Source organism: Loxodonta africana, unplaced genomic scaffold, assembly GCF_030014295.1.
Source record: "Loxodonta africana isolate mLoxAfr1 unplaced genomic scaffold, mLoxAfr1.hap2 scaffold_88, whole genome shotgun sequence".
In the NCBI taxonomy this organism is placed as follows: domain Eukaryota; kingdom Metazoa; phylum Chordata; class Mammalia; order Proboscidea; family Elephantidae; genus Loxodonta; species Loxodonta africana.
Genome location: NW_026975625.1, coordinates 523719 through 812076, shown reverse-complemented (window position 1 = coordinate 812076; position 288358 = coordinate 523719). Strand labels below are relative to the sequence as shown.

Genomic DNA, 288358 nt, shown 5'->3' with positions numbered 1-288358 from the left:
TATCTATTTCAGGCCTTCTATCTCATTTTTGATCTATCACTTATTTGTATATTTTTTTCCACTTAGTCAGCTCTTTTCATTTTTATTATTAATTTTTGGTAAATTGGATTTTATTTGTGATATTAAAATTTTTTATTTGTTCTAAGAATTTAATTTGGGTTCTTGTTTAGATTTATAATTCTTTACATGAATTTTTTGGGGTAAAAACTACAAAATCAAAATAACGACCCCCACTTGGTGAAATGAGCATTCCAATAGATTGGAAATTGTTGCCAGTGTTCCCATTTTCTTTTTTTAAATAAATTTTTCCTTCCATATATATGTTTATATTACTTTGTCATTCAAAAGTTTATACACAATTTTTTTCATGGCATTGGCTGCAGCCCCTATTGTGTCAGCACTCTCCCCCTTTCCACGCCACATTCCCACATTCCATTTGTCCAATTTTCCTGTCCCTTCCTGCCTTCCCCTCTCTGTTTTTTGGCAGGTGTAGCCCATTTGATGTCATATACTGTTCGTTTTATAGGCCTGTCTTACCTTTGGCTGAAAGGTAAACTTCGGGGGTGGCTTCAGTTCTGAGTTAGAAGGATCTCCAGGGGCCAGAGTCTCCGGGGTTCTGCTCTGACTGGGATTACAACAGAAAGTCCTAGACAGAGTGGGAGAAAATGTAGAACAGACGATCAAATTCACAAAAAGAACAAACTTCTCTACATATTTTATTGAAGGAGCCCTGGTTGTACAGTGGTTAAGCACTGGGTTTTAACCCAAAGGTCAGGGGTTGGAACCTACCAGGAGCTTCAAGGGAGAAAGATGTGGCAGCCTGTTTCTATAAAGATTAACCCACTGCCATCCAGTAGATTCCAACTCATGGTGACCGTATAGGACAAAGTAGGTTTCAAAGGCAGTAAATCTTTACAGGAGCAGACTGTCACATCTTTCTCCCTCAAAGCACCTAGTAGGATCAACCCACCACCTCTCCTGTTATCAGCCAAACACATAACCACAACACAAACAGGGCTCCTTCTGTACCGATTGTAGCTTTAGAAATCCTATGGGGCAGTTCTGCTCTGCCCTAGGGGTCACTATGAATTGGAATTGACTCCATGGCAATGGGCAGAGTATATAATTTATTGATGATATATAGTCTTATAATAATTATATAACTTCTATAAACCCATTGCCAAGGAGTCAAGTGCAACTCATAGTGACCTTATAGGACAGAGTAGAACTGCCCCACAGGGTTTCCAAGGCTGTAAATCTTTACAGGAGCAGACGGCCACATCTTTCTCCTCCTGTTCAGCAGCTGGTGGGTTCCAACTACCGCCTGCCTTTCAGTTACCAGCTCAGTGCTAAAATCACTACACCAGGATCAAGACTCCTGATAACTTCTACAGCTATTGTATTCTTACTTTCCTGTTTTTCTATCACGCCCAGTTATCAAGCTATTTTATCACATTTATATCCATAAAATTTTACGTTGTATTTCCTCCTCTTCATTCTCTTATCAGCATTTTTTTTTAATTCTTATTTTTAACTTGATCATTTTCTTTCAGATTTTTATTAAAAAATTGCATCATGATCCGAAATATATAACCTGTCTTGAAATTTAGATTGTATTTACATCAATTGGTTTACAGTGAACTAGCTTGCAATGACATTTATTTTGTCCTTTCAGTTACATGTGTTTGCATTTGATATTTTTAAAACATAAGCCAGTTTTTTGCATAACCATATTTAAATAATATTTTATTATCATTGAGTATTGTTATTACTAATGTGAAAAATTTTAAGAATATTAAAAATATACTCATAATGTATTAAAATGTTGCAAACTATAAATTATAATTTATACAATTTATTGAACACTTTTAGCAAGTTAAATGTTTTTCATTTATCAGGTTTTCAAAAACAGTAAAGCTTTTAAATAGAAATTTTTTTTCTTTTTTGTGTTGTTATTTTTATTTGTCATATTCTATTTCATGGGTTAGAACATTCAAAAAATCATAATGTTGTTAGAATAAGTCTTTGTTTTTTTCTGAATTATACAAATATCCATCATTATTTTATATCACTGTTTGCTGTTTTAGAGAAAAGCACTGTTCGTTGAGAAAGGCCTATAATGAAGAATGACAGTTCAATAGGATCAAAGCTTTTTAGAATATATGAAATGTGTGTAGTATCTTTCCTATATAACTTAGTGATATGATTATTTACAGTCAAATGTGTCTTAGTTTATACCAACTTGGCTGACTATAAAAAAAAAAATAGATAAGGTTAAAAACAAAATTTCTACAAGGTTAGATTTGTATATGAACCCATAAATTTAACTTGCAATTTATGAATGGAAAGTTTCAGACAAGAGCTTTCTAATTCATGAATAGCAACTACAGGTTATGAGTTCTTATACAAATTTAACTTTGTAAAAATTTTGTTTTTAACAGTTCTGGTGATGGGGATGGGATTAATGGAACGTTTTGAACTAGGTTAAGCTCAGCAGGCAAGTCTTAATTGGTTAACTCACATTTTGGCTTCTGGGAAGGTCAGGCATTTGCAGAAACTAGACTTAGGTTTGGTTTGCTGATGTGGGGCTTAGCATAAGTGACTGCACCTTGAACCAAGTATAGTCAGGTCAACAATAAATAAAACTTTATGATAGATCATTGAATTCTATATGCTAGAATTGTATTTATATTTGCATGTATGTGTAATCAACAGTTGGTATTGTCAATTAATTTTCTTATTTGTCACACTTTATATTAAAGCTGACTAGTTTTTACTGAAAATAATTTTAATTTCTCAACTTTGTTGAGCAATCTTTGTAATAACAATTATCTAAAACTTTCAAATTTTAATAGGGCATCAATACCTTTTGACTCCATATCTCAACTGAGGAGCAAGTAATAACATTTTACTAACTGACATTTCGTCCAAGGGCAGTTTAAATGTAAATTTCCCCTATTAATATAAAAGGACCAAGTCAAATTCAAAATGCCATTCTTGACATGTTCCTTGAGTTAAACTTAGATTAATAATTGCTAATGTAACATTTTAATGTTTCTTTCTCCAGCCCTCCTTAAAGGTCTTGCATATTTGTTTTTTGCCTGGGCAACAAATTTCCACATACAATTACAGATATTATAGAAATAACCACCAATTCATTTATAAGAGTTGTAGTATTCCTGACATACAAATGGTAATATAACATTTATTACAATTTTTTATAGCCAATATAATTTCAAAATTGAGAAATGGAGAAAGAAATTCCTTTTCTAAGAATATTATACCATATTTGAACATCACTGTCATGTTTAATTATTTAAATGAATGGAGTGAAAGATTTTTTTTTTCATACCAAGTAAGCACATCTCCAATCTCTCATCTTGAAGATATTTGAAAGGGGAGAAAAAAAACTCATGTTGGCAAATCATCTAAATGTTTATTTCCAGATAATATTTCTATTTTGAAAAAAGTAAAAAAAAAAAAAAAACTTTATCATTTTTTTTTTTTTTTTCAAATTGGCCATTGCTCAACAGACACAGATTCAGCATATAGAGACAGGGAGAGAAATAGTCACCTAAAGTGATTCAAGGAAATTCTACTGCATTTTATAATCATTTTGTTTTCTTCTGAAGGACATTCAATGTGGTTTACATTGAATTTTCAGATGTTGTCTGCTTTATTTTTATTTAAGCCATGAAGACAGAAAATCAAACTTTTGGAGCAGAACTTATACTTCTTGGCTTTTTCCAATATGGCCAAATGAACACCATCCTCTTTGTTATCATTGTGGGCCTCTTCTCAGCGACTTTGATGGGGAATATCATACTGATCCACCTCATCCGATTGGACACTCCGCTCCACACTCCCATGTACTTCCTCCTCAGTCAGCTCTCCTTCATTGACATGATGTACATCTCCACCACGGTACCCAAGATGGCAACAAACTTCCTGTCAAGTGATAAGACTATTACTTTTTTAGGTTGTAAGATTCAAACCTTTGTGGTCTCGACCCTTGGTGGAACTGAAGCTCTTCTTCTTGGTTTCATGTCTTATGATAGATATGTAGTGATCTGTCACCCTTTACATTATCCTGTGCTCATGAGCAAGACAATCTGTTTGTCCCTGGTCACATGTGCATGGGCCAGGAGTTCTATCAATGCTTTAATACATACACTGTATGTCTTTCAACTTCCATTCTGTACATCTCGGATCATTAACCACTTTTTCTGTGAAGTTCCATCTCTAATGCCTTTGGTGTGTCAGGACACCTCCCAGTATGAGTATACTGTCCTCTTTAGTGGCCTTATCATTCTGCTACTACCATTCATGGCCATTCTGGCTTCCTATGCCCGGGTGCTTATTGTGGTTTACCAGATGAGTTCAGGTAAAGGGCAGACAAAAGCCATCTCCACGTGTTCCTCTCATCTGATTGTGGCAAGCTTATTCTATGGGACTACTCTCTCCACCTATACAAGGCCACATTCCTTGCATTACCCTGAGGAAGATAAAGTGGTCGCGGTGTTTTACAGTATCATTACACCTCTTCTGAACCCATTTATCTGCAGTCTGAGGAATAAGGAGGCCATGGGGGCTATGAAAAGAGTTTTGGGAAAATAGATATTTGTACAGAAAATATGACTTTAAGAACCCTTTATAGTTTGAGACTGAACAACATGATTTGATTAGCCTACTGTCTAGAGAGATGTAAGCTCCAAGAAATGTTTACAAAATAAATAATTAGACAAATGCCTTCATTTCGCCTCTTTTCAGAAATAACTAAACCATTACTGTTGGAAATGGATTGATTTACAATGTATAAGTAAGAGAATGGTTGCCATTATCTACGTTGTTTATCTTCTAAAGCAGTAGATTTAGTACCTGTAAACACAATACTCCTATGTCATAGCAAATATTTTTTCTTCTTTAATTTGCTGAAATAAAATGCATAGAAAATATAATGTATTGCAAAATGCATAATATCTAGATAATATATATGATGATCAAACTGTAGTTCATTGAACAAAAGTTTTAATGCTTTAACTTTGTATGTGACGCTATTATAGGCGTGGTGATATGGGGTTGAGCAATATAAAACTGAGATAAATGTCTGCTCTCTTAAAGTTTACATTTCATTGTGAGGAGAAAGACAATATATAAAATTAATGCATAAATTGTACAGTATATCAAAAAGTATTAATTGCCATGAAGAAAAACTTAGTGGAAAATTGGAATAGGGAAACTAAAAGATGTTTGCAATTATAAGTAAAACAGAGAAGGGAGAAACAAGAACGTGACAATTTGTCAGACTAAAAGGAGTTAAGGAAGAGAATCAAGTGGACATCTGAGGAAGAGTGTTCTGGGAAGAGCAAAGAGCAAGTGAGAACTTCCTGTGATGGGAACATGCCCTGCATAGTCACAAAAGATCAAGGAGTAAATTGGTGAGACTTAGGCAATAGGTAGATGTAATGGGGCCAGAACATGTAGTATAAATTAGATCAGTATGAGGATTCTGGATTTTAACCCAAAATGCTGGGCAACCATTGCTGAGTTGTGAGTATAGAGTTGATGTGAACACAAGGAAGCCATTGCAGTAGCCCAGTTGTGACAAAATATGGCCTTGGATCGAAGTGATATTAGTGGAGGAGCAAAAACTGGCCAGATTCAGGAGACTGGGAGAAAGCAGATATTTGAGTTTTGTGGACACATTGGGATATGAAATGCTACGAAATAAGAGACATTCAGAATTGGGCTAAGACTTGGACTAAATAATTGGAAGTATGGAGTTGTCATCATTATAGTTCGGGGGAAGCCACAGGTGGAGCGTTTTCATCATTCAGCATCTCTTGTGCTACTTTCACGTTGACTTCCTGGCCCCACAAATGCAGTCATTATTCTGACTTCTATCACCATTAAATAGAGAAGCTCTTATTTCTCATCACCATTGGGTAGAAACTTTGGAACCAGAAAAAAAAAAGTTCTCTTTAATATCTGGCTTCTTTTAGTCAACATATTTAAAAGATTTAACCATATTTTTGTGTGTCTCTGTAACTCCATCGTTTATATTACAAAGCTGCATTCCATTGTATGGTTCCTGAGCAATTGTTTCCGTTCTGATGCAGGAAATGTTTGGCTATCATGAATAAAACTGCCATAAAACTTCCTGCACAAATGCTTTTTGAGAACATATTAACTGAATTATCTTGTATATACATCAAAGATTGAAATCGCTTGGTCATATTTTTCATACATGTATAGCTATTAATGTGTTATCGTCATGTGGGTTTAATCATTTGTATTCCATTCAGCAATACAAGAGAAATTCTTAGAGTCTAATTGTTGATCATAAATAATGCAGTGACTTGCTAAACTACCTGGCACTAAATATAAAATTGGATATAAGCCATGATGATAAAATCCAACCAGTGCTCAAACAGTGCATGAATAATGGTATTGGAAGAAAGCATACATTTTCTGTGAAGTATTTAGGATAATCACTGACAAGATTATTTTTAATCCATTGTCAATAATTTTAATAATTATGGTTTGTAATTCACAATGTTCAGTTTTCCACAACAGCAACAACAAAATATTAGGCACGCAAATAAACAGGAGCACATGGCTCATTCACAGGAAAAAATAAATAAATTTGAAACAATCCCTGAGTCAACTCAGATATTGGAATTACTAGAGAAATATATCAATGAACTGTATTAAATATGTTCAAGGTGCTAATGGATACCATGTACAAAGGACTGAAGGTAACCAGTGAAATAATGTCTTAACAAATAGAGACTGCCGATAGAAATTATAAAAGGACACCAGATAGAAATTAACAATAATCTTTCTCAAACTCTTCCAAAAAATAGAAGGCAACTCATTCTAGAATGACATTATCACACTGATACCAAAGCAAAAAAATAAATAAATAAATCACAATATACCTTATGAATATGGAAGCAAATCTTCTATAAAATACTAACAAACCAAATTCAGCAGCAAATTGCAACAAAATACTAGCAAACCAAATATGGCAGCATATTGGAAGGACTATACACCACGACCCAGTGAAACTTATCCCACAAATGCAGGAGTGGTTAAACATAAATATCAATTAATTAAGAGAATGAACAAAAATGATTATATTAATTGATGCAGAAAAATCATTTGACACACCCCAATACCCTTTCATAATAAAATCACCCAACAAACTAGAAATGTAAGGAAACTGCTTGTATCTGATTAAGGACAGTTATGAAACGCCCACGGCTGACATCACACACATTGGTGAAAATTTAAAAGTTTTTCCGTAACATCAGGAACAAAACGAGGATGCTTGACTTCACAACTCTTATTCCATATTATTACATAAATACTAGCCAGAAAAGTTAGGAAAAAAAAAATAGGAAATGGCATTCAAATTTGAAAAGAAGTAAATTTGTTCCTATTCAAATGACATGATCTTATATACAGAATATCCTAAGAAATACTTTGGGCTCAAGCATAACAATGATTGTGAGGATGGCACAGGACAGAGCAGTGTTTCCTTCTGGTGTACACAGGAGTCGCTATGAGTCAGAACAAACTTGACATCACCTAACAACAACAATAAAGAATACACACACACACACACACAACAAACCAACAAAAACAAAAATAAACTATTAGATTTAATATACAAATCCAACAAAATTGTAGGATGTCAGATGAATACACAAAAATCAGGTTTTGACTAGAGCTCTGGAGAACCAAACTTGATATCTCTGCTTATTTGTTCATTCATTCATTTATCTCTCTCTATTTATTTATTGATTACTCTCTTATACTTCAGATTTCTTCAATACCAAACTTTAGGTCTTTGAACCTTATCAGAGAGAGTGACTGTATGTACAAGGCTTATTTTAAGTAATTCTCCCTGTAGATAGTTTGTTCTAGTTTTGTTTCTTTTTCTCTTGAAACTTTAGTAGAACCATGTCACACTGGGATGGGGAAAGCTTTTAGAAGGATTTGTGTCCACATTTGAGCAAAGCAGTGGAGGAGATGCTTCCATCCTTGAATCTATCTTAGTTTATGTAAAATAATAATCCAAAAAGGCAGTAAAAACAGCATCATCATTAATAATCATCATTAAGCTAATATTTATTAAGGGCTTGCAGCATGCTGGACAACATTGTAAGTTGTTTGCATGTGTTAACTAGTTTAATTTTTAATAAACAATATTAGCGGTAGATGCTATTATTAGAGTAGATAATCTATGAATCAAGAGAGCAAGTAATACATTCCTGCTTCAGCAATTCAGATAGAGTGAGTCACCCCCATCCTACCTTCCACCATCACGCTCCACTTTTACTCCCTGATTTAATATATGGGCCCCTAAGAGATATTTCTCTTTTTATGCCACAGGAAGAGTTCTAGGTTTTCATGTTCTCATACCCATCTAAAGTAGCTGACAACTGTCTGTGTATAATACACAAATATTTTTCTCACGCAATATCAAGTGATAATAATAATAAAACAATAATAACAAGCACGACTTAAAGGTATCAAATCTAACTTCAGAGGTAGATTTTCATTGAAACATAAGAAACTTGAACTGCAGATCCTCTCACCTGTGCAGGCCTCTTCCACAGTCATATCAATTTTATATTTGTATTTTTGCTCTCTTGTTCTTAAAGAAAATGCCAGTAACTGTACAAGTTTCACAGTATTCAAAACTTACAAATATCACTTCAATATTCTAGAAATCCTTCCACAAGTGACTGAATGTGAGGCAAATGTTGACTATTCATAGGACTCAATCGTTCAGTAAAAATCTGAGATTAGGGTTCCTAAACACCTGTGTTTCATCCTAAAACTGACTCAGTGATTGTTTGGCCCCTGGAGTTTTCTCTGAAAGGTGATTTAGAGAATAATGAGACAAAATACTTCAAATTAAGGAATAATTATTATAAATAATAATTTATGAATTATAAAATAACATATATATTATAATTGGAGAAAAATGAAGATAAGATCTACGATGTGACTTACATCCCTGTCTGTACATGAGAGAATAAACCTGTGTATTTTCTTCCCAAAATCTAACCCACAGCGAGTTTCTTCTTAAGTTATTGCACTTTTCTTTTCCCATTCTTGAGCACAGCAGCTATTTCATGTCATCCCATAGAATCAGGTAAGGGAATTGACTGGTTAAAATTTCAACTCACTTCAATTTTTCCAGATTAAGTACATCTCATCGAAATAGGACAACATTATTGAGCACCATGCCAAACTCTAAATTCTACTCTACACGTGGGCACTTTAACCCTTAGGGATTACAGCATTTGTATTTGATCTGTGGACTTTCAGAAATCAGAGTCCCTTACTTCCATGGCCAAGCCAACCTTCCTATTTTGGGAATAAAATTATTGCAAAATTTAGCACATTTAATAATATCACCTATATTAGATAACTCCTCAGTATTTCATGCATATTTTGTATAGAAAAAAAATCAAACTATATATTAGCTGATTACCAACTATATGGAGTCAAGATCTACATATGTATTTTAAAGGTAAAATAGTTAACTTTTAAAAAAATTTTTTTAAAGCAATCGGCTAATATCAATTATTTGATTTTTTTTTCACTTGAACAAATATATTTTGAGGCTTGACCCTTTGTTCATTTCCCTCCCTCCCCCAGGACTGCAGACACCAGGACTAATAAAATATCACTTGTAATTTGTACAATGTGCTTAATCACGGACTAGAGGTCTAGTTTTCCCAGAAGGTCTCTGAGAAACAAAATAAGAATTCCACCCTGATCAGGCAGCCAGCCTGTGTCCACCGAGAGGTTTAAAGTCTATATAAGGACGAGAAAATGAGTTTGAACATTTGATTCTTTTTTCCACTAAATTTTTTCATGGTAAATGATTGAAGACTTATTTGCTGAGGCCAAAAAAAAAAAAAAAAAAAAAAAGCAATCCTGCAAGTTCATAGAATGGTAACACTTCCTAAAATGTGTTTCAAATTAGAGATTTCACAGTTTCGGATTTCTTTGTGAATTTATTTTTCTGTCATCCTGTAGAAGTGTCAAGTAGCTTGATTTTCCTAATACATGCAGTTTTGTCTGTGACTTTTTAATATATATGACAAACAAATAATATAATTTAACTTAAAAATTTTTGAAAGACAGACTTGCTGTGCCTCTCTAATACTGTGCCCAAGTGGGGTGACAGGAAAATCGTCTATGTAATTTTGCAGATCCATTTCCCAACTCCCTGTTTAATGATTTATTTTTTAAAAAAAAAAATCTTCTAGGAGAATGAAACAGATCTCTATAAGAAAGATGATATATCTCAATTAAAATAAAATTTTAAACTATTTTTTATATATGTAAAATAATCTATATGTCTAACTGGAAACCCTGGTGGCGTAGTGGTTAAGTGCTACAGCTGCTAACCAAGAGGTCGGCAATTCAAATCTGCCAGGCGCTCCTTGGAAACTCTATGGGGCAGTTCTGCTCTGTCCGATAGGGTCGCTATGAGTTGGAATCAACTCGAAGGCAGTGGGTTTCTAATGAAAAAGAATACGGTTTTCAACACAGTGGCTGATTTTTCAGTTTTAAAAACATGGCCTGCTAGAGGTAAAGCAGTCTCATTCATAATAACAACCATTCAGATTTCCAATAGCTCTTTGGGGCCATTTATTACTCTGAATTTAACCTAAAATATTATAATACCTTGAATACTTTGCTACAATTCGTGTCAAAAAGCTCATACAACTAATCTCAGGGACACTATTTAAAGGAATGTGTTTTATTTGATAAATTATGTAGAGTGAATAGTATTTTTCTTGGATGCCCATTTCCTTTGATTTGGGCGATTTCTGGGCTGGCCAGATTATCCACATTACATTTGGATGATCTCTGCAAAAATTGAATATCCAGGTATGTTATCTGAGATTAATCTGGCCATATATTGATTTTAAATTTTCTTAGGACAGCAATCACAAAAGAGCAAGGTGAGAGACGTGTCTTTGTAAAGCGAGAAAAGGGTAGGGTTTCAAGGTCCAGTGCAACCCCTACTGGGCAGCATGGCCCTGGAGGCATCACTTGTAGTCTGGACTGGAGTAGAAAAAAATGTTTCTTTCTTATTTTTGCCTTGCCACTTTGTATTATGCTCAGGGCATAGTCATATTCAACAATATTATTGGAATGCTGAAAGGCTGTAAACTATTTCAAGCAATACAAATTCGTGGTGAGAATCTTTGCAGTTGAATTAAAATATTTTGTAAATTGTTTTATTTCAAGTGAAATATATATGCACACATGCATATGCATATATATTTCTATATGTAATGTGTAACTGTCTAGTTTTCATAACTGATTTTGAATACATGTACTTTATCTCACCAAGCTGATATTTTTTAGTTCCCTTATCTGTTTTTATCATGTACTCATCATTCTAAATTGCTTCTGTAAAGCATATTACATACATTTATTATACTTCTACAAATTATTTACACAATGAAAATTCCTAATATGATATTGTTAGTTCAAAAAAAAAAAGTATGCCTTAGTTTATATGAACTTGGCTGACTATAAAAAAAAAATTTTTTTTTTTTACTATAGATAATGTAAAAAATAAAATTTCTACTAGAGTAAATTTGCATGTGAATTTATAAGCTTTATTTGCAATTCATGAATAGGAAGTTTCAGACAATAGCTTCCAATTCATGAATAGCAAATATAGCTTATGAGCTCATATACAAATTAGATTAATCTTGTAGAAATTTCATTTTCAACAGATTTGGTGATGGGATTAATGGGACATTTTGAACTGGGTTAAGCCCAGCAGGCAAGTCCTAACCGGTTAATCCACATTTCAGCTTCTGAGGTCAGGCATTTACTGAACGAAGACTTATATTTGGGTTTGCTCATGTGACTACATCTTGGACCAAGTATAGTCAAGTTAACGGTAAATATAACTGATGATGAGTCATTGAATTTTATATGCCAGAATTGTATTAGTATTTGCATGTGTATAATCAACAATTGTTATTGTCAGTTAATTTTGTGCTTTGCTGCTAACCAAAGGGTTGGCAGTTCGAGTCTACCAGCCACTCCTTGGAAACCCTGTGGGGCAATTCTACTCTGTCCTATAGGGTCTCTGTGAATCGGAATCAACTCAACAAGGCGTTTTATATTAAAGTTGGCTAGTTTTTAATTGAAAATGTTTTCTAGTTCTTAACGTTGTTCTGCAATAAGAATTATCCAAAACTTTTGAATTTTAAAAAAGCCATCAGTAGTCTTTTGATTTCATATCCTGATTGAGGAGCAAGTGATAAACTTTTACTAATTGCCACTTCTTCCAAGTGCAGTTTAAATGTAAGTTTCCCCGATTAATATAATAGGACTAAGTAGAACTAAAAATGCCATTCTTGACGTGCTTCTTGAGTTAAATTTAGATGAATAATTGTTAACTTGTATTTTAATGATTCATTCTCCAACCATCCCTTAGGTCTGGCATATAGGTAGACAGACAGATAGATAGATGATAGACAGACAGATAGGCAGACAGACAGACAGATAGATAGACAGACAGCAGACAGATAGATCGATCAATCGTTCGATCTTTTTTTTTTTGGAGGGCTTTGTCAATGAATTCCCATTTACACTTACAGATGTTATCTATATAACCACCAATTCATTTAGAAGAGCTAAAATATTCCTGACCCACAAATGTTAATATAATTTTTATTACAATGTATAAAAAAAATACAAATTCAAAATTGAAAAATGGAGTCAAGACTTTTTCTTAAAGAATATTATACCAAGTTTAACCAACAGTGCAATTCTAAACTATATGTATGAAGGAATTGAGTGAAAGATTTTTTCACAACACGTGAACATGTCTCTAGTCTATCATCATGAAGATATTTACAAGGGGAGTAATAACTCATGTTGGCAAATCATCTAAATGTTTTATCCCCATATTATATTTTTATTCTGTGATCAATTTTAAAGAAATGTTATTTTTATTTTATTTTTCAAAATGCCCATTGCTCAATAGACACAGATTCAGTGCATAAAAACCCAAAACCAAACCCATTGCTGTTGAATTGATTCTGACCTGTAGTACTCTATAGGACAGGGAAGAACTGCCCCATAGAGTTTGCAAGGAGTGCCTGGTGGATTCAAACTGCTGACCTTTTGGTTAGCAGGTGTAGCACTTAACTACTACACTACCAGGTTTTCCTGTATAAAAACAGGGAGAGACATAGTCACCTAAGCTGATTAAAGGGAATCCTACTGCATTTAATAATCATTTTGTTTTCTCTCAAAGGTCAATCAGTGTTGTTAATGGAATTTTCAGATATGGTCTGCTTTGTTTTGATTTAAGCCATGAAGACAGAAAATCAAACGTTTGGAGCAGAGCTTGTACTTCTTGGCCTTTTCCAATATGGCCAAATGAACAAGATACACTTTGTTGCCATTACTGTCATCTTCTCAGTGGCTTTGATGGGAAATATCATACTGATCTACCTCATCCGATTGGACACTCTGCTCCATACTCCCATGTACTTCCTCCTCAGTCAGCTCTCCTTCATTGACATGATGTACATCTCCACCACGGTACCCAAGATGGCAGCAAGCTTCCTGTCAAATAGTAAGACCATTACTTTTTTAGGTTATGAGATTCAAACCTTTCTGTTTTTGACTTTCGGTGGAACTGAGGCTCTTCTTCTTGGTTTCATGTCTTATAATAGATACATAGCAATCTGTCACCCTTTACATTATCCTGTGCTCATGAGCAAGACGATCTGTTTGTCCATGGTCACATGTGCATGGGCCAGGAGTTCTATCAATGCTTTAATACATACATTGCATGTATTTCAACTTCCATTCTGTACATCTCGGATCATTAACCACTTTTTCTGTGAAGTTCCATCTCTAATGCCTTTGGTGTGTCAGGACACCTCCCAGTATGAGTATACTGTCCTCTTTAGTGGCCTTATCATTCTGCTACTACCATTCATGGCCATTCTGGCTTCCTATGCCCAGGTGCTTATTGTGGTGTACCAGATGAGCTCAGGTAAAGGGCAGACAAAAGCCATCTCCACGTGTTCCTCTCATCTGGTTGTGGCAAGCCTATTCTATGGGACTACTCTCTCCACCTATACAAGGCCACATTCCTTGCATTACCCTGAGGAAGATAAAGTGGTCGCGGTATTTTACAGTATCATTATACCTCTTCTGAACCCATTTATCTGCAGTCTGAGGAATAAGGAGGTCATGGGGGCCATGAGAAGAGTGCTGGGAAAATGGATATTTGTACAGAAAATATGACTTTAGGAACCCTTTATAGTTTGAGACTGAACAACATGATTTGATTAGCCTACTGTCTAGAGAGAAGTAAGCTCAAAGAAATGTTTACAAAATAAATAAATGTAACAATGCCTTGGTTTCTACACTTCTCAGAAATAACTAAAGCTTTGTTATTGGAACTGGGTGGATTTGCCGTGTAAAAGCAAGAGAATGGTTGCCATTTTCAACTTTATCTTCTAAAGCAATAGATTTAATCCCTGTCAACACAATGGTCCCATGTCATAACAAATTTTTAGTACCTTTTTAATATTCTGAAATAAAATGCACATGAAATATAATTTACCATATAATACATAATATCAGGAAAATACATATGATGACCAAACTATAATATAGAGCAAAATGCATACAACCACTTATTTATTTATTTATTCATTTATTGAACGAGGGCTTTAATGCTTTAACTCTGTATGTGACACTGTTATAGGCACTGGTGAAATGGGATTAAACAAGAAAAAACTGACATAAGTCTCTGCTCTCATGAAGTTTACATTTTATCGTGGGGAGAAAGACAGTATATAAAATTAACTGGTAAAGCGACCTTATATGAGTCGGAATCAACTCGACAGCACTGGGTTTGGGTAAATTTCGGAGTATACCAAAAAGTATTAATCACCATGAAGAAGAACTAAGTGGAAAATTGGAATCAGGAAAACAGAGGATATTTGTAATATTAAGTCAAATAGTCAGAGAAGGGAGAATCAAGAATATGACTTTTGTCAAAAACTAAAAGGAGTCGAGGAAGAGAGACAAGTGGATATTTGTGGATAAATGTTCTGGGAAGAGCAAAGAACAAGTGAGAACTCCCAGAGGTGGGGACATGCCCAGCGTAGTCACAAAAGATCAAGGAGTAAATTGGTGAGACACAGGAAATAGGTATATGTTTTGGGGCCGGGTCTTACAGTGTAAATTAGATCAACGTGAGGATTGTGGCTTTGAACCTAAAACAATGGGCTACCTTTGCAGAGTTGTGGTAGAGAACTGATGTGGGCAGGAGAAAGCCATTGCAGTAGTCCAGCTGTGACAAGATATTACCTTGGACCAAGGTGATGTTAGTGGAGAGGCAAAGACTGGGCAGATTCAGGAGACTGGGAGAAAGCAGACATTTGAGTTTTGTGGACACATGGGATGGGAAATACTATGAAATAAGAAGCTTTCAGAATTGAGCTAAAACTTGAAATTAACAACTGAAAGTGTGGAACTGTCATCGTTACAGCTTGAGGGAAACCACAGGTGGAGCATTTCATCATTCGTCATCTCTTATGCTACTTTCATGTTAATGCCTTAGGCCCACAATTACAATCATTATTCTGGCTTCTATCGCCATTAAATAGAAGCTCTTATTTCTCATCACCATTGAGTCGAAACTTTTAAATCAGAAAATAAGTTCTCTTTGATGTCTGGCTTCTTTTCCTAAACATGTTTAAAAGGTTCAACCATATTTTTGAGTGTCTCCATCATTTTTATTACAAAGCTGAATTCCATCATATGGCTTAGAAAAATTATTTCCATTCTGATGTCAGAAATGTTTGACTATAATGAATAAAACTACCATAAAGCTTCCTGTTCAAGTGTTTTTTGAGAACACGTGAACTCAATTCTCTTGTACATATACCTAAATTGAAATTGCTTAGTCATAAATTAGGCACATGTTTAGCTCTAATAAAAAAAAAAAAAAAATTTTTTTTTTAGCGTTATCCAAAGTGGATTTAATCATTTATTTTCCAATCAGTAATATATAAAAACTTCTTAGAGTCTGAGTGTTGATAATAAATAATGCAGTGGGTTGCTAAACTACTTGCTGCTAAATATAAAGTGGAATATAAACCATGAGAGCAAAATACAACCAGTGTGCCATCAGTGCATGAACAATGGTATTGGAAGAAAGTGTATATTTCTGTGAAATATTTTAGAGATTCACTGACAAGATTTTTTTGGATCCATTGTCAATAATTTTAATAATAATTATATGTAATGGCCTTTAGGAATGCTCATTTCTGGTTCAAGACAAAATGTGTTTATTGGTCTATGAATGCCTTACTTCGGTCAGTTTGTTTATAATATAATGTATACCTGTAAGTTCACCACCCAACCCAACAACTAAAATAGTAAATTTATCTTTAGTGCTCCTCCAACTCTTGGCGACCCCATGTGTGTCAGAGTAGAACTGTTCTTGGTAGGGTTTTCAACGGCTTATTTTTCTAATGTGGATCACCAATCCGTTCTCCTGAGGTGCCTCTGGGTAGACTCGAACCACCAAACTTTCAGTTAGCAGTGACTATGTTAACTGTTCGCACCATCCAGGGACTCTTCATATCCTCCTATACCTCTGGGTAGACTCGAACCACCAAGGTTTCATTTAGCAGTGACTATGTTAACTGTTCGCACCATCCAGGGACTCCTCACATCCTCCTATACCTCCACCATCATTCTGAATTTTTGGTTTTTTAATTCTCTTGCTATAATTATAATATAGAATTCATAGGGTATTAGAAAATATTTTTAGATGCTGTAGAAATTAATAAAGGGGCCTTAAGTTGTAGATAATCTTTTTGAAAATTGTTTTTTCAGTTGACATTACTAACGCTCCAGGTTGAATGAAATGACAGCCCATTCTATTTTATTATTGAATGGCATTCTATTTTAAGACTATACTACACATTTATCCATTTTTTGTTGGTGGTGTTGTTGCTGATAGATGCTTGTTTTATTTCTAGTTGTCTACTATTATATACAATGCACTTATAAACATTGTTGCATTTGTCTCCTGTTTCCCATAAACAAGAGTTTGTATTTTGTATATATCTACGAATGGAATTGGTGGTGAAATTACTTAAGTGTGTAAACCATTTGTGTTTTACATAAAGTTTGAAATTCTAATTTATACTTACTATCAAAAACGAAAATACTAAATCCATATTTTAATAAATGTACATTCAAATTTAATGAATTTTAACATATTTAAATATTTTTCACACAGATTGCATGAAAGTTCACATCTGCAGACCACATCAGTCAGTGAAGTATATGGTTGCATGTCCAGTTGCTAGCTTCAAGTTTCAGGTAATCTCCACCCCAGCTTCTTGATCTTGGCCTTAGAGTTTTATACATCCTTGATCTTTTATTATTGTGATTAATTTTTGTAGTATTTTTGACCATTTTCATGCTTTTGAGTTCCAATAGAGCCTAAACCTGACTAAACACGATGCCTAAACTTCAATAGCTATAGCTGACAAACTTTTTTTAAGTAAATAGCAATTTGAAGGATGATTTGTGTCAGTTATACAGAATAAAGAAATCCATATACAGTACATTCACAACTAATCAGATAGATTATCGCAAATTGAACAAACCTATATGAAAGTAATAACATATTATTAGCACTTGAGAAGATTCCTCATGCCTCCCCCTAGCTGCTACCCATACTTACTTGTAATGAAACAATTATATTTAAGTGCATTATCCATGAATTATACTGAACAATGAAAAAATAAATCATTTCAATTATTATATAAATTCAATATAATCCCCATTAGAATCCCATCAGTGTGTGCATGTGTGTGTGTTTAATTTACAAGTTGGCTATAGAATTTATATAAAATGATGCAAAAAACAGTAATAGCTCAAAGGGAATTTTAAAAATAATAAAATGAGATGCATCATTCTATGTGATATCAAAAATTTGTATTGATATAATTATAGACCAATGGAAGAGAATACATAATTCAGATGCACACATATGTGTACAATGATGAGTCACATATGTCAGGTGCTTGTATGGGGAGTGATAAAAGGATACACATTTCAGTGAAAGTTGTTGGATCAATGGTATATTGTTGGATCAATTGTATATCCGTGTATATTTTTAAAAAATGAGATGTGGATAATGTCAGTGAAAATGACCAAGTTGATAGCCTCAGATAGCTTCTGTGGAGGGCCTGTTCCTGCACAGAAACAACGACAAAGCAAAAAGTGTTAGAATCAACTTTTTTAGAAATTTAGAAAGTTTTAAAATATTTACAGCAACCAAGCAAATACTGAAATAAGAGAAAACCAGAAAACCAAACCCACTCCCGTCAAGTCGATTGCGACTCATAGCGACCCTATAGGACAGAGTACACCTGCACTATAGAGTTTCCGAGGAGCATCTGGTGGATTCGAACTGCTGACCTCTTGGTTAGCAGCCATAGCACTTAACCACTATGCCACCAGTGTTTCTGAAATAAGAGAAAGGCCACTTAAAAACATCAGGAGAGGGGATATTACAGAAAACGGTGTGTTAAGAAGGTATAGGATTCGTTCCCTCCACTGAAGCAATGAAAAAAACCAAAAACCAAACCCAATGCCATCGAGTCGACTCCCACTCATAGCGACCCTATAGAACAGAGTAGAACTGCCCCATAGAGTTTCCAAGAAGCGCCTGGAGGCTTCGAACTGCCGACCCTTTGGTTAGCGCCTGGAGGCTTCGAACTGCCGACCCTTTGGTTAGCAGCTGTAGCACTTAACCACTAGGCCACCAGGGTTTCCCTGAAGCAATGAATAAGTGGGAAAAAAACCTGACAGAATAAACATTAAGTGCTTCATGAGAAAAGATGCTGTTGAATTTTGATGAAAAATGGTGGCATTTTTGTTTATTCACCTACTATCCCCCATTCTCCACTTGGCAGCTGCCATGAAGACAGCAGCCCACATTCCTGGTGTGGCTTGCTGGTGCCAGGGTGTGGACAAGACAGATCTTTTTTCTAAAAATGTTGTTGTTGTTTATTTTGACCAATCTGGTAGTTCCAGAGATACTTGCTCTGAGATAGGCCTTGGCTTTACTCCTCTCAGACATGAGTGGCTACCAGGTGGTATCTGTCTGTGAAAAGCCTTAAAGACATATAATGCCATAACCAGCTTAGGTAAGGAATGGAGAACAGGGAAAGAAGCAGACAAACCTGATAGCCTGGAAAAGAAGAGGCTGACGAGGCAGATGCATGGGAGAATAAACTGTAGAGATACTGAATGTACTGAAGGATCAGAGATCCAATGTACATACCCAGGTTGAATGCATGCTCAGACAAGACCTGAGAGGACCCTAGGTTTGAGCCTCTGGCAGATCTTTGGGCTCTGCACAAACGGAGGTGTAGACTAAGGCCCAGTTGTAGGTGGCCTGGCTAAGCATTGAAAGAGTACCTAATTCAGAGTCAATCTTCAATGACCAGGAAAGGGTTTTTAGTTTTCTTTTTCTTCTCTTTTTGACTCCAAAAAAGGTCTCTATCAGGTTACTGGTTGACCACTAAAATAACTGAAGGTAGACTTCAGTGACCACACATGGCAAAGAAAACAGTCTATGCAAAATAATAAATACATACAAACAAATAAATAGTTTGGAAATGTCACTAAACAGATGACCGCAGCCCTCAACAATAACAGCAAGCACTAGGTAGGCTGGAGAATCTGCTTTTCAGAGTTAACACATAAAATTCACAAAGCCCAGTGTTTGGTAAAAATACAAGGCATGCCAAGAAACAGGAAGTACAACCAATTCACAGGAAAAAAAAAAAAATCGGTGAAAGCAGTCCCTGAAGAACCAATGACATAGAATTGCTAGGCAAATCGTTTAAATCTACTGTGTTAAACGTGGTCAAAGACCTAAAGGAAAACAGGAGAATGTCTCAACGAATAGAGAATATCAATAATGACAAAGAAATTATAAAGAAGGCATCAAATAGAAATTACCATCAATCTTTCTCAAACTTTTCCAAAAACTAAAAGGAAGGAATAATTTGTAACTCAATCCATGATGCTATCAGCATCCTGATATTTAGCCAGACAAAGCCATCAGAAAAAAATATTGCATAGAAATATCTACGGAAATCCTCAACAAAATAGTAAAACTCCAATCCAGCAGCATATTAAAAGGACCATATGCCATAACCCTGTGTGCTTTGTCCCACAAGTGCAGCATATATAAAAGTCAATCAGTGTAATGCAACACATTAATAGAACGTAGGGAGAGGGGGATGATCTATCAACTGATGCAGAAAAAAGCGTTTAACAAAAAAACACTCAAAAATCAGGAATAAAAGCGAACTTCCTATTGTGTGAGAGTCAAAAATGGCCTCTGTGTATTAGCCCCAAGTTATTTACTTCTTCAAGTAAGCTGAGGCGTATTATATGGAGAAAAAAAAAAAAAACTGGCATGAAACTGAAACTTGTACATGTCCAACTGATTTAAAAATAGCCCAAATAAGCAGATTTTTAGCCACTTAGGACCTGACTGTTTTACATACCCTGCAAAACTGGACTCAACTTCTGCTAGTCCTGAAAAAAAAAAAAAAAGATAAATTCCTGTAGTTATAAAGACCCTAAGATGCTGCTGCTTTTAGAGCTCTCTGACCCAGAGACTTATCGCCTGGCTGCAGGAGGATATCGCTTCTCACCCCTGGGAGCTTTCTTGCTCTCTTCTCCTTCTGATGCTACCTGTGACTCTAGCCTCTGGAAGACCTTCTGCTACAGGGACCACCCCCTTGCATGTGACTTTCAATGTGTTGGCCCCATTAAATAGCTTGTTGTGCAATACTGTCATATAGCTCTGAATTTCCTTCACCTCAGTACACTTCCTTAAAATGATAAAGGACAGTTGTGAAAAACCAACACTTAACATTATACTCAATGGTGAAAGACTGAAAGATTTTGCCATAAAATCAGGAACACGGCAAGGATATTTCTTTTCCCTACTTCTATTCAACACTGTGGTCTTTTTGTTTGCCTCTGTGAATGTGAAAACCGGACAATGAAAAAAGAAGGCAGGAGAAGTACTGATGCGTGGAAGTGTGATGTTGGTGAAGAATATTGAATGTACCATGGATTAACAAAAGAACAAAAAAATCAGTCTTACAATAAAACAGTGAAATGTTCCTTAGGAATGAGGATGGCAAGACTTCATCTTACTTACTTTGGACACATTATCTGGAAAGACCGATCACTAGGAAAAGAAGTCCTGTTAGGTGAAGTAGAAGATCACAAAAATAAAGGAAAACCCTCAAAAAGATGGATTGACCCAATAACAACAACAATGGACTCAAACATACCAACAATCATTAGGATGGCATGGGACAGGGAAAATTTCTTTCTCTTATATATTAGGTTACTTTGAGTAGAAGCCAACTAAATAGCAACTGCTCTCAACAACAACATTCGGCGCAAGACATCAACAACAACATAGCTACAGCTATATCTTCATATAAAACAAAAACACCACCAGTTGCAGTAGAATCAAACGCAACTCACAGTGACCCGTTGGGTGTCGGAGTAGAACTGGGCTCCGTCAGTAGGCTGCACTGTGTGTCTGTACCATAATTTGTTTCCCATTCGTCTGTTGGTGAGCATTTAGGTTGTTTACATCTTTGTGCTATTGTGAACGGTGCTCCCATGAACATGGTATGCATATGTCTATTCCTGCGACTGCTCTTACTTCTCTTGGGTATATTCCTATGAGTGGGATTGCTGGATCTTATGGTATTTCTACTTCTAGCTTTTTAAGGAAGCACCAGATTGTTTTCCAAAGTGATTGTATCATTTTACATTCTCACCAGCAGTGCATGAGAGTCCAATCTCTCCACAACCTCTCCAACATTTTTATTTTGTGGTTTATGGATTGACCAAACCCATCGCCATTGAGTCATTTCTGACTCATAGAGACCCTATAGGACAGAGTAGAACTGCCTTGTGGAGTTTCCAAGGAGCGCCTGGTGGATTCCAACTGCCGACCTTTTGGTTAACAGCATTTAACCACTACACCACCAGGGTTTCCTTTTTTTGGATTAGCGCCAGTGTTATTGGGGTGATAAGACATCTCTTTGTTGTTTTAATTTGCATTTCTCTGGTGGCTAATGATCATGAGCATTTCCTCATGTGTACCTTAGCCACCTGAATATCTTTTTTGGTGCAGTGTCTGTTTATATGCTTTGCCCATTTTTAATTTTTTTTATTTGTCTTTTTGTAGTTGAGGTGTTGCTGTACTGTGTAGATTTTAATGATTAGACCCTTCCCAGATATGTCATAGTTAAAAATTTCTTCCCAGTCCGTAGGTTCTGTTTTTACTCTTTTCATGAGCATAACTGACTTTTAGCAGACCCCAGTTATCTAGTTTCTGATGTTTCTGCATCGTTGGTTATGGTTTGTATTCTGTTTATGTCGTGTATCAGGCCTCCTAGCATTGTCCCTATTTTTTCTTCCGTGATCTTTATCATTTTAGGTTTTATATTTAGGTCTTTGATCATTTTGAGTTAGTTTCTGTGCATGATGTGAGGTATGGGTCCTGTTTCATTTTTTTGCAGACAGATATCCAGTTACGCCAGCACCACTTGTTAAAAAGACTGTCTTTTCCCCCATTTAATGGACTTTGGGCCTTTGTCAACTATCAGCTGCTCATAGGTGCATGGATTTACGTCTGGGTTCTCAATTTTGTTATATTGGTCAATGTGTCTGATGTACCAGTACCAGGCTGTTTTGACTATCATGGTGGTATAACAGGTTCTAACATCAGGTAGTGTGAGGCCTCCCACTTTGTTCTTCTTCAGTAATTCTTTACTTATTTGGGGCTTCTTCCTTTTCCATATGAAGTTTGTGATTTGTTTCTCCAACATGCTAAAAGTTGTCATTGGAATTTGGATTGAGATTGCATTGTATCTGTAGATCACTTTGGGAAGAACTGACATTTTCATAATGTTGAGTCTTCCTGTCTATCAGCATGGTATGTTTTTCCACTTATTTAGGTCTCTTTTGATTTCTTGAAATAGTGTCTTGTAGTTTTCTTTGTGTAGGTTTTTTACATCTCTGTTTAAATTTATTGCTAAATACTTTATCTTCTTGGGGGCTATTATAATGGTATTGATTTGGTGATTTCCTCTTGGAAGTTCTCTCTTTTGGTGCAGAGGAATCTGACTGACTTATGTATGTTTATCTTATATCCTGATATTTTGCAAAATCTTCTATTTTAGTTGTAGTAGTTTTCTTGTGGATTTTGGGGGGTTTTCCATGTATAAAACCATATCATCTGCAAATAGGGATACTTTTACTTCTTCGTTACCAATTTGGATGCACTTTATTTCTTTTTCTTGCCTTATTGATCTGGCTAGGGCCTCCAGTACAATGTTGAATATGAGTGGTGACAAAGGGCATCCATGTCTGGTTCCCCTTCTCAAGGGGAATGCTTTAAGACTCTTCATTTAGGATGATGTTGGTTGTTGGCTTTGTATAAATGGCCTTTATTATGTCCAGGAATTTACCTTCTATTCCTATTTCGCTGAGAGTTTTTATCAAGAATGGGTTTTGGACTTTTTAAAATACCTTTTCTGCATCAGTTGATAAGATCATGTGGTTCTTGTCTTTTGTTTTATTTATGTGATGGATTACATTATTGTTTTTCTAATGTTGAACCATCCCTGCATACCTGGTATGAATCCCACGTGGTCATGGTGAATTATTTTTTGATATGTTGTTGAATTCTATTGGCTAGAATTTTGTTGAGGATTTTTGGGTCTATATTCATGAGGGATATTGGTCTGTAATTTTCTTTTTTTTGTGGATCTTTACCTGACTTTTCTATCATGGTTATGCTGGCTTCATAGAATGAGTTTGCGAGTATTTCATCCTTTTCTATGCGTGAAATGCCTTTGGTAGTAATGGTGTTAACTCTTCCCTGAAAGTTTGGTAGAATTCTCCAGTGAAGCCGTCTGGGCCAGGGCTTTTTTGTTGGTGGTGGTTTTTATTTTTTTAATTATCTCTTCAATCTCTTCTTTTGTTGTGGGTTTATTTAATTTTTCTACCTCAATTTGTGTTAGTTTAGGTAAGTAGTGTGTTCCTAGAAATTTGTCCATTTCTTCTAGATTTTCAAATTTGTTAGAGTACAATTTTTCATAGTATTCTGTTATGATCCTTTTTATTTCCATTGGGTCTGTTGTGATATCACCCATTCCATTTCTTATTTAGGTTATTCGCTTCCTCTCCTGTTTTTTCTTTTGTCAATTTGACCAATGGTTTATTGATTCTGTTGATCTTTTCAAAAAACCGTCTTTTAGTATTGTCTACTCTTTCAATTGTTTTCCTATTCTCTATCTCATTCATTTCTGCTCTAAGCTTTATTATTTCCTTTCTTCTGGTGCCTGAGGGCTACTTTTGTTTCTCTCTATTTGTTCAAGTTGTAGGGTTAACGTTTTGATTTTGGCACTTTCTTCTTTTTGAATGTGTGCATTTATTGTTGTAAATTGACCTCTAAGCATTGCTTTTGCTGTTTTCCAAAGGTTCTGGTAAGACATGTTTTCATTCTTCATTTAATTCTATGAATTTATTTTTTCCATCCTTGATTTCTTCTATAATCCAGTAGTTTTTAAGCAAGGTGTTGTTCTGTTTCCACGTATTTGATTTTTTTCCTTGCTGTTTCTGTTATTGATTTCTAATTTTACGTCATTATAATCAGAGGATACTCTTTCTTAAGGTCAGCTGATTAACAATTTTAATTCCATGTACAATCTTAATTCTCCTTTGCCATGTAACTTAACATATTCACAGATTCCAGGGATTGAGACAAGGACACCTTTGGAGAATCTTTTTCCTATCTTCCGTATTGATATTTTGTAAAACCATGTCTGTTCAACAGGCAGACATCAAGGCCAGCTCCTGGCAATACAAAAACCTAATTGATAGTGCCAGGTCAGCTCCCAGATGTCAAAAAATATTCTACTTCTTCTTCTAGGATATTTGTACTCAGTTCTCTTCCCTTTGAGTTAATTCATCTCACTGTACTACTATGACTTTTTGTTTAACTGTATCTGTTTACAAACTTCAATAAAATTAAAAATATCTCTACTGCAGTAAAAAATGTATTAAAATAATTCATTAAACAAGTACAAATTTGCAATGACTATAGTGGCTATTGTGCCAGTCTGCCTCAACAAAGGTCTCCCTTACCCTCTCTGGCCCGGTATTTCCCCAAGCATGAGGTCCTGCATTAGATTGATCCCTCCTAATGGTTTGTCCAAAGGAAGTGAGTCAGACAATGTTCTGTTGTGATCCGTAAGTTTTACATTGGCTAATTATTGGAAATAGACCACCAGACCATTTTCCTAGTCTAATCTTTTTAAGGTTTTAACCTTGGGCAGTTACTTAACTTTACTAAGATCCAGTTTCATCAAAAGTCAGTGGGAGCTAAAAATAACATTATCTTCATGAATCTGCTTCGATGAAATCATGCAAATAGACTGTTAGGAACGATATAGCTCACTCAGTAATTTCTCAATTTTTTTTAATAATTTTTATTGTGCTTTAAGTGAAAGTTTACAAATCAAATCAGTCTCTCACACAAAAACTTATATACACCTTGCTACATACTCCCAATTGCTATCCGCCTAATGAGACAGCCCGCTCTCTCCCTACACTCTCTCTTTTCGTGTCCATTTCATCAGCTTCTAATCCCCTCCACCCTCTCATTTCCCATCCAGGCAGGAGATGCCAACATAGTCTTAAGTGTCCACCTGATCCAAGAAGCTCACTCCTCACCAGCATCCCTCTCCAACCTATTTTCCAGTCCAATCCATGTCTGAAGAGTTGGTTTCAGGAAAGGTTCCTGTCCTGGGCCAACAGAAGGTCTGGGGGCCATGACCACCAGGGTCCTTCTAATCTCAGTCAGACCATGAAGTCTGGTCTTTCTATGAGAATTTGGGGTCTGCATCCCACTGCTCTCCTGCTCCCTCAGGGGTTCTCTGTTGTATTCCCTGTCAGGGCAGTCATCGGTGGTAGCCGAGCACCATCTAGTTCTTCTGGTCTCAGGATGATGTAGTCACTGGTTCATGTGGCCCTTTCTGTCTCTTGGGCTCGTAATCACCTTGTGTCCTTGGTGTTCTTCATTCTCCTTTGATCCAGGTGGGTTGAGACCAATCGATGCATCTTAGATGGCTGCTTGCTAGCGTTTAAGACCCCAGATGCCACTCTTCGAAGTGGGATACAGAATGTTTTCTTAATAGATTTTATTGTACCAATTGACTTAGATGTCGCCTGAAACCATGGTCCCCAGACCCCTGCCCCTGCTACGCTGGCCTTTGAAGTATTCAGTTTATTCAGGAAACTTCTTTGCTTTTGGTTTAGTCCAATTGTGCTGACCTCCCCTGTATTGTGTGCTGTCTTTCCCTTCACCTAAAATAGTTCCTATTACTATCTAAACCCCTTTCCCGCCCTCCCTCGCTCCCCCCTCTGGTAATGACAAAAGAATGTTTTCTTCTCAGTTTAAACTATTTCTCAAGTTCTTAGGGCACCTTGGTTCCTTCCATCTTTTTGCTATTGTAAACAGTGCTGCATAAACATGGGTGTGCATATACCTGTTTGTGTAAAGGCTCTTATTCTTCTAGGATATATTCCAAGGAATGGGATTGCTGGATCCTATGGTAGTTCTATTTCTAGATTTTTAAGGAAGACCCAAATTGATTTCCAAAGTGCCTGTACCATTTTACATTCCCACCAGCAGTGTATAAGTGTTCCAATCTCTCCACAGCCTCTCCAACATTTACTATTTTGTGTTTTTTGGATTAACGCCAGCCTTGTTGGAATGAGATCAAGTCTCATTGTAGTTTCGGTCTGCATTTCTTTAATGGCTGATAATCGTGAACATTTCCTCATGTATCTGTTAGCTACCTGAATGTCTTCTTTAGTGATGTGTCTATTCATATCTTTTGCCCATTTTTAAATTGGGTTATTTGTCTTTTTGTAGTTGAGTTTTTGCAGTATCATGTAGATTTTAGAGATCAGGCGCTGATTGGAAATGTCATAGTTGAAAACTTTTTCCCATTCTGTAAGTAGTCTTTTTACTCTTTTGGTGAAGTCTTTGGATGAGCATAGGTTTTTGATTTTTAGGAGCTCCCAGTTATCTAGTTTTTGTTTTGTATTTTTAATAATGTTTTCTATACTATTTATGCCATGTATTAGGGCTCCGAACAGTGTCCCTATTTTTTCTTCCATGATCTTTACCTTTTTTTTAGATTTTATATTTAGGTGTTTGATACATTTTGAGCTCATTTTTTTGCATGGAGTGAGGTATGGGTCTTGTTTCACTTTTTTGCAGATGAATATCCAGTTATGCCAGCACTATTTGTTAAAAAAAACTGTCTTCTCCCCCCATTTAACTGTTTTGGGGCCTTTGTCAAAAATCAACTGCTCATATGTGGATGGATTTATATCTGGATTCTCAATTCTGTTCCATTGGTCCATGTATCTGTTGTTGTCCCAGTACCAGGCTGTTTTGACTACTGTGGTGGTATAGTAGGTTCTAAAATCAGGGAAAGTAAGGCCTCCCACTTTGTTTTTATTTTTCAGTAATACCTTATTTATCTGGGGCTTCTTTCCCTTCCATATGAAGTTGGTGATTTGTTTTTCCATCTCATCAAGAATGCCGTTAGGATTTGGACCGGAATTGCATTAAATGTATAGATCCCTTTTGGCAGAATAGACATTTTTATAATGTTAAGTCTTCCTATCGATGAGCAAGGTATGTTTTTCCACTTATGTAAGTCTCTTTTGGTTTCTTGCAGAAGTGTTTTGCAGTTTTTTTGTATAAGTCTTTTACATCTTTGGTAAGATTTATTCCTAATTATTTTATCTTCTTGGGGGCTACTGTAAATGGCATTGATTTGGTGATTTCCTCTTCAATGTTCTTTTTGTTCGTGTAGAGGAATCCAACTGATTTTTGTATGCTTATCTCGTATCCTGATACTCTGCTGAACTCTTCTATTAGTTTCAGTAGTTTTCTGAAGGATTCCTTAGGGTGTTCTGTGTATAAGATCATGTCACCTGCAAATGGAGATACTTTTACTTCTTCCTTGCCAATCTAGATGCCCTTTATTTCTTTATCTAGCCTAATTTCTCTGGCTAGGACCTCCAACACAATGTTGAGTAAGAGCGGTGATAAAGGGCATCCTTGTCTGGTTCCCAGTCTCAGTGGGAATGCTTTCAGGCTCTCTCCATTTAGGGTGATGTTTGCTGTTGGCTTTATATAAATGCCCTTTATTATGTTGAGAAATTTGCCTTCTATTCCTGTTTTGCTCAAGTTTTTATCATGAATAGGTGTTGGACTTTGTCAAATGCCTTTTCTGCATCAATTGATAAAATCATGTGATTCTTGTCTTTTGTTTTATTTATGTCATGGATTACATTAATTGTTTTTCTAATGTTGAACTATCCCTGCATACCTGGTATGAATCCCACTTGGTCATGGTGAATTATTTTTTTGATATGTTGTTGAATTCTATTGGCGAGAATTTTGTTGAGGATTTTTGTGTCTAAGTTCCTGAGGGATATAGGTCTATAATTTTCTTTTCTTGTGGTGTCTTTACGTGGTTTTGGTATGAGGGATATGGTGGCTTCATAGAATGAGTTTGGTAGTATTCTGTCCTTTCTATGCTCTGAAGTACCTTTAGTAGTAGTGGTGTTAACTCTTCTCTGAAAGTTTGGTAGAACTCTGCAGTGAAGCTGTCCGGACCAGGACTTTTTTGGGGTGGGGGGGGGGTTTGATTGCCTTTTCCATCTCTTCTTTTGTTATGGGTCTATTTAGCTGTTCTACCTCTTTTTGTGTTAGTTTAGGTAGGCAGTGTGTTTCTAGGAATTCACCCATTTCTTCTAGGTTTTCACATTTGTCAGAGTACAATTTTTCACAGAAATCTGATATGATTCTTTTAATTTTAGTTGGGTATGTTGTAATAGCGCCCATCTCATTTCTTATTCAGGTTATTTGGTTCCTCTCCTGTTTTTCTTTTGTCAGTTTGGCTAGTGGTTTATCAATTTTGTTAGTTTTTTCAAAAAAAACAGCTTTTGGTCTTGTTAATTCTTTTCATTGTTTTCTATTTCTTTTAGTTCAGCTCTAATTTTTAGTATTTGTTTTTTTTTTTTTTTCTGGTGCCTGTGAGTTTCTTTTGTTGCTCTCTTTCTATTTGTTCAAGTTGTGGGGATAATTCTTTGATTTTGGCCCCTTCTTCGTTTTGGATGTGTGCATTTATTGATATAAATTGACTTCTGAGCATTTCTTTCACTGTATCCCAGCGTTTTTACAGGAAGTGTTTTCATTCTCATTGGAATTTCTTTGTTCCATCCTTAATGCCTTCTATAATCCAGTCTTTTGTTTTGTTCAGTTTCCAAGTGTCTGATTTCTTTTCCCTGCTTTTCCTGTTATTGATTTCCACCTTCATGCCCTTATGGTCAGAGAAGATGCTTTGTAATATTTGAATGTTTTGGATTCTGCTAAGGCTTACTTTATGCCGTAATATGTGGTCTTCTAGAGAATGTCCATGTGCACTAGAAAAGAAAGTATACTTGGCTGCTGTCGGGCGGAGTGTTCTGTATATGTCTATGAGGTCAAGTTGGTTGATTGTGGCATTTAGGTCTTCCGTATCTTTATTGAGCTTCTTTCTGGATGTCCTGTCCTTCACCAAAAGTGGTGTGTTGAAGTCTCCTACTATTATTGTTTTGTCAGAAATTAATAACTCAATAAATATTAACTGTCCTGATTTTTGTTATTGATTCTAATATTATTATTTTCTCTTTTAATTAATTTATTCAGGGTTACCAGAATTTGACTTATATTTCTACTTTCACTTTCTTTTTTCTCATATTATTGACTATATCCATAGGTATATGCCTGTTTGAAAATAAAATTCAAATATCCCTTCATAGATTGGTTTGACAATCCTAGTATGATTATATAATTGTGTGGTTTGTCTATCTAACCACATTGCACATGCAAACAGGATGTGCCTCAAACTACCAGACAACTAAGAATGAGGCATGTACAACCACTGGCATCAACCATTCCATGAGTGCTACGGCCATCTGTGATCAAGACATTTACACAATATTGGCAAAGTGAAAGCCACTATTATTATTTCTAGAAAGCAAACAGTAAACAGTAAAACAAATTCTCAAAGCAGATCTGCTTATTCTTCTCCAAACTACTCATATTCTTTCTAATATCACTGTACTGGCACATTGTGTTTCTGGTCAAATGTTGTCTTCATGTCACCACTGCCTCTGGCTGCCACCATGTTACCCGGGACACCTGCATGGCTTCCGAGGCTTCTGCTCTGCCCCTGGGCCTCACTGGGCCTTGCTTCACTAATGGAAAGACCCCTGCACAGGATCTCCCGAGCCTCTGCCACTGGGCCCTTTTTGACCTATGCTGCTGCCTCCTACCATGCTACCCAGGCCAGAGTGGTTCTCTGTCTTGCTGCCGTGATACCAAGGCCTACCCTGCATGAGGGAATGTATTGTTCCCACCACGATGCCCAAAGGGGGAAGGAAGCAAATTACACCAGCCACACTCAGGTCTCTGTCCCGCAGGTACAACTGTTGCAGTACTTTAGTAGGAGGCACAACCCTGCACAAAGACACTCAGTTCTCTCTCTATGGACCAGCAAGCCCACCATCCCTGTCTTCACTGTTACAACTCTCTCTTCTTAATATAGGGAGTTCTCAATGCAGGGACCCTGGGTCCAAAGGATGCACTCCACTCTACGCTCTTTTTGATGGTAGTGAGGGGCCCCAGAACCTCTGTGGATTTGGCCCTTATATAAGCCTAACAGAATAGGAACAGCGACCAATCTCCTAGTTGGACCACAAAGGGCACAATCCCATTAAGTGAATTTTCAATCCACTAGTTTTGTAGTAAATCTACTAATACCTTGCAAAATTTTGGCCCAGACAATCATTTTGTGAAATTACAAGACCAGGGCTAGAAAAGCCATATAAAAGTGATTCATTGCACGGCAATAATTCAGCCCATTTTCTTAACCCTTAACCAGTTCATAAGCAGAGCTGTAACAAATCAATTAGTTAATGCTTATTATATTTTGATTATGTAGCACAGCATCTTATAACCTCCCATATTGGAGCTCCTGAGTGGTGCAAACAGTTATACTGTATAATCTCCTGGAGCAGAGCCCCTGGGTGGTACAGTTAACATGTTCAGATGCTAACTGAAAAGACGGAGGTTCAAGTCCACCCAAAGGCACCTCGGAAGAAAGACCTGGTGATCTACTTCTGAAAAATCACCCATTAAAAACTCTACAGAGCACAGTTCCACTCTGACACACACAGGGTTGCCATGAGTCAGACGTAACTCAATGGCAACTGATTTTTACTGTTTTCTGTTGCAAGATAAACACATTAAAAAAAAAACTCTCATTACTGTACGTCAGTTCATAAGTCAACATATTCAGCTAAAGCAGAGAAGAAAGGAGATAATGAAATTATACTTATTTGATAGATCTGGTACTTTATATTTATTCCATACCTGAAACCAAAACCAAACCCATTGTCATCAAGTCTATTCCAACTCATAGCGACCCAATAGGACAGAGTAGAACTGCCCCATGGAGTTTCCAAGGAGCTTCTGGTGAATTTGAACTGCTGGCGTTTTGGTCAGCAGCTGAGCTCTTAACGACTGCACTACCAGGGCTCCTTATTCTATACAGTAGCCCCTAAAAATAATCCTATGGAAGAGGCATTATTATGCCCCTTTTACAGATGATTAAACTGACGCTCAGAGAGGTTATATAACAGGCCCCAAATATATAACTAGAAAGTTTCAAGACTGGAAAAGTTCAATTCGGTCATGGCCTTTTGTTGGGTAAGACATGTCTAGAAGTCCACTCTATTCCCCACATCATTACCAGCTCTTTCTTGACGCATTAGTTATTGTGAAAGTTTAGGTTAACAGGATTGTGGACTAAGTATATTTTCTAGGTATGAGTTAAGTGCTTTATGCATCGTATCTCATTTAATACTAATAATATTATAAGGCAAGCATCATATTCAAAATAATCACATCCTGACTTTAGCATGTTGATAAAACAGGTCATTATCTTCAGAGATCAAATATCCTGAAATTTTAAAATAATCCTGTATGGAGGTGATAAATGAGGAGAGCATGTGGTCATCTGTATTCTTCCGAATGCTTTCCCACGAGCATTTCTGCAGCCTGAAGCTCAGGAATCCCTAAGGCTTTAGCCAGGTGCCTTGTATTTTATACCGGCAACAGAGGCAGTGGTGGGGATCCGAATGGTGATCTGGGAACCAGAGGCTTAGAGTATTCCACACCTCCTGCACGGTGGCTCCTCTGATGCAGGTTAGTGCTACGACTCCTAGACTGAGTGCTTACAACCGGGGATGGTATGCGCTAATGCTTTCACTGTGGCCCACTTAATTTCTGTAATTTTAAAAACTATATCACAATCATACTATTTGGAAAGCACAGAAATTAAAGCACCTGGATTGCACTTGATAACATCATAACTATTCCTTTTATATTCTTCCATATACATTTTTTACAATTTGAAAAATATTGTTTATACGATTAGCATGATATCTAAGATTGTCCCAGCTGTTATACTGTGTTCCATGGGAAATTTATTAGTTCTACAATAGTTCAGGATGCACATTGTGGAAAACCTTGCAAAATAAGCCCTTTGTGTTTACAGGGTCTCCTCCCAGCCCTTCTTTTTTAGTCATATTTTAGAATGATATCCACAAGGTATGGCAATGCTTCAAGGGACAAGACTAGCTCTCTGGCTCTCACTCCATATTGCCAAATTGACTAATAAAGGATTTTTCACTTTTACCCTGAGATTAATCTTCATTGCATTCCTACTGGTAATGAATATCATAAAGAGACATTGAGTGTATAATGTTTGAATGCATAGAAATTATAAAAATTTCGTTTAAACTATGTATTAATTTCCAGTGAGAAAAAACATCCTTTCATGATTATATTGCACTAATGTATCTTTATCAAATTGTAATTATGAAAATAATATTACAGGTATTTCCCAGTGTAAGACAGGGTTCCATTCTGAAGACTCTGTCATAAGTCAGCTCTGATATAAGTAGAATATCTAATTTTTTAAAAAATATTCATTATTTTTGTCTCCTATTAACAGTATCTTTATAAATCCAATCTTTATTTGTCTTTGGGATTGGCAAGAGAATGATAACATCAACAAATTACATGCTACAACGTTATATGTAGTACATATCACTAATAATAAGATGTACAAAGATAAAAAAAAGGATAGTCATAGGGCAGTTCGTTGTAACTGAAATATGTCTTAAGTCGGGGACAATCTGTACTAAGCTTTTAGGAAAGTTGAGTCTTAGTTAACACTCTGACTCTGAGGTAAATGGATGCATATATCTGATTCTATTAAATTCTCTATTCATGAATTTCTCTTTGGGAAAAAGTTTGTGTAGAGATAAAATTTATGTTTGATAACATACTAAATATAAATAATTTAATTAAACATTCTACATGCACTATCTTTTTTCATTTTTACAAAGTAAGACAGTTACCCATTTTAAATACACTAACCTGAGACACACAGTTTATAAGAGAGGTGCCTAACTTCACAGAACTCACAGTTGCTCCAGTGAGCTCCAGCAGATTTTCCAGACTGAGATGCACTAGGAAGAAAAGGCTAGCGATCTACTTCTGAAAAGTCAGCCAAAGTGAACCCGATGGATGGCAATAGTCCGATCAACAACCGATTATGGGAATGGCGCAGGACTGGGCAGCATTTTGCCCGGGGTAGCCGTGTGTTAGGTGACTTAATGGCATCTAACAACAACGATGTGTTTGAGGGTCCATTCTTCATTTATGCTGTTTGTTTTATTCAAAAAGTTTTTTTTCCTTTATTTATGTTGTCTGTTTTATTCAAAAAGTTTCGTCATTATTAAGATAATAATTGGAACAAAAAACTGGCTGGCAAGCCCAAAATAACTGTGGGGAGTTTACTTTCATGACCAGGATTTTGGACCCATGCTTCCTACTTTGAGACCAGGGAAAAATAAATTAATCTAACCCTCCAGTCCTTCATCTGCAAATCTGTAACAGTGACAGTTTACCTCATTTAATTGTTGTGACATTCCATGAGGAAATGCACATCCAGGGTTAACATAGGACTTGGGACATTGTTTGCTACAGTTATAAAAATCCTTGTTATGTCTGAGTTACTCCATCTATATCATGCAGATGTGAAGTAAGAGTCATTTTGGCTTGGAATTGTTTTGGATTGAATTGAAGAAATGAACATACTAGTGCCAGGCCAGAATATTGGACAGGTGGGTATGTAACATAGAGTGTACCTTTGAGAAAGGGGAAGCTTTGCTAATTCTGGGAACACCACATTGAGGTAGACAGAAAAATGTGACAATGGATCTAAAAGTACTCTGAGCTCTCTGCAATTACCCACTTTATACAACTAGAAAATAAAGGGGAATACGTTTTTATCCTCTTTTAAATTGTACAGAAATATTATAGACAACTAGAAGTTTATCTGACCTACATACCCTCTTGTACTTTGGTAGTGTGGAATTACACAGAATTGAATTCACTTGGGAACAACTGCCTTTTTGATGTGAAATACGGATAATATTTTCTCTTTTTACCTGCTATTTTAAAAAATTTTGATTGAATTTTGAGACATTATTGAATTTGTGGCAAGTTTCATGGTATCTATTACAATTCTTATAACACATTGAATATTAAACGCATGAGAACACATTGTAAAATTAATAATCAAGTAACCTAATAGCCTTGGAATACTTAAATTTACCATGGTCATGAGTGTTTCCTCTATGTTCAAAATAAATTCATAGAAGGTAGACAGACAGAGGACAGACAGAAAAATCTCAAGGAACACAGAAAACATGTCACTTATGCTGAAAAATGAAGACTGATATGTAATGATATTTTTGTTCTTTGGTATGAAATAAGTAACATTACATTACATGTGAGTTATGGGAAAATACTAATTTTACTTTCAAAATATTTTGGTAGGAAACATCTATGTATGGCCAATAACAATATAATAATGATAATAATCAATAACTTTTTAGAACTATCTTCTTGTGCATGCATTCTCCAATGTACTTATATACATTTTATTTTGTAGTTATCAAATAATCCTATAGTAGATACTATTATGTCATCTCATTTTGCACATAATGAAACTGAGGTTTAAGCATATTGCTCAAATTTATCCAACTACTAAACAGTGGCATAGGTATTCAAACTCCAGAAACCTGGCCATTAAATATGTACTTCTATGTTCAGACAACCTTCAGATGAATACAGCTACCAGTTTAAATGTTTATTATTAGATTAGTCATGTAACTTTTTTGAACTTCGTAATTTATACTGATTAAATGTGAAATATACATATATTTCACATTATATGAACTGTTTGTCCAGCGAATAGAATGCCTGATATGATAATATTTTCAAATACAGTTAATTTAAAATAATTTCATCTTAAATTTAAATCTACAGAAGACTTTCAAAATCATATTCATTGAATCTTGGCATCTGAGAAACATTGGAAAGCTGCCCTTAAGCTCAGGGCCTTAGCAGGTGGTTATCAAATCGCCAAAGCAGAGAATGAGCCAGATGGAAACAATTGAAAACAGTGCTCCAGTACAGCTGTCTACCAAAGTCTGTGAATTTTCCCAGTCTAGAAACAAGGAGAGTGGCTCATAGGAAAGTAAGTGACCTTCCCCAAATATAACGCGTATTTGTGAACAAAATATGGACAGGTCTTTAGAGTTCTGACTCCTAGTCTTCATGTTATTTAAGCAACTCGTAACTTGTATGTCTATACCCAGTGTGCCCTGACCCAGGGCAGGCTTAAGTGAATGAACTTTGCATGTCATGACCTCCAGTTCAGCGGCAGCCAGAGACACAGACCTGTCCATCCACCCAATGCAGTGAGAAACGCTAACAAAGAAAATAGATTAGAAAAGGAAAATATTTCCTTAAAAATAGAAAGTCATATGAATTTAAAAAGTAATAGGAAAACACAGCTTACCTGAAACTAATAGGAAAGTGAATACATTATTTAAAAAAAAAAAAAATCTACAGACACAGACTACTTTACACCTATGTTTTAGTGGCCTTTAAGAACACTGATTATCCCTCTTTTGTTTAAAAAAAAAAAATCAGAGACTACAAATTAAAAGATGAACTATAGCAATACATTTTGTGAGTTTAATATGTTTAATATTCATGCATGCAAAGACAGTACAATGTAATATTAAATCAACAATGATCATAGATTCAAACAACTTATATACCAATAACAAGTTGTTTGATCCAAATAACATTGAAATTGTTTAAAATGGTAGCCTATTAATGAAATGCAGAACATTAATATTAAATTATTAATATCATATAAGTATCCCAAATATATGTAATATAAAATGCAAAACTTCAGTCCAAAATAACAAAAATGTCAAATGTATAAAATCAACTGGAGAAGATATTCACAATGCATATAAATAACAAGTTATAAAGATATATAAATTAAATATATAAATTACAAAATACATGGGAAATTCTTTAAATTATTAAGAAAAAGCCAAACAATCTAGAAACCATGAATTAGAGATATTCACAGTTTGCAGAAGAAATCCAAGAGGTCCATGAATAGATTAAAAGAGTTTCTGCCATGTAACTTAAGTGACATGCAATTTAAATTTATTTTCACACTTACATGATTGCTGTTAATTATCGCATCTATCAGTAAAATATGTGGAGGAATTATCACACAAATTGACAGTTGACTGAAGTGTAAAAGGTGGAGATGCAATTATCTTAAACCCAAAATATTCTAGTGAAATATTTACTTGAGAAAATCTTGCCACATGCACAAGGATATGGGTTATATTAACAAAAGATTGGAAAGAAGCTAAGTATTCTTAAATAAAAAAATATATATATACATCTATATTTATATATATAAATTGCATATATATGATGTAATAAAATTTGGCAGTAGTTAAAAATATATTAAACTGAATATATATTTCACTCAAAATATATATATTTGAGGGAACAAAGCATAAAAGAATGATATGTTCACTATTATAGCATATTTATATCAATTTTGAAAAATGGAACATCTACATATTTTATTGATATGAAAGTCAATGTTGGTATATACTAAGAATCAAAAAATTTTAATATGTATTAAAGGTGTGAAGATCATAGACCATTCACAAAATTTGCAATGTTTTCCAAATAAATTACAGAAAAACTAAAAAAGGATTTACTACACCACAGATTATGAATGAAGTCCAAACATAATACTGTTGGTAATCCTGAATTCACAGCTCTCTCTGACAATTTGAATTTGTGAGCAAAAGACACCACCTACCTAAGTATAATAGGCGAATCCATTTACATGTGCATCCATTCCGACCACCAAAAATACTTAGACGTAAAAGAAACGGAAGTTATAGGTTCTAGTGAAAAGAGGAGCTATTCTGAAAGTGAATGAGTACCTGTATATTTTACCTGTGGGAGATGTTGGACCTCAGGTTCATTATATGAGAATATCATTTGGATAAGTCATAATCAATGGATTAGTTTTTGTCTTCTACTTTTAGAAGTATAAGATTATTGATGTCCAAATTTATGTGAAAATTGCATGCAATACAAATTATGTTCATTTATGAAATTATTAAATTTTTTGAATGGATAAAATCCAAACACCTGTGCTGTCAAGTCAATTCTGACCCTATAGGACAGAGTAGACCTGCCTCATTGAGTTTCCAAGGAGTGGTGGTGAGTTTGAACTGCCAACCTTTTGGTTAGCTGCCGAAAGCTTAACCACTGTGCCACCAGGGCTCCCTTAGAATGGATATATTATATATTAAATTAAAATCAGCAGCATTGTTTGAGAACATAATACATAAAAGTTTAAATGTTGAGGGGGTTCTAAACTTAATGAGATGTAGGCACCATGATCAGGAAAGCAAGTCATGATAATATAAATGATATGGCGATGGGTACAGTAGTATCTGTGGTGGCTGAAAGCCTAGTGTGTTTAGAGCACAGGCTGCATGTAAGTGTGGAATAGAGAATTTTTGCTTTTGTTTTTTCCCCATCAAACTTAGTTTTATCAGTTGTAATTTATTTGTCTTGATATTGAAGAAAATCATGTGAGAATCCATTAAGCAAATATCTAAAACACATGCAAAAGTAGTAACTATAGGCATATCACCTCAATACCTACTAAAGTGCATAAATCTGAATTTCCTTCAATATAGAAATACCCAAAGTGTAAAGAACTCAGATTGCATAAGTAATATTTCTTAACACCATGAGTAAATTACGTGTGGCATACTGACAAATTATTAAAAAACAATAGAGGTGTAAGTTGTACTACTGTACATGTATGTTATCTAATTTTGTGTGAATAAAAAATAATGTATAGTAACAGCAGAGATGGATAGTACTATGCTATGGCAAAAATCTTGTTTGTAAGTGAAAGATTAAAGTAGCAATTAGCCCTCCAAGTCTGAGATTTCCCAAGTCATTTGATCAAGTTTTCATAAAGATATGTACAAGCTTCCTTTAAAAAAAAAAAAAAAAAATTTTTTTTTTTTCCTTTTAAACAAATCTTATTTCTGCATCATTTTACATCTTTCAGGCACCAGTAGAGCCATGGTCAATGCAAACGGCACCACAGGAATAAACTTCATTCTTCTAGGGCCTTTAACCACACACAGATCCATCTATTCCTGTTTGCCATGGTGCTTATGATCTTCATCACCTCACTGATGGGCAACACCCTTATGATCATTCTCATTCATGTGGACCCTCAACTCCACATGCCCATGTACTTCCTGCTTAGCCAGCTTTCTTTCATGGACATGATGCTGGTCTCCACCATCGTTCCCAAAATGGCAGCCAACTACCTGATGGACACTAGGTCTATCTCTCCCACTGGCTGTGGAGTCCAGATCTTCCTGCTTCTCACTCTGGGAGGGAGTGAATGCTTCCTCTTAACGGCCATGTCCTATGACCGCTATGTGGCCATATGTCACCCACTGCGCTACCCCATTCTCATGAGTCAGAAGCTCTGTTTACTCGTGACGTCAGGTTCCTGGCTCCTGGGAGGGATCGATGGGCTGATGCAGGCTGGTGCCACTTTGAGCTTCCCTTACTGTCACTCACGGGAAATCAATCACTTTTTCTGTGAAGCACCATCACTGGTACGCCTTGCCTGTGCTGACACCACGATTTTTGAGTTTTTCATGTATGTCTGCTGCATTCTGATGCTCTTGATCCCTTTGTCTCTCATTTTGGCCTCATACAGCCTTATCCTGGCTGCAGTGCTCTGCATGCGGTCAGCTGGAGCTGGGAAAAAAGCCTTTAAGACCTGCTCCTCTCACCTGGTGGTTGTGGGACTCTTCTATGGCACCATCATGTTCATCTACATGAGGTCCAAATCTAACGATTCAGAGGACCATGATAAGGTGGTCTCAGTGTTTTATACCATCTTCACACCTGTCTTGAACCCCCTTATATACAGTGTGAGAAATAAAGAAGTCAAGGGTGCCTTGAGGAGGTGGCTGGAGAGACATTTTATGTGATATCAATGCTGAGCATAATTTGCCAAAAGGGCAGCAACCAAACTGGATACAGGTTACATTTCTAAAATATTGTTTTGCTATTTTGTTCATCCCATTTAAATTCTTCTTTTTGTGTTATCAAGTTATTTTGCTCTTACTTTGCCAATCTGGCTCCATTGTTCCTATATGATTGTTTTTATATATGGTAAACTAATTAAAAATTATATTTGTCCTCCTGTTATAATTTGCAGTGGTGTTTTTGCTCTGAAATTAGGGCTCTGGCAATAAGTATGAGTGATTGAGTTTCTAAATAGCATATGATAAGTGTATAATTTGTATTTTTTGATAAATAATGGAAATCATTAATTTTGATGGGGATAATACCTTTTGAAAACTAAATGTAGATCCTAAATCACATAATGAAGATAAAATAAATTCAAATGAAATAAGGACCCAATGTGACCATCAAACATAAAATACGTAAGAAGACATCAAGAAATATTTGCAAAATGTTGCTGAGGGAAGATTTGTTAAAGAAACTTCCAGACAGAATATAAAAATGCTAATTGGCTTTTCATGACCTATGTTAAAACATAAGAGTAGAGAGATGAGCTGAAGAAAAAAATATATTGTGTACAAAGGAGTCAGTACACAGTGGATTCAAAAATAAAACTTTCTCTCAGCAAAGAAGTCTCAAATTAAGAAAGGGCCTCAGGCCAAAGATCCAACACAAGTCGTGACTCTAAAATCATTTATTAAGGCTTCAGGACGATTTAAGACACTGTACAAAAAAAAAAAAAAACCTTAAATAAACATCCAAAGAGACAAAAGACCTTCTATAAATCTTGAGAGTCTTGTAGATTCTCTTTAGTTAAAAATATATAGGACTACTAAAATGTTTCAGGGCACTGTAGTGCAGCAGAGTCACAGGAAGCCCAAGGTTGGTAGTTGTGGGTTTTGTCTAATGGAGTAAATTCCAGTAAGATTCATGAAAAACTCACAATGTTTGCAAGCATGTTTTTCTGACAGAAATATCACTAGTTTGGTCTAAGGAGTAAGCTGATTGAGGTGACTACTCAGTTTTCTCATGGTAGAGCAAGGGTGACTCAGAAAGCAGAGGCAAAAATCATGTAGAATAATTCCCAGAGAATCACACTGAATCTTAATTAAGGAGCTGGCAACAATTTCTACCAGAATTTTAGAATTGCAAGTGACTGTATGCTACCCCATTCCCTATTTTAAGAAATGTCTTAAGAGTAATTGTGTTGGTGCAATTATATAATCCCCATGCTGTGACAAAGAGAGAAACCAAGACTTCTAGTGCACATCCCCAGCTGAGAGCCCAGCCAAATTCAAAGCCATTTTTTTCAGTCCTTGGTGGCACATCATGCAAGTGTATCTTTCGCCTTCCAGTTGAGCCACTTCCACTGATGAAGCGTGGAGTAGAGGTGAGCTGTCCCTGATGAAACCTGCTGAAATTGCAAATTCATTTGCAAAATAAATAATTGTTGTTTTAAACTGCTGTGCTTTGTGGATACACACACACACGCACACACTGGAATAGTGCTCAGGTGAATATATGTGTTATCTAAAACCCATAATAAAGATATGAACTACATTTGAATAAAAGGGGTTATAATTCTCTTTCCCTACTTCATATAATCTGGAACCACTGTTCTGAAAATAATATTTTTATCTGTTTAGAATTATTTTATATTACAGAGAAGTCTTACCACTTCGGCTTTGATTAAAGTTTTAAGATGTTCTAGAAGTGAAAAATCAAAAACAATGTGGTTGAGGAAAACCACTTAGATTTTTCTGTGAGAGGGCCAGGGGTTGCCGTCTGGGATCAGTCAACTAAGAACATGTACCTTGGGTAAGTTAGCTTCTCTGATATACAGCTATTCTGTCTATAAAAACAGCATTCCTAAAATTAAAAATATATGTATTATCAAGATTAATTTAAGTTAGTAATGTGAAAATAACATGACAGAGACTTCAGTGCCTGGAAACATGGCAGATGAGGTATCATAACCAACACACAGAGCTAGTTGAATAGATAGATAGACAGACTTGGAAACAGATTATAGGCATGTGGATCTAAGTTTTTCTTTCATGCATTAAAGAACTGCATAGATATACCACAGACACACACATACACAAATAAAAACAGTAATTAGAAAAATAAGGCAGAAGGAAGTAGCTTCTTTACCAGAATATTAGTCAAAGGAAATAAAAAAACAATGCTGTATCAACTTTCATGGCTCTGTGTTTCACGGACAACAGGAGATAAACTACAAGGCCCCTAAAGGTGAGGATTCAGAAGAACTCTGAACAAACCAGGGAATGTAAGGGACAACACAATTCTGTCTGAGTTAGCTAGAAATTAACCTCCCAGCTCCTCAAGTAGGTCCAGGAAATCTGCAGAAAATTCTTTCTCAGTGAATGGCACCAAGTAGAGTGGCTGAGAACTCGGTCAAGAACTTGTAGGTCACATAAAAAGCCCATAATTGTCTGCTTGAGAGAGAGGTCCCATGGAGCAGCATTGCGGCACTAGACATGGGAGTGAAGAAGTATTCTTGGACATCCAGCCCAATAGGTTTTCAGATGACTCCAGCCAGTATCTGATTGCAACTTCAAAATGGACATTCTAGCAGAGAACCAACCCACTCAACCCAGAATCCTGGGGAGATAATAACATTGTTTTAAACTGCCAAGTTTTGTGGTGTTTTGTTAGACAGCAATAGCTGTGAAGATATGAGTTAAAATATATAATACCTTTTATTGTTTGAGTAGATGAAGTTGTAATAAAATTAGTTTTTGATTAATTAAGTGTATGGTACATTGTCCTAGATTATCACTAAACATAAAGAAGTAAAGTGCATATTGTCTTAAATGACACAAAGAAATCGTGAAATGCAAAAAAATAATCAATCCAAAGAAGACAGGAATGAGATGAAGGGGGGACACAGAGAAGATAAGTAACTAAAAATCACTACATTGAATAATATAAAGTTTTTTTTAATTTAAAATAAAAAAACTAGTAAGCTGAAAAACAAGTTTTTCAGCAAATGTAAATAGTCTAAATATTCCGAGCAAAGAATCTAGACTGGAGAAAACCTTTTCGTATTTTAATTGTTGTTGTTAGGTTCCTTCATGTGGGTTCCTACTCAGAGCGACCCTATGTGCATCATAATGAAACACTGCCCCATTTTGCCCCAACCTAACTATCATTTCTATGTTTGAGCCCATTATTGCGGCCACTGTGTTAATCCCTCATTTTTGCTGACCCTCTACTTCACCAAGCATGATGTCCTTCTCCAGGGACTGGTTCCTCCTTATAATATGTCCAAATTACATGGGACGAAATCTCGCCATCCTCGCTTCTAAGGAGCATTCTTGCTGTACTTCTTCCAAGACAAATTTGACCATTCTTTTGACAGTCCATTTTATATTCAATATTTTCCACCAACACCGTGATTCTAATGTATTGATTCTTCTTTGGTCTTCCTTACTCGTTGTCCATCTTTCACATGCAGAAGTGGCAAAAGGCAACTGAAAATACAATGGCTTGGGTCAGGTGCACCTTAGTCCTCAAAGCGACATTTTTGCTTTTTAACACTTTAAAGAGGGCTTTTACAGCCAATTTGCCAAATGCAATACATCCTTTGATTTTTTGACCGCTGCTTCCACTGGAGTTAATTGTAGATCAAAGTAAAATTAAATCCTTGACAACGTCAGTATTTTCTCCATTTATCACGATGTTGGTTACTGGTCCAGTTTTGAGGATTTTTGTTTTCTTTATTTTGAGGTGTAATTCATACTGAAGGCTGACGTCTTTGATCTTCATCAGCAAGTGCTTCAAGTCCTCTCTACTTTCAACAGGCAAGGCTGTGTGTTCTGCATATTGCAGGTTGTTAATGAGTTTTTCTCTAATCCTGATGCTGCCTTCTTCATATAGTCCATCTCAGATCATTTGCTCAGCATACAAATTGAATAAGTATGGTGAAAGGATACAATCCTGATGCACATCTTTTCTGACTTCAAACTAAGCAGTGTCCCATTGTTGTGTTCCAGTTACTGCCTCTTGGTCTATGTAGAGAATCCGCATGAGCAAAATTAAGTGTCCTGGAATTCCCACTCTTTGCAATGTTATCCAAAATTTGTTACGATCTACTCAGTCAAATGCCTTTGAATAGTCAATAATTAACACAGAAAGATCTTTCTGTTCCACAGTCAGCCCCTGGCCTTGTTCTGACTGATGATATTGAGCTTTTCCTTTGTCTCTTTCCACAGATGTAGTCGTTTTGACTTCTGTGTATTCCATCTGGCGAGGGCCATGTGCATAGTTGCCGTTTATGTTGGTGAAAAAAAGGTATTTGCAATGAAGAAGTCATTGGTCTCGCAAAACTCTATCATTCAATCTCCGGCATTGTTTCTATCACCAAGGCCATATTTTCCGACTACCAATTGTTCTTCTTTGTTTCCAACTTTCACATTCCAATCACCAGTAATTACCAATGCATCCTGATTGCACGTTCAATCCATTTCAGACTACAGAAGCTGAAAAAAATCTTCAATTTCTTCAACTTTGTTCTTAGTGGTTGCTGCGTAAATGTGAATGATAGTCATATTAACTGGTCTTCCTTATAGGCCTATGGATATTATCCTATCACTGACAGCACTGTACTTCAGGATAGACCTCGAATTGTTCTTTTTGACGATAAATGTAACACCATTCCTCTTCAAGTTGTCATTTCTGGCGTAGTAGGCTATGTGTTGTCCGATTCAAAATGGCCAATACCAGTCCATTTCAGCTCACTAATGCCTAGGATATCGATGCTTATGTGTTCCATTTCGTTTTTGAAGATTTCCAATTTTCCTAGATTCATACTTCGTATATTTCAGGTTCCAAGCATTAGTGGTATTTTCAGTTGCCTCATATGCATGTGAAAGATGGACAATGAATAAGGAAGACTGAAGAAGAATAGATGCTTTTGAATTGTGGTGTTGGCAAAGAATATTTAATATACCAAAAGAACAAACAAATCTGTCTTGGAAGTAGTACAGCCAGAATGCTCCTTAGAAGCCAGGATGGTGATACTGCATCTAACATACTTTGGCCATGTTGTCAGAAGAGATCAGTCCCTGGAGAAGGACATCATGCCTGGTAAAGTACAGGGTCAGCTTTTAAAAGAGGAAGACCCTCAATGAGATGGACTGACACAGTGTCTGCAACAACGGGCTCAAGCATAACAACGAGTGTAAGTATGGCACGGGGCCGGACAGTGCTTCTTTCTGTGGTACATAGGATCGCTATGAGTCGGAAGCAACTCCACTGCACCTAATAACAACAACAATAAACATCTTTCTGGTATTCTCAGCTTTTAGCCAAGATCCACTGGACATCAGCAATTATATCCCTCCTTCCGTGTCATTTTCTTTATTTTTTTTCTTTCAAATCAGGATTTTTTTATTTTAATATTTATTTAACCACAACTTATTTTTAAAAAAGAAAAGAAAAGAAAGGGAACATATATCTGTGTACCCAAAGCCTAGCACACAGAGCACATGTTTCTTGTAGATCAGAGTCATTATACATGGTTGTCTGCCCAATGGATCAGAATCAAGTCATACAGAAATACAGCTGTATATGGCTTCAGTATGTCATATCTTCTTTGACAAGACAAGTGATGGAACTTACCATTGTGCCAGTTGGGTAGTGCTCACATAGTTCATCTGAAGAGTTAGTGTTTCTTACTCTTTGGTCTGCCATCCCAATGATCCAGATCTTTCTTCATTATAATACCCTGATTCCATTACCCTTTGAAATCCTTCCACTGGCTATATACTTACATATTCAAATTTATCTCTCTAGGTTTATAGTCTCAGTCTTCCTCAATACATTTAATCAATTAATATATAAAAACAGAACCACTGTGGCCAGAAGTAGAACTGAAGTTAATGTAACAGTGGTTAAGAATTTCAACCTAGGTTTACATTCCTACCCATTACTATCCACAGGACTCTGGATGTGATAATAGCACCTACTTCATGGGGTTAATACGGGCATGGAATGAGCAATGTATGAAAAGTACTTGGTACTGTTCCTGACAGTGCACAATAAATGTTGTAATTATAATTAACAATGCACATGTTATAATTGTTATTATGTGATAGCAATGATGGAAATAACAGTAATTCCCAAATGTTATCAGGTAGATATTTTGATTTTTCTCTCTTTTTTTTTAATTATGCTTTAGATGAAGGTTTACAGAGCAAATTAATATCTCATTAGGCAATAAATACACATACTGTTTTGTGACATTGGTTGCCAACCCTACACCATGTCAACATTCTACCCTTGTCAACCTTGGGTTCCCCATTATCAGCTTTCCTGTTCCCTCCAGCCTTCTCATCCTTGCCCCTGGGTTGGTGTGCCCATTTAGTCTTGATTTGTTTTACGGGTCTGTCTAAATTTTGGCTGAAGGGTGAACCTTCAGAGTGACTTCAGTACTGATTTAAAAGGACACTTAGGGGCCATACTCTCGAGGTTTCTCCAGTCTCTGTCAGACCAGTAAGTATGGTCTTTTTTTGTAAGTTATAGTTTTGTTCTGCATTTTTCTCCAGTTCTGTCCTGGACCCTCTATTGTGATCCTTGTCAGAGCAGTCGTTGGTGGTAGCTGGGCACCATCTAGTTATGCTGGACTCAGTCTGGTGGAGGCTGTGGTAGTTGTGGCCCATTAGTTTCCACATCCTTTTCTGAATCGGCTTGAATTTCTGGCAGTTTCCTGTTGATGTACTGCTGCAGCCATTTTTTAATTATCTTCAGCAAAATTTTACTTGAGTGAAATTTTAAGGAGGCATATTTAAATATAAAGACAAAGAATATATGAAATTTAAAATGTCAAAAAGATACGTAAGACAAATATTAATTAAAAGGAAATATGGTTTAGCTATAAAATATTAAACAAAGCAGATTTTAAGAAAAAAAACTCTAGATATGAAGATGTTCACACACACCATATAAGACAGGCTCTATTTTTTTTTGGATTATTAGCTTGGAGTCCTGGTGGTGCAGTGGTTAAAAGCTGACACTTATCAAAAGGTTGGCAGTTCAAATCCACCAGCTGCTCCTTGAAAACCCTACAAGGCAGTTCTGCTTCGCCCTATAGGGTTGCTATGAGTTGTAATTGACTCAACATGATTGGTTTTTATTTTTTCATATTAGCCAGCATGTTTTGTAATGCTCCTTGGTTTTCAGATACTTTCACTGACTTTATTTGACTCTATACCAAGGAGAACTACATTTCCCAAGATCCTTTGCCAGCATATTTCTTGTAGGAAATCACAATGTAAGACTGTCAGAAGATTAGAAAGGCTATAGGACAGAAGTCAGCAAATTTCTCCTTCTCTCTTTCCCCACTTCAACTATAGTTCCTGGAAGTAACCGTGGCTCGCCATGATTTCACTTTGAATAAATAGCCACTCTCTTCATGGTTTCAAATATTGTCTGCTGGTCCTCACCTTGGTTCTGGGTTCTGCATGAGGGCCCCACCCATGGGGTCCTGGAAGCCATCTTGTCCTGCTGTTTGACAGTTTTCTGGGTGTTGGAAGCAACATACTGATGGGAGTCTCTAAGTTGATTCAGCTTCCCTTGTTTGGTTCCTTGATTCCTTCATCTCCTACTGAAGTACTTATCTGAATTCTGTTCTCTCTTTGAAATAGCTAGTGATCTCTCTCCTGATAACTGATTTTTAGATGAGGAAATTAGGCTTAGAAAAAGGTTTTTGAAAGAGACAACCTACTGGAGACATTTTCTTCTCATGATGATGGAAGAAACAATAGAGAAATATGAAAATATAATATCGCTGAAACTCTAGGCTTGGAAGTGGTATACAGACACTTTCAGCCACATGCTATTGAGCAAAGTTTATCAAATCACTAGGTTAACGCGTGATGGAGTGAAGAAGTGTGCTCCTCATGTGATCAGCAGAAGGCAGTAAATACTTGTCAAATGATAGTCTCTTTATCACAGACTCCAAACACCATGGGCAGAAAGTTAGTTGAAAAAACTCTTTAGCAACCATAAGAGTATATTCCACAATTATCATGGCAGATAGGAAACCCTGGTGGCATAGTGGTTAAGTGCTATGGCTGTTAACCAAAAGGTTGGCAGTTCGAGTCCACCAGGCGCTCCCTGGAAACTCTATGGGGCAGTTGTACTCTGTCCTATAGGGTCGCTATGAGGCAGAATCGACTCAACAGCAGTGGGTTTTTTGGGGTTTTGCATCATGGCAGATAAGGCAATATGAATCTTTTAAAAAGCATATCTCAGAGAGAAGATCCAGGGGCTATGCTATCAAAAAAATGAATGTGAAAACTACTCCAAGGAGGCAGAAAAGTGGCCTTATCAGTGACTATTCCTCATCAGAAATATAGTGGGCCTTTAAATGTCTGCCTAATGGAATTTCAGAACTTCTGGTGACCCACGATTCCTGTGGATATCTCATTCTTTCTTTCCTAATACCAGTGTTTATTTCTGTTATCCTGTCCCTGTCCAACCAAGACATGCTGGATATTTGGATAACTGGGAAATTTAGATAATTCACAGGTCATCAGATAAAAGATGGACCTTATTGGTGACTGCTTATCACCAAGAGATCCTGGGCTTTGAGCTTATTCCATGACTGAACGGGACATTTGGTTGTCTCCTTTGGAGAGGAGTTGGGACCCAGAAGGGTGAACTACTTGATTAGGAATGTTGGTTAATCATCTGATCTTCATCCTTCCTGGCTCAAGTTTAGATTGCACTTCCCTTTTCTTTGAAGTTAGGTGTGGACTGTGAAACATTAGTGCAAGTGACATGCATAACCCATGGCAAGAATTTAGAGCCAGCGAGTGAAATTCCATGTTCTTTACGTCTCGGAAACTATGGGGCAGTTCTACCCTGTCCTATAGGGTCGCTATGAGTCGGAATCGACTCGACGGCACTGGGTTTTGGGTTTTACACCTTCCATAAATTGCTGTTGCTTCACAATGAGGGAAGCACCATCAGCCTGTGTCCCTGAGGGAGGACAAATCCCAAGATAACATGCAGCGTGATCCAGAAATCCACTATTGTGGTTTTATGATAGAGATTTTTTTTTAATCACTGGTGTTATACTACAGCATAAACTAGAATATTATAACTAATTGCCCACATTCTAGACAAAAATTCATGTTTGTGATTCCACTCATCTAAAATTAACAAAATCTTGTCATTCCAGTGAGAAATTTAGGAATGTAGCTAAGTACACAGAGGGTAAAATTTCAGTGTTGAAGGGGAATTAGATTTGTGTATAAGTGGTAAAGACCAATGTTAAAATAATTTGGTAGTTTTTAAAATTTTTTTCTAACAAAATAAGACATAGACTCTGAAGTAACCCAATCTTCAAAAATACTGATATAGGATAGATGGAAATTACATAGGGGAATACAAAATAAATTCTTTTGTTCTTCTCATATTTTATAGAATAATCTCAGAAATCATACTTTTCATTAAGATTTCTGCCATTTTATTTTCATATCAAAAATATTTGAAAGGTAAAAATAAATATATCCTTCCAGCTTTCAAAAATAATCACTGAGTGTATCACAATAAACTGTTCTCTTAATTTGTTTTATTTCTGGGAGTATGCAATAAAATTGCCAAGGAAAACAATAAGGCATCAGCCAATATACTGGATTATGCAATGCTAAGTATATTCCTCAGCCTCCCTCAGAGGATGCACATGACCCCTTCCCTCAGGAAAGTTGTTCTCACTTGTAAATTACTTTCACAGAAAAACAAACAAATATTTCTAATGCTAAGAAAACGTGGCTGTAGGCATCAGATGATAGTGGGTAAAAAAAAAAAAAAAAGTGGGTAGAGCATCAAAAATCAGAAAAAAAGTATTTCCTTTTTATTAGATGAAATAAATTTCTAAATGTTCACCATCACTACTCATTTTTCTTTTGGTATCTGGAGACCATAAACATCACTATTCATGGCACCATGACCTGCACAGTGACTAATAAATGATAAGTGTTTGATAACCTAATTGTTGACCTAAATAATACGTAAATTGATGGCTATATTTTCTTTTTTTATGTAGCATAAAGTAAGTTCCCTAAAACCCGTTGCCATTGAGTGGGTTCTGACTCCGACGAGCCCTATACGACAGAGTAGAACTGTGCCATAGGGTTTCCAAGGAGTACCTGGTGGATTTGAACTGCTAACCTTTTGGTTTGCAGCTGTAGCTCTTAACCGCTATGTTACCAGGGTCTCCAAAGTGAATCCACAGTCTTATATCAAAACTTGCTACTACATTCTGTAAATTGTATTTACAGGCTTGGAGTGGATAAGAAAAGAAATTATAAACAAGAAATTTAAACATGGACTCATTGAGAAAAAATGTGTATATATATATATATATAGTCCAAGCAAATGAATTATTTGCAAGGGAAAAAGAATTAATATTTTGTTATAAAAGCTATGATTGGCAATAAATTTACTTTAAGTGAAATCATAATAGCAAGATATAAAATTGTTCTAATTTGAAATTTTTAAGCTTATTTTAAAAATCATAAACAGAGTGAGGGTAATGGGGAAGTTATGGTATATGGAAGCTTTTCAGAAGTAAATATTTAGCAAATGTGTATGGATAACAATTCTTTTTTTTAATATTAAGTATTCTTTTTATTGTGCTTTAAGTGAAAGTTTACAATTCTAGTAAGTTTCTCATACAAAAACTTATACAGACATGGTTAAGGTGATCCTAGTTGCTCTCCCTACAATGTGACAGCACTCTCCTTCTTTCTCCCCTGTGTATTTCCTGTGTCCATTCATCCAGTTCCTGTCCCCCTCTGCCTTCTCATCTCGCCTCCAGAGAGCTTTACCCACACAGTCACAATGTGTCTACTTGAGCTAAGAAGCACAATCCTCACCAGTTTCATTTTATGTCTTATAGTCCAGGTCTAATCTTTGTCTGCAGAAGTGGCTTCAGAATGGTTTTAGTTTTGGGCTAACAGAGAGTCCAAGGGCCATGACCTCTGGAGTTCTTCCAGTGTTCAGTCAGACCATTTAGCCTGGTCTCTTTTACTAGAATTTGAGGTCTGCATTCCACTTTTCTCCTGCTCCATCAGAGATTCTCTGTCGTGTTCCCTTAGAGTGCAGTCATTGGTGGTAACCGGGCACCATCTAGTTCTTCCAGTCTCAGGCTGTTAGAGTCTCTGGTTTAAGTGGCGCTTTCTGTCTCTTGGGCTCATGTTTCCTTGAGTCCTTGGTGTTCTTCATTCTCCTTTGCTCCAGGCGGATTGAGATCAATTGATGCATCTTACATGGCTGCTTGCTAACTTTCAAGACCCCAGACACCACTCATCAAAGTGGGATGTGGAATACTTTCTTAATACGATTTGTTACGTCAGTTGACCTAGATGTCCCCTGAACCATGGTCCCCAGACCCCCACCCTTGCTACTGTGTCCCTCGAAACTGCTTAGCTTTTGGATTAGTCCAGTTGTGCTGACTTCCCCTGTATTGTGTGTTGTCCTTCCCTTCACCTAAAATGATTCTTGTCTACTCTGTAATTAGTGAATATCCCTCTTCCTCCTTCCCCATTCTCCTAATCATCAAAGAATGTTTTCTTCTGTGTTTAAACCTTTTCCTGAGTTCTTATAATAGTGGTCTCAAGCAATATTTGTCCTGCGACTGACTAATTTCAATCAGCATAATGCCTTCCAGATTCCTACATGTTATGAGATGTTTCATGGATTCATTGTTTTTCTCTATTGTTGCATCGTATTCCATTGTGTGAATATACCATAATTTGTTTATCCATTTATCCATTGGTGGGCACCTTGATTGTTTCCATCTCTTTGCTATTGTAACAGTGCTGCAGTGAACATGGGTGTGCATACATCTATTCTTGTAGGGCTCTTATTTCTCTACACTATATTCCAAGGACTGGGATTGCTGGATCGTATGGTACTCCTATCTTTTTAAGGAAACGCCAAATCGATTTCCTAAGTGGTTGTGCCATTTTACATTCCCACCAGCAATGTATAAGTGTTCCAGTCTCTCCACAACCTCTCCAACATTTATTATTTTGTGTTTTTTAGATTAGAGCCAGCTTCGTTGTGGTAAGATGGTATCTGATTGTAGTTTTGATTTGCATTTCTCTAAAGGCTATTGATCATGAGCGTTTCCTAACGTAGCTGTTAGCCGCCTGAACGTCTTATTTGGTGAAGTTTCTGTTCATACCCTTTGCCCATTTTTTAATTGGTTTATTTGTCTTTTTGTTGTTGAAGTTTGGCAGTATCTTGTAGATTTTAAAGATTTAGACACTGATCAGATTTGTTGTAGCCAAATTTTTTTTCCCAGTCTATAGGTAGTCTTTTTACTCTTTTGGTGAGGCCTTTGGATGAGGATAAGTGTTTCATTTTTAGAAGCTCCCAGTTATCGACTTTACCTTCCAGTGTTTGTGCATTGTTGGCAATGTTTTGTATACTGTTTATGCTATGTTTGAGGGCTACTAGAGTTCTTCCTATTTTTTCTTCCATGATCTTTATCATTTTAGATTTTATATTTAGGTCTTTGATCCATTTTGAGTTAGTTTTTCTGCATGGTGTGAGAGGTATGGGTCTTGTTTCATTTTTTTGCAGATGGGTATCCAGTTATTCCAGCACCATTTGTTAAAGAGACTGTCTTTTCTCCATTTAATGGACTTTGGGCCTTTGTTAAATACAAGCTGCTCATACGTGGATGAATTTATGTCTCAATTCTCAATTCTGTTCCATTGATCTATGTACCTGCTGTTGTGCCAGTACCAGGCTGTTTTGACTACCCTGGTGTTGAAATATGCACTAAAATCAGGTACTGTGAGGCCTCCCACATTGTTCTAATTTTTCAGTACTGTTTTACTTATTTAGGGCCTCTTCCCTTTCCATATGAACTTGGTGATTTGTTTCTCCATCTCATTAAAAAATGCCATTGGAGTTTGGATCAGGCTTGCATTTATCTATAGATTGCTTGGAGTAGAATAAACATTTTCACAATCTTGAGTCTTCCCATTGAAGAACAAGGTATGTTTTTTCACTTACGTAGGTCTCTTCCGGTTTCTTGCAGTAGTGTCTCATAGTTTTCTTTGTATAGGTCTTTTATGTCTCTGGTTAGATTTGTTCCTAGGTATTTAATCTTCTTGGGGCTATTGTAAATGGTATTCATTTCATGATTTCCTCTTCGACTTTCTCTTTGCTCATATAGAGGAATCCAACTGGTTTTTGCATGTTTATCTTGTATCCTGATACTTTGCTGAAATCTTCTATTAGTTCCAGTAGTTTTCTTGTGGATTCTTTAGGGTTTTCCGTGTATAAAATCATATCATCTGCAAATAGAGATAGTTTATTTCTTCCTTACCAATTTGGATGCTTTTTTTTTTTTTTCCCTAGACTAATTGCTCTGGCTAGGACCTCCAGAACAATGTTGAATAAAAGTGATGATAAAGGGCATCCTTGTCTGGTTCCCGTTCTCAAGGGGAATGATTTCAGACTCACTCCATTTAGGGTGCTGTTGGCTGTTGGCTTTACATAAATGTCCTTTATTATGTGGAGGAATTTTCCTTCTACTCCTATTTTGCTGAGAGTCTTTATCATGAATGGATGTTGGACTTTGTCAAATGCCTTTTCTGCATCAACCCATAAGACCATGTGGTTCTTGTCTTTTATTTATATGATGGATTACATTGATTGTTTTTCAAATGTTAAACCATCCCAGCATACCTAGTATGAATCCTACTTGGTCATGGTGAATTACTTTTTCAATATGTTGTTGGCTAGAATTTTGCTGAGGGTTTTTGTGTCTAAGTTCATGGGGAATATTGGTCTGTAATTTTCTTTTTTTGTGGTGTCTTCACCTGGATTTGTTATGACGGTTATGCTGGCTTCATAGAATGAGATTGGGAGTATTCCATCCTTTTGTATGTTCTGAAATACCTTTAGTAGTAGTGGTGTTAACACTTCTCTGAAAGTTTGGTAGAATTCTCCAGTGAAGTCATCAGGGCCAGGGCTTTAATTTATTGGGAATTTTTAATTATCTTTTCAATTTCTTCTTTTGTTATAGGTTTATTTAGCTGTTCTACATCTGTTTGTGTTAGATTAGGTAGGTAGTGTGTTTCTAGAAATTTATCCAATTCTTCTAGTTTTCAAATTTGTTGGAGTACAATTTTTCATAATATTCTGTTATGATTCTTTTAATTTCAGTTGGGTCTGTTGTAATATTGCCCATCTCATTTCTTATTCGGGTTATTTGCTTTCTCTCCTATTTTTCTTTTGTCCATTTGGCCAATGGTTTATCGATTTTGTTGATCTTTTCATAGAACCAGCTGTTGGTCTTGTTAACTCTTTCAATTGTTTTTCTTTTCTCTATTTCATTTAATTCTGCTCTAATTTTTATTATTTTGTTTCTACTGGTACCCTAGGACTTCTTTTGCTGCTTTCTTTCTATTTCTTTGAGTTGTAGGGATAATTCTTTGATTTTGGCCTTTTCTTCTTTTGGATGTGTGCATTTATTGCTATAAATTGACCTCTGAGCACTGTTTTGCTGTGTCCCACAGGTCCTGGTAGGAAGTGTTTTCATTCTCATTTGATTCTACGAATTTCTTTATTCCATCCTTAATTTCTTCTATAACCCAGTAGTATTTCAGCAAGGTGTTGTTCAGTTTCTGTGCGTTTGGTTTTTTTTTCACTTGCTTTATGTTATTGGCTTCTACTTTTACGGCTTTATGGTCAGAAAAGATGCTTTGAAATATTTTGATGTTTTGGATTCTGTTAAGACTTGCTTATGACCTAATATGTGGTCTATTCTGGAGAACGTTCCATGTGCATTGGAAAAGAAAATATGCTTGTCTGCCGTTGGGTGGGGTGTTCTGTATGTGCCTATGAGATCAGGTTGGTTGATTGCGGCATTTAGACTTTCACTGTCTTTATTTAGCTTCTTTCTGGATGTTCTGTCCTTCACCAAAAGTAGTGTGTTGGAGCCTCCTACTGTTATTGTAGAGCTGCCCATCTCTGTTTTCAGTGCTTTTAGAGTTCATTTTATGTATTTTGGAGCCCTGTCATTGGCTGCACAAAAGGGTCCTTCCTTATCCTTTGTGGTAGATTTTACTTTAAAGTCTATTTTGTTAGAAATTAATATTGCCACTCTTCTTTTTTTGGTTGTTGTTTGTTTGGTATCTCTTTTCCATCCTTTGAGTTTTAGTTTGTTTGTATCTTTATGTCTAAGGTATGTCTCTTTTAGGCAACATATAGGCAGATCTTGTTTTTTTAATCCACTCTGCCACTCTCTGTCTCTTTATTGGTGCATTTAGTACATTTACATTCAGCGTAATTATGTCTAGGTATGAGTTTAGTGCTGTCATTTTGATGCCTTTTTTTTTGGTTGTTGACAGTTTCTTTTTTCCACTGAATTTTCTGTGCTGAGTAATTTTTCTTTATTAAGTAATTTTATCTTTTCCTCTTTTCCAGTGTTGTTGCTTTTGTTTTTGCTGTCTTCATGTTTTTCTTTTTTATTATTATTTTGATGTGCAGGATTGTTATTTTCCTTTGTGATTACCTTGATAAATTTACCCCTATTTTCATACTCCATACGAAAGATCTATGACTATATCTTTTAGTCCTTCTTTTTTGAGTTAATGTTGTCATCTTTTACTTCATGATGTCTGTTTCCCTGTTCTGAGCGTTTTAGCTTTGATTTAGTTTTGTGATTTCTCTGTCTTGAATGATATCTGGTTTCCCTGTCCTCTGTTCTTGTCTTGGATTGTTATCTGATGTTATTGAGTTTCTAACTGGAGGATTTCCTTTAGAATTTCTTGTAATTTTGGTTTGGTTTTGGCAATGTCCCTCAACTTCTGTTTATCTGGAAATGCCATAATTCACCTTCATATCTGAGACAGTTTTGCTGGATATATAATTCTCGGCTGGCAATTATTTTCCCTTTAAGTCTTTATATATGTCCTCCCATTGCCTTCTTGCCTGCATGGTTTCTGCTGAGTAGTCCGAGATTAGTCTTACTGACTGTCCTTCACAGGTGACTTTTTGTTTATCCCTAGCTGCTCTTAAAATTCTCTTTATCTTTGGTTTTGGCAAGATCGACTATAATATGTCTTGATATCTTTCTCTTGAGATCTACCTTCTGTGGGGTTAGATGAGCATCTTGGAAAGAGATCTCGTCTTTCATGATATCTGGGAGGTTTTCTGCCAACAAATTTTCCACAATTTTCTCTGTATTTTCTGTTTTTCCTCCCTGTTCTGGTACTCTGATTACTTGTAGGCTATTTCTCTTGATAGAGTCCCACATGATTCTTAGGGTTTCTTCATTTCTTAAAATTCTTTTATCTGATTTTTCTTTGAATATATTGGTGCCAAGTATTTTATTTTCAGTCTCACTAATTCTGACTTCACTTTCCTGAATTCTGCTCCTTTGACTTTCTACTGAGTTGTCTAATTCTGAAATTTTATTGTTGATCTTCTGAGTTTCTGACTGCTGTGTCTCTAAGGATTCTTGAAGCCTATGAAATTTTTCGTTATTCTCTTGAATAACCTTCTTAATTCCCTCAACTGCTTTATCTGTGTGTTCCTTGGCTTGTTCTGCATTTTGCCTGATCTCTTTTTTATTTTTTTTTCTTTCCTGATATCTTGAAGAGTTCTGTATATTATTATTTTGTATTCTATCTCTGGTAATTCTAGGAATATATCTTCATCTGGAAGATTCCTCAATTCTTTGCTTTGGAAGCTTGCTGACATGATCATCGTCTGCTTCTTTATGTGATTTGATATTGACTGTTGTCTCTGTATGTTTGCATACTGTGTCCTAGCTTCTTGCTTTGTTTTGTTTTGAAATACTTAATAGGCTGCTCAAATTAGTTGGTTTGATTAATGGAGCCTTTGAAGCTCTAATGTCCTGTCACCAGATGGCTAGAGCTGTTATCAGATATATGAGCTTAGAAGTCCATTCAGTTTTCTTGTAAGGATTCAGCTCATATTTCCAGGTAGTTAGTCACCAAGTGTGTGGTGTAGGCTCCCACCTACTGTCTTTGAGGAGCAGTGGTGATTGGTGTATGCACAGGTCTCTTGTTGCATCAGGTGGTCACACTCTGAGCAAGGTAGGGGGTTGACAACCTTTCCCTGAGTGTTTGTGAGGAAGACATGTCCCTGTTCTCTAGAGTGCACAAGTGGGTGGGCTCTGCAGCCATACCATTGACACCCGATACTTTTAACTGTAAGGACTGGGAGACACCACTTATCCTTGTACCCCTGACATGGGTGGCTAGGTGGTGCAGGTGGAGCCACCAGTCCTCAGGCCCCTGATTTGGGTAGGTGAGGACCCTGCTTATTAGAGCAGTGTCAAGCATCAAGAACCCACCTCGCCACTGCACAGCTGAAACTGTTAAAGTCAGACCTTAGGCCACACACCCTTGCACTGTAACAAGAACCCAGCTCCTGAAATGGGCCACACAGTTCTATGCAGGGGTGAAAGCCATTCAAAGTCTATGGTCCACTTGTGCCTGGACAGGAGCTGCTTCTGCCCTGAGTTTCCAGCTTAGAGGAGCCATCAGATTATTTTTTCCCTGTTTGTTAATTTGCTCCTTCTCCAATGGCTCTGGTTGCATGCCAGGACCTATCTCAGGCCCAGGGAAATCGAATGTCACTGAAGCCAGCTTGGGGGCCTGGGATAGAGGGTGAGGGATCAGATAAATGGGGGAGAGTTCTTTTGAAAGGGGAGGTATTTGATCTGTGCAGTGAATTAAATGCTAGCACTTATGCCGAGAGCGCTGTTCTTCTCTGATTCTGGAGGCATGAGTAGACTCTGTGCCACTGGCTCTCTGTGGCTAGGGAAACCGTGTACAGAAAGCTACTGCCAGCCCTTCTGCAGTCACACCAGCAGATCAGGGATGAGGGGCGCTGGTTCACACTGAGTTAGGTCCGGCAACTTCTTGCTGCTTCTGAACCATATCTCCCTCCCTCTGTTGCTAAGTCCAATTTCTTAACTTTGCCTTTGATGTTCAGGGCTCCTAGCTTGTTATATATATAATCAATTTACTTGTTTTTTCAGGTCTTTGTTGTAAGAGGGACTATCAGAAGCATCTGACTACTCCACTATCTTGGCCCTGCCTGCATCTGATGCATTCTTGTCTAGCTATATTTGATAGATACTTTTCTAGGTTAGAACATAAGTTTTCCTCATGCTTTCAAAGTAGACATTATGTTCTCATGCCTGACTGATGGAAATTCACAGTCATGGGAATTCTTTCCTTTTTTTTTTTTTGATTCAAAAAATCCTCTTATAAAATGTAATGAAGAAAAGTATGTAAAATTGTTTATTTGCATTTTATGAATTCCTAACTTGGATTATTTCTAGCATAAATATAAATATTGAAAACAACTGCAAATATATCATCACAAAGTTTCACAATCCATATTTGCAACAATGGTTGAGGGCACCTGCTTTCCCTTGGACCATTTCTATTACTATTTTTAAGTCTTCCAATAGCTGATAAACCATTTGGAAAAACGATGAATTCCAGCTGCCATTTTAATTTAAATTTATTTTTTAGTGAAATTAGATAAATTTCCATGAATATATTAGTGCCTTCTTATCTTCTACTGGACTCTCCTGACATATATTTTGCTCATTTTTATACTTTTATGTTGATTTGAGGAGTGCTATGGTGGCATAGTGGTTAAGAGCTATGACTGCCAGTCAAAAGGTCGGCAGTTTGAATCCACCAGGTGCTCCTTGGAAACCCTATGGGACAGTTCCACTCTGTCAAAATTGACTCAATGACTTGGTTTATATGTATCATAAAGATAGGAAGGAAAGAAGAGACCAAAATGGATGTCAAAAGAGACTTCGAAACTTTCTCTAAAATATCCGGTAGCTAAAGGGAATAGAAGAAATTAAGAAGTAGAAGAGCTGAACAGAAGATTCAAAGGGCAGCTTGAAAGACAAAATAAAATATTATAATGAACTGTGCAAAGATCTGGAGCTAGAAAATCAAAAGAGAAGAAAACTCTCAGTATTTCTCAAGCCAAAAGAACTGAAGAAAAATTCAAGCTGCAAGTCGCAATATTGAAGGATTCTATGGGCAAAATATTGAACAGCTCAGGAAACATCGAGAGAAAGATGGAAGGAATACGCAGAGTCATTATACCAAAACTAATTGGCCAATGTTCAACATTTCAGGATGTAGCATATGATCAAGATCCAATGGTACTGCAGGAAGAAGTCCATGCTATGCTGAAAGGCATGGCAAAAAACAAGGGTCCAGGAACTGATAGAATACCAACTGAGATGTTTCAACAAACAAATGCAGCACTGGAAGTGCTCACTTGTCTATGCCAAGAAATTTGGAAGAGAGCTACCTGGCCAACCAACTGGAAGAGAGCCAATATATATGCCTATTCCCAAGAAAGGAGGTCCAATCAAATGCAGAAATTCTTGAACAATATCATTAATATCACATACAAGCAAAATTTTGCTAAAGATCATTCAAAAGTGGCTGTAGCAGTGTATTGACAGGGAACTGCCAGAAGTTCAAGATGAATTCAGGAGAGGATATGGAATGAGGGATATCATTGCTGATGTCAGATGGATCCTGGCTGAAAGCAGAGAATACCAGAAAGATGTTTACCTGTGTTTTATTGACTATGCAAAGACATTCGACTGTGTGGATCATAACCAATTACGGATAACATAGCAAAGAATGGGAATTTAGAGCACTTAATTTTGCTCATGAGAAACTTGGACATAGATCAAGAGGCAATCGTTCCAACAGAACAAGGGGATACTTCATGGTTTAAAGTTAAGAAAGATGTGCATCAGGTTTGTATCTTTTCACCATACTTATTCAATCTGTACGCTGACCAAGTAACCTGAGAAGCCAGACTGTATAGAAGAATTTGGCATCAGGATTAGAGGAAGACTCATTAACAACCTGTGATATGCAGATGACAAGACGATGCTTACTGAAAGTGAAGAGGACTTGAAGTATTTAGTGATAAAGATCAAAAACCACAGCCTTCATTATAGATTACACCTCAACATAAAGAGAACAGAAATCCTCACAACCAGACCACTAAGAAATGTCATGATAAAAGGAGAAAATATTGAACTTGTCAAGGATTTCATTTTACTTGGAGTGACAATCAAAGCAGCATTCAAGAAATCAAATGACGTGTTACTTTAGGCAAATCTGCTGCAAAAGACTTCCTTAAAGTGTTAAAAAGCAAAGATGTCACTTTAAGGACCACGGAGTGCCTGATCCAAGCCATGGTGTTTTCAACTGCCTTATATGCGTGTGAAAGCTGGACAAGGAGTAAGGAAGATCAAGGAAGAGTTGGTGCCTTTGAATAATGGTTTTAGTGAAGAATATTTAATGTACCGTGGACTGCCAAAAGGAGAAAAAAAATCTGTCTTGGAAGAAGTACAGCAAGAATATCCTACTGAGCAGTTACATCTCTCTTATAGGGTTGCTGTAAGTTGGAATCAACTCAATAACAATGGGTTTCATTTGGTTTAAGTGGAGTTCAAGGAAAAAATGTTTTATATAAATATCACAAAATACATTTCCTAAATCTAAATTGATAATTTATATTTAGGAAATGTATAAATTTTGTTGCATTTTTTATTTATGAGAAAATAAAATTTGTAACTCTTCAGGGTTATACTTTATCTATATTAATGGGGTGCCAATTATACTTTCTGAGCATTCTTTTTAGTTCATATGATTTTTCAGTTGAGTCTAATAGTGTTTCAGGTTGATTATATCATACGTAAATACCATTCGTTTTTGCTAGCTTTTCAAAGGTAAGATATTTTTGGTTCCAGTGTTGTTTGCCATGATATCCAGGTCTACAATTTCCAAGAAAAATGTTGAGTATTTGATCCTTAATGTTTGATTGTAACATTGATGGAAAACATTAACAGTGTTTTATTTTCCATTTAAACTATGTATGCATTTTATCATATTACAGATTTTTTTCTGCCTCTTCTAGACTATCAAAAAAAATTAGTATGTTTGTATTTAGTGTTCTATGGGAATTTGCATTATTTTTTACCAAAAATGTTTATCCCCCACTTATGTGATGTCAGGGTTTTTCTCTAATTTGGAGTCATCATTGACTTCTCTCTTTCTCTAACATCTTATATACAACACTTTCTGTTGGTTGTATCTTCAGAATAGATTCCATATCTGCCCACTTCTAAATTACTCCCTTGCCAACACCCTGGGTCTGGCTGCCATTACAGCTTGCTCAGACACTGCAAGGGCCTCCTAACTGCTCTCCCAACCTTCAATTTTTCCGTCTAGAGTCTAATCAGACAACAACCAGGGGGAAGTTCTTAAAACATTACTCAGGTGACATGTCTCTCTGATCAAATCTTTTCAAAGATTTTAAATAAATCCAAGTCCTTTAGGCTGCCATGATAGTCTTTTGGACATATCTCTCACCTCACTACAGAGCACCCCTCTCTCCCTTGATTTCTGTTGTGCATTCTCCTTGTTTTGTTTCATTGCCTCCAGGCTTTTGGACTGGGGTTGGTTCTCTCTCCTAGCATTTTTTTCTTTTTTTTGCATATTTTCCTGTTGGTTGTCTCTCCCCTTTCTTTCAGATCTCTGCTCAGATATCACTCTTAAGAAAGGACTTTGCTGACCAACTAATTTAACCTATAAATTAACATTCTACTTCAATGCCTTGCTCATTTTGTAAGCATTAGCATTACTTTGAATTTTACTGTATCTCTATTTGTATATGCATTTTCTGTGTACTTCTACATTGGAATGTAAGTTTCTGATGGGCAGAGATTTGTCTGATGGTTTACTTCTGTTTCTATGGGACCTGAAACAGCAGTTGACAAACAATATGCACTTACTTAATATTTTTTAATGAATGGATTATTGTACTGGTCCTATTGTAGGGCCATCTTAGGAATTTTGTAATTACAAATATATGTTTAAAATACAGTATCTTTTTTATCTACTGACAGCATTCATTTTCTGGGATTTGATTTATGGTATTAAGTAATATGCATAAGTGAGGCTTGTCCAACTTTATATTTTTGTTCTTTTTATCAAATGTTTCAGTGATAATGCCATAAATATTCATGATATATTGATAACAATTTCTGATAACAATTAAGTAGCAACTACAATATACCAAGCAGTGTTCTACACATTTTGTTTATAATAAGTCACTTAACTTTCACAGGGAGTCCCTAGTTGCACTAAAAAAAAAAAAAAAATTTTTTTTTTTTTTTTTTTGCTGTTAACCAAAATATTTGTGGCTTCAGTCTGCCCAGAGGCACCTCAGAAGAAAGACCTAGTGATCTTCCTCCAAAAGGTCACAGCAATTGAAAGCCCTACAGAGTATGGGTTTGCCATGAGATGAAATCAGTTGGATGGCAACCAGTTAATCCTCACAACATCAAAACCTATTCCTTCTATTGAATCTGTTACTGTTATTACTGCCATTGTACAGATGACAAAGTTGAGGCTCAGAGAGGTTAAGTAACTTGTTCTTGGTCATGCAACTAGAATTCGTATGATTATTATTAATCACACGGTTTTGTTCTATTTTATATTCTCCATTGTCTAAACAGAAGCATCACAAAAGGGGGGCAGAGGAGGGCACATGCCCCAGGGTCCAAGTCCAAGGGTGCAGCAGACAAGGTACAGAATACTTTTAGGCACCACAAATATGAAAGCCAGACAAGAGGGGGAAGACATTTCTGCTGACTCATCAACATCTATTCATCTTGAAATTTGGGATAGGGAAAGACTGAACTTAGAGATTGCCCCTGGAAACTCCTTACCCTCACTATGCCCTGTGTCTGCAATATATTACAAAGTATAAGAATTGCAAGTTTCTTGCTATTTTGATAAAAGTAACATAAAAATTATATGACAGTGATTTGCTTTGGATTTTAATGGTTCAGTAGCTTTCTAGTTTAGGTATTTTCTATTCAGTGTTTTTTTGGTATTTTATTGATTATATTTTGTTAATGTATATCTGTGAACAGACTTACACGGGTGTATATGAACACACACATGCATGCACACACTCCTACACTCATGAACACACATATCCACTCAAGGATTTCACGGATAAAATTATAATATTGACATGAAGGTAGATCTCAATAATTCTTGAGATATAGAAAGTTAATGGTTAAGAAGACTAAATTCCATCAATACTGTTTATATATTCTATGCAAATCTAATAAAAATCACAACAAAATTTGTAAAGAAAATGACAAACTAATTCTAAAACTTACGTAGGTATGTAAAGGCCCAATAGTAGCTAGAGTAGTACTAAAAAATAAGTAACAGCCCCTACCAGATACCTGACATTTTGTAAGAAATGAACAGTGCTGTGTCCTTATTTAAATAAACAGACTTCTCATTTGACTAAATCGTTTATGTCATTGTTTAATTTCTATCTCTATGCTTAAAAAAAAAAAAAAAACTTACAACTACCAAATTTATATCCCCAAATAGAATCTCTTCCCCGAAATCTATGGTTGAATATCAACTTCCAAGTTAATCTCTCCATGAGGATATATGTTAAGTATTCAAAGTTGACGTATTTGAAGTTTAAAGGTTGATTAAGCTCTCCAAGATATTTTCCTGCTCAATCTTCATCCTATCAATAAATGATGCCTTTATTCAACCAAAGCTTTAGTAGCATCCCTGACTCCACTGTTCTCTCAAAGAATGCATTGTTCAGCATTTGCTCATTGTCTTCAGGATTTTGCTACTTTTGCTATTTTCCATACTTGATGGTTCAAGTCATCATACTTACTCACCTGTACTTTTGTAATATCTATCTAAATGGTCTTACTGTGCCCATCTTTGTACCATAAAGCACATGGAATAATCCATTTAAAGTATGTTAGATTTTATTACGGTTCTATTCAATTTTACAAAAACCTGAGTTGAATGGAAAGCTTTTAAAATTAAACTCAAGGCCCAACTCCACCTGGCCTCCATTGTTGTGTGCTCCTCAATTCCTATTACATCACTGGGCTCTTTCATTGTATTACAGCTACATTTTGCTGAGGTTTCTTCTTTGGATACTAACTCATCTCTTATTTCAGGGCTTTAGCCAGTTCATTTGCTTTGAGCAGTCTGCTTCTAGAAATGATAGAGAGACTTCATCCCTGAACCAGTTACTATCTTGTCCTTTATCCTACTTTTTAAATTTTTCTTCAGAGAGCAAGGCACCATCTAACTATATATGTAATTATGTGTATCTATTTCTGTCTACTACTAGAAAAAGAATTGATGCATGCAAACTCCAGTGTTGATGAAGAATATTGAATATACCATAGACTCCCAATAGAATGAATGTTTACTCATGCAGTCTTAGAAGAAATACAACCAAAATGTACCTTAGAAATTAGGACGGTGTTTTAGTCATCTAATGCTGCTATATCAGAAATACCACAGGAGGATGGCTTTAACAAAGAAAAATTTATTCTGTCACTCTCTAGTAGGCTACAAGTCCAAATTCAGGTCGTCAGCTCCAGGGGAAGGCTTTCTCTCTCTGTCTGCTCTGGAGGAATGCCCTTGTCATCAATCTTCCCTTGGTCTGGGAGCATCTCAGTGCAGGAATCTCAGACCCAAAGGACATGCTCTGCTCCAGCACTCCTTTCTTGGTGGTATGAGGCCCCCATGTCTCTCTTCTCACTTCTCTCTTTTGTATCTCAAAAGAGATTCACTTAAGACACTACCTGATCTTATACATTTCATCAACATAACTTCTGCTAATCCATCTTATTACATCATAGTGATAGGGTGTACAACACTTAGCGAAACCACATCAGATCGTAAAATGATAGGCAATCATAGAATCGGACAAGGGAATCATGACCTAGGCAAGTTGACAGATATTTTGGGGGGGACACAATTCAATCCATGACAGATGGTGAGACTTCAAATTGCTTACTTTGGACATGTCATCAGGAAAAACCAATTGCTAGGAAAAGGTACCATGTTTGGTAGAGAGCCAACCAAAATGGGGGAGACCCTCAGTGAGACGGAATAACCCAATAGCTGCAACAATGGACTCAAAATACCAAAGATCATGAAGATGTTACAGGACATGGCAATCTTTCATTTTATTATGCATAAAGTCACCGTAACTCGGAACCAACTTGATGGCAGCTAACAACAACTAGAATGCATATACTTTGACATCCTGCTTTGGTATCTGAAAAAAATATTTGTGTCCAGAAAGTATTTCTTGGATGAGTGAATGCAACTTGTGTAGATTAGATTATTAGTCACCAAATATTGACATTATTCCCCTGCTTACCCCCCCGCCACAGACCTACACTGTCTCCATGGGAGGAGTATATTTCCTGACCCATTGACACTAGTCTTGGCCATGTTACTTGGTTAATGCAATGTGGATATGAGTGTGAGTGTGGTGTTTCCCAGCCTAGTCTGTAAGAGACTTCTCCTCTGAAAGCTTGAAGTTCTACCATGAGATGAACTTGCCTCAAGGGTCTGCCGCCCCTTCAACTTGTCCAAGGAAATTAAGAGATGCATGGAAACAACCTGAACTCAAAACCTAGCTGATCTGTAGAGTTGCATGAAATACTTTTTATTACATGTCACTAAGATTTTGTGGTTGTCTTTTATGCATCATTATTGTAGTAAAATTCTGACTAATATCCCAACCCAGTGCCTTCGAGTCAATTCCATGACTAATATAGGAACATGATATGGAAGCCAAATACAGACCTAATGGTATATGAAGTATATGATTAATTCACTATACCTAGAAACAAGGGAAAGGGTTATCCTTGGTGCATCCTGAGTAGCGGGGTATTTCTCATCTCTTCCACATCAGGATTTGCCATATGACTTGCTGGGCAAATGGAATATGAATGAAGTGAAAGATTCCACATTCAAACAGAAGAATTAAGTGCCATTTACCTGGTTCCATCCATATTCCTATGCATTTGCCATGATAGTGGCTAACATAAGAGCTGCTAACCAGAAATGAAATAGGAAAGATGATAATTCAGAGCAGATTTGCACTTGACTCACATCCAAGAGGTATTATAAATGAGAAATATCCCCACATTTTAAGTCAATGAAACTTGTCGATTGTCAATCAACTAGGATAGAGTTCAAGCCCAGTTCCAAGGATATAACCCAACCATTTCACCAATAACAGTAATCCCATTTGTCGTGATTATTTCTGGAGCATGAATTAAACCAGATGTTGTCTAATTAGGTCAACTGTTTATTTATTCTAGAAGGGGTTCATGCACCTGTAATTATTATACAAGTTTGAACTCAGGTTTTTTTTTTTTTTAACCCAGTTAACACAAATTTTAACTGATTTAGTGATAATGCAAAAAAAGTGCTGCTGATGATGATAATGGTGATGATATACACCTGTCCCAACCCATATGTATTTTATATAATTAATACTGACAGGAGCTTGGGTGAAATTTTGACTTGCTCTACAAGCATGACTAGAAACCAGTGAGATATCACAGGTGTCTCCTATGAACAATAGGCATATTGGTTTTGACAGACCCTAAACCAAAGATGTCCCTATAATAGCTGACTTGAATATCATATTTTTAATACCATTAGGTGACCATTTATATATTTTTATAACTGGTCCTTATTAATGGTAAGATAAACGGGACATTAATAGATTTGAATATCAGTATAACAACAGGGAACTGCAAAAAATTCAAGCCAGATTCAGAAGAGGGAGTGGAACCAGGGATATCATTGCTGATGTCAGATGGATCCTGGCTGAAAGCAGAGAATACCAGAAGGATGTTTACTTGTGTTTTACTGGCTATGCAAAGGCATTCGACTATGTGTGGATCATAACAAATTATGGATAACACTGTGAAGAATGGGAATTCCAGAACACATAATTGTGTTATCAGGAATCTGTACATGGATCAAGAGGCAATTGTTCAGACAGAACATGGGGAGACTGAGTAGTTTACCGTGAAGAAAGGTGAATGTCAGGGTTGTGTCCTTTCACCATACCTATTCAATCTCTATGCTGAGCAAATAATCTGAGGAACTGGACTGTATGAAGAAGAATGAGGTATCAGAATTGGAGGAAGACTCATTACAGCCTGCATTATGCAGATGACACAACCTTGCTTGCTGAAAGTGAAGAGGATTTGAAGCATTTACTGAGGAAAATCAAAGACTACAGCCTTCATTATGGATTACACTTCAACACAAAAAAACAAAAATCCTCACAACTGGACCAATAAGCCAAACCACGATAAACAGAGAAAAGATTGAAGTTGTCAAGGATTTCATTTTACTTGGATCCACAATCAATACCATAGCAGCAGCAATCAAGAAATCAAAAGATGCTATTTCCAGAGGCAGAGCCAAGGTGGCAGAATAGACAGGCGCTTCCAGCGAGCTCTCTTTACAACAAACACCTGAAAAAAACAAGTGAAACAAGTATATTTATGACAAGCTAGGAGCCCTGAGTATCAAAGGCAAGCTTAGAAAAAGAACTGAGGGGCAGGGGGAGGAAGAGATGGTTCAGAAGTGGAGAGGAGTTACCAGACCTGAATCATGGGGAGCCCTTAGGCCCCATTCCCAGGAGCTGCAGTGGCGGGTTGGTACTAGTGTTCAGCCACAGTTTCCTCAGGGAGAAGCAGCCAGCCATACAGCCTACTCAGACCTCTGGAACCAGAGAAGAATGGCCCTCTCAGCAAAAGCTAATTACCTGCATATATTTCACTGCACCCCCCACTCTGCCCCCCCGCCCCCCTACTCCCAAGATGGCTTCAGTGGCTGACTTCCCTGGGCCTGAGATAGGTCCTGTTGAGAGCCTAGACCTATCCTCATGGGCTTTGAGAAGGAATAAATTTGCAATTGGGGAAAAACATAATTTACCAGCTCCATTAACTGGGGAAGCTCGGGACAGAAGCAGCTCCTGATCAGACGTAAACGGTCTGTGGACTTTGACAACCTTTCCCCTCTGCATGGACCTGTCTGGGCCTATTTCAGGAGAATAGGCCCCTGTTGGCAAACACCAACTATTTCAGCTGTGTGGTGGAGAGGTGGGTGTTTGATGTTTGACATTGCTTTGCCTATTAAACAGGGTCCTCACCTACCCATATCAGGGGCCTAAAGACAGATGGCTCCACTCAGGTCACCCAGCCACCCGCAAAAGGGGTCCGAGGATAACTGGTACTTCTCAGTCCTTACAACCAAAAATATTGGGTGCCCATGGTCCGTCTGAAGAACCCACCCAACTGTACACTCTAGGGAATAGGGGCACACTTTCCTCAGAGACACTTGGGGGATGATTCTCAGCCCCTGCCTTGTTCAGAGTACAACCATCTGCTACAACCAGATACAGGTACCTGCACCAATCACCCCTGCCCCTCTAAGGGTGTGGGACACAGCCTGCACCACACACTTGATGATCAGCTACCTAGACACCTGAGCTGAATTCATACAAGAAAACTGAATGCACTCCTAGACTGATCTACCTGAGAACAGCTCTAACCATCTGGTGAGAGGACATCTGAGCTCCAAAAGTGAAAATAATCAAGTTAGCTCACTCAAGCAACCATCTGGGCATATCAAAACAAAACAAAGCAAGAAGCTATGACACAGTAAGCAAACATAAAATAAACTAATGCAATAACTTATAGATGGCTCAAAAAAAAAACAGTCAATTTCAAGTCACATAAAGAAACAGACCATAATTACCTCAACAAACTCTCAAAACAAAGAATCAAGGGATCTTCTAGATGAAAGTGCATTCCTGGAATTACCAGAGGCAGAAAACAAAACATTAATATGCAGAACCTTTCAAGACATCAAGAAGGAAATAAGGCAATGTGCAGAACAAGCCAAGGAACATACAGATAAAGCAATTGAAAAAATTAAAAAGATTATTCGGGAACATAATGAAAAATTTCATAAGCTGGAAAAATCCATAGACAGACAGCAATCAGAAATTCAGAAAATTAACAATAAAATTAAAGAAATAGACAACTCAATAGAAAGCCAGAGAAGCAGATTTGAGCAAATGGAAGGCAGAATTTCTGAACTTGAAGATAAAGCACTTGGCACTCATATGTTTGAAGAAAAATCAGATAAAAGAATTTTTAAAAAATGAAGAAAGCTTAAGAATCATGGCAGACTGTATCAAGGGAAATAACCTACGAATGATTGGAGTATCAGAACAGGGAGGGATAACACAAAATACAGAGAAAATTGTTGAAGATTTTTTAGCAGAAAACTTCCCTGATATCATGAAAGATGAGAAGATATCTATCCAAGATACTCGTCTAACTGAACATGAGGCAGATGTCAAAAGAAAGTCTCCAAGACAGATTATACTTGAACTTGCCAAAACCAAAGATAAAGAAAGAATTTTAAGAGCAGCTAGGGATAAAGGAAAAGTCACCTAGAAAGGAGAGCCAATAAGAATAAGCTTGGACTACTAGGCAGAAACCACACAGGCAAGAAGGCAATGGGATGACATATAAAAAGTTGAAGGAAAAAATTGCCAGCCAAGAATCATATAGCCAGCAAAAATGTCTCTCAAATATAAAGGTGAAATTAAGACATTTCCAGGTAAACAGAAGTTTAGAGAATTCATAAAAACCAACGCAAAACTACAAGAAACACTAAAGGGAGTTCTTTGGCTAGAAAATTGATAATATCAGGTATCAACCCAAGACTAGAACACTGGGCAGAGCAACCAGAAGTCAACCCAGATAGGGAAATCCAAAAAAACAAAGCAAGATTATTAAAAAAAAAAAAAAAAAAGCTCAAAACAGGGTAACAGCAATGTTATCATAGAAAAGAAGACAACATTAGAATAATAAAGAGGGAGTAAGAAATGTTATCATACACCTTCCATATGGAGTGGAAAATACGGCAATACAAAGAAATAAAAGTTCCATTTAAATTTAGAAAAATAGGGGTAAATAATAAGGTAACCACAAAGGAGACAAGCTACCCTACTCATTAAAAAAAAATAATAATAATAGAGACTCAGCAGAAACAAAATCAACAACAACAGATATGAGGAAACGACAATATATAAAGAAAATCTACTCAGCACACAAAATCAAGTGGGAAAAAGAAACTGTCAATACACAAAAAAAGACATCAAAATGATAGCACTAAATTCACACCTATCCATAATTACTCTGAATGTAAATGGACTAAATGCACCAATAAAGAGTCAGAGAGTCTCAGACTGGATAAAGAAACACGATCTGTCTCTATGCTGCCTACAAGAGACAGACCTTAGACTTAGAGACACAAACTAAAACTCAAAGGATGGAAAAAAATATATCAAGCAAACAATAAGCAAAAAAGAGCAGGAGTAGCAATATTAATTTCTGACAAAATAGGCTTTAAAGTTAAATCCATCAGAAAAGATAAGGAAGGACACTATATAATGATTAAAGGGACAATACACCAAGAAGCTATAACCATATTAAATACTTACACACCCAATGACAGGGCTGCAAGATACATAAAACAAACTCTATCAGCATTGAATAGTGAGATAGATAGCTCCACAATAATACTGGGATACTTCAACACACCACTTTCGCTGAAGAACAGGATATCCAGAAAGAAGCTCAGTAAAGACACGGAAGATCTAAATGCCACAATCAACTAACACGACCTCATAGACATATACAGAACACTCCACCCAACAGCAACCAACTAAACTTTCTTTTCTAGTGCACATGGAACATTCTATAGAATAGACCACATATTAGGTCATAAAGCAAGCCTTAGCACAATCCAAAACACCGAAATATTACAAAGCATTTTCTCTGACCAGAAGGCCATAAAAGTGGAAATCAATAACAGGAAAAGCAGGAAAAAGAAATCAAACACTAACTAAACAATACCCTGCTCAAAAAAGATTGGATTATAGAAGACATTAAAAAAAAAAAAAATAAGGATGGAATAAAGAAATTCATAGAATCCAATAAGATGAAAACACTTTCTAACAGAACCTTTGGGACACAGCAAAAGCGGTGCTCAGAGGCCAATTTATATCAATAAATGCACACATACAAAAAGAAAAAATGGCCAAAATGAAAGAATTATCTCTACAACTTGAAGAAATAGAAACAGAGCAACAACAACAAAAAAAAAACTCACAGACACTAAATAATAAAAATTAGAGCAGAACTAAATGAAATAGAAAACAGAAAAACAATAGAAAGAATTAATAGGACCAAAAGCTAGTTTTTTTGAAAAAAATCAACAAAATTGATAAACTACTGGCCAAACTGACAAAAGAAAAACAGGAGAGGAACCAAATAACCCGAATAAGAAATGAGATGGGCGATATTACAACACACCCAACTGAAATTAAAAGAATCATATCAGATTACTCTGAAAAATTGTACTCTAACAATTTGAAAACCTAGAAGAAATGGATGAATTCCTAGAAACACATTACCTACTTAAACTAACACAAACAGAGGTAGTACAACTAAATAGAGCCATAACAAAAGAAGAAGCGAAAAGGGTAATCAAAAAACTGCCCCCCCCCAAAAAAGCTCTGGCCTGGACAGTTTCACTGAAGAGTTCTACCAAACTTTCAGAGAAGGGATAACACCACTACTACTACAGGTATTTCAGAAAACAGAAAAGGACAGAATACTCCCAAACTCATTCTATGAAGCCACCATATCCCTGATACCAAAACCACGTAAAGACATCACACACACACAAAAAATTACAGACCTATATCCCTCATGAACTTAGATGCCAAAATCCTCAACAAAACTCTAGCCAACAGAGTTCAACAACATATCAAAAAAAAATAATTCACCATGACCAAGTGGGATTCATACCACATATACAGGAATGTTTCAACTTTAGAAAAACCATTAATGTAATCCATCATATAAATAAAACAAAAGACAAGAATCACATGATTTCATCAATTGATGCAGAAAAGGCATTTGACAAAGTTCAACACCATTCATGACAAAAACTCTCAGCAAAATAGGAATACAAGGAAAATTCCTCAACATAATAAAGGGCATTGATACAAAACCGATAGCCAACATCATCCTAAATGGAGAGAGCCTGAAAGTATTCCCCTTGAGATAGGGAACCAGACAAGGATGCCCTTTATCACCACTCTTATTGAACACTGTGCTGGAGGTCCTACCCATAGCAATTAGGCTAGATAAAGACATAAAGGGCATCCAGATTGGCAAGGAAAAAGTAAAAGTATCTCTATTTGCAGATGACATGATCTTATACACAGAAAACCCTAAGGAATCCTCCAGAAAACTACTGAAACTAATAGAAGAGTTCAGCAGAGTATCAGGATACAAGACAAACATACAAAAATCAGTTGGATTCCTCTACACCAACAAAAAGAACATCGAAGAGGAAATCACCAAATCAATACCATTTACAATAGCCCCCAAGAAGATAAAATACTTAGGAATACATCTTACCAGAGATGTAAAATACCTAAACATAGAAAACTAGAAGACACTACTGCAAGAAACCAAAAGAGACCTACCTATGTGGAAAAACATACGTGGCTCATGGATAGGAAGACTTAACATTATAAAAATGTCTATTCTACCAAAGGCAATCTATAGATTTAATGCAATTCTGAGCCAAATTCCAACTTTTTAAAAATAATTTGTATTGTGCTTTAAGTGAAAGTTTACAAATCAAGTCAGTCTCTCACATATAAACTTATAATATACGCCTTACTACACAATGAGACAGCCCGCTCCCTCCTTCCAGTCTCTTTTTTTGTGACCATTTTGTAAGCTTCTAACCGTCCCATCTTCCCTCCAAACAGGAGATGCCAACATAGTCTCAGGTGTCCACCTGATACAAGTAGCTCACTCCTCATCATCTGTCTCTCCAATCCATTGTCCAGTCCAATCCATGTCTAATGAGTCCAATGACATTTTTTAATGATAAGTAAAGCATTACTGGAAAAGAAGAATAAAGTGGGAGGCCTCACTCTACCTGATTTTAGAACATATTATACTGCCACAGTAGTCAAAACAGCCTGGTACTCCTACAACAACAGATTCATAGACCACTGGAACAGATTTGAGAATCCAGACATAAATCCATCCACATATGAGCAGTTGATATTTGACTAAGGCACCAAAACAGTTAAATAGGGAAAAGACAGTTTTTTTTAACAAATGATGCTGGCATAACTGGATATCCATCTGCAAAAAAATCAAACAAGACCCATACCTCACCCCATGCACAAAAACAAACTCAAAATGGATCAAAGACCTAAATATAAAATCTAAAATGATAAAGATCATGGAAGAAAAAATAGGGACACTGTTCGGAGCCCTAATACATGGCATAAAGCGTATATGAAACATTATTAATAATGCAGAAGAAAAACCAGGTGACTGGGAGCTCCTAAAAATCAAACACCTATGCTCATCCAAAGACTTCACCAAAAGAGTTAAAAGATTACCCAGACTGAGGAAAAGTTTTTAGGTATGACATTTCCAATCAGTGCCTGATCCCTAGAATCTACATGATACTGCAAAAATTCAACTACAAAAAGACAAATAACACAATTAAAAAATTGTCAAAAGATATGAACAGACACCTCACTAAAGAAGACATTCAGGTAGCTAACAGATACATGAGGAAACGTTCATGGTCGTTAGCCATTAGAGAAATGCAGATCAAAACTACAATGACATTTCATCTCACTCCAACAAGGCTGGCATTAATCCAAAAAACACAAAACAAGAAATGTTGGGGAAGTTGTGGAGAGATTGGAACACTTACACACGGTTGGTGGGAATGTAAAATGGTACAACCACTTTTGAAATCAATTTGGCGCTTCCTTAAAAAGCTACAAATAGAACTACCATAAGATCCAGCAATCCCACTCCTTGGAATATACCCTAGAGAAATAAGAACTTTTACAGGAACAGATATATGCACCCTTATGTTCATTGCAGCACTGTTTAGAATAGCAAAAAGATGGAAGCAACCAAGGTGCCCATCAATGAATGAATGAATAAATAAACTATGGTATATTCACATGACAGAATACTGCGCATTGATAAAGAACAGTGATGAATCTGTGAAACATTTCACAACATGGAGGAACCTGGAAGGCATTATGTTGAGTGAAATTAGTTACAACAGAATAAGTATTGTATAAGACCACTACTATAAGAACTAAGAAATAGTTTAAACAGAGAAGAAAATATTCTTTGATGGTTAAGAGAGATGGGAGGGAGGGAAGGAGGGAGGGAGGGAAGGAGAGGGATATTCACTAATTAGGTAGTAGATAAGAACTACTTTAGGTGATGGGAAAGACAACACACAATACAGGGGAGGTCAGCACAACTGGACTAAACCAAAAGCAAAGAAGTTTCCTGAATAAACTGAACGCTTCGAAAGCCAGAGTAGCCAGGGCAGGGGTTTGGGGACCATGGTTTCAAGGGACATCTAAGTCAATTGGCATAATAAAATCTATTAAGAAAACATTCTGCATCCCACTTTGGAGATTGGCATCTGGAGTCTTCGGCCCTAGCAAGCGGCCATCTAAGATGCATCAATTGGTCTCAGTCCACCTGGATCAAAGGAGAATGTAGAACACCAAGGACACAAGGTCATTAAGAGCCCAAGAGACAGAAAGGGCCACATAAACCAGAGACTACATCAGCCTGAGACCAGAAGAACTAGATGGTGCCCAGCTACAACTGATGACTGCCCTGACAGGGAACACAGAGAACCCCTGAGGGAGCAGGAGAGCAGTGGGATGCAGACTCCAAATTCTCGTAAAAAGACCAGACTTAATGGTCTGACTGAGACTAGAAGGACCCTGGTGGTCATGGCCCCCAGACCTTCTGTTGGCCCAGGACAGGAACCAACTCTTCAGACAGGGATTGGACTGGACAATAGGTTGGAGAGGGATGCTGGTGAGGAGTGAGTTTCTTGGATCAGGTGGACACTTGAGACTATGCTGGCATCTCCTGTCTGGAGGGAAGAGGAGAGGGTAGAGAGGGTTAGAAGCTGGAGGAATGGACATGAAAAGAGAGAGTGGAGGGAGGGAGTAGGCTGTCTCATTAGGGGAAGAGCAATTGGGAGTATGTAACAAGGTGTATATAAGTTTTTGTGTGAGAGACTGACTTGATTTGTAAACTTTCGCTTAAAGCACAACAAAAATTAAAAAAAAAAAAGAAAGAAATCAAAAGACGCATTGCATTGGGCAAATCTGCTGCAAAGGACTTCTTTAAAGTGTTGAAAAGCAAATATGTCACCTTGAAGACTAAGGTGTGCCTGACCCAAGGCATTGTGTTTTCAATCGCCCAATATGCATGTGAAAACTGGACAATGAATAAGGAAGACCAAAAAAGAATTGACGCCTTTGAATTGTGGCGTTGGCAAAGAATATTGAATGCACTGCCAAGAGAAGGAACAAATCTGTCTTGGAAGAAGTACAACCAGAATGCTCCTTAGAAGCAAGGATGGCGAGAGTGTGTCTTACATACGTTGGACATGTTGTTAGGAAAGATCAGTTCCTGGAGAAGGACATCATGCTTGGTAAAGTACAGGATCAGCGGAAAAAAAGGAAGACCCTCAAAGAGAGAGATTGACACAGTGGGTGCGACAATGGGCTCCAGGATAGTAACGATTTTAAGAATGGTACAGGACCAGGCAGTGTTTTGTTCTGTGATACATAGGTTGGCTATGAGTCAGAACAGACTTGATGGCACCTAACAACAACAATCAATTTGAAAATGATACCTTCAGTTCTTTTTTACTCCAATTTACTGAACGCTCTGTAATTCTGGTTGACTCATAGTGCCACAGTATTTCAAATTTATTTTCCTAACTTTTTTCAGATTCTTCGAAATCATCCTACTGAGTGATTTGGATAACTTTTATATACAACTTCCATCAACCTAGTTGCATGGTACATTCAAATATTAACAAAAAAAAAAATTAGTCAACCCATTTATTTAAGTCTGATTAGAGCCACTTCATTTCTCACAAAAAGATTTAATAAATATCGAATTATTTTACAGATAGTTGTGTTGACATTTGTAAACATATTCCATTTTCTCATGCTTTACTTGAGTCATATTAAGCCCTGATATCCTCCTTCCTTTTGGAAATGTGAGAGTGGAGAGGCAATTAAGAATAATCCACAGCGGGCTCCAGTCAGGCATCTCCTTTCCATGAACCCTTCCTTTATGATAAAAATCTCACATGAGATGATTCTAGATGATGTAATTATCAAGGAAGAGTAAAATTCCCATGTTTCCATATGAGGTTTCATTTCACTGAGAATTAAGTTACCTTGATTAGTGTTTATTTTCCTCGTGCCACACACAAGCAGTTGCACCTAGAAGATATTGCTTGTTTAAGATATTTCTGTTCATTTGTTTAACTTTAAGAGTCTTCTTTGGGACCCAGTCAAGACAGCCAAATTGCATTTGGTTCTTTTTCTGGTCTTTAGGAGCCAATGATGTAACCACCAGGAAGGTAAGTAGCTATAAAAATGAATGTTTCTGCACAAATGAGTTCAAATGCATGACTGCAGGACGTCCGGAATGTTCTGGATGAAATATGATGAATATGTTGTTGCTTCTAAGATTTTGTGGAAACTCTGGTGACATAGTGGTTAAGTGCTACAGCTGCTAACCAAAGGGTCAGCAGTTTGAATCTGCCAGGCGCTCCTTGGAAACTCTATGGGGCAGTTCTACTCTGTCCTATAGGGTCGCCATGAGTAGGAATCACCTCGACGGCACTGGGTTTGGTTTGGTTTTTTGGTTCTAAGATTTTGCAGGTAAGGATAAATTTTCTTAATCTTTTTATTCCCATAAATGATCGTCTAATCAAATATACATTATTCTATTTTAAACACCATTGTAGAAGCAACCTTCTGTATGTTCCTGCTATGAACATATTTTACATTTTGTTTGATTATTACTGTTCTAGTCCTACTCTTCTGAGAACCAGTCCTTTTGAAATCCTCACCTGCTCTTCATATTAGGTTTCCAACTTACTCTTCTTACATTAATAACAAAATATTAATATCTATATTTATAAATTTATCACTTCAACATGACAGTTAAATTATCTAGACTGATGTATGGATTCAATAGATAATAAGTAACATATTTATATTTTCTTACTATTTTAAATAACTTTCGCATGCCATGTGAGGCAGGCAGTGCAGGAATTATCTATATTTTAATTTCAGGAAGGTAAATTGCTTACTTAGATGCATACCCCCAATAGCATATAAACACTGAAATTCAACCTAGCGTTTGTGAATTCACAATGAAACTGAAAGGGAAACAAAAAGAGGTAGCATAGAAAGAAAGAAGACGGGAAGGAAGGAAACGTATCTGAGCAAACTGTCTAGAAGCCTGGAGTGAGTAAAGAAGGCAGGTAGAAGAAATAGCAATATTTGTTAGTATTGGCTTTGTTTCATCCATTGTCAGAAGTAAGTTTCATACGTGTATATATATATATATATATATATATATATATATATATATATATATATATATATATGTATATTCTTTCCAGATGAGGGTCATCATCCCATTTTGTGGGTGAGTAAATCAAGGCTACGGAAAGTAAAGAAGCATACTTAAAGTCATCAGCCAATTAAGGGCAGAGTGGGATTACAAATACAAATCTGCCTAATTAAAAAGCCAACATTGTATCAATGATATTTCCCTTAACGTTATAATGGCTCCCACTTTATACTTACAATGTAAGCATTGCTGGACAGTATAAAATACCTATTTGATTCCTGAGTTTCCTATACAAAAAAGTAATGATGAAAGTGGTGAGAAATTTAAAGTATTGAACACTACAAACACTCTGGGCTGTACCATACATAATACGACATGAACAATTGACTTCGTTCTCCAAAAGTAAAAGATAAGAAATATTAGACAGTAAAGATAATTTAAATCTATTAGCCAGCAAAACATGTGAAAATAGTAGCCCAACCACTCCTGACTGTCTACCGTGTTAGTATCATAATCACTATTCAGAGACTGATGCTGAGTTTGTGCCATTGAGAATGGGTGAAAACAGGAGCACCAACTGGTCTCAAAGGCATTTAAACCCCTACTGAGAACTGGAGCTAATCATTTTATCTTACTTATTTGGAATTTATTATAATTTTTGATCAATTTACATTTAAAATTTTAAACATTACATAATTCTCTTTGACATATTTCATGCACTAAATACATAGCTGGAATATAAGCTTATCAATTTATCTGACTTATTACAAGAAAGGAATCCTGGTGATGTAGCGGATTCCAACCTGGCTGCTAACCAAAAGGCCGACAGTTCAAATCCACCAGCCACTCCTTGGAAGCCCTTATGGGGCAGCTCTCCTCTGTCCTACAGAGTCGGTATGAGTTGGAATCAACTTGATGACAACAGGTTTGGTTTAGTTTTTTTTAACACAAGAAAAATCTAAATGTTAACATCATTTTTGGTGAATTTATATTTTGAAATTAAAAAGAAATGTATATATCTAAAAAAAGCATAGATAGATTGTAACCTGTTTTACAAATGTTGAAATTAAGTTTTATAGTCAGTAAGTATTGCCGATATACAGCTAGTCAATGAAGGAAGTAAAACCCAGGTAATTGAAACTTGATTCTAAATCCCATTCTGTCTCCACAAAAATGTAATTACTTTTTAATCATACCTGAACTCTGAGTGGACAAGAATATAATAAAAGAAAAAAACAACAGCAAATAAAATGAAACACTGTTTTAAGTGTTAAGGTAGAGAAATAAGAAAGACATTTAAAAGTAAATAACAAGGCTTCAACAACAGGTAAAGAGCGCAATAAGGCAGTAAACATGTTGAGTCGACAATAGTGACCATAGTGCTATAAAAAATATATATATATAGGATGTTAAAAAAAAAAAAAAGACTTCACAGGGACACACAGTGATCAGTATCACATAAAATGGTGGTGGGACTAGAACTTGGGTTTACAGCACTGTGAAGATTTTCACAGCTATTTAGGAAGTGGTAAAGGGAAAAGTAATGCATTCAGAATGGGAAGAGTTGTGAGCAAAGCTATGTTTATGTAATGATTTAAGCATTTTTTTTACAGCACGGGACTTGTAAAATGATTTATTGCATTAAAATAATACGTGAATGACATGGACAACTAATTTAATTCCAATAAATCAGAAATTGCAACACCTGCTAAAGGGAAAAGCTGCTGGATGCACATTTTGAAGCATCTAGCTATTTTATTTCGGTGTCAAGATGCTCCTCTCTTTTACATAACGCTGGTAACCTCTGCTGCACTTATTTTTTATTCTTTGTTTTCTGTTTGTATCTGTCATGACAATAGATATCTATTGACTTATTCTGCTGTTTAATGTGTTTTTATTTGTTTTTGTCTTTTTTAACCATCCGAATTATTACATTAAACATTTACCTACAAGTACACCTACAGTTATGGAACATATTTGTTGTTGAAACTTTCATGTCAAAATATTTTTTGATTCAGTATTCTGTAGCCACAATAGTCCCTCCAACTCTTTAAACCATTGGAACATCACTTTATAATTTGAAATGTAATGATATACACATTATTACACACCTGATTGTTGTCTTAAGCCACATAAAAAAAAAACATAGTGGTGAAAAATTTATATAGAGACGATGATTTGATGAAATAGTGGTTTGCCTAATAATAAGACTTAACATTTTTATAAGATTTTTCACTGTAATTTTCAAGGAGAGATTTGGAGCCAATTCTTGAACAATGCTCTTGGCAGGCTGAAGAATTTTTACCCTAGTAGAAGGTGAAGAGCACTTGCAAATATTGAGACAAAGCTGTCTTTCTTCCTGTGCTGAGATGAAGGTCCGTGTTGCTGTGTGGAACTGCATCAGGTAGAGAATTTCTAGAGTGAGCCAAGACCCACTATGCAATTTCTTCATCCTTAGAGTTAAATAACCGTAAGAATATTTCCTATACTTCAATTTATTCTTGAACATTGAGTGAATGGTCAAAAAAATGAATGACATTGGGTAATATTTGTGAGAAAACTACGTGTAGAATGTTCATTATATGTACACAGAGCTCTGGGTATATGGAGCAAGAAAAATATCTACAAAAAATATGAATTAATTAAGAGAATTAGATTCTGGCAACCAGCACAGAACCAATATGCACTTATGTCTTTAGTGATGTTCAATATCCAATGCCTTTATTTTTAACTGACTTGCTTACAGAGCTGTGTTTTGTTCTAGAGATCAGTGTTATGAAGGCAAGTGGGACTTCCTGAGGCACCGCAAATGCAGTCAGTGTGATTGTGTGTATCCAACTGGGGATCCGTCACCAACACTGCTGGGAAACTACTGGTAAGTAAGCACTTTTATTCAACCTGTTTCTGACTAAAAGAGCCAGTCCCCAAAATATACTAAAAGGTGGATGTCATGGATTGTATTATGTCCCCCCCCGAAAAATGTGTGTATCCAGTTGGTTAGGCCATGATTCCCAGTGTTCTGTAGCTGTCCTCCATTTTGTGATTGTAATTTTATGTTAAAGGGGATTAGGGTGGGATTGTAACAAAAACATTACTAACAATGTACAAGTACCCAAAGAGAAATTAGATAACTCCTAAAAATCAAACACTTATGCTCATCCAAAGTCTTCACCAGGAGAGTAAACTGATTGCCTACAGACTGGGAAACAGTTTGTAGCTATAACATTTCTGATCAGCATCTGAACTCTAAAATCTACATGATATTGCAAAAACTCAATAACAAAAAGACAAATAATCCATTTAAAAAATGGGCAAAGGATAGGAATAGGCACTTCAACAAAGAAGACATTCAGGCAGGTAACAGATACATGAGGAAATGCTCACAATCATTAGCCATTAGAGAAATGTAAATCAAAACTACAATGAGATACCATCTCACTCCAACAAGGCTGCCATTAATCCCAAATCACAAAATAATAAATGTTGGAGAGGTTGTAGAGAGACTGGAACAGTTATTCACTGCTGGTGGGAATTTAAAATGGTGCAGCCACTTTGAAAATCAATCTGGCACTTCCTTAAAAAGGTAGAAATAGAACTACCATAGGATACGGCAATCCCACTCCTTGGAATATATCTTAGAGAAATAAGAGCCTGTATATGAACAGATATATGCACAACCATGTTCATTGCAGCACTGTTTACAATAGCAGAAAGATGGAAGTAACCAAGGTGCCCATCAACAGATGAATGGATAAATAAATTGTGGTGCATTCACACGATGGAATACTTCACACAGATCAAGAACAATGATGAATCCGTGAAATATTTCATAGCTTGGAGGAATCTGGAGGGCATTATGCTGAGTGAAATTAGTCAGTTGCAAAAGGACAAATATTGTATGAGACCACTATTATAAGAACTCAAGAAATAGTTTAAACAGAGAAGAAAATATTCTTTGATGGTTATGAGGGTGGGGAGAAAGGGAGGGAGAAGGATATTTGCAAATTAGATAGTAGACAAGAACTATTTTAGGTGAAGCGAAAGACAACATACAATAAAGGAGAGGTCAGCATAAATGGACTAAACCAAAAGCAGTTTCCTGAATAAACCAAATGCTCCAAAGGCCAGAGTAGCAGGGGCAGCAGTTGGGGGACCATGTTTTCAGGGGACATCTAGGTCAATTGACATAATAAAATCTATTAAGAAAACATTCTGCATCCCACTTTGGTGAGTGGCGTCTGCAGTCTTAAAAACACTATCGAGCAGCCATCTAAGATGCATCCATTGGTCTCAACCCAGCTGGAGCAAAGGAGAATGAAGAACACCAAAGATACAAGGTAATTATGAGTCCAAAAGACAGAAATGGCCACGTAAATCCAAGACTACATCAGCCTGAGACCGGAAGAACTAGATGGTGCCCGTCTACAACCGAAGACTGCCCCGACAGGGAACGAAACAGAGCATCCCTGACGGAGCACGAGAGCAGTGAGATGCAGACCTCAAAGTCTCATAAAAAAATCAGACTTAATGATCTGACTGAGACTAGAGGAACCCTGGAGGTCATGGTCCCCAGACCTTCTGTTGGCCCAAGACTGGAACCATTCCCAAAGCCAACTCTTCAGACAGGGATTGGACTGGATTATAGGATAGAATATGATAGTGGTGAGGAGTGACCTTCTGGTCTCAAGTGGACACATAAGACTATGTGGGCAGCTCCCGTTTGGAGGGGAGATGAGAAGGCAGAGAGGGACAGAAAGTGGCTGAATGGACACGGGGAATACAGGGCTGAGAGAAGGAGTGTGCTGTCTCATTAGTGGGAGAGGAACTAGGAGTACATAGCAAGCTGTATACAAATTTTTGTATGAGAGATTGACTTGATTTGTAAAGTTTCACTTAAAGCACACACACACAAAAGATGCAAAGAATACACAGAGTCACAGTACCAAAAGAAGTGGTCGACTCTCAGTTGCTTCATGAGGTGGCATATGATGAAGAACTGGTAGTAGTGAAGGAAGAAGTCCAAGCTACATTGAAGGCACTGGCAAAAAACAAGGCTCCAGGAGCTGACAGAATACCCACTAAGTTGTTTCAACAAACAGATGCAGCCCTGTACATGCCCACTCCACTATGCAAAGAAATTTGGAAGCTAGGTACCTGGCCAACAGACTGCAAGAGATGCATGTTTGTGTCCATTCCAAAGAAAAGCGATCCAACAGATTGTGGAAGTTATCAAATGTAAATCATAGTATTAGTAAATATGGTAAACAAACAGACAAACTATCTACTCCACAGTGAATATGACATTCTATCCCCAGGAGATCTAGTGAGTTTACGATGTTGTTGTTAGGTGCTGTTGGGCAGTTCCAACTCATAGCGACCCTGTGTACAACAGAACGAAACAGTGCCCAGCCCTGGGCCTTTCTCATTGCTGTGTCTGAGCCCACTGTTGCAGCCACTGTCTCAATCTGTCTCATTGAGGATCTTTGTCTTTTTCACTGACCCTCTACTTTACCAAGCACGATGTCTTTTTCCAGGGACTGATTCCTCCTGATAATATGTCCAGAGTACGTGAGACCAAGTCTTGCCACCCACCTTTCTAAGGAGCATTCTGGCTGTACTTCTTCCAAGACAGGTGTGTTCATTCTTCTAGCAGTCCATGGTATATTCATTATTCTTCACCAACAACATAATTCAAGTTTCAGTTCTTTTGTCTCCCTTATTCATTGTCCACCTTTAGCTGCACATGAGGCGACTGAAAATATCATGGCTTGGTTCAGGCACACCTTAGTCCTCAAAGTGACATCTTCGATTTTTAACACTTTGAGGTCTTTTGTAGCAGATTTGCCCAATAAAATATGTCATTTGATTTCTCGAAGTCTGCTTCCATGGGTGTTGATTGTGGATCCAAGTAAAATGAAATCCTTGGCGACTTCAGTATTTTCTCTCTTTATTGTGATTTTTTTATTGTTCCAGTTGTGAGGATTTTTGTTTTCTTTATGTTGAAGTGTAATCCATACTGAAGGCTGAAGTCTTTGATCCTCATCAGTAAGTGCTTCAAGTCCTCTTCACTTTCAGTAAGCAAGGTTGTGTCATCTGCATGTCTAGGCTGTTAATGAGTCTTCCTCCAATCCTGGTGCCCCTCCTTCTTCATATAGTCCAGCTTCTTGGACTATATGGATTATACATTTTTTTAAAGACACTGAGTTTTTGGTGATTTACTATGGCAGCCCTAGAAAATGAATACAGAGCCCTTCACCAAGGACAAGTCAAGTTAGCACCAAAAATGCTCCTGTAAGGGTAGCCACGTAACATGAGACATGGCAGTTTTTAAAAAGTATGAAGTAAAACTTTCAGCTTTGACAAAGAAAGGGCTCCTCTAAGTCCAAGTTCTAAGTCCATTGCTGTTGGGTCAATTCTATCTCATAGCGACCCTAAACGACAGAGTAGAATTGACCCATAGGGTTTCCAAGGAGTGGCTGGTAGATTCGAACTGCTTGAATAAGTATTGTGAAAAAATACAACCCTGACACACAACTTTTCTGAGCTTAGTATTAAAACAAAACAAAAAAAAAAGTCGCTATTGAGTGGATTCTCACTCATAGGGACCCTATAGGACAGAGTAGAGCTTCCCCACAGGGTTTCCAAGGAGCGACTGGTAGATTCAAACTGCAGACCTTTTGGTAGCAGCCAAATGCATAACCACTGCACCACCAGTGGCTTTCAAATCAGCTATAGGCTGATGATCTTCAAATTCTTAGAACCCAGAAAACTACTCTACCTCAGAGTGGTATTCACAGCTGGGAACTGTTCTCCACACTTGGATGACCTCAGACATCCAAATCTAACATGTACAGAAAAAAATCTTTTGGTCATTTTCTCAAGCTTGTTCCTCCATGGTTTTCCACGTGGTAGAGAATGGCTCTGGTGACCATGCGCTCATGGTAGCCTGAATTCTAGAAGTCACCTTTGATTCTCCATTCCCCTCATCCCATTCGTCTGACTGACCAGCAATTCTTGGCAGCTCAATCTCCAAGGTACACCTCAAGCCTGCCCACTGTTCCCACCTGCACTTCCACCATCACTCCTCACCCTGACCACTGCAGAAGCATCCTGACTGGTCCTCTGTATTTGCTGTCTTCAAGTTCTCCTGGGCTACAGTTAATTCCTGGGACACATTCTTTCTGAAGACCATTGAACAATAGAAGGAGAAGGGCATTTAGTTGTATGCTACCTCCTCCGCTTGAGCTGCATGCCCCTCAGAAATCACTTTTCAGTGTGCAGTCTATAATGTCTCTATCCCAATTTCCTGTCTTTGGCCACACTGCTTTCATAGCGTGCATGCATATGTGCTTCAGGGGTCATGTAGGCAGATGCTTGGAGGAATTTTTCTTAGTACAATCATGGTTGTGTGCCATCAAGAGATTCTGACTCATATCAACCCTGTATGACAGCTTAGAACTGCCTCACAATGTTTCCTAGGTTGCAGTCTTTATGGCGCAGCCCTGCTGGCACCGTGGTTAAGAGCTCGGCTGCTAACCAAAGGGTGGACAGTTCGAATCCGCCAGTTGGTTATTTGCAGAAAGACATGGCAGTCTGCTTCTGTAAAGACTTACAGTCTTAGAAACCCTATGGGGCAGTTCTACTCTGCCCTATAGGGTCACTATGAGTCGGAATTGATTCAATAGCAACTGGTTCGGATTTTGTTTGGTTAGAATCTTTATGGGAGCCCATCTCCAGATCTTTTCAACCCCTGAGCTGGTGGGTTCCAACCGCCCACCTTTCAGTTAGCCAAGCACTTAACCGTTGCACCTCCAATACTTAACTCTGCACGCGAGAGGGCCCTCTCCTGACCTCTCCCGTCTCCTCACCCCGCACACCTTGGCGTTGTCCTTGCTTCTAGACCCCACCCTCCCCTCTGGAGGCCCAACCCCCCCACGCCCGCCCCACACCCGGGCCGCTGGGCGGGGGCGGCAGCCATGTTCCTCGCCGTCCAGCCAGTTACTCACGGAAGCGCTGGGACGGGTGGTGAGGGGCCCGGGCAGGTGGCGCGCCTTACAGCGGACGGTGTTCGTGCTGCTTTCCGTGCCGTGGTTTCTGAAAGGTAGGAAACTCCGGCAGGTGGGTGGAGGGACCCGCTCCCAGACTGAACAAGCCCGGCCCCTCGAAGGTGTGGAGGGAAGGCACCAGGAGGGCGGTTCCCAGTCCCAGCAGTCCGTGGGCTCCAGAGGTTGGGGAGTCCGGACGTTGGGTTAGCAGCTCGCATCGCCCCCTCCAGCGTACCCCGTCCCGAGTGATCCCCAGGGGCGGACGCGGCCACTCTAAGGGCTGCGAGAGGGAGCCTCTGGCCCGGGAGACGCAGCTGGTCTGCGAAATTTCATCCCCATGGATTTGCGGCGGGGGGGGGGTCCAGCCGCGGGATCCAGCTGCGGAGTGCCCTCGGGCCTAGGGGCTTGAAGGGCTTGGGGAGAAAGGCCGTGTCCAGGGCTGCGCCAAGGTCCCTCCTCTGCCAGGGGCGGGTTTGCGGGCCAAGCTGGGGGATGGGCTCCTGCCCACCCCCGCCCCCACCTGCTCCCTGTGCCAGAGGGGAAACCAAGGCCCAGAGTTCGCCCGGGGGCGGTGAGACTCCAGACTGAGGACGGGGCACTCGCCCCCGTTCGTCGTCCCACCCCCACCAGACTCCGTAGGGTGCCAGGGGCGGGGAGAGAGCGATCCCCCGCCCAAGGCCTTGCTGCCCCTTACTGTTTTGGGCGCTGTGCCTGGGAGGCTGAGGCATCCCGCGCCCGCGCCCGCGCCCGGCTGGTCTACTCTCGGGGCTGGGGCGTCGGCGCGGCCCCGGCCCCACCTGGAAAGGAAGGGGTCCTGGGAATCTGTGGAGCAGCGCGGGGACCCTACTCCTTGTGGAAGCAGCAGTGATTCAGTGTCTGTTAACAGTGTGGATGCCGGGTCCCGCTCCACCTCTGGGTGGCGGGGGTGGGGGTAGCAGGAAGGGGTCCTGAGCGCCCATGTTGTTTGTTAACTTAAACATTTGTGCGGCGCTGTGTAGCGGTAGCTGTGGACACGGTCTCTGGTGCTGAGGGGATTTGAGGGTTCCTCAAACTGGTGGGATTTGGAGGCTCTACCCTGGTGGCAGTGGGTTCAGTGGGTTACCCTGGTGGCGTAGTGGTTAAGTGCTAAGGCTGCTAGCCAAACGGTTGGCAGTTTGAATCCACCAGGCGCTCCTTGGAAACTCTGTGGGACAGTTCTACTCTGTCCTATAGGGTCGCTATGAGTCAGAATTGACTCGATGGCAACAGGTGTGGTTTTTTTTTTTAGGTTGGAGATTAGGTGTCTCTCGGGCTGACATTTGAAGGTCTGGAGCTGACGGTTTATGAGGGCTTGTAAGGGTTTTAAGCGTTCCGGCCATGGGCACCAACCCGATCTTCCAGTCCCTGCGGACGGACCGCCCCCCCCCCGCCCCGGGGGGATTGGCTGCTCTGGGACCCTGAGCCCAGAGGGCGGTGAGAAGCTGACAAACGTGAGTGATGCCCTGCAGGCTCCAGTCGGCGGGGCAGCCCTGCTCACACGGTCTCAATAGGGGCAGTCGGCTTCGTGCCTGGGGGGTGGTTTCCGAATGTTTCCTCGTGCCCCCCCCCCGCGGGGCGACAACTCTCTCCTGGGCGGGGACCTAGTAGAGGCCTGCAGGGCATCAGGGTGTGGAGGGGCAGAGCTTGGGCGGGGAGGGCGCGGCCCTGCAGGTTCCTGTACATGACCACGGCAGGGGGGTGCAGGTCGTGAAGGCTGGGCCTGGTCGAGGACCCACTAGGTCTCGCAGAAGGAGTGGGTTAGGATAATCATAGCATTAATGGGAGTATTGAGAGAGCGCCCTGGGGCGTTGGGTCCCTCGGGAAGAAAAGCTTCTGCTGTCGCCACTGGAGCGGTACCCAGTTCGTCCCGTCTTAGGTCCAGGAGGTTCCCATGCTCGGAGGGTCTGGTGGGCAGAACAGAACCGGCGGTGCGCACGCCCTCTCGCGGCCTTGCGCCCAATCGCTGAGGTTCAGTGTCAGGTGATTCTAAGCCATGGTTTTGGAACTGAATAGTGAAGCAGAGCAAATAAATGATGCAGTGCCTTGATGGGACCGGTGGAGACATCAAGAAGCAAAGCACAGCTGAAACTTCAAAATTCCACTGAGTGTTAGTAGGATTTGGAGGGAGAAAATAGACGGAGAGTCGAGAGGCCCAGAGATGCAGAAGGGTTAGAGGATTAGGGTTAGGGGTTAGGGTTTGGTGTTAGGGGTTCAGGTTGGGGGGTTAGAGGTTTGGGAGTTAGGTTTAGGGGTATAGGTTTTAGGTGGCTGGGGGTTGGGGTTAGGGCTGGGGTTACTAGGCTAGGGCACAAGTGGTTTAGGGTTATGGTTAGGGTTAGAGTGAGGCTGAGGTTGATTCCCAGTCTTGTGTACCTTCTCTTCCTTCACCAGAGTTACCACATATGTGTCGTTTGGTTGGAAACCCTGATGGCATAGTGGTTAAGACCCACCAGTGCTAACCAAAGGTCTGCAGTTCGAATCCACCAGGCGCTCCTTGGGAACTCTATGGGGCAGTTCTAATCTGTCCTATAGGGTCTCTATGAGCTGGAATCGACTCGACGGCGGTGGTTTGTTTTTTTTGGTTATTGTTTAGTTAGCTTTTCTCTACCCACTCTGTCTGCCTGGTGAACATCAAGGATTGTTTCTGTGTGTAAATGTTTTCATGAGTTTTTATGATCGTGGTCTCTTAGTGTATATGTCGTTTTGTGATTGACTTAGTCAGCATGATGCGCTCCAGATTCATCCATGGTGTGAGGTGTTTCGGAGATTCATCATTGGTCTTCATTGTCGTGTAGTGTTCCACTGTGTGTATGTACTGTAGTTTGTTTATCCATTCCTCCGTGGATGAGCACTTAGGTTGTTTCCATCTTTTTGCTACTGTGAATAATGTCACAGTGAACACGGGTGTGCATATGTCTATTCCTGTGACTGCTCATGGAAACCCTGGTGGCTAGTGGTTAAGTGCTACGGCTGCTAACAAAAAGGGTTAGGGTTTGAGGTTCGGGATGTTAGGGTTAGGGTTGTTAGAGTTCTGGTTGTTAGGGTTTGGGGTTAGGGGTTGGGGTTAGGGTTTTGGGGTTAGGGATGTTAGGGTTAGGGTTGTTAGGGTTTGGGTTAGGGTTTTTCAGTTGGGGTTAGGTGTTAGGGTTAGGTTTAGGGTTTGAGGTTAGAGTTTGGATTTACAGGTTAGGTGTTAGGGGTTGCAGTTTGGGGTTTACAGTTTTGGGGGTTTAGGGTTTTGGGGTTTAGTCAGTAGGGTTTGGGTTAGGTTTTAGGGGTCAGGATTTAGGTTTAGGGTTGGGGTTGGTGTTGAGTTTGTTTGGGATATGTGGTTTGGGGTAGGAGGGTGGGTGTTAGAGGTTTGGGGGTTAGAGATTGAGGGAGTTAGAGGGTGAGGGGTTAGAGGGTGAGGGGGTTAGAGGTGAGAAGATTATAGAGTGAGGGAGTGAGAAGGTGAGGGCGTGAGGGGGTGAAGGTTAGGGTTTAGGGTTAGAGGGTTTAGGCTTAGGGTTCAGAGGCTTAGGGTTAGGGGGTTAGGGTTTCAGAGTTCAGAGGTTGGGGTTGGTGTTGTGGTTAGGGTTAGAGAGTTAGGGTTAGAGGGTTAGGGTTAGAAGATTAGGGGTATCGTTTAGAGGTTTAGGGTTAGGGATTAGGGCTAGGGTTTAGGGGTTCAGGTTTAGGGGTGTGGGCTGGGTCTGGGGTAAGGTTTTAGGGTTTAGGGTTAGAGGGTTATGTTTAGGGCTTAAGGCTTAGAGTTTAGGGTTTCAGGACTTAGGGTTTAGGGCTTAGGGCTTAGAGCCTAGGGTTTAGGACTTAAGGTTTAGGGTTTAAGGCTTAGAGTGAGGGTTAGGGCTGGGGGCTGGGGTTAGGGTTTAGGGTTTAGTGTTAGGGTATTAGGGTTAGAGGGTTAGATGGTTTAACATTTAAGTTTAGGGTTTAGGGGTTGGGGTTAAGGGTGTTAGTGTTTAGGGTTTTGGCATTTAGGGTGTTAGGGTTGAATGTGTTAGGGCTAAGGGTGTTAGGGTTTTGTGTGTTAGGGTTTTAAGTGTTAGGGTTTACAGTTTAGGGTTAAGTGATAGGGTTAGGCTTAGACTCATTCTTAGGTTTAGGGCTAGGGATTTCAGGTTTAGGGTTTGGCGTTGGGTTTGGGGGTTGGGGTTAGGTTTAGGGCTAGGATTAGAGGGCTAGGGTTAGAGGGTTAGAGTTAGAGGGTTAGGGTTTCAGGTTAGCGTTAGAGGGTTAGGGTTCGAGTGTTAGGGTTAGGGTTAGGGTCGTTAAGGTTAGGGTGGTTAGGGGTTAGGTGTTAGGGTTTAGGGTATAGGGGTTAGAGTTTGGGTTAGGGTTAGAGTTTAGGGCCTTGGGGGTTAGGACCTAAGGGCTTAGGGTCTTAGGGGCTTTGGGACTTAGGGCTTAGGGGCTAGAGTTAGAGGGCTAAGGCCGGAGGGCCAGGGTTATGGTTTGATTCCTGGTTGGCAATTTTTTTCCTTCAATATTTTGTATAAGTCATCCCATTGCCTTCTTGCCTCCATGATTTCTGCTGAGTAGTCCAGGTTTATTATTATCTACTCTCCGTTTTTGGTGACTTCCTTTATCCCTAGCCTCTCTTAAAATTCTCTTTATGTTTGATTTTGGCAAGTTTGATTATTATATGTCTCGGTCACTTTCTTTTGAGATCACCTTATGTGGAATTTGATGAGCATCTTTCATGATATCAGGGAAGTTTTGTGCCAACAAATCTTCAACAGTTCCCTGTGTATTTTCTGTTAGCCCTCCCTGTTCTGGTACTGCAATCACTCATAGTTATTTCTCTTGATAAAGTCCCACATGATTCTTTGGATTTCTTCATTTAAAATTCTTTTATCTGGTTTCTTTTCAAATATATTGGTCCCAAGAGTTTTATCTTCTATCTCAGTAATTCTGCCTTCCAGTTCTTCAGTTGTGCTCTTCTTACTTTCTATCGAGTTTTCTAACTCTGTAATTTTATTGTTAATCTTCTGAATTTCTGATTGCAGTCTCTCTATGGTTTCTTGCAGATTATTAAATTTTTAATTATGTGCTTGAGTAACCTTTTTAATTTCTTCAGCTGCTTTATCTTTGTGTTCCTTGGCTTGTTCTGTATTTTGCCTCATTTCCTTCCTGATATCTTTGAGAGTTCTGTATATTAATCTTTTGTATTCTGTATCTGGTAATTCCAGGATTGCACCTTCATCGAGAAGATTCCTTGAGTCTTAGTTCTGAGAGCTTGTTGAAGCAATCATGGGTCAGCTTCTTTTTTTTTTATTTTAATAATTTTTATTGTGTTTTAAGTGAAAGTTTACAAATCAAGCCAGTCTCTCACATAAAAACTTATACACAACTTGTTACATATTCCCAATTACTTTCCCCCCAATGGGACAGCCCACTACCTCCTTCCACTCTTTCTTTCCGTGACCATTTTGCCAGTTTCTAAGCCCCTCTACCCACCCATCTCCCTTCCAGGCAGGAGATGCCAACATAGTCTCAAGTGTCCACCCAAACCAAGTAGCTCACGCCTCACCAGCATCCCTCTCCAACCCATTGTCTAGTCCAACCCATGTCTGATGAACTGGCTTTGGGGATGGTTCCCGTAGTGGGTAAACGGAAGGTGCGGGGGCCATGATCACTGGGGTCCTTCCAGTCTCAGTCAGACCATTAAGTCTGGTCTTTTTATGAGAATTTGGGGTCTGCATCCCACTGTTCTGCTCCCTCGAGGGATCTCTGTTATGTTCCCCATCAGGGCAGTGATTGGTTGTGGCCCGGCACTGTCTAGTTCTTCTCATCTCAGGATGATGTAGTCTCTAGTTCATGTAGTCCTTTCTGTCTCTTGGGCTCGTTATTATCTTATGTTCTTGGTGTTCTCCATTCTCCCTTGATCCAGGTGGTTTGAGAATCATTGATGCATCTGAGATGGCTGCTTGCTAGCATTTAAGATCCCAGATGCCACTCTTCAAAGTGGGATGCAGAATGTTTTCTTAATAGATTTTATTATGCCAGTTGACTTAGATGTCCCCTAAAACCATGGTCCCCAAACCCCTGCCCCTGCTTTGCTGACCTTCGAAGCATTCAGTTTATTCAGGAAACTTCTTTGCTTTGGTTTAGTCCAGTTGTGCTGACCTCCACTGTGTTGAGTGTTGTTCTTCCATTCACCGAACGTAGTTCTTGTCTATCTCTTTAGTAAATACCCCTCTCCTACCCTCCCTCCCTCCCCCCCTCATAACAACAAAGGAATATGTTCTTCTTAGTTTAAACTATTTCTCAAGATCTTATAATAGTGGTCTTATACAATATTTGACCTTTTGCTACTAATTTCACTCAGCATAATGCCTTCCAGGTTTCTCCATGTTATGAAGTGTTTCACAGATTCGTCACTCTTCTTTGTTGATGTGCAGTATTCCATTGTGTGAATATACCATAATTTATTTATCCATTCATCCATTGATGGGCACCTTGGTTGGTTCCATCTTTTTGCTATTGTAAACAGTGCTGCAATAAACGTGGAAGTGCATATATCTATTTGTGTAAAGGCTCTTATTTCTCTAGGATATATTCCGAGGAGTGGGATTGCTGGGTTGTATGGTAGTTCTATTTCTAGCTTTTTAAGGAAGCACCAAATTGATTTCCAACGTGGTTGTATACCATTTTACATTCCCACCAGCAGAGTATAAGTGTTCCAGTCTCTCCACAGCCTCTCCAACATTTATTTTTTTGTGTGTTTTGGATTAATGCCAGCCTTGTTGGAGTGAGATGGAATCTCATTGTAGTTTTGATTTGCATTTCTCTAATGGCTAATGATCGAGAGCATTTTCTCATGTATCTGTTAGCTGCCTGAATGTCTTCTTTAGTGAAGTGTCTGTTCATATCCTTTGCCCATTTTTTAATTGGGGTGTTTGTCTTTTTGTGGTTGAGTTTTAGCAGAGTCATGTAGGTTTTAGAGATCAGGCACTGGGTGGAGATGTCTTAGCTGAAAACTTTTTCCCAGTCTGTAGGTGGTCTTTTTACTCTTTTGGTGAAGTCTTTAGATGAGCATAGGTGTTTGATTTTTAGGAGCTCCCAGTTATCTGGTTTGTCTTCGTCATTTTTAGTAATGTTTTGTATTCTGTTTATGCCCTGTATTAGGTCTCCTAATGTTGTCCCTATTTTTTCTTCCATGATCTTTATCTTTTTAGATTTTATGTTTAGGTCTTTGATCCATGTGGAGTTAGTTTTTGTGCATGGTGTGTGGTATGGGTCCTGTTTCATTTTTTGCAGATGGATATACAGTTACGCCAGCACCTTTTGTTAAAAAGACTGTCTTCTCCCCAGTTAACTGACACTGGGCCTTTGGCAAATATCAGCTGCTCATATGTGGATGGATTTATATCTGGATTCTCAGTTCTGTTCCATTGGTCTATGTGTCTGTTGTTGTACCAGTACCAGGCTGTTTTGACTACTGTGGCAGTATAATTGGTTCTAATATCAGGCAGAGTGAGTCCTCCTACTTTGTTCTTTTTTAGTAATGCTTTACTTATCTGCGACTTCTTTCCCTTCCATATGAAGTTGGTGATTTGTTTCTCCATCGTTTTAAAAAAATGTCATTGGAATTTGGATCGGAAGTGCATTGTATCTATAGATGGCTTTTAGTAGAATGGACAATTTTATAATGTTGTCTTCCTATCCATGAGCAAGGTATGTTTTTCCAATTACGTAGGTCCCTTTTGGTTTTTTGCAGTAATGCCTTGTAGTTTTCTTGGTATAGCTCTTTTACATTTTTGGTAAGGTTTATTCCTAAGTATTTTATCTTCTTGGGGGCTGCTGTGAATGATATTCATTTGGTGATTTCTTCTTCAATGTTCTTTTTGTTGATATAGAGGATCCAACTGATTTGTATGTTTATATTGTAATCTGAAACTTTGCTGAACCCTTCTATTAGTTTTAATAGTTTTCTTGAGGATTCCTCAGGCTTTTCTGTGTATAAGATAATGTCGTTGGAAAATAGAGATAATTGAATTTCTTCCTTACCAATCTGGATGCCCTTTATTTCTTTGTCTAGCCCAGTTGCTCTGGCTAGGACCTCTAGCACAATGTTGAATAAGAGCGGTGATAAAGGGGATCCTGGTCTGTTTCCCGTTCCCAAGGGAAATGCTTTCAGGCTCTCTCCATTTAGGATGATGCTGGGTATTGGCTTTGTATCAATACCCTTTATTATGTTGAGGAATTTTCCTTCTATTCCTATTTTGCTGAGAGTTTTTATCATGAGTGGGTGTTGGACTTTGTCAAATGCCTTTTCTGCATCAATTGATAAAATTATATGGTTCTTGTCTTTTTTTTTATGTGGTGGATTACATTAATTGTTTTTCTAATATTAAACCAATCTTGCATACCTGGTATAAATCCTACTTGGTTATGGTGGATTATTTTTTTGATATGTTGTTGAATTCTATTGGCTAGAATTTTCTTGAGGATTTTTACATCTATGTTCATGAGGGATATAGGTCTGTAATTTTCTTTTTTTGTGTGTGCTGTCTTTAGCTGGTTTTGGTATCAGGGTTATGCTGGCTTCATAGAAGGAGTTAGGTAGTACTCCGTCCTTTTCTATGCTTTGAAATACCTTCAGTAGTAGTGGTAAGTCTTCCCTGAAAGTTTGGTAGAACTTTGCAGTGAAGCCGTCAGGGCCAGGGCTTTTTTTTGTTGGGAGTGTTTTGATTACCTTTTCAATCTCTTTTTTTGTTATGGGTCTATTTAGTTGTTCTACTTCAGTTTGTGTTAGTTTAGGTAGGTAGTGTGTTTCTAGGAATTCATCCATTTTTTCTAGGTTTTCAAATTTGTTAGAGTACAATTTTTTGTAGTAATCTGATATGATTGTTTTAATTTCAGTTGGATCTGTTGTGATATGGCCCATCCCATTTCTTATTTGGATTATTGGTTTCTTTTCCTGTATATCTTTAATCAGTCTTGCCAATGGTTTATCAATTTTGTTAATTTTTTCAAAGAAGCAGTTTTTGTCCTTGTTAACTCTTTCAATTGTTTTTCTATTCTCTAATTCATTTAATTTTGCTGTAGTTTTTATTTTTTGCTTTCTTCTGGTGCCTGACAGTTTCTTTTGTTGCTCTCTTTCTGTTTGTTCACGTTGTAGGGACAGTTCTTTCATTTTGTCTCTTCTTTAATATGTGTGCCTTTATTGATATAAATTGACCTCTGAGCACTGCTTTCACCATGTCCCAAAGGTTTTCATAGGAAGTGTTTTCAGTCTTGTTGAATTCTGTGAATTTCTTTATTCCCTCCTTAAGCTCTTCCATAACCCAGTCTTTTTTTGAGCAGGGTATTGTGCAGTTTCCAAGCATTTGATTTCTTTTCCCTGGTTTTTCTGTTATTGATTTTTACTTTTATGGTCTTTTGTTCAGAGAAGATGTTTTGTAATATTTCAATGTTTTGGGTTCTGCAAAGACTTGTTTTATGACCTAATATGTGATCTATTCTAGAGAATGTTTCATGTGCACTAGAAAAGAAATTATAGTTTGCAGCTGTTGGGTGGAGTGTTCTGTATAAGTCTATGAAGTGAAGTTGTTTAATTGTAGCACTTAGATCTTCCGTGTCTCTATTGAGCTTCTTACTGCATTTCCTATCCTTCACCGAGAGTGTTGTGTCGAAGTCTCCTATATAATTGTGGAGGTGTCTGTCTCCCTTTTTAATTCTGTTAACATTTGTTTTATGAATGTTGCAGCCCTATCATTGGGTGCATAAATATTTAATACGGTTATATCTTCCTGGTAAATTGTCCCTTTAATCATATGTAGTGTTCTTCTTTATCCTTTGTGGTGGATTTAACTTTAAATCCTATTTTGTTGGAAATTAATATTGCCTCTCCTGCTCTTTCCTGATTGTTGTTTGCTTGATATATTTTTATCCATCCTTTCAGTTTTAGTTTATTTGTGTCTCTAAGTCTAAGGCATGTCTCTTTTAGGCAGCATACAGGCTGATCGTGTTTTTTTATCCAGTCTGCAACTTCCTGTCTCTTTATTGGTGAATTTAGTCCATTTACATTAAGTGTAATTATAGATAAGTATGAGTTTAGTGCTGTCATTTTGATGCCTGTTTTTGACAATTTTATTTTTCCATTTACTTTTTTGTGCTGAGTTTTTCTTTGGAGAATGTGTGTTCCTCCTTTTTATAGTAGTTGAATTTATTTTGTTGAGTCGTTATGTTTATCTTGGTTTTTATTTTGAAGTATGGAATTGTTAGACCTCATTGTGGTTACCTTAATATTTACCCCGGTTTGACTAAGTAAAAACCTAAGTTGTTTCGCCCTGTATCGCCTTGTTTTCCTCTCCATATGTAAGATCTGTGTCTCCTTATTTAGTCTCTCTTTTTTCACTATTGTAATCTTTTACATAATGACATCAATGATTCCCTGTTTTGAGCAATTTTTTTTAATTAATCTTATTTTGTTTTTGTGATTTCCCTATCTGAGTTGATATCAGGATGTTTTGTTCTGTGACCTTGTGTTGTGTTGGTATCTGATATTGATTTTCTGACCAAAGAATTTCCTTTAGTAATTCTTGCAGTTTTGGTTTGGTTTTTGCAAATTCTCTAAGCTTGTGTTTATCTGTAAATATCTTAATTTCACCTTCATGTTTTAGAGTTTTGCTGGATATATGATTCTTGGCTGACAGTTTTTCCTCTTTGAGTGCTCTGTATATGTTATCCCATTGCCTTCTTGCCTGCATGGTTTCTGCCGAGTAGTGCAAACTTAATGATTCTCCTTTGTAGGTAACTTTTCGTTTATGCTTGGGTGCTTTTAAAATTTTCTCTTTATCTTTGGTTTTGGCAGGTTTGATGATATGTCTTGGTGATTTTCTTTTGGGATGTATCTTGTATGAGGTTCGATGAGCATCTTGGGTAGATATCTTTTCATCTTTCACGATGCCAGGGAATTTTTCTGCCATCAGATCTTCTATTATTCTCTCTGTATTTTCTGTTATCCCTCCCCGTTCTGGAACTCCAATCACATGCAAATTATTCTTGATAGAGTCTCCCTTGATTCTTAGGGTTTCTTCATAGTTTTAAATTCTTTTTGATTTTTCTTCAACTATATTTATGTCAATTGCCTTATCCTCCAGCTCCCCCACTCTGCATTCCAGTTCCTCGAGTCTGCTCCTCTGACTTCCTCTTGAGTTGTCTGATTCTCTGACTTTATTGTTAATCTTTTGGATTTCTGAATGCTGTCTCTGTATGAATTCTTACAGCTTATTAATGTTTTCACTATGTTGTTGAATAATCTTTTGGATTTCTTCAACTGCTTTATCTGTGTATTCCTTGGCTTTTTCCATAGATTTCCTTATTTCATTTGTGAGGTCATTCCTGATGTCTTGAAGCATTCTGTATCCAATTTTTTTATATTCTACATTTGGCAATTCTAGGAATGTATCTACATCTGGCAATGATTTTGATTCTTTGATTTGAGTGTTTGTAGAAAAAATCATGGCCTGCTTCTTCATGTGATTTGATGTCGACTGCTGTCTCTGAGCCATCTATAAGATACTGTAATATTTTCTTTTATATTTCCTCACTGAGTCTTCTTGTTTTGTTTTGTTACAATACATTCAAATGGGCTACTAGATTGTGGTATCGTGATTGCTGTAGCTTTTGAATCACTTACGTCCTGTTACCAGCTTGCCTGAGCTGTTACCAGGTATATAAGTGTATGAGTCTATTCACTATTCTTGAATAGAATCAGCTCAGGTGTCCTGACAGTTGGTCACCTAGTGTGTGGTGTAGCCTCTCACCTATTATCTTAGAGGAGTAGTGGTGATGGTTGTATGCACCAGTTTCTATTAGTGGCAGGGGGTCACATTTCGAGGAGGTCAGGATGCTGACAGCCTTCCTTCAAGTGTCAGTGAGGTAGGTGTGGCTCTATTCTGTAGAGCGCTCTGGTGGGTAGGCTCTGCAGCTGTATCTTAGGCACCTAATGCTTGGGTAGACGTCACTATTCTCAGACCCCTCTAGGCTAGGTGGTGTGGGTGGAGTCTCAGCCCTCAGTTCACTGCTGTGGATCAGCAACGGCTCTGTTTAATAGCTAGAGAGGTATCTGACCTCCAAAACTTGCCTTTCCACTGCCGAGCTAAAACAATTATGGTGAGATCTCTATCAGAATTGCCTTTGCATTATAATAGCCACCTAGTTACCTGTAGGGTGAAAGCCAAAGACTATGGGTCTCTTAATGCCTGGATGGAGCTGATTCTGTATTGTTATTCCAGTTTAGGGAAGTCAGGGAAGGATTTTTTCTTTGATTGTTAAATGCTGCTTTTCTCAGGCCAGGAGAATGGATTAGAAAAGAAGAAAAAAAATCGAGCAGTGCACTTCTCTCTGGCACAGAGAATTCCAATGTTAATGAAGCTGGCTGGGGCAATGAGGGGTGGAATCAGATATATAGAAGAGAGTAGCCTGGCAAGATATACAAAGTTACTTACGTTGTTTGGTGAGGACTGTTTTTTCTGAGATTTCAGAGCATTGTGTCGCTCGTGTGTGCTGGCTGGATCCCTGCTGAGACTGTCCCAGAGGGCTAGGTCTGCATCCATGCTCACACCGTCTCAGGAAGCCACAATCGGCTCCCCCACACTTAGTCCAAAGCCCAGCACCAAGGTTTCCTTTCTGGGACGCTGCACTCCAGGCTCCAAAACCAGTCGCTGCTTGCCCATGGTTTTTCGTTTCCCTGTCAGCCGCATCTGTGTGGAGTCTGCGTGTGCTGCCTGGGTCCCCTCCGAGGTTGGTCCTGAGGGTTAGGCCTACATCCGTGCTTCCCTGTCTCAGTAAGCCACAATCAGCCCCACCACCCTGGCACCAGGGAACCACGAGGGCTCAAGGCTGCGGCGTGGGACAGTGGCTCCAGAAGCGGTCCCTGCTGCAGTGTGGCTTTTTGCTCCCCTGTCACTCAGGTCAACTCTTTAGTTCTGTGTTTGATGGTCAGGGTTTGTAGATTGTCCTTTATGTAATTGATTCACTTGTTTTTTTGAGTCTTTGTTTCAAGAGGGATAAGCGGAATCTTCTACCTAGTCAGCCATCTTGGTCCTGCCCCCGTGTCTGCCTCTTTATGTGATTTGATGTTGACTGTTGTCTCTGAGCAATCTATAAGTTATTGTATTAGTTTACTTTATGCTTGCTTTTTGTATCCTAGCTTCTTGCTTTGTTTAGTTTTGGTATACCCAAATAAGCTGCTTGAGTGCGTTAGGTTGATTATTTTCACCTTTGAAGCTCTAATGTACTATCACCAGATGGCTAGCACTGTTACCAGGTATATGAGCCTAGGAGTTCATTTATTTTCTTGTATGGATTCAACTCAGGTGCCCAGGTAGTTGGTCATAAAGTGTAAGGTACAGGCTCTGCCCTACAGTCTTAGAGGGGCAGGGGTTATTGGTGTAGGCAGAAGTATCTGGCTGCAGTAGGGGGTCAGAGTCTGATCAAGGCAGGGGTCTGACAGCTGTCCTCTGAGTGTCTGTGAGGAAAGCGCATCTCTGTTCTGTAGAGCACACGGGTGGGTTCTGCAGAAGGGCGATGGGTACCCAATGCTTTTGGTTGTAAGTTCAGGGCAGTACTACTTATCTTTGGAGCCCTGTCAGAGGTGGCCAGGTATTGTGAGTGGAGCCTCCAGTCCTTAGGCCCCTGATGTGGGTAGGTGAAGACCCTGTTTAATAGGCAAAGCAGTGTCAAACATCAAACACCCATCTTTCCACCGTTCAGCTGAAACAGTTGCAGTCTGGCAACAAGGGCCTATTCTTCTGAAATCGGCCCACAGAGGTCCGTGCTGCGGTGAAAGGTATTCAAAGCCCATGGACCGTTTGTGCCTGAACAAGAGCTACTTCTGTCCTGAGCTCCCCAGCTTAATTGAGCTAGCAGATTATCGTTCCCCCAGTTGTGAACTTATACCTTCTTCAAGGATGGAAAAATGGCTCAGAGTGGTACCAGGGCCTATCTCAGGCCCAGGGAAGTTGACAGCCACTGAAGCCGGCTTGGGGGCTAGGGGTGTGATAAAATAAACACAAGTAATTAGCTTTTGCTGAGAGTGCCGTTCTTCTCTTGTTCTGCAGGTGTGAGTAGTCTGTGCAACTTGCTGTCTTTCCCTGAGCTAAACGCCTCTGGAATGCTACTGCCAGGCCCACTGCAGTCGCTCCAGGGAATGGTGCCTGAGGGTTCCTGGCTGTTCAGGTCCAGTAACTCCTCTCCACTTCTGAATAGTCTCTCCCTCCCTCTGCCACAGAGTCCGTTTTCTAACTTTGCCTTTGATGTTCAGGACTCCTAGCTTGTCATAGATATAATCGCTTCACTTGTTTTTTCGGGTCTTTTTTGTAAGAGGGTTCACTGGCAGCATCTCACTACTCTGCCATCTTGGCCTTGCCTCTCTAATATAATCAACAATTTTTTTAAAAAAGAAAGAAAAGAGTGAAACCTGTAGAAACAACAAATAACAGAATGAGATCCACAGAAAAACTAGATATTGGAGCTATCAGACAAAGACACTGAAATAACTCTATTATGTTCAAAGAAATAAAGGCAAGACCTAGAAATTTGGTAAAAAACTAGAAACTAAGAAAAAGATCAACTTAGAAAGTCAACCAAAAACTATAGCTGAAGTTAAAATCTTAATGTATGTATATAACAGCAGATTAAAAATGCTGAAGAGAGATTTAGTGAACTGGAAGATATGTTGGAAGAAAATAGAGGCATAGACAAAAGAAAAAATATATATAAGATAAAAAGGAATAAGATACAGAGAATATAATGAGAATATCCAGCATAAGATACTTTAAGAAGGAAGAAAAAGAATGAGGCAGAAAAACTGAGATTATGGCTGAGAATTTTCTTCAAATGATTAAAGATATCAAGTCACAGATCCTAGAAGACTTACAAAACCCAAAAAAAAAAAAAAAAAAAAGCCACTGCTGTCGAGTCGATTCTGACTCAAAGCGACCCTACAGGACAGAGTAGAACTGCTTCATAGAGTTTGCAAGGAGCGCCTGGTGGATTCGAACTGCTAACCTTTTTGCTTAGCAGCCATAACACTTAACCGCTACGCCACCAGGGTTTCCTTATAAGACCCATGTAGGGTAAATACAAAGAAATTCTTATCTAGGTACATCGTAGTAGGACTGCTGAAGGTAAAGACAAAAAAACCCACAAAAAACAAATAATTTAACACTACTTAAAGAATGGAAGAGATTATCTTTAAAGGACAAACAAAAAAAACTGATGACTTCTCTACAGAAATAGTGAAAACCCTAAGACAATAAGATGATATATTTAAATTATAGAGAGAAAATATATGGCAACCCAGAACTCTATGCTGAGGAAAAACATCATGAATGAGCAAAGACCTTTTGTTTTCAGACAAACAAAACCTAGATAAGTTAACATCAGCATGCCCACATTATTAAAATTCCAAAGGTATTCTTCAAGCAGGAAGAAAATTAAGGTGAAAGGCTTAAGATGCAAGAAGGAATGAAAGTTAATGAAACGGGTAAAAATAGAGGATTACTGACTGCATGACATAATAAGAATAGACTTTATTGGGTTTAAAATATGTAAGAAATTAAAATGTATGATAACTACAGCCTTTTGACTTTTATGGCTTTATGGTCAGGAAACATGTTGTGTAATATTTTGATGTTTTGGATTCTGTTAATGCTTGCTTTGTGGCCTAATACGTGGTCTATTCTCAAGAATGCTCCATGAGCGTTAGAAAAGAAAGTTTACTTGACTACCGTTGGGTGAAGTGTTGTGTTTAAGTCTGTGAGATCAAGTTGGCTGATTGTGGTATTTAGATCTTCCGTGTCTTTATTGAGCTTGTTTATGGATATCCTGTCTGTCATCAGAAGTGGTATGTTGAAGTCTTCTGCTATTATTGTGGAGCTATTTCTCTTTTCAATGCTGTTTGAGTTTGTTTTATGTCTTTTGGAGCCCTGTCATTGGGTATATAAGTATTTATTATGATTTTGTCCTCCCGGTATATTGACCCTTTAATCATTATATAGTGTATTTCCTTTTCCTTTGTGGCGGATTTTACTTTAAAGCCTGTTTTATCAGAGATTAATATTGCCACTCTTATTTTTTATTGTTGTCTGCTTGATATATGTATATATATATATATATAAATATATAAAATTTTTCCATTCTTTGAGATTTATTTAATGTCTTTGAGTCTATGGTGTGTCTCTTGCAGTCTGCATACAGACGGATCATGTTTTTTAATCCATTCTGCTACTCTCTGTCTCCTTATTGATGCAATTAAACCATTTACATTTATCATAATTATTCATAGTTATGAGTTTAGTGCTGTCATTTTCGTCTTTTTTGTGTATGTGTTGTTGACATGTTCCTTATTCCAGTTAATTTTCTCTGTTGAGTAGTTGTTCTTTGTGCATTTTCTTTCCATTCTCTTCATTTTTGTTGCCTTTGTATTTACTGCTAATTAATTTTTTTCTGTGCTGAATCGTTTTTCTTTTTAGTCTTTCATCTTTTTCCTTGTTGTTGCTTTTGTATTTGCCAAAAATTTATGTTTTCCTTTTTTTTTTTTTATTTTAATGTGTAGGATTGTTAGTTTCCTTTGGGTTACCTTAACATTTACCTCTGTTTTTCTAAATTTAAACCTATTTTTTATTTCTTTATATCGTCTTGACTTCCTCTCCATATGAAAGATCTATGACTACATTATTTAGTCCCTCTTTTTTCTCTTAATGTTGTCATCTTTTGCAGATCAATGTCTCTGTTTCAATATTTTCAGTGTTTTAGCTTTGATTTATTAGTGATGTCCCTATGTGGGTTGATATCTGGTAGTTCTGTCCCGTGTTCTAGCCTTGGGTTGTTAGCTGATGTTATTGATTTCCTAACTGGAGAACTCCCTTTATTATTTCTTGTCATATTGGTTAGGTTTTTAAAAATTCCCTAAACTTCTGCTTATCTGGAAATGCCCTAATTTCACCGTCATATTTGAGAGACAGTTTTGCTGGATGTATAATTCTTGGCAGGCAATTTTTTTTTTTTTTTTTCCTTCAGGGCTTTGTATATGTCCTTCTTGCCTGCATGGTTTCTGCTGAGTAGTCCAAGCTTGGTCTTACTGACCCTTCTTTATAGGTGACTTTTTGTTTATGCCTAGCTACTCTTAAAATTCTCTCTTTATATTTGGTTTTGGCAAGCAAGATTATAATATGTCCTGGTGACTTTATCTTGGCATCTACCTTGGGTGGGGTTCAGTAAGCATCTTGGATAGATATCTTCTTATCTTTCACAAGATCAGCGAAGTTTTTAGACAAGAAGTCTTCAACAATTCTCACTGTGTTTTCTGTTATCCCTCCACCCCCTGCCCCGATTCTGGTGTTCCAATCACCCTTGATAGAATCCCGCATAATTCTTAGAGTTTCTTCAATTTTCAAAAATTACTTTATCTGATTTTTCCTCAGATAAGTTGGCATCAAGTGCTTTATCTTCAGTCTCACTAATTCTGACTTCCAGTGCCTCAATTCTGCTCCTCTCATTTTCTATTGAGTTGTCTAATTCTGAAATTTTATTGTTACTCTTTTGGATTTGCTTGCTATCTTTCTATGGATTCTCGCAGCCTGTTACATTTGTCATTATACTCTTGTCTAACCTTCTTAAGTTCCTCTATTGTTTTATCTGTGTGTTCCTTGGCTTGTTCTTCGTTTTGCCTGATCTCCTCCTGGATCTTTTGAAGAGCTCGGTCTCTTAATCCTTTAAATTCTTCCTCCGGTAATTCCTGGAATTTCTCTTCATTTGGAAGATTTCTTGTTTTGGGAACTTCCTGAATCCATCATGGTCTGCCTCTTTATGTTATTTGATATTTACACTTGTCTCTGAGCCATCAATAAGTTATTATATCCATTTATTTTATGTTTGCTTACTGAGTCGGAATCTACTTGATGGCACTGGGTTTTTTTTTTTTTTTTTTTTTTGGTGTACTGTGTCCTAGCTTCTTGTTTTATTTTGATATGCCCAAATAGGCTGTTTGGGTGAGCTAGTTTGATTATTGGCACCTTTGAAGCTCTTAAATCCTGTCACCAGGTGATCAGAGCTGTTACTAGGTATGTGAGCCTAGGAGCCCTTTTACTTTTCTTGTATGGATTCAGCTCAGGTGTCCAGGTCACCAAGTGTGTGGTGTAGGCTCTCACCTACAGTCCTACATAGACAGGGTTGATTCGAGTAGGTACAGGTGTCTGGCTACTGTGGGGGGAATGACTGCCCTTGAGTGTCTGGGAGGAAAGCATGTCCCTGTTCCCTAGAGCACATAGGTGGGTGGGTTTTGCAGCCAGACTGTGGGCACCCAATGCTGTTGGTTGTAAGTACTGGGATTCACCACTTATTCTTGGACTCCTGAATTGGGTGGCTAGGTGGCATGGGTGGAGCCACGAACCCTCAAGTCACTGATGTGGATAGGTGAGGATCCTTCTTCATTGGCAGAACGTTGTCAAATATCAGAAATCTGCCCCTCCACTTTATAGCTGATACAGTTAAAAATAGGCTTCAGGTATATACCCTGTTGTAGTGTGCTAATGAGGGCCTACGCTGTTGAAATGGGCCCACACAGGTCTATGCAAGGGTGAAAGGCATTCAGAGTCCTTGGACCCCTTATGTCTGTGCCTTCCCTGAGTTCCTGGCTTAGGGAAGCTGGCAGATTATTTTTTGTTCTTTGTTCCTGCTCCAGGGCATGTGATAGTTCCTACTTCTGGTCCAGGGGACCCAGAAATAGCCGAAGCCGGTCCAAGACTAAAAACAGAGAGGGACAAGCAGGTAAATGGGAATGATGTTCTTCCCAAAGGGGTGATTTTTGATTTGTGTGGCATTTTAAATGCATGTACTTATCTTTTACCAACTTAGCACTGCTTTTCACTGGCTCTGGAGGCTTGTGTAGACTTTCCACCACTCGGTCTCTTCTGATGTGAAAAACATGTCCCGAGCATCACTGCTTGCCTCACCGCACATGCCATCCAATCCAGCCTGCAGGGTGCTTGTTTCTGCCGGGTCAGGTCTGTCAACCTCTCACTGCTTCTGAACCATATCCCCCTCCCCCTGCTACTAAGTCCAATTCTGTAACTTCACCTTTGATGTTCAGGGCCATCACATTCCTGAATCTGACACTATCAGAGAAACTTATCTCTGAGAAAATGAAATAGGGATGAGGCAGTAGGCAGAACAAACCCGTCGGGTTGGAGTGGATTCTGATGCATAATGACCCTATAGGTCAGAGTAGAACTGCCTCATAGGGTTTTCAAGGAGCGGCTGTTGCATTTGAACTACGGGGCCAGGGTATATTTGGAGCGCTGGTGGTGCAGTGGTTAAGAACTCAGCTGCTAACCAAAAGCTTGGCAGTTCGAATACATTAGCTGCTCCATGGAAACATGGGGGCAATTCTACTCTTTCCTATAGCGTTGCTATGTGTTGAAATCAATTCACCAGCAATGGGTTTGGTTTTTTGGTTTACATGCCTACATGAGTAAAATTTGTCTTGAATCTCTAAACTTAATTCTAACGTAAGAATGATATTGTAGCACTTCTCCATAAAGGTTTGTCTTAAGTCATCAGGATAAAAACCAAACCCACTGCCGTCGAGTCGATTCTGACTCATCCCGCCCCTATAGGACAGCGTAGAAATGCCCGATAGAGTTTCCAAGGAGCGCCTCGTGGATTTGAACTGCCGTCCTCTTGGTTAGTAGTCGTAGCACTTACCCACTATGCCACCAGGCTTTTCTCATCAGGATAAGCCTGTGCTGATTTATTGGGTACCTTCAGGAATTCTTCATCAGTTATATTCACATTAAGAAGGAAAAAAATATCAGAAGGAACTTCATATATCTTCACCCTTCATTTCATGCAAGATTCAAGTGTGTTAGTGATGATGGTTATGTGAAATTGATCTCTGGCACTCAATACTTCTGGAGCATTTCTCTCATTTACTTGTTTCTTTTAATGCTTCTGCAACAATAAAGTGCTTGATAATCAGTATTTGGCAGTATTTGTTTTATTGTGTTTTCAAAATGTTCTCTTCTGTAAATATCTTGTTAATAGCTGGTAGAGATCCATGCATGTCTACAAATTTACTTCTGAATCTTGGAGAATTGACTCATCAAATGAAAATGATGCAATATATTATTATATATAACAATTATATGGTCTGCATTTACATTTTGTTGGTGACGTTTTAAGCTTCTGTTCTGGTGTCTCCTTTTTGTGACTGGTCTTCAGCAATATTCTTTATGGCACCTAGAATCTGAGTGTGTGATTCCAGGATTGCACTCGTTGCTATAGCATGTGCTTCCCAGTGGGTATTAGAAAGACATTTTAATGCTGATCATTGCCTATGAACAGCTCATCGGTGAATACAGATGGCAAAAAATTTGTAAAATATCTGAATAGAAGAAAAAAATCATTTTTTTGACAAAAATCCATTGTGATATATCCTATAAAATTAAGTGAATATGCAGCACCTTGGTATGAAAATGGCATATTCATTACATTCCAGAATTTTCTGTTGCATGCCTTTATCATGCAGTGACATTTCCCAGCATTGTGATAGGGTTGGTCTCTGCACTTCGAAAAGCCAATTTTGCAAACTTCGCCTAATTAGTGAAACACTTGGTTTGCAATGTCTTTGAGGGCTAATGCGATGTGTTCTCCTGACTTGCTTGGTACATGTTATGCCTTCTTTCCCTCAAGTTTCTTCAATTTGTAACGGAAATGTCTAGCTTGTGCCTTTTATGCCATTGTACCTTTGGAAACAGATAACTTGTGTCCTAGATTTCACAGATGAAGAGGGATTTTTGAATTTTGGACTTGGACTTGATTTAAGACTTTTTCTATGCTATGATGGGATGAGGAAACCCTGGTGGCCTAGTGGTTAAGTGCTACGTCTGGTAACCGAAAGGTCAGCAGTTCGAATCTGCCAGGCGCTCCTTGGAAACTCTATGGGGAAGTTCTACTCTGTCCTATAGGGTCGCTATGAGTCAGAATCGACTGGACGGCAGTGGGTTTGGTTTTGGTTTGTGATGGGATGAGTATGTTTTCCATTTGCAAGAATGTGATGTTGGGGGGGCCAAAGGGTAGAATGTCATGGATTGAACTATGTCCCCCCAAAATATGTGTATCAACTTGGATCGGCCATGTGAGGTTGTCCTCCATTTTGTGATGGTAATTTTATGTTGAGAGGATTAGGGTGGGATTTTAACACCTCCCTGATCCGAGATACAGGGAGTTTCCCTAGGGTGTGGCCTGCACCACCTTTTATCTCTCAGGAGATGAAAGGATAGAGAGTTGGGGGCCTCATACTACCAAGAGCAGAGCGTGTCCTTTGGACCTGGGGTCCCTGCGCCTGAGAAGCTCCTTGACCATGGGAAGATGGAGGACAAGGACCTTCTTCCAGAATCAACAGAGAGAGAAAGCCTTCCCCTGGAGCTGATGTCCTGAATTTGGACTTGTAACCTACTAGACTGTGAGAAAATAAATTTCTCTTTGTTAACGCCATCCACTTATGGTATCTGTTATGGCAGCACTAGATGACTAAGGCAGCCATGATTTTAGCTTCTGTTTTGGAGTTTCCTTTTTGTATCTAGTCTTCAGCAATATTCTGTGTGGGGCCTAGAATTGTACTTGTTGCTATAGCATGTGCTTCCCAATGTGTATTAGACATTTTAATGCTCAATCATTGCCTGAATATGTTTTAAGAACAGCTCATCAGTGAGTAGAGGTGGCAAAAAATTTATAAAGTAATTGAATATTAGAAAAAACATCAATTGCTTTTGGACAAAAAAAAACTATTGTGATACATCCTACAAAATTAAGGGAATGTGCAGCACCTTGGTATGAAAATGGCATATTAATTTCATTCCAGAATTTTCTGTTGTATGCCTTTGTAATGCAGTGACGTAATGGCAGCATTGTCATAGGATTGGTCTCTGCACTTAGAAAAGTCAATTTTGCAAACTTCACATAATTAGTGAAACACTTGCTTTGCAACGTCTTTACCAGTATGATTTTTTAAGCTAGTAAATGTGATAAATCACCGCACAGGTTTTCTATCTGTTGGAGATACGGATCTTTAAACAATACTTAGCTGGCCTGTATGAGAAGGCTCAGAAGTGGAATCCACAGACAAAATAAAATATCGAGCTATACTTATTTCACTGACAGTAGTTGATTGAACTTCATCACTTATCAAGATTATAAATTTTTTACACATTATTTTAGAATTATGGAATGGATTGCCCTTTCCTGTGTTACCGTGTTTTGAGATGTGACTTGCTAAAAATAGATCAAATGAGCAGCAAGTTGAAGCCAACTTTAAAATTTTCCATTTCGTGGGGACCCAAAGACTTCATTTCTTTTTCACGAAGATAGTCCCCATTCAGTGATTGTTATGACAACAACGACACATTACAAAATGGCTTTTCAATACTGATGTTCATTAATTTGTGATTCCAGTTCATAAATTAAGCCAGAACAATGTGTTTGGTTTAAATAGGATAACATAATCTCTGTGAATTGAACTATTTTCATGTTTACCGATCCTATTCAATTTGCACCAATTGCTAAATTCATCTGTAGCAATTCAAGAATTAAATGAGGATGACGGGTTTGTTTGTTTGGTTAGTAGGTTTGCAAACAAAACAATACACAGAGCTGACTGATGGAGATTGCAGTAGCCACTCCCTCTTATAATTTTCATCATTAACTTTGCACTCTAGAAAAAATTCTGGCTACAGAACTTTGTTTACCATCCAGGAATTTTCAACACAAATTTACAAGTGGACAATTGTGATGTTGACAATCACTTGGGCCTCTTTTGATCCAGTAATTTACTTCATTGGAAGAAAATTATTCCACAAGGCAGGATCTGCATGTCTGTTATTTATGCGCTCTGCAGATGTGACAATTTAATATTCTTAGTTTCACTTTGTAGATCATTACTAATTTTTTTTTTTTACTACATCAAGAAATGGATGCAGAATTTGGAACAAATTCTGTTATATTTGTATTGCCATCGTTAATTTCAGCACTAGTGGTACTAGTAGGATGATTCCCACCCATTAAGCACGTACCTTTAATGCAAGAAGTCTCTGCTGATTTATTACATTCTAAAAAGGAATTTTGGAATTGTCTTTAGGGATTCACAAATCATTTTCTTTTTATCTTCTGCAGGCTTCCATTTTTGCACTCCACTTAGTTATTGGCAAAATGAAAATTTTGCCTGGATATAAAATTATGTTACTTTTTAAGTTTGATTCTACTATAACAATGAATTTGAATAATAGAAAATAAATTTATAAAACAGGTAGTTTATAAAATAGAATTTACTTTAGAATTTAGACATTAACAGAAAAAATTTATATTTGAAAATTAAATAACTCATTGCTGTGGATTAAATTTTAACTAACAGTGACCCTATTGGACAGAATAGAACTGCACAGCAGGGCTTCTAAGGAGAGGCTGGTTGAAACCTTTTAGTTTCAGCCAAGCTCTTAACCACTCTTCCACCAGGGCTACATTTGAAAATTAGTAAGTAAAAATGTTAATTTGGACCATGAGATTTTGTTCTTCAGGTCTTAGATAGTCCAAAGAAATAGTACATGATATCCTTCTCCATGGACTAATTCCTTCTGAAAACAGATCCAAAGTATGTAGGATGTAGCCCAGCCATCTTTGCTTCTAGGCTAGGGTACGTTCTGGTTATACTTCTTTCAAGATAGATTTTTTTGTTCTTTTGGCAGTTCATGGTATATTCAGAATTCTTCACCAACACGACAATTAAAAGGCATCAATTCTTCTTCGGTCTTCCTTATTCATCAGCCAGCTTTCCCACACATACGAGGCCACTGAAAACACTGTGGCTTGGATCAGTTGCATCTTAGTTTTCAAGGTGATGTCTTTGCTTTTCAACACTTTAGAGGTCTTTTGCAGCCGATTTGCCTAATGCAATGCATCTTTTGATTTCTTAACTGCTGTTTCCATGGGTGTTGATTGTGGATCCAAATAAAATGAAATCCTTGACAATCTCAATCTTTTCTCCATTTATCATGATGTTGCTCATTGGCCCAGTTGTGAGGATTTTTGTTTTCTTTATGTTGAAGTGCAATCTATACTGAAGGCCGTGGTCTTTGATCTTCATCAGTAAGTGCTTCAAGTCCTCTTAGCTTTTAGCAAGCAGGGTTGTGTCATCTGCAAAATGCACGTTGTTAATAAGTCTTCCTCCAATCCTGATGTCTTGTTCTTCATATAGTCTAGCTTCTCAGATTATTTGCAGATTAAATAAGTATTGTGAAAGGATACAACCCTGACACACACCTTTCCTGACTTTAAACCACGCAGTATCACTTTTTTCTGTTTGAACGTCTACCTCTTGATCAGGTTCCTCATCAGCACAATTGAGTGTTCTGGAATTCCCACTCTTCGCAATGTTATCCATAATTTGTTATGACCCAAGCAGTCAAATGCCTTTGCATAGTCAATAAAACAGGTAAACATCTTTCTGGTATTCTCTGCTTTCAGCCAGAATCGATATGACATCAGCTGTGATATCCCTCCTTCCATGTCCTCTTCTGAATCCTGCTTAAATTTCTGGCAGTTCCCTGTCAATGCACTGCTGCAGCTGCTTTTGCATGATTTTTAGCAGAGTATTACTTGCATGTGATATTAATGATATTGTTTGATAATTTCCACATTTGGTTGGATCACCTGTCTTAGGAATAGGTGTAAATATGCATCCTTTCCAGTTCATAGGCCAGGTAGCTGTATTCCAAATTTCTTGGGATTAGACAAGTGAGCGATTCCAGTGCTGCATCCATTTGGTGAAACATCTCAGTTGGTATTCCATCAATTCTTGGAGGCTTTTTTTTCTCACCAATTCCTTCAGTGCAGCATGGACTTCTTCCTTCAGTACCATCGGTTTCTGATCATATGCTACTTCCTGAAATGGTTGAAGGTCGACCAATCCTTTTTGGCATAGTAACTGTGGGTATTACTTTCATCTTCTTTTGATGCTTCCTGCGTCATTTAATATTATACCTGTAGAGTCCTTCAGTATTGCAACTCAAGGGTTGAATTTTTTCTTCAGTTCTTTCAGCTTGAGAAATGCTGAGTGTGTTCTTCCGTTTTGGTTATCCATCTCCAGATCTTTACACATGTCATTATAATACTTTTTCTTCTCAAGCCACCCTTTGAAATCTTCTGTTCAGCTCTATTACTTCGTCATTTCTTCCTTTCACTTTAGCTACCCGACATTCAAGAGCAAGGTTCAGAGTCTCTTCTGACATCCGTTTTGGTCTTTTCTTTCTTTCCTGTCTTTTAAAGGACCTCTTGCTTTCTTCATGTGTGATGTCCTTGATGTCATTCCACAACTCACCTGGTCTTCAGTTGTTAAGTTTAACACATAAAATGTATTCTCGAGGTGGTCTCTAAATACAGGTGAGATATACTCAAGGTCGTACTTTGGCCCTTTCTGACTTATTCTAATTTTCTTCAGTTTCAACTTGAACTCCCATATGAGCAATTGACAGTCTGTTTCACAATCGATCCCTGGCCTTGTTCTGACTGATGATATGAGTTTTCCCATCTTCTCTTCCCACAGATGTAGTCAGTTTGATTCCCGTGTATTCCATCTGGTAAAGTCCACGTGTATAGCTGCCGTTCATGTTGGTGAAGAAAGATATTTGCAGTGGATGAGTCACTGGTCTTGCAAACTTCTTTCATGAGATTTCTGGCATCATTTCTATCAGCAATGCTGTATTTTCCAACTACTTTTCCTTCTTTGTTTCCAACTTTAACATTCTAATGACCAGTAATTATCAATGCATCTTGATTGCATGTTTCATCAATTTCAGGCTGCAGAAGTTGTTTAAAATCTTCAATTTCTTTGTCTTTGGCATTGGTGGTTGGTGCATAAATTTGAATAGTCATATAAACTGGTCTTCCTTGTAAGTGTATGGGTATTAGCCTATCAGTGACAACATTGTACTTCAGGCTAGATCTTGAAATGTTCTCTTTGATGATTAATGTAACGTCATTCTTTTGACTCTGGTGGAATATCCGTGTTTGTAAGACTGCTCACAGACTGTTTCACCAGAGAGTTTTCTGGTACTGCGATATCTACCACTAATCTCTGTGATCCCTGTGAATTGGCAAAATAAGAATAGTGCTATAGATTTCTTCCAAATACAGAAAACATAATTATGAAAATGTTCTTGCCATTGATTATGTTCTTTACCAATCTGTTCGTATGGGATTTTTGATACTTGGCTCGAAAAATGAGTCCAAGGTGCTGTGATGTGATTGTTTACTTTGTGTGGCCTTTCTAGCCATGGTCTTATAACATCCACCCTGGCGCTTGGGCAGGACTGTGTGATAGGGTAGTTGTGGCTCACCAAGGGGATTGTTTAGTTTTCCCTTCAAAGAGAACCAGTTCCAGAGCAAAGAGGAGGATTCAACTCCCATCAAGGAAGAACAGCCAGGAGCTGAGCATATATTATGGACCTGAGATCCCTGCACTGAGAAGCTCCTAGAAGCAGGAGACTGAGATAGAGAGAGGAAGCTGTAACCCTGAAGACGGTAAGATGCCATGGCAGGAGAGACCAAGCAACAGGGACCCGGCTATAGGAGATGATGGTCCATGGAGAAGGAAAGCTGAGTGCCTTTGGAGAGAGGCCCAAGGCCAGGCAGAGGCACGCCTATGAGCACAGGAGGGAAGAGGCTGTCCTGATAGAAGAACTGTATTCTGAGTGTCTCTGAGCCTGAGTTGTAACTGTTACTTCCCTAATAAACCCCATAATCATGAATATGGACTGTGAGCTCTGTGTGGCCGTTGCAATGAATTATTGAACCCAGCAGAGAAGTAGGGAGTGCTGTGTGAGGGACAGTTGGTGTCAGAGTTAGTGAAGATGGTGGAGAGAGGGTAGTTTTTTCACCAATGCCTTCAATGCAGCTTCGATTTCTTCCTTTTATACCATCAGTTCTTGATCTTATGTTACCTCTTGAAATGGTTGAAAATTATCCAGTTCTACTGCAGTAGCTATATTAATATCAGACAAATTATACTTCAGAAAAAGGAGTATTATTGGGAATAAGTAGGGACATAACATAATAGAGGTTCAATTCTCCAAAAAGATACAACAATCCTAAATGTGTACGTATTTAACAACAGGGCTCCAAAATACAAAAACTAATAAATCTGAAAGGGGAAATGGACAAATACGCATTTATAATTGATATCAGTACTTTTCTATCAACAATTAATAGAGCCCTGCTAGTTGAAGTCCAAAGCATCTGTGTGATGTCTATGTGTGTGTGTCTATGTGTGTATGTACGTATAGAGTATAAAGACAAGTAATACAGAAATAAACATAGATACATGTTGTAGTCCTTGGGAGGTGCAAACGGTTAATGCATTCAGCTGCTAACCAAAATGTTGAAGGTTTGAGTCCACCCAGAGGCACTTCGGAAGAAAGGCTTGGCGATCTACTTTTGAAAAATTAGCCATTGAACTGACACACTTGAGTGTCAGTACTACTCTGACACACATGGGGGGAGGGGTCACCGTGAGTCAGATCAGCTTGATAGCAATTGAATGATTTTTTTATTAATTCTGCCAATATTTGTCTTTTAATTGGTATCTTAGGCTGGGTTCTCCAGAGAAGCAAAACCAGTGAGATATATATTTAAATAGATTTATATCAAGGAAATGGCTCACGAGGCTGTAGAGGCTGGTAGGTCTCAAGTCCATGGGTCAGGCTGGTGGCTTCTCCTGACTCACGTAGATGCAGGGACTGCAGAACTGAAGATCTGCAGGTCATACAACAGGTCTGTGGCTCACAGGCTGCAAAGGCTGACAAATCTCAAGATCGGCAGTTAAGCTGGCAGGTCGTGGCTCACAGACTGCGGAGGCTGATGAATCCCAAAATTGGAAGGTAAACTGAAGGTTCAAGTCCCAAAAACTTGAGATCAGATGAAGAGGAGCCAGCTGCAGGATTCAGAGTGAGCAAAAGCTCAAGAGCCTTGCCAGAAAGTCCACCTATATTGGATGCAGTCCACACCCCTGAGGAAACTCCCTTACATCTGATTGGCTACTCACAGCAGATCCCATCACGGAGGTAATCGCATTATATCACATCTCATTATGGAAGTGATTTTATCCGTATACGACTGCTAAACTACATCATAACTGCCAAAGCACTGAGAATCATGGTCCGACAAAGTTGACACACAACTTTAATGATCCCAATTGTGAATTTAATCTATTTATATTTAAAGCGATTAATGATAAGGAAGGACTTATATCTTCTACTTTGTAGTAGTAGGTCATATATGTATTTTGTTGCTCATTTTCTTCACTACTGTCCACTTTTGTGTTTGACTGATTTTTTTCAAGTGTACAATTTTGGTCCTCTCCTTATTTCCTTTCCTTATATTGTTTAACTTCTTAGTGGTGACCATGAGGATTACAATTAAGATCTTATATTTATAACAATCTTCTTTTAATTAATATAAATTTACCTTCAACAGTATGGAAAATTCTGCTTTTATTCAGCTCAGTTACCTCCCCTACTTACGTTGCTGTTACAAAAATTGCGTCTTTATACATTGTGTGTCCATTAAGAGAGATGTGTAAGTATTTTTATGCATTCGTGCTTTAAATCATATATGAAAAAAAGAGAGGCGTGATATAAAAATATTACTGACTTTGTTTTATCTAAGTAGTTACCTTTACGGAGTCTTTGTTTCTTTTTATGGCTTCCACTTACTGTCTAGTGTCCTTTCATGCCAGCCAGAATGATTCCCTGTGGCATTTCTCATAAGGCAGTTCTGCTACTAACTCACTCCCTCAGGTTTTGTGTATCTGGGCATGTCTTACTTTCGCCTTCATTTTTGAAAGATAGTTTTGCTAGATATTGACATCTTGGTTCATAGTTTTGTTTCTGTATTTTTTTTTTTTTCCAGTGCCTTAAGTACATCATCCCACTATTTTCTTGTCTCAGTGGTTTCTGGTGAAAAATCAACAGTTAAACTTGTTGAGACTCTCTTGTACACTAGGAGTCACTTATCTCTTACTGCTTTCAAGTTTCTGTGTTTGTCTTTTGACATTTTGATTATGTCTGTCTGTGGATATCTATGTATTTATTGTCCTTTGAGTTTATTGAGCTTCTTGGATATCTAGATGACATTTGGGAACCTTCCAGTCATTACATTTTCAAATATTCTTTCTGTCCTTTCATGTTTCTTTCCTTTCTGGGACTCCTTAATGAGTATATTGGTATGCTTGATGTTGTCCCTCAGGTCCCTTAGGCTCTGTTCATTTTCTTCATTCTTTTTCCTTTATGCTCCTGAGTTAGAACAATTTCAGTTGTGCTTTTTCAAGTTTACATTTTCCTGCTTTCTTGCTCAAATCTGCTGTTGAGCTCCTCTAATGAAAATTTTATTTCAGCTATTCTACTTTTCAGCTCTGTAATTTCTTTTTGGCTCTTTTGTATAATATTTCTTTATTAATATTTTCTACTTGTTCATACATTCTTCTCTTGGTTTCCTTTTTTTTTTTTTTGTCTATGGTTTCTTTAGCTCTTTGAGGAAATTTAAGACAATTGGTTTAAAATCTTTGTCTAGTAATCCCAATATCTGTGTTTCCTTAGGGATGCTTTCTGTTCATTCTCTTCTTTCTTCTTAACAAATGAACCATCCTTTTCTTTTTTCTTTTTATGACTTAAAATAGTGTGTTGAAAACTGAATATTTTAAACATTATAATGTAACTCTGGAAATCAGATTCCCTGTCATTAGGGTTTGCTTTTTTTCTTTTTTTTTCTTAAATTGTTGAGGGCCAGTCATCCATTTGCTTAGTGATGTTCCCAAACTATTTCTGCAAAGATTGTATGTCTTCTCATGTGTGGACACTGAAGTTCTGTTCTGTTATGTCAGCAGTCAGTTCATGACCTGACAGTGATTTCTTTAAAAGCTTGTAGCCAAAAACAAAAAGGAACATTATCCCAGTCTTTGCAGATTGGCTCTGAACTGGGGCATTCTTTCAATGCTAAGCAAGAGTGCCTAAAACTCTGCCTTAGCCTTCACTTCCTGCCCCCATGGAGCCCAAAGATCAGCCAGAGGTGCAAGCCCAGAGCTTTGTCAGGATCTTTATGAGCATGTCTTCATCCTTAGGCAAGAACATTGCACTCCAGATTCCTCAGTATATGTGGTAGCCCTTCAAAGCCCTTAAACCACCAGGCGTCTTCCTCTCAGCCTCCTTGTTTCCAAGCTTTTGGATGTCTCTGCTGTTTTCTCTGTCCTTCATCCTTTGACCCTGGAGGTAGGACCAATTCTTTGAGGTTTGTACTCCTCAGTTTCCATCACATCATACATTTTTTCTTGTGTGCTGTTGAGTAAATTCTGACTCATAGTGACTATAGGATGGAGTAGAACTTCTCCAAAGGGTTTCTAAGGCTGTAATCTTTATGGAAGGAAACAGTCATATCTTTTTCCTGTGGAGTAGTTGGTGGATCAAATCAAAAGGTTTAACAGCTGAGTGCTTAACCACTGCACTACTGGGGCTCCTTTTGACATCATGCATCATAATAGACTTTTAACACACCCCTCAGAAACATAGAAGTCCATAAATTATCAAGGATACAGAAGATTTAACATGTATAAAAATACCAAATTGATATATGTGTATGTGTGTGCATTATCTAACCACTAAAGAATATACATTCATCTCACGCACATAGTGTTTATAAAAATTGACTATATACTGTGTTATAAAGCAAGTTTCAACAAATTTCAAGAGTCTGCAATAATATAGAGGATACTATGTAAGTACATCATAATTAAAAAAGAAACCATCTTAGAAAAAGAAAATACAAAATCTCCATGTCCTTGGATATTTTAAAATACTATGAGTCAAAAAAGACATCATGATGAAAATTAGAATACATTTTGAAGTGAACAATTATGAACATAGTGCATGTAAAAAGTTGTGCAGTACAGACAATATAATATAGGAAACTTATAGCCTTAAAAATATAATTGGAAAGAACAAATCTTGAAAAATAAGTGAGTTAAACATCCATTCAAAATGTTGGGAAAAAAACAGAAACAAACATTCATAGAAATTTTTGTTTCTATTAATGATTGAATACATGCAACAGACGATCAACGAAGACTAAAGTTGATTCTTAGAAAGTGCTAGTAAAATTGACAAACTTTAGGGAAGACTGATCAAGAGAAAAAGAATGAAGGTATAAATACCGAATATCAGGAATTAGAAAGAAAATGACTACAGATCTTGCAGAACATAAAGATAACGTGAGAATGTTATGAACCATATTAGTCAATAAATTTGCAAATTTAGGTAAAGTAGGCAAACGTATCATACCATGTAAGTTAATAACAACGATTCAGGAAGAAACAGGAAGCAAAAGTAATTCCACAACTGTTAATAGAATTGAATTAGAGCTCAAACTATTCTCAAAAAGAAAACTTCATGTCAGATGGCTTTTCCTGCAAATTCTGCCAAATATTCAAGAAATATTTCACAAATTCTTCAATATAAAATGAAATATATACCCAAACTCCTTTGTAAAGCTTGTAGAATGAATATTGATACCAAAACCTGACAAGAGCAGCACAAGATGGGAAAATTACAGGCCAATGTCACTGATGAACATAGATGCAAAATATGAAAATAAATAGGCAAAACAAATGCAGCAATACTGTAAAGAAGAATATATTATGACCAAGTTGGGTCTATCCCAAGAATTCAAGGTTAGTTTAACATTCAAAAATGAATCAGTATAATTTACCATATGTACAGGAAAAATAAATGTGATTATATTAATAGGTGTAATAAAATAAGTATTTGATAACCTTCAGCATCCACTCATGTTTTTTAAAAGAACATCTAGCATGCCACGAGACCAGAAGAACCAAAATGTTCCTGGCTACTGTCGCTGAACATTTTGATCAAAGAGTCCATAGAAAAGCCCTGATCAAAAGGGGGAAATTGCAGAACAGAATTTCAGATTCTCATGAACCCCAGACTTTTTGGAGCCATTGAGGGTGAATGAACTCCTGAAACTATTTCCGTGAGATATTCTTTAAACATTACACCAAAAGCCTTCCCTTGAATTATCTTAAAACCGAAGTATAAAAAAGAAAAAATCAAACTGTTGCTGTTGAGTTGATTCTGACTCAGAGACCCTGTAGAACAGAATAGCACTGCCACATAGGGTTTCCAAGGTGCAGGTGGTTGATTCAAACTGCTCTTCTTTTGCTTGGCTACCGTATCACTTAACCACTGTGCCACGAGGGCTCCAGAACATTAGCTTACTTAACTAATAAAAATGGTCTACCTTGAGCATATGCTCTTTTAAGAACTGTCTACATGGCATCAGATTGACAACAGCTACTGAAAAGATTAGATAGGAACCTTAAGGAGCAGTGGGTTTATGTTAATGACAGAGGAACAACTCAGAAAAGGAGGGTAAGAATGGTTGCACAACTTGAATGTAACCGATGTCATTAAATTGTACAGGTAGAAACTGTTAAGTTGGTGTGTTTTGCTGCATACATTCTCCACCACAAAAAATAAATTTACAGGTAATAACAAAAAATGTCAAGGAGAGCTAAATATTTTGAAAATAAGACAGATTTGCATGTGAGGGAAGGAGTGGGGTGAGGTGTTTTAGATTAATAGTCAGAAGGCTTATGGGAGCAGGATATTTGAGGAGATAACTGACCTATATCAAAGGAGAGAATAGCTGTATGAAGTTCTGGAGGGAGGATATTGCCAATAAAGGCAAGAGTTGTTTCTGAGGCCCTTAAATAACCAAATGTTTTGGCATGTTTGAGGAAGCTCAGGAAATAAGTCATGGCGAGTGTGGAGTGAACCGAGGGAAGACTGTTAGTATGGTGGGCAAGCCCCGCATCATGAAAGACCATGGGAAGCATTTGGGAATTTTTCCTAATCGCCATGAGAAGCCACTGAAATGATGCTGTTATGTAGACTGTAAGAGGGAAGATCAGTGGCATGGAGTCCAGTTTTAACCAAGAGATGATGGTGGCTGTAAGGTGGAGGTAGTGAGAAGTGGATAGAGTCAGGATTTATTTTAAGGTAGAGCCAAGAGTCCAGAATATGTGTCAATGGATTGGATGCAAGATTTGAATAAAGGAGAGAAATCAAGGGTGATTTCTAGGTTTTTGTCCTGAACAACCCAGAGGATAGTGAGAATATTTGCTGAGATAAGGAAGACTGGGAGGTAAATAAGACACTTGGAGCAAGAATTTTATTTGAACCACATTAAGTTTGAGATGCCTAGTAGACATTCAAGGGGAGATGTAGTCAGCCATGGGTGAAGGAACAACAGGACAGAGTGTGTAAATGAGGGTATCCTAGAGCTCAGGTGGAATTGACTGCCATGAATTGGCTCAGATAACCTAGACAGTGAGAAGTGATGAGTGATGTTACTTAAACAGGGCATGGAAATCAATGAAAAAGGTGTGGGAGTGGCAGGGAGGCTAAGGTAGAGAAGTTTCTCTCTCCCTAAACCTGATTGGCTGGATTTGAAGACATCATAAGTTCGTGTATGAGAAATATCCAGCAAATTACCAGTTGATTTAATAAATTGATAACAAAGTCTACCTTTCAGCCAAAGATTGAAAAACAAACAAACCAATTGCCATCTAGTGGATTCTGACTCTTAGCAACCCTATAGGAGGGAGTAGAACTACCCCATAGGGTTTCTAGGGAGCAACTGATGGATTCAAACAGCAGACTTTTGGTTAGCAGCTGAGCTGTTAATCACTGCACCACCAGGGCTCAGACCAAGAATAACACACGTGAGGAACTTACTCCTTAGTTCAATCAAGTATGAGACCAAATGGGCAATACCTGCTCAAAAGCAAAGATGAAAAGGCAGGAAAGGACAGGAAACCTGGACGAATGGACATGGGGAACCTGAGGTGGACAGGGAAAGGGGGAGAGCGCTGACACAAAGTGGGGATTGCAACCAATGTCACGAAACAGTTTGTGTATCAATTTTTGAATAAGAAACTGATCTGTGCTGTAAACTTTCACCTAAAACCCAGTAAAATTAAAAAGAAAAAAAAAATCAAATAAAGCTCAGTATAAAAAAAAATAGGAAAAGAATCATTTTAATGGGAAAACGTAGATTGTAAAAATGCGTATGACTCACTCCCATTTTAAAGAGTATAATATTCTGTAGTTTGATATGTATTTGCACTGGAAGCTTGGAAGCAGACTTAGAGACGTGGATACCTCAGGTGCTGGGATTTAAAAAATACATGGATTTATTTTTTAAAATTCGTCTGTTATTGGTAGTTTAAAACGGGTCTTCAGTTATCAAAATATCAAAAATAATCAAAAGAATACCTGTATAACCTGCTTTTTAAATAAAGAAAATCCACTGAGATAGCTCACAACTGACAATTCCCCAGCTGGGTAATCGGCCAGGTGAGGGGCATCAAGGCGACCAGGTGAGGATGGTCCAGACCAAATGGAGAGGAGAGGAAGCCCCACCCAAGCGTTGGGGGGAGGTGCAGAGGGCACCTCCTCTAAGGGTCATTTGTTTGCTGACCTCCGATGGCCCTCTCCGAGCCCACCAGAGGGCTCCCTGATGGCTTGACACTGACCATTTGGCCTCGGAGAGCCTGAGAAGCCCCCAAGGGAGGGTGTGGTTTAAAAAATATATTTCAATATATACATTCATATTTACACTCTATGCCAGTCTCTGTGCTTCTAGTCTTGTTTCTGTGCAATCATGTAGGTAATATACATAATATGCATTTCTTTGGAATTCATCATTCTGAGGGTCTTTTTAAAAACAAAAACCAAACCCATTTCCATGGAGTCAATTCCAGCTCGTAGCTACCCTATAGTACAGGGTAGAACTGCCCTATAGGGTTTCCAAGGAGTGTCTGGTGGATTCTAACTGCCAACCTTTGGTTAGCAGGCGTAGCTCTTAACCACTACACCACCAGGGTTTCCAAAGACTCTTCCCTGGTTGGAAATCCGGGGCAGTGGCGGTGAAAATGCGGAATCCTAGCCACTGGATCACCGGGGAACCGACAGGCTTTTTAGCGTGTAGAAATTCAAATTTGTAATTTTGGAGATTCCCCCTCTTTTTTCCAAAATGGGGGCACTGAGATGGAGGATTTTCCCATGCCCACCATCCTAAGGGATTTAATTAACCCATAGTTGAGACATTGTAAACATCTCAAGAAATTATTACCTTTGAGAAACTTGAGGGTGAGTAGGCGTATCACCTGGCTCATCTTAAACTCCTTATAAAAACCTGACTTGAAGACTCACCTGCCTTTTTGAATAAGTGCCAGCTTGAATAGGCAGGGTTCAGGGAATTGCCAACCAAAGGTATGGTTTCTCCAGAGGCCTCCACGGGGTGTAAAAGAAGAGCAGAGCCAGACCCCGTGCTTGGGAAACACCCTTGGTAGGAAATATTTGAGTGTGTGTGTGGTGGGGGGAGCAGTGGGTGTGGGAGAGTGGGGTGGGTGGGTAATGGGGAAATACCTGTTTTTTTTGTTGTTGTTGTTTTTGTTTTAAGAAACAGTTTTTTACAATTTTTTTTTTTTAATTTATTACAGTGAACAGTTCAGTGGAGACATGTTCCTTATGTGCAGGGGCTAGTGGAAGTGCTGATAGCTGAGAATGTAGCCTGCTCCCCAAGTGCCAGTTGGCATTTTGGAGAGAAATCTTGATGTTTGGAGCACTGACTGGCCCTGCCTTTTCTAAATAATTAAGGGTGGTGGGGTGGTGGTGCGAGAAAGAGGATGGTCTATGAACACTGACCCTGGAAAATTAACTCCCGAGTGTGTGGGTTGTGGATAGCAGGAAAAGAACATCACCCGCAAATGACAGCAGTGCCTTTATTTATTTATTTATGCTTCTTTTTAGTTCTGAGTTGTTTTTAAGCCACAAATTAATGGGGCCACCATGAGTTTTCAGAGAATGAGTTTTACAAAAATCCAAGTGTTGTAAATATTGCAAGGATTTACTTATATATGCTGTATATGAGAAAAGTCCTTCCAGTTATAGGGAGGAGAAAGAAAGTATATTCAGGAATTAATTTTTCACAGTTCTCTGAATTCTTATATTTCTCCTGTTGTCCATTTTTCTTTTTTTGTCCTTCATCCACCCCTTCCACCCTGACCCACTGTCTTCATCATCTAGTGCTGCCGTAACAGAAATACCATGAGTGGATGGCTTTAACCGAGAGAAATGTAATACCTCACATTGAAGTAGGCTAATAGTCCAATTCAAGGCATCAGCTCTAGGGGAAAGCTTTCTCTCTCTTTCGGCTCTGGAAGAAGGTCCTTGTCCTTAGCCTTCGCATGGTCAAGGAGCTTCTCAGGTGCAGGGACCCTGGGTCCAGAGGACGTGCTCTGCTCCTGGTGCTGCTTTCTTGATAGTCTGAGGCCCCCAACTCTCGGCTTGCTTCCCGTTCCGTTTATCTCTTGAGAGGTAAAAGGTGGTGCAGGCCACACCCCAGGGAAAGGTGACCTGAGTGAGGGTGGTGTTACAATCCCACCCTAATCCTCTTAAAGTAAAATTACAATCACAAAATGGAGGACAACTACACAATAGTGGGAATCATGGCCTAACCAAGTTGAAACACACATTTTTTTAGGGTCATAATGCAATCCATGGCACCCACCAAACCAAACTTGTCACCATCAAGTTGATTCCAACTCGTAGAGACCCTAGCTGATTTGAACTCATAGAGACCCTATAGCATAGAGTAGAGCTACCCCATAGAGTTTCCAAGGACTAGTTGGTGGATTCGAACTGCTGACCTTTTGGTTAGCAGCTGAGCTCTTAACCACTATGCCACCAGGGCTCTTCTTGATCCACAGTCCACCCTAATTCACCACAGTGTTAGAAAAAGGCTTTGCTATTCTAAAATGAGAACTTTTTACTATACTTTTGTGTTAGTGGTTGCTTTTGGTATGTCTTTAAGCACTGAACAGTTTACTCATACCCATTAAAAACCCATTGCCACTGAGTCTATTCCAACTCTTAGCGGCCCTATAGGCCCTATAGAGCGGAACTGTGCCATAGACTTTGCAAGGAGCGCCTGGTGGATTTGAACTGATGACCTTTTGGTTAGCAGCCATAGCTCTTAAACAGTACACCACCAGTGTGGGAGGGGTTTAATTGATAACATGATGTCTGGGCTCCAAGGGAGATGGAATGGATGTGCAGGAGAAGGGCATGCAGAGTCTGCCTGTATAGTCCCCAGAACTCTGTTCAAGATCATGACATACCTCAGTAATCACTTGAATCTAAACATACAACTTTAACAGTTGATGTAAATGACTTTACACATGAATTTCAGAACTCAACTCTTTCTCAGTGGAAGTTCCTTCAACCTAGCCGTTTGTTTGTATTCCCTTATTATGAAAACTAACATTTATTGTGTTCATTCTGTGTGTAAGGCCTTTTTCTAAGTGCCTTGTGTGTTTTATTTAACCTGCGTAACAACCTTTTGCATAAGATCCGTTTTAGAAATGGGAAACTGAGGCAGTGAGAGGTAAAGTAACGTGCCCAGATCACCCAGCTGATAAATTGAGTTAGGATTTAAACCCAGGCAGTTTGTTTCAGAATTTGCTTTATGTAATCACTGTACATGACAGCAGTGAACCCTAGTGGCTGTGTGGTTAAAGAACTTGGCTGCTAACTGAAAGGTCAGTGTTTCAAACCCACGAGCCTCTCTGTAGGAGACAGATGTGGCAGTCTGCTTCAGTGAAGACTTACAGCCTTGGAAACCCTATGGGGTAGTTTTACTCTGTCCTTTGGGGTCACTATGAGTTAGAATCGACTTGATGACAGTGGGTTTTGGCACATAATACTAATGTACAGTGTATTCTCAATGCTGTGTATATGTTCAGAAACTAATTTTCCCAACATTTATGCCATATATAGATTACCAATCCAGTTGCCGTTGAGGAGATTTTCACTCATGACGACCCCGTGAGTTTTCAGAGTAGGACTGCCCTCCATACGGTTTTTAATAGCTGTGAGCATTTGGAGGGAGATTGCCAGGCCTTTCTTCCAAGGCAACTGAGTGGATTTAAACTGCCAACCTTTCAGTTAGTATCTGAGCACTTAACTCTTTGTGCCGCCTAATACATATATATACTAGGAGGTTTTCCTCCTTATTTGTATTTTAATGATTTTTAGACTCTTATGAATACTTGTTCCTGGCACTGAACTAGATGCTAAAGAACAGAATAGGCACATGTAACCCTCTCTCACCTTCTCCCTTCCCTCTTTCACAGAGATGAAATGAAAAGGAATTAATGAAGACAGATCATTGGATTAGGGCCCATACTCAGGGCTCTAACAGCATGGGGAGTTTCTCCTGTCACTTCAGTTCTTGTTCAGGAATTGGTACCTGTTTTTTGTGAATTACAAAGACCAGTGCTTTATATCAAGCCATTTAGATTTGGGGTATGGAGCAGTTTCTTAAATTTTATTTTCAGAGATTTTTTTCTAATAGTTGTTTACATTTATTTTAATTGTATATTCTAAAACCGCTATGAAAAGGTATGAAATAATTGTTTAAATTTTAATTCATATGGGTCAAAATGTATATTAAACTACCTATCGTCACCTTCACAGTCGTTGTTATGTTTGAGCCAATTGTTGTGGCCACTTGTCACCAAGCGTGACGTGCTTCTCCAGGGACTGATCTCTCCTGACAACATGTCCAAAATATGTGAGATGAAGCCTCACCATTCTTGCTTCTAAGGAATATTCTGGCTGTACTTCTTTTAAGGCAGATTTGTTCATTCTTTTGGCAGTCCGTGGTATATTCAATATTCTTTGCCAACACCGTAATTCAATGGCTTCAATTTTTCTTTTGTCTTCCTTATTCATTGCCCACCTTTCATGTGCGTATGAGGTGACTGAAAACACCATGGCTTGAGTCAGGCGCACATTAGTTTTCAAGGTGACATCTGTGCTTTGGAACACTTTAAAGAGGTCTCTGGCAGCAGATTTGCCCAATGCAATGTGTCGTTTGATTTCTTGACTGCTGCTTCCGTGGGTGTTTATTGTGGATCCAAGTAAAATGAAGCCCTTAATGATGTCAACATTTTCTCCGTTATCATGATGTTGCTTATTGGTCCAGTTGTTAGGCTCTTGGTCTGTAGTCTTTGATCTTCATCAGTAAATGCTTTAAGGCCTCTTCACTTTCAGCAAGCAAGATTGTATCATCTGCATATCTCAGGTTATTAATGAGTCTTCCTCCAATCCTGACGCCTTATTCTTCTTCAGACAGTCCAGCCTCTCGGATTATTTGCTCAGCATACAGGTTGAATAGGTATGGCGAAAGGATACAACACTGATGCACACCTTTCTTGACTTTAAACCATGCAGTATTCCTTGTTCTGTTTAGATGACTGCCTCTTTTTCTATGTACAAGTTTCTCATGAAAACAATTAAGTGTCCTGGAAATCTCATTCTTCCCCATGTTATCCATAATTTGTTATGAGCTGGAGTAGGTCTCAGAAATAATGTGCCATTTCTTCCAGTTGGTTGTGCACGGCTGCCTACTTCCCTAGGTGGTAGCAGCTAAGGCCTGTCTCAGAAACACTCTCCTCCCCACTTAGCATGAGTTTTCACACTGCTCCATCTTTTCCCGTGTGTGTCTCCCGCCCTCCTCAGTGGCCGGGGAAAATGATAGTAGTCCACTGATGAGATTTATTCTTTTATTATACTTTATTTCATCATGTGTTTTTATAACATAGTTCCATTAAAATCAAGGGTAATAAAAATGTTTGTATGATGGAAGTGGATAATCCCACCCATTGTGTCCATCTAAAGTTTCACGAGGAAACTGTGCCCACAACGGAGGGCTCCCACTCCTCTGGCTCACTGTATTTTCTCCTTGTTTATTTGCTCTTTGCTCTTTCCTGATGGATGCATGGGACCACTGAGCTTCAGGACTCCACAATTCTGCCTTTCATACCAGTGTTACTGTAATCTTGGGTTCCTGGGCTGCCTTGCCACAGATTTACTCATTCTGTTTCTGTTGATTATTTCATTACTTAAAAATTTCTCATGAATTTTTCCAGAAGTACATTCTATTCCTCAAAAACTTGGAAGCAATGGGAAAGTATGCAATAAATAACAAGAAAACATACGTAATGCATAGAATAAATTATTAACATTCCGATATGTCTATTATCTTACTTATATTGGCGTGTATGTGTATTAGAGTCTCTGGTTGATGCAAATGGTTAATATCTTGAGCTGCTGACAGAAAGTTGGAGTTCAGGTCCACCCAGAATTGCTATGAAAGAGAGGTCTGGCAGTCTACTTCCGAAAACCCAGCCACTGAAACCCCTATGGAGTACAGTTCTACTGTGGCACACTGGTGTCCTCATGGATCAGAACTGACTCAGTGGCAACTGGTTTTATGTGTGTATTAGCACACACATTTATATATATTAACACAGATATTATATCCTGATATTTTCATTCAACATTAGTCTTTTCTCATGATAAATTTTTTTTGTTTTTTTTTTTAATGAGGGCATTAAATTACTTTATAATATTCTGTGTGCATGTAGTATATGTTTTTTAACGATTTGACTATAGTTGCAATAATAAATGGGCATGTTTCTAGTAATCTTCAACCTATACTTACATCTTTTTAACATACATCTCTGCCACTAAATCTCTTTGTTTAATTATTGTTTAACACTCTTTACGCCTAAGAGATGGTCTCAGAAGCAGCCCTGATCAGTTTTTCTCCCTCTTACTCATGAAGCCCCTTAATGTATCCCAAGGTATCAACTACGAAGGATTTTACGTCCTTATCCTTTGTTTATTTTTCATTCAGTCAGTATACTCCATGGGCCAGAAGTAGTCTGTGTTATGCAGATACAGTGGTGAAAGGTACACACTGTCCCTGTCGTCATGAAGGGGACAACCCAGTGCAGGGGGGAGGAGCACTGGGGAAATGCAGCTGAGAGCAAGGACAGACAACCCTCCAGGAACCACACTGGACTTCAGAGAGGCTTGTTGGCTGCTGTTCACCTGGCAGGCTTCTAGATACCCGAGTACCCTTGGGCTTGGTGCCTGCTCCTCTCTCTACTGACACCCTCCCTCTAGGATGCCTCAGTGAGTTTACTGCTGTCTATTTGTAGCTAAGGACGTGAGGTTTATACCTCCATCCATTCAAACTCCTCCTGGGTCCAGACTCATATATTCAAATGTCAGCCTAACTCTCTGTATTGACCTCTTTATGCATTAAAATGATACATTCCTCATATGGCCATCATGAAAAGCAAACATGAAAGGAAAAGCACAGGAGTGCCTGGCACCAGTGTAGGTACTCAATGAACATTAGCTGTTGGTATTATTCTTGACATCTCCGTGTGGGGTGAAGTTTTATTACCGGACATCTCCATGTGGATATCTAACAGCTGCACCATGTTATCTAGGCTATGAAACAATTCTTGGTTCCAACCACCATTCTCTTCTTATCGATGAATTTCTCAAGGCTTCGGTGATGGGAGTGTGTGTTTTTCCACACAATGGACGTGATTAGGAATGGTTGGCTAGGTCCTACACCATAAATTGCTCCAGCATTCCTATGGGTGACCATTGAGACAAGTTTCAGCCAACAAATGTAGCAAAGAATTGGAACCACTCTCAGCTGTTCATGCGAGTACTCTCAATCCAGAATATCTGGTAAGTCGACTGTTAGGGATTGAATTGTGTCCCTCCAAAATGTATGTGGAAATCCTAACCCCTTTACCTGTAAATCTGACCTTGTTTGGAAATAGGGGGCCTCCTTTTATTATGTGAATGAGGTCATACCAATGTAGGGTGGGTCCTAAGCCTTACTCTTCTTAGTTATAAAAGGAGCAGAATACACACAGGCACAAACAGGCAAAGAGGAAGACAGACAAAGAAGACAGATGCGTCCACAAGGCCAGGAACACAAATGATTTCTGGCGTCTACTAGAAGCTGAGGTAGACAAGGAAGGACTTCCCACTACAGTCATGCCCTGAATTTGAACTACTACCTACTGAACTATGAACAAATAAATTTCTGTTCTTTAAAGCCATCCAGTTGTGTTATTTTTTGTTATGGAGGGACTAGGTAACTAACACACATACCCGTGCTTGTAAGTTCAGCCCAGTGCAGAATAATTTTCTTCCCTCCTTGGTCTAGCCCACCTGAACCTGCTCTTTCCCTATCAGTGTCCTTTGTTTTCACCTAAGAGCTATGACCGAGTCCGCTTGATGCTGATGCATTGAAATTTCAATTTATTTTTTTATTTATGATTACTATTAATTCCAGTGTTTTCTACGGTTTTCAATGGAGACAGTCCTATAATCTATGAATAGCAGTTATACTTTTTCTCTTTTTGTACTTCCAGTGTTAAATGTTTAATAAAAATAATGATAGAAGCATCCTTATTTTATTGTTTATTAATTTTAAAGAGAATGTCCCACACGTCACCATGAACTATCATGCTAGTTGTAGTTTTCCACGTTCGGGAACTCCTTTTCTGTTCCATGTTTGCTCCTAGCCCTTATCTCTCCGTGTGATTGGATTTTATCAACCTGCTTTGCCCCCATCTCTTGAGGTGAGCATATGTCTTCTCTTCTTTCACCTATGCATGTGGTGAATGAAATTACTAAATCTTTAATGTTCACTCAAATTTGTATGCCTGCAATAAACCGCCTTGATCATGGCATGTTACATGGTTTATACTTTGCTGGATTTCCTTTGCTAGCATCTTACGTAGGGTTTTGCATCTTAGTTACTGAGTGTGCTTGTCCTCTAACTCTTCTCCTACCTTCCTTCTCTAATTTGCTATCATTTTTAAACTAGCCTTAAGGGTCAAGTTAGTGGAGTATCTCATGGTTTTCTAATCTCTGTTGACTATGTACAAGATTAAAATGACTGTTTCTTGCATGTTTGCTGGAACCTGACTGGAAATGATCTAGGTCTGCCATTTTCTTTGTAGGGAGATCTTGAACTACTGACCCATTTTATTTAGGTGGTTAAAGGCATCTTCTGGTGCTAATTTACTTAGAAGAAATTCTGATGCATGTTCTAGGTTGCTCAAATCTCATCTTTAAATATTGACTATCAGGGCTTATAGCCTCATGCAAGCCAATTCATCAATCCCAGATTTCCCCAAAGTCAGGCTCTACAACTATTCCCGGTACCAAATTCCCTCATTTAAGACTTATTTGCAAAGAAAGAGACAACAGTATGCTATCTATGCAGTTGTGTATCCGCAGCCTTCTTGAGTCCATAATGTGAGGATAGTCTTCTAAGACTTTTTTTGTAATTGTTCTTTTCTTAATTTTTTTTCCTTTTTTCACTGCCACCCAACCCCCCCCGCCCCGCCACCCCATCTAGTAGTTTTAAAGTTGTGCGTTTCAGGTTCAAGTCTGTAATCCAAAAGAACAGGCTTCTAGAAGCAGAAAGCAGGCAGTGCGACTGTTGGGCTGTTGGTGGGGTGGGGGGAGGGGAGCTGCTGCTCAGAGAGGGCGGCCGAGGGAGGCAGGAGATGGCCCGGCTGCCGGCCGCAAGCCCGCAGGCTCCAAGGAGGCGGAACCTGCGTGCGCCCTGAGCCTTTTGAGACAGGCCCAAGCCCGCCGAGCCCGGTGCTAACCTCGCACCCGCCAGGCTTGCGGGTTCCCCCAGGACTAGGGGAAGCCTAAGGCCAAGGAGGGCAAGGCCTAGGGTCTGGACCTCGGAACTGGTTCTGCCATGCGTGATCTCAGCGCTTATGCTCAGAAGGAGGGCAGGAAGCATATCGCAAGGTGCCTATGACCCTGAAGGGCGGGAGTTGTGGCCACCCACGGACTATGGGTCTGCATATGGAGGCCCCCAGGGTGCAATTCCAGGAGCAGAACACAAAGCCACAGAGGGGACAGTGCACCTCGCCAGTGCTCCCCAGGGGCATTGCCCCAATTTGGGGAGCAGTCCCTCCTCTGGGCTAGGGACTTTGTTTCCTCCACTGTCTTCCCTGACTGTGAGCAGACTCTTGTCTACACAGACTAAGGAGGAGTTATCAAAATCAGCTCCGAACTCCGGATTTGAGTTAAGGATCATAAATTAACACAGAGAAATACGACTTTAGCAATAAGTGCCTGCTTGAAGCCCAAGTTGCCTGAAAATAAGGAATTTCAGTCTTTCAGCTCCTCTGCTAATGTAGTGACTAAGAACAGGATCTCACTGGAGCTCAAAGATGTGGGGCACTGGGAATACTCTGGGTCTGTCTGCTCACGGCTGATTGCCTCATTCCCAGTTTTATTATACACCTTAGATACAGACCAGAAGAGGAGTTTGGGGCTTGACACCTGACATCTTAACACCAGTTCCTGTTTCTTGAGGAAGGAAGAGGTAAAATAAATCAGCGTTTTCTGTGTCCTTCTCCATCCCCGGAAGTCCTCATGAAGACCCTCTCAGGTAAGGACTGACAGGGAGTGGCTTGGTTTACTATTCAACTTTGTCCTTCAGTAACTTTGTTTATGTTCTGCATGTAAACTATTGTGCATTGACAGAAGCATTCTAATTCTTATGCAGAATGACTAGACCTGCTGCAGAATGACTATATTGTGCCTCCCTCGGGCACCCCTGTCTGTGCAGCACCCTCCACCCCCAACTGCCCAACCGCCTCTCTCCTGGCATTCTGCTTCTAGAAGCATGTTCTTTTGATGCAGAGATGCAGCACACACAGAATCCCAGCTGGATTACAGACTTGAACCTGAAGACCTTATGCAGAATGACTATTTATGAACGCTTAGTACTAAAGCAGGTACTTACCCCTCAGAGAAGGCCCTGGGGGAGGTTGATACATGCATTCCCCAGTGCTCCTGCTGCTCTAGAGGTGCCTGAAATGCCTCTGTGGGAAAGGCCTTCAGATTAGGCTCATGGCCCACGTGGGAATTCAGGCCTATTTTTCTGTTAGAACATCTCATTTAGCTCTGAAAATGTTATTATCTAGTTTATTCACCAGACATGAGTACAGACATCTCATATTTTCAAAATTAATGCCATTCTTTAATACTAATTTGCCACCAAGAGTATATTCCAAAGTGTTTCCAATAGGCTAGCAAGTCTTTCCAAAGAGGGGAGTCCTCCGCCATGTTGTGCAGTGACAGCAGGAAATATGTTTACCCAGATACCTACCACTTTTTTTTTTTTTTATTGTGCTTTATTTGAAACTTTACAGAGCAAATTACTTTCTTGTTCAACCATTTATACACAATTGTTTTTGACATTGGTTGCAATCCTCATCATGTGTCAACACTCTCCTATGCTCCAGTTCCCCGTTTCCATCCGCCATGATTCCTGTTCCATCCTGCCCTCTTTTCTGTGCTTTTGGGCAGGTTTTGCACATTTGGTCTCATACACATGATTGAACTAAGAAACAGTTTCTTCACGTGTGTTGTTGTTTGTTTTATAGACCTGTCTAATCTTTGGCTGAAGGGCGAACTTCAGAAGATACTTTCCACTGTGTTGCTTTCCATAATTCCTGAAATTCCAAGCCTGCCACCTGAACAACTTCCTTTAGTGTTTCATTTAGAACAAGTCTGGTGGCGATGAATTCTCTTAATCGTCTTTCACCTGAGAATGTCAATATTTTTCCTTTACTCGTGAAGGAAATAACAGCCTATAGAACACTGGGTTAATGTTTCTTTTCTTTCAGTGTTGAAAAAATGTTGTTTTCACAGCTTTTTGGCCTCCATGGCTTCTGATGATGAATACAGAGTCATTCCAATTGTTTTTCCTGTGTGAGATGAGTTGTTTTCTCTCTAGCTTCTTTGAAGATATTTTCTTGGTCCTTGTTATTCCACAATTGACAGTGAGGCATTTGGGGGTAAAATTATGTGAGTTTAACTTGCTGGAGTTTGCATAGCTTCTTGAATCTGTAAGTTTATGTCTTTCAACAAATTGGGAAAGTGTTGAGCCAGTATTTCTTCAAATGCTTTTTTCTACACCACATATTTTCTCTACTCCTTATGGAATTCCGATAAATAAATGTTAGATATTTTTGGATTTTTTTGAGGCTCTGTTCATTTTTTTTTTCAATATTTGCTCTCTGTTTTCAGATTGGATATTTTCAATTGAACTATTTTCATCTCATTGATCCTTTTGTCTGTCAACAGCATTCTGCTGTAGAGCTGATCAAGTGAATTTTTTATCTCTATTTTTCCTGTCTAAAATTTTCATTTGTGAATGTTTTCTATGTATTTTTCTATTTTTCTAAGGTGTGCCTGTTACTTCTTTGAGCGTGGTTAAAGTAGCTTTTTAAAGTTTTTGTCTATGATTCCAAGACTATGTCTTACTTCAATCTTACAGAAAATGTCGATGTTGTTTGTTTTAGGAATCACTTGACCCAGTTATGTTCAGGCTGCAAGTTCTTTCCCAACTTCTGGATGCTGTGGCTCAGATGTCAGTTAAGATTTTGAAGACTTTGCAGTGATATTTGGATGTAATCTATGGGAGTGTCACTCAGTTTGGGACCTTGTTGGTGTTCTAACCCATAATGCAGTTCTCAAAGGATTGATCTACTTCTTAGGGTCAGAGCAAAGCATATGCAACTGTGGGAGTCGGGGGGGTATGAAAAACAACTTTATGGTATCCCTCTCTTGAGCCACCTGGTCTCTGTCTCTCTGAGGCTGTCTGATGTCTGAGCAGCTACCTTCCTGGTCCACTGGCAAGAATGTTGGGGCTTTAATCTCCTCATTCTGCTGTGCAATGAAGTGCCTGGGTCTGCCTATGAGGCCAAATATTGGTAAGATGGAGAAAATATAACAGAGATTCCTCTACATTATTTGGTCCTTATACACTTAGGTCAGAGAGAAGGCACACTGTTTCTGGTGATACTTCGAAACAGGTATGGAGAAAAAGGCATTAACAGGTTGATAGCTGCATACTAGGTGTTAGGGATTAAATTCTGTCTTCCCAAAATGTATATATCAGCTTGACTAGGCCATGCTTCCCAGTATTGTGCGATTATCCACCATTTTGTCAGCTGATGTGATTTTCCAATGTATTGTAAATCCTACCTCTGTGATGTTAATGAGCGAGGATTTGAAGCAGTTATGTTAAGGAGGCAGGGCTCAATCTACAAGATTAAGTTGTGTTTTAAGTCAATCTCTTTTGAGATATAAAAGAGAAAAGAGCAGAGAGACAGGGGGACCTCAGTACCACCAAGAAAGTAGTGTCAGGAGCAGTACATCCTTTGGACCTAGGATCCCTATGCTGAGAACCTTCTTGTCCAGGGGAAGATTGGTGACAACGACCTTCCCCTAGGAGTGACAGAAAAAGCCTTCCCCTGGAGTTGGCACCCTGAATTTGGACTTATAGAGCCTCCAAGACTGTGAGGGAATAATTTTCTTTGTTAAAGTCATCCATTTGTGGTATTTCTGTTACAGGAGCACTAGATATCTAAGACACTAGGTACCAGGAGATGTACATTTCCCAGCTCTTTCACTCCCAGGGCCACTATGACTAAGTAGCCAATGCCATAAATCCATGCAAGCAGACTATTCTGATTACTGCTTTGACTCTACTGTCTGTTATGGTAACCACACTCACCTTGTCTTTGTTAATTGAGTGCCACCACTTGGCTGTTACCACCACGGGGTCCAGGCAGCTGCATTGTAGTTAGGTGTCTTAATTCAGTTAGGGCAGTTCTCACTGTGGACTCTTACTTACATAAAATAGCAACCACAGAAGTCTTCAATAATGCTGGGGCTTGCTGCACAAATTTGTACCTCACCGCTATGGTAAAAAGAGAGCCTTCTGGGCACTCCGTGTGTGGGTCTGTGGGTCCAGCCTAATAAATCCATTCTAACCTGCCAATTTCCCTCAGCCTTTGGATACCTTCTCCTACATTATACAATGGCAGATCTGCCATTTCCACTTGATTTATTGTAGGCCACCACTTAATCCATGCTTCAGTAAACCAGCCAAATAAACTATGAGATCCTTTTCTAACCTCTCAAGCTGAAACACTGAATGAAGAATCTATGCTTCCTTGGCCTATATCAATAAACTTAGACTAATTCACCTTTATGTTGCTTGCACCGTTATCCCACACCCATAATAGCCATTCCCACACATGTTCACCAGGTTTCTGTATGTATGTATGTATTAGAAAAATCAAGTAGTTCTTTTGGAGTTTAGCATACCTTCTCCTGGGTCACACTTCATAGTTGACCTTTTGGGGCTTGTTGGGACTGAAGTCTAGGTATAGGTCTAGAAGCAAAAATGGGCAGTGGCAGTGGGATGTTCAGCCGTGTCTTATAAGGCATCTGCCTAAGGTAATGCCCCAGGCAATGCCCCAGACACCACCCCAGGAGATAACTCAAACAAGACACTTCAGGCACAGCTGGGGTAATCTCATCAGATGGAGGTGGAAGGGATAATTGTTTTACTGGGAAGGGTGCCTTAGCAGGCAAAGTTAGAGAATCTCTTCAGATGGGAGTAAGAGGTCTGGTTCTGTTAGGAAGAGCGATTCAACAGAAATTGGAGGTTCATTGTCCCCCGCTTCCTGACTGTCTGCCCATATGTCCTCATCCCAAGTTTCAGGATCCCATTTCTTCCCAATCAGTGCCCTCACTTTAACTTCAGACACCATTTGAGGCTGGATATTCAACTGGCGCTTTAATTCAGTCACTCTTATGATAAGAATCTGAGTTTATTTTTGGCAGCATTAGCCTTGTTACTATAAGAAATATGGTTTTCTTTCTGGGCACAAGTGGCAGCTTTCAGATCTTGTATGTGGTGCTTGAGCTTTGAGCCCATTTCTTTCATTCACCAGTGTGGCTCCAAAAGCAGGACCAACCAAGCAGCTTCCTTATTATTCTTATTCTGACAAAATTATAGAAAAGTATCAAATATGTAATCAGGCAGAGCCTTGTCTCTCACAAATATTTGGTCCAGTGGTAGTAGTATTTTGCGTATTTCTATTGTCACCTCCCACCATGGATTAGCAATAGCCTGTTTACTTCTGGAGACAGTCATCAGTGCCTTTAAGACTAGCTAGACTTGAGAATCAATTCAGAAAACTCATCCTTAAGATTTGGTTCCTCTACAATCACTGTAGGTACCAAATGTCTTAGCCTGGGATCTCTAGAGGTGCAAAACTAGTGAAGGGAACATATATATATATATACACACATATATATGAGTGTGTGTATATATATGTGTGTGTATGTGTGTATATATATACATATATATGGAAACCCTAGTCGCATAATGGTTAATAGCTATAGCTGCTAACCAAAAGGTTAGCAGTTCGAATCCACCAGGCGCTCCTTGGGAACTCTGTGGGGCAGTTCTACTCTGTCCTGTAGGGTCACTATGAGTTGGAACCGACTTGACGGCAATGGGTATATACACACACACACACACATATGCATACATACATATGTTAGTTGTTGTTGCTGTTAGATGCCATCGATCCTGTGTAAAACAGAATGAAACACTGCCTGATCCTGAACCATCCTCACAATCATTGCTATGTTTGAGCCCATTCTTGCAGCCATTGTGTCAGTTCGTGTTGTTCAGCGCCTTCCTCTTTTTTTCTGACCTTCAGCTTTTCCAAGCATGATGAGCCTCTCCCGGGACAGGTCCCTCCTGAAAATATGTCCAAGGCACATGAGACGAAGCTCGCCATCCTTGCTTCTAAGGTGCATTCTTGGTGTACTTCTTTCAAGATGGTTTTGTTTATTCTTCTGGCAGTCCATGGTATATTCAGTATTCTTTGCCAACACCATATTTTAAATGAATCAGTTCTTTGGTTTTCCGTATTCATTGTCTAACTTGCTCAAGCATGTGAGGTGATAGAAAATATCATGGCTTTGCTCAGGCACACCTTAGTCCTCAAAGTGACATCTTTCCTTCACAACACTTCAAGGAGGTCTTTTGCAATAGATTTGCCCAATGCAATACATTGTTTGAATTCTTGACTGCTGCTTCTGTGGGCATTGATTATGGATTCAAGTTAAATGAAATGCTTGATGACTTCAGTATTTTCTCTTTTTATCATGGTGTTCCTTACTGGTCCAGTTGTGAGAATTTTTGTTTTCTTTATGTTGAGATGTAATCCATACTGAAGGCTGTAGTGGTTGCTGTTCATCAGTAACTGCTTCAAGTCCTCTTTACTTTCAGCAAGCAAGGTCGTATCAGCTGCATATCATAGGTTGTTAGTGAATCTTTCTCCAAAACTGATGCCATGTTCTTGTTCTTCGAGACCAGCTTCTCAGAATGTTTGCTCAGCATACAGATTGAGTAAGTATGGTGAAAGGATACCACCATGACACACAACTTCCTGATTTTAAACCACACAGCATCCCCTTGTTCTACTCAAATGATTGCCTCTTGGTCTATGTACATAAAAAAAAAAAGTACATATTCCGCATGAATACAGTTAAGTGTTCTGGAATTCCCATTCTTTGCTAAGCTATCCATAATTTGTCATGAGCCACACATTGAGTGTGCTTGTATAGTAAACAAAAATAGGTAAACATCTTACTGATATTCTCTCCTTTCAGCCAAGATCCATCAGACATCAGAAATGATATCCCATGTTCCATGTCTTCCTCTGAATCCAGCTTGAATTTTTGGTAGTTCCCTGTCTGTGTACTTCTGCAACTGTTTTTAATTATATTCAGCAAAATTTTTCTTGCATGTGATGTTAATGGCATTGCTCGATAATTTCCGCATTGCGTTGGAGCACCTCTCTTCCAGTCATTTGGTCAGGTAGCTGTCTTCCAAATATATTGAAATAGACAAGTGAGCGCCTCCAGCACTGCACCCATGTGTTGAAACATCTCATTTGGTACTCTATCAATTCCTGGAGCCATGTTTTTTGCCAATGCCTTCAGTGCAGCTTGGAGTTCTTCCTTCTGTACCATCAGCTCTTGATCATCTGCTACCTCCTGAAATGGTTGAACGTTGACCAGTTCTTTTTGGTGTATTGAGTCTGTGTATTCCTTCCGTCTTCTTTTGATGTTTCCTGTGTTGTTCAATATTTTGCCCATAGAATCCTTGAGTATTGCACCTAGAGGCTTGAATATTTCCTTCAGTTCTTTCAGCTTGAGAAATGCCAGGTGTTTTCTTCCCTTTTGGTTTTCTAACTCCAGATCTGTTCACATTATTATTATCATACTTTGTCTTCTCCAGCTTCCCTTTCAATTATTCTATTGAGCTCTTTTACTTTATTATTCCTTCCATTCTCTTTAGCTACTGTACATTCAAGAGCAAGATTCAGAGTCTCTTGTGACATCCTCTTTGGTCTTCTCTTTCTTTCCTGTCTTTCTAATGACTTTTTGTTTTTTTTCATATATGATGTCCTTGCTATCATCCCACAACTAATCTGGTCTTCGATCATTAGTGTGCAGTGCATCAAATCTACTCTTGAGATGGTCTCTAAATTCAGGTTTGATATACTCAAGGGCATACTTTGACTCATGGACTTGTTTTAATTTTCTTCAGCTTCAACTTGAACGTGAATATGAGCAGCTGATCATCTGTTCTGCAGTCAGCCCCTGGCCAGATTCTGACTCATGATATTGACCTTCTCCATCATCACCTTCCACAAATTTGATTCCTGTCTATTCTGCCTGGAATGGTGCACGAGTATAGTCACCGTTTATGCTCCTGATGAAAGGTATGTGCAATGAATAAGTCATTGGTCTTGCCAAATTCTATCATGTAAGCTTCAGTGTCATTTCTATCATCAATACCTTATTTTCCAACTACTGATTTGTCTGCTTTGTTTTCAACTTCGCATTCCAATTACGTAATTATCAGTACATCTTGATTGATCAATGCATCATGTTTGATCAGTTTCAAACTGCAGAACTTGGTAAAAACCTTCAACTTGTTCATCTTTCACATTCATGATTTGTGTGTAAATTTGAATAATAGTCTTATTAACTGGTCGTCCTGGTAGGCCTGTGGATATTATCCTATTGCTCGTAGTGTTGTACTTCAGAACAGATCTTGAAATGTTCTTTGTAGCGATGAATATGATGCCGTTCTCTACAGTATCTCAATCCTGGCATAGTAGAACATACCATTGTCTAGTTTAAAATGTCCAAAACCAAGCTATTTCAGCTCACTAATGCCTAGGATTATTGACCTTTTATGCATTCCATTTCATTTTTGATGACTTCCAATTTCCCCAGATTCATAATTCCTTCATTCCACACTCTGAGTATTAATGGATTTTTGCGTCAGTTTCTTCTCATTTTGAGTTGTGCCCCATCAGCAAATGTCATTAAAGTGGGATCTACTTTGAGGAGGTAGCTCTTCCCCACTCGTATTTTGAGTGCCTTCCAACCTAAGGGGTTATCCTCTGTCATTCAGCCAGACAGTGTTCCAGTACTATTCGTAAGATTTCACTGGCCAGTTTTTTTTAGAAATAGATCACTAGGTCCTTTTTCCTAGTCTGTCTAAAACCAGAGCTCCACTCAAAGCTGTCTACCATGGGTGAACCTGGTGGTATTTGAAATACCGGTGGCATAGCTTCCAACATCACAGCAACATGCAAGCCACCACAGTACAACAAACTGACAGAAGAGTGGTGGGAGTTAAAAATGAGAAGAACCAAAAAGAGTGCTTCTTCCATGTCTGCTGATTTAGAGGAACCATGAGAAATTGTCAAGTGAAGAGTGATTCAGAGAAAAACATGGGTAGAGTGTGACCTAATTTCCATAAAAACAAACAAATGAATGTCCTTATGTGTGTCCTGGCAAAAAGAAGTATGTAAAAGGATACATATGTATCTTTGGACACTGGACACTTTGGGGGAGCAGGTACAATATACTTATGTGGGGATGGCTCTTATTATAACTTCTGTATACAAATCTCTATTGTTAAATGTGTTATAAGAATGTAAAACCTTTTAAAGTTTAGTAACATCATACGTGTATGTGTGTGTATTTGAAACTTTTTTTTTTTGACTATTTTATAAATGTGTTTTTTAGTTATCTAGTTTAGTGTGGCTATAGCAAAGATACCACAAGTGGATGGCTTTAACAAACAGAAACTTATTCTCTCACAGTTTAAGAAGCAAGAAGTTTGAAGTCAGGGCACCAGCTCTAGGAGAAAGCTTTCTGTCTTTGTGGCTCTGGGGGAAGGTCCTTGTCATCTATCTTCCCCTGGCCTAGGAAATTCTCAGCGCGTGGACGCTGGGTCAAAAAGACGTGCTCCACTCCAGGCACTTCTTCCTTGGTGGTATGAGGTCCCTCTCATTTCTGCTTACTTTTCTCTTTGTATGTCAAAAGAGACTGACTCAAGACTCACCCTAATCCTGTAGATTGTGTCCTCCCTCATTAACCTAACTGCCTCTAATCCCGCCTCATTAACATCACAGAGGTTAGAATTTACAACCCATAAGTAATCACATCAGATCACAAAATGCAGGACAGCCACACAATACTGGGAATCATGGTCTGGCCAGGTTGACACACATTTTGGGGGACACTATTCAATCCATAACAATAGAGAAAACACTGTCTTCAATGCCAGATTCAGAGACTTTTATCCATCTATGAAGGGCAAACACAGAAACTGAACAAAATTCAGACCAGCGAATTATTGCTTGCTCTTGTAACTAATGACTTCTTCTGGCCTCTATGCCTGGAAATGGCCAAAAACAATTCTGTGAGGATTAATTCAGTCACTGCTCAAACATCTACTGCATGTACATGTCTACAGGTAAGGAAGAATGCTGGACACCATGTGTGATTCATTAAGTAACACGGGGACCATTAGACTATTGTTCTCCTTCTCTGATATGCCACTATCACCTTCTCCCCTTGTTGTTCTCCTGAAAAACCCACGCTTGTATATTCTAGGCTTTTTTCCAGGATTGAATTTGCAGGAAGTTAAAGATATATCTTTGAAAGATAAAGAAGACTTTGGCCACATTGTCTTTAGACAGTTGAACTTCCCAGCCAACCTCTGTGCAGGATGGGAATTCACAATCCCTCCTACACAGTACCTCTGAGCAGGACGGGATTTCTGTTTCATTGTCAGGAGAAGGTGGAATTCACCCGTCTTCAGAAAACTTACTTTCCTTTGCCTCAAACTGTCCTACTCAGGATCTGTCACGGTCACTCTGAGAAATTCACATGGGCAGCCTGTATGGAAGTGCCCATCCTAGAGACCCTGCCCTCCCTTCCTTGCTCCATAGGGCTTCCTCTGACACTTGGGGTCGCATCTCCCAGGGAGTACACACCTCTGGCACTTCCAGGGATTCCCAGGCCCTGGGATACTGTGGATGGGACTTGGAACTCAATCTGTTTCTTCCCATCCTCACCTTTGGTTATCTGTGTTCTGTCTTCACCAGATTTAGGAGGCCTTGTCTTCTCTTTGCTCGTTTCATCTCAGTCAGGCTTTTCTATTCCAATTCTCTGATCTCAGAACAGATCAGGTTAGACCACAGAAAAGAGAAAGACCAAGCAAACATCACTGATCTGTGCAGAAGCTGCTGGGAAGGGATTCGATTCTCATTGGTTTAGGGTTTTAAGCCCACTGCTCACCAGCAGGCAGGTTCCCCCCAGAGTCTGGCTTCTGTCTGGTACCTTGTACTACAAAGAACTCAGTGACCAGCCCACCTTCACAATCACACCTCCCTTAGAGCTATCTTTGCAGAGGCTCTTTCTCAGACTTCCATGTCCCACTGAAATCCCATTTCTCTTTCCTTACAAACATTGTGCTCATTCTCAGGGCCCTGAGACCTCATCTGCAGGTGAGTCTTGTCCTCTTCTCTCCTTGGTGGGGGGAGCTTTTGAGTGGACCTCATGTCTTTGGACAGATATCCTAGGGCTTCTTCCACCCTGGTGCTCTAGGGCTGGATCTCTCCATGTAGTAGAGGGGGCGTGGAAGGGGCACAAGGCTAAAAGAGTGGATCTTCCAGGTGAAGTGGGTTTAAGAAGCCTGAATGAAGTTCTTCCCTGAAGGGTGCATATTTTGCAGTCCAGACATCCTGCTTCTCTCAGTCTAAGAGTCCTAGCACGTCTTCAGGTGCTTTCTCCTTTGACCTTGAGGCCATGCCTGCACCGTCTGCAGCCAGGTCTCCCACATGTGTAGCATCAGCAGTAGGTGTGGTAGCCTCTTCAGCCCCTGTCTCCTGCTCCAGATGCTCCTGGAGGTGCCTGGCTCTTCTTGCCAGGACTCCAGGATGCTGACCAGGGACTCAGTGTTGGTTAGACTGAGGGCAGACATGATGGCACTCACTTTCTTCAAAAACTCAGCCTCAAGACCAAGGGCCTTTTGCCAACAGGGGTGTGAGATGTTTTGGTCTGGTCTGCCAGACCATGGCTAACCCCTTGACCTTACACACTTGGGTTAAATACTCATACTTGACCTATGGATCTCTGGAGTAATTTGATGAGTGGGAATTCTGCCTAGTGGAAGCTGATGAAAAAGGCCTTGCTGATACTTGGGGAATCTTCCTGGGCTTGGAACCTGGGCTTTTTGTTCTCATGTTCTACCCTGAGTGACACTTTCCTCTTGGGTTGAGGCTTGCAATAGTGGAGAGTTAATTTACATGAGCCCTCTGGGCTCTGGTGTCTCAACTGTGACCTAAGTCTCTGGTCTCAGGGATCCCTGGAGGCCTCTCCATCACCACCATCCTCCACCTCCACAGTCCCCATGGTTTCTTTCTTCTTCCCCAGGCACCGACCATACTTTAGGGAATTTACTCTGGGCAATAAAGTCTCCTCCAGAAAATTTCAGTGATGGTACTACCTTATAGCAAAAGTCTATCGTTTTTCAAAAAATTATAATACGTTGATTTAAAAAAAAAAACTCCCAGTTTTCTTTTAGTAGATTCCAATTCATAGCAACCCTGTAGGACAGAGTAGAACTCCCCATAGGGTTTCCAAGGAGCAGCTCGTGGATTCCAACTGCCAAATCTTTTAGTTCGCAGCCAAACGTTTATCCAGTGATAGTTTATAATATAAACAGAGGATCACCACATTAAAAAAAAATTTTTTTTTTTGCATTTGTTGGACGGAAGTGAATTTGCTCCTGTGGAATATGGAAATTACCTCATCCTCTACACCTTCATGATAATACATGGTTTCTCTAAAAGCTGTTTTCTATGAAAGTTATTTTTTTTAGTAAATTTAGAGTGTAAACATTGAAACAGGAGAATCGGTCTCCTCTTTGTAACTTGTTTTCTTCCTCCTTTTAAGGGAAGGATTTTCATAGAAGGAATTATACTTAAGGAGACAGCGTAATTTGTACTTTTCTGTGTAATTTAAAACTTCTTCTCGTACCCTTAACTAGCCTACACCAGGAGATTAAAATTGCCTTTCTCTGAACAGAAGCCCATTACCATGTCCTTCAGGGTGAGGCAGAAACAGATGTCCACATTTGAGAGTCTGATGGCACAAACCTTAGTAGCTGAATCACAACCATGCCTCCTGTGGGGGGGGCGGGGCTTGTATATGTCAGCATAAGGGTCAGTATTTTTCTGAGTTTGAGGGAAAGATTGGCGAGTTAAGGAAGAAAGAGAAGGAGTTTGGGAGGGGAGTGTAAGCTCCAGTGACAGACAGAAGATGGGGTGGGGGATCTCTCAAAGGGTATTAGAGGCCAGTCAGAAAAGCAGGAAGCAGCAGGAAGCAGGGCCAGTGGAGGGCAGCACTGGGTGGAGGAGGACAGCAGAGGTAATAGTAGTGGGAAGGGCAACAAAACTGGCCTGAAAAGAGTGATAAATGACTGATCCTAGATGAAGCTCAGGTTAAGAAAAGTAGGAAAATAAAAAATTCTATCCTGTAGCCATGTTTGTGGTTAGGGGTTGTTAGGCTCTTGAGGGAGGTGGGCAGGAGACACAGGAGGGGAAGGGGAGTTTCTGGATCTAGGGAGGAGTCTACAGCCCTTCTTCTGCCCTCAATGATGTGGGTTCTGGGCTCGTCAACCTACCACTCCCAGAACCTCCTGAGAAATTTCCTTAGTTCTTCACATGGTATATTAATTCCATCTCATTAGAAAATATAATAATTAAGTAGGCTTCTTGCTACCCACCCTTTCCATCATCCTATACTCTCTGCCCCAGTTGCCCACTGGCTTCCTTCCTTTCCACCATGTTCAGATCCAGAACAAAAGAGTGCCTTGTCTGCAGCTATTCTGGAAAGCTCTCAAACTTACAATTGAATTCTTTCGTTTCATCCCTCATTTATTCCTACATTTCTTATCGACAAAATAAACTTTGGTTAATTGTCTACTAAATGATAGAAAATGCTTTCTCAGAAGAATCTTCCTTGTGACCTTATCCATTCGTTCCAAATCCTTCATCTTGTCCTACCATGGCTCTCTTTTCTGGTGGAAGTCAGACCTTTTGTTCTGTAGCACTCAGCAATCTGGGACAACTTTTCCTCACCTTTATCTAGAGTCTTAGAGAAAGGCCTTTTCCTCGTGTGTCACTGTTTCATCCTGCTTGGGTGAAGATGTCCAAACATAATGGTGTGAAGGACCTTTATCCCTTCTCCCATCAGGAACCTTTGATAACCTGGGGACTCTGGCTTGCTCCTGAATTTCCTTGATTCAGTAGCTACAATTTCTCTCCCACAAGACCTGAGGTTGGCACCCTTTTCAAAAAGCAGCTGAGATCTGAGTTAGCACCAAGGCTTCCGTAATCCTGTGTGACATCATTGCTGACACTGCTGAGTTCCATGGGCCCAGTTTGAAGCTAAACACGGCAACCAGAAAAACATGAAACTGTCAGGTAGGCGCTTGAGAAGTGCTAGTGCCAATGTGGGAAGAAGGAGATTAGATACTAAAAATGAATTGAAACTTTTCCGTGCCGTGTAAGGGGTTACTATCCCTTGGTGGGTAAAGAGAGCACAGGGAATGATAACAGTATCACGGGTAGCTGCTTTCTCCCAGTCCTCTCATTTGACTCTGTTGGAATCATGTCTCTCCAGCTCTGGTTATAAAATGTCCACTCTGAGCCCCTCTTAGGTCTCCTTAGCCTCTGAGTCTTCACACAGGCTCTGCTCTCTGACTAGGAGATGTTCTCTCCCTTCCCGTCTGCTGGTCTACTCTCCCTGGTGAAGCGTGAAGGTGAAGAAAACTGACCCCACTGGAACAGATTAGGCTTATGACTTCACCAAAAAGCCCTAAGACTCAGGAGTTTTGTGGCCAGCCAGAATGGGAAGTTTGGGAGTTGACTTGGGGAAAGCCCATGACAGACTCTGCTTTTGTTTAGGAGGCCATTTAGAAGAGAAACCAGCCAATGGGGAGACCATTTGAGGAAGAAATTAAGAAGGTTGGGGTGGTGATGAGGAAGGAGCAGACTTCTCCAAGGAAAATAAAAGTTTCAACATGGGGATGGTAGGGGCTTGTGTTGTGTGACCCCAAAGGACAGAAGAGGCAGGAATGGTAGGGAAACAATAGAACAAAAGATAATCCGTGCCTCTTCACAAATGTAACAAATGCCCCAGTGTTTTCAGCCTGTTTCCTCAGACTTTTGTCATCAAGCCATCCCTCCCCTTTTACTGAAGCCTCTGGAAAATACCTGGGGCTTCCTGGATGCTTGGCCTTTTTTCACCCCTTAATTATTCAGTCATATTCCCAACTTGGTTCAGGCATCACTTCCTGGTTGTAGTCTTCCCTGAATCTTCTCCTGGTAGATGAGTCCACTTCTTGCTCTGTACTCCATTGTACCCAGGAAACCCTTTACCACAGCATAAAACACAATTGCATTTACTACACATTCTTCCCCTCTCTGTGCCCATGCCTTCTATGAGACTCCGGAGCACCTTTCATTAGCAGGAGGAGTCTTCTTCTACCTGTTGAAGGCAGACCTTACGGTTGCTTCAGCCTTTGAGATAGTAGCAGAGATGATACAAGGAGAGAATTGAAAAGATTTTACATTGAGTCTTGCCCTTTTGTTGCTCTTAAACCCTGAGAACCTGTGGGAATGACCCCAGGCCAGCCTGCTGAATGATGAGGGACCATTGGAAAGAGGATCCAGCGGTTTCACTGAGTTGATTTTATGAAACTGGCTCGCAGGTGACCTGGAATCAAATTGTAGACACATGAGTAAGCCCTGATGCGAGCCACTGTGGCTGGCCCAGATCAGAAGAACCCCAGAGTGACAACCTGAAAAATTATGAGCTTAGTAAATGGTTGTTTTTTTAAGACACTACCTATTGGAGTCATTTGTTACACAGCAATAGGTGACTGATACACCTGTTAACTTGGCCGTTTCTCTCACCAGGCAGTGAGGCAACTTCTCTAAGTCATTTCATCACCAAGAGCATCTGGCCTAGGGTCTGACATGTAGCTGTTCATACAGGAAATCTTTGTTGACTTAATGCATGAATGAGTAATACAAATTGTATGTGCGAGTCTGCACAAAATCATTATGAAAAAAAGCATGATTTTTTAAAAAATAAAATGAATTGAGGCTCAGAACTACCTGCTTACAAAATTGAGGGGAGTTTTTAACCTCACTTACTTTTAGGGTACTCCCTCATCCAGATATGCAATAATTCCCAGGGTTTAATGAAGGACCAGTGCTTGGAGAAGACCTTCAACACACCCATTGCCTCAGCCTATGTGGGTGATCTCTCTAGAAGCATTCGTTCTGCTGTTTCCATTCTCAGCTGGAGCATGAGAGCCTTGGTGGGGCTGTCAACAGCATAACAGGTTTTGTCTACTTATGTGCCTGCATCAGCCTTTGAGGTTCTGTAACCTACTCCAGGGCACTATCAAGAAGCAGGTCCTACCCCTTCCCAATGTCTAGGACCCTACTATCTCACTGTCACTCTTCCCCTGGGCTCCAGTTCACTCAGTCTGATCACCTCAGTGAGCTGAGGCTTTTACCACAGACTCTTCAGAGTCTTGAAGTTTCAGGGCTTCAACACTGTGAGTCCAGCTATCTCCTTGAAATGAGGTAGGGAAGGAGGAAAAATGTAGGAAGATTTTATTTTCCACTTAATGTTGCAATAAAATTTCTTGCCATGCATTTTCGAAGGGTCCTGCCTAACAATTCCCTCTGTTCTCTTCCAAGATGTAGGACGATGAAGAGGGAGTGTTTGTTGTGTCATAATCTGCAGAAGGCCGCAAAGTGCACATGGGGTCCATTCCCCCGATGCTCACACTAGAGCACCCCACCCATGTGGAAATCTCTGCAAGTGTTACTGAGTCCCTCCCACATCCACAGTGAACAGCTTTCAGATTCTTATAAGAGGGAATTGTGTCCTAACACCAGCTGCTCCCTGGAAACCCTATGGGGCAGTTCTACTCTGTCCTATAGGGTCTCTGAGTCAGAATTGACTAGATGGCTACAGGTTTGGCTTTTTCTTTCAGCCGAGTGGTGAGAGTTTGATGTCAGCTCCATAATCATGTTATTAAAAAATAATGACAGGGTAGCAGGTGAAAGTAACAAAACAAAACTGAAATGTAATGGCTTTTTCACATTTATTGGCCCCACAGAGTTCCTTCGAGGTGTTTACTTTTCACTAGATTCGGAGAAATGTTTGTGAGAGAGACACAGCTTGAGATAGCTCCAAAATTACGTTTCCCTCCTTAATGTTAGGTTACATTAAGAGCTGGTTGGCTGGTTTATCATCTGCCTGCTTCACAAAAATAGAAGGCCCATGCAGGCAGGAACTTGTCTGTTGTGTTTGTCAGAGCATCCTGGTACCTGGTGCCTAAGAAGTGCTAAAAAATGATTTGAGTGAATGTGGGTGGGTTTTTATAAAAAACACTGTGTTGCTGTCTTTATTTAGTTAAATAGTGAAAACAGGGATAAGGAAAATGGAGACAATTATTTGTATAATTTAGAGTTACATAAGATGAGAATAGAACTTGAATAATGAAGATAAAAAAATAAGCTGTACGGATGGAATGTACCCCCTTCCCTTTGCTTTGGAGGGAGACATTTTAAAATTGGATTGTTTTTTCCCTACTGATTTATAGGTTCTATATGTTAATTGAAAGGTAGTCTTTTAGGAATCACAAATATTTCTATTGAGATACAATTCACCTGCCGTAACACTGCCTTTGAAAATATGCACAATACCTTGGCTTTTAGTATATGGGCAGACTTGGCACAACAGTCTCCACTGTCTAGCTTCAGAATATTTTCAGTGCCCCGTAAATAAAGGCCCTTGTTAATAAAGGCGTATTAACAGTCATCCTCATTACTCCTTTCCTCCACGCCGTAGCAACCACTAATCTACTTCTGTCTGTGTTGGTTTGTCTGTTCTGGACATTTCATGTAAATGGAATCATGCACGATGCGGTCATTTGTGTTTGGCTTCTTTCATTTAGCGTAATGTTCTCAAGGTTCGTCCATGTTGTGGCATGTATCAGTACTTGGTGCCTTTTCATGGCTGAGTAATATTCCAGTCTATGAATATACCACATCCTGTCTATCAGGTCATGACATGTGGGTTCTCTCCACATTTTGGCTGTTACGAATAACACTAATAGGAATACTCTGTGTAAGTTTGTATGTGAACATGCTTTTGATTCTCCGGGCTACAGACCTAGGTGTGCAATTGCTGTGTTGTATGGTAATTCTCTGTTTAACTTTCTGCAGAATTGCCAAACCATTTTCCAAAACAATTGGATCATTTTACATTTCCACCAGCGGTATTCCAGCTTCTCCACATCATCACCGACACTTGTTGTCCATCCTGTTGAGTTTAGCCATCTTACTGCTTTTGAAATAATAGTGCACTTTAGTTTAGATTTGAATTTCCCTGATGACTAATGAGGTTACGCTTCTTTTCCTGTGCTTGTTGACAGTTTCTACATCTGATTTTGAGAAATCTCTATTCAAATCCTTAGCCTGCAAACTTTTTTTCAGCTTTTTGCCTGTATTTTTACTCTCTTCATATACTTTTTGATATGCCAAAGATCTATAGATCTTAACAGTTTTAGCCTTCATATTTTGGGATTTTTAAAAAGTCTTTCTCTTTTATCAATAAAAAGAAAATAAAAACTTCTAAAATTTTTATGGTTGCATATTTTAATTTTAAATATTCGATCCATCTGGAATTTTGTTTTGTGTAAGGTATGAGAAAAAGGATGAAAACATTTTTACAGGTGGTCTGAGTGATTACCAGATTGCTACAAACGCTCCTTTTCCCATGACCCATATCTTCACTGCATTTTCCCGTAGTCCGTACAGAGAAGCCTTTTTACAAAGGGAGGCCACCATTCCCAGCCATTTCATTTTAAGGTTTGTTTTCTGCAATTAAATCCCTTGTGTGTCTTATCTACACACCTTTTCTTTTAAGCTAATACAAATTTTGTGTGAATAGGACCTTGGCGAGTGTAAGATGGGCTTGAATTTCATAACTGGTTCCGTGTGGTGTAGCCCAGCAGACGGACAGACAGAAGCAGGGCCTGCAGAGGCGACAGAAGCTATGAGAACGGGAGCCTCTAGAGATTTGCTGTGGAATTTCACATAAAGCTCTAGACTTTTCTGTGTAAACTTATCATCATATATGGACATCACCTTAGAACAGACAGAGAATAATGCTTTAAAAGTTAGACATTCCTAAGGAAGGTGTTCATTCCTTAGCGGATGCTGAGAAGTGTATGTGTTTTGGTGAAGATATGTACCCATTTCTACTGGGTATGTATCTAGAAGTAGCATTGCTGGGTCCTGGGATATATGTATGTTCACAGCTCTTGTAAATACAGACAAAACATTTTTAAACTGGTTGTATCAAATTACACTTCCAGTAGCAGTAGATTAGAGCTCCATTTACTCCACGTTATACCCAATAGTTGGTATTTTCCATCCTTTCCATTTTAGCCATTCTGGCGTGTAGCGGATAGTATCACATTATGGCTTTTTATTAGAATTTCTCTGATAACCAGTGAAGTTTTGTCACTTTTCATATGTTTCTTGGCCATATAGAAATCTTTTATACAGTGTACAAGTATTCGCTCATTTTTCTATTGAACTGTCCGCTTCCTTTTTCCTTTTTGGATTGTTCTTTATGTATTCCAGAACCAAGTCAGTATTAGGATATATGTATTGCAAATAACTTCTGCTACCACATGAATTCACCCTTGTGGCTTGTCGTGAACTTTCAGATGCAAACACCCGTCTTTTACAAAAACAAGCAAATGTGTAGACATAAAAGTTTATTAGGGGTTACCAGGGGCAGGAGGGAGGAAATAAAGTGGTGTTCCTGCATATGGAGACTGAGTTCTGGTTAACAGTGGTAGGAAAGTCACATTGATTAAGGGCAGGGTTGCACAGCCAATTAATGGTAATTACTGTCAGTTGTTCAGTCACCAAAGGTTGTGTGGTATGTTTACAACAACAACGATGAGCAGCTGCTGGGGCAACATAATAGTACTCAACGGATGAGGCGTATTCTTTTATTATACTTTTCTCTATTTTCTAATTTGTTTTTATAACATGCTACTGTTCAAATTTATAAAATGTTTGCATGATGAAAGTGGATAACAAGGTCTATCCCACCCATTACATCCTTCTAAGGTTTAAATGAGGGACTACATGCCATCAGCAGAGGCTCAGCCTTGGTTGGCACTCGATAAATACTTGATTTCTCCCACTCTTCTGGCTCACTGTCTTCTCCCCTGGTTTATTTGCTCTTCTCTTTCGAGCTGGAAGCATGTGACCAGAGGCTTCCCGACACCATCATTCTGCTTTCCATACCAATGTTATTGTAGTCTTGGGTTCCTGGGCAGCCTCTCCACAGGTTTAATTCTTTCACTTCTGTTCATTTATTGTTTAAATATATTCGTTTAATTTTGTCCTGCTTGTAGAAGTATATTCTAGTCATTGAAAATTTGGAGACTACCCCAACACACATGGGAACACCATGAGTAAGAATAGACTCCACGGCAATGGGTTTTATATGTGTGTCGCACACATTTATGTATATTCACTTAAATATTATATCCTGCTCCTTTCACTCAATATTATATTTCCATGATAAAGTTTTGTTTATTTTACAGACATCAAATTGTTTTATTATATTCTGCTGTGTGCAAGGAGTATATAATTTTAGCAATTTGAGTATAGTTGAAATATTAAATGTGCATGTTTCTAGTAATCTTCAACCTATACTTAAATCTTTTAACAAAAATCTTTGCTATTGAACCTTTTTTTTTATTTGTTATTCAGCATTCTTTAACACTAGGAGATAGTCTCAGGATCAACTCAGATCATATTTTCTCCCTCTTACACACGAAGGCCCTTAAAGTATTCAAAGATTGTCGTTGTTGTTGTTAGGTGCCGTCGGGTCGGTTCTGACTCATAGGGACCCTATGCCCAACAGAACGGAACACTGCCTGGTCCTGGGCCATCCTTACAATCATTGTTATGCTTGAGCTCATTGTTGCAGCCACTGTGTCAATCCCCCTCATTGAGGGTCACCCTCTTTTCCGCTGACCCTGTACTCTGCCAAGCATGATGTCCTTCTCCAGGGACTGATCCCTCCTGACAACATATCCAAAGTATATAAGACGGAGTCTCGCCATCCTTGCCTCTAAGAAGCATTCTGGCCGCACTTTTTCCCAAACAGATTTGTTCATTCTCTTGGCAGTCCATGGTATATTCAATATTCTTCACCAACACCACAATTCAAAGGCGTCAACTCTTCTTCGGTCTTCCTTATTCATTTTCCAGCTTTCACATGTATATGATGTGATTGAAAATAGCATGGCTTGCGTCAGGCGCACCTTAGTCTTCAGGGTGACACCTTTGCTCTTCAACACTTTGAAGAGGTCCTTTGCAGCAGATTTGCCCAATGCAATGTGTCTTTTGATTTCTTGACTGCTGCTTCCATGGCTGTTGATTGTGGATCCAAGTAAAATGAAATCCTTGACAACTTCAATCTTTTCTCCATTTCTCCTTTTGTTGCACATTGGTCCAGTTGTGAGGATTTTTGTTTTCTTTATGTTGCAGTGTAATCCATACTGGAGGCTGTGGTCTTTGATCTTCATTAGTAAGTGCTTCAAGTCCTCTTCACTTTCAGCAAGCAGGGTTGTGTCATCTGCATAATGAAGGTTGTTAATGAGTCTTCCTCCAATCCTGATGCCCCGTTCTTCTTCATATAGTCCAGATTCTCGTATTATTTGTTCAGCATACAGATTAAATAGGTATGGTAAAAGAATACAACCCTGACGCACACCTTTCCTGACTTTAAACCAATCAGTATCCCCTTGTTCTGTATGAACAACTGCCTCTTAATCTATGTAAAGGTTCCTCATGAGCACAATTAAGTATTCTGGAATTGCCATTCTTCCCAGTGTTATCCATAGTTTGTTATGATCCACACAGTTGAATGCCTTTGCATAGTCAATAAAACACAGGTAAACATCCTTCTGGTAGTCTCTGCTTTCAACCAGGATCCATCCAACATCAGCAAGGATATCCCTGGTTCCACGTCCTCTTCTGAAACTGGCCTGAATTTCTGGCAGTACCCTGTCGATATACTGCTGCAGCCGTTTTTGAAAGATCTACAGCAAAATTTTGCTTGTGTGTGATATTAATCATATGGTTCTATAATTTCCACATTCGTTTGGGTCACCTTTCTTGGGAATAGGCATAAATATGGATCTCTTCCAAAAAATATATATATATATATATTTCTTTTTTTTTTTTTTTTCCGGTCAGTTGGCCAGGACGCTGTCTTCCATATTTCCTGGCATAGACGAGTGAGCATCTCCAGTGCTACATCTGTTTGCTGAAACATCTCTATTGATATTCCATCAATTCCTGGAGCCTTGTTTTTCGCCAGTGCCTTCAGAACAGCTTTGACTTTTCTTCCTTCAGTACCATTGGTTCCTGATCATAGGCCACCTCTTGAAATGGTTGAATAGTGACCAATTCTTTTTGGTATAATAATTCTGTGTATTCCTTCCATCTTCTTTTGATGCTTCCTGCGTCGTTTAATATTTTCCCCATGGAATCCTTCACTTTCGCAACTCGAGGCTTGAATTTTTTCTTCAGTTCTTTTAGCTTGAGAAACACCGAGCATGTTCTTCCCTTTTGGTTTTCCATCTCCAGCTCTTTGCACATGTCATTATAATACTTTACTTTGTCTTCTTGAGAGGCCCTTTGAAATCTTCAGTTCTTTTATTTCATCAATTCTTCCTTTTGCTTTAGCTGCTCGAGGTTCGAGAGCAAGTTTCAGAGTCTCCTCTGACACCCATCTTGGTCTTTTCTTTCTTTCCTATCTTTTCAGTGACCTCTTGCTTTCTTCATGGATGATGTCCTTGATGTCATTCAAAAACTTGTCTTGTCTTCGGTCACTAGTGTTCAATGTGTCAAATTTATTCTTGAGATGGTCTTTAAATTCAGGTGGGATATTTTTGCTCTCATGGACTTGCTCTGATTTTCCTCAATTTCAGCTTGAACTTGAATATGAGCAATTGATGGTCTGTTCCACAGTCAGCCCCTGGCCGTTTTGTGACTGATGATATTGAGCTTTTCCATCGTCTCTTTCCACAGATGTAGTCAATTTGATTTCTGTGTGTTCCATCTGGTGAGGTCCATGTGTATAGTCACCGTTTATGCTGGTGAAAGAAGGTATTTGCAATGAAGAAGTCGTTGGTCTTGCAAAATTCTATCATTTGATCTCTGGCATTGTTTCTATCACCAAGGCCGTATTTTCCAACTACTGATCCTTCTTTATTTCCAGCTTTTGCATTCCAATAGCCAGTAATTATCAATGCATCTTGATAGCATGTTCGATCAATTTCGGACTGCAGCAGCTGAAAAAAATCTCCTATTTCTTCATCTTTGGCCCTGGTGGTTGGTGTGTAAATTTGAATAATAGTTGTATTAACTGGTCTTTCTTGTAGGAGTGTGGATATTATCCTATCATTGACAGCATTGTATTTCACGATAGATCTTGAAATGTTCTTTTTGACGATGAATGCAACATCATTCCTCCTCGAGTTGTCATTCCCAGCGTAGAAGACTATATGATTGTCTGATTCAAAATGGCCAGTACCAGCCCATTTCAGCTCACGAATGCCTAGGATATTGATGTTTGTGCATTCCATTTCATTTTTGATGATTTCTAATTTTCCAAGATTCATAATTCGTACATTCCAGGTTCCAATTATTAATGGATGTTTGCAGCTGTTTCTTCTCATTTTGAGAAGTGCCATATCAGCAGATGAAGGTCCTGAAAGCTTTACTCCATCCATGTCATTAAGGTTGACTCTACTTTGAAGAGGCAGCTCTTCCCCAGTCATGTTTTGAGTGCCTTCCAACCTGGGGGGGTCATCTTCCGGCCATATATCAGACAGTGTTCCGTTGCTGTTCGTAAGGTTTTCACTGGCTAATGCTTTCCAGAAGTAGATTTCCGGGTCCTTCTTCCTAGGCTCTCTTGTCTGGAAGCTCAGCTAAAACCTGTCCTCCATGGGTTACCCTGCTGGTATCTGAATACCGGTGGCATAGCTTCCAGCATCACAGCAACCCACAAGCCCCCACAATATGACAAACTGTCAGACACGTGGGGGTAGCAAACTATGATTTCATTCATCATTTTCATTTTTTCATTCAATCAATATCTAGAAAGATTCCATGTGCCAGGAATAGTCTACATCATGTGGACGCAGTGGTGAAAGGTACACATTGTCCCTGCCATTGTGAAGGGGACACCCAGTGCGGGTGGGAGGGGGACTGGTAAAATGCAGTCCAGAGAAAGGACAGACCATGCTCCAGGAACCACACTGGACTTCAGAGAGCTTTGTTGGCTGCCGTTCATCTGTCCGGCTTCTAGATGTCAGAGTGCCCTCAGGCTCAGTGCTTAGTCCTCTCTCTCTATATAGACACCCTCTCTCTAGGATGTCTCAGTGAGTCGGTGGCTGTCTGTAGCTGAGGATGTGATGTTTACACCTCCATCCATTTCAACTCCTCCTGGTTCATGACTTCTATTCAAATGTCAGCGTAACTCTCTGTACCGAGTTCTTCATCTGTAAAATGTGCCTTATAATGATACATTCCTCACATGGGTATCATGCAGAGCAAGTATCTTAAGAAAGGAGAAACCCTCACAAGAGTCCTGGCACCAGTAAGTGTTAGCTGTCAGTATTATTACCTGACATCTCCACGTAGATGTCTAACAGCTATGCCATGTTATCAATGCCATGAAACAATTCTTGGTCCCAACCCCATTCCACCCTTATCGATGAATTTCTCAGGGCTTCAGTGATGGGAATGTGTGCGTTTTCCCACATAATGGACATGGCTAATAAAGGTTGGCCTGGTCCTTCATAATAAGTTGCTCCAAAGTTTATATGGGTGGACTCAGACAAGTGATAGCCAACTAATATAGACAAAAAATAGAACTCTCAGCTGCTCATATTTGTACTCTCAGCCTAGAATATCTGGTGAGGGTACTATATGGACTGAATTGTGTAACCCCAAAGCTACGTTGAAATCCTAACTACTGTACCTATAAATGTGACCTGATTTGGATATAGGGGATTTTTAAAATTATTTTAATGAGACCATACCAGTGTAGGGTGGGTCCTAAACCTAATCCCTTCTGAGTTACAAAAAGAACAGAATAGACACAGACACAAACAGGGGAAGAGGGACACAGACAAAGGGGAAGATAATCTACAAGGCCAGGAACGCAAAGGGTGGCTGGAAGCTGCTAGAAGCTGAAGTAGACATGAGCCATGCCCTGAATTCCTACTTCTAGCCTCCCGAACTGTGAGAAAATAAATATCTGTTCTTTAAAGCCACCCAATTGTGTTATTTTTTTCTTATGGCAGCCCTAGATGACTAACACATACCCATGGTTATACATGAAGCCTGGTGTAAAATAGTGTTCTCCCCTCCTTGTCTAGCCCACCCAAATCCTGCTATTTCCTTATCAGTGTCCTCTGCCTTCACTAAGAGCTACAACAGAGTCGGCTTGATGCTGATGCATAGAAATGCAGTTTATTTTTTAGTTTATATTTATGATTGACTAGCATTAATTTCAATGGTTTGTTAATTTTTCTGTGGAGGCATTTCTGTAATCTATGAGTAATAGCAGTTGCAGCTTTTCCTTCTTTTTGTTGTCGCTTTGTTCTAGCTTGGGCCTCCAGTGTTAAATATTTAATATAAATAATGATAGAAAGCATCCTTATTTTTTTAAAGAATTTTTTTGTGTGCTTTAAGTGAAAGTTTTCAAATCAAGTCAGTCTCTCACACAAAAACGCGTATGCACCTTGCTACACACTCCCAATTACTCTCCCCCTAATGAGACAGCCTGCTCTCTCCCTCCACTCTCTCTTTTCGTGTCCTTTTCGCCAGCTTCTAAACCCCCTCCACCCTCTCATATCCCTTCCAGGCAGGAGATGCCAACATAGTCTCAAGTGTCCACCTGATTCAAGAAGCTCACTCCTCACCAGCATCCCTCTCCAACCCATTGTCCAGTCCAATCCATGTCTGAAGAGTTGGCTTCGGGAATGGTTCCTGTCCTGGGGCAACGGAAGGTCTGGGGGTCATGACCACTGGGATCCTTCCAGTCTCAGTAAGACCATTAAGTATGATCTTATGAGAATTTGGGGTCTGCATCCCACTGTTCTCCTGCTCCCTCAGGGTTTCTCTGTTGTGTTCCCTGTCAGGGCAGTCATTGGTTGTAGCCGGGCACCATCTAGTTCTTCTGGTCTCAGGATGATGTAGTAACTGATTCACGTGGCCCTTTCTGTCTCTTGGGCTTGTAATCACCTCGTGTCCTTGGTGTTCTTCATTCTCCTTTGATCCAGGTGGGTTGAGACCAATGGATGAACCTCAGATGGCTGCTTTCTAATGTTTAAGACGCCAGACGCCAGTCTTCAAATTGGGAAAGCATCCTTATTTTAATGCTAATTAATTTTAAAGAGAATGTCCCACATTTCACTATGAACTATCATGCCAGTTGTATTTTTCCAACTTAAGGAACTCCTTTTCTGGTCCATGATTGCTCAGAGTCCTTATCTCTCAGTGTGATTGAATTTTATCAACTGCTTTGTCCCCATCTCTTGAGGTGAGCATGTCTTTTCTTCTTCCATCTATGCTTATGGTGAATTAAATTATTAAATCTTTAATGTTCACTCAAGCTTGCATGCTGACAATAAACCCCCTTGATGATGGCGTATTACCTGGTTTATACTTTGCTGGATTTCCTTTGCCAGTATTTTATGTAGGTTTTTGCATCTCAGTTACTTAGTGTGCTTGCCCTGTAACTCTTCTTCTACGATCCTTGTCTAATTTGGTGTCAATATTAAACTAGCCTTAGGGATGAAGTAGAGGAGCATCTCATCTTTTTCTCTTCTTTTCTGACTTTGCACAAGATTAAAATGCTCTGTTTCTTGCCTGTTTGCTGCAACCTGAATGAAAGTGGTCTCGGCCTCCTATTTTCTTAGGGAGATCTTGAACTACTGACCCATTTTGTGTAGTGATTAAAGGTCTTTTCTGGTGCTACTTAGAAAAATTTCCACTGCATGTTCTAGGCTGCTAGGATTTCATCTTTGAATGTTATGTTGTTATCACTATTTTCAGTCTCATCCACGTCAATTAATCAATCCCAGATTTTCCCTCATTTTTCCAAAGTCAAACTCTACATCTGTTCCTGGTACCAATTCCCTTATCTAAGACTTGTTTGCAAACAAAAATACAACCCAGCATCTTTGAGTCCATGATGTGAGAATACAGTCCCATATAACTTTTTTTGTAACTGTTTTTCTTGTTAAGTGTTTCTCCTCTTTTTTTTTTTTTTTTTTTGTTCATTTCCCACGTATCTAGCAGTTTCAAAGTTGTGCACTTCAGGTTGAGGTCATTAGCTGGATTGACTCCGTGCAGGGCCATGGGGTGCCAGTTGCAAATGGGCATCCAAAGAGCACTCCTCTAGAACTAGGAGGCAGGAGGAGGTGGTTGGGCGGTTGCGGGGGCGGGGGAGGGAACTGGGCAGGGCTGTGTGGAGAGGGGCGCCCAGGGGAGGTGCCAGGTCGGAGGCTGCCCCACCACAATCTCACGTGCATCAGGAAGGAGCTGGCTGCAGGAGCCTTTCGCCAGGCTTTCCCTGAACTCAGACCCGCTAGGCTCACAGGTCCCACCAGAACTAGGGGAAGCCTGAGTCTACCGAGGTCAAGTCCCAGGGTATACCCCTGAGCCCGGTCACAGTGCTTATGCTGGGATAGTAGGGCAGAGGAGGCGTATGGGGACTTGGGTCCAGAGGGTGACCCAGAAAGGGTGGGAGAGTTGTGGTCACCCTAGGACTCTGGCTCTGCACGTGAAGGGCCCCAGGTTGCACTTCCAGGAGGAGAAGGCAAAGCCACAGAGCCCACACTGCTCACACAAACAATCCCCCACCCCCCTCTGCCCTTTCTCCAGGCTGGACGCCCCTCCTGTGCTGTCCTCAGAAGGGCTCTTCAGGGACCACACCCCTAGTTTGCGGAGCAGCAGAGCCTGCCCCAGTCTGGACTAGGGACTTTATTTCTTCCACTCTCACCACTGGCTGAAGGCAGACTCCTGTCTCCACAGACTAAAGAGGAATTATCAAAATGAGCTCGAAACTCTAGATTTGAGTTAAGGATCATAAATTAACACAGAGAAATACAACTTTAACAACAAAGACCTGTTTGGAGCCCCAGTTGGAATTAAAAAAAAAAAAACTTGAACAGAGGGAGTGATAAAGGCTTCCTTCTTTTGCCATCCTCTCTCGGTGGTCCCAAGCTTTCTCATCTCCCACCTCACAAGACTGTATCAACTGCTTTGAGACTTTTAGAATAAAGATCCCCAGGCATATCACTGCTGTTACCCTGTGAGGATTTCCCCAGTGCTGGGTTAGACTAAGACAGAATCCTCCAGAGGCTTCCGGGGTCTGTGTACTGGATGGTCAACACACAGAGCCTCAGAGCCCACTTCATTTTTCCTGCAGTTGGGCATGACCCCAGGGACATGACCCTGAGAGTGCTGACACTTCCTGAAGCCAGTGACCCTCCCCCTGGGCTTCTCTCTGCCTGGGTCTCAGAATCTCTGAGGCCAACTTGTACCCTCGGAAGTGTTTCTGCTGAAGGACACGTAAACAGCACTGTGGGTTTGTGTCCTGCAGTCTGCAAAACTGCCTCCCCTGAGTGGGGTGAGGAGCTACTGGAATACTGAAACATTGAAATCATTAAAACTAGCAGAAGCCACAGCCCATGGTGCTGGGAGAAAACTGGGAAGGACGGAGAGGTGAAGAGGCTATAAAGGCCCAGGTGTGAAGGCGACCATGGGCCAGGATGTCCTGAAGTCGCAAAGCTGACCAATGCTGAGTGCCCTAAAAGCTGCCACTCCTGTGCCCATCTTTTCTTTCAATGGACAAAGTCTTTCCCTGCTCTTATGTGCCTGGGCTGGAAGGGCCTTTGACTTAGAACATGAAGCAGCCTCCAGAGCCTCTTGGGGCAAGTGATGGTCAAGGAGGCTCTGCCTAACCCCACCCTGCTCTTCCCACTTGTCAGAGGACCAGGAATTTCAGTCTTCCAACTCCTGGGCTGATCTAGTGACTCATAACAGGATTTCACTGGAACTGGAAGGTGTTGAAGACAGGAAGTACTCCTGGGTTTCTTCACCCAGCTGAATGCCTAGTTCCTGGTCTTATTACACGGCTTACATTCAGGATAAGAAGAGGCGTTTGGAGCTTTACGCATGACCTCTTAGCAGCGGTTTCTGTTCAGGAGTGAAGAGGTAAAAAGAAAGCAGTGTCTACTAAGTCCTTTTCCAAGAGTCTCAGGAAATTCTCACGAAGACCCTCTCAGGTAAGGACTGACGGGAAATGCCTTGGTTTAATATTAAACTTTGCCCTTGACACATTTTTTTTATGGAGGGCATATACAATATTGTCCGCTCAAGGAAGCACTGTAATTCTTATCTAGAATTTATGTAGAATGAGTATATATAAAACCTAAACTTGGTCCTTAAGCAAGGGGTTACCTCTCAGAGAAGGCCTATGGGAAGGTTTCTACCAAATTCTGTGGTGCTGCCATTGCTCCAAGGAGCCCAGGTGGTGCCAAGTTTGAGCACTCGGCTGTTAACTGAAGGTTAGTTTTTTGAACCCACCAAAAGGCTCTAAGGAGTAAAGACCTGGCGAACTGCTTCCATTAAGATTACAAACCAGGAAACCCTATCGGGGCAGTTATCCTTTTACACTGGGCCGCAATGACTCAGAAACCCACTCGATGGCACCTAGCAATAACAACAGGAAGCTGTTGCCCCCAATGTGCTTGAAGTGCCTCTCTGGGGAAGGCTGGCCTTCACAGCCAGCTCATGGCCACACGGGAACTGAGACTCATGTTTTGTTACCACACCTTAGTTTCAGTTAGTAAATTTATTTTCCAGTTTATTGACGAGACTTGACTACAGACATCTCTCAGGTATTGTCAAAATTAATTCCATTCTCTAGTAATGATTTGCCAGGATGTATTTCCAAGCATTTCCAAGAGACTGGAAAAACTTTCCAAAGAGGCTTGTCCAGCGCCATGTTGTGCAGTAACTACAGTGTTGATGTAGTATATTAACCACATAGTTTCCACGTTTTCTGCTTTCCTTAAATAACAACTGAAATTCCAAGTCTACCACCTGAAGTACTTCCCGTAGTGTTTCACTTAGAAGTCTGGTGGTGATGAATTCTCTCAGTTTTCTTTCCCCTAAGAATGGCATTATTTGAGCTTTACTCCTGAAGGTAATGATACATAGATACATGATACATAGAATTCTGGGTTAATATTTCCATCTTTCAGGGTTGAAAAAATGTTGTTTCACAATCTTTTTTTTTTTTGGCTTCCATGGCTTCTGATAGTGAATACAGAGTCATTCAAATTATTTTTCTCAGGTGAAATGTGTTGTTTTCTCTCTACCTCCTTCCTGAGTATTTTCTTGACCTTTGTTATTCTGCAGTTGATTTATATATATATGTGTGTGTCAACTGTTTTTCCCCTCCCGGGTATGTCTGTAAGTTCAGTACACTGTTTTTTTCTTTTTACATGCTGCTGTTAAAAATATATATATATATATATTAGTAATGTACTTACAAATATACTTGGGATGTGGCATAAGGCCCACTGGCTTGGCAAAAAACCCATAACTCGCAGAATATTTTTGTGCAAATTCGGTTTTGGGGCATGGAATTCTTTAACTTGCTGTGGTTTGCTGAACTTCTTGAATCTGTAAGTTTACGTCTTTCACCACATTTGGAAAGTGTTCAGCCAGTATTTTTTCAAATACTATTTTCTTCACCACACATTTTGTCCACTTCTTCTGGAGTTCCAATAAATAAGCTTTTTGTCTAGTTCTTGAGGCACTGTCCATTTTTTTCCATATTTTCCTCTCAGTTTGCAGAATGGATATTTTCTACTGATCTATTTCAAGTATTTAGTTTTTTTCTCTGTCATCACCATTCTGCTATTGTGAAAATATCAACTGAATTTTTGATTTCTACGATTGTACTTTTAACATGTAAAATTTTCATTTGCAAATAGCACCTATTATCTTTCCATTTATTTAAAAAGTGTCCCTGTTATTTCTTGGATTAGAATAGCATTTTAAAATCTGTTTCTTATGATTTTGAGAGTACAAGTCCTGCTTAAATTTTATGGAGAATTTTTTTGTTTTTAGCAGTCGATTGACCCAGTTATGTTCAGGCTCCAAGTTCTGTCCCATCTTCTGTATTCTATGGTTCAAATGTTAGTTCAATTTTTGAAGGCTTTGCAGCTGTATTAAAGTCTAATCTATGTGAGCGCCACTCAGTATGGAACCTCGATGGCATTCTAACCCATAGTGCGGGTCTTAAAGGATTTGATAATGCTTCTGTGGGTCAGGGCAATGGATACGCACCTGAGGGGTGAACCAGGAGTTCATAGCAAGTCTGCAGAATCTCTTTCTTGCACAGCCTCCTCTTTCTCTTCTGCTCTCTGAGTTCAGAAGGAGTGCTTTCCTGGCCCACTGGTGGGAATGCTGGAGCTTTAATCTCCTTATTCTGTTGTGCACATCAGTGACTGGTTCTGCCTATGGGGCCAAAGCACTGGACAACCAGCCAAAAGGCTGGCAGTTTGAACCTGTCAAGAAGCGCCTCAGAAGACAAGCCTGGCGATCAGCTTTTGAAAAGTCTCACCCTTTGAGGTAGAATTGACTAGGTGTCAGTTAACAGCAGAGAGAGAGAAAATGTAATGGAGCTTTCTCTACAATATTTGGTTCTTCCATACTCTGGTCAGAGAGAAGGATTCTCCTCTGCCAGAGTTTCAGGTGTCTGCCCACCTGCCCAGCTGCCTGTCTCTCTCCTTTGTGGACCTTCTATCCCATTTATATGAGAGAGGGCTTCTCTCGGGGCTGTTTCTGTCCACAACGGGTGTGCAGCTGTGAGATTTGGGCTCACTTAATTTCAGCCTCTGGAATATTCATACTCTATGTTCTGGCTCCGCCCTGCCCCCATCCACCTTCAACACTTTCCTTTGCAGAGTCCTGAGATAGTGTCCCATGCATTTGTCCAGATACTTAGTTGTCAGATACCAGCATAGCCACCAGGGGGCAGTGCTGTTGTGGTTGAGGGGGGAGGGACTGTACACTGAAGGAGCTGCAAGACCTGGCTGCCTTGTGTGAGCAGGATGGGGGTGTGCTGAGGAGTGGGTGCTGAAGGTGCTGAGTCAAGGGGAGTTTAATATAAAGTTGGGTCAAGGAGTGTTTGTTGACAAGGATTTATTGCCGTAGCAAGGGTTCTGGAAATGGGTTTAATATGCTGTGGGATTGCTTTTGGAAGCTTAGAAAAGGCAATGGCCCACATTCTCTGAAATCGAAATGCCAGACCTGCTGTGTCAGATGTTGGAAGAGGGATTAAAAGCCTCCAATATGTGGGCATGTCTGAGTTAGTCTTCTGTAAGACCATTTCTTGGAGGTCCTGAAGGATACCCATTTCATCAAAAGAATAAGGAATGCGGAGATGAGGGGAGCACCAGCAACATAGAGCTTACCAATATGTATACTTTGTAGGGAGTCCCTGGACGCCACAAACAATTAAGTGCTTGACTATTATCTGAAAGTTTGGCAGTTTGAACGTACTCAGAGGATCCTTGGAAGACACTCCTGGCCATCTGCTACTAAAGGATGAAAGCCTTAAAAGCACTATTGAACAGTTAGTTCTACTATGCCCACATGGGGTGGTCATGAGTCAGAAATGACTTGATGACAACTAACAGCAACAATCGTCTATAGGCTCAGGTTGTTAGTGGGAGCTGGGCTGCCTAGTAGCAATGCAAATCATGGGATCCCAGATCAACAGAGGCCAGGTGGAAGTACTTAACTGTCAGAAACAAGTTGTGTGTGATTACAATAATGGTCAGCAGGTCAGAGTAGTAGTTATCTATTGGGGCATAATAGATTCTCCCCAAACTTAGCAGGTGTGAGATAAATGGAAAATTAATATTCAACTCATTCTGATAAATTTGGAACTAGACAAAAATTTTGGTATCACTCAACATAGTTTTCAGGTGAAGGAATAAACTAGAAAATTTAAATAACTAGTATAAGTATAATAAGAGATTTTTCAAATAATGATGATATAATTGCATACCTGAATAAAAGACAAATACATCAAAATCAATGGTTTCTCTCCAGTATAGACATGAGGGTCTCAAATTGGCAAGGGTGAGAAGGGCAGACCGTTCTCTTTCCCCTACTACTTGACTGGATCAAACTGTGTTCAAAACTGTAAAATATTTAGGAAAACATTGTTTTGACCAAAGCAGCAAAGGACTTCTATGACGAAAACTAATGTACTAAAGTACATAAAATGAAACCTGAATATATGCAAAAAATATGCCATATTTTCAAATGAGAAGTCTTGTCAATTAAATGGAGGTCCCTAAAACTAATAATATAAGTGGAATGTATTTCCAGTCAGAATATTAAGATAGTTGTTTTTGAATTGTATACAGTAATCATATGCTACAAATAGTACAGTAGATAACAGAGGATGTTGCTGGTGTTAGGAGACTTGGAGTCCATTTCTGACTCATAGCGATCCCATTTCACTGCCCCATAGGGTTTTCTAGGCTGTGATCATTATGGGAGCAGAACAACAGGTCTTTCCCCTCAGTGCCCCCTGGTGGGTTCGACCTGCCAAACCTTCTTTGGATTAGCAGATGAGCACTTAATCACTGCAACACTGTGGCTGCTTTAAAAGGTATAGAGAAGAAAAACATGAAAAAGCAGGATACTAACAGGTGTCTACCTCTTCAGGTAACAGAATAAATTGATATTACATAGCATAGAAACTGACAAGTCGACCAATGAAACAAAATCTGCTAAGAAGTCACAATAACCATTGATACAAAGGCGGTATTTTGAGAAAATTATATTTATTTAATAAATGGTGCTGACTCAAGTGATCGTTCTGGGGGACAAAGCTTGCAAAAATGTGATACACAAATGATAGATTTGGAAAATCATGTGAAATGGAGATGACAAGACTTAATAACAATTTCCATTTTACACAGAAGGATAAAAGTTAAGCACTTGAAAAATGATCAGTGAATTCAAACAGATCGTTCACAGCAAATCCACATGCCCAATAAACATAGTCCAAGTTGCTCAAAAACACTGGTAGTTAAGAAAATATCAAAGTCCCAGTGAAACTGGCACAATTTAAAAATCAACACCATCTATGGCTGGTTGGGCTGTGGGGTGAAGGATACCCTGAGACATGGCTGGAGAGGTGCTTTAGGACATCCTCTAGGGGAAAGACATGGCCATGGCTCTGTACTTTTAAAACATACTTTGAGCTGGAAATCTCACTCTATGGAGTCTTTTCCACAGAAGCAGATCCTGTAGTATACAACGGATAGTTATTATTAGTATTGACCAAACACTGACTGTCCATTGATAATTGAATGATATATAACTTATGGTAAAGCTACATCATCAATAAATGAGTTGTAGTAGTTGAGTGGGAAAAATCTCTGTGAAGTATTATTGAAGTATTACTGAAAAAATCAGGGTGCATGCAGAGAAGTGTATATAAAATGAGCACATCTGGGTTAAACAATATCAATTGTTTGAATATGCTTGGATACCTGTTTATGTTTATGAGTGTGTATAAGTCTGTGTGTTTGTTTAAGCAAGGATAAGAGAGACTACCACATTGTTAACCTGAATTACCTTGGATTCACTTGCAGGAAAGAACAGGGGGAGGAGAGCTAGAACACGCAGGAAGAGTGGACTTAAAAAGCATGGATGATAATGTTTCCACTTTAGTAGTGTTATGTATGGAAGAATAAATCTGTCTTAAAGGGAGAAAGCCAGAATATTCCTTAGAAGCAAGGATGGCTTTGGCCATGTTATCAAGAAGGAGGGACCAGTCCCTGGAAAAGGACGTCATGCTTGGTAAAGCAGAGGTCCAGTGAAAAAGAGGACGACCCTCAATGAGATTGATACAGTAGCTGCAACAGTGTGCTCAAATATAGCAAAGATTATTAGGATTGCCCATGACCGGATGGTGTTTTGTTCTGTGGTGCAAAGGGCCACTGTGAGTCAGAACTGACTTGATAGCTTCTGACAGCATGTAGAAGTCCAGATAAAGTGTACTGAATTGATATCATCTATTTAAATTATTCATGTAAGTTAAAGACTGAAAAATATAGTGTCAGTGCCATATCTAACGACTTAAAGAGAATCAAGGTAGAATATCAAGTGAAATAAGGGGCGAGAGCAATGTGGGTAGAGTGTGACCAGGCTTCCATAAAAGTAAACACCCCAGCAGATGTACTTGTGTACCTGTGACTGTGTATATGTGACCCTGCAGAGAGGTGTAGGGAAGGATACACGTGTGTCTATTTACATTGCGTACCTTGGGGGAGCAGGACCAAATTACATATGAGGGTGGGACCCTGACATAAATTTTTTTGTCATACAAATCTGTAATCTTGCAAATGTGATAAAAAACAATTTCAGAGCTTTGGAAATTCATAAACATCATAGATATATGTATATTTTAACGTGTTTTGTTAGATATTTAAAATAGGTGACAATTCTCCAGAATGACACACAAAAGATTTGAATCACTGTCAGGAGAGCACACCGCAGAAAGTAATAATCAGATCCAGTGGATTTCTTGTTGTTCTTGGAGCCAGTGAGTTCTTCTGGTTTCTATGACTGGAAATGACCAAAAATAATTTTGGGAAGTCAGTAGAGTTACCCCTCAAAGACGTCTTGCGAGCACACGTCTACAGCTAAATTCAGAAGGCTGGACACCATGTGCAATTCACTAGGTAACTCTTGCGCCTCTAGAAGATTCTCTTTCCCGGATATGCTGCTTCCACCTCCTCCCTGCCTAGCCCCGCTGGATAACCCGCCTTTGTGCATGCTAGGCCCCATTCAGGTCTGAGCCTAGATCATAGAGGACATCAACTGGGAAGGTAGCTTTTAAGAAGAAAGATGTTGATGAAAAGATTTCAGAAAGCAGCACCTCCCCAGCCAGCCTCTCCCCAACCTGGGAATACCAACCCCTCCCACCCTGATACCTCTGAGAATCTCTGATTTTTCGTTTTGGATCCTTAGGAGACTGCAGAATTTACCTGGTCTGAACACCTTGGTTCTTTTCTACCTGTGACCCTCTGCCTCGCAGGAGCGGTCTCTGTCACTCTGAGGAATACACACAGGACAGACTGTGGACGGAGGTGCCCATCCTAGAGGCCCTGCCCTCCATTCCTCTGCCCATGGGGGGTTCCCTGTGATACTTGTGGTCTCATCTCCCAGAGAGATGGATACACCCCTGTCATGTCCAGGGCTTCCCCAGACTTGGGATTTGATGTCGCGACTGAGACTGGGGCTTTGTTGTCCACTGTTGAGTCTGGCCCTGAGTCTGCCCCTTCCCACCATTACCTCTGATCACCTGTGTTCTCGCTGTTCTCCCTGGGTTTGAAGCTTGTCCTCTCTTTTGGTTCTTTCACCTCAGAGGGCCTTTTTCTTCCAGTTCTTTGACCTCGGGACAGGTCAGATTTGACCACAGGAAAACAAAAAAAAAATTAGCAAGTTTGTTTGACATGTCAAGAACCGGAATGTACAGCTTGATTTTAAGGAGAAGAAAAAGTTCCAAAGCTCTACCCCTTCCCCTAGGACATGCTCTACAGGAAATATCCTGCAAGCCCTGGATCAGCTCTTATCCAGAAATGGTTAACACCCAGGGGGATTTTTCTACACCACCTCCCAGTTCACATTCCCCCAATGTGGCAAAAAGGGTGCATCCAAATCATAAACCCAAATTCACCCTAGGAGACCAGAAGACATGGCTGGGGTGAGTTCATTTTCCTTCAACCTGCCCTTCTCTCCTCCTACCAAGCCCTGCTTCTTTCTCTGCCTCTATACTGCTGGGAAGGGCCCCAGAGTTGTTTGTTTAGGGCTTTATGTCCACTGCTCACCTGCAGGCATGTTTCGCAACAGCCTGCCATCTCTCTCATTCCTTCTCCTCCAAAGAACTCAGTGACACCCCCTTCACCATGACACCTCAGCAGGGCCCCCCCAATCCTCCCAAGTCCCACTGAAATCCCATTTCCCTTTCCCTATTTATGTTGCGCTCATCCTTATGGTCCCAAGATCTCACCATCCAGATGAGGCCTGTCCTGTCCTCTCCTGGGCCAGGGGAGCCTCTGAGGGGACCTGGTGTCTGCGGTCAGCTATCTGGGACTTCTTCCATCCAGATCTCCCTTAGGGCTGGAGTTCTCTGTGCACTTGGGTTGGGAGGGTTGGGGTCACAGGGGAAGGAGGGTATGATCTTCCAGGGGAGCTGGGTGAAACGAACCTGAATGGAGGTCTCTACTGAAGGGCCCACGTTTCCAGCCCAAAGGCCCTGCTCCTCCTAGTCCCGGGGTTCTAGCACGTCTTCAGGTGCTTTCCCATCTTGCCTCGGTGGTGCACCTGCTCCTTCTGCAGCCTGGTCTCCTGCCTCTGCAGCCTGTCCAGCTGGTGCCTCAGCCTCTTCAGTTCTTCTCTCTGCTTCTCCAGCTGCTCCTCCAGGCGCCTGCAGACCGCTCTCTTCTCCCTCACCTCCCTCTTCTTGGTGGCCATCAGGCAACGCCTGGCCAGCTGGTGGCAGCGTCTGGGCCTTCGCTGGACTGAGCGTGGCAGCTGCCTCTCCAGCAGCTCTTCAAAGAAGACCCGGCAGCTGAAGCCCTGGCTCACACCATGCTCCGCGTGGGCCACGAGGGCCTCCCGGGACTGGAACACGCGGCAGCAGGCCACGCAGCGGAAGCCGTGCTCACGGGTCACCAGCCACTCCGGGGTGGTTGCGCGGGGTCTCTCCCCATGCTCCTCCCGTTGGTCAGTGGGCTCCTGGGTACAGGTCTGGGGCCCCTCCTGCCAGGGCTCCAGGTTGCTGACCAGGGACTCAGTGTTGGCCAGACTTGGGGCAGAGCCGATGGTGCTCTCCTCAGAGAGCTCGGCCTCAAAGACCTGGGGCATCTTGCCCACGGGGTCAAAGGAGGTTTTGGTCTGCCAGGAGACCGCCACCCCCTTGACCGTGCGCACCTTGGTGAAATATGCGCACCTGACCCATGGCTTTCCTGGGGCAGCCCCGTAGCTGGAGGAGTGAGAGGGCTGCTCGGTGGAAGATGAAGGATAAGAATTCTGAGATTGTTTTGGAATCTTCCTTGGCCTGGAGCTTCGACTTTTTTCTTGGTATGTTGCTGACTGTTGCGCATTTTCCTCTTGGATAGAGACCTCTGAGAATAGAGAGTTAATTTACTTGAGCTTTCAGGGTCCTTATTCTCACCTGTGACCCCAAAGCTTTGGTCATAGGGACCCCTGGAGGCCTTTCCATCACCACATCCTCCACCTCTGCAGACCCCATGGTTTCTTTCTTCTTCCCCAGAGACCCACCACCCTTTGGGGGCACTGCTGTGGAAGACAAAGTCTCCATTGTAAAGTGGCACTGTTTATGATAGTTCATTTTTTAAGAAGTTATTTTTCTTTAATTCCACATTTATTGAATTCCAATGAATTTGTTCCTTTGGAACTTAGAAATGACCTCATTCCCATGAAGCTTCATAATAAATGTGTGACTTGATGTTTTGTATGCGGGTGATATTCTTAGTAAATTTGGAGGGTAAACACTCCAGAGCAATGGTAACCTCTTTTCATCCTCTTTTTACTGAAAGGCTTTTTATAGAGGAGGTATACGTAAAGAGAAGAATGTGTATATTTAGTTATGATTCTTACATGTATACCTCTTCCTTGCACCCCTATTAACCCAGCCACAGTAGAAGATGAAAATTGTTTTTCTCAGAATAGAAGCCCAGTCCTTAGTAGATGAAGTGAGGCAGAAAGATATGGCCGTATCTGAGAACCTTGATGCGAGAACTTCAGATGGAGAACACACAACCTCCTCTCCTGTGTATGTCTCCGTGGGTTGTCTATGTCAACCTAAAGGTCTGTGTATGCTTCTGAATCTGTGGGAAGGACTGCAGAGTTCAGGATGCAGAAAGAGATGGAGCTAGGTTGGGTGCGTTGAATGGAGGGAAAGCTCGAGAGAGAGACAAGATTCAGAGAGGGAACATGCCAGCAGTTGGTTAGAAGGATACAGAGATCAAGGAGGGAGCAGAAAGCAGGGCTCAGCCACTGAAGGGCAGAATGGGGCAGCAACAAAGAAGACAAGGCGGGGGCACACTAGTCGGAGAAAGAATGGATAACTAAGAATGATAGCAGAAAATGAGTTTAGCTATAGTTGGAATTTTAAAATTCTTTCCTGCTAGACTTGGAAAACATCATGCTAAATGGAATAAGTTAGTATTTGCCCTAAGTATAGGGCAAATACTGTACAATGTGACTTATATGAAATAAGGAAATATATAGAAAGCAAAGATTATTGGTCATTGCCAGTTGTGGGCAGGGGTAAGGGGAAGTTTTTCCACTGGGGCATTGAGGTTATGTTAATGGTTGTAGAAGAGTTTGGAGACGGATATTGAGAATGGTTACATGACTTGAAGAATGTAATGAGTGTCACTGACTCATACATTAGAAATTATTCAATTACAAGAGAAAAAAAGATCTATACTATAGCTGTCTTTACCTAGAAGAATTGTTAAACCCTTAGGTAAAGATGGTCAGGAGACCTTGGAGGAGAAAGGAAATCCCTAGAGCTAGAGGGGCAGGGCCTTCCTGGACCTTCTTCTGCTTGAGTCCAGGCTGAGAACTGTGGCAGCTTACATTGACTGGGAACTCTGAATGAACGTGTGGTACTGTGCTCCATCACACCACCCTCTCCCAAAACCTCCTGATAAATTTGATATTTTGTTTTAATTCGCATGATATATTAATTCAGTCTCCTGAAAAAATTAAGTACAAGTCTTTGTAACCACCCTTCTCCCTGGTTCTATACCCACTGCCCCAGTTGCCCACCTGCGTTCTTTCCACTAACAGAGCAGGAGAGTTCACAAATCTGACTTGTCTGCTACTGTTATGGAAAGCCCCTCAGATGACAGTAGATTTCTATACTTCACTCACATATTTATTCCTTCATTTATTTATTCACAGTATAATTTCTTACTGTTTACTAATTGACAGGAAGTTTTTTCAGGTGAAAGCCTCAGTGATCCCTTGTGGTCCTTGTTTCCGGAGTGAATCAAACCTCTTGCTGCCCAGCACCCATCGCACAGACTGAATTTTTCTCCCACCCTTACCTTGGGCCTTAGAGAAAGGCCTCTTTCTCATGTATTGCTGCTCCATTCTGGCTGGGTGAAGATGAACCACGAAGGATGGTCACCGGCAAGATGTTTCTCCTCCTCCCACGTAGAGATGATGTCCCAAACTCTCACAAGTTGGGGACCTTGATTTAGGCAGAACCGTTTGTAATTTGGTATCCAAAGTCGCTCTCCCACAGGAGACCTCAGACCCACAACCTCTCCAAAGAGCAGTTAGGATCTGAGTGAGCACCAAGGTTTCCAGTAACCCTTGTGTGACATCATCGCTGACATCGCTCAGTTCCAAGGGCCCAGTTTGAATCTAAACAGCGCACTAGGAAAAAACATGGCAACTGTTGTGGGAGAGGATAGGAGGCTGGGAGGAGGGAAATTGTATCTTAAAAATGAATTGAGATGTTCACTTAAAGAAGTCAATATCCAAGAGGAAGGAAACTGTGAGTTGAGGGAATAGAAGAGTATAATGAGTCGCTGTTTCTCCCAAACCTCTTCTCTGGCCCTGCATCAAATCTCTCCAGCTCTAGAAACACAATGTCCACTCTGAACACCTCTCAGGCCTCCTTTGCCACTTAGGCTTCACACAGGCTGTTCCCTCTGACTAGTAGACATACTCTCCCTTCAGTTGACTGGTTCCTCCTCCATGGTACCCAGTCTGTGCTCCTGCTTTATGTATTCAGAGCACCTAGTAATCCTCCATCATAGCACTGAGTCATAGGAGATGCTCATTTTCCAATTTGTGTCTTCCAAATGGGTTGTAAATAACTTGGGAACAAAGATGAGGTCTGCCTCATATTTGGCAGTCCCAGAAAGTGAGACAGAGCCCCACCCATAGGAGATACTCAATGTATATCTATTGATTAGATAAAAGAAGATTCTTCCAAAAGACTCACCCTTCGTAGCCATCCGTGCAGAATGGAGTTTTCGGTCTGTTGCCTGGAGGTACTATCACTCAGTGGTGGTGTCTACGCCACTCTCTCTTGACCTCCTGACTCTAAACCGTGTGAAGCCTCTTGGCCTGTCCACATGCTTCTCCCTTGGAGCCACTCAAAAGGGTAGGATTACATCATCACAGAAAAGCACTGAGACTCCAGACGTCTATGGTCAACCTGCCTGGGAGGCTTAGGAGAGCCCTCGGGGAAAGGTCCACTGTCCTCTGCTTGATCTCCTTTTTTGTCCAGGGGGCAATTAGGAAAGGAACAAGTAAATTGTTGAAACATTTTAAGGCAGGGTTTGGGAAGTTGTGCTTGGTAGGTAGAGGAGAGCCTGAGGATTTGAAGGAAAATGAAAGATGTCAACATGGGAGCAGAGGGCTCGTTTTCTGTGAGTACAGATGGTAGAATGTGGGCAAGTGGTTGGAAATATAAAAAAAAAGAAAATCTCCTAACCATCCACTCGTATTTCAAAATTTAGGTCAAACATCACTTCCTGGTGGGAGCCTTTCCAACCCTACACCTGGTAGAATTTCCCATCCTGCTGCATACTCTATTGTATTTAAGAAATGCTTCTGCCACAACTAGGGACAAACTTGATTGCATTTACATGTTGTGATGGATAGCAAAAATGGCCACATGTTCTAATATGTATGTACCCATACATATTATATGACTTATAGCTCCCTTTCTCAAGAGCAAGATTCTTCCTCCACTCCTTGAATTTGGACTGATCTATGATTGCTTTGGTCTTTGGGACAGTACAAAGACTAATAGAAGCAGAGACCAGATATAATCAGACACATCATGGCGTGCTCTCTTACCAAAAACCAAACCCATCACTCTCAAGTATATTCTAACTCATAGTGACCCTGAAAGACAGAGTAGAACTGCCCCATAGGATTTCCAAGGCTGTCATCTTTACAGAAGGAGAGTGCCATGTCTTTCTTCCACAGAGCAGCTGGTGGGTACAAACTGATTACCTTTCCTTTAGCAACTGAGCCCTTAACCACTGCACCACCAGGGCTCCTCCTTGCCCTCTTGCTGCTCTTCAAACACTGAGAACCCATGGGAACAGCCCAGGCCACCCTAATAAATGACAAGAGATCATTAGAGAGAGAATCCAGCTGAGAAGAATTCAGACCCTCTGCCCTCCCGCTGACATTGTGGCTGATTCCGGATACATGAGGGAGCCCAGCCGAGAGCGGCTGAGTCTGCCCCAGACCAGAAGAACCCCAAACTGCCAACCCGCAAAGCTGTGAGCGAAGTAACTGCTTGTTCTTTTAAGGCACTTCATTTTTGGGTCATTTGTTATACAGCAATTGATAACTGGTTTGTTAACTGGGCTGTTTCTCTCTCGAGACTGCAAGGAATCTTTTCTTAATCATTTCTGTATCAACGGTATCTGGCAGAGGGTTGTTCCTGTAGTCACATAATTTAAAAGTTTCTGTCATTATGTTTTAATTTTGTTTTATAAATAAGATATGGCTGGATTTGCAAGTCTAAGCTGAGTGTACATGTTTTTTCCTAAGGTATTAATCCCTTTTTCTTGCTATTACTCATACATTTAGACATAATTCCCATATTATACTTCATATTCACTGTTCTTTTTTTTGTTATTATTCTGCCTTTCCTGTTTCTTTTTTTATTGGAATGATGAAATTTTCTTTTTCCTTCTAGCTATTTGAAAGCTGTATTTTTAATTCCTGTTCTTTCATAGTAAACATGAGATCTTTGAACATTTTAATATTTGGTATATTGTATCAAGTTCATATCTCAGTTCTCCTCTCAAACAGTAATTTTTTGCTAGCTGCCATTGAGGTGACTCCGACTAATGGTGAACTTAGGTACCACAGAACTAAAGGTTGCCAGGTCCTGTGTCATCCTCACAAGTGCCAGCAATTTAGATTCCATCATTATGGCTAATGTATCAGTCCATCTCACCAAGGGTCTCCTACAGCCTTGTTGGCCTTCTTCTTCACCAACCACGATATCCTCCTCTAGGACTGATTAATCTGTCCTGATGACATGTCCAAAGCAAGTGAATTGGACAGTATTCTCTTGTGATCTGTAAGGTTTGAATTGTCTAATTTTCAGAAATAAATCTCCAGGTCTTTCTTCTTAGTCTGTCTTAGTCTTGAAGCTCCCCTGAAACCTGTCCACCATGGATAACTCTGTTGGTATTTGAAATACTGGTGGCCTAGCTTCCAGCATCATAGCAACGTCCAAACCACCACAGTACAGCAAACTAAGAGACAGGCAGCGAGCTGAACAGGGTATTGTTGTTGTTAGGTGTCATCAGGTCAGTTCTAATTTATCGTGACCCTATATACAGCAGAACAAAACACTGGCCAGTCTTGTGCCATCCTCACACTTGTTATTATGCTAGAGCCCATTGTTGCAGCCACTGTGTCAATCCAACTCACTGAGGGTCTTCCTCTTTTTCACTGTCTACTTTACCAAGCATAATGTCCTTCTCCAGGGCCTGGTCTCCCCTGATAACATGTCCAAAGTATGTGATACAAACACTCACCATCTGTGCTTGTAAGGAATATTCTGGCTGTACTTCTTCCAAGACAGATTTGTTTGTTCTTCTGGCAGTCTATGGTATATTCAATATTGTTCACCAACACCATAATTCAAAGGCAGCACTTCTTCTTCGGTTTCCCTTATTCATTGTCCAGCTTTCACATGCATATGAGGCGTTTGAAAATGTCATGGCTTGTGTCATACACACCTTAGCCTTCAGAGTGACATCTCTGCTTCTCACCACCTTGAAGAGTTCTTTTGCAGCAGATTTGCAATACATCATTTGATTCCTTGATTGCTGCTTCCATGAGCATGGACTGGGGAACCAAATAAAATGAGATCCTTGATAACTTCAATTTTTTCTCTGTTTATCATGGTGTTGCTTATTGGTCCAGTTGTGAAGATTTTTGTTTTCTTTATGTTGAGGTGCAACCCATACTGAAGGTTGTAGTCTTTGATATTCACCGCTAAGTGCTTCAGGTCCTCTTCACTTTCACCAAGTTTGTGTTATCTGCATATCGTAGGTTGTTAATGAATCTTCCTCTAAACCTAATGCCACGTTCTTCTTCATAGAGTGCAGCTTTTTGGATTATTTGCTCAGCATACAGATTGAATAAATGTGATGAAAGGATAGAACCCTGACACAAACTATTCCTGATTCTAAACTACATAGTACCCCTTGTTCTCTCTGAAAAACTGCCTCTTGGTCTATGTACAGGTTTCACATGAGCAAATTTAAGTGTTCTAGAATTTCCGTTCTTTGAAGTGTTATCCATAATTTGTTATGATTCACACAGTATAATGCCATTTCATAGTCAATAAAACGCATGGAAACATCTTTCTGGTATTCTGGTATTCTCTGCTTTCAGCCCAGATCCATCAGACATCAGTAATGATATTCCTCATTCCATATCCTCTTCTGAATCTGACTTGAATTTCTGTTGCAACTTCTTTTTAATGATCTTCAGCAAAATTTTACTGAGTTTTGATATTAATGATATTGTTTGATAGTTTCTGAATTTTGTTGAATCACTTTCTTTCGAATGTGCACAAACATGGATCTCTTCCAATCGGATGGCTAGATTATTCGGCCAGTGCTGCATCTGTTTGTTGAAACATCTCAATTGGTACCTGTCAGTTCTTGGAGTCTTGTTTTTTGCCAATGCCTTCAGTGAAGTGTGGACTTCTTCCTTCAATACCATCAGTTCTTGATGACATGCTACCTCCTGAAATGGATGAACATCGACCCATGCTTTTGTGTGTGTGTGTGTGTGTGTGTCTGTGTCTGTGTGTCTGTGCAGTGACCCTGTGTATTCTTTCCATCTTATTTTGATGCTTCCTGTGTTGTTCAATATTTTGCCTGTATAATCCTTCACTATTGCATCTCGAGGCTTGGATTTTTTCTTCAGTTCCTTTAGCTTGAGAGATGCCAAGCATGTTCTTCCCTTTTGTTTTTCTAACGCCAAGTCTTTGCACATGTCATTATCATACTTTGTCTTCTCGAGCCGCCCTTTGAAATCTTCTCTTCAGCTCTTCTACTTCCTCATTTCTTTCATTTCCTTTAGCTACTTTACGTTCAAGAGCAAGTTTCAGAGTATCTCTGACATTCATATTGGTCTTTTCTTTCAGTATAAGGGCTGTATTAGAGGGTACCATCATTTTTATAACTTGCAAGTATCCTCTGTCAGGGCAGTTATTGACTGTAGCTGCACACCACCTAGTTCTTCTGGTTTTAGGCTGATGGCGTCTCTGGTTTATGTGGCCATTAAGGGAAGACCTTTTATTCAAAGAATTATACTTAGAGCAAAATTTGTATATTTATGTATAATTTAAAGCTTCTCCTTTAAGATTGCCTTTCCCTGAACAGAAAGCTCTCACCATGTCATTATGGGAAATACTCTTTCAGTGTGAGGCAGAAAGAGATGTCCATATTTGAGAGTCCGATGGTACAAATCTCAGTAGCCAAGACACAACCACATCAACTGTGTGTGTGGGTGGGTTGTATATGTGAACATAAGGGTCTGTATTTTCCTGAGTATGAAGGTAGGATTGGCGAGTTAAGGAAGAAAGAGATGGAAGCATCTTGGGAGTGGAGTGCAAACTCCGTGACAGAAGTTGCAGCAGGGGATCTCTCAAGAGGGTTTTAGAGGCCAGTTAGAAACCTAGGAAGCAAAAGGAAATAGGGCCAGTGGAGGGCAGCACTACAGTAGTGGTGGGGGGTAGCAAAAATAATGGTAGTGGAGAGGGCAACAAAACTGCCCTGAAAGGAGTGGCAAATTAAAGATCCTAGACAAAATTCAGGTTAAGAAAAGTAGGAATGTAAAAAAATTCTATCCTATAGCTCTCTTTGCTGTGAGAGTTTTTTTAGGCCCTTCGGGAGATGTGGGGAGAAGACATAGGAGGAGAAGGGGAGTTCCTGAATCTAGGGGAGGAGTCTGCAAGCCATCTTCTGCCCTCAATGATGTGGGCTCTGGGCTCCTTCAACTTCTCACTCCCAGAACCTCCTGAAATATTTTCTTAATTCTTCACATAGTACATTAATATCATGTCATTAGAAAATATAATAAGTACGCTTCTCTCTAACCACCCTTTCCCCCATCCTATACTCTCTGCCCTAGTTGGCCACTGGCTTCCTTCCTTTCCACCAGGTACAGATCCTAAACAACAGAGTGCCTGGAAAGCTCTCGAACTCCCAATGAATTCTGTAGCTTGATCCCTCACTTATTCCTACATTTCTTATTGATATAAGAATTTGGTTAATTGCCCACCAAATGACAGGAAATGCTTTCTCAGGACGCTCCTTCTTATGACCTTATCCATTCCCAATTCCTTCATCTTGTCCTATCATGGCTCTCTTTTCTGGTGGAAACCAGACCCTTTGTTCCATAACACACATCAGTCTGGGACAATTTTTCCTCTCACCCTTATCTAGAGTCTTAGAGAAAGGCCTCTTCCTTCTGTATCACTGTTTCCTCCTCTCTGGGTGAAGAAGTTCAATCATAATGATGTTCTGAAGGATCTTTATCCCTTTTCCCAGTTCTTCACGATGCATGACCGTTTGGTGACTTGGGGACCCCGGTTTAGTCCGGAATTTCCGTGATAGAGTAGTTTCAGATGCTCTCCCACAGGACCTCAGATCGACACCCTCTCCAAAAGAGTAGGTGAGATCAGCGTGAACTTCCATAACCCTGTGTGACATCATTCCTGACATTGCTTAGTTCCATGGGCCCGCTTTAAACAGAAACACAGCAAAAACAAAAATATGAAACAGTTCAAGTAGGAGCTTGAATACTGCCAGTCCCAGACTGGGAAAAGGGGGCTTAGATATAAAAAAGGAATTGCAACTTTTCTCTGCACTCCATGTCGTTACTATCCCTTGGTGGGGAGAGAGAGAGTACAGGGAATCGTTACAGTGTGATCAGGAGTTGATTTGCCCAAAACTTCTCATTTGACTCTCTTGGAATCATGTCTCTCCAGCCCTGGTCATACAATGTCCACTCTGAACACCTCTCAGGTCTCCTTAGCCTCTGAGGCTTCACACAGGCTCTTCCCCGTGACTAGAAGATTTTCTCTCCCATCCCATCTTATGGCCTACTCTCTGGTGAAGCATGGTGGTTAAGAGAACTGACCCCATTGGAACAGATTGGGCTTATGAGCTCACCATAAAATGCTAAGACTCAGGAATTTGTGGTCAGCCAGAATGGGAGGTTTAGGAGTTGACTTGGGGAAAGTCCATGACCTCTGCATCTTCCAGGCTCTGCTTTCACTCTGGAGCCCATATAGAAAAGGAGCTGGTAAATGGAAGCAGCATTTGAGGAAGCAATTAAGAACGTTGGGGTGGTGATGACTTCTCAGAGGAAAATAACAGTTTCAACAGGGAAATGCTAGGGTCTACTCTTGTATGACTCCAAACTATAAATAGGGACGAGTGGTTGGAAAACAGTAGAACAAAAGATGATCTGCATCTGGTCACAAATGTACCAAATGCCTCAGTGGCTTCAGCCTGTCTCCTCAGACTTCTCTCTGGAGAAGACATGGGGCTTCCTGGACCCGGGCCTTTTTTCACCCCTTAACTATCCAATCATATTCCCAACTTGGTTGAGGCATCAGTTCCTGGTTGTGCTCTTCCCTAAATATCCTCCTGGTAGATTTGTTCACTTCTTGCTCCCTACTCCATTGTACCTGCAAAACCCTTTACCACAGTATAAAACACAATTGCATTTACCTGTTGTGGTTGATGTAAGAAATGTCTACACATTTATCCTCTCTCTGTGCCCATGCCTTCTATGAGACTCTGGAGCGCCTTTCATTAGCAGTAGGAGTCTTTCTCCATCCCTTAGTTGGGGCTGACATTATTGTTTTGGACATTGGGATGGTAGAAAACCTGATAAAATGAGAGAGTTGGAAGACTTTACATTGAGACTTCCCTTTTGTTGCTCTTAAACCCTGAGAACTCATGGGAACATCCTCAGGCTAGCCTGCTAGATGATGGAAGACCAATGGAGGGAGGATCTAGTGGTTTCACTGACTTGATGTTATGAACTGGCTCCCAGCTACCTGGAAGCAAATTGTAGACACATGAGGAAGCCGTGTTGTGAGCCACTGACGCTGACCCAGATCAGAAGAGCTCCAAACTGACAACTTGAAAGATTGTGAGCTGGTAAATTGTTGCTCTTTTAAGACACGACAATTTGGGGTCATTTGTTACAGAGCAATACATGACTGATACAACTGTTAACTTGGCTGTTTCTCTCACCAGGCATTGAGGGAAATTCTCTGAGTCATTTCATCATCAAGAGCAACTGCCATAGGGTCTCACATGTAGCTATTGTATAGTAAATCTTTGGTGGCTCCATGGATGAATGAATAATATGAACCGTAACTGTGAATCTGCACAAATTCATGTGTGCAAGAAAACATGATATTTCTTTCAATCAACTGAATTCCAACTCAGAGCTCTTGGCTTACAAAATTGGGGTGAAATTTTAACCTTACTTATTTTTAGGGCTTTGTTTTTTTTTTCCGTGTTGGTTTATTTTTAGGGTGCCCCTCACCCAGATATGCAGTAATTCCTGGAGTCTAATGAAGGACCAAGGTTTGGAGAAGAGCTTTAACACACTCATTGCCCCAGTCTATGTGGGTGATCTCTCTAGAAGCATTGCCTCTGCAGCTTCCTTTCCCAGCTGGAGCATGAGAACGTTGGCAGGGCTGGGAACGCCATAAGGGAGTCTGTCTACTTACGTGCCTGCATCACCCTTTGAGGTGCTGCCACTTACCCCAGGGCTTTATCAAGAAGCAGACCTCACCCCTTCCTAATGTCTAGGACTCTGCTGTCTGACTCCCACTCTTCCCCTGGGTTCCAGTTCACTCACTGTGATTAATCCAGTGAGCTGAGGCTTTTACCATAGACTCTTCAGAGTCTCCAGGCTTCAGGGATTCAACTCTGTGAGTCCAACTACCTCTCTGAAATGAGGTAGGGAAGGAAAGAAAATGCAGAAAGATTTTATGTTGAATTTAATGTTTCAATAAAATTTCTTGCCCTGCGTTTTCAAAGGGTCCTGCCTAACGGTTCCCTCTGTTCTCTTACAAGATGCAGGACGATGAGGAGGGAATGTTTGTTGTGTCATAATCTGTGGAAGGATGCAAAGTGCACATGGGGTTCGTTACTCCTGATGCTCACACTATTGCAGCCCACCTACTGGGAAATTACCGTAAGTGTTGCTGAGTCCCTCACACATCCACACTGAACAGCTTTCGGATTCTCATAAGCAGGAGTTATTTGTGTCCTAAGATGAGCCACTCCTTGGAAGCCCTACCCTGTCCTATAGGGTCGCTGTGAGTCGGAATCAACTGCATGGCAAGAGTGTTTTTTTTGGAGAGGGGTTGATATTAGCTGCAGAATAATGTTTAAAAAAATGCTGACAGAGTAGCAGGTGAAACCAACACAATGAAACTGAAATGAAATCTCTTTTTCACACTTATCGACCCCACAGTGCCTTCGAAGTGTGTACTTTTCACTGGGTTTAGAGGAAAGAGAGAACTCTTCACGAGAGAGACACAGCTTGGGACACCTCCAAAATCACACGCCTCCTCCCTGATGTTAGGTAACATTCCATGCTGTTTGGCTGGTTTATCATCTGACTGCTCCACACAAATAGAAGGCCCGTGCAGGCAGGAGCTTCTCTGCTGTGTTGCAAGAGTATCCTGGTTCCTAGCACCTAAGAAGCACTCAAAACTGATTTGAGTGAATGAATGAGTGGGTGGGTTTTTATAAAAACCATGGTACTGCTCTCTTTATGTAGTTACAATAGTGAAAACAGGGATAAGGGAATGGAGACTAGTACTTGTATAACTTAAAGTTATATAAAATGAGAACAGAACTTCTATAATGAAGAGAGAGACAAAAATAAAGTGTACTAACTGAATGTACCCCCTTCACTTTGGTTGGAAAGAGACATGGTAAAGTTGGGTTGTTTTTCCCCTACTGATTTATAAGTTCTATATATTGAATTGAAAAGTTAGTCTTTTAGGAGTCAGAAATATTTCTATTGAGAGATAATTCACCCGCCATAACATTGCCCTTTGAAATGTGCACAATTCTGTGGTTGTTAGTATATGGACAGAGTTGTGCAACAATCACCACTGTCTAGCTTCACGATATTTTCAGTGCCCTGTAAATAAATGCCCTACATATTAGTAGTCATCCTCATTATTCCTTTCGTCCAAGACGTAGCAACCACTAATCTACTTTCTGTCTGTGTTGGTTTGTCTGTTCTGGACATCTCATATAAATGGAGTCACGCACCATGCGGTCATTTCTGTTTGGCTTCTTTCACTTAGCATAACGTTCTCAAAGTTTGTCCATATTGTTGCATGTATTTTAATGACTAATATTCCAGTCTACGAATATACCACAGCTTGTCTATCAGTTCATGACATTTGGATTCTCTCCATATTTTGGGTATTTATGAATAATGCTGCTATGAAAATTCTTTTGTAAGTTGTTATGTGAACATGCTTCAGCTCTCCTGGGTACATACCTAGGAGTGGAATTGCTATGCATGGTAACTCTATGTTTAACTTTCTGAGCAAGTACTTAACTGTTTTCCAAACTGATTGGATCGTGTCACATGTCCACCAGCAATGTATGAGGGTTCCAGTTTCTCCACATCCTCACCACATATGTTGTCCATCCTATTGATTTGAGCCATCTTAGTGGTTTTGAAATAATAGTGCGTTTTGGTTTTGATTCGCATTTCCCTAATGACTAATGAGGTTGAGCTTCTTTTCATGTGATTATTGACCATTTCTATATCTTCTTTGGAGAAATGTCTAGTCAAATCCTTAGCCTGCAATTTTTTTTTTCAGCTTTTTGCCTGTATTTTTGCTTTCTTCATATAGTTTTTGCTATGCCAAAGATCTGTATCTATATCTTACCAGTTTTAGCCTTCACAGCTTTGGGATTTTTAGAAAATCTTTCTCTTTTACCAATAAAAAGCAAAACAAAATCTCTCATAGTTTCTTCTGAAATTTTTATGGTGGCATATTTTACTTTTAAGTATGTGATCCTTTTGGAATTTTTTTTCCTGCAAGCTATGAGAAAAAGGATGAAAATATTTTTACAGGTGATCTAAATGATTACCAAATTGCTGCAAACATTCCTTTTTGCCTTTTTGCATAAGCCATATCTTAACTGCATTTTCCCATATTCCATATAGAAAAGCATTTTTACAGAAGGAGGCCCGCCATTCCCAGCCATTTCATTTTAAGATTTTGCTTTGCTGCAATAGAAATCCCTTCTATTCCTTTTCTACACACCTGTTGTCATAGCCAATAAAAATTTTGTGTGAGTAGGACTCCTGTGAATTTATAAGATGAGGTTGAATTTTATAACTGGTTCCATGTGGTGCAGCCCAGCAGAAGGACAGACAGAAGCAGTAGCTCCAGAGGGAACAGAAGCTATAAGCACATGAGCCTCTAGAGATTTGCTCTTGAATTTCAGAGAAAGCTCTAGACTTTTCTATATAAACATATTATATATGGCCATCACCTTAGAACAGACAGAGAATAATGCTTTGAATGTGAAGCATTCAGGACAGAACTGGAGAAAAATGTAGAACAATCTTCTAACTCACAAAAAAAACACCCGACTTACTGACTTGACAGGGATTGGAGAAACCCTGAGTGTATGGACCCCAGATATCCTTTGAGGTCAATAATGAAGTCGCTCATGAGGTTCACCCTTCAGCCAAAGATTAGACAGGCCCATAAAACGAAATGAGGCTCCAGCAGCATACTAGCCCAGGAACAAGGACTAGAAGGTAGAAGAGGACAGGAAAGCTGGTAATAGGGAACCTAAGTTGAAGAAGAGAGAGTGTCGACATGTCATGGGGTTGGTAACCGTTGTTATAAAACAATATATGTACTAGCTGTTTAGTAAGAAGCTAGTTTGTTCTGTAAACCTTCATCTAAAGAAAAATTTAAAAAGTTAGGCTTTCAGAATGAGAGTGTTCATTCCTTAGAAGTATGTGCTTTGTTGAACATATCTACCCATTTCTATTGGGTATGTATCTAGAAGTAGAATTGCTGGGTCGTAGGATACATGTGTGTTCACAGCTTTAGTAGATATGGCCAAAGCATTTTTAAAGTGGTTGTACCAAATTACACTTTCACTAGCAGTAAATTAGAGATCCCTTTGCTCCATGCTCTACCTAGTAGTTGGTATTTTCCATCTTTTTCATTTTAGCCATTCTGGTGTGTGGGGGATAGTATCACATTGTGACATTTTGTTAAGAGTTTCTCTGATAACTAATGAATGTATGTTGGCCATACAGAAATCTTTTCAAGTATTTCCTCATCTATTGGACTTTTTTTTTGTTTTTGCTTTATAAACGGTTCTTTATATATTCTAGAACCAAGTCCATAGTAGGACATAGGTATTGCAAATAACTTCTGCTACCATACGAATTCACCCTTGTGGCTTGTCAAGAGCTTTCAGATTCAGAAACCTGCCTTTTATAAGAACAGGCAAATGTATAGTAACGAAAGTTTATTAGGGGTTAACGGGGCAGGAGGGAGGAAATAAAGCAGTGTTATTGCATACAGAGCACGGAGTTTCAGTTTATGGTGGTGGAAAAATCCCATTGATAAGGGTAAGTTTGCACAGCTGATTAATGTAATTGCTGTCAATAGCTTGTACACCTGTACAACTTGTTCACTTGGCAAAGGTTGTGTGCAATATTTACAGCAGCAACAAAAATGAGCAGCTTCTGAGGCAACATTATAGTCTGCAATTGATGAGATGTATTCTTTTATTATACTTTTCTCAGTTTTCTGGTTTGTTAACATGTGACTGTTAAAATCAAAGATAATAAAGCGTTTGCATGATGAAAGTGGTAACAATGTCTATTCCACCCATTGTGTCCCTCTGAAGCTTAAATGAGGAACTACATGCCACTAGCAGTCGCCCAGCCTTACTTGGCACTCAGGAAATATTTCATTTCTCCCACTCCTCTGGCTCACGGTCTTCTCCCCTTGTTTATTTGCTCTTTTCTCTTTCCAGCTGGCTGCATGTGACCACCAGGCTTCCTGACTCCATCATTCTGCTTTCCATACCAATGTTATTGTAACCTTGGGATCTTGGGCAGTGGTGAAAGTTACACACTGTCCCTGCCATTAGGAAGGGGACAAGCCAGTGCGGGTGGGAGGGGCAGTGGGGAAATTCGGCCTAGAGAAAGGACAGGCCACCTTCCAGGAACCACACTGGCCTTCAGAGAGCTTTGTTGGCTGTGGTTCACCTGGCCAGCTTGTAGGCGTCAGGGTGCCCTAGGGCTCGGTGCTTAGTTCTCTCTATTGACACCCTCTGTCTAGGATGACTCAGTGAGTCCACTGCTGTCTATCTGTAGCTAAAGATGCCAGCTTTGTAGCTCTAGTCAAATTCCTCCTGGGTGCAGACTCGTATATTCAAATGTCAGCCTAACTCTCTGTATCGACCTCTTTTGTAAAATGGGCATTATAATGGCACATTCCTCATAGGACTATCATGCAGAGCAAAACTCTTAAGGAGAAGCTTTTACAAGAGCCCCTGACACCAGTGCATGTGCTCAGTAAGTGTTAGCTGTTAGTATTATTACCTGACATCTCCACGTGGACGTCTGACAGCTATGCCATGTTATCAAGGCCATGAAGCAAGTCTTGGTCCCAAACCCATTCCACCCGTATCAATTTCTCAAGGCTACAGTGATGGGAGTCTGTGTGTTTTTCCACATAATGGACATGGTTAAAAAGGTTGACCAGGTCCTTCATAATAAGTTGCTCCAAAGTTCATATGGGTGACCATTGATACAAGTTACAGTCAACTAATATAGAAAAAAAAACAGAACCACTCTCAGCAGCTCATGCTTGGACTCTCAGTCCAGAATGTCTGGTGAGGGCACTATTATGGACTGAATTGTATAACCCCAAAAGGTATGTTGAAATCCTAACCACTGTACCTGTAAATGTGACCTAATTTAGAAATAGGGGATTTTTAAAATTATGTTAATAAGGCCATACCAGTGTAGGGTGGGTCCTAGACCTAGTCCCTTCTGAGTTATAAAAACAGCAGAATAGACACAGACAGGAGCAGATGCATCTACAAGGCCAGGAACACAAAGGGTGGCTGGAAGCTGCTAGAAGCTGAAGTAGACATGAGCCGTGCCCTGAATTCAGACTTCGAGCCTCTCCTGAACTGTAAGAAAATAAATTTCTGTTCTTTAAAGCCACTCAGTTGTGTTATTTTTTTCTTATGGCGGCACTAGGTAACTAACACACATATCTGTGCTTATAAATCCAGCCTAGGGTAAAATAGTGCTCTCCCCTCCTTGTCTAGCCCACCTGGATCCTGCTGTTTCCCTATCAGTGTCCTCTGCTTTCACTAAGCTACAAAAGAGCCGGCTTGATGCTGAGGCATAGAAATTCACTTTATTTTTTACTTTGTATTTATGATTAACTAGTATTAATTCTAATGTTTTCTATGGCTTTTAAAAATTTCCTGTGAAGACATTCGTATAATCTATGAATAATAACAGTTATACTTTTTCTTGTCATTTCGTTCTAGCTTCGACCTCCATTGTTAAATATTTCATAGAAATAATAAGAGAAAGCATCCTTGTTTTATTGCTAATTAATTTTAAAGAGAATGTCCCACATTTCGCCATGAACTATCATGCTAGTTGTAGTTTTCCAAGTTTGGGAACTCCTTTTTTTGTTCCTAGTTTGCTCAGAGTTCTTATGTCTCAGTGTGATTGGATTTTATCACTACTTTTCGCCATCTCTTTATGTGAGCCTTGTCTTTTCTTCCTTAACCTACACATGTGGTGGATTAAGTTATTAAATGTTTAATGTTCACTCGATTGCATGCTGACAATAAACCCCCTTGATCGTGGCGTATTACATGGTTTACACTTGTCTGGAGTTCTTTGCCAGCATTTTATGTAGGGTTTTGCATCTCAATTACTTATACCTTTCTTTTCTAATTCGGTATCAATATTAAAGTAGTCTTAGGGATCAAGTTGGAGAGCATCTCATATTTTTCTCTTCTTTGGTGACTATATACAAGATTAAGATGATCTGTTTTTTGCATGTTTGCTGGAACTTGCCTGAAAGTGGTCTCCCAAACCTGAAACCATTTGGCCATCGAGTTGATTCCTTCTTCTTAGGGAGATCTTGAACTACTGACCCATTTTGTATAGTGATTAAAGGCCATTTCTGGTGCCAATTTACTTAGAAAAATTTTCACTGCATGTTGTAGACTGCTAGGATGTCATCATTAAATATTACGCGGTTATCACTGTTTTCAGCCTCATCCAGGCCAATTAATCAATCCCAGATTTTCCATTTTCCGGAAGTCACGCTGCGTATCTACTCCTGGTACCAGTTCCCTTATCTAAGACTTATTTGCAAAGAAACATACAACCAAGCCTCCTTTGAGTCTATGATGTGAGAATACAGTCAGTCCCACATAATGTGACACCTTTGTAATTGTTCTTTTTAAGTGTTTCACATTTACTTTTTTTTTTTCATTTCCCACCTATCTAGCAGTTTTAAAGTTGTGCATTTCAGGTTGAGGTCATTAGCTGGATTGACTCTGCGGGGCGGTGCGGTGCCCAGTTGCATCTGGGCATCAAGAAAAGGCGCCTCTAGAACTAGGAGGCCTGAGGCGGAGGGTGGGTGGTTGGGGGGTGGGGGCGGGGCAGGGCTGCACAGAGAGGGGCGCCCTGGGGGATGCGCGATGCCCAGGGCTGCCCCACCGCAAGCTCGCGGGCAGCAGGATGAAGCTGGCTTCAGGAGCCTTTTGCGACAGTCCCAGCCCACCCAGCCCTGCCCTGAACTCAGACCCACCAGGCTCACAGGTCGCACCAGAATAGGGGAAGCCTGAGGTCACAGAGAGCGAGACCCAGTGCACGCACCTGAGCCTGATCACAGCGCTTATGCTGGGATAGGAGGGCAGAGGAGGCATATGGGGACTTGGGTCCAGAGGATGACCCAGGAAAGGTGGGAGAGTTGAGGTCACCCTCTAACTCTGGGTCCGCACGTGGAGGCCCGAGGTTGCACTTCTGGGAGGAGAAGGCAAAGCCCCAGAGGCCACACTGTAGGTACACACACTGCACCCCCTTTCTCCCTCAGAAGGGCTCCCCAGGGAGGTCACCCCTAGTTTGGGGTGCAGCAGAGCCGACCCCGGTCAGGACTAGGGACTTTATTTCCTGCACTTTCACCACTGGCTTATAGTAGACTCCTTTCTCCATAGACTAAAGAAGAAATCATCAAAATAAGCTCAAAACTCCAGATTTGAGTTAAGGATCATAAATACAACTTCAGCGATAAATGCCTGTTTGGAGCCCAAGTTGCATTAAAAAAAAAAAAAAAAAATCCTGAACAAGACCCCAGAGGGAGTGATAGGAACCTCCCTCTTTTGCCACAGTCCCTCTGTGGCCCCAAGCTTTCTTATCTCCCACCTCCTAAGACTGTATCAACTGCTTTGAGAGTTTTAGAATAAAGATCCCCAGGAATATGGCTGCTCTCATTCAGTAAGGATTTCCCCAGTGCTGGACTAGACTAAATTCTGAGAATTCTCCAGAGGCTTCCGGGGCCTTCATACTGGATGGTCAACACACCAAGCTGCAGAGCTAATTCCTTTTTCCTGCAATTGGGCATGACCCCAGGGACATGACCCTGAGGGTGCTGACACTTCCTCAACCAATGACCCTCCCCCTGGGTTTCCCTCTGTCTGGGTCTCAGGATCAGTCAGGCCAACTTGTCCCCTCCAGAGAGTTTCTGTTGAAGGACACCTAAGCGGCACTATGGGTTTGTGCCCCCCACCCTGCAAACCTGCCTCCTCTGAGTGGGGTGAGGTGCTACTGAAACATTGAAACTAGCAGAAGCCACAGCCCATGGTGCTGGGAGAAAGCTGGGAGGGAGAGAGAAGTGGAGAGGCTATAAAGGCCCAGTTGTAAAGGTGAACTGGGGCCGGCCGGGATGCCCTGAAGCCAAAAAGCTGAATGGTCTCACACCTGCAGCTCCTGAGCCCATCTCTTCTTTCAATGGAGAAAGTCTTTCCCTGCTCTTACTCTGCTGGGCCGGAAGGGCCTTTGACTTTTAACATGAAGCAGCCTCCAGAGCCTCTTGGGGCAAGTGATGTCAAGGAGGCTCTGCCCAGTGCCCCCCCCCACCCCTCCCACTTGTCAGAGCACCAGGAATTTCAGTCTTCCAGGTCCTGGGCTGATCTAGTGACTTATAACAGGATTCCACTGGAACTCGAAACTTTGGAAGATGGGAAATACTAAAAAAAAAAAAAAATTTTTCTTTTCTCTTCACACAGCTGAACACCTGGTTCCTGGTCTTACTATACAAGTTTCATAGAGGATGCGAAGAGGAGTTTGGGTTTGACACCTGACATCTTAGCAGTGGTTCCTGTTTGTTTGGGAGGGAAGTGGTAAAAAGAAGGCAGCATCTACTACTTCCTTTTCCATGAGTCTCAGAAAATCCTCCTGAAGACCCTCTCAGGTCCCAAGGACTGATGGGAAATCCCTTGGTTTATTCTTAAACTTTGCCCTTGAGGCATATTTTGTTGATGACCACATATAAAATATTGTCCTCTCAAGGATGCACTCTAATTCTTACCTAGACTTGATGCAGAATGAGTATATATGAAAACTAAAGTTGGTTCTTAAGCAAGGGATTATCTCTCAGAGAAGGTCCATGGGAAGGTTCATACCAACTTCTGTGGTACTGATATTGCTCCAAGGAGCCCTGGTGGTACAAAAGTTAAGTGCTCGGCTGCTAACCGAAATGTTAATTGTTTGAACCTACCCAGAGGCTCTAAGGAATAAAGATCTGGCAGCCTGCTCCCGTTAAGATTACACACCAGTAAACCCTATGGGGACAATTCTCCTTTCACACCAGGCCACGGTGACTCAGAAATCCCCTCGATGGCACCTAGCAAAAACAACAGGAAGACATTGCTCCCGATGTGCTTGAAATGCCTCTCTGGGGAAGGCCTTCAGAGCTGGCTCATGGCCACATGGGAATTGAGACTCATTTTTTTGTTTCCACGACTTATTTTGGGTCCAAAAATTTATTTTCCAGTTTATTCACCAGACTTGAATACAGCCAGCTCTCAGATATTGTCAAAATTAATTCCTTTCTCTAATAATGATTTGCCACCAAGAGTGTATTCCCAAGCATTTCCAAGAGACTGGAAAACCTTTCCAAAGAGGCATGTCCAGTGCCATGTTGTGCAGTGACTACAGTGTTGACATAGTATATTTATCCACATAGTTCCCACGTTTTCTGCTTTCCTGAAATATGAATGAAATTCCAAGTCTACCACCTGAACCACTTTTCTCAGTGTTTCATTTAGCAGAAGTCTGGTGGTGATGAATTCTCTCAGTTTTCCATCCCCTGAGAATGGCATTACTTTTGCTTTACTCCCAAAGGTATGACTGGGTATAGAATTATATATCTATATAGATTAATATTTCCCTCTTTGTGTTGAAAAAATGTTGTTTCACAATCTTTTGGCTTCCATGGCTTCTGATAATGACTATAGAGTTATTTGAATTATTTTTCCCATTTGAAATGTGTTGTTTTCTGTCTAACTTCTTCCTGAGTATTTTCTTGGTCTTTGTTATTCTGCCATTGATTATGATATATCATATTTTTATGCAAATAATGCATGTTTTATATATATTTTTTCTTTTTTTGTCAACTGCATTTTCCCCCTCCCAGGTATTGTCATAAGCACAGTACGCCGTTTTCTTTTTTACATGTCACTGTAAAAGAATTCGTATAGTGTGCTTAAAATATTTTCATAATAATATGTTATTGCGGTATATAATTCCTTAAATTTAACTCATTGGGGTTTGCTGAGCTTCTTGAATCTGTAAGTTCATGTCTTTCACCAAATTTGGAAAGTGTTAGTATTTCTCCTAATACTTTTTTCTGCACCACACATTTTCTCCATGTCTTCTGGAGTTCCAATAAAGAAATAGGGTTTTGGTCTAGTTTTTGAGGCTCTGCTCATCTTTTTCTGTATTTTTTCTCTGTTTTCAGAATAAGTATTTTCTATTGATCTACTTCCAACTCAGTTTTTTTCTCTGTCATCACCATTCTGCTTTTGAAACTATCAAATGAATTTTTCATTGCTAGCATTGCATTTTTAGCATGTAAAATTTTCATTTGCAAATAGCCACTATCTTTCCACGTATTTAAAAAATGTCCCTGATATTTCTTGGAGCATGATTAGAATAGCATTTTAAAATACGTGTCTTAAGATTTCAAAACTGTAAGTCTTGCTTAAATGTTATGGAAAAACAAAATGTTAATTTTGTTTTTTTTAGCATTCAATTGACCCAGATATGTTCATGCTGCAAGTTCTGTCCTGTTTTTGTATTCTGTGGCTCACATCTTTGTTCAATTTTTGAAGCCTTTGCGGTGATACTCGGGTCTAATCTACATGAGTGCCACCCAGACTGGAATCTTGATGGCGTTGTAACCCCTAGTGAGGCTCTTAAAGGATTTGATAGTGCTTCTTAGGGTCAGGGCAAGGCATATGCATCTGGGGGGATGGGTGGTGAACCAGGAGTTCATAGCAAGTTTGAAGAATCTCTTTCTTGTGCCGCTTCCTCTCTCTATTTCTCTGATGCTCTCTGAGCTCTGAAGGAGTGCTTTCTTGGCCCACTGGTAGGAATCCTGTGGCTTTAATCTCCTCATTCTGTCGTGCACATAAGCGACTGGTTCTGCCTATGGGGCCAAAATACTCCACAACCGGCCCAAAGGTTGGCAGCATGAGTCTGTCAAGAAGCGTCTCAGAAGACTAGCCTGGTGATCTGCTTTCGAAAAGTCACACCCTTTGAGGCAGAACTGACTAAATGCCAACAGCGGACAGGGAGAGAGAAAACGTAATGGAGCTTCCTCCACACTCTTGGGCCCTTACATACTCTGGTCAGAGAGAAGGAATCTGTTCTTCCAGAGTTTTAAGTTTCTTCCCACCTGCCGACTTGCCCACCTCTCTCCTTTATGGACCCTCTATCCCATTTGATATGAGAGAGTGCTTCTCTTGGAGCTGTTTCTGTGCACAGCTGGTATGCAGTTACATGATTTGGACTCATTTAATTTCAGCCTCTGGAATGTTTATACTTTATGTTCTGGTTTCCTACCACTGCCAACCACTTCCTTTGCAGAGTCCTGAGATAGCGGCCCATGCATTTGTCCAGATACTTAGTTGTCACATACCAGTATAGCCACTGGGGGAAGTGTTGGTTGTGGTAAGGGGGGGAGGGACTGTACACTGAAGGAGCTGCAAGATCTGGCTGCCTTGTGTGAGCAGGACGGGGGTGTGCTGAGGATGGGTGCTGAAGGTGCTGAGTCAAGGGGAGTTTAATATAAAGTTGGGTCAAGGACAGTTTGTTGATATGGGGGAACTCTCTCCTAACAAGGATTTATCGCCATAGCAAGGGCTCTAGAAATGGGTCTCGTAAGCTGTGGCATTGTTCTTCGATGCTTGGAAAAGGCAATGGCCCACTATCTACGAAATAGAAATGCCAGACCTGCTGTGTCAGATGTGGGAAGATGAGGCAAAAGTCTCCAATATGTGGCCGTGGCAGAGTTAGTTTCTATAAGACCATTTCTTGGCAGTCCTGAAGGACACGCATTTCATCAAAATAATAAGGAATGCAGAGATGAGGGGAGCAGCAACAACACTGAACTTACTGATATCTGTCTTCTCTAGGGGGTCCCTGGGTGCCACAAACAGTTCAGTGCTCAACTACCAGCTGAAAGGTTGGCAGTTTGAACCCACCGAGGGGTGCCTCAGAAGACAGGCCTGGTGATCTCCTTCTAAAGGGTCACAGCCTTGGAAACCCTATTAAGCAGTTGTACGCTGCACACATGGGGTTGTCATCAGTTGGAAATGACTTGACAGCAACAAACGACAACAACAAACGACAACAATTCTCTATTGGCTGAGATTGTTCATGGGAGCTGGGCTACCTCATACCAATATAAGTAATGGGATCCCAGCCCAACAGAGGCCAGGTAGAAGTACTTAACTGTCAGAAACAAGTTGTGTGTGATTACAACAACGGTCAGCAGGTCAGAGTATTAGTTACCTATTGGGGCATAATAGACTATCCCCAAACTTAGCAGATGAGAGATAAATGGAAAAATATTCAATTCATGCTGATAAATTTGGAACTAGACAAAGATTTTGGTAAGACTCAACATACTTTTAAGGTGAAGGGTTAAACTAGAAAATTTAAATAACTGGTATAAGTATAAAAACAGATTTTCAAAATAATGATATAATTGCATACCCGAATAAAAGACAAATACATCAAAATCAAGGGTTTCTGTCCCATGTGGACATAAGAGACTAAAATTAGCAAGGGTGGGAAAGGCTGGTCGTTCTCTTTCGCCTATTACTTGACTGTAGCAAACTGTGTCCAAAACTATAAAATATTTAGGGGAACATTGTTTTGACCGGAGCAGCGAAGGACATATATAAAGAAAACTAATGTATTAACGTAAATAAAACAAAACCTGAATATGTGCAAAAAAATATGCCATATTTCCAAGTGGGAAGCCTTGTTAATCAAATGGAGGTTCCCAAAACTAACACATAAATGGATTGCATTTCCAATTAGAATATTCGGGTAGTTGTTTTTTAATTGTATACATTAATCATAAGCTACAAGTAGTACAATAGATAACAAAGAATGTTGTTGCTGGAGCCTTGGACAAGATGTTTGACTCAGCCGTCCCGTCTGACTGCCCAGTAGGCCTTTATAGGCCGTAATCTTTATGGGAGCGGACCGCCAGGCCTTTCTCCCTCAGAGCCACTGGGTGGGTGCGACCTGGCAGCCTTTCTTTCAATTAGCAGTCAAGCACTTAACCACTGCAACACCAGGGCTGCATTACCAAAGAATAGACAAGAAAAACCTGAAATAACAGGATAGTAACAGGTGTCTACCTCATCAAGTAACAGAACAAATCAATATTACATAGCATACAAACTGACAGGTAGACAACTGAAATAGAAAACCTACTAGGAAATCACAGTAACTATTCATAAAAAAAAAAAAAGGTGGTGTGAAAATCATATTTATTTAATAAATGGTGCTGACTCAACTGATTGTTCTGGGGGACAAAGCTTGCAAAAATGTGATACACAAATCATAGATTTGGAAAATTATGTGAAATGTAGATGACCAGGATTAATAACAGTTTATATTTTACACAGAAGGATAAAAGTTAAGCACTTGAAAAATGAGCAGTGAATTCAAACAGATCGTTCACAGCAAATCCACATGCCCAATAAACATAGTCCAAGTTGCTCAAAAACACTGGTAAATAAGAAAATATCAAAGTCCCAGTGAAACTGGCACAATTTAAAAATCGACACCATCTATAGCTGGCTGGGCTGTGGGGAGAAGGAAGCCCTGAGACATGGCTGGAAAGGTGCTTTAGGACAGCCTATAGGGGAAAGACATGACCATGGCTCTGTACTTTTAACATTCTTTGAACTGGAAATCTCACTCTGTGGAGTCTACTCCACATAAGCGAATCCTGTACTATACAAAGGATGTTTATTATTGATGCTGACAAAACATTGACTGTCCATTGGTGGTGAAATGATAGAGAATATATGGTAGAGCTACATCATCAATAACATAGGGAGTCATTAGAATGAAAAAGAGTTGTAGTAGTTAAGTAGGAGAAATCTCTGTGAAGTATTATGGAAGTTTACTGAAAAAATCAAGGTGCAGAAAAGTATATATAAAATGAGCACATTTGGGTAGAACAATAACAATTGAACATATTTGAATACCTGTTTACATGTATGTGTGTGTATAAATGAACAGATGATGGTACATGTATGTGTGCGTGTGCTTTTTTAAGCAAGGATAAGATAGACTACTTACCATATGGTCGAAGTGCATTACCTTGGATTCACTTGTGGGAAAGAACAGGGGGTGGAAAGCTAGAACATGCAGGAAGAGTGGACTGAAAAAGCATGGGTGATAACGTGTTTCCATTTCACTAGTGTTATGTATGAGACAAACAAATCTGTCTTGAAAGAAGCCGGAATGTTCCTTAGAAGCAAGGATGGCTTTAGACATGTTATCAGAAGGGACCAGTTCCTGGAGAAGGACACCATGCTTGGTAAAGCAGAGGTCCAGCGAATAAGAGGAAGACCCTCAATGAGATTGACTGACACAGTGGCTACAACAGTGGGCTCAAATATAGCAACCATTATGAGGGTTGCCCAGGACCAGGCAGTGTTTTGTTGTGTTGTGCATAGGGTCGCTGTGAGTCAGAGCCAACTCGATAGCACTTAACAACATGTATAAGTCTAGATAAAGTGTACTAAAATTGTTATCATCTATTTAATTTATGTGTGTAACTTAGAAGACATAAAAATATAGTTAATGCTATATCTAATGACTTACAGAGAGTCAAGATAGAATGTCAAGGGAAAGAAGGGGCAAGAGCAATGTGGGTAGAGTGTGACCAAGTTTCCATAAAAGCAAACACCCCATCAGATCTACTTGTGTACCTGTGACTGTGTATACATGTCACAGCAGAGAAACCTAGGGAAGGATACACGTGTCTATTAACTTTGGATACCTTGGGGGAGCAGGAGCAAAATATGAGGGTGGGACTCTGCATGTTAACTTTTTCATTATACAAATTTGTATTTTTAGACATGTAATAAAAAAGAATTTCATAGCTTTGGAAATTAGTAAATGACATAGACATATATTTTTAAATAGGTGAAAATTCTCTATGACAGACAAAGGTTTTAATCACTGAAAGGAGAGCATACCACAGACAGTAATAATCACAATCAGTGGATTTCTTGCATGTTCTTGGAGCCAATGTGCTCTTCTGGTGTCTGTAACTAGAAATGACCAGAAATAATTTGGGGAAGTCAATCACCTCTTGCAAACACACGTCCACAGCTAAATGAAGGAGAATGGACACCATGTGCAATTCACTAGGTAACTCATGTGCCTCTAGAAGATTCTCTTTCCCGGATATGCTGCCACTACCTCCTCCCCACCTTGCCACACCGAATAACCCACCCTTGTGCATTCTAGGCCCTTTTCAGGACTGAGCTTAGATGACATCAACTGAGAAGATAGTTGATGAATAGAAGAGAGTTTGATGAAAAGATTTCAGAAAGCAGTACCTCCCCAACCAGCCTCTCCCCAACCTGGGAATGCCAACCTCTCCCACTCTGATACCTCTGAGAATCTCTGATTTTCCTTTTGGATCCTTAGGAGACTGCTGAATTCACCTGTCCTGAAAGCCTTCACTGCCCTCTACCTCTGACGCTGTTCCATGCAGGAGCTGTCTCTGTCACTCTGAGAAATCCACACAGGACAGCCTGTGGTTGGAGGTGCTCATTCTGGAGGTCCTGCCCTCCCTGCCTGTGTCCCGAAGGCTTCCCTGTGACAGTAGAGGTCTCATCTTCCAGGGAGATGGCTACGCCCCTGTCATGTCCAGACCTGGGACCTGAAGCTACGGCTGAGATTTGGGCTTTTCTGTCCACTACTTAGTCTGGGCCTGAATCTGCCCCTTCCCACCCTCACCTCTGATCACCTGTGTTCTTGCTGTTCTCTCTGGGTTTACAAGCCTGCCCTCTGCTTCTTTCATCTGAGTCAACCTTTTTCTTCAGTTCTTTGACCTCAGGACATGTCAGGTTAGACCACAGAAAGAAGAAAAAATATTAGCAAGTTTCATTAACATGTGGAAAACCTGAAAGAATAGCTTGATTTAGAGGAGAGGAAAAAGTTCCAAAGCTCTACTCCTTACCTTAGGACATGCTATACAGAAAATATCCTGCAAGCACTGGATCAACTCTTATCCAGAAATGGAAAACACCCAGGAGGATTTTGCTACACCAGCTCCCCCTTCCACTCCCCTAATCCTAATCGTAAACCCAAATTCACCCTGTGAGGACAGAAGACATGACCGGGGTGAGCTCCTTTTTCTCCACCCCGCCCTCCTGTCCTCCTCCCAAGCCCTGCTTCTTTCTCTGCCTGCAGGCTGCTGGGAAGGGACCCAGAGGCCTTGGTTTAGGGCTTTATGTTCACTGCTCACCTGCGGGCAGGTTCCGCACAGTCTGCGGCTTCTCTGATTCCTTCTCCTGCAAAGAACTCAGTGACACCCCATGACCGTCACACCTCCCTTAGAGCTGTCCTTGCAGGGACCCCTCAGCCTCCCAAGTCCCACTGAAATCCCATTTCCCTTTCCCTACTTATGCTATGCTCATCCTCAGAGTTCTGAGACCTCATCATCCAGGTGAGGCCTGTCCTCTCCTCTTCTGGGCCAGTGGAGCCTCTGAGGGGACCTGGTGTCTGCGGTCAGCCATCTGGGGCTTCCTCCATCCAGATCCTCCTAGGGCTGGAGCTCTCTGTGTATTCGGGGTAGGAGGGTGGGGATCTTCCAGGGGAGCTGGGTTAAACAAAACTGAATGGAGGTCTCTCCTGAAGGGCCCACACTTCCAGCCCAAAGGCCCTGCTCCTCCTAGTCCGGGGGTGCTAGAGGGTCTTCTGGTGCTTCCCGCTCTGGCCTTAGTGCTGCACCTGCACCCTCTGTAGCCTGAACTTCTGCCTCTGCAGCCTCTCCAGCTGGTCCCTCAGCCTCTTTAGCTCCTCTCTCTGCTTCTCCAGCTGCTCCTCCAGGTGCCTGCAGACCCACACTCTCCCTCACCTCCCTCTTCTTGGCGGCCATCAGGCAGCGTCTGCCCACCTGGCGGCAGCATTCGGGCCTACAGGGGACTGAGGGTGGAATCTGGAAGGCATTATGCTGAGTGAAATTAGTCTGTCGCAAAACGACAAATACTGTATGAGACCACTATTGTAAGAACTCATGAAAAAGTTTAAACGCAGAAGAAAACATTCTTTGATGGTTAAGAGTGTGGGGAGTGAGGGAGAAGAAAATTCACTAACATTGTGAAAATGTCAGTTCTACCCAAAACCATCTACAGATACAATGCAATCCCAATTCCAATTCCAAAGACAGTTTTTTTAACAGTAACTGTAGACAAATATCATCTTAGGTGAAGGGAAGGACAACACACAATACGGGGGAAGTCAGCACAACTGGACTAAACTAAAAGCTAAGAAGTTTCCTGATCACAACCAAATACTTTGAGGGACAGGAGAGCAGGGGCGGTGGTCTGGGGACCATGGATTCGGGGGACGTGTAGGTAATTGGCATAAGGAAGTTTATTAAGAAAATGTTCTGCATCCAGTTTTGGTGAATGGCATCTGGGGTCTTCCAAGCTAGTAAGCCGCCATCTAAAATTCAGAGATAAGAGGTTTGGGAGAAACCACAGCCCATCACACTCCGTTATCATTCCCTGAACTCACATTTCTCTTTCCAATAGAATGGTAACCTCTTTGAAGGCAGGGAAAACTTTCAATTCATTTTTATTACATACTTATTATTAAGTTTCCCCCAATCCTCCCAACATCTCCAAAAGCTGCCATGTTTGTCTTGTTTAGGTTCAAACTGGGCCCTCGAAACTGAACAATGTCAGCAATGATGTCACACAAGTGTTATGGAAGCCTTGGTGCTCACTCAGATCCAACTGCTCTTTGGAGAGGTTGTCGATCTGAGGTCTCCTGTGGGAGAGCAACTTAAGCTACCAGTTCACAGAGAGTGATTCCTCAGTTGGAGTTCCCAACTCGTGAGAGCTTGGAACAGAGGGGTGAACATCCTTTGGGGGACCTTTTTTTTTTTTTTTTGGTTTACCTTCACCCAGTCAGGATGAAATGGCAATATGGGAAGGAGAAACCTCTAAGACTCGAGGTAGGGGTGGGAGAAAAATTCTTCCTGATTGACAGGAGGTGTGTGGCAAAGAGTCTGATTTCACCAGACAAGATTTGGAGACAAGATATGGATTTTGAGTGAGGAGATGAAGTGGCTCTCCCAGAGAAAGTACTTGCTGTCATTTAGTAGACAACAAAACAGTGATATGAATAAAGGAATGAGTGAGTGAACCAAAGAACACTACTGTAACTCTAAGGGCCTTTCTGAGTAGGCACAGACTAGCTACTCAATTGTTCAGGCTTGGGAACCTCCTATGTTGAGGAAGCCACTGGGCAACTGGGACGGGGGTGAAGGGTGTTTAGGGAGATCAGTTATTCATTTGTATCATATTTTCAAATAAGATTGAATTAATATGTCATGTCAGGAATAACGAAAGAAGTAAAATTTCTCAGGAGCTTATGAAAGTGGGTGGCGTGAGGAAGCACTGTGTCTGTACCACTGTGAACTATGCTGTCCCAGCCTGGGCTTGGGCGGAAGACCCCATCCCCCTAGATCCAGGGAATCCCCTTCTCCTCTTCCAAGGCTTAACACCCAGTCACAGCAAAGCCTCACTTCAAGATAGCATTTTAAATTCCTACTCTACTTAATTTAAAGTATAGGTCAAGGAGGTAAAGGTGCCTAGGTGATGCAGTTTGTGCTCGACAGCTCACCTAAAAGTAGGAGTACTGGGAGGAAAAGTCCTGGCGATCTGCTTCTCTTAAGATTACAGTCAAGAAAACCCAATGGAGCAGTTCTACCCTGAAACACATGGGGTCGCCACAAGTCAGAATCGACTTCATGGCAACTGACAACAACAAACTGAACCTGAGCTTCTGTGGTTCCTAATTGTACACCCTTTCATCAGCCAGTGTCTGCCCTCCTCCATCTTTTCAGCTGCTTGCCCATGCTGCCCTGGACCGCCCCAGCCCTGTTTCCTGTTTCCTCCTTGGTCCTCTGCCTGGCCGCTAACTTGCTTCTGAGAGCTTTCGCTACTTTCCACCCCACACCACACTCACACACCCAACCTGGCTCCGTCTGTTTTCTCTCTTCATCCTGAGGTCTCGAATCCTTCCCTCATGTTCAGAAATGTACATAGATAGACCTTATGTTGACACGTACAACCCTCCTAGACAAACACAGGTGAGGTGGTTGTGTCTTAGCCTCTCAGGTTTGTGGCGTCAAGGCTTTCGGCCAAACATATGTTTTCTGCATCACTCTGAAGTCACTCATCTAATAAGGACATTTAAGGGGCTACTGTTCAATTGTTTTCAAGAGGAAACAATTTTAACCTATTACTGTGGCTTGGTTAAGAAGGGTACAAGGAAGAGGTATACCTGTCAGGGTCTTAACTAAATATACAAATTATTCTCTAACGTTTAAGTATAATTCCTTCTATGAAAGACTTCCCTTAAAAAGAGGTGAAAATTTCTCCCATTTGCGTGTTTAAATTTACTAAGAAAATCACTTTCATAGGAAACTCCTTTTGGAGAAGTCACAAAATATTATAAAAGTTCAAGAAAATGAGGTCATTCCCATGTTCCAAAGGAGCAAATTCACTGAACATTCTGCAAATAAAGGGGGGAGGGAGCACATTGGATGATCTTCTATTTACAAATATAAAATCCCAAGACATGTTATAGTGTTTTTAGAGTAAACATTTTTGTTATAAGGTACTACTATCATTAGTGTCATTGTGCCCAGGGGATTCTGTCTCCCACAGCAGCGCCCCCAAGGGGAGTGAGGGGTCCCAGGACAGAGGGAGAATTGATGAGAGGATGGTGGTGATGGACAGGCCCCAGGGATCCCTAAGACCAAATCCTTGGGCTCATAGATGAGTCTTCCCAAGACCCAGAGATCAGTCTTCCCAAGGCCCAGACTCGATAATGAGCAGAAAAGGCCAAGTTTCAGCCACAACAGCAAGTATTAGGAACTGGGAAACCCTGGAGGTGCCAGGGGTATGTCCTTCCCTCGGTGATGAGACCCCAAGTGGCACAGGGAAGCCCTCAGGGGCAAGGAAGGAAGGGCAGAGCCTCCAGGACAGGCATTTCCAACCACAGGCTGCCCTGTTTGTACTTCTCAGAGTGACAGACTCTCCTGCGAGGGACAGGGTCAGAGACGGAGGAAGCGAGGGCTTTCAGGCGAGGTGAATTCTGAAGTCTCCTGATGATCAAACAGAAAGCCCTGGATGATCAGAGGTACAAGAGAGTGAGGGGGCTGGCATTCCCACAGTGGCCATAGGCTGGCTGAGGGGGTCCTACTGTCCCTGGAGCTATTGGTCAAAATATTTTTCCTTAAAAGCTGCATCTTTCCAGTTAACTTCCTCTATGTTCAGTCCAGGAAAAGGTGTAGCATGCAAAGGGTACGTTTTCCAGCAGAGCAACAAATGGAAGGAAGTGGTAGTGGCATATCAGGGAAAGAGAATCTTCTAGAGACACATGAGTTACCTAGTGAGCTGCATGTGGTGTCCAGCCTTCCTCCTTTATCTGTAGACATGTACCTGCAAGAAACGTTTGAGGAGTAACTTCATGGACCCTTACAAAATTCTCGCTGGTCATTTCCAGGTGTAGAGACCAGAAGAGCTCATTGTCTCCAAGAACAAGCGTGAAATCTGCTGGGTCTGACTGTTGAGCAGTCTGTGGTGTGCTCTTCTTCCAGTGATTAAAATCTTTGTATCTGTTGTTAAAGATATTTTCCCCGTTCAAAAAAAAAAATCCAACAAAATGTTTTTAAAATAATGTATCTATGATGATGTTTATCAACTTTCAAAGCTCTGAAAGTCTTTTGTATAACACCTCTAAGGGTACAGATTTGTATAATGAAAAAGTTACAGTCATGGTCCCACCCTCATATGTAATTTGGTCCTGCACCCCCAAGGCGTCCAATGTTAATAGACACGTGTATCTTTCCCTACGTTTCTCAGCTGGGACACATACACACAGTCACAGGTTCACAAGTAGATCCCCTGGTTTGTTTGCTCTAATGGAAATTGGGTCATACTCTACCCACGGTGCTCTGTAAATTGCTAATTCCCTGAAGGTCATTAGGTATGGCACTAACACTGCCTTTTTGGGTCTTCTAAGATTGAACTCATATTTACACATAAAGCATTTAAATAGATGAGAACAATTACTGTATACACTATCTAGACTCATACATAGCACTACTACAGTGGAAACACATATCACCAGTGCTTTCTAAGTCCGCTCTTCCTGCATGTTCTAACTCCCCCGCCCCCACCAGTCCTTTTCCAGAAGTGAATCCAAGGTAATTCAGGTTAACAATGTGGTAAGTACTCTCTCTTACCCTTGCTTATACGAGCACACACAGACACAAATGTATCTTCGTCTGCTCCTTTACACACTCACATAAACACAAACAGGTATTCAAGCATACTCAAACAATTGCTATTGCTTTACCCTAATGTGCTCATTTTATACAGACTTCTCTGCACCTTCATTTTCGCCTTCAATAATACTTCACAGAGATTTCTCCTGTTTAACTACCAGAGTTCTTTTTCATTCTAATGACTCAAACTTTATTGATTTAGCTCTACCATAAATTATCTATCTTTCCACCATCCATGGCAGTCGATTTTGCCGTTATTAACAATAACCGTCCTTTGTATACTAGAGGATTTGCTTCCATGGGATAGATTCCAAAGGGTGAGATTTCTAGGTCAAAGAATGTTTCAAAATTACAGAGCCATGTCCGTGTCTTTCCCCTAAAGGCTGTCATAACGCCCCTTTCCAGCCATGTCTGAGGCACCCTTCTCCCCACAGCACCCCCCGGCCCCAGCCATAGGTGGTGTAGATTTTTAAATTGTGCCAGTTTCACTGGGACTTTGATATTTTCTTCACTACCAGTGTTTTTGAACAACTTTGATTATGCTTATTGGCCATTCGTATTTGCTCTGAACGGTCTTTTGAATTCATTGCTCATTTTGCAAGTCCTCAATTTTTGTCTTCCTTGTATAAAATGGAAATAGTTGTTAATCCTTATCACCGACATTTCCCATAATTTCCCAAATCCATCGCTGATGTATCACATTCTTAGAAGTTTTTTTTTTTTTTTTTGCCCAGAATGATCAGTTGAGTCAGCAGCGTTTATAAGATAAACCATAATTTTCCTGAGTTGAAATACCACCTCTGTATTAACGGTTATTATGATAATCTTTGTGGATTTGCTACTTCGTTTCCTTGGTCTAGCTTTCAGTTCCTATGCTATGTAATATTTGTTCCATTAGTTGATGAAGCAGCCTCCTTCTTTTTCATGTTTTTGTTGTCTGTTCTTTCGTATCTGTTATACTATTTGCATCTTAAGATTACTGTATACAATTCAACAAATAACTAGGTAAATATTCTAATGGGAATTGCAATACATTTGTATGTTGGTTTTGGGGGACTGTCATTGATTAAACAAGACTTCCCATTTGATAAAACATATTTTTTGCATTATTAAGGTTTAATTTTATTTCCTCCTCTACTTCAAATAGGCTCTTTTCTGTTCCAGTCAAAACAACATTTTCCTAAGTAGTTTACGGTTTTGGACACAATTTGATGCAATCATGTAGTAAAGAAAATTGTCTTTATTCCTCCCACCCTGAAACTTCCAATTTTGGGCACTGTGTCTAGATTGGAGAGAAGTCATTGATTTTGGTATATTTGGCTTGTCAGTTTACCAAAATTTTTATCCTCATTTTCTAGGTATGCAATTATATTATCATCATAAAAAGAAGAAAATCTGTTTTAATATTTAATTCATTCCTTAACTTTTCTAGCTCATTAATGCACCTAGAAAAGTATGTTGGATCATAAAAGTAATAACAGTATATTTGTCTACTTCCAAATTTTATTAGCATGAATGGAGTATTTTTCCATTTATCTAATATCTACTATGTTTTATGATAATTTTTTATGCCCCAGTAGATAATATATTGACCTGCTGACCGTTACAGTAATGACATACACCTTGTTTCTGACAGTTAAGTGCTTCCACCTGGCTTCTGCTGCTCTGGGACCCCATTATTCCCATTGCTACTAGGCAGCTGTCTCCTACCCACAACCTAAGCCTCCAGAGGACAGACATCGCTAAGTTTCACTTTGCTGCTGCTCCCCTCCACCGTGCATTCCTTATTGTTCTGATGAGAGGAGTGTCCTTCAGGACTTCTCAAAAATGGTCTTAAGAAAACTCACTCTGGATGTCCATGTATTGGAGACTTTCCCCCCATTTTTCAACATCTGACACAGCAGTAACGGCATTTTGATTTCATAGAATGTGGACCATTGCCTTTTCCAAGCTTCCAAGCGCAATCCCTGTAGCATATTAAACCCATTTCCAGAACCCCCACAATGGCAATAAATCCTTTTTAGGAGAGAGTTCCCCCCATATCAACAAACTCTTCTTGACCCAACTTTACATTAAACTCCCCTTGACTCAGCACCTTCAGCACTCAGCCCTCAGCACACCCCAGTCCTGCTCACACAAGGCAGCCAGGTCTTGCAGCTCCTTCAGTGTACAGTCCCTCCCCCCAACCACAACCAACACTTCCCCGGTGGCTATGCTGGTATCTGACAACTAAGTATCTGGACAAATGCATGGGATGCTATCTCAGGACTCTGCAAAGGAAGTGGTTGAAGGTGGCTGGGGGAGGAAACCAGAACATAAAGTATGAATATTCCAGAGGCTGAAATTAAATGAGCCCAAATCTCATAACTACACTCAGGTTGTGGATAGAAATAGGTCCAAGACAATCCTTCTTTCTCTCATGCGGGGGGAAGACGGTCTGTAAAGGAGAGAGATGGGCGGGCAGGCAGGCAGAGGGGCAAACACCTAATACTCTAAGCCCAAAGAGTGTAGAGGAACGTCTGTTACGTTTTCTGTCTCTATCATACCATTATTTGGCCCCATAGACAGACCCAGTCACTTAACCGCGTGGCAGAATGAAGAGATTAAAGCCCCAACATTCTTGCCAGTGGACCGGGAAGGTAGCCCCTCAGAAGGCAGAGAGCCTCAGAGAGATAGAGAGGAAGCAGCTCAAGACAGGGATTTCATAAAGTCGCACATAAAGTCACCTCTAAGTTGACTCGATGGCAATGGGTAAGTTGCACATGCATAGATCTGATCCTAAGAAGCATTGTAAACCTTTGAGCACTGTATTATGGGTTAGAACACCATCTAGGTCCCAGACTGAGTGGCACTCACATAGATAAGTCCTCAAAATATTTTCGTCCTCTTAAGCTTTGAAAACTCAAAAGACATTTGAGCCACAGCATACAGGAGATGAGACAGAACTTGCAGCCTGAACATAACTGGGTCTATTTCTTGCTAAAACAAGCAAACAAAAAAATGACAATTTCCATAAGGTTAAAGCAGGACTCACAGCACTGGCATAACAGAAAAAGTGTAAAAAGGTATTGTAACCGTGCTCTAAGAAGTAACAGGAAGAGTTTTGTTTTTTTTTTTTAACAAATGGCAATGTAAATATTATCACTAAAGAAAAAGAAGGTATTTACAAATGACAATTTTTGATGTGAGAAAAATTTAGGTATGAATACACTAATAAAAAAAATTTTTTTTAGAAATTAAAAATTCACTTGATGGGCTCAATAGCAGAATGTAGATGGTATTCTGTGTAGGTGTTAAAGTATTTGAAAAAATCTGGGCTGAACAGTTCCCAATTTTGGTGAAAGACAAACTTACGAATTTAAGAAGCTCAGGACATGCCAACAAATTAAATTCAAAGAACTTTATGCCCAAATAAGTTATAATCAACTGTAGAATAGCAAAGACAATGAAATGCCTTGGAAGAAGTTAGAGAGAAAACAACACATTTCACAAAGGGGAAGAAAATTTTCAATTACTCTACAGTTCTCATCCAAAACCATGGAGGTCAAAAGACTGCAACAACATTTTTTCAGTGCTGAAAGAAAAGAATCGTTAACTCAGAATTCTATATCCAGTGAAAATATCCATCAGGAATAAAGGAAAATAATGACATTCTCAGCTGAAGGAACTCTAAAGAGAATTCATAACCACCAGACTTAGTTTAAGCACTAAAGGAAGTTCTTCAGGTGGCAGACTCGGAATTTCAGGAATTATAGAAAGCAGCACAGTGCTAAGTATCTGGGTGAACACTCTATGCCAACCTTGCTGTCACTACACAACATGGCGCAGGACTGCCCTCTTTGGAAAGTCTTTACAGCTTGGTGCAAACACTTTGGAATACACTCTTGGTGGCGTATCAGTACTAGAGAATGAAATTTACTTTGAAAATATGAGAGATGTCTGTAGCCACATCTGATGAAAAACTGGATAATAACATTTTGGACACCGAATGAAAGATGGTAGCAAACAAACAAACAAACAAAATGAGTCTGAATTCCCATGTGCCCATGAGCCGGCTCTGAAGGCCTTCCCCAGGGAGGCATTTCAAATACATCTGGAGCAATGGCAGCATCAGGGAATGAAGGCTATATACCTCTCCTCTGGCCTTCTCTGAAGGGTAACCACTTGCTTAAGTACCAAGCTTAGTGGTTAACATATAGTCATTCTGTAGACAGTCTAGCTAAGAATTACAATGCCTCCTTGAGAGGAAAGCATTTTATACAAATGACATAAACAAGTGCCTCAAAGACAAAGTTATAGTAAACCAAGGCATTTCCTATCAGTCTTTACCTGAGAGGGTCTTTGTAAGGATTTCCAGCGGCTCAGAAAAAAGAACAGAGTAAACTCTGTCTTCTTTCACCTCTTCCCTCCTCAAGAAACAGGAACTGGTGCTAAGATGTCAGGGGTCAAGCTCCAAACTCCTCTCCTGGTCCCGTATCTAAGTTGTGTAATAGCACCAGACAATGAGCTATAAGAAGATGAACCCAAGGAGTATTTCCAGTCTGTGACAGGTTTGCCTTCCAGTGAAATCCTGTTTCAAATCGCTAGACCAGTGGAGGAGCTCTGGTCCTCTGACCTGAGAGAAGGACAGGGTGGGGTTGTCAGAACCTCCTTGACCATCATTCTCCCCAAGAGGTTTTAGAGACTCGTTCATGTCATAACTCAAGGACTATTACTGCCCAGTTGCATAACTGCGGAAAAAGACTTTCTCCTTTGAAGGAGCAAAGGGCCCAGGAGGGGCAGGTGTGAGGCTTTTCTCTTTAAGTCAGCTTTGTGGCTTCAGGTCACTGGCCCCTGGCCACCTTCACAACCTGCCTTTTGAACTCATCCTCATCTCTCCCTCCCAAATTCCCCCAGCACCCTGGGCTGTGGCTTCTGCGGGTTTCAATGGTGTCCTTTCAGTAGCTCCTTGCTCTCCGCTGAGGGAGCAAACCCACAGTGCCCTTAAGTGTCCTTCAATAGGAACATTGCTGAGGGTACACGATGGCCTGACTGATCCTTAGACCCAGATGGGCAGAACTTTGGGCGGGGGGTCATTGTCCAGAAGTCTCAGCTTCCTTTAAGTGGCTCCAAACTTCAGTGTGTTGACTGCCCAATACACAGGTGGGGGAAGCCTGTGGAAGATTCTCAGTCCTAGTTTCACCCAGCACTGGGCAAACCCTAAGGGGGGAGAGCAGTGAGATTCCTGAGGATCTTTATTCTAAAGTTCTCAAAGCAGCTGATATAGTCTTAAGAGGTGGGAGATGAGAAAGCTTGGGACCATGGGAGGGTGGCAAAAGAAGGAGACTCCTATCACTCCCTCTGCGGTCTTGAGTAGTCCTTTCTTCCTTCCTCCCTTCCTTCCTCACACCCTCCCCCTTCCTTCCTTTCTCTTGCTTTTCCTCCCTTCCCTTCCTCCCTCCCTCCCTCTGTCGCTTCTTTCCTTCCTTCCCTCCATCCCTCCCTTTCTCCCCGCTTCTTCCCTCTTCTTTTTTTTTTTTTAATGCATCTCAGACTCCAAGCAGGCATTTGTTGCTAAAATCATATTTCTCTGTGTTAACTTATGATCCTTAACTTAAATCTGGAGTATGTAGCTCATTTTGATAATTCCTCTTCTGTTTGCACAGAGAAGAGACTGCTCACAGCCAGTGATGAGAGGGGAGGAAACAAATTCCTTAGCCAGAGCAGGCTCTGCTGTTTCCTGTACTAGGGGTGACGCCCCTGGGGAGCCTTTCCCAGGGCAGCAGGGCAGGCAGTGAGTCCAGCCTGGGGCTGCAGCCAGGCTGTGTGGCCTCTGTGGCTTTGATTTCTCCTCCTGGAAGGGCACCCTGTGGGCTTCCCATGGGAGGACCCTGACTCCATGGGTGACCACAACTCACTGCCCTGCCTCCTGTCCTCCTCTGGACCCATGTCCTGATAGGCCTTCTTCCCTCCTTCCCAGTATAAGCATTGTGATCAAGCGGGGCAGAAAAAGTCCTCAGGGCCAGACCCTGGGCCTTGCCCTCCGTGGCCTTAGGCTTCCCCGAGTTTTGGTGGGACCTGTAGCCTGGCGGGGGTCTGGGGCCTTGAGGTGCTGGACTGGCTGGGCCTGTCCCAGAAGGCACAGCAGGCCGGGCTCTGTCCAGCAGCCCCACGGGTTTGCGACGGGGCTGCCCCGGGCCTCGCGCCACCCTCGCGCCCCTCTCCGCGCAGCCCCGCCCCCCCCAACTGCCCAACCGGCGCCCTCCCCGCCTTCTGGTTCTAGAAGTGTGTTCTCTCGCTGCATAGATGCAACTGGGCACTGCACTGCACACAGAGTCAATCCCACCTGAGTTGAAGACTTGAACATAAAACCCACAACTTTAATACTACCAGATGGAGGAGGAGGGAAGGGATGAAAAAAGAAAGTAAAGAAAAAAAGTTTTAGCAAAAGAACAATTAGAAAAATAAGTATTAGAAGATTATATGCTCACATTATGGATTCACGGAGCCTGTGCACACAAAACTGCTTGGATAGCATACTGTGATATCTTTCTTTGGAAATAAGACTTAGATACGGGGATTGGTGCCAGGAATAGTTGCAGAGGCTGACTTTGGGAAAAGGGGGAAAATTTGGCATTGATTAGTTGGTCTGAATGAGGCTGAAAACCATGAAAATCAAGATAATATTTAAGATAGAATTCTAGTAGCCTAGAACAGGCAGCAGAAATTTTTCTAATTACTACCAGAAGAGGCCTTTAATCACTAAACAACATGGATCAATAGTTCAAGATCTCTGTACAAAGAAAATAATGGGCCTAGATAATTTTCAGTCAGGTTACCATCAAACATGCAAGAAACAGATAATTTTAAACTTGTACATAGGCAACAAAGAATAGAAAACCATGAGACACTCCTCCAACTGGATCTTAAGGCTAGTTTAATAAGGATAACCAATTACAGAAGGATGGTAGAAGAAGAGTTACAGGACAAGCACACTAAATAACTGAGATGCAAAAACCTACGTGAAGTGCTGGCAAAGGAAATCTGGCACAGAATAAAACATATAATATGCCATGATCAAGATGGTTTATTGTAGGCACGCAGGTTTGAGAGAACATTAAAGATTTAATAATTTAATTCACCACATGTATAGGTGAAAGAAGAAAAGACAGGGTCACCTGAAGAGATGGGATAAAGCAGTTGATAAAATCCAGTCACTGTGAGAGATAAGAACTCTGAGCAAACATGAAACAGGAAAGGAGTTGCCTGACCTGGAAAACTATAATTAATATGGTATTAACTGGAAATGTTGGACATTTCCTTTAAAATTAGCAATAAAATAAGAATGCTTTGTATTATTTTTATTAAACATTTAAAATGGAGATCAAACTCATACAATAAGACACAAAACAAAAAAGAAAGAAAAGGCATAACTTTTATCATATGTAGATTACAGAGCAGTCTCCATAGAAAAAAATTCAAAACTATAGAAAGTATTGTAATTAATAAAAATTAATCATACATATGAGGAACCCTCGTGGCACAGAACCCTCGTGGCACAGTAGTTCTGTGTTCGGCTGCTCAGCGAAGGATGGGCGGTTCCAACCCACCAGCCGCTCTTCAGGAGGAAGATGTGGCAGTCGGCTTCCGTAAAAATGTACAGCCTTGGAAACCATATGGAGCACTTCTACTCTGTCCTACAGGGTGACTACGAGTTGGAATTGACTGGAAAGCAGTAGGTAATCATAAATATAAAATAAGAATATGTATTTTCACCACAATTAAAAATCAATCAATCAAATTTCTATCCATCAGCACGAAGCTGACCCTGCCAAGGCTCTCGGGTGAGAGCAGAGGACACTGAGAGGGAAAGAGCAGGATTCTGGTGGGCCGCACCGAGGAGGAAGGGGGCAGGGTGGTTCAGTGGTTGAATCCTTGCCTTCCATGCAGGGGACCCCAATCAATTCCCGGCCCGTGCACCGCACGCACGGTTACCACCATCTGTCAGAGGAAGCTTGCTTGTTGCTGTGAGGCTGAACAGGTTTCAGCAGAGCTTCCAGACTAAGAGGAATGAAGAAGAAAGAGGTGGCAATCTATTTTTGAAAATCAGCCAGTGAACACACTACGAATCAAAACAGTCCCATCTCGCTTTGCATAGCATCACCATTAGTCAGGGGCTGAGTAAAGAGCAGCTAACACCAACAACGAATACCAAGGAGGAAAGAACATTACTTTACTTTGGGCTAAATTTATCATCTTGGTACCTGTAGGAGTTACAATAACAACAACAAAAACAAAGTGACTATTGGGTGGCTTTAAAAGAGAAATATATTTTCTCACAGTTCAGGAGGCCAGAAGTCTGAATTCAGAGCATAGCTCCAGGGGAGGGTCCTTCCTCCTCTATTTCAGCTTCTAGAAACTGCCAGCAATCCTTAGAGTTCCTGCACTGTAGAGGCATTTGTCTCCACCCTCCACCATCTGCCTTCCTCTGCCCCGTGTGTATTTCTGTGTCTATTCCACACATTTTCATAGCTCAGAAGTGAATAGGTTTAGGACCCACCATACACTGTTATGGCCTCATTAACATAACAAAGGGAGCCCCCTATTTTCAAGCTGGGTCATATTTACAATTGCGGGAGTTAGAATTTCAACACACATTTTTGTGGGACACAATTCAGTCCATAACAATAGTCTTACCAGATATTCTGGATTGAGAGTCCTAGCAGGAGCAGCTGAGGATGATTCTAATTGTTTGCTACATTAGTTGGCTAAAGCTCGTAGCAAAGTTTGCCCATTCAAATGTCTGAGCAATTCATTAGGTAAGACCCGGCCAAACTTTCCTAAACATATCCATTGTGTGGAAGAAAACACATACTACCATTATGGAAGTCTGGAGAAATGCATTAATAAAAGTAGAATAGGGCTTGGGACCAAGAATTATTTCATGGCCTTGATAACATGTGATAACTGTTAGACGTCCACCTGGAGATGTCAGGTAATGATACTAACAACTAACATGTATTGAGTACATGCACTGGTGGTGCCAGGACCCTTGTGAGGGCTTCTTCTTTCTTACGATATTTGTTCTGCATGATAGCTGTATGAGGAATGTATCATTATAATGCACATTTTATACATGAAGAGGTCGATACAGAGATTTATGCTGACATTTGAGTATAAGTCTGGACCCAGGAGGAGTTGAAATGGCTGGAGGTGGAACCTTGACTTAATAAATAAGTGAATAGAAATGGAAGCACTACATCTGTGGAGAGGCTGCCCATGAGCCCAAGATTACGGTGCACTGGTATGGAAAACAGAATTGCGAAGTCATGAACCCTGTAGCCATAAGTAGCCCTCAAGGTCTTAGCAGAGCAATAAGGAAAAGAGAGAGAGCCAGAGGAGAGAAGAACACATTCCCTGAGTGACATAGGAGGCTTGGCCCTCTGCTATGTTCACATGTCATTCCTCATTTAACCCTTAGATTGATACAGTGTGTGAGATAGGTATTATTATTCACTTTTAACATTGCAAAAGTTTTATTTTCTCTGACTTAACAGTAATGAGTGTTTATTGAAACAAACGAGAAACTAGAGAAAAGTATACTTAAAGGGGAAATCTCATCAATTGACTACTATTATTTAGTCAGAAACTGAGGAAGTTGTTGTTGTTAGGTGCCATCCAGTCATTTTTGACTCATAGTGACCTGATATGACCGAACAGAACTGCTCCATAGGTTTTTCTAGGCTGTAATCTTTATGGAAGCAGATTGCCAGGTCTTTCTCCCATGGAGGTGCCTTGTAGGTTTGAACTGCCAACCTTTCAGTTAGCAGGGAGCTCTTAACCTTTGCACCACCAGGGCTCAGGAGATAGAAAATAGAACATCATTAAAAGAGTCAAGCAGAATGGTGGTGGGAGTATTTCTAATACAGGGCTTAGCTGCTACCAGTTAGGAAAGCAGACAGAAGTATATGATCTACAAGGAAAAATGGCACATTATTTCTGACCCCTTTTTTTACCCCAGCCCTCACTCTCACCTCCCACTTTGGCCTGCCTAGTGAGCAATAAACACAAGAAAAGGGGCTAGACATCTTTGGTCATCATGCAAATGCAAATATAAAGCAACAATATTATACTACCCCATACCAACCAGGATGGGTAAAATAAAAAAGATACTAAATACCAAATTTTGAGTAGAATGGAGGAACTGGAACTCTAATCTACTGCAAGGGAGAGTGTAAACTGGTATAACCATTTTAAACAATTATTTGAACCTATCTATAATTTATAATTCAGCAAATTTACTTCTAGACAAATACCCATCAAAAATGAAAATATATGTTCACCAGAATACATATACTTGTAAATATCCTCCAAGGCATGAATATATTCCTTATAAATGCCTATGGCTTAGGGTGTTATTCCCTGTGGATAGTAAAGTTGATATACAGATTCATCTTCATATGGAAAAAATCTAGAGCCCTTTGTAGAACAAAATAGCAAATCCCAGAGAATCATGTTCTCATGGCTTAAGACATCCTTGTGGTTTCTATTTACACCTCTCCTGCTTTGAGGCTGGAACACATAGACCCAGTTATGAAATCACCCTTGCTTGTTAGTTTTGCAAAAATCCCGCACACCTCAAAATTTTTGTGAGTTTAATAGAGAAAAGATCACAGATGGATAAATAAAAAAAAAAAAGAGAAAGGGTATATTTTGCACCAAAGCAATATATTTAAAATGAAATGGTGAGAATGGTGGGCTTCCTTTTTCTGAAAATGCTTTTCAATTTGTTTGATGGTGGGGAGCAGAGGAACGAGACGGTTTATTCAAGAAGTAGTTTTCTGGGCAATTTGGTAACTACCTAAACAATAACCTCTAAAAATAAACATTTTGATCCATTGACTTGCTGCTTACACCTGCTTATTTCCAGTTAGATCACATATTTAAATTTAAAATACAAAAAATAAAAAATTTTTAAGAAACTATGGCATTTTTGCTTAATTTTTTAACTGATAAGGAGGAAGTGCATTCTAAAATACTCAAAGTCATAAAATAGAAAGGTGATAAGTTAGGTGTAAGAAAATATAACCAAATAGAGAAGTAGTAACTTTGGCAAAGGATAAAAGAGTACACAATACTGGGGAAACCAGCAGAACTGTATAACTCAGGGTCATGGTAGCTCCATAAACACATCCAAACTCCCTGAGGGACCAAATTACTGGGCTGAGGGACCAAATTACTGGGCTGAGGGACCAAATTACTGGGCTGAGGGACCTGGGGACCATGGTCTCAGGGAACATCCAGCTCAACTGGCATAACATAGTTTATAAAGAAAATATTCTACATTCTACTTTGGCGAGTATCGTCTGGGGTCTTAAAAGCCTGTGAACAGCCATCTAAGATACTCCACTGGTCTCACCCCTCAGGAGCAAGGGGGAATGAAGAAAACCAAAAACACGAGGGGAAGATTGGTCCAAGGGACTAATGGATCACAACTACCATGGCCTCCACCAGACTGAGTCCAGCACAACCAGATGGTGCCAGGCTACCACCACTGACTGCTCTGACAAGGATCACAATAGAGGGCCCCAGACAGAGCTGGAGAAAAATGTAGGAAAAAATTCTAACTCACAAAAAAAGACCAGACTTACTGGCCTGACAGAGACTGGAGAAACTGCAAGAGTATGGTCCCCAGGCATCCTTTTAGCTCAGTAATGAAGTCACTCCTGAGGTGTGCCCTTCAGCCAGAGATTAGAGATTATGGCCCACAGACACCTGCTAACCCAGAACTGAAGACACTCCCAAAGTCTACCTTTCAGCCAAAGATTAGACAGGCTTATAAAACAAACAATAACACACGTGAAGAACATGCTTCTTAATTCAATGAAGTGTATGACACCAAATGGGCATCATCTGTTCAGGACAACTGGAGGAATGGACACAGGAAACCTGAGGTGTAAAGGGAAAGTGGGAGCATGCTAATATATAGTGGGGATTGCAACCAACGGCAACAAAACAATTTGTGTATAAATTTTTGAATGAGAAAATAATTTGTGCTGTAAACTTTCACCTAAAGCAAAATAAAAATGTATCACTCATAAAGGCAAACTTAAATAAACAGAAGCAATACATCAATAGGGGTTACTATAAAATCCCCAATTAATAAATGGGCAAGGTCAATGATTCCACTTTAAGACAGAAGATTGAATACGCATACTTACCTCCTTTAATTCCTTAAAGTCCACTAAAATAAAAAATAGCCATAGAAAAATCATTTTTAAAGGAATTAATATGCAAGTATCAGACTGGGAGAGGCAACCAAGAACATTGATTCCTGAGCTGTCAGTAGGGCATGAGACCTGATTTGTAGTGTAAATACCCAAAAAGGCTCAGCAAATAATGACACCTCATCCTACTTTTGAAGTGACAGTGAATGTGATGCGAAAAACAATATAGTTGAAAAAACTTAATGTAATGGAAAATGGCAGAGTAGAAAGCACCAAGTATTGGTCTCTCCAGCAAAACAGCACTAAGCTTGAAAAAAAAAAGTCAGAATCATCTATTGCAGTGCTCTGCAACCTAATCAGATACTTAGGGCAACCAGAGAACTACTTGATGAAGAGAGTGGCTGCTGAGCTTTAGTAAGAGAGCAACATGGGGGAACGAGCTACCAGCACCCATTCCTCAGCATGACCACAGACATACGGGCAGTGGCTTTTATTCTTAGAGTGGCTAACTGATGCCAGCATGGACTATAAGAACCTTGTCCTCCAAATATTTGGAGTTGTACATTTTGGTGGGTCAGGTGGTTACTTGAGGGAACACTGAGGATATTTTTGCCCTGTTTTAGCCCCTTCAGGATCCAGTGGCTGAAAGAGATACAAACAAACAAAAAAAAACTTGTTGCCATAGAGTCATTTCCAACCAACAGCAACCCTATAGGACAGAATAAAACTGCCTCATAGGATTCCCAAGGAGCAGCTGTTGGATTTGAACTGCCAACCTTTTGATTAGCAGCCGAGCTCTTAACCACGGTGCTAACAGGGTTTCTAAAGAGATATACACACCTTTAAAAAAATCTCCATATTTAAGGAAATATCTGTAAGGTCACAAACTGACCACAGAGATAATGGAACAGATGCTTGACTGACCACTCACAGGTGAAATAAAGACATTACATACATAATTTAAAAATCCACTTTGCAAATGGATGGCTGAAGCCCTCAAAAAACAACAGCAGTAACCATGATGAGGGAGAGAATATAATTTCCAGAACTGCCACATTTTAATAGTCAAAGTTTCCATTTCTCAACAAAAAATTCCAGAGCATACAAAAAACCAGAAAAATATGGCTCATATAAAGTAAAGAAAAATATCTGACAGAAACAATCTCTGAGGGAGCCTAGACATTGGAAGTAGTAGTCAAAGACATTAAATCAAATATCTTAAATATGCTCAATGAAATAAAGAAAGCCATGAATAAAGAGGTAAATCACAAGAACAATGTATGAACAAATAGAAAATGTCCACAGTGGTATAAATCAAACCGGTTGCTATTCAGTTGAACCTAACTCATTGTGACCCTATAGGACAGAGGAGAACTGCCCCATATGGTGTCCAAGGAGAAGCTGGTGGATTCTAGCTGCCAAACTCTTAACCACTGCACCAGCAGAGCTCTAATAAAGATACAGAAACTTTTTTTTTTTCAGCTGTTGTGCTTTTCATCTTCATGATTTCCATTTGGTTCATTTTTATAGTTTCTATGATATAGTCTCACTCATGATGACATAGTTTCTATAATAAAGGAATTGAAACTATAAAAATGAACCAAATGGAAATTATGAAGCTGAAAACACAACAGCTGAAATAAAAATTCACTAGAGTGGCTCAATGACAGATTTGAACAGGCAGAACACAGAGTCAGCAAATTTGAAGACAAGATATTTGGAATTATCCAGTCTGAAGGGGGAAAAAAGAATAAGAAAAACGAACAGAACCTGCGTTTCCCGTGGGACATCAAACACGCCAGTAAACATATCACACCAAAACCAAACCCATTGCTGTTGAGTCGATCCCAACTCATAGCAACCTTGTAGGACAAAGTGGAACCAGCCTCATAGGGTTTCCAAGGCTGTAAATCTTTATGGGAGCAGACTGCCATATTTTTCTCCCGGCAACACATCATGGTCATCCCAAAAGTAGAGGATAGAGAGAAAGGTGCAGAAGCAAAAATAACAGCCGGACACTATCCAAATTTGATGAAAGACATAAATCATGCAGCACACTGGCCTTGGCTCAAACCCATGAGTTTCCAGGGTTTGAAGAGCAGCTATAGGGCAAGCCCCAAAGCCCAAGTCCTTTCAGTTCTCTACTTCTATCAGGTTTGGTATTGGCCAATGGCCAAAGCTGTCATAAGTTCAGTCGCAATTCAAGAGGTTAACAGACTTCTGCTTTTGATGAAAGCAGCTTCCAGGTCATTTTCCAAAGGCATGGAAAACAAACAGGAAAAATATATGGCCATACTGTATTCAGGTACAATAAATAAAAGCACTTGAGTGTTTTCTGAACTATGGTAAGGAATTTCTTGAGTACAAGAATCTCCCAGAGTGGGACATAGTTCTGTTGTACATAGGGTCACTATGAGTCGGAATTGACTCAATGGCACCTAAAGACAACAGCAACAGGGAGTAGGATGTGCTACCAGGAATAGTGTCAAGAAAGGCTTCAACCAAGAAGTGATGCTTGAAACATTAAAAGGGCACAGGTACAGAGATAGCAAGAATGAGTGGCCACTTTTACCATCAATCACAAGAAGCAAATACAATCAAGTGTGTTCTGAGCTATGGCAAATTGTTTCTAAAACACAATGGAGTACACAGCAGGGAGTGACGAGTTATACCAGCAGTAGGGTCAGAGAAGGGTTTACCAGGAAGTGATGCTGAGCCAAATGTGGAAATATCAGTAGCTGGTTAAAAAGTAGGAAATGGCCCAATATATTCAGGAAACCCCAAGTATTCTCCTGAGGCCACAGTGCAAGTGCATGGGTATCATGAACGTAAAAATTCTGAGGAGACAGAGTGAAGCTATTGGGGCATTTTTGCTGCATTTCTGAGCAAGAAAGTTCTTCTTTTGTCGTTTTGTGTTTAGAGATGCTTGTCCCGGTTCTACCCTTTGCAGTCACACAAAACAATCCTCCTCTCCTCCTCATCTGAGACCTTCCGTTTTCCTCCAAGTTATCAGATTCCCTTCTGTTCACCAACAAAACTTTCTAAAACCCCTTCTCAAATGGTTTCAACAATTTTACTGGTTGCTTTTCTAAACAGCGCTCTAGAACAAAATCAAATGTGCAGCAAAGCAGAGAACAGTGGGCTTTTTCCTGAGGGCTCTGCTAGGCCTCCCATGTGGGTTGACCATGGAGGTCCTTATACTCATTGCTTTTCTGTGAGGCCATAATGCTAACCCTTTTCCAGAAGGCCCAAGAGAAAGCATGGGAAGGGGGTAAGTGTACCATATTCTGGGGCTCAGAGCCAGGAAGATCAATGAATTTGGGTCAACAGCCTACCCATGAGTGATGGTGCTTTTAGGCACCACATCGAAGAGTTCTATTCTGCGCTGATTTTCTACAAAGGATGGGTCTTTTGGGGGACTCATTATTCATCATTCATTGATCCAACTAATATATGTCAAGTATCTACTATGTGTCAGGTACTATCCTACTTTCTAGGACTACACGTATAAGGCAGACCTTGTGTTTGCCCCTAAGTTGCTTATAATCCTTCTAAAAGAGATAGATTTTTAAATGAGGATCTCACGTGAACAGTTGAGTGGGGTGGGGAGGGGGAGTGTTATCATGTAGGGATTATAGAGTGATCTGATATACTTAGAGCAGGAATATCAAGTAGTTTAGGCAGACTCAGCAAGCTGTGACATGAAGTATAACAATGTTGTTGTTGTTGCTATGTTCTATCAACTCGATTCCAACTCCTACTGACCCCACGTGACAGAGTAGAACAGCCCCATAGGGTTTCCAAGGCTGTAATCTTTACGAGAGCAGATAGCCAGCTCTTTCTCCCCAAAAGCCACTAAGTGGGTTTGAACTGACACCTTTTTCCTTAGTAGCCAACACTTAACAATTGCACCACCATGGCTCCTCTAACAGTGAGCATTCACACAATCTTAGTCTGTAGCAGTCACTGTTGTTAAAGGTGGCATCCTCTCAACAACCCTATGAGAAGGATAAAAAAAAAAAAAAAGAGTTCTCTTAATCTGACAGGTGATGGAAGTGAGGCATAGAGAGGTTAAATGCCTCATCCAAGGTCATATGGCAGGTATATGGAGACACTGGGACTCAAGCCCAGGAGTTTGGCTGGGGCCTGCTGTCTTCACCATCATGGTTCACCACGGAGAAGAAGGGAGGGGAGAGAACATCTTCCATCCGAAGGGAACAGCCTATGTGAAGCCTCAGCTGCAAAGGAGGCCTGAGAGGGCTTCAGAGTGCACATGTGTTTCTAGGACTGGAGCAAAGTGGTTCAAACAGTGTCAGAGGAGTGGCTTGGGGAACAACAGCCCTTATACTGTTATCATTCCCTGGACTCTCAAGTCACCCCAGTGGATATTAACCTGTTTAAGGGCAGGGGAAAGGTTCAATTCATTCTTTCTATATTATTTCCCTTAAAATAACTTCCTAACCCCTGCCAGAAGAGTTGCCACATTTTTCTTGTTGCCGTGTATGGATTCACAATGGGCCCTTGGAACTGAGATATGTCAACAATGATGTCACACAAGAGTTACGGGAAGCCATGGTGTTCACTCAGATCCCAACGGCTCTTTGGAGAGGTTGTTGATCTGAGGTCTTCTGTGGGAGAGCGACTTAAGCTACCAGTTGCCAGAGAGTGTTTCCTAAGTCAGAGTCGTCCAGCTAGTGAGAGTTTGGGATATCTTCTCTAACTGGGAGGAGGGAGAAACCTCCTTCAGAAAACCACCCTTTTTGGCTCATCTTCACCCAGGGATGGAGCAGCGGAATGCAACAAAGAGGCCTTTCTCTAAGAATTGAGGTGGGAGGAAAATTCTTCCCAATCAATTAGAGCTGGCAGTGAGGGGTTGTATTTCCCTGAAAAAGAAGGCCACAAGGAGAGAAGATGAAGCCCTTGATGTGGGATGACCGGGCTCACTAAGGTTTTTGTTGGGAAAGTACTTCCTGCCATTTAGTAGACGATTAAGCAAAGTAGGTAATGTGAAGGAATAAATGCGTTAATCATAAAATTCTACTGTAACCTGAGGGTTTTTCAGAGTAGGGAGGAGAAGACACTCAATATTTTAGGCATATGCTTCTATCTCTGGGATTGAAGGAGGCAAGTGGTCACCTAGGGCAGTGGGTGAAGGACCAGGAAGAAGGGTGGTTATGGAGACTTGTACTTATTTTTAATATGTTCTAATGAGATCGAATTGATAAGTCATGTGATGAACTAAAAGAAATAAAGGTATTTGAGGAGTTTTGGGAGTGGGTGGTGTGAGAGAACACGGTACCCCACGCTGTCCCAGAGTTGCCGGTCACTGTGAGCCCCAACAGTTCCCAGCCTGGACTCAGGCAGCAGAAGGTCTGGGCATGACTTGCTGCCTGAGCTCCAGGGACTTGCCCTTTTCCTCCAAGTTCTAAAGTTCTATTTAGACTTGAAGTTTTAAAATTTTACCACACTGAACCTGAGCTTATGCTGTAAATCCTGGTGGCACACCCTGATACTATAACCTCTTCCACCACCCACCCCTTTTTCTTCTCTGCTTTTCTCCTGTATTGCCCCACAGTGGCTGAGCCCTGCTTTCTGCTCCCTCCTTGGTCTCTGTATCTCTCTAACATACTCCTGGGAGGTCCCTCCTCTCTATCCTGTACCTCACCTTGGAGTTTTCTGTCCATCCAACTCACACAACCTACCTCCATCTCTTTCTTCTCTCTGAGCTCTCCAGTCCTTCCCTCAGATACAGAAAAACCTACAGACCTTTAGGCTGACATGGACAACCCACCCAGACACACCCAGGTGAGGTAGTTGTATTTGACCACTGACGTCTGTGGAATCAAGACTCTCAGATACATACAGTCATCTGTTTTCTGCCTGAGGACCTTGAAAGAGTTCATCTAAGATGGACCTGTAGAGGGGACTTCTGTTTACAGAAAGATAAGTTTAACCCTCTGTTGCTTGTTTAGGAAGGGTACAAAGAAGAGGTATACCTGTAAGGTTTTTAACAAAGTATACAAATTTTTCTTTCTCTTTAGGTACGGCGCCTCTATAAAAGTCCTCCCTTCAAAGAGAGTTAAAAGAGATGAGCATTTCTCCTGTTTGAATGTTTACTTGTTAAATATGGTAAGAAAATCACCGGCGTAGAAGAAATCTTTAGGAGAAGTTTCAGACTGTTAAAAAGGTTCAGGGAAATGAGGACATTTACATGTTCCAAAGGAGGAAATTCACTTGGCATTCAACATATCAATGCCACGAAAAAATTAACTTGAAGATTCTTTGTTTACAAATATGAAACCCCACAATACTATTTTCAAAGGGCGTGAACTTTTGTTACAAGGCACTACTATCACTAGAATGGGACCTTTGGTGACACAAACCGTTTGCTCTCTACAGATAAATGAAGGGTTAGTGGTTCCAACTCACACAGGTGCGTCCTGAAAGAGAGGCCTTGCTTCTGCTTTCATAATGATTACAGCCAAGAATACTCTATGGAGTGCAGCTTTACTCTGTAACACATGGTATAGCCATGAGTCAGAATCCACTGCTTGGAAATGGCTATTATCATTGGTACCATTTTGCAGAGATTTTATTGCTCACAGCAATGCCCCCAAAAATATGGTAGCTTTGGTGGAAAGAGAGAAGGGACGAGGTCTGCAGAGGTGGAGGATGCTGGTGATGGAGAGGCCTCCAGGGATTCCTGAGACCAGAGCCTTGGGCTCCTATATGAAGATCAGGGCCATGAGAGCTCATATAAATTAACTATTCTCAGAGGTCTCTATCCAAAAGGAAAATGCCCAAGAATCCACAACATCTCAAGCAAAAAACCCAAGCTCTAGGGCCAGAAAGACTCCACTACCATCAAAGAGGCCTTTTCCCTCAGCTTCCACTGAGCAGATATCTCATTCATCCAGCTAAGGGGCTACCCCAGAGAAGCGATGGGTAAGGTGTGTATATTTCACCCAGGTGCACACGGTCAAGGGGGTGGCTGTGTCCTGGCAGACCAAAACCTCCTTTGCCCCCGTGGAACAGATGCCCCAAGTCTTTGAGGCCGAGCTCTCTGAGTAGAGCACCGTCGCCGTGCCCCCAGTCTGGCCAACACTGAGTCCCTGGTAAGCACCCTGGGGCCTTGGAAGGAGGGGCCCCAGGCCCGCACCACTGAGCCCAGAGTCTGAGGAGAGGAGCATGGGGAAAGCCTCCACGCAGTCACCCTGGAGTGGCTAGTGACCCATGAGCGCAGCTTCCACTGCTTGGCCTGCTGCCTTGTGTTCAAGTCCCAGGAGGCCCTGGTGGCTCACATGGAGCATGGAATGAGCCAGGGCTTCAGCAACCAGGTCCTCTGTGAAGAGCTGCTGGAAAAGGAACTGCCACCCTCACCCCCATGCAAGCCCAGAGGCTGCCACCAGCTGGCCAAGGCCACTTGATGGCCTCCAAGAAGAGGGAGGTGTGGGAGAGGAGTGCCGTCTGCAGGAGCTGGAGGGGCAGCTGGAGAAGCAGAGAGAGCAGCTGAGGAGGTTGAGGCACCAGCTGGTGAGGTTGCAGAGGCAGGAGGCCAGGCTACAGAGGGTGGGGGCACAGCACTGAAGCCAGAGGAGGAAGAGCCTGAAGACCTGCTAGCAACTTGGGACTGGGAGGAGCAGGGCATTTGTGCTGGGAAATGTGGGTCGTCTCATCAGCTGCTACCCAAAAGATATGTGGCCCACGGAAGAAAGGCCTGGCAATCTACTTCTGTACTATCACAGTCATTGAAAACTCTGTGCAGTGCAGTTCTACTCTGAAACACCTGGGTTCACCATGCATTGAAATCAACAAGACAGTAGGTTTTTGTTCTGTTAAGGCCTCTGTTCAGGCTCCTTTAACCCACCTGCCTGTAAGAACCTCTCCTCCCAGCCTGTGCCCCAATCCAACTACTCCAAGTGCATGGAGAGCTGCAATCCTAGGGGGACCTGGAAAGAAGGAGCCCCAGAACACCTGACTGCAGACACCAGGTCTGCTCAGAGGTTCCCCTAGCCTAGGAGAGGAGAGGACAGGCCTGATCTGGATGGTGAGGTCTCAGAACTCTGAGAATGAGCACAGCATAAGGAGGGGGGGAGAAATGGGATTTCAGTGGGACTTGGGAGGCTGAGGGGGACTCTGCAAAGACAGCTCCAACGGAAGTGTGCTGGTGAACGGGGTGTCACTGAGTTCTTTGCATAGAAGGAACCAGAGAGAGAGTAGGCTGTGGCGAGACCTGCCTGTAGGTGAGCAGTGGGCGTAAGGCCCTACCCAAGGACTCTGGGTCACTTCTCATCATCCTCCAAGCATAGAAAGGAGGAGGTCCTGGTTGGGCAAAGAGGAGGAGGTGGTGAAATAAAGAGCTCACCGCATTCAAGTCTACTGCCCTCACTGGGGGAATTTGGGTTTATTGCTGTGATTTAGTGTTGCCTCTTTGGAGGAAACCCTCATGGCGTATTGGTTAAGTGCCACGGCTGCTAACCAAAGCGTCGGCAGTTCGAATCCACCAGGTGCTCATTGGAAACTCTATGGGGCAGTTCTACTCTGTCCTGTAGGGTCACTATGAGTCGGAATTGACTTGGCGGCACTGGGTACTGGGCCTCTTTGGACTGGAGTGGGAGATGGTTTAGAAAAACTCTCCTGGGTGTCCCTTTTCTGCATAACAGTAGATCTAGTAGTGTCTGCGTAACTCATGCAAAGGATGAGTTCCTAGGATGTAAGGAAACTTTTTTTCTTTTAAAAAACCTTTTTCTGTTTGATTTTGCACATATCAATGACACTAGCTTGTTCTTTCTTTTTTTCTGTGGTATAATTTGGCCAATCCTGGGGTCAGAGAACGGGAAGAAAAAGACTGGACTGGAAGTATAGGAACAAAGGCAGACGAGGCCTCTTAACCCTGGGAGAACACAGATGGTTAGAGGTGAGGCCAGCAAGGGGCAGATTCAGGCCCAGACTGTATAATGAGCAGAAAAGCCCAAGTCTTAGACACATCATCATGTCCCACACCCTGGAAGATGCCAGGGGCATGTTGACCCTCCTGGGAGATAAGACCCCAAATGGCACAGGGAAGCCTTCAGGAGCAAGGAAGGGAGGGCAGGGCCTCCAGGATGGGCATCTCCATCCACAGGCTGCCCTGTGTATATTTCTCAGTGACAGTAATGGCTCCTGCGAGGGACGGGGTCAGAGGCAGACAGAAGCGAGAGCTTTGAAAAATTTGAGACAGGGTTAATTCTGCCAGTACCAGAGGATGAAAAACGAAAGCCTGTGGTTCTCAGGGGTACAGACCTGCCAGGGGCCTGATGTATACAGGGTGGGCAGAGGTGTCTGGAGAGGCCCACCTGTCTAAAGACTTATGGCCATAGTCTTCATTATCCTAAAAGCAGCAATTTCCCAGTTAATTTCCTCTACGTTTAAACCAAAGCCAAACCCATTGCCATTGAGTCCTGATAAAAGGCCTGGAGTGCGCAAGGGTAGGTTTTCCAGTAGAGCGATGAGGGGAGGAAGATGGTAATACCATACCAGACAAGGAGACTCTTCTTTGTGCCTTGTGTTACCTACTCAATTGCACATGGTGTTCAGCCCTCATCTTTGCGTGTACACGTGTACATGCATTAAGAGTTACTATATTGACCTCGCAGAATTCTTTTTGGTCCTTTCTAGGGATAGAGATCAGAAGAGGTCACTGGCTTCATATACCAAACATGAAATCTGCAGTCTGACTTTTGTACAGTCTGTGTTTGTGTTCTCTATCCAGGGATTAAAATCTCTGATCTGACATTAAAGATTGTTTTTTTTTCCTGCAAGAAAAAGAGGAAGACCCTCAACAAGATGGATTAACACAATGGCTGCAACAATGGGATCAAACAGCAACAATTGTGAGGATGGCGCAGGATGGGGTAGTATTTCCTACTGTTGTACATAAGGTCATTATGAGTCGGAACCAACTTGATGGCACCTAACAGCAACAACAACATAAAAAAATAGTTTTAAAAACATACATGTCATATTTTACGACTTGCACATATCTTATAATCTTATTATGACATACGTAACAGTACAAATTTGTAAAGAAGTTATAATACAAGCCATCCCTACATGTGTGTGATGCTCCTGCTCCCCCAAGGTGTCCAGTGTTCAAAGACACATGTGTGTTCTTCCTTACATTTCTCTTTTCTGGGACACATGTTACAGTCGTACATATCCATGTAGATCTATTTGCATGTTTGCTGTTACAGAACCTTCAACACGGTCTACCCACATTGCTCCTTGCCCCTTTTTTCACTTGACATTTGATCATGGCTCCCCTGTAAGTCAGTAGATATGGAACTAATGCTGCTTAGTTCTTCTAATTTTTTAACTCGTATTTATACATAAAGAATGTAAATAAATGGGAACAATGACAATGTGCAACCTATACACTTTCATATAACTCTACAGAAATGAAAACACATAGCAGCTATGATCTTTAAAAAAAACCCACTGCCAATGAGTCAATTAAGCATAGTTTTTTCAGTATGTTCTAGCTCCCCACCCCTTGTCCCTTCCCATAACTGAATCTAAGATAGTTCATATCAACAATCAGGTAAGTGTTCTATCTTATTATTCTTGCTTAAACTATCATACTCACACATGCAAATAACCACATCTACTCATTTATGGATATATATATGCTTGGATTCAAATACATTTGGTTATTTGTTATTGTTTTACCCATATGGGCTCACTTTATATATATACTTCTCTCTGTCTTGGTTTTTTTTCTTCAATGATACTTCACAGTGATTTCACTTACTAATCTTCTATAGCTCTGTTTCATTCTAATGACTACCATATATTATTATATGATATGGTTATTATATTATTATTGTAATATTACTGGAATATTTGAATATTATGCATTAAAATTTTATTATAATATCACATCCTTAATGGGCAATAATTTTATTTTTCCTTTTTTGTCTTTAACAATAACCATCCTTTGCATATACTACATGGAGCCCTGGTGGCACAGTGGTTAAGAGCCCAGCTGCTAACCAAAAGGTTGGCAGTTCGAATCCACCAGCTGCTCCCTGAAAACTGTATGAGGCAGTTCTACTGTGTCCTGCAGGGTTACTATGTACTACAAGATTTGTATCTGTGGGGTAGATTCTAATGAGTGAGATTTCCAGTTCAAAGAATGTTTTAAAAAGTATAGAGCCATGTCTATGTCTTTCCCCTAAAAGTCTGTAGTAACGCACCTGTCTTTGTCATCTAGTGCTGCTATAACAAAAGTACCACAAGTGGATAGCTTTAACAAAGAGAATTTATTCTCTCACTATCTAGTAGGCTACAAGCCCAAATTCAGGGTGGCTATCTATCTCTGTTAGCTCTGGAGAAAGGTCCTTGTCATCACTCTTTCCTTGGTCTGGGAGCTTCTCAGTGCGGGAATCTCAGGTCAATTGCTTCCCTTTCCTTTTATCTCTTGTAAGGTAAAAGGTGGTGCAGGCCACACGCCGGGGAAACTCCGTTTACACTGGATCATAGTAAGGGTGTTAAAATCCCACCCTAATCCTCTTTAATGTAAAATTACAATCAAAAGTGGAGGACAATTACACAATACTGGGAATCATGGCCCAGACAAATTGATATATACCTTTTGGAGGGGACATAATTCCATCCATGACAGCACCTTTCCAGCCATGTCTGAGGGCATCCTTCTCCCCACAGCCCAGCCAGCCATAAGTGGTGTTGATTTTTCAATTGTGCCGGTTTCACTGGGATTTTGACTGACATTTTCTTAACTATCAGTGTTTTTGAAACTTTGATTATTTTTATTGGGGATTTGGATATTTTCTGAATGGTCGGTAATTGCTCATTACCGACAGTTCTGATGAGGGTCACAATACATAGATGCTGAAAAAGTGGGAGAAAAATGAAGAACAGAGCTCAGATTATTAAAAAGTCCAGACTTACCGGACCAGTTGAGACTATATATATACTTATAATACAAACCATCCCTGAGATACTCTTTAAACCTTGTACTGAAACTATTCCCTGAGTTCATCTTTTAGCGAAATAGCAGACTGGCACACAAAATAAAGGGTATTATCCATCAGTATGGCACTCCATTAAAAAACCATTATGTGCAGCCAAAATGTCAACCATTACTCTAAAGCAAAGATGAGATGATAAGGGGGCAGGGAAACTAGAGTACTGGAAATGGAACAACCGGAACACAATTAAAGACACTGTTGACACGCTGTGAAAGATCTGAATGATTTTTGTAGAAATTGTCAGATGGGAACCTAATTTGCTGCGTAAAGTTTCACCAAAAACATAATAAAATATTATTTAAAAAAATCATTGCTCATTTTCCAAGTGCCAAATTTTTGTGTCTCCTTCATCTAAAGTAGGAATAGTTATTAGTCCTTTGTCATCTATGTTTCAAATTTTTAAATCTTTTGCTTGTTTATCTCTTCTTTTTTCTTTCTTTTTTTTTTTTTTGCAAGCTATTTTCCTCTCTTCAATAATCGAAATGTTTTATGCTCAATTACATCTACCTTTTCTCTTATAATTTCTGGATTTCCTATATAAGTTAAGAAAATCTTACATGTAACTTCCTAATTTTCTGTTAAGATTGTTGTTGATTTATACATTAAATTTGTAAATCAATGCAGTATTTTGGCACACTTTTCTATAAGGACAATCAGTTGAGTCAGCACCATTTATTATGAATTTTCTATTTTGTTCCACTGGTGTATTTCTCAGTTTCTAGTATAAACCCTGGTGGCGCAGTGGTTAAGAGCTATGGCTGCTAACCAAAAGGTTGGCAGTTCAAGTCCACCAGGCGCTCCTTGGAAACTATGGGGCAGTTCTACCCTGTCCTATAGGGTCACTATGAGTCAGAATCGACTCGACAGCATGGGTTTGGTTTTTTGGTTTAGTATAATGTATTAATTTGTTCTATTATTCAATGAAAGAAGGCTGCACTTACTATCCTTTTTCATATTTCAATTGTCTGTTCTTTGGTATAAGGAGCCCTGGCGGTGCAATGGTTAAGCACTTGGCTGCTAACCGAGAGGTTGGCGGGTCGAACGCACCCAGCAGCTCTACAGGAGAAAGACCTGGGAATCTGCTTCTGGAAAAATTACAGCCCCCTTCCTTCCACCTCAGAAAAAACCCTACGTGGCAGTTCTACTCTGTATTCAGTTCAACAGACAACTATTTTGGTATTCTAATGGGAATCACATTATATATATATCTTAGTTTTGAAACACTTGACTTGTTTTACAAGTCTTCACGTTTGGGAGAACAGGCATTTTTTTGCATTCAATCGGGTTTTGTTTTATTTACTTCAGTAGATTATTTTCTTCATATAGGTTCCTTACCGTTTCTATCAAAACATTTCCCTAAGTATCTTATTGTTTTTGACACTATTTGGTACAATCAAATAGCAGAGAAAAAAGAATGGTCTATCCTTCCCATTTTCATTTTTTCGCGTGCTTATTTCTGGTCAGAAATATAGAACTGATTTTGGTATATTTGTCCTATATCCTGCCACTTTACCAGCAATTTTATATTCGTCCTCTAGGTTTGCAATTATATCAGCATTAAAAAAGTTTTAAAATCTTTTAATAGTTACCCTCGTTATTTAAAATGTCTGGCTTATTCTTTCACCGTCAAAACTATATTCTGGGGTAGAAGTAATTATAGCTATCTTTGTTTAGTTGCAAATTTTATCAAAATGAATGGACTGTTTTGTAGTCTATCCCACATCTGTTAAGTTTTGGGATAATTCGTTGTGCACCAGTAGATAACAAACACATTGACCTTGCCGACCATGATTGCATTTAGCTTCGTGGGCAAGTTGGGGAGAGTTTCATCTTCATCTATTCTTTGATGGATCCTGTCTAAGGCCAAAATTAACTGTTCTTTGCATGTTTCATGAAATCTGCTGAGAGCCAACCAGGCCTGTAATTTTCTTTGCAGGAAGATTTTTAACTCTAATCCATTTTCGACTCAACAGCAAGTAGCGAAAACAACAATCCATTTTGCTTCATGGAATCTTCTGGCAATAATTTATTAGAGAAGTTTCCAATGTGTGCTCTAGGCTGCTGGAAAGCCATCTTTAAAGATTATGTGGATATTCACTCTTTTCAGCCTTATCCAAACCCATTAATCAATCCCAGATTCTCCCCATTTCCACAAAGGTCCTTTCCTGCATCCACTCCTGGTACCAGTTCCCTCCTCTCAGACTTTGTATTTTCTGAAAAGAAATGAACAGTGTGCCACCCAAGCAGTGTCGTGCCCACAGGCTCCTGAGTCCAAAATAGGGAGGATACTGTCTTCAAATATTCTTTTATTTTCTATTTTTGTCTGTACTTAATTTCTTTTTCATACCGTATCGTAATTGTTTTAAAGTTGTGTTTTTATGTCTGGGTCTGAAACCCAGCTGGGATTCCCTTTGTGTGTGGTATGTTGTGGTGTCCAGTTGCATGTGGGCATCAAAAGGACACCTTTTTCAGGAGGGTGGGGATGGGAAGGGTGCTGACACATTGCGGGGATTGCAACCAATGTCGGGGAAAATTTTTGTATGAATTGCTGAATGGCAAACTAATTTACTATGTAAATTTTCACCTAAAGCACAAAAATGTTATACGCACACACACTCACACACACACACGCACGCACAGTGTGAAACTAAAAGGCAGGGAGAGGCAGTTGGGGCGGTTGGGCCAACCACAGTGGGTGCTGCGCGCGGGGAGAGGAGCACTCCAGGGCGTCACGGAGTCCTGCGCCCAGCAGGGCTGGCAGAGGACCTGAGCCTGGGTCCGGTGCCTCTGGCGAAGGGCCAGCTCCCCTCATACATGCCTGCCAGCCAGGCTCCAGCCCCTGCCCTCATCCCTCTGAGTCTCCCCCACCAGTCTCCTCATTGCTACCACTAAAATTTAGGGGGAGGCCAATGTCACGGAGGGGGTGGCCCAGAACCTGGACTTCAGGAGCTCCACGTGCACCGCCGGACCCGCAGCACTTCCGCTGCGAATCGGTCAGCTGTGGGGTATCCCTAGGACGCTGGGCACGGGTGAGTGAGTTGTGATCACACATGGGCTTCTAAATCCGTCCATGGGAAACCCCGGGGGTGCACTTCCAGGAGGAAAAGGCCAGGCAAAAGAGGCCACCCTGTCAGGTGGACCCTCTCTCCAGTCAGGACTCACCGCCTGCACCGCACTGGGAAGAGTCCTCCCAAGGGTTCACCCCTAGATTGAAGGCCACAATCAGACTTTGGGGATCCCCAGGCTTCCAGAGCTGCAGCACCGCACGGGGAGGGTGAAGTGGTGCTTACCGGCCAAGCCCTGGCAGCAGTTCCTCTTGTATGTGACCCCTTTGTCAGCCTGAATTTCTTGCACTGTTTTTCCACCAGCCTGGCATTCCGCAACAGAAGCTGCAGGGAGAGTTGCTTCATGAAGCTGCTTTGCACTGAGGTCCTGAGCCTGTGCACTCCCAGGACGAGGTCCCATGATTTTAGTTGGATGGTTTCTTTCCAATGACATGTTTTCCTAGATTTTCTTCTCAGCCCTATCTAGTTCTTTCTTCTTTTCCTCCCACCTCCATTTTGTTGGCTCCTATGACATCTATCAGTTCTTTTGCCCCCACCCTCCCATGACTCTGCCACTGTAGACCCCACCCTGGAAGACCCCCGTGGAAGGTGCTAGAGAGTGGTTCATGGGCCCCTAGCTGCTCAGCAATTTGGGGAGGGGGTATCTAGGGATCTACACTTCTAAGAAGCTCTTCAGGTAATTCTGGTCCTGATGCAATGGAAGGCTTTATTTTAGAGGTCAGCTGTGAGCAGGCCCCTACTGAGAATGGCTGTGGCAGGTTTCCCACACACCCCTCTGCTTTGCTCAGTCTAGGGGGAGACAGAAGAAGATTGCAGAGCTAAGCTGCAAGGATTTCCTGCAGCAAAGCCTGCCCTGGTGTGGGCTGGGGAATTTGTTTCCCCAATTCTCATCACTAGTGGTGAGCAGACCGTTCTCTGCTCAGACTAAAGAAGAGTTAACAAAATGAGCTTGAAACAATAAATGCCTGCTTGGAGCCCTAGTTGCTAAAAAAAAAAGGGGGGGGGAGTGAAACAAGAATCCAAAGGATGTGAAATGAGCCTCCTCTTTTGACACCCTCCCTGGTCCCTAACTTTCTCATCTTCCACCTCCCAAGACTGTACAAACTGAGTTCAGATCCTGGAATAAAGATCCCCAGGAATATTGCTGCTTTCGTCACCCCGTGAGGGTTTCCCGAGTGCTGGCTGGAATAAGGTCTGAGAATCCTCCAGGGGCTGCCCAGGCCTGTGTACTAGACATTCAACACACCGAGATTCAGAACCACTTCAGTTTTCCAACACTCGGGCTTGACCCCAGGGACCTGACCCTGAGGAAGCTGAGATTTTCTGAAGTCAATACTCCCACCCACTCCTCAGGTTCTCCCCATCTGAGCCTCGGGATCAGTCAGGCCTCATGTCCTCTCAGCAGTGTTTCTGCTAAAGGACAACAGAGGGTACTGTAAGGAGCACTGGTGGCACAGTGGTTAAAGTGCTCAGCGGCTAGCCAAAAGTTTGGTGGTTCAAACCTGCCAGCCACTCCACGGGAGAAGAGGTGGCAGTCTGCTTTTGTGAAGATTTACAGCCTTGGAAACCATGTGGGGCAGTTCTACTGTGTCGTATAGGGTCTCTATGAGTTGGAATTGACTTAATTGCAGTAGGCTTGGGTTTTTAAGGGCACTGTGGGTTTGTGCTCTATACCTTGAGCACCTGCCCCCTCTGAAAGGTGCAAGGAGCTACTGAAAGAACACCATCATAACTGGCAGAAGCCACAGCCCATGGTGCTGAGGGAAAGCTGGGAGGGAGAGAGAGGTGGGTGAGTTAGAAAGGCCCGGTCTGTAGGCAGCCAGGGGCCAGGGTGACCTGAAGCCAGAAAGCTGACTGAAGACAAAAAGCTTCAAACCTGCCCCTCCTGAGTCTGTTTCTTCTTTCAAAGCCTTTTCAAAGTCTTTCGCTGCTCTTATTGGCTAGGCCTGAAAGGCCTTTGCTTTAACATGAAGGAGCCTCCAAAGCCTCTTGGGGCAAAGGATGGCCCAGGAGGCCCTGCCCACCACACTCCGTCCTTCCCGCAAGTCCGAGGGCCAGTAGTTTCAGCCTTCCAGCTCCTCCACCAATCTAATGACTTGAAACAGGATTTCACTGAAGCTGAAACATAACATAGACTGGAAATACTCCTGGGTTCTCTTCTCACAGCAGCTGATCGCCTGGTTCCTAGTTTTATTAGAAAAGTTAGATAAGGGACGAGAAGAGGAGATTGTGGAATGCCTGACATCTTAGCGCCAGTTTTTTTTTTTCTTGAGGAGAAAAGAAGGCGGCATTTACTGTGTCCTTTTTTTTTCCTTGAGTCTCACAAAATTCTCACAAAGACCCTCTCAGTTAAGGACTGTTGGGAAGTGCCTTGCTTTTCTTTTAAACTTTGTCCTGAGGTGCTTTGATTATGGAGCATATATGAAGAATTTTCCCCTCAGGGAAGCATTCTAATTCTTACCTAGACTGTAAGCAGAATGAGGACATATTAAGTGCTAAGCTTGGTACATAAGGGAGTGGGGACCCCTCAAAGCAGGCCTGTGGAGAGGTTCATTCATGATTCCCTGGGAGGCACACCCGTTGCTCCAGACGTCTTTGAAATGCCTCCCTGGGGAAGGCATTCAGGGCTGGTTCCTGGTCACGTGGGAATTCAGTCCCGTTTTTCTGTTAACACTGCTCATTTGGGGTCCAAAATAATATTGCCCAATGTCTCATTTCCAAGGCCTCTGCTGTGAGTGTGACTAAGACAATATGGGAATTCTTAGAAGAAAATCCTGCAAGAAAGGCACTTTTTAAATTCAGTATTTTTCAAACCAATGAAGTCTTCATTCTTACTGAAAAAGGAGGGAAAAAAATGCCACAAACTCGGGGGGGGGGGCGGGCGGGGATATTTGCAATGAACATAACTACGTAAGGATAGGCATTCAGAATATGTTAAGATCTCTCTCAGTGAATAGAGAAAAAGCAAAAACCCAATGGAGAAGAGTCACTAGAAGGCAGATTATAGCAGAGGCACCTAAAATGGCCTATAAACCCGAGCTCCTCAGAAGTAATCAGGGATCATCACAGAGACCACACAGAATAGTCCTTCCCACACAGGAAGCCGTCCAGGGCCAGGCCCCTGAATGAACGTGTTATGAAGCTCTCACTGAGAAAAGAGGATCAGTCTATACCACCACTGGGCCCACTCGGCATCCTGCATGCCTTTGACCAGAATACCTAGGTTCTGCTTCTGGTTAAATAAAAAAAACAGGTGACCTTATAGGGTGGGGTTTATTTCCCTTAGCCCAGCTTCTCAAAACGGGTGTCTGCTGCCCAAGAGGAGAAAATCAGAGGGAAAACCCATGCAGTGCACAGATGGGCAGATGACCTGTCTGTTTCCCTGGGGCCAGCCCTGAAATCCTATAGCCTATTTCAAGGTGGCACAGCATAGCCATATTGAGAGGGAAATCTCCATGGTTCCCTGAGATGAGCTCACAGCTCTGCCCATGTCCTGGCCCATTCCAGCACCACCTCTGGCCCCCAGAATCTAGGATTTAGATGTGACTAATTAGCTCACCATTTAAAATTCATTGCTCAAAATCCATTTCCTTATTAAGGGTTACCCTGAGCACCCTTTTAAAATTGCAACCAGAAAATCTCTTCCCTCCCATTCACACTCACATGCTCCCTAGCCCTGCCCTATTTTATCACTAGCACTTATCACCTTTAACTGTCTTAGTCATCTAGTGCTGCTGTAACAGAAATACCACAAGCTGATGGCTTTAACAAAGGGAAATTTATTTTCTCATACCCTAGTAGGCTAAAAGTCCAAAATCAGAGCACCAGCTCCAGTGGAAGTCTTTCTCTCTGTGTCATCTCTGGAGGAAGGTCCTTGTTACCAATCTATCCCTGGACTAGGAGCTTCTCTGTGCAGGAACCCCAGCACTGCTTTCTTAGTGTTATGAGATCTCCAACTCTCTGCTTACTTCTCTTTCATTTTATCTCTTGAAAATAAAAGGTGGTGTAGGCCATACCCCGGAGAAACTCCCTTTACATTGGATCAGGGATGTGACCTTAGTAAGGGGGTTACAATCCCACCCTAATCCTCTTTAACATAAAATTACAATCACAAAATGAAGGGCCATCACACAATACTAGGAATTATGGCCTAACCAAGTTGAGACATATTTTGGGAAGACACATTTTGATCCATGACATTCCACCCTTTGCCCCCCAACCAAATGCATGTCCTTGCTACATGTAAGACGCATTTACTCCATCATATCACAGCAAAAGTCTTAAATCAACTCCTAGTCTAAAATCCAAACATTCCTCTTCATCTGTGAAATCTAGAATATAAGTTTTCTGTTTTCAAATGCAGTGGCAGGACAAGTGCAAGCTGTATATTTCCATTACAAATGGAGAAACTGGAAGAATAGAAGGGATAACAAGCACCAAGCAAGTTAACAGAACCCATTACATTAGCCCTAAAGGCTTTGCAAATAATCCTCTGTTCTCTGAGACCATTTACACAATGGCCCAGCCCTCTGAACTCTAGGTATTGGCCACACTCTCCGGATTCTGAGCAGAGGCCCCAGGGCCCTGGGCTTCAGCTCTGCCTTCCTGACCCACTGGGATGGCAACTCTGCTCCCTTGACTTTAGTCATACCATTCTCCTTGTCCATCTTAGTGGCTACTCAACCCTTAGAAACACCAGAAGCCATGGCTCCACTTCGAAATCCCAAAGGTCAAGGCTATACCTTTTGAGACTAAGGCAGCTCAACTTCCGGTGTTCCTTGTCTCTTTAAACTCTGCTTTTTGGCTTCTTGGCCCTCTGGCCTTATGCCCACATCTGTCCTATTGGGGCAAGTGTTCCAAAGCTCAGTAGCTCCCCAAATAAGTGCCTGGAGGCACCCCAGTCTGCTAGGAAGCCTCCAGCACACAGGCACTCAGCTCTCTCACTCCTTGGGTCGACTTCAGCACTGTCTGGCCCTGGTTTCCTGGGTGTGCTGCTCCTGGCTCCCTGCTGCTGCTAGTCCTCTGCTGCTGTTTCTCACCATCTGTACCTTCTCTGGTGTTACCAGTTCTCCTCACTTCCTTCTGACTCTGTCCATTCACAGTTTCAAAACCACTTCCACATTTTAAGTGTCTGTTAGAGCAGCACCCCATTCTCTCAGTATCAAATTCTTTCTTAGTCATCTAGTGCTGCTACAACAGAAATACCACAAGAGGATGGCTTTAACAAAGAGAAATTTATTTTCTCACAGTCTAGTAGTCTGGTGGTCCAAATTCACAGTGTCAGCTCCAGGAGAAGGCTTTCTCTATCAGGTTTGGAGGAAGTCTTTGTCACCTTCACTAATTGTGCCCTATTTTATTACTAGCACTTATACATAATAAATATTTCCTAGTTTATTACATTTATTATCTATTGTCTCTCCACTGGACTATAAGCTTAGTGAGGACAGGAATTTTTGTGTGCTTTATGCATTGATATATCCCCCAATCATAGATAGAACACTTTCTAGTGTAGTATGTTTTAGGTAGTTCAATATTTGTGGAATGGGTGCATGAATCCAAAGAAAGACAGCTCGAACAGGGAAACTCTCTCCTGTCTCTTCTCCCAATAATGGAGGCACAACTGTCACATCTCTGGTGTCTCCAGGGCTTTCCATGCCTCTCATTTGCACCCAAAGCTGTAGACTGGGATTTCCTAACTACTCTTTATGCTGGAGACATGCACGTGAAACGCTCCATGTCCCCCTCCCACCACTGAGATTCAGGTTGACACCCCTCACCCAGGCCCAACCAACATCCCCTCTTTTTTGCTCTTTTGGGCACTCGCTGCATCTGATCTTCCGATGTCAGCAAGGGTCAGAGAGCCCCATGGAAAGAAAGAAAGGCCCCCCCATGTCAAATCTGTGCCCCAAAACAGACACCAACCCCATCAGAAAATCCCAAGCCCACAGATCTTCTCATCAAATTTGTCTCAGAGGTGTCTCCTATGGAAGAATTCAGAGCTGATCATAGGTCATGGAGCCTCACCAGGTCTAGAAGGAGGGAGTCACAAGTTGGGCCTGCATGTATTGAGGTCAACACTCACACCCGTGCTTATGATAGAAGTAGACTCGGCCACTTTTGACTTCATCAATCCCTATTACTCTCCTTTGTACCTTGGTGGGCTGAGCACAGTAAGGATCTTCTGGGAAGCCAGCCATGGCTCTGGCTACTGCTCTGATATCCCGGTTGGGTTTGGGAATGAAGGATGGTTGCTCTAGGTACCTTTGATCCCCACCTCTCTCAGAGGTATGGCCAGTTTAATTGAAGTAGATGTTTCCTCTTTATTCCCTGAATCTTCTCGTATCTGAATTCTTCATTTGGATATTCTAGGACCTCTCTCCTCAGACTGGGATCCAGGGACCAGCAGCACTGGTAGCACCTGGAACCTTGATGGAAATGTAGACTCTTGGGCCTCAACCCAGACCTCCTGACTCAGACTCATCATTTTAACACGATCCTTAGGTGATCTGGGTGCACAATGAAGTTTGGGAAGCACCATGACTGACCTGGATCTCAGAGAAATCAAATATAATGCATGTGAGTTTTGGGCCCATTACAAAAGGGATTGTCATCCCTGAGATCTGGTTTGGCCCCATCTTTCTGTCAGTAAGTGAGATCTCTTTGGTTCCTTCTCAGGAGATAAGCCTTCCCAGCTTCTAGTTGAGGTCTTAAAGAGAAGTACTTAGTACCAAAGGACATGAAAAATAAACTTGAAAGAAAAATGTGTTCATTTCCAGGAGAAAAACTCAGTGCAAAGTGTTGCATTTATACTTGGTATATTTTCAAACTCAGAGGAATTCACAGTTTAAATAATTCTCTTAAAACATTTTTTGTTAATTGACTGCTGAATTAATGTCTACCACGGGGACATGGAAACAACACTGATTTGCTCAACCTTGATAATGTGAATTTATCATATTATTTCAGGAAGAAAATGCACGTTTCTTCATGAACGTGTAATTTAAATAGGGAATCTGCAGAGTTTTATAACTGTTTAATGGTTTAAGCAAGGATAATGAGATAAACTTAACAGATTCTTAGTGTGAATTCCCTTGGATTCACTTGTCGGTAAAGACAGGCAGAGGAGAGTTAAAACATATAGAAACAGTATGCTTCAAAAGCATTGATGATATGTCTTTTCATTTCTGTAGAGTTGTATGTGACTGTTGATAGTGTGTACTGCCCTGGTGGCACAGTGGCTAAAAGCTCGCTTGCTAACCAAAAGATTGGTGGTTCAAATCCACCAGCTGCTCCTTAGAAATCCCATGGGCAGCTCTACTCTGTTCTATAGGGTTGCTATGAGTCGGAATCAACTTGCTGGCAGTGAGTTTGGGTTTTTTGTTTTTTTGGTATGTTCCCATTTATATATGAGTTAAAAGTTAGAAGAACCAAAAAGATAGTGTTACTGCCATGGCTACTGACTTACGGGAACCAAGATAAATTGTCAAGTGAAGAATGGTGCAGAGAAACATGTGGGTAGAGTGTGACCTAATCTCCAGAAAAGCAAACAAACCATAAAGCTACGTGTGTACCTGTGACTATGCATATGTGTTCCAGCAAGCAGGAATGTGTGAAGAGGTACACATGTGTCTTTGAACATGGACACCTTGGAGAAGCAGGTAAAATTTACACATGTGGGGATGACTCTTATTATAATTCTTATAAAAATCTGACTTGTTAAATGTGTTATAATAAGAATACAAGAGTTTTCAAAGTAAAAAAAATCATAGAAATATATATATGTATATATTTAAAACAGTTTTATTGGCTGTTATTTTATATAGGCAAAACACTGTCATCAATACTGGATTCAGAGACTTTCACCACTGGATGAAGAGCAAACTCAGAGACGGAACAAAAGTCTCAGCAAATTTCTTGCTTGTTCTTGGAGCTAATGACCTCTTCTGGTCTCTATACCTGGAAATGGCCAAAAAGAGTTCTGTCAGGATTAATGCAGTCACTGTTCAAACATCTACTGCATGTACATGTCTACGGGGTAAGGAAGAATGCTGGACACCATGTGTGATTCATTAAGTAACACGTAGACCATTAGACCGTTCTTTCTCTGATGTCCCACTACCACGTTCCTCCCCTTGTTGCTCTACTGGAAAACCCACGGTATACATTGTAGGCCTTTTTTCAGGACTCAACATAGAGGAAGTTAACTGGAAAGATACATCTTTTAAAGATAAAGAAGATTTTGTCCACAAGGTCTTTAGACAGGTGGACCTCCCAGGCAACCTCTGCATGGGATGGGAATGCAAGACCCCTCTCACTCAGTATCTCTGAGCATTTCAGTCTTTCTGTTTCATTATCAGGAGACTGCAGAATTTACCCACTTCAGAACCCTTGCTGCCATCAACCCCAACCATTCCCTTATAGGATCCCTCACTTCCACTCTGAGAAATAAAAGTAGGAGAGCCTGCAGGTGGAGGTGCCTGGCCTGGAGGCCCTATCTATTCTTCCTTACCCCTGAGGGCTTCCCTGTGCCAACTGGGGTTTCATTTCCCAGGGTGGACATACCTCTGGCACCTCCAGGGCTTCCCAGGCCCTGGAACTTGATATCGAGGATGGGACTTGGGCTTTTCTGGGCCTGTGGAGCCTGGGCCTCAAGCTGCCCCTTCCTACCCTCAACCTTTGGTTATCTGTACTCTGGCTGTCTTTACCAGGTTTAGGAGGCCTTGCCTTCTCTTTTGCTCCTTTCATCTCAGTCAGGCTTTTCTCTTCCAGTTCTCTGATCTCGGGGCAGTTCAGGCTAGACCATAGAAAAGAGAAAGACGAAACAAGTGTCATTGATTATGTGTGAAGACTGCTGGGAAAGGAATTGACTGTCATTGGTTTAGAGATTTATGCCCACTGCTCACCTGCAGGCAGGTTTCCCCACAGCCTACTGTCTCTCTGGTTCCTTCTGCCACAAAGAACGTGGTAATGCCCCCTTCACCGTCACACTTCCCTTAGAGCTGTCTTTACAGAGGCTCCCTCTCAGTCTCCCAAGTCCCACTGAAATCCCATTTGACTTTCCCTACTAATGCTGTGCTCATCCTCAAGGCCTCAAGAGCTCACCATCCAGATGAGGCCTGTTCTTTCCTCTCCAAGAGAGAGCCTCTGAGCAGACCTGGTGTCTATGGTCAGCTGTCCTGAGGCTTCTTCCATCCAGTTCCCCCTCCGGCTGGAGCTCTCCATGCAGTTAAGGGGATGGAGTGGGGTGGGGAGGAAGGCACATGTGAGGATTTTACAGGTGCAGTGGGTGAAAGGAGCCTGAAAGGACGTCTTTCCAGAAGGGCCCACATTTTGAGGCCATGTCTGTACCCTCTGTAGCCAGGTCTCCCACATCTGCAGCAGCACCAGTAGGTGCTGTAGTCTCTCCAGCCCCTGTCTCTGCTCCTCTAGATGCTCCTGGAGGTGCCCGGCTCTTCTTGCCAGGACTCCAGGATGCTGACCGAGGCTTAGGTATTGTGTAGACTGGAAGCAGAGCAGATGGGGCTGTCTTTGAGAACTTGGCCTCAAGACTGGGGGCATCTTGCCCACGGAGGCATGGGATGTTTTGGTCTGCCGGACCACGGCTACCCCCTTAACTGTACACACTTGGGTGAAATACACATACTTGACTCATTGCTTCTCTGGAGTAGCTTGATGAGTGAGATATCTGTTCAGAGGAAGCTGAGGAAGACCTCTCTGATTCTTAAGGAGTCTTCCTGGACCTGAAGCTTACGTTTTTTGCTTCCGATATTCTAGCTTGAGTGGCACTTTCCTCTTGGGTTGAGACTTCTGATAATAAAGAGTTAACTTACATGAACCCTCTGGGCACTGGGTCCTCAACTCTGATCCAAGACCCTGGTTTCAGGTGTCCCTGGGAGCCTCTCCATCATCACTGTCCTCCACCTCTGCAGGACCTGTGGGTTCTTCCTTTTTCCCTGGGGACCTTCCATCTTTGGGGAACATCACTGTGGGAGACCAAGTCTCCTCTGGGAAATCTTTTGTGATATTAGCACTTCATAACAGAAGTCTATAGTCTTTCAAAGGACTATAATACACTGATAATTTCTATTGCAAAGAGAGGGTCTCCACATTAATTTTTTTGGCATTTGTTGCATGCCAAATGAAATTGTTCCTTTGGAACTTGAAAATGACCTCATTTGCCTGAACTTTCATAATCACACATGACTTTTCTGAGAGACATTTTCTATGAAAGTGATTTTCATAACAGATTTAGAGTGTAAACAGTGAAACAGGAGAAATTGTCATCACTTTTTAAACTCTTTTCAGCCTTCTTTTAAGGGAAGGGTATTTATAGGAGGAAGCATACTTAGAATAATTTGTATTTTATATATATATAAAGCTTCTCCTTGTATCCTTAACCAACCCAGGGTAGAAGGTTAAAATTGCCCTTTTCTGAACAGAAGGCCCTTACCATGTTGCTATGAGAAGCACTCCTTCAGGGTGACACAGAAACAGATGTCCATTTCTGAGAGTTTTGATGCCACAAACCTCAGGTGGGCAACATACAAGAACCTCACCTGAGTGTGGCTGGGTGTGCTGTAATGTCAGCCTAACGGTCTGTGCACATTTCTGAATATGAAGGAAGGATTGGTGAGTTAACGAAGAAATGAATGGAAGCAGTTTGGGAGGGGAGTGAAAGCTCCAGGGACAGACAGAAGATGGGATGGGGGACTTGTCAAGAGGGTGTCAGAAAACCAGGAAGGAGCAGGAAGCACGGCCAGGGGAGGGCAGCATAGGCTAGGGGGCAGCAGAGATAATGGTAGTGGGGAGAGCAACAAAACTGGCCTGTGATACAGTGGGAAATTAGTAATCCTAGATGAAGCTCAGGTTAAGTCAAGTAGGAATGTAAAAAATTCTATCCTGTAGCTATCTTTGCTGTGAGGGATTTAGGTCCTTGGGGAGAGATGGCGAGGAGACATAGGAGGAAAAGGTGCGTTCCTGGTCTAGGGAAGGAGTCTGAAAGACCTTCTTCTGCCCTAACAGGCTGGGGCTGCATGGTTCACAATGATGTGAGCCCTGTTCTTCTTCACACCACCCACTCCTAGAACCTCCTGAAAATTTTCTTAGTTCTCCACATAGTATGTTCATTCCATCTCATTAGAAAATATAATAATGCAATACACTTTTCCCTCACCACCCTTTCCTCAGTCCTACATTCTCTGTCCCAGTTGTACACTGGCTTCCTTCCTTTCCATCAGGTTTAAAGGCCAGAACAATTGAGTATTATTTCTGCACTTATTCCAGAAATTTCTCAGAATCCTAAGTTTGATCATTAATTTATTCCTGCATTTCCTATTGACATTACAAACTTTGGTTAATTATCTACTAAATGACAGGAAATGCTTTCTTAGGTCAATCCTCCTTATGACCCTATCTGTTCACCTCAAATCCTTCATCTTGTCCTGTCATAGCTCTGATTTCTCTGGAAATCAGATCCCCTAGTTCCCTAGCTCTCATCCATCTGGGAGATTTTTTCCTCCCACCCTTATTTAGAGTCTTAGAGAAAGGCCTCTTCTTCGTTTATCACTGATTCATCCTGTCTGGGTGAAGACATCCCAAAATAACGGTATTCTGAAGGATCTCTATCCCTCCTCCCAGTTACTGATGATATCTGAATCTTTCATGACTTGGAGACTCTGATGTAGTCCTGAATTTCCTGGATTTGCTATCTAAAGACACTATCCTGCAGGAGACCTCAGATCGGCACCCTCTCCAAAGAGCAGTTGACATCTGAGCGAGCACCAAGACTTCCATAGCCCTTGTGTGACATCATTGTTGACACTGCTCGATTCTATGGGCCCAGTTTGAAGCGAAGCTGGGCAGCAAGAAAAATATGGCAACTGTTGAAGTAGGGGCTTGGGGGCTGGGAGGAGGGAGATTATATATTAAAAATAAATTAAAACTTCTCTCTGCACTCAAAGAGGTTACCATCCCTTGGGAGGGAGAGAGAGCATACAGGGAATGAAAATAGTGTGATAGGCAGTTGCTTCCACCAAATCCTCTCATTTAACTCAGTTTGAATCGTCTCTCCAGCCCTGGTCATACAACATCCACTCTACACCCTTTTCAGGTCTCCTTAGCCTCTGAGGCTTCACACAGGCTCTTCACTCTGACTAGAAGATGTTGTCCCCCTTCTCATCTCCTGGCCTACTCTCCCTGGTGAAGTGTGTGGTGAAGAGAACTGACCCTGTTGGAACAGGTTAGGCTTATGGCCTCACCAAAAAGCCCTAAGACTCAGGACTTTTATGCAGCCAGAATAGGAGGTTTAGGAGTTGACTTGGGAAAGCCCATGACCTCTGCTTCTTCCAGACTCTATTTTTGTTTTGGATGCCATTTAGAAAAAGATCCTGGAAATGGGGAGATCTATTATGGAAGAAATTAGGAAAGTTGGGGAGGTGATGAGAGAGGTGCTGACTTCTCGGTAGAAAATAGAAATTTCAACACGAAGATGCTAGGGGCTCGTTTTGTGTGACTCCCAACTGTATAGGAGGGAGGACTGGTTGGAAAACAGAACAAAAGACGATCTGTGCCTGTTGACAAATGCACCAGTGGCTTCACTCTGTCTCCTCAGAATGTTCTCATCAAGCCATCCCTCACCTTGTACTGAAGCCTCTAGAGAATTCTTGGGGTTTCCTGCTTTCTGGGCCTTTGTCATCCCTTAACTATCCAACCATATTCCCAACTTGGCTCAGGCATCACTTCCTAGTTGAGATCTTCCCTGACCCTTTTCCTGGTAAATTTGTCCACTTCTTGCTCTGTACACCTTTGTATTCAAGATACCCTTTACCACCACATAAAACACAATTACATTTACTTGCCACAGATGATTTTAGGAAGGTCTACACATTCTCCCTCTCTCTGTGTCCATGCCTTCTGTGAGACTCTGGAGCGCCTTTCCTCAGCAGCAGGAGTCTTTCTGCACCCTCAGTTGAGGCTGACCTTACGGTTGCTTTGGCCATCAAGATAGTAGTGAACCAGATACAAGGTGAGAGTTGAAAGGACTTTGCATTCAGACTTGCCCTTTTGTTGCTCTTAAAGCCTGAGAACCCATGGGAACGGACCCAGGCCAGCCTGCTGGATGATGAGAGGCCATTGGAGAGAGGATCCAGCAGTTTCACTGAGTTGATTTTAGATGAAATGGCTCCTAGCTGACCTGGAAGCGAATTGTAGACACATGAGGAAGGCCTGCTGTGAGTCACTGTGCTTGGCCCAGATAGGAAGATCCCCAAATTGACAACCAGAATAACTCTGAGCTTAGTAAGTGGTTGTTCTTTTAAGTGCTACATTTTGGGGTCATTTGTTACACAGCAATACACAACTGATACAACTGTTAACTTGGCTCTTTCTCTGATCAGGCAATGAGGGACCTTCTCTGAGTTATCTTATCATCAAGAGTACATGGCATAGGGTCTGACATGTAGTCAGTATACAGTAAATCTTTGTTGACTTAGTGGATAAATGAATAATATGAATCATAAGTGTGAATCTGCATAAAATCCTGTGTGAAAAAAGCATGATATTTCTTTAAATAAACTGAATTCCAGCTCAGAGCAGCCTGCTTACAAAATTGGGGGGCGGGGGGGGGACGGGGTGGTGGATTTTCACCTTACTTATTTTTAGGTTTCCTCCTCATCCAGATATGCAATAATTCCTGGGGTCTAATGAAGGACCAAGGTTTGGAGACAGGCTTCAAAACACCCATTGCCCCAGCCTACGTGGGTGATTTCTCTAGAAGTATTGGCTCTGCTCCTTCCATTCCTAGCTGGAGCAGGAGAACCTTGGCAGGGCTGCGAACACCATGATGGGGTTTGTGTACCTATGTGCCTGCATTATCCTTTGAGGTGCTGCCGTCTACCCCAGGGCACTGTCAAGAAGCAGGGCCAACCCCTTTCCTATTTCTAGGCTCTGCTATCCAACTCTCACTCCTCCCCTGGGCTTCAGTTCACACAGTGTGATTACTCCAGTGAGCTGAGGCTTTTACAACAGGCTCTTCAGGGTCTCAAAGTTTCAGAGGTTCAACCCTGTGAGTCCAACTACCTCCTTGAAATAAGATAGGGAAGGAAGAAAAATATAGGAAAATTTTATTTTGAATTTAATGTTTCAATAAATTTTCTTGCCATGTGTTTTGAAAGCATCCTGCCTAAAATTTCCCCCTGTTCTCTTACAATTTGCAAGACAGTGAAAAGGGAATGTTTGATTGTGTCATAATCTGCAGAGGATGTCAAGCACACATGGGGTCCATTCCTCCCGATGCTCACACTAGAGCACCCCACCCACTCGGAAATTTCTGCAAGTATTTCGGAGTCCCTCACACGTCCACAATGAACAGCTTTCAAATTCTCCTAAGCAGGAATTATTACTGTCACAGCCTGTGACCCAATAAGCAAGGTTATGCATGGGTCCAGTTGTGCCTTCCCACTAATCTACAGTGCACCATTTCACCTGTCAACCACCACATCAAAGACATAGTGAAACCCATGTGAAATTGCTCGCCGTACATTGTTGCTGTTGTGTTGTTGTTGTTAGGTGGGTCTAATCAGTTCCAGCTCATACTGACCTTATGGACCACAGATGGAAACACTGCCCAGTCCTGCCCATCCTCACAGTTGTCACCATGTTGGAGACCACTGTTGTAGTCACTGTGTTAATCCTTCTCATTGAGGAACTTCCTCTTTTTTGCTGAGCTTCTACTTTATCAAGCACGATGTCTTTCTCCAGGGGCTGGTTCCTCCTGATAACATGTCCAAAGTACGTGAGACAGAGCCTTACCATCCTCGCTTCTAAGGAGCACTGTGGTCATACTTCTTCCAAAACAGATTTGTTTCTACTTCTGGTAGAATTCAATATTTTTTTGCCAACACCATAATTCGAAGGTGTCAGTACTTCTTCGGCCTTCCTTATTTATTGTCCCAGCTTTTGCATGCATGTAAAAAAAAAAAAAAATGCATATAAGGCGATGGAAAATACCATGGCTTGGGTCAGGCCCACCTTAGACCTCAGAGTGTCATCTTTGCTTTTGAACACTTTAAAGAACTCTTTTGCAGCCAATCTGCCCAATACAATAAGACATTTGATTTTTTTGACAGCTGCTTTCCTGGGTGTTGATTGTGGATCCAAGCAAAATGAAATCCTCTACAACTTCAGTCTTCTCTCTGTTTATCATGATGCTGCTTATTGGTTCAGTTTTGATGATTTTTGTTTTCTCTATTTTCACCATACTTATTCAATCTGTACGCTGACCAAGTAACCTGAGAAGCCAGACTGTATAGAAGAATTTGGCATCAGGATTAGAGGAAGACTCATTAACAATCTGTGATATGCAGATGACAAGACGATGCTTACTGAAAGTGAAGAGGACTTGAAGCACTTAGTGATAAAGATCAAAAACCACAGCCTTCATTATAGACTACACCTCAACATAAAGAAAACAGAAATCCTCACAACCAGACCACTAAGAAACGTCATGATAAAAGGAGAAAATATTGAACTTGTCAAGGATTTCATTTTACTTGGAGAGACAATCAAAGCAGCAGTCAAGAAATCAAATGACGTGTTACTTTAGGCAAATCTGCTGCAAAAGACTTCCTTAAAGTGTTAAAAAGCAAAGATGTCACTTTAAGGACTACGGAGTGCCTGATCCAAGCCATGGTGTTCTCAACTGCCTTATATGTGTGTGAAAGCTGGACAAGGAGTAAGGAAGACCAAAGAAGAGTTGGTGCCTTTGAATAATGGTTTTAGTGAAGAATATTTAATGTACCGTTGACTGCCAAAAGGAGAAAAAAATCTGTCTTGGAAGAAGTACAGCAAGAATGTCCTACTGAGCAGTTACATCTCTCTTATAGGGTTGCTGTAAGTTGGAATCAACTCAATAACAATGGGTTTCATTTGGTTTAAGTGGCGTTCAAGGCAAAAATGTTTTATATAAATATCACCAAATACATTTCCTAAATATAAATTGATAATTTATATTTAGGAAATGTATAAATTTTGTTGCATTTTTGATTTTATAAGAAAATAAAATTTATAACTCTTCAGGGTTATACTTTATCTATATTAATGGGGTGCCAATTATACTTTCTGAGCATTCTTTTTAGTTTATATGATTTTTCAGTTGAGTCTAATAGTGTTTCAGGATGATTATATCATACATAAATACCATTCGTTTTTGCTAGCTTTTCAAAGGTAAGATATTTTTGGTTCCAGTGTTGATATCCAGATCTACGATTTCCAAGAAAAATGTTGAGTATTGGATCCTTAATGTTTGATTCTAACATTGATGGAAAACATTAACAGTGTTTTATTTTCCATTTAAAATATGTATGCATTTTATCATATTACAGATTTTTTTCTGCCTCTTCTAGACTATTAAAAAAAATTAGTATGTTTGTATTTAGTGTTCTATGGGAATTTGTATTATTTTTTACCAAAAATGTTTCTCCTCCACTGATGTGATGTTGGGGTTTTTCTCTAATTTGGAGTATTCATTGACTTCTCTCTTTCTCTAACATCTTATATACAACACTTTCTGTTGGTTGTATCTTCAGAATAGATTCCATATCTGCCCACTTCTAAATTACTCCCTTGCCAACACCCTGGGCCTGGCTGCCATTACAGCTTGCTCAGACACTGTAAGGGCCTCCTAACTGCTCTCCCAACTTTCAATTTTTCCCTCTAGAGTCTAATCAGACAACAACCAGGGAGAAGTTCTTAAAACATTACTCAGGTGACATGTCTCTCTGATCAAATCTTTTCAAAGATTTTAAATAAATCCAAGTCCTTTAGGCTGCCATGATAATCTTTTGGACATATCTCTCACCTCACTACAGAGCACCCCTCTCTCCCTTGATTTCTGCTGTGCATCCTCCTTGTTTTGTTTCATTGCCTCCAGGCCTTTGGACTGGGGTTGGTTCTCTCTCCTAGTATTTTTTTTTTGTTTTTTTTTTGCATATTTTCCTGTTGGTTGTCTCTCCCCTTTCATTCAGATCTCTGCTCAGATATCACTCTTAAGAAAGGACTTTGCTGACCAACTAATTTAACCTATAAATTAACATGCCACTTCAATGCCTTGCTCATTTTGTAAGCATTAGCATTACTTTGAGTTTTACTGTATCTCTATTTGTATATGCATTTTTGTGTATTTCTACATTGGAATGTAAGTTTCTGATGGGTAGAGAATTTGTCTGATGGTTTACTTCCATTTCTATGGGACCTGAAACAGCAGTTGACAAACAATATGCACTTACTTAATATTTTTTAATGAATGGATGATTGTACTGGTCCTATTGTAGGACCATCTTAGGAATTTTGTAATTACAAATATATGTTTAAAATACAGTATCTTTTTATCTACTGATAGCACACATTTTCTGGGATTTTATTTATGGTGTTAAATAATATGCATAAGTGAGACTTGTCCAACTTTATATTTTTGTTCTCTTTGTTATCAAATGTTTCAGTGATAATGCCATAAATATTCATGATATATTGATAACAATTAAGTAGCAACTACAATATACCAAGCAGTGTTCTACACATTTTGTTTACAATAAGTCACTTAACTTTCACAGGGAGTCCCTAGTTGCACGAATTATTAAGCTCTTTGCTGTTAACCAAAATATTTGTGGTTTCAATCTGCCCAGAGGCACCTCAGAAGAAAGATCTAGTTATCTACCTCCAAAAGGTCACAGCAATTGAAAGCCCTACAGAGTACAGTTCTGCTCTGACACACATGGGTTTGCCATAAGATGAAATCAGTTGGATGGCAACTAGTTAATCCTCACAACGTCAAGACCTATTACTTCTATTGAATCTGTTACTGTTATTACTGCCATTGTACAGATGACAAAGTCGAGGCTCAGAGAGGTTAAGTAACTTGTTCTTGGTCATGCAACTAGAATTTGTATGATTATTATTAATCACACGGTTTTGTTCTATTTTATATTCTCCATTGTCTAAACAGAAGCATCGCAAAAGGGGGGCAGAGGAGGGCACGTGCGCCAGGGTCCAAGTCCAAGGGTGCAGCAGACAAGGTACAGAATGCTTTCAGGCGCCGCAAATATGAAAGCCAGACAAGAGGGGGAGACATTTCTGCTGACTCATCAACATCTATTCGTCTTGAAATTTGGGATAGGGAAAGGCTGAACTTAGAGATTGCCCCTGGAAATGCCTTACCCTCACTATGCCCTGTGTCTGAAATATATTACAAAGTATAAGAATTGCAAGTTTCTTGATATTTTGATAAAAGTAACATAAAAATTATATGACAGTGATTTGCTTTGGATTTTACTAGTTCAGTAGCTTTCTAGTTTAGGTATTTTCTATTCAGTATTTTTTTGGTATTTTATTGATTATATTTTGTTAATGTATATCTGTGAACAGACTTACACGCGTGTATATGAACGCACACATGCATGCACACACTCCTACACTCGTGAACACACATATCCACTGAAGGATTTCATGGATAAAATTATAATATTGACATGAAGGTAGACCTCAATAATTCTTGAGATATAGAAAGTTAATGGTTAAGAAGACCAAATTCCACCAATACTGTTTATATATTCTATGCAAATCTAATAAAAATCACAACAAAATTTGTAAAGAAAATGACAAACTAATTCTAAAACTTACGTAGGTATGTAAAGGCCCAATAGTAGCTAGAGTAGTACTAAAAAATAAGTAACAGCCCCTACCAGATACCTGACATTTTGTAATAAATGAACAGTGCTGTGTCCTTACTTAAATAAACAGACTTCTCATTTGACTAAATCTAGTTTATGTCATTGTTTAATTTCTATCTCTATGCTTACAACTACCAAATTTATATCTTCAAATAGAATCTCTTCCCTGAAATCCATGGTTGAATATCAACTTCCAAGTTAATATCTCCATGAGGATGTATATTAAGTATTCAAAATTGACTTATTTGAAGTTTAAAGGTTGATTAGGCTCTCCAAGATATTTTCCTGCTCAATCTTCATCCTATCAATAAATGATGCCTTTATTCAACCAAAGCTTTAGTAGCATCCCTGACTCCACTGTTCTCTCAAAGAATGCATTGTTCAGCATTTGCTCATTGTCTTCAGGATTTTGCTACTTTTGCTATTTTCCATACTTGATGGTTCAAGTCATCATACTTACTCACCTGTACTTTTGTAATATCTATCTAAATGGTCTTACTGTGCCCATCTTTGTACCATAAAGCACATGGAATAATCCATTTAAAGTATGTTAGATTTTATTACGGTTCTATTCAATTTTACAAAAACCTGAGTTGAATGGAAAGCTTTTAAAACTAAACTCAAGGCCCAACTCCACCTGGCCTCCATTATTGTATGCTCCTCAATTCCTATTACATCACTGGGCTCTTTCATTGTATTACAGCTATATTTTGCTGAGGTTTCTTCTATTTTACGGCTTTAGCCAGTTCATTTGCTTTGAGCAGTCTGCTTCTAGAAATGATAGAGAGACTTCATCCCTGAACCAGTTACTATCTTGTCCTTTTACCCTACTTTTTAAATTTTTCTTCAGATAGCAAGGCACCATCTAACTATATATATGTAATTATGTGTATCTATTTCTGTCTATCTACTACTAGAAAAAGAATTGATGCATGCAAACTCCAGCGTTGATGAAGAATGTTGAATATACCATAGACTCCCAATAGAATGAATGTTTACTCATTCAGTCGTAGAAGAAATACAACCAAAATGTACCTTAGAAATTAGGATGGTGTCTTAGTCATCTAATGCTGCTATATCAGAAATACCACAGGAGGATGGCTTTAACAAAGAAAAATTTATTCTCTCACTGTCTAGTAGGCTACAAGTCCAAATTCAGTCGTCAGCTCCAGGGGAAGGCTTTCTCTCTCTGTCTGCTCTGGAGGAATGCCCTTGTCATCAATCTTCCCTTGGTCTGGGAGCATCTCAGTGCAGGAATCTCAGACCCAAAGGACATGCTCTGCTCCAGCACTCCTTTCTTGGTGGTATGAGGCCCCCATGTCTCTCTTCTCACTTCTCTCTTTTGTATCTCAAAAGAGATTCACTTAAGACACTACCTGATCTTATACATTTCATCAACATAACTTCTGCTAATCCATCTTATTACATCATAGTGATAGGGTGTACAACACTTAGCGAAACCACATCAGATCGTAAAATGATAGGCAATCATAGAATCACACAAGGTAATCATGACCTAGGCAAGTTGACAGATATTTTGGGGGAGGGACACAATTCAATCCATGACAGATGGTGAGACTTCAAATTGCTTACTTTGAACATGTCATCAGGAAAAACCAATTGCTAGAAAAAGGTACCATGTTTGGTAAAGTAGAGAGCCAACCAAAATGGGGGAAACCCTCAGTGAGACGGATTAACCCAATAGCTGCAACAATGGACTCAAAATACCAAAGATCATGAAGATGTTACAGGACATGGCAATCTTTCATTTTATGATGCATAAAGTCACCATAACTCGGAACCAACTTGATGGCAGCTAACAACAACTAGAATGCATATACTTTGACATCCTGCTTTGGTATCTGAAAAAAATATTTGTGTTCAGAAAGTATTTCTTGGATGAGTGAATGCAACTTGTGTAGATTAGATTATTAGTCACCAAATATTGACATTATTCCCCTGCTTGCCCCCACCCCCCCAGACCTACACTGTCTCCATGGGAGGAGTATATTTCCTGACCCATTGACACTAGTCTTGGCCATGTTACTTGGTTAATGGAATGTGGATATGAGTGTGAGTGTGGTGTTTCCCAGCCTAGTCTGTAAGAGACTTCTCCTCTGAAAGCTTGAAGTTCTACCATGAGATGAACTTGCCTCAAGTGTCTGCTGTCCCTTCAACTTGTCCAAGGAAATTAAGAGATGCATGGAAACAACCTGAACTCAAAACCTAGCTGATCTGTAGAGTTGCATGAAAAACTTTTTATTACGTGTCACTAAGATTTTGTGGTTGTCTTTTATGCATCATTATTGTAGTAAAATTCTGACTAATATCCCAACCCAGTGCCTTCGAGTCGATTCCATGACTAATATAGGAACATGATATGGAAGCCAAATACAGACCTAATGGTATATGAAGTATATGATTAATTCACTATACCTAGAAACAAGGGAGAGGGTTATCCTTGGTGCATCCTGAGTAGCGGGGTATTTCTCATCTCTTTCACGTCAGGATTTGCCATATGACTTGCTGGGCAAATGGAATATGAATGAAGTGAAAGATTCCACATTCAAACAGAAGAATTAAGTGCCATTTACCTGGTTCCATCCATATTCCTATGCATTTGCCATGATAGTGGCTAACATAAGAGCTGCTAACCAGAAATGAAATTAGAAAAGATGATAATACAGAGCAGATTTGCACTTGACTCACACCCAAGAGGTATTATAAATGAGAAATATCCCCACATTTTAAGTCAATGAAACTTGTGGATTGTCAATCAACTAGGATAGAGTTCAAGCCCAGTTCTAAGGATATAACCTAACCATTTCACCAATAACAGTAATCCCATTTGTCGTGATTATTTCTGGAGCATGAATTAAACCAGATGTTGTCTAATTAGGTCAATTGTTTATTTATTCTAGAAGGGGTTCATGCACCTGTAATTATTATACAAGTTTGAACTCAGGTTTTTTTTTTTTTTTTAACCCAGTTAACACAAATTTTAACTGATTTAGTGATAATGCAAAAAAAGTGCTTTTGCTGATGATAATGGTGATGATACACACCCGTCCCAACCCATATGTATTTTATATAATTAATACTGACAGAAGCTTGGGTGAAACTTTGACTTGCTCTACAAACATGACTAGAAACCAGTGAGATATCACAGGTGTCTCCTATGAACAATAGGCATATTGGTTTTTACAGAGCCTAAACCAAAGATGTCTCTATAATAGCTGACTTGAATATCATATTTTTAATACCATTAGGTGACCATTAATATATATATATTTTTATTAACTTTTATTGAGCTTCAAGTGAACGTTTACAAATCAAGTCAGTCTGTCACATATAAGTTTACATACATCTTACTCCGTACTCCCACTTGCTCTCCCCCTAATGAGTCAGTCCTTCCAGTCTCTCCTTTCGTGACAATTTTGCCAGCTTCCCTCTCTCTCTATCCTCCCATCTCCCCTCCAGACATGAGATGCCAACACAATCTCAAGTGTCCACCTGATATAATTAGCTCACTCTTCATCAGCATCTCTCTCCCCCTCACTGTCCAGTTCCTTTCATGTCTGATGAGTTGTCTTCGGGGATGGTTCCTGTCCTGTGCCAACAGAAGGTCTGGGGACCATGGCCACCAGGATTCCTCTAGTCTCAGTCAGACCATTAAGTATGGTCTTTTTATGAGAATTTGGGGTCTGCATCCCACTGATCTCCTGCTCCCTCAGGGGTTCTCTGTTGTGCTCCCTGTCAGGGCAGTCATCTATTGTGGCCGGGCACCAACTAATTCTTCTGGTCTCAGGATGATGTAGGTCTCTAGTTCATGTGGCCCTTTCTGTCTCTTGGGCTCTTAGTTGTCGTGTGACCTTGGTGTTCTTCATTCTCCTTTGCTCCAGGTGGGTTGAGACCAATTGATGCATCTTAGATGGCTGCTTGTTAGCATTTAAGTCCCCAGACGCCACATTTCAAAGTGGGATGCAGAATGTTTTCATAATAGAATTATTTTGCCTATTGACTTAGAAGTCCCCTTAAACCATGGTCCCCAAGCCCCCGCCCTTGCTCTGCTGACCTTTGAAGCATTCATTTTATCCCAGAAACTTCTTTGCTTTTGGTCCAGTCCAATTGAGCTGACCTTGCATGTATTGAGTGTTGTCATTCCCTTCACCTAAAGCAGTTCTTAACTACTAATTAATCAGTAAAAAAAACCTCTCCCTCCCTCCCTCCCCCCCCCCGTGAAATATTTCATAGTTTGGAGGAATCTGGAGGGCATTATGTTGAGTGAAATTAGTCAGTTGCAAAAGGACAAATATTGTATGAGACCACTATTATAAGAACTCAAGAAATAGTTTAAACAGGGAAGAAAGTATTCTTTGATGGTTATGAGGGTGGGGAGAAAGGGAGGGAGAAGGATATTCGCAAATTTAGATAGTAGACAAGAACTATTTTAGGTGAAGGGAAAGACAACATACAATAAAGGAGAGGTCAGCATAAATGGACTAAATGAAAGGCAGTTTCCTGAATAAACCAAATGCTCCAAAGGCCAGAGTAGCAGGGGCAGCAGTTGGGGGACCATGTTTTCAGAGGACATCTAGGTCAACTGACATAATAAAATCTATTAAGAAAACATTCTGCATCCCACTTTGGTGAGTGGCGTCTGCAGTCTTAAAAACACTATCAAGCGGCCATCTAAGATGCATCAATTGGTCTCAACCCACCTGGAACAAAGGAGAATGAAGAACACCAAAGATACAAGGTAATTATGAGTCCAAAAGGCAGAAATGGCCACGTAAATGCAAGACTACATCAGCCTGAGACCGGAAGAACTAGATGGTGCCCATCTACAACCGAAGACTGCCCCGACAGGGAATGAAACAGAGTATCCCTGACGGAGCACGAGAACAGTGAGATGCAGACCTCAAAGTCCCATAAAAAAATCAGACTTAATGATCTGACTGAGACTAGAGGAACCCTGGAGGTCATGGTCCCCAGACCTTCTGTTGGCCCAAGACTGGAACCATTCCCAAAGCCAACTCTTCAGACAGGGATTGGACTGGATTATAGGATAGAAAAAATAGTGGTGAGGAGTGAGCTTCTGGTCTCAAGTGGACACATGAGACTATGTGGGCAGCTCCCGTTTGGAGGGGAGATGAGAAGGCAGAGGGGGACAGAAAGTGGCTGACTGGACACGGGGAATACAGCATTGAGAGGAGTGTGCTGTCTCATTGGTGGGAGAGGAACTAGGAGTACATAGCAAGCTGTATACAAATTTTTGTATGAGAGACTGACTTGATTTGTAAAGTTTCACTTAAAGCACACACACAAAAGATGGAAAGAATACACAGAGTCACAGTACCAAAAGAAATGGTCAACTTTCAGTCGTTTCATGAGGTGGCACATGATGAAGAACTGGTAGTAGTGAAGCAAGAAGTCCAAGCTACACTGAAGACACTGGCGAAAAACAAGGCTCCAGGAGCTGACAGAATACCCACTGAGTTGGTTCAACAAACAGATGCAGCACTGTAGATGCTCACTCCACTATGCAAAGAAATTTGGAAGCTAGCTACCTGGCCAACAGACTGCAGGAGACGCACGTTTGTGTCCATTCCAAAGAAAAGCGATCCAACAGAATGTGGAAGTTATCAAATGTAAATCATAGTATTAGTAAATATGGTAAACAAACAAACAAAGAAACTCTATCTATTCTACACTGAATATGACATGCTATCCCCAGGAGATCTAGTGAGTTTATGATGTTGTTGTTAGGTGCTGTTGGGCCGTTCCAACACATAGCGACCCTGTGTACAACAGAACGAAACAGTGCCCAGCCCTGGGCCTTTCTCATTGCTATGTCTGAGCCCACTGTTGCAGCCACCGTCTCAATCTGTCTCATTGAGGATCTTTGTCTTTTTCACTGACCCTCTACTTTACCAAGCACGATGTCTTTTTCCAGGGACTGATTCCTCCTGATAATATGTCCAGAGGACGTGAGACCAAGTCTTGCCACCCACCTTTCTAAGGAGCATTCTGGCTGTACTTCTTCCCAGACAGGTGTGTTCATTCTTCTAGCAGTCCATGGTATATTCATTATTCTTCACCAACAACATAATTCAAGTTTCAGTTCTTTTGTCTTCCTTATTCATTGTCCAGCTTTAGCATGCATATGAGGCGATTGAAAATATCATGGCTTGGTTCAGGCACACCTTAGTCCTCAAAGTGACATCTTCAATTTTTAACACTTTAAAGAGGTCTTTTGTAGCAGATTTGTCCAATAAAATATGTCATTTGATTTCTTGATGGCTGCTTCCATGGGTGTTGATTGTGGATCCAAGTAAAATGAAATCCTTGACAACTTCAGTATTTTCTCTGTTTATTGTTCCAGTTGTGAGGACTTTTGTTTTCTTTATGTTGAAGTGTAATCCATACTGAAGGCTGAAGTCTTTGATCCTCATCAGCAAGCGCTTCAAGTCTTCTTCATTTTCAGTAAGCAAGGTTGTGTCATCTGCATGTCTAGGCTGTTAATGAGTCTTCCTCTAATCCTGATGCCCCTTCTTTTCATATAATACAGCTTCTTGGACTGTATGGATTATATGTTTTTTTAAAGACACTGAGTTTTTGGTAATTTACTATGGCAGCCCTAGAAAATGAATACAGAGCCCTTCACCAAGGACAAGTCAAGTTAGCACCAAAAATGCTCCTGTAAGGGTAGCCACGTAACATGAGACATGGCAGTTTTAAAAAGTATGAAGTAAAACTCTCAGCTTTGACAGACAAAGAGCTCCTCTAAGACTAAATTCACTGCTGTTGAGTCGATTCTATCTCATAGCGACCCTAAAGGACAGAGTAGAATTGACCCACAGGGCTTCCAAGGAGTGGCTGGTAGATTCGAACTGCCTGAATAAGTATTGTGAAAAAATACAACCCTGACACACAACTTTTCTGAGCTTAGTATTAAAACAAAACAAAGTCGCTATCGAGTGGATTCTGACTCATAGGGACCCTATAGGACAGAGTAGAGCTTCCCCACAGGGTTTCCAAGGAGCGACTGGTAGATTCAAACTGCAGACCTTTTGGTAGCACCCAAATGCATAATCATCGCACCACCAGTGGCTTTCAAATCAGCTATAGGCTGATGATCTCCAAATTCTTAGAACCTGGAAAACTACTCTACCTCAGAGTGGTATCCACAGCTGGGAACTGTTCTCCACACTTGGATGACCTCAGACATCCAAATCTAACATGTCCAGAAAAAATCTTTTGGTCATTTTCTCAAGTTTGTTCCTCCATGGTTTTCCACATGGTAGAGAATGGCTCTGGTGACCATGCTCTCATGGTAGCCTGAATTCTAGAAGTCACCTTTGATTCTCCATTCCCCTCATCCCATACGTCTGATCCACCAGCAATTCTTGGCAGCTCAAGCTCCAAAGTACACCTCAAGCCTGCCCACCGTTCCCACCTGCACTACCACCATCACTCCTCACCCTGACCACTGCAGAAGCATCCTGACTGGTCCTCTGTATTTGCTGTCTTCAAGTTATCCTGGGCTACAGTTAATTCCTGGGACACATTCTTTCTCAAGACCATTGAACAATAGAAGGAGAAGGGCATTTAGTTGTATGCTACCTCCTCTGCTTGAGCTTCATGCCCCTCAGAAATCACTTTTCACTGTCCACTCTATAATGTCTCTATTCCAATTTCCTGTCTTTGGCCGCACTGCTTTGATAGCGTGCATGCATGTGTGCTTCAGGGGTCATGTAGACAGCTGCTTGGAGGAATTTTTCTTAGTACAATCATGGTTGTGTGCCATCAAGAGATTCTGACTCATATCAACCCTGTACGACAGCTTAGAACTGCCTCACAAGGTTTCCTAGGTTGCAGTCTTTATGGCGCAGCCCTGCTGGCACCGTGGTTAAGAGCTCGGCTGCTAACCAAAGGGTGGACAGTTCGAATCCACCAGTTGGTTATTTGCAGAAAGACATGGCAGTCTGCTTCTGTAAAGACTTACAGTCTTAGAAACCCTATGGGGCAGTTCTGCTCTGCCCTATAGGGTCACTATGAGTTGGAATTGATTCAACAGCAACTGGTTTGGATTTTGTTTGGTTAGAATCTTTATGGGAGCCCATCTCCAGATCTTTTCAACCTCTGAGCTGGTGGGTTACAACGGCCCACCTTTCAGTTAGCCAAGCACTTAACCGTTGCACCTCCAATACTTAACTCTGCGCGGGAGAGGGCCCTCTCCTGACGTCTCCCGTCTCCTCACCCCGCACACCTTGGCGTTGTCCTTGCTTCTAGACCCCACCCTCCCCTCTGGAGGCCCAACCCCCCCACGCCCGCCCCACACCCGGGCCGCTGGGCGGGGCCGGCAGCCATGTTCCTCGCCGTCCAGCCAGTTACTCACAGAAGCGCTGGGACGGGCGGTGAGGGGCCCCGGCCCGATGGCGCTCCTTACAGCGGACGGTGTTCGTGCTGCTTTCTGTGCCGTGGTTTCTGAAAGGTAGGAAACTCCGGCAGCTGGGTGGAGGGACCCGCTCCCAGACTGAACAAGCCCGGCCCCTCGAAGGTGTGGAGGGAAGGCGCCAGGAGGGCGGGTCCCAGTGCCAGCATCCCGTGGGCTCCAGAGGTTGGGGAGTCCGGACGTTGGGTTAGCAGCTCGCATCGCCCCCTCCGGCGTACCCCGTCCCGAGTGATCCCCAGGGGCGGACGCGGCACGGGGGCAGGCGGACGCAGCCACTCTAGGGGCTGCGAGAGGGAGAGAGGGAGCCTCTGGCCCGGGAGACTCAGCTGGTCTGGGAATTTACATCCCCATGGATTTGCGGGGGGGGGGGGTCCAGCCGCGGGATCCAGCTGCGGAGTGCCCTCGGGCCTGGGGGCTTGAAGGGCTTGGGGAGAAAGGCTGTGTCCAGGGCTGCGCCAAGGTCCCTACTCTGCCCGGGGCGGGTTTGCGGGCCAAGCTGGGGGATGGGCGCCTGCCCCCCCCGCCCCCCACCTGCTCCCTGTGCCAGGGGGGAAACCAAGGCCCAGAGTTCGCCCGGGGGGGGGGTGAGATTCCAGACTGAGGGCGGGGCACTCGCCCCCATTCGTCCTCCCACCCCCACCAGACTCCGTAGGGTGCCAGGGACAGGGGAGAGAGGGATCCCCCGCCCAAGGCCATGCTGCCCCTTATTGTTTTGGGCGCTGTGCCTGGGAGGCTGAGGCACCCCGCGCCCGCGCCCGCGCCGGCTGGTCTACTCTCGGGGCTGGGGCGTCGGCGCGGCCCCGGCCCCACCTGGAAAGGAAGGGGTCCTCGGAATCTGTGGAGCAGCGTGGGGATCCTACTCCTTGTGGAAGCAGCAGCGATTCAGTGTCTGTTAACAGTGTGGATGCCGGGTCCCGCTCCCCCTCTGGGAGGCGGGGGTGGGGGTAGCAGGAAGGGGTCCTGAGCAACCATGTTGTTTGTTAACTTAAACATTTGTGCGGCGCTGTGTACCGGTCGCTGTGGACGCGATCTCTGGTGCTGAGGGGATTTGAGGGTTCCTCACACTGGCGGGATTTGGAGCCTCTACCCTGGTGGCAGTGGGTTCAGTGGGTTACCCTGGTGGCGTAGTGGTTAAGTGCTAAGGCTGCTAGCCAAAAGATTGGCCATTTGAATCCACCAGGCGCTCCTTGGAAACTCTGTGGGGCAGTTCTACTCTGTCCTATAGGGTCGCTGTGAGTCAGAATTGACTCCACGGCAGCGTGTTTTTTTTTTTTTTTTTTTTAGGTTGGAGGAGATTAGGTGTCTCTCGGGCTGACATTTGAAGGTCTGGAGCTGGCCGTTTATGAGGGTTTATAAGGGTTTATAAGGGTTTTAAGCGCTCCGGCCATGGGCGCCAACCCGATCTTCCAGCCCCTGCGGACGAACTGCCCCCCCCCCCCGCCCCGGGGGGATTGGCTGCTCTGGGACCCTGAGCCCAGAGGGCAGTGAGAAGCTGACAAACGTGAGTGATGTCCTGCAGGCTCCAGTCGGCGGGGCAGCCCTGCTCACATGGTCTCAATACGGGCAGTCGGCTTCATGCTTGGGGGGTGGTTTCCGGATGTTCACTCGTGTCCCCCCACCCCGTGCAGGGCGACAACTCTCCTCTGGGCGGGGACCTAGTAGAGGCCTGCAGGGCATCAGGGTGTGGAGGGGCAGAGCTTGGGCGGGGAGGGCGCGGCCCTGCAGGTTCCTGTACGTGACCACGGCAGGGGGGTGCAGGTCGTGAAGGCTGGGCCTGGTCAAGGACCCACTAGGTCTCGCAGAAGGAGTGGGTTAGGATAATAACAGCATTAATGGGAGTATTGAGAGAGCGCCCTGGGGCGTTGGGTCCCTCGGGAAGAAAAGCTTCTGCTGTCGCCACTGGAGCGGTACCCAGGTCGTCCCGGCTTAGGTCCAGGAGGTTCCCATGCTCGGAGGGCCTGGTGGGCAGAACAGAACCGGCGGTGCGCACGCCCTCTCGCGGCCTTGCACCGAATCGCTGAAGTTCAGTGACAGGCGATTCTAAGCCATGGTTTTGGAACTGAATAGTGAAGCAGAGCAAAGAAATGATGCAGTGCCTTGATGGGACCGGTGGAGACAACAAGAAGCAAAGCACAGCTCAAACTTCAAAATTCCACTGAGTGTTAGTACGATTTGGAGGTAGAAAATAGACGGAGAGTCGAGAGGCCCAGAGATGCAGAAGGGTTGGAGGATTAGGGTTAGGGGTTAGGGTTTGGTGCTAGGGGTCCAGGTTTGGGGGTTAGAGGTTTGGGAGTCAGGTTTAGGGGTATAGGTTTTAGGTGGTTGGGGGTTGGGGTTAGGGCTGGGGTTACTAGGCTCGGGCACAAGTGGTTTAGGGTTAGGGTTAGAGTGAGGCTGAGGTTGATTCCCAGTCTTGTGTACCGTCTCTTCCTTCACCAGAGTTACCACATATGTGTCGTTTGGTTGGAAACCCTGATGGCGTAGTGGTTAAGAGCCACCGGTGCTAACCAAAGGTCTGCAGTTCAAATCCACCAGGCGCTCCATGGAAACTCTATGGGGCAGTTCTAATCTGTCCTATAGGGTCGCTATGAGCTGGAATCAACTCGACGGCAGTGGGTTTGGTTTTTTTGGTTATTGTTTAGTTGGCTTTTCTCTACCCACTCTTCGTCTCCCTGGTGAACATCAAAGATTGTTTCTGTGCGTAAATGTTTTCATGATAGTGGTCACGTACTGTATATGTCGTTTTGTGATTGACTTAGTATGATGCGCTCCAGATTCATCCATGGTGTGAGATGTTTCGGAGATTCATCATTGGTCTTTATTGTCGTGTAGTGTTCCACTGTGTGTATGTACCGTAGTTTGTTTATCCGTTCCTCTGTGGATGAGCACTTAGGTTGTTCCCATCTTTTTGCTACTGTGAATAATGTTGCAGTGAACACGGGTGTGCATGTGTCTATTCCTGTGACTGCTCATGGAAACCCTGGTGGCTAGTGGTTAAGTGCTATGGCTGCTAACAAAAAGGGTTAGGGTTTGGGCTTAGGGATGTTAGGGTTAGGGTTGTTAGAGTTAGAGTCCTTAGGGTTTGGGTTAGGGGTTGGGGTTTGGGGGTTAGAGTTTAGGGTTGGGTTTTTTGGTTAGGGTTTTTGGGTTGGGGTTAGGTGTTAGGTTTAGGGTTTGAGGTTAGAGTTTGGAGTTACAGGTTAGGTGTTAGGGGTTGCAGTTTGGTGTTTAGGGTTTTGGGGGTTTAAGGTTTTGTGGTTTAGTCATTAGGGTTTGGGTTAGGCTTTAGGGATTTAGGTTTAGGCTTGGGGTTGGGTTTGTTTGGGATTTGTGGGTTGGGGTTAGAGGGTGGGTGTTAGAGGGTTGGGGTTTAGAGTTTGGGGGTTAGAGATTGAGGGAGTCAGGGTGAGGGGTTAGAGGGTGAGGGGGTTAGAGGTTGAGAAGATTATAGAGTGAGGGAGTGAGAAGGTGAGGGTGTGAGGGGGTGAAGGTTAGGGTTTAGGGTTAGAGGGTTTAGGCTTAGGGTTCAGAGGCTTAGGGTTGGGGGTTAGGGTTTGGGGGTTCAGAGGTTGGGGTTGGTGTTGTGGTTAGGGTTAGAGGGTTAGGGTTAGAGGGTTAGGGGTATAGTTTAGAGATTTAGGGTTACTGGTTAGGGCTAGGGTTTAGGGGTTCAGGTTTAGGGGTTTGGGATGGGTTTGGGGTAAGGTTTTAGGGTTTAGGGTTAGAGGGTTAGGTTTAGGGCTTAGGGCTTAGAGTCTAGGGTTTTAGGACTTAGGGTTTAGGGCTTAGGGCTTAGAGCCTAGGGTTTAGGCCTTAGGGTTTAGGGTTTAAGGCTTAGAGTGAGGGTTAGGGCTGGGGGCTGGGGTTAGGGTGTAGGTTTTAGGGTTTAGAGTTAGGGTATTAGGGTTAGAGGGTTAGATGACTTAGGCTTTAAGTTAGGGTTTAGGGGTTAGTGGTTGGGGTCAAGGGTGTTAGTGTTTAGGGTTTTGGCATTTAGGATGTTAGGGTTAAATGTGTTAGGGCTAAGGGTGTTAGGGTTTCACGTGTTAGGGTTTTAAGTGTTATGGTTTAGGGTTTAGGGTTGTGTTAGGGTTAGGCTTAGGCTCATTCTTAGGTTTAGGGCTAGGGATTTGAGGTTTAGTGTTTGGGGTTGGGTTTGGGGGTTGGGGTTAGAGGGTTAGGGTTAGAGGGTTAGAGTTAGAGGGTTAGGGTTTTGGGTTAGGGTTTCAGGTTAGCATTAGAGGGTTAGGGTTCGAGGGTTAGGGCTAGAGTAGTTAGGGTTAGGGTCGTTAGGGTTAGGGTTGTTAGGGTTAGGGTGGTTAGGGTTTAGGGTTAGGTGTTAGGGTTTAGGGCTTACGGTTAGGTTTTGGGTTTGGGCTTTGGGGCTTGAAGTTTGGGTTTAGGGTTTTGGGCTTAGAGTATAGGGTTTAGTGTGTATGGTTTTTGTGTGTAGTGTTTTGGGGTGTAGGTGTTTAGATTGTAGGGTTTAGGGTATATGGTTACGGTTTGGGTTAGGGCTAGAGTTCAGGGTCTTGGTGGTTAGGACCTAAGGGCTTAGGGTCTTAGGGGCTTTGGGGCTCAGGGCTTAGGGGCTAGAGTTAGAGGGCTAAGGCCAGAGGGCCAGAGGGCCAGGGTTATGGTTTGATTCCTGGCTGGCAATTTTTTTCCTTCAATATTTTATGTAAGTCATCCCATTGCCTTCTTGCCTCCATGATTTCTGCTGAGTAGTCCAAGTTTATTATTATTTACTTTTCTTTGTTGGTGACTTCTTTTATCCCTAGCCTCTCTTAAAATTCTCTTTATATTTGATTTTGGCAAGTTTGATTGTTATATGTCTTGGTCACTTTCTTTTGAGATCTACCGTATGTGGAATTCGATGAGCATCTTTCATGATATCAGGGAAGTTTTCTGCCAACAAATCTTCAACAGTTCCCTCTGTATTTTCTGTTAGCCCTCCCTGTTCTGGTACTCCAATCACTCATAGTTATTTCTCTTGATAAAGTCCCACATGATTCTTTGGATTTCTTCATTTTTTAATTTCTTTTATCTGGTTTCTCTTCAAATATATTGGTCCCAAGTGTTTTATCTTCAATCTCAGTTATTCTGCCTTCCAGTTCTTCAATTGTGCTCTTCTTACTTTCTGTTGAGTTTTCTATCTCTGTAATTTTATTGTTTATCTTCTGAATCTCTGATTGCAGTCTCTGTATGGTTTCTTGCAGCCTATTAAATTTTTAATTATATTCTTGAGTAATCTTTTTAATTTCTTCAGCTGCTTTATCTGTGTGTTCCATGGCTTGTTCTGCATTTTGCCTCATTTCCTTCCTGATGTCTTTAAGAGTTCTGTATATTAATCTTTTGTATTCTGCATCTGGTAATTCCAGGATTGCACCTTCATCCAGAAGATTCCTTGAGTCTTTGTTCTGAGAGCTTGTTGAAGCAATCATGGGTCAGCTTTTTTTTTATTTCAATATTTTTTGTTGTGTTTTACGTGAAAGTTTACAAATCAAGCCAGTCTCTCACATGAAAACTTATACACAACTTCTTACATATTCCCAATTACTTTCCCCCCAATGGGAGAGCCCACTCCCTCCTTCCACTCTTTCTTTTTGTGACCATTTTGCCAGTTTCTAAGCCCCTCTATCCACCCATCTCCCTTCCAGGCAGGAGATACCAACATTGTCTCAAGTGTCCACCCAAACCAAGTAGCTCACGCCTCACCAGCATCCCTCTCCAACCCATTGTCTAGTCCAATCCATGTCTGATGAACTGGCTTTGGGGATGGTTCCCGTAGTGGGTAAACGGAAGGTGTGGGGGCCATGATCACTAGAGTCCTTCCAGTCTCAGTCAGACCATTAAGTCTGGTCTTTTTATGAGAATTTGGGGTCTGCATCCCACTGTTCTCCTGCTCCCTCAAGGGATCTCTGTTATGTTCCCTGTCAGGGCAGTCATTGGTTGTGGCCCGGCACTATCTAGTTCTTCTGGTCTCAGGATGATGTAGTCTCTAGTTCATGTAGTCCTTTCTGTCTCTTGGGCTCGTTATTATCTTATGTTCTTGGTGTTCTGCATTCTCCCTTGATCCAGGTGGGTTGAGAATCATTGATGCATCTGAGATGGCCGCTTGTTAGCATTTAAGACCCGAGACGCCACATTTCAAAGTGGGATGCAGAATGTTTTCTTAGTAGATTTTATTATGCCTGTTGACTTAGATATCCCCTGAAAACATGGTTCCCAAACATGTGCCCCTGCTTTGCGGACCTTGAAGCGTTCAGTTTATTTAGGAAACTGCTTTGGTTTAGTCCAGTTGTGCTGACCTCCACTGTGTTGAGTGTTGTCCTTCCATTCACCCATAGTAGTTCTTGTCTATCTCTTTAGTAAATACCCCTCTCCTACCCCCCCTCCCTCCCCCCTCTCATAACAACAAAGGAATATGTTCTTCTCAGTTTAAACTATTTCTCAAGATCTTATAATAGTGGTCTTATACACTATTTGACCTTTTGCAACTAATTTCACTCAGCATAATGCCTTCCAGGTTTCTCCATGTTATGAAGTAGTTCACAGATTCGTCACTGTTCTTTATCGATGTGTAGTATTCCATTGTGTGAATATACCATAATTTATTTATCCATTCATCCATTGATGGGCACCTTGGTTGGTTCCATCTTTTTGCTGTTGTAAACAGTGCTGCAGTAAACATAGATGTGCATATATCTATTTGTGTAAAGGCTCTTATTTCTCTAGGATATATTCCGAGGAGTGGGATTGCTGGGTTGTATGGTAGTTCTATTTCTAGCTTTTTAAGGAAGCGGCAAATTGATTTCCAAAGTGGTTGTATACCATTTTACATTCCCACCAGCAGAGTATAAGTGTTCCAGTCTCTCCACAGCCTCTCCAACATTTATTATTTTCTGTGTTTTGGATTAATGCCAGCCTTGTTGGAGTGAGATGGAATCTCATTGTAGTTTTGATTTGCATTTCTCTAATGGCTAATGATCAAGAGCATTTCCTCATGTATCTGTTAGCTGCCTGAATGTCTTCTTTAGTGAAGTGCCTGTTCATATCCTTTGCCCATTTTTTAATTGGGTTGTTTGTCTTTTTGTGGTTGAGTTTTAGCAGAGTCATGTAGATTTTAGAGATCAGGTGCCGGGCGGAGATGTCTTAGCTGAAAACTTTTTCCCAGTCTGTAGGTGGTCTTTTTACTCTTTTGGTGAAGTCTTTAGATGAGCATAGGTGTTTGATTTTTAGAAGCTCCCAGTTATCTGGTTTCTCTTCGTCATTTTTAGTAATGTTTTGTATTCTGTTTATGCCATGTATTAGGTCTCCTAATGTTGTCCCTATTTTTTCTTCCATGATCTTTATCTTTTTAGATTTTATGTTTAGGTCTTTGATCCATTTGGAGTTAGTTTTTGTGCATGGTGTGTGGTATGGGTCCTGTTTCATTTTTTGCAGATGGATATACAGGTACGCCAGCACCTTTTGTTAAAAAGACTATCTTCTCCCCAATTAACTGACACTGGGCCTTTGTCAAATATCAGCTGCTCATATGTGGATGGATTTATATCTGGATTCTCAATTCTGTTCCATTGGTCTATGTGTCTGTTGTTGTACCAGTATCAGGCTGTTTTGACTACTGTGGCGGTATAATTGGTTCTAATATCAGGCAGAGTGAGTCCTCTCACTTTGTTCTTTTTTAGTAATGCTTTACTTATCCACGACTTTTTTCCCTTCCATATGAAGTTGGTGATTTGTTTCTCCATCTTTTTAAAAAATGTCATTGGAATTTGGATCGGAAGTGCATTGTATCTATAGATGGCTTTTAGTAGAATGGACAATTTTACAATGTTGTCTTCCTATCCATGAGCAAGGTATGTTTTTCCAATTACGTAGGTTCCTTTTGTTTTTTTGCAGTAGTACCTTGTAGTTTTCTTGGTATAGCGGTTTTAGTTTTTGGTGAGGTTTATTCCTAAGTATTTTATCTTCTTGGGGGCTGCTCTGAATGGTATTCATTTGATGATTTCCTCTTCAATGTTCTTTTTGTTGATATAGAGGAATCAACTGATTTTGTACGTTTATACTGTAACCTGAAACTCTGCTGAACCCTTCTATTTTAATAATTTTCTTGAGGATTCCTTAGGATTTTCTGTGTATAAGATAATGTCGTTGGAAAATAGAAATAATTTTACTTTTTCCTTACCAATCTGGATGCCCTTTATTTCTTTGTCTAGCCCAGTTGCTCTGGCTAGGACCTCTAGCACAAGGTTGAATAAGAGCTGTGATAAAGGGGATTCTGGTCTGTTTCCCCTTCTCAAGGGAAATGCTTTCAGGCTCTCTCCATTTAGGATGATGTTGGGTATTGGCTTTGTACTAATACCCTTTATTATGTTGAGGAATTTTCCTTCTATTCCTATTTTGCTGAGAGTTTTTATCATGAGTGGGTGTTGGACTTTGTCAAATGCCTTTTCTGTATCAATTGATAAAATTATTTGGTTCTTGTCTTTTTTTATGTGGTGGATTACATTAATTGTTTTTCTAATATTGAATCAACCTTGCATACCTGGTATAAATCCCACTTGATAATGGTGGATTATTTTTTTGATACGTTGTTGAATTCTATTGGCTAGAATTTTGTTGAGGATTTTTGCATCTATGTTCATGAGGGATATAGGTCTGTAATTTTCTTTTTTTTGTGTTGTCTTTAGCTGGTTTTGGTATCAGGGTTATGCTGGCTTCAGAGAAGGAGTTAGGTTGTATTCCGTCCTTTTCCATGCTTTGAAATACCTTCGGTAGTAGTGGTAAGTCTTCCCTGAAAGTTTGGTAGAACTTTGCAGTGAAGCCGTCAGGTCCAGGGCTTTTTTTTGTTGGGAGTGTTTTGATTACATTTTCAATCTCTTTTTTTGTTATCGGTCTATTTAGTTGTTCTACTTCAGTGTGTGTTAGTTTAGGTAGGCAGTGTGTTTCTAGGAATTCATCCATTTTTTCTAGGTTTTCAAATTTGTTAGAGTACAATTTTTTGTAGTAATTTGATATGATTGTTTTAATTTCAGTTGCATGTGTTGTGATATGGCCCATCCCATTTCTTATTCGGGTTATTGGTTTCTTTTCCTGTATTTCTTTAGTCAGTCTGGCCAGTGTTTTATCAATTTTGTTAATTTTTTTCAAAGAAGCAGTTTTTGGCCTTGTTAACTCTTTCAATTGTTTTTCTGTTCTCTAATTCATTTAATTTTGCTGTACTTTTTATTTTTTGCTTTCTTCTGGTGCCTGACAGTTTCTTTTGTTGCTCTCTTTCTCTTTGTTCAAGTTGTAGGAACGGTTCTTTCATTTTGGCTCTTCTTTAATATGTGTGCCTTTATTGATATAAATTGACCTCTGAGCACTGCTTTCACCGTGTCCCAAAGGTTTTCATAGGAAGCGTTTTCAGTCTCGTTGAATTCTGTGAATTTCTTTATTCCCTCCTTAAGGTCTTCCATAACCCAGTCTTTTTTGAGCAGGGTATTGTGCAGTTTCCAGGCATTTGATTTCTTTTCCCTGGTTTTTCTGTTATTGATTTTTACTTTTACGGTCTTTTGTTCAGAGAAGATGTTTTGTAATATTTCAGTGTTTTGCATTCTGCAAAGGCTTGTTTTATGACCTAATATGTGATCTATTCTAGAGAATGTTTCATGTGCACTAAAAAAAAAATTATACTTTGCAGCTGTTGGGTGGAGTGTTCTGTATAAGTCTATGAAGTGAAGTTGTTTAATTGTAACAATTAGATCTTCTGTGTCTCTATTGAGCTTCTGACTGCATTTCCTACCCTTCACCGAGAGTGTTGTGTTGAAGTCTCCTACCATAATTGTGGAGGTGTCTATCTCACTTTTTAATTCTGTTAACGTTTGTTTTATGAATGTTGCGGCTCTATCATTGGGTGCATAAATATTTAATATGGTTGTATCTTCCTGGTAAATTGTCCCTTTAATCATTACGTAGTGTCCTTCTTTATCCTTTGTGGTGGATTTAACTTTAAAGTCTGTTTTGTTGGAAATTAATATTGCCTCTCCTGCTCTTTTTTGATTGTTGTTTGCTTGATATATTTTTATCCGTCCTTTCAGTTTTAGTTTATTTGTGTCTCTAAGTCTAAGGTGTGTCTCTTTTATGCAGCATACAGACTGATCGTGTTTTTTTATCCAGTCTGCAACTTTCTGTCTCTTTATTGGTGAATTTAGTCCATTTACATTAAGTGTAATTATAGGTAAGTATGAGTTTAGTGCTGTCATTTTGTTGCCTGTTTTTGACAATTTCATTTTTCCATTTACTTTTTTGTGTTGAGTTTTCTTTGTAGAATGTGTGTTCCTCCCTTTTATAGTAGTTGAATTTATTTTGCTGAGTCGTTATGTTTATCTTGGTTTTTATTTTGAAGTATGGAATTGTTAGACCTCATTGTGGTTACCTTAATATTTACCCCAGTTTGACTAAGTAAAAACCTAACTTGTTTCACCCCATATCACCTTGGTTTCCTCTGCATATGTAAGATCTATGCCTCCTGTATTTAGTCCCTCTTTTTTGACTGTTGTAATCTTTTACATAATGACATCAATGATTCCCTGTTTTGAGTAATTTTTTTTTTAATTAATCTTATTTTGTTTTTGTGATTTCCCTATCTGAGTTGATATTAGGATGTTTTGTTCTGTGACCTTGTATTGGTATCTGATATTATTGATTTTCTGACCAAAGAATTTCCTTTAGTAATTCTTGCAGTTTTGGTTTGGTTTTTGCAAATTCTCTAAGCTTGCGTTTATCTGTAAATATCTTAATTTCACCTTCATGTTTTAGAGTTTTGCTGGATATATGATTCTTGGCTGACAGTTTTTCCTCTTTGAGTGCTATATATATGTCATCCCATTGCCTTCTTGGCTGCATGGTTTCTGCCGAGTAGTGCAAACTTATTGATTCTCCTTTGTAGGTAACTTTTCGTTTATCCTTGGGTGCTTTTAAAATTTTCTCGTTATCTTTGGTTTTGGCAGGTTTGATGATATGTCTTGGTGATTTTCTTTTGGGATCTATCTTGTATGAGGTTCGAGAAGCATCTTGGGTAGATACCTTTTCATCTTTCACGATGCCAGGGAATTTTTCTGCCATCAGATCTTCCACTATTCTCTCTGTATTTTCTGTTACCCCTCCCTGTCTGGAACTCCAGTCACACGCAAATTATTCTTGATAGAGTCCCCCATGATTCTTAGGGTTTCTTCGTAGTTTTAAATTCTATTATCTGATTTTTCTTCAACTATATTTGTGTCAGTTGTCTTATCTTCCAGCTCCCCCACTCTGCATTCCAGTTCCTCGAGTCTGCTCCTCTGACTTCCTATTGAGTTGTCTGATTCTGTGACTTTATTGTTAATCTTTTGGATTTCTGAATGCTATCTCTCTATGGATTCTTACAGCTTATTAATTTTTTCACTATGTTCTTGAATGATCTTTTGGATTTCTTCAACTGCTTTATCCGTGTATACCTTGGTTTTTTTGTAGATTGCCTTATTTCATTTGTGAGGTCATTCCTGATGTCTTGAAGCATTGTGTATACAATTTTTTTTTTATTCTACATTTGGCAATTCTAGGAATGTATCTACATCCGGGAATGATTTTGATTCTTTGATTTGGGGGTTTGTAGAAGCAGTCATGGTCTGCTTCTTCATGTGATTTGATGTCGACTGCTGTCTCTGAGCCATCTATAAGATTTTGTAATATTTTCTTTTGTATTTGCTCACTGAGTCTTGTTGTTTTGTTTTGTTACAATACACCCACATGGGCTACTAGATTGTGGTATCGTGATTGCTGTAGCTTTTGAATCACTTACGTCCTATTACCAGCTTGCCTGAGCTGTTACCAGGTATATAAGTGTATGAGCCCATTCACTATTCTTGAATAGAATCAGCTCAGGTGTCCTGATAGCTGGTCACCTAGTGTGTGGTGTAGGCTCTCACCTATTATCTTAGAGGAGTAGTGGTGATGGTTGTATGTGCCAGTTTCTATTAGTGGCAGGGGGTCACATTTCGAGGAGGGCAGGATGCTGACAGCCTTCCTTCAAGTGTCAGTGAGGTAGGTGTGGCTCTATTCTCTAGAGTGCTCTGGTGGGTGAGCTCTGCAGCTGTATCTTAGGCACCCAATGCTTGGGTAGATGTCACTATTCTCAGACCCCTCTAGCAGGTGGCTAGGTGGTGTGGGTGGAGTTTCAGCCTTCTTTTCGCTGGTGTGGACCAGTGAGGGCTCTGTTTAATAGGTACAGAGGTATCTGACCTCCAAAACTTGCCTTTCCACTGCTGAGCTAAAACAATTATGGTCAGATCTCTATCAGAATTGCCTTTGCATTGTAATAGCCACCTAGTTACCTGTAGGGTGAAAGCCAAAGACTATGGGTCTCTTAATGCCTGGATGGAGCTGATTCTGTATTGTTATTCCAGTTTAGGGAAGTCAGGGAAGGATTTTTTCTTTGATTGTTAAATGGTACTTTTCTCAGGCCAGGAGAATGGGTTAGAAAAGAAAGAAGAAAAAAAAATCGAGCAGTGCACTTCACTCTCTGGCACAGGGAATTCCAGTCTTAACGAAGCTGGCTGGGGCAATGAGGGGTGGAATCAGATATATAGAAGAGAGTAGCCTGGCAAAATATACAAAGTTACTTATGTTGTTTGGTGAGGACTGTTTTTTCTGAGGTTCCAGAGCATTGTGTAGCTTGCGTGTGCTGGCTGTATCCCTGCTGAGACTGTCCCAGAGGGTTAGGGTTGCATTCATGCTCACACCATCTCAGGAAGCCACAATCAGCTCCCCCACACTTAGTCCAACACCCAGCACCAAGGTTTCCTTTCTGGGGCGCTGCACTCCAGGCTCCAAAACCAGTTGCTGCTTCCCCGTGGTTTTTCATTTCCCTGCCAGCCGCGTCTGTGTGGAGCCTGCGTGTGCTGCCTGGGTCCCCTCTGAGGTTGGTCCTGAGGTTAGGCCTACATCCGTGCTTCCCTGTCTCAGTAAGCCACAATCAGTCCCACCACTCTGACACCAGGAAACCGGTAGGGCTCAAGGCTGTGGTGTGGGACACTGGCTCCGGAAGCGGTCGTTGCTGCAGTGTGGCTTTTCACTCCCCTGTCACTCAGGTCAACTCCTTAGTTCTGTGTTTGATGGTCAGGGTTTGTAGATTGTCCTTTATGTAATTAATTCACTTGTTTTTTCAAGTCTTTGTTTCAAGAGGGATAAGCGGAAGCTTCTACCTAGTCAGCCATCTTGGTCCTGCCCCCGCGTCTGCCTCTTTATGTGATTTGATGTTGACTGTTGTCTCTGAGCCATCTATAAGTTATTGTATTAGTTTATTTTATGCTTGCTTTTTGTATCCTAGCTTCTTCCTTTGTTTAGTTTTGGTATACCCAGATAAGCTGCTTGAGTGCGTTAGGTTGATTATTTTCACCTTTGAAGCTCTAATGTACTATCACCAGATGGCTAGCACTGTTACCAGGCATATGAGCCTAGGAGTTCATTTATTTTTCTTGTATGCATTCAACTCAGGTGCCCAGGTAGTTGGTCATAAAGTGTGTGGTACAGGCTCTGCCCTACAGTCTTAGAGGGGCAGGGGTTAGTGGTGTAGGCGGAAGTATCTGGCTGCAGTAGGGGGTCAGACTCTGATCAAGGCAGGGGTCTGACAGCTGTCCTCTGAGTGTCTGTGAGGAAAGCACATCCCTGTTCTGTAGAGCACACGGGTGGGTTCTGCAGAAGGGCGATGGGTACCCAATGCTTTTGGTTGTAAGTTCTGGGAGGTACTACTTATCCTTGGAGCCCTGTCACAGGTGGCTAGGTATTGTGGGTGGAGCCACCAGTCCTTAGGCCCCTGATGTGGGTAGGTGAAGACCCTGTTTAATAGGCAAAGCAGTGTCAAACATCAAACACCCATCTTTCCACCGTCCAGCTGAAACAGTTGCAGTCTGGCAACAAGGGCCTATTCTCCTGAAATGGGCCCACACAGGTCCATGCTGGGGTGAAAGGTATTCAAAGCCCATGGACCGTTTGTGCCTGAACAAGAGCTGCTTGTGTCCTGAGCTCCTCAGCTTAATTGAGCTAGCAGATTATCTTTCCCTCAGTTGTGAACTTATACCTTCTTCAAGGACGGAAGAATGGCTCAGAGTGGTACCGGGGCCTATCTCAGGCCCAGGGAAGTTGACAGCCACTGAAACCAGCTTGGGGGTTGGGGGCGTGGTAAAATAAACACAAGTAATTAGCTTTTGCTGAGAGTGCCATTCTTCTCTTGTTCTGGAGGTGTGAGTAGTCTGTGCAACTTGCTGTCTTTCCCTGAGCGAAGCGCCTCTGGAACACTACTGCCAGCCCCACTGCAGTCGCTCCAGGGAATGGTGCCTGAGGGTTCCTGGCTATTCAGGTCCAGTAACTCCTCTCCACTTCCAAATAGTCTCTCCCTCCCCCTGCCGTTGAGTCCATTTTCTAACTTTGCCTTTGATGTTCAGGGCTCCTAGCTTGTCATAAATATAATCGCTTCACTTGTTTTTTTGGGTCTTTTTTGTAAGAGGGTTCACTGGCAGCATCTCCCTACTCTGCCATCTTGGCCTCGCCTCTCTAATATAATCAACAATTTTTTAAAAAAAGAAAGAAAAGAGTGAAACTTGTAGAAACAACAAATAACAGAATGAGATCCACAGAAAAACTAGATATTTGAACTATCAGACAAAGACAGTGAAATAGCTCTATTATGTTCAAAGAAATAAAGGCAAGACTTAGAAATTTGGCAAAAAACTAGAAACTACGAAAAAGATCAACTTAGAAAGTCAACTGAAAACTATAGCTGAAGTTAAAATCTTAATGTATGTATATAACAGCAGATTACAAATGCTGAAGAGAGATTTAGTGAACTGGAAGACATGTTGGAAGAAAATACAGGCATAGACAAAAGGAAAAATATATATAACATAAAAAGGAATAAGATACAGAGAATACAATGAGAATATCTAGCATAAAATACTTTAAGAAGGAAGAAAAAGAATGAGGCAGAAAAACTGAGATCATGGCTGAGAATTTTCCTCAAATGATTAAAGATATCAAGTCACGGATTCTAGAAGACTTACAAAACCCAAACCAAAAAAAAAAAAAAAAAAGAACAAAGCCACTGCTGTCAAGTTGATTCTGACTCAAAGCGACCCTATAGGACAGAGTAGAACTGCCCCGTAGAGTTTCCAAGGAGCGCCTGGTGGATTCGAACTGCTGACCTTTTTTTTGCTTAGCAGCCGTAACGCTTAATCCCTACGCCACCAGGGTTTCCTTATAAGACCCATGTAGGGTAAATACAAAGAAATTCATAGTAGGACTGCTGAAGCTAAAGACAAAAAACCCCACAAAAAGCAAATAATTGAACACTACTAAAAGATTATCTTTAAAGGACAAACAAAGAAACTGACCGATGACTTCTGTACAGAAATAGTGAAAACCGTAAGACAATAAGATGGTATATTTAAATTACAGAGAGAAAATCCATGGCAACCCAGAACTCTATGCTGAGGAAAAACATCCTTCATGAACGAGCAAAGACCTTTTGTTTTCAGACAAACAAAACCTAGATAAGTTAACATCAGCATGCCCACATTAAAGAAAATTCCAAAGGTATTCTTCAAGCAGAAAGAAAATAGGGTGAAAGGCTTAAGATGCAAGAAGGAATGAAAGTTAATGAAATGGGTAAAAATAGAGGATTACTGACTGCATAACATAATAAGAATAGACTTTATTGGGTTTAAAATATGTAAGAAATTAAAATGTATGATAACGACAGCATTTTGACTTTTATGGCTGTATGGTCAGGAAACATGCTGTGTAATATTTTGATGTCTTGGATTCTGTTAATGCTTGCTTTGTGGCCTAATACGTGGTCTATTCTCAAGAATGCTCCATGAGCGTTAGAAAAGAAAGTTTACTTGACTACCGTTGGGTGAAGTGTTATGTTTAAGTCTATGAGATCAAGTTGGCTGATTGTGGTATTTAGATCTTCCGTGTCTTTATTGAGCTTCTTTATGGATATCCTGTCTGTCATCAGAAGTGGTATGTTGAAGTCTTCGACTATTATTGTGGAGCTATTTCTCTTTTCAATGCTGTTTGAGTTTGTTTTATGTATTTTGGAGCCCTGTCATTGGGTATGTAAGTATTTATTATGATTTTGTCTTCCTGGTATATTGACCCTTTAATCATTATATAGTGTATTTCCTTTTCCTTTGTGGCGGATTTTACTTTAAAGCCTGTTTTATCAGAGATTAATATTGCCACTCTTATTTTTTATTGTTGTCTGCTTGATATATATATATATTTCCATTCTTTGAGATTTAGTTTGTTTATGTCTTTGAGTCTATGGTGTGTCTCTTGCAGTCTGCATACAGACGGATCATGTTTTTTAATCCATTCTGCTACTCTCTGTCTCCTTATTGGTGCAATTAAACCATTTACATTTATCGTAATTATTCATAGTTATGAGTTTAGTGCTGTCATTTTCGTCTTTTTTGTGAATGTCTTGTTGACATTTTCCTTATTCCACTTAATTTTCTCTGTTGAGTCGTTGTTCTTTGTGCATTTTCTTTTCATCCTCTTCATTTTTGTTGCCTTTGTATTTACTGCTAATTAATTTTTTCTGTGCTGAATCGTTTTTCTTTTTAGTCTTTCATCTTTTTCCTTGTTGTTGCTTTTGTATTTGCCGAAAATTTATGTTTTCCTTGTTTTAATGTGTAGGATTGTTAGTTTCCTTTGGGTTACCTTAACATTTACCTGTTTTTCTAAATTTAAACCAATCTTTTATTTCTTTATATCGTCTTGACTTCCTCTCCATATGAAAGATCTATGACTACATTATTTAGTCCCTCTTTTTTCTCTTAATGTTGTCATCTTTTACAGATCGATGTGTCTGTTTCTACATTTTCAGTGTTTTAGCTTTGATTTATTTGTGACATCCCTACGTGGGTTGATATCTGGTTGTTCTGTCCCGTGTTCTAGTCTTGGGTTGTTAGCTGATGTTATTGATTTTCTAACTGGAGAACTCCCTTTATTATTTCTTGTTATATTGGTTAGGTTTTTAAAAATTCCCTAAACTTCTGCTTATCTGGAAATGTCCTAATTTCACTGTCACATTTGAGAGACAGTTTTGCTGGATATATAGTTCTTGGCAGGCAATTTTTTTTTTTTTCCTTCAGGGCTTTGTATATGTCCTTCTTGCCTGCATGGTTTCTGCTGAGTAGTCAGAGCTTAGTCTTACTGACCCTTCTTTATAGGTGACTTTTTGTTTATCCCTAGCTACTCTTAAAATTCTCTTTTTATATTTGGTTTTGGCAAACAAGATTATTATATGTCCTGGTGACTTTATCTTGGCATCTACCTTGGGTGGGGTTCAGTAAGCATCTTGGATAGATATCTTCTTATCTTTCACAAGATCAGCGAAGTTTTTAGCCAAGAAGTCTTCAACAATTCTCACTGTGTTTTCTGTTATCCCTCCACCCCCTGCCCCGATTCTAGTGTTCCAATCACTCTTGATAGAGTCCCACATAATTCTTAGAGTTTCTTCAATTTAAAAAAATTACTTTATCTGATTTTTCCTCAAATAAGTTGGCGTCAAGAGCTTTATCTTCAGTCTCACTAATTCTGACTTCCAGTGCCTCAATTCTGCTCCTCTCATTTTCTATTGGGTTGTCTAATTCTGAAATTTTATTGTTACTCTTTTGGATTTGCTTGCTGTCTTTCTATGGATTCTTGCAGCCTGTTACATTTGTCATTATACTCTTGTGTAACTTTCTTAAGTTCCTCTATTGTTTTATCTGTGTGTTCCTTGGCTTATTCTTCGTTTTGCCTGATCTCCTCCTGGATCTCTTGAAGGGCTCGGTCTATTAATCTTTTAAATTCTACCTCCAGTAATTCCTGGAATTTTTTTTCATTTGGAAGTTTTCTTGATTTGTTGTTTTGGGAGCTTCCTGAATCCATCATGGTCTGCCTCTTTATGTTATTTGATGTTTACACTTGTCTCTGAGCCATCAATAAGTTATTATATTCATTTATTTTATGTTTGCATACTGAGTCGGAACCTACTTGATGGCACTGGGTTTGGTTTTGTTGTTGTTGTTGTTGTATTGTGTCCTAGTTTCTTGTTTTATTTTAATATGCCCAAATAGGCTGCTTGGTTGAGCTAGTTTGATTATTGGCACCTTTGAAGCTCTTACATCCTGTCACCAGGTGATCAGAGCTGTTACTAGGTATGTGAGCCTAGGAGCCCTTTTACTTTTCTTGTATGGATTCAGCTCAGTTGTCCACGTAGTCGGTCACCAAGTGTGTGGTGTAGGCTCTCACCTACAGTCCTGCATAGACAGGGTTGATTGGTGTAGGTACAGGTGTCTGGCTACTGTGGGGGGAATGACTGCCCCTGAGTGTCTGGGAGGAAAGCATGTCCCTGTCCCCTAGAGCACATAGGTGTGTGGGTTTTGCAGCCAGACCATGGGCACCCAATGCTGTTGGTTGTAAGGACTGGGATTCACCACTTATTCTTGGACTCCTGAATTGGGTGGCTAGGTGACGTGGGTGGAGCCACCAACCCTCAGGTCACTGATGTGGGTAGGTGAGGACCCTGTTTAATTGGCAGAACATTGTCAAATATCCCGAACCTGCCACTCCACTTTATAGCTGATACAGTTGAAAACAGGCTTCAGGTATATACCCTGTTGTAGTGTGCTAATGAGGGCCTACGCTGTTGACATGGGCCCACACAGGTCTATGCAAGGGTGAAAGGCACTCAGAGTCTTTGGACCCCTTATGTCTGTGCCTTCCCTGAGTTCCTGGCTTAGGGAAGCTGGCAGATTATTTTTTGTTCTTTGTTCCTGCTCCAGGGCATGTGATAGTTCCTACTTCTGGCCCAGGGGACCCAGAAATAGCCAAAGCTGGTCTAAGACTAAAAACAGAGAGGGAGGAAGCAGGTAAATGGGAGAGATGTTCTTCCCAAAGGGGATGATTTTTGATTTGTGTGGCATTTTAAATGCATGTACTTATCTTTTGCCAACTTAGCACCGTTTTTCACTGGTTCTGGGGGCTTGTGTAGACTTTCTACCACTCGGTCTCTTCTGATGTGAAAAACATGTCCCGAGCGTCACTGCTTGTGTCACCGCACATGCTATTCAATCCAGCCTGCAGAGTGCTGGTTTCTGCCGGGTCAGATCTGTCAACGTCTCACTGCTTCTGAACCATATCCCCCTCCCCCTGCCACTAAGTCCAATTCTGTAACTTCACCTTTGATGTTCAGGGCTCCTAGATTGTCATATATAATCGATTTACTTCTCTGGGTCTTTGTTATAAGAGGGGCTACACAAAGCATCTGACTATTCTGCCATCTTGTCCCCACCCCTACAAGAGACATTTTTAATCACATTCCTGAATCTGACACTATCACAGAAACTTATCTCTGAGAAAATGAAATAGGGATGAGGCAGTAGGCAGAACAAACCCGTTGGGTTGGAGTCGATTCTGATGCATAATGACCCTATAGGTCAGAGTAGAACTGCCTCATAGGGTTTTCAAGGAGCGGCTGTTGCATTTGAACTACTGGGCCAGAGTATATTCGGAGCACTGGTGGTGCAGTGGTTAAGAACTCAGCTGCTAACCAAAAGCTTGGCAGTTTGAATACATTAGCTGCTCCATGGAAACCCTATGGGGGCAATTCTACTCTGTCCTATAGCGTTGCTATGTGCTGAAATCCATTCACCAGCAATGGGTTTGGTTTTTTGGTTTACACGCCTACGTGAGTAAAATTTGTCTTGAATCTCTAAACTTAATTCTAATGTAAGAATGAAATTGTAGCACTTCTCCATAAAGGTTTATCTTAAGTCATCAGGATAAAAACCAAACCCACTGCCGTCGAGTCGATTCTGACTCATCCTGCCCCTATAGGACAGAGTAGAACTGCCCGATAGAGTTTCCAAGGAGCGCCTGGTGGATTTGAACTGCCGTCCTCTTGGTTAGCATTCGTAGCACTTACCCACTGTGCCACCAGGGTTTCCTCGTCAGGATAAGCCTGTGCTGGTTTATTGGGTACCTTCAGGAATTCTTCATCAGTTATATTCACATTAAGAAGGAAAAAAATATCAGAAGGAACTTCATACATCTTCACCCTTCATTTCATGCAAGATTCAGGTGTGTCAGTGAGGATGATTGTGTGAAATTGATCCCTGGCACTCAATACTTCTGGAGCATTTCTGTCATTTACTTGTTTCTTTTAATGCTTCTGCAACAATAAACTGCTTGATAATCAGTATTTGGCAGTATTTGTTTTATTGTGTTTTCAAAATATTCTCTTATGTAAATATCTTGTTAATAGCTGGTAGAGATCCATGCATGTCTATAAATTTACTTCTGAATCTTGGAGAATTGACTCGTCAAATGAAAATGATGCAATATATTATTATACATAACAAACATAAATATATGGGCTGTGTTTCCATTTTGTTGGCGACGTTTTAAGCTTCTGTTCTGGGATCTCCTTTTTGTGACTGGTCTTCAGCAATATTCTCTATGGCACCTAGAATCTGAGTGTGTGATTCCAGGATTGCACTCATTGCTATAGCATGTGCTTCCCAGTGGGTATTAGAAAGACATTTTAATGCTGATCATTTCCTATGAAGAGGTCATCGGTGAATACAGATGGCAAAAAATTTGTAAAATATCTGAATAGAAGAAAAAATCATTTTTTTGACAAAAATCCATTGTGATACATCCTACAAAATTAAGTGAATATGCAGCACCTTGGTATGAAAATGGCGTATTCATTACATTCCAGAATTTTCTGCTGCATGCCTTTATAATGCAGTGACATTTCACAGCATTGTCATAGGATTGGTCTCTGCACTTAGAAAAATCAATTTTGCAAGCTTCGCCTAATTAGTGAAACACTTGGTTTGCAATGTCTTTGAGGGCTAATGGGATGTGCTCTCCTGACTTGCTTGGTGCATGTTACGCCTTCTTTCCCTCAAGTTTCTTCAGTTTGTAATGCAAATGTCTAGCCTGTGCCTTTTATGCCATTGTACCTTTGGAAGCAGATAACTTGTGTCCTAGATTTCACAGATGAAGAGGGATTTTTGAATTTTGGACTTGGACTTGATTTAAGACTTTTTCTATGCTATGATGGGATGAGGAAACCCTGGTGGCGTAGTGGTTAAGTGCTATGGCTGCTAACTGAAAGGTTGGCAGTACGAATCTGCCAGGCGCTCCTTGGAAGCTCTATGGGGAAGTTCTACTCTGTCCTATAGGGTCGCTATGAGTCAGAATCAACTGGACGGCAGTGGATTTGGTTTTGGTTTGTGATGGGATGAATATGTTTTCCATTTGCAAGAATGTGATTTGGGGGTGGGCCAAAGGGTATAATGTCATGGATTGAATTATGTCCCCCCAAAATGTGTGTATCAACTTGGATAGGCCATGTGAGGTTGTCCTCCATTTTGTGATGGTAATTTTATGTTGAGAGGATTAGGGTGGGATTTTAACACCTCCCTGATCCGAGATATAGGGAGTTTCCCTAGGGTGTGGCCTGTACCACCTTTTATCTCTCAGGAGATGAAAGGAAAGAGAGTTGGGGACCTCATACTACCAAGAGCAGAGCATGTCCTTTGGACCCGGGGTCCCTGCGCCTGAGAAGCTTCTTGACCATGGGAAGATGGAGGACAAGGACCTTCTTCCAGAATCAACAGAGAGAGAAAGCCTTCCCCTGGAGCTGACGTCCTGAATTTGGACTTGTAACCTACTAGACTGTGAGAAAATAAATTTCTCTTTGTTAAAGCCATCCACTTATGGTATCTGTTGTGGCAGCACTAGATGACTAAGGCAGCGATGATTTTAGCTTCTGTTTTGGTGTTTCCTTTTTGTGTCTGGTCTTCAGCAATATTCTGTGTGGCACCTAGAATTGTACTTGTTGCTATAGCATGTGCTTCCCAATGTGTATTAGACATTTTAATGCTCAATCATTGCCTGAATGTGTTTTAAGAACAGCTCAGCAGTGAGTAGAGGTGGCAAAAAATTTGTAAAGTAACTGAATATTAGAAAAAATATCAATTGCTTTTGGACAAAAAAAATCTATTGTGATACATCCTACAAAATTAAGTGAATGTGCAGCACCTTGGTATGAAAATGGCATATTAATTTCATTCCAGAATTTTCTGTTGTATGCCTTTATAATGCAGTGACGTAATGGCAGCATTGTCATAGGATTGGTCTCTGCACTTAGAAAAATCAATTTTGCAAACTTCACATAATTAGTGAAACACTTGCTTTGCAACGTCTTTACCAGTATGATTTTTTAGATTTTTTAAGCTAGCAAATGTGATAAATCACCACACAGGTTTTCTATCTGTTGGAGATACGGATCTTTAAACAATCCTTAGCTGGCCTGTATGAGAAGGCTCAGAAGTGGAATCCACAGACAAAATAAAATATCGAGCTATGCTTATTTCACTGACAGTAGTTGATTGAACTTCATCACTTATCAAGATTATAAATTTTTTACACATTATTTTAGAATTATAGGATGGATTGCCCTTTCCTGTGTTACCGTGTTTTGAGATGTGACTTGCTAAAAATAGATCAAATGAGCAACAAGTTGAAGCCAACTTTAAAATTTTCCATTTCGTGGGGACCCAAAGACTTCATTTCTTTTTCACGAAGATAGTCCACATTCAGTGATTGTTAGGACAACAAAGACACATTACAAAATGGCTTTTCAATACTGATGTTCATTAATTTGTGATTCCAGTTCATAAATTAAGCCAGAACAATGTGTTTGGTTTAAATATGATAACATAATCTCTGTGAATTGAACTATTTTCATGTTTACCGATCCTATTCAATTTGCACCAATTGCTAAATTCATCTGTAACAATTCGAGAATTAAATGAGGATGACGGGTTTGTTTGTTTGGTTAGTAGGTTTGCAAACAAAACAATACACAGAGCTGACTGATGGAGATTGCAGTAGCCACTCCCTCTTATAATTTTCATCATTAACTTTGCACTCTAGAAAAAATTCTGGCTACAGAACTTTGTTTACCGTCCAGGAATTTTCAACACAAATTTACAAGTGGACAACTGTGATGTTGACAATCACTTGGGCCTCTTTTGATCCAGTAATTTACTTCATTGGAAGAAAATTATTCCACAAGGCAGGATCTGCATTTCTGTTATTTATGCGCTCTGCAGATGTGACAATTTAATATTCTTAGTTTCACTTTCTAGATCATTACTAATTTCTTTTTTTTTTACTACAGCAAGAAATAGTTGCAGAATTTGGAACAAATTCTGTTATATTAGTATTGCCATCGTTAATTTCAGCACTAGTGGTACTAGTAAGATGATTCCCACCCATTAAGCACGTACCTTTAATGCAAGAAGTCTCTGCTGATTTATTACATTCTAAAAACGAATTTTGGAATAGTCTTTAGGGATTCACAGATCATTTTCTTTTTATCTTCTGCAGGCTTCCATTTTTGTACGGCACTTAGTTATTGCCGTTTCATTTTGCCTGGATTGAAAATTAATGTCACTTTTTAAATTTGATTCTGCCATAATAATAAATTTGAATAATAGAAAATAAATTTATAAAACCGGAAGTTTATAAAATAAAATTTACTTTAGAATTTAGACATAAACACAAAAAATTTATATTTGAAAATTAAATAACTCATTGCTGTGGATTAAATTTTAACTAACAGTGACCCTATTGGACAGAATAGAACTGCATAGCAGGGCTTCTAAGGAGAGGCTGGTTGAAACCTTTTAGTTTCAGCCAAGCTCTTAACCACTCTTCCACCAGGGCTACATTTGAAAATTAGTAAGTAAAAACGTTAATTTGGACCATGAGATTTTGTTCTTCAGGTCTTAGATAGTCCAAAGAAATAGTACATGATATCCTTCTCCATGGACTAATTCCTCCTGAAAACAGGTCCAAAGTATGTAGGATGTAGTCTAGCCAGCCATCTTTGTTTCTAGGCTAGGGTACATTCTGGTTATACTTCTTTCAGGATAGATTTTTTCGTTCTTTTGGCAGTTCATGGTATATTCAGAATTCTTCACCAACACAATTAAAAGGCATCAATTCTTCTTCGGTCTTCCTTATTCATCAGCCAGCTTTCCCACACATACGAGGCCACTGAAAACACCGTGGCTTGGATCAGTTGCATCTTAGTTTTCAAGGTGATGTCTTTGCTTTTCAACACTTTAGAGGTCTTTTGGGCCGACTTGCCTGATGCCAGTGCATCTTTTGATTTCTTAACTGCTGTTTCCATGGGTGTCGATTGTGGATCCAAATAAAATGAAATCCTTGACAACTTCAGTCTTTTCTCCATTGATCATGATGTTGCTCATTGGTCCAGTTGTGAGGATTTTTGTTTTCTTTATGTTGAGGTGCGATCTCTACTGAAGGCCGCGGTCTTTGATCTTCATCAGTAAGTGCTTCAAGCCCTCTTATCTTTTAGCAAGCAGGGTTGTGTCATCTGCAAAATGCAGGTTGTTAATGAGTCTTCCTCCAATCCTGATGTCGTGTTCTTGGTAAAGTCCAGCTTCTCAGATTATTTGCAGATTAAATAAGTATTGTAAAAGAATACAACCCTGACACACACCTTTCCTGACTTTAAACCACGCAGTATCACCTTTTTCTGTTTGAACGTCTACCTCTTGATCAGGTTCCTCATCAGCACAATTAAGTGTTCTGGAATTCCCACTCTTCGCAATGTTATCCATAATTTGTTATTACCCAAGCAGTCAAATGCCTTTGCATAGTCAATAAAACACAGGTAAACATCTTTCTGGTATTCTCTGCTTTCAGCCAGAATCAATATGACATCAGCTGTGATATCCCTCCTTCCATGTCCTCTTCTGAATCCTGCTTAAATTTCTGGCAGTTCCCTGTCAATGTACTGCTGCAGCTGCTTTTGCATGATTTTTAGCAGAATATTACTTGCATGTGATATTAATGATGTTGTTTGATAATTTCCACATTTGGTTGGATCACCTTTCTTAGGAATCAGCGTAAATATGGATCCTTTCCAGTTCGTAGGCCAGGTAGCTGTATTCCAAATTTCTTGGGATTAGACAAGTGAGCGATTCCAGTGCTGCATCCATTTGGTGAAACATCTCAGTTGGTATTCCATCAATTCTCGGAGGCTTTTTTTTCTCACCAATTCCTTCAGTGCAGCATGGACTTCTTCCTTCAGTACCATCGGTTTCTGATCATATGCTACTTCCTGAAATGGTTGAAGGTCGACCAATTCTTTTTGGCATAGTGACTGTGGGTATTACTTTCATCTTCTTTTGATGCTTCCTGCGTCATTTAATATTATACCCGTAGAATCCTTCAGTATTGCAACTCAAGGGTTGAATTTTTTCTTCAGTTCTTTCAGCTTGAGAAATGCTGAGTGTGTTCTTCCGTTTTGGTTATCCATCTCCAGATCTTTACACATGTCATTATAATACTTTTTCTTCTCAAGCCACCCTTTGAAATCTTCTGTTCAGCTCTATTACTTCGTCATTTCTTCCTTTCCCTTTAGCTACTCGACATTCAAGAGCAAGGTTCAGAGTCTCTTCCGACATCCATTATGGTCTTTTCTTTCTTTCCTGTCTTTTAAAGGACCTCTTGCTTTCTTCATGTGTGATGTCCTTGATGTCATTCCACAACTCACCTGGTCTTCAGTCATTAGTGTTTACCACATAAAATGTATTCTTGAGGTGGTCTCTAAATACAGGTGAGATATACTCAAGGTCATACTTTGGCCCTTTTTGACTTATTCTACTTTTCTTCCGTTTCAACTTGAACTCCCATATGAGCAATTGACAGTCTGTTTCACAATCGATCCCTGGCCTTGTTCTGACTGATGATATGAGTTTTCCCATCTTCTCTTCCCACAGATGTAGTCAGTTTGATTCCTGTGTATTCCAACTGGTAAAGTCCACGTGTATAGCTGCCGTTTATGTTGTTGAAAAAAAATATTTGCAGTGGATGAGTCACTGGTCTTGCAAACTTCTTTCATGAGATTTCTGGCATCATTTCTATCAGCAATGCTGTATTTTTCAACTACTTTTCCTTCTTTGTTTCCAACTTTAACATTCTAATGACCAGTAATTATCAATGCATCTTGATTGCACGTTTGATCAATCTCAGGCTGCAGAAGTTGTTTAAAATCTTCAATTTCTTTGTCTTTGGCATTGGTGGTTGGTGCATAAATTTGAATAGTCATATAAACTGGTCTTCCTTGTAAGTGTATGGATATTAGCCTATCAGTGACAACATTGTACTTCAGGCTAGATCTTGAAATGTTCTCTATGATGATTAATGTAACGTCATTCTTTTGACTCTGGTGGAATATCCGTGTTTGTAAGACTGCTCACAGACTGTTTCACCAGAGAGTTTTCCGGTACTGCAATATCTACCACTAATCTCTGTGATCCCTGTGAACTGGCAAAATAAGAATAGTGCTATAGATTTCTTCCAAATACAGAAAACATAATTATGAAAATGTTCTTGCCGTTGATTATGTTCTTTACCAATCTGTTCGTATGGGATTTTTGATACTTCGCTCGAAAAATGAGTCCAAGGTGCTGTGATGTGATTGTTTACTTTGTGTGGCCTTTCTAGCCATGGTCTTATAACATCCACCCTGGCGCTTGGGCAGGACTGTGTGATAGGGTAGTTGTGGCTCACCAAGGGGATTGTTTAGTTTTCCCTTCAAAGAGAACCAGTTCCAGAGCAAAGAGGAGGATTCAACTCCCATCAAGGAAGAACAGCCAGGAGCTGAGCATATATTATGGACCTGAGATCCCTGCACTGAGAAGCTCCTAGAAGCAGGAGACTGAGATAGAGAGAGGAAGCTGTAACCCTGAAGACGGTAAGATGCCATGGCAGGAGAGACCAAGCAACAGGGACCCGGCTATAGGAGATGCTGGCCCAGGGAGAAGGAAAGCTGAGTGCCTTTGGAGAGAGGCCCAAGGCCAGGCAGAGGCACGCCTATGAGCACAGGAGGGAAGAGGTTGTCCTGATAGAAGAAATGTATTCTGAGTATCTTTGAGCCTGAGTTATAACTGTTACTTCCCTAATAAACCCCATAATCATGAATATGGACTGTGAGCTCTGTGTGGCCGTTGCAATGAATTATTGAACCCAGCAGAGAAGTAGGGAGTGCTGTGTGAGGGACAGTTGGTGTCAGGGTTAGTGAAGATGGTGGAGAGAGGATAGTTTTTTCACCAATGCCTTCAATGCAGCTTCGATTTCTTCCTTTTATACCATCAGTTCTTGATCTTATGCTACCTCTTGAAATGGTTGAAAATTATCCAGTTCTACTGCAGTACTATATTAATATCAGACAAATTATACTTCAGAAAAAGGAGTATTATTGGGAATAGGTAGGGACATAACATAATAGAGGTTCACTTCTCCAAAAAGATACAACCATCCTAAATGTGTACATATTTAACAACAGGGCTCCAAAATACAAAAACTAATAAATCCGAAAGGGGAAATGGACAAATACGCATTTGTAATTGGTATCAGTACTTTTCTATCAATAATTAATAGAGCCCTGCTAGTCGAAGTCCAAAGCATCTGTATGAACCACTCATGGATGTCTATGTGTGTGTGTATGTATATAGTATAAAGACAAGTAATACAGAAATAAACATAGAGTCCTTGGGAGGTGCAAACGGTTAATGCATTCAGCTGCTAACCAAAATGTTGAAGGTTTGAGTCCACCCAGAGGCACTTCGGAAGAAAGGCTTGGCGATCTACTTTTGAAAAATTAGCCGTTGAACTGACACACTTGTGTGTCACTACTACTCTGACACACATGGGGCGAGGGGTCACCCTGAGTCAGATCAGCTTGATAGCAATTGAATGATTTTTTTATTCATTCTGCCAGTGTTTGTCTTTTAATTGGTATCTTAGGCTGGGTTCTCTAGAGAAGCAAAACCAGTGATATATATATATATATGTATGTATTTATATATAAATAGATTTATATCAAGGAAATGGCTCCCGAGGCTGTAGAGGCTGGTAAGTCTCAAGTCCATGGGTCAGCCTGGTGGCTTCTCCTGACTCACATAGATGCAGGGACTGCAGAACTGAAGATCTGCAGGTCATACAACAGGTCTGTGGCTCACAGGCTGCAAAGGCTGACAAATCTCAAGATCGGCAGGTAAGCTGGCAGCCCGCGGCTCACAGACTGCGGAGGCTGATGAATCCCCAAATTGGAAGGTAAGCTGAGAGTTCAAGTCCCAAAAACTTGAGATCAGATGAAGAGGAGCCAGCTGCAGGATTCAGAGTGAGCAAAAGCTCAAGAGCCTTGCCAGAAAGTCCACCTATATTGGATGCAGTCCACACCCCTGAGGAAACATCTGATTGGCTACTCACAGCAGATCCCATCATGGAGGTAATCACATTATATCACATCTCATCATGGAAGTGATTGCATCGTTTTACGACTGCTAAACTACATCATAACTGCCAAAGCACTGAGAATCATGGTCCAACAAAGTTAACACACAACTTTAATGATCCCAATTGTGAATTTAATCTATTTATATTTAAAGCAATTCATGATAAGGAAGGACTTATATCTTCTACTTTGTAATAGTAGGTCATATACGTATTTTGTTTCTCATTTTCTTCACTACTGTCCACTTTTGTGTTTGACTGATTTTTTTTCAAGTGTACAATTTTGATCCTCTCCTTGTTTCCTTTCCTTATATTTTTTAACTTCTTAGTGGTGAGCATGAGGATTACAATTAATATCTTATATTTATAACAATCTTCTTTTAATTAATACAAATTTAGCCTCAACAGTATACAAAATTCTGCTTTTATTCAGCTCAGTTACCTCCCCTACTTACGTTGCTGGTACAAAAATTGCATCTTTATACATTGTGTGTCCATTAAGAGAGATGTGTAAGTATTTTTATGCATTCGTGCTTTAAATCATATAGGAAAAAAAGAGAGGCATGATATAAAAATATTACTGACTTTGTTTTATCTAAGTAGTTACCTTTATGGAGTCTTTGTTTCTTTTTATGGCTTCCAGTTACTGTCTAGTGTCCTTCCATGCCAGCCAGAATGATTCCCTGTAGCATTTCTCATAAGGCAGTTCTGCTGCTAACACACTCCCTCAGGTTTTGTGTATCTGGGCATGTCTTAATTTCCCCTTTATTTTTGAAAGATAGTTTTGCTAGATACTGACATCTTGGTTCATAGTTTTGTTTCTGTATTTTTTTTTCCAGTATCTTAAATACATCATCCCACTATTTTCTCATCTCAATGGTGTCTGATGAAAAATCAACAGTTAAACTTGTTGAGACTCTCTTCTTGTACATTAGGGGTCACTTATCTCTTGCTACTTTCAAGTTTCTGTCTTCGTCTTTTGACATTTTGATTATGTCTCTCTGTGGATATCTATGTATTTATTGTCCTTTGAGTTTATTGAGCTTCTTGGATATCTAGATGACATTTGGGAGACTTCCAGTCATTACGTTTTCAAATATTCTTTCTGTCCTTTCATCTTTCTTTCCTTTCTGGGACTCCTTAATGAGTATATTGGTATGCTTGATGTTGTCCCGCAGGTCCCTTAGGCTCTGTTCATTTTCTTCATTCTTTTTCCTTTACGCTCCTCAGTTAGAACAATTTCAGTTGTGCTTTTTCAAGTTTACATTTTCCTGCTTTCTTGCTCAAATCTGCTGTTGAGCTCCTCTAATGAAAATTTTATTTCAGCTATTCTACTTTTCAGCTCTATAATTTCTATTGGGTTCTTTTGTATAATATTTCTTTATTAATATTTTCTACTTGTTCATACATTCTTCTCTTGGTTTCCTTTTTTTTTTGGTCTATGGTTTCTTTAGCTCTTTGAGGAAATTTAAGACAATTGGTTTAAAATCTTTGTCTAGTAATCCCAATATCTGTGTTTCCTTAGGGATGCTTTCTGTTCATTCTCTTCTTTCTTTCTTCTTAACAAATGAACCATCCTTTTCTTTTTCCTTTTATGACTTAAAATAGTGTGTTGAAAACTGGATATCTTAAATATTATAATGTAACTCTGGAAATCAGATTCCCTCCAGTCATTAGAGTTTGCTTTTTTTTTTTTAATTGTTGAGGGCCAGTCATCCATTTGCTTAGTGATGTTTCCAAACTAGTTCTGCAAAGATTGTATGTCTTCTCATGTGTGGACACTGAAGTTCTGTTCTGTTATGACAGCAGTCAGTTCATGACCTGACAGTGATTTCTTTAAATGCTTGTAGCCAAAAAGAAAAAGTAACATTATCCCAGTCTTTGCAGATTGGCTCTGAACTGGGGTGTTCTTTCAGTGCTAAGCAAGAGTGCCTAAAACTCTGCCTTAGCCTTCACTTCCTGCCCCCGTGGAGCCCAAAGATCAGCCAGAGGTGCAAGCCTAAAGCTTTGTCAGGATCTTTATGAGCATGTCTTCATCCTTAGGCAAGAATATTGCACTTCAGATTCCTCAGTATATGTGGTAGCCCTTCAAAGCCCTTAAACCACCAACCATTGTCCTCTCAGCCCCCTTTTTTCCAAGCTTTTGGATGTCTCTGCTGTTTTCTCTGTCCTTCATCCTTTGACCCTGGATGTAGGTTCAATTCTTATACCTTCGTACTGCTCAGTTTCCATCACATCATACATTTTTTCTTATGTGCTGTTGAGTCAGTTCTGACTCATAGTGACTATAGGATGGAGTAGAACTTCTCCAAAGGGTTTCTAAGGCTGTAATCTTTATGGAAGGAAACTGTCATATCTTTCTCCTGTGGAATAGTTGGTGGATCAAATCAAAAGGTTTAACAGCTGAGTGCTTAACCACTGCACTACTGGGGCTCCTTTTGACATCATGCATCATAATAGATTTTTAACACACCCCTCAGAAACATAGAAGTCCATAAATTGTCAAGGATACAGAAGATTTAACATGTATAAAAATACCAAATTGATATATGTGTATGTGTGTGCATTATCTAACCACTAAAGAATATACATTCATCTCATGCACATACATAGTGTTTATAAAAATTAACTGTATACTGTGTTATAAAGCAAGTCTCAACAAATTTCAAGAGTCTGCAATAATATAGAGGATACTGTGTAAGTACAGCATAGTTTAAAAAAAAAACCATCTTAGAAAAAGAAAATACAAAAGCTCCATGTGCTTGGATATTTTAAAATACTAGGCATTAAAAAAGACATCATAATGAAAATTAGAATATATTTTGAAGGGAACAATTATGAACATAGTACATATAAAAATTGGTGCAGTACAGACAATATAATATAGGAAACTTATAGCCTTAAAAATATAATTGGAAAGAACAAATTTTGAAAAATAAGTGAGTTAAACATCCATTCAAAATGTTGGGAAAAAAACAGAAACAAACATTCATAGGAATTTTTGTTTCTATTAATGATTGGATACATGCAACAGACGATCAACGAAGACTAAAGTGAATTCTTAGAAAATGCTAGTAAAATTGACAAACTTTAGGCAAGATTGATCAAGTGAAAAAGAATGAAGGTATAAATAACGAATATCAGGAATTAGAAAGAAAATGACTGCAGATCTTGCAGAACTTAAAGATAATGTGAGAATGTTATGAACCATATTAGCTAATAAATTTGCAAATTTAGGTAAAGTAGGCAAACGTATCATACCATGTAAGTTAATAACAACGATTCAAGAAGAAACAGGAAGCAAAAGTAATTCCACAATTGTTAATAGAATTGAATTGGAGCTCAAACTATTTTCAAAAAGAAAACTTCATGTCAGATGGCTTTTCCTGCAAATTCTGCCAAATATTCAAGAAATACTTCACAAATTCTTCAATATAAAATGAAATACATACCCAAACTCATTTTATAAAGCTTGTAGAATGAATATTGATACCAAAACCTGACAAGAGCAGCACAAGATGGGAAAATTACAGGCCAATGTCACTGATGAACATAGATGCAAAATATAAAAAGAAATAGGCAAAACAAATCCAGCAATACTCTAAAGAAGAATATATTATGACCAAGTTGGGTCTATCCCAAGAATTCAAGGTTAGTTTAACATTCAAAAATTAATCAGTACAATTTGCCATATGTACAGGAAAAATAAATGTGGTTATACTAATAGGTGTAATAAAATAAGTATTTGATAACCTCCAGCATCCACTCATGTTTTTTAAAAGAACATCTAGCATGCCATGAGACCAGAAGAACCAGAAGGTTCCCGGCTACTGTCGCTGAACATTTTGATCAAAGAGTCCATAGCAAAGCCCTGATCAAAAGGGGGAAAATGCAGAACAGAATTTCAAATTCTCATGAACCCTAGACTTTTTGGAGCCATTGAGGGTGAATGAACTCCTGAAACTATTGCCGTGAGATAATCTTTAAACATTACACCAAAAGCCTTCCCTTGAATCATCTTAAAACTGAAGTATAAAAAAGAAAACACCATACTGTTGCCATTGAGTTGATTCCGACTCAGAGACCCTGTAGGACAGAATAGCACTGCCCCATAGAGTTTCCAAGGTGCAGGTGGTGGATTCAAACTGCTCTTCTTTTGCTTGGCTACCGTATCACTTAACCACTGTGCCACGAGGGCTCCAGAACATTAGCTACTTAACTAATAAAAATGGTCTACCTTGAGCATATGCTCTTTTAAGAACTGTCTATATGGCATCAGATTGACAACAGCTACTGAAAAGATTAGATAGGAACCTTAAGGAGCAGTGGGTTTATGCTAATGACAGAGGAACTACTCAGAAAAGGAGGGTAAGAATGGTTGCACAACTTGAATGTAACCGATGTCGTTAAATTGTACAGGTAGAAACTGTTGAGTTGGTGTATGTTTTGCTGCATATATTCTCAACCACAAAAAATACATTTACAGGTAATAATTAACAAAAAATGTCAAGGAGAGCTAAATATTTTGAAAATAAGACAGAGTTGCATGTGAGGGAATGAGTGGGGTGAGCTGTTTTAGATTAATAGTTAGTAAAGGCTTATGGGATCAGGATATTTGAGGAGATAACTGACCTATATCAAAGGAGAGAATAGCTGTATGAAGTTCTGGAGGGAGGATATTGCCAATAAAGGAAAGAGTTGTTTCTGAGGCCCTTTAATAACCAAGTGTTCTGGCATGTTTTGAGGAAGCTCAGGAAATAAGTCATGGCTAGTGTGGAGTGAACCGAGGGAAGACTGTTAGGAAATGAGGTTAGTATGGTGGGCAAGCCCCGCATCATGAAAGACCATGGGAAGGATTTGGGAATTTTTCCTAATTGCCATGAGAAGCCACTGAGGTGATGCTGTTATGTAGACTGTAAGAGGGAAGATCGGTGGCACGGAGTCCAGTTTTCACCAAGAGATGATGGTGGCTGTAAGGTGGAGGTAGTGAGAAGTGGATAGAGTCAGGATTTATTTTAAGGTAGCGCCAAGAGTCCAGAATATGTGTCAATGGATTGGATGCAAGATTTGAATAAAGGAGAGAAATCAAGGATGATTTCTAGGTTTTTGTCCTGAACAATCCAGAGGATAGTGAGAACATTTGCTGAGATAAGGAAGACTGGGAGGTAGATAAGACACTTGGACGAAGAATTTTATTTGAACCACATTAAGTTTGAGATGCCTAGTAGACATTCAAGGGGAGATGTGAGGTCAGCCATTGGTGAAGGAACAGGGCAGAGTATGTAAATGAGGGTATCCTAGGGCTCAGGTGGAATTGACTGCCATGAATTGGCTCAGATAACCTAGACAGTGAGAAGTGAGGAGTGATGTTACTTAAACAGGGCATGGAAATCAATGAAAAAGGTGTGGGAGTGGCAGGGAGGCTAAGGTAGAGAAGTTTCTCTCTTCCTAAACCTGATTGGCTGGATTTGAAGACATCATAAGTTCCTGTATGAGAAATATCCAGCAAATTACCAGTTGATTTAATAAATTGATAACAAAGTCTACCTTTCAGCCAAAGATTGAAAAACAAACAAACCAATTGCCATCCAGTGAATTCTGACTCTTAGCAACCCTATAGGACGGAGTAGAACTACCCCATACGGTTTCTAAGGAGCAGCTGTTGGATTCAAACAGCAGACCTTTTGGTTAGCAGCTGAGCTCTTAACCACTGCACCACCAAGCTCAAACCAAGAATAACACACATGAGGAACTTACTCCTTAGTTCAATCAAGTATGTAGAAATTCAAATTTGTAATTTTGGAGATTCCCCCTCTTTTTTTTCAAAGTGGGGGGCATTGAGATGCAGGATTTTCCTATGCCCACCATCCTAAGGGATTTAATTAACCCATAGTTGAGACATTGTAAACATCTCAAGAAATTATTACCTTTGAGAAACTTGAGGGTGAGTAGGCATATCACCTGGCTCCTCTTAAACTCCTTTTAAAAACCTGACTTGAAGACTCACCTGCCTTTTTGAATAAGTGCCAGCTTAAATAGGCAGGGTTCAGGGAATTGCCAACCAAAGGTATGGTTTCTCCAGAGGCCTCCAAGAGGTGTAAAA

At 40.5% G+C, this 288358-nt stretch overlaps 1 long non-coding RNA gene across 9 annotated transcripts; it reads left to right on the top strand.

Moving 5' to 3' along the window:
- Window positions 1–85391: 85391 nt before the first annotated feature.
- LOC111749361 (uncharacterized) lies at window positions 85392–273594 on the top strand. 9 transcript variants are annotated; one of them, XR_010320848.1, is made up of 5 exons: window positions 85392–85497; window positions 129822–129964; window positions 137009–137183; window positions 178232–178745; window positions 182204–184852. It is a non-coding gene; the product is annotated as an uncharacterized LOC111749361 (long non-coding RNA). The 9 variants fall into 9 exon arrangements; XR_010320849.1 differs by lacking the exon at window positions 182204–184852 and having other exon boundaries at window positions 178232–178352; window positions 178635–182182; XR_010320850.1 differs by lacking the exon at window positions 182204–184852 and adding an exon at window positions 86709–86910 and having other exon boundaries at window positions 85475–85497; window positions 178232–182183.
- Window positions 273595–288358: the final 14764 nt, after the last annotated feature.